Below are 288,358 nucleotides of genomic sequence, written 5' to 3'. Positions count from 1 at the left end.
TATATATATATATATATATATAAACACACCTAAAGGGTGAGTCAAAAGTCACAGAACAGCGTTTTATTTTATTTTTTATTTTATTGTCGACTTTTATTTCTGGGGTCATCTCAAATAAACTCTGTATGCTGAGAAAATCTGCAACAAACACCACCTTCACTTCAGCACCGCATCTTGTGACAGCATAAAAAATAAAACAAAATAAAACGGTGTCCTGTGACTTTTGACTCACCCTGTGTGTATATATATATATATATATATATATATATATATATATATATATATAAATTGTATGATGAAAATATAGGTTAGGCTTCTTTTTTCTTGTACCCAGAATTGAATGGATAATATCCTAAACAATTCAATATTAACATGCAGTCTGCTGTGCAGTGGAGATATGTTAATCCATTTAACAATATGGTATTAACAAATAAAGAAAAAAAAAACTGGTGCCAATTTAGAAGACAGCCTATTCCTACTTGAAATAAACATGAGACTGAGGTGTTCGTGATTTGCCCAGTCTTACCGGTAACTGCTTCACAATCACATTCTCCAGTCCTCCAAGAATCTGCATGGCAGTAGCAAAGTTTCTCGTCTCGTAACAGTGTTTAGCAATAGAGAGAAACTTGATGAGTAAAGACGTCTGAACCTAAAAGAAGACAGATCACAGCAGGTGACAGCTAAAAATGAATTAATGTCAGTTTCTGAGAAGAGATCCACAATATGGTAAAGATGGAGACTGGCATAGCAAGGAAAAAAACAAAGCACGTCCTTTTTGAACAGTGTTTGCTATCTGGGTCAAACTTCTTTAAGAATATATTTGCCAGAATATCAAATAAAACTGAGATTTAACAAATTCAGATCATACAATATTTCTACACACCCTCATGTACAAGATAGTATTCCCTGTTTACGGATTACAGGGGGAATACACTATTTACTTTCTGAAAAGGGTGAACTCAAGCAAAACAGTAAAATATGCCTGTAATCAACAGAGCCTTTAAAAATCTGAAGGATTACCTTCACAGAGTCGGTGATGACGATCTCAGCGGACACCCAGTTAGTTACACTTTCTGCATACCGGATGAGGAGCTGCAGGGGCCCATCCTGAGCTGGTGCCTCACCCACAAACAGACTACTGCCCTCTAGTGGTGGGGCATCAGGTGGTACACATCTGACCAACAGTGAAATTGTGACTAAAAATGTCTAAGACAGTAGGAAGCCCAAAAACAATTTCAATCAAAATGATTTAGTAAATGTGCCACCAGTTTTTACATAGAGACTTCAGGGTGTGTGCCTTGCATCATTCTTCAAAGATGTTCACTATTATTTTATTCACTTTTATTTATTGACATAGGCATGAAGCACCTATATAAAGTATATGACAGTGAAATGGTAAATGAAAATTATATCTGTTATGCGTTACTTTGGAATCATTGTCCCAGCCTATAAGACAAACTAGTTTCAGATGCCATCACTATTTTCTGTGAAACTCAGATACTCACTTTGAGATGTTTACTGCTTTCTCTCGAACTCCCTGTGCTCTGGAGTTGAGGAAATTGACGGGGTGACAACCTTGAAAGAGTTCCTGAATTGAGGAAAAAAATAACAGATGGGGAAGCTGAGCACAGATGCTGTTGAGTCAAAACACACTTGTTTGACATATGCGAGGCTGATTGTTTCTGTGACTGCGTATGGTTATATTGAAAGAGTGGAGAGATGAGGATGGAGGTGCTTTGTCTCCCTCTAGAGAAATAGCAAAGGAATAACAACACCTGTATTTGGCCATTGTATCTTCAGTAGCAAAGGAAAAAGAGAAAGGAACTACACAGAGAAGAACTCACAAAGATAACAAGGGAGACATATAGAGTAGCCTGTGAGGGGTTTTTAGGAGTTGGGGGGTTGCCACCAAAGACATGAAAAGAGAGAGAGATAGAGATAGATAGATAGACAGAGAGAGAGAGAGAGAGAGAGAGAGAGAGAAAAGACAAAAGAACAAAGGAAGACCAGACTAAAATGACTGAGAAAGACAGAGCTCCATGTAGTGGTGTTTACCTGCTGGAGGAGTGTGAGCTGCTGTGCTATCTGCAGAGGTATGTGTTCTGTCTCACTGAAGGCCACTCTCTCCTCACTCCTCAGACACGAGCCGGTCAGCTGGCTGACCAGAGAACTGTAGCAGGGTCTGGGCAGCGCTGCAGCAATGGAGTACACTTTCTCTTTAGGCTGGCTTGCCTGGGGCTCTACCACCCGGGATATACGCCACTGGAAACTCTTTGTGTGCCACATAAATATACACATAAACACAGGAGTGGCATTCATTCAGCAGCAACATCATTTTCCACTTACAACATATGTAGTAGATGGACAAAAGTGTAGACACAAGTCAGGCTTCAAGATAGCTGGTAATACTGTGTTTAGCTAGGCAACATTTTTTTGTCTATTTTATTTTTAGATATATATATATATATAACAGTATTCTCTACTTTGAGGCAACTGTGACATGAATAAGGCATGCAGTTTGCACAATGCTTATTGGTGGGACATCACTTATTAGCTACATTAGCATCAAAGTAAATCTGATCTTTTGTCAAGCGATTCCTTTACTGTAATTGATCATTTGATTAATAACCTCTCTGTCAAAAAGTTTAACACTGAACTCAAGGCCTTTCATTAAACCTACAAAGAGTTTCCTCTGAAATAATGAGGCTAAATCCATCATGCTGACCTTCTTGGCAGCATCCTCTGACTTCCCGCCTAAGGAGGAAACTGACTGGACATCACCATCCTCCCAAATATTCACTGGACTCCCACCAAGACACACCATCCCACAGCTCTGTTGCTTTTTAGGAGGGTTTTGCAGTATCATGAGTAGATTCTCTCCTCGACTGTCTACAGGAGCCACCTGGAAACAAAATACACAAAATATACAGGTCTAGATTAAAGGGCTATCATTAGTTATCAGAAAACATTGCCTTCAGGTTAAGATGTGCGTCAGACAAAACGAAGACCAGTTGATATCCTGATGTTTTTCAATGGTTATTATGTAAGTTTATTTGGACACTCCGATTGAAGCAGCTTCCAGTCACCTCTGATGTGAGGAAGTGGTCAAGAGTTTGCTGGAGGCGGGACTTGGATGTCATGTCCACCAGCTGGCAATTTCCAGTCCAGCACTCTAAGAGGTCTAGAGTACGATGGTACACCTTTGCACTGGTTGAAGAGGGGTCTTCATTTCCTCTGAGGAGCCAAGAAGATGGATTCATGATTCAGAATTTACATTAGGAGAGTAAATAGTAACAGCAAGACATGGAATATCACTTCTAATAATAATTGATAGCAGCATTGCATGGTGTTTACCCCAGTGAGTTTTTAAATTTGTCTATTAAAAACTGTAGAAATTCCTCAGGAGTACAGAAATATCGAAAAGTGTAGAGGAAGTGCTGGATGTATCCTTCCATGTAAGCATTTCTGTCAGAAAAAGAAAGGAAACATATCATTAATAGCTGGCCTAGTTTCTTTTTCATACAGCATGGAAACTTATGCAAATTGCATAAGTTATTGAGTAATATGAATGAAAAGTATAAATAAATAAATAAATGAATGAAACATTGAGATTAATTAAAACTACAATGACACAGTAATATAGCAGTGTTCTGCTTTACCTGGCATAAAGATAAGCCATGAGGCCTTTGGGTGTCCCAGCCACTAGAGGGCAGCAGCCTTTCCTTCTGCGCTGTTCACACACCAGGCTCAACACAACTTGATCTTCACAGGGTCTGAGGTCTACACAAGAAACTCCAGAAGCAGCCAAAGAGGGCAGTAGAGAGGGGGGCAAGCCCCACTGATCCACAGACAACACCTAACAATCATACAAGTAATGGTCAGTCTGTTTTCCATTACACTATGCTCTATATATTGCCTGCACGAGAGAGCATTCAGGTCCTGGATATCAGGTAAGAAAACGCCAGTTGATTAAATCCCCTCATTTGGAATGTCCTGCGATGTCATTAGAGACACTGATTTTGTACACTTTCCTGTCAACTACCTAAGGAGTGATAAACTGCTATTTTCAACACTTCCTTGCTCTGATTGAAGGTCCTGTGAACATTTACTTGCATTCACTACTACGTCTCTATGGAGCCCTGGAGGGGACAGAGATGAAAAAAATAAATAAATAGAGCAAACATTTTGCAATTTGTATGCACGTTTTCTTTTATACATGGTCACAATTTCTTAAATCGTTCCCTCATTTTCTTTTAAACGTGTGCATGTTTTCTTTACTTTACTTTCTTTACTTTAATAACTGTCATATTTCATTTTTAACGCATGTTTCTTATTTTTTTTATTTGTGCGCAAAATCAATGTATTAGATACAGGTTGTGTTATTTGCCCGATGCAGAAGGATCTAACAGCTCCCTGACACTGTTTTGATGTGTTTGATCGATGAGATAATGAACAGAGATGCTGATCAGGTCTGATTTTGATTTGGGGGTTATGAGGAAACTGCAGCTCCTCTTCACAGCAAATGGCCCTCAGATTCATCAGTGCAGCTGCAGTTTAGTGGTGAAATGAAGGAAGACAACAAACTACAACCACAATCTTCACTAAACTGCACTTTCCAATGATCATATTTAACAGAGAAACAGACGCAGCGTGGCCGCTTAGGGCTGTTTCTGCTCCCGCGACAAGCTGCGGTGCGTCAATGTTTCAACAAACTCAAATTAATGTGGGATGTGGTCAAATGGCAAGACAGATTAATAGATCTAAGTATTAGATGTAGACATATTAATGGGAGGATGTTGAAACGCTGATAATTTCTTCTTTTAATTGCGTGATGGTCTCTAACACCCTGGGAGCAGAAACACTGTGGGCCGTTTGCTGTGAAGAGGAGCTGCAGTTTCCTCATAACCCCCCAAATCAAAATCAGACCTGATGAGCATCTTTGTTCATGATCTCATCAATCAAACACATCAAAACCCGTCAGACAGTGTCAGGGAGTTCAAAATACAAAATGTGCATTCAGTTAAAAATAAAACATGACCATGGTTAAAAGAAATGAGAGAACAAATTAGAAAATCATGATCACAAATAAAAACACATGAATGGAATCTGGAATCTCCCTTAAAATGTCAACACGCACAGTCCACTCTGCAGGGAACTATTAGGGTCACTAGAATGTACCTATATAGTATCTGAGGAGGACCAGATTGCAGATTGAGTGGAGACACTTTCATGGACACATTTATTCAGTGAACTCAGGGATTTGCTAAACCCAACGTTAATAAACACTAGTTCCAAAATGATATCTGGGTCCACTATAGCTTCAAGCATGGTCAGGGGTGATGCTAACATGACTGAAAATATGACAAACGTTTATTCATGAAACATGTACCATAATGCCATTACATTGAAATGGGGTTCTAAACTTCCGTATCAATTCATAGCATCTTATATAACAGGCAATTTATAATAGATCTTTAAACAAATGATTTCTATCCTTTGCTTTAATCCTTCATATATAGCTTTGGTATAATACTCTTATTATACACCAATGAGAACACTGGGAAACACTTTTCATTACTCTGTACCAGCGTAGTGACGGTAATTCAACAAAGTCAACGAAGTTGAATTCAACAAAAATATTAATACATTTTATAGCTTATACATCATTATAAAGTATTTTTCTTTTTCTTTCTTCCTGTGTTGTACAAGTCTAGAAGGCATAAAGGAAAAAGATATCTTTCAGTTTACGTAAGGATCCTTCACAGCATCATTTACGTTTAACGGGTCTCGCTCAAAGCCCTCTTTGCTACATTGGTCTTATTGTATCTCAGCAGCCATGTTTTCACTGTTAGAGCCAGATGAAAAGGTTCTTAGACTACAAGGCTGCTATTGTACTGTGTTTCCGTTTGTGGAGTTACAACTCTGGGGCTGAATAATCACAAGGGCTTTTTCCAAAACTAATCAAAGCTGCAAAATATTGGACGCAGGCGAATCTCTCTATGAAATAGGAGAGTTGTAAAGTTGTAACATTTTGTTTAAATATGCTGTAACCATTTTCACTTTCACCCAAACACATTTCCACATTGGCCAGGAAGCTGTAGTGATGTTTGTTTTATTGAAAACTGAGAGTCTTGAACCATCAATTTCCCACTGTTAGTCCGTGTTTTGATTAATGTTATTAGATAACATAGGTCCCACGACACATCAGATAAGGAAATACATTTTCAGTGGTACATACCCAGAGATATTTCCTTACAGAGTGAAGGAATTCTACTTTGGTTCGCAGCTCTTCAAACTGCATTTTCAGTTTGGGCAGCATCATTTTTGCCTCAGAACCTGCAGAGAAAGCACAGACTTAGGACACAGAAAGAACATTTACATCAATATCTGGATTTTGGGTTTTGTCCACATATTTAATCAGATGTTATGTTTCTGAATATTATACCTTTATTTTTTCTCTCTTGGTGAATCAGCTTGTGGTAGAAATTTCTGGTCTTCTTTAGATTTCTGCTCTCAATTATCAGCTGTTGCTGAAGTTCCTGCAGTAGGCAACACAGCAGAGACAAAAGCTTACTTCACATGGTTGACCGCAGTGCAGCTGAGAATAGAGAGGTCAGCATGCAGTACTGCTATCAAAAAATGCTTCCTAGCAGACAGAGATCCAAACTGATTCTGAAATAATAAACACATTTTAAACAGAACATCCACCTAAACTCTATTTTAGGTCATGTTTATCTATTGAGAATCATTGCTATATTTGCAGGAGTATCACATTGAGACTTTTAGTCCCAGTAGTTATCAGCTCAGAGCTTCCAGTGTACTCTGGTGTGACTGCATCCCTCACTATGGTAACAGACATCGATGCCTAGTGCTTTGAAGTAGTGGTGCTCGGTTGTAGCTTCTGTTCTCCCGTAGAGATCCTACTGTCTGACCGGTCAGCCATTTAAACCTCTCTCCATAATCATCAAAGCACTCACACTAACCTAGCCACTAAAAGATAAACTGTCACAAAATGATAAATGTTACCATGGAAAGTCTAAGAACTTCAATTTGTAAAACTATTGTGCAAAATAAATAACAAATAAATACTAGAAAGCACTCAACAGAGTTTACTGGTGGTAGCTCGCTTTCACTGCATTAAATAAAACCTACCTGGTAAAATTCTGGGTCTAAGAAAGGTGGCTCCTTTTAGTACAGTTAGCATTAAGCAAACATTGAAAAACAAAGATTAGGACACAAGACAATTCCAGCACAACAGTGTCACTCTGCATTCAATCTCAACAGGACAGTGAACCTAAGATTCAGCCAAAAACATACAAAATATATGAACATGTAGCGGAGCTCTTTAAAGTATAGAAGTTCTGCAGAGACGTCCTACTTGTGATTTATCCTCCAAGCTTGGCGAGTCACTGTGGTTGCCCAATTTGCAGGCGTACTCCACCACATCCTGGCTGAAGCAGTCCTCTCCATGTAGAGCCAGAGCCCATGCAGGGCTGAAAGAGGGCCTCTGGAGGCCCGAGCACGAGAACAGGGGCCTGTCGGAGATGAAGGAGCCAGAGTCGTCCATTTCTGTGTCCGACCAGTCATGGGTGAGCTGGCTCTCTCCACTCTCCTCCAGTTCACAGCTCTGGTACAGAGCTTCATCCTCACAGGCATGCCCATCAGCTCCCCCTACTGGAACACTGCTGCTCTCCATCTTCAAACTGACTCCACTCATCCCTGGAGTAGTGATACAAGTTTGGATAAACAAGTTATAGGAAACGGATTTAACTGTGTGCAGTGGTTTTCCTTTTGACATTCCAGCTATCACAGCTTATAACTGTTATTACTAATTTCTTACTCACAGCCCATTGAAACAAGCAGAGAAATTCTGCCAAAGTGTGGACTGGTTGAGTACTGTTTGTTTATTTCTGGTCTAGCATCATTAAATGTTCTTTAAAAAACTACATGTCATTATTTTTGCTGTTACAATCAAATATGAAAATGTTACAATCAAATATAAATATATGAAAAGGAACAGTTCCCAGAAAATATATATTGAATACTGGCATACATATATATATATATATATATATATATATACACATATATACACATATATATATATATATATATATATATATATATGTATATATATATACACACACATTTTTTTCCATGTTTTGACAAGAAACAAACAAAAAAGTTGGAAGTACAGACTTGAACTTGTCAGTACAGAATGTACGATAAAAAGTTAAGCTACTAAAATGAAGCTACAATGATGCTACTATTCTATAACTTTAAAAATGTAAACTAAATTGTAGAAAGCTGTGGAAAAACAAATGTCAGATGTGTCAAGAATAATCAGAGAAGTAAATGATTCTTTAATGACTGAGATTGAAGTTACAATAACATTAACATCCAGACTGCCTTGTATTTAAAAAGTTTTGATCAAATGTCAGGAAGGTGACCGAACAAATAAATAATTACTGTATATCATTTTTAAAATTATTTATCATTTTATCACTTAACATTTTTATGTTTCCCAAAACATATTTTGAAAGAAAAAACTAAAAATACTAATTAGTGGACAGCTTGTAGTATAACCCCAATTCCAATGAAGTTGGGACGTTGTGTAAAACATAAATAAAAACAGAATACGATGACTTGCAAATCCTTTTCAACCTACATTCAATTGAATACACTACAAAGACAAAATATTTAATGTTCAAATGGATAAACTTTATTGTTTTTTGGAAATATTCACTCATTTTGTGTATTTAATTGAATATTGGTTGAAAACATCCCAACTTCATTGGAATTGGGGTTGTATTTTAATCTAAAAAGGTTAGGAATAAATATAAAGTTATAAAAATACTTTAATTATTATTAATTATTGACAAGTGATTATAAACTATTGAATGATACACTGTTAGAAATTAAGGTTCTGTGCAGGTATGTTTTTCACTTACCGAGCTACAATGTAAATGTACCCTCAACAGTGGTTTTAAGGTCCAATTGTGCACCTTATATACGTTTTTCCAGGTGAAAAGTACGTACTTGTATATTTTCATAACCTAATGTTTTAAAACGGAACAATAAAATAAAAAGACTCAAGATACTTGGTGCGTGGAGTCAATGCATCTTAGAAAATATAATTTCAATGCATTATGGTACAGTTATGTTCCCTGACTAAAGATACTAACATGTATCCTTGAAGACCCACCCCAGTGACCCACCCCAGTTTTTTCAGAGAGTATAGTATAAATGTAGTTCATTACTTTAAAAACTATGCAATTAAGTAATTACATTTAAACAGTATAGCCAAATGGCAGTGATGACTAGTCTTCTAACACAGTTGTATGCAAAAGTTTGGGCATGACTGGTCAAATCAAATTTTATTTTCTATGTGAAAAAAATACATATCCTCCACAGAAAACACACTTTTGCACATTTAAGTGTGCAATTACTAAAATTTGCTAATCAAAAAAAGCCATCTCTATTTTTTCCCTGCAGAAGATGTGTTGACTGTTCTCACTTATCAAATCAAGAAAACATCTAACCAGGGGTATTCAAACATTTGCATGCGACTTTATGTGTTAAGAGGGGTATTTTATCTATCAGAAGTAAACAGTGCAGAAAGAAAGCAGCCGAAGAGTAAGAAAGTTCACTCTCCAGAGTTGCTTCCCTGACAACCCTAAATAAGACAAAAGCATCCTCTCTGCATGTGTCTGGCAGTGCTGAATACACTTCAAGTTCATCCAACAGAATATTCCTACATTCACAACTTTACTCCACAGTCAAGCCAAATAATACTGAGGCAAAAACATCCCTTGTAAAATAGCTACATAGTGGACATGTAAAAGTTTTCCTAGTTAAATCCTGATGGAACTCAAGGTTGGCTAATCCTACCTGTGCAGTCATGACAATGTTTGTTGTATGTTAGCTGCTGGGTCCTGTCCAACATCCACGTGTTGTTGCTCTCAGAGGCTGTCTTTCCTTCTCCTCCTCCTTCTTCTGGCCCTCTGTGTCCTTGTGTGTCCTCTAGCTTTTTTTGTTCTACAGCTGCTGTCTGTTCGTTCTCCACTGAAGGGCCTAAAAAGGCAGCAGGGCACACATTTGCATTGTGGTCAAGCTGAGTATGTTCTCTGCTGTCTCTCCTCTCTCTCTCTGCCTCATGCCTCCTGGCATTCAGGAGTGATGTCAATGCCCTTTCCTCAGGCTTTGATGGGGGCTGTTCGCTAGACGCTCTGAAAGAGGGACAGACAGACAAACAAAATACAGAGATGGCCAGAAATGAAAAAAGAGAAAGAGACAAAAAACAAGCATATATTCAAGAACGCACCAGCTCTGTCAGTTAGGAACAAGAGCAAACTGCTTATTCTGCACTGTTTAAATGAAGGTACTTTGCAGGTCGATTTTCCATTGATCAAGGTACAAACAATGTAAATGTACCCTCAAAGGTACAACAGTGGTTTTAAGGTCCAATTGTGCAGCTTAAATAAGTTTTTCCAGGTAAAAAAAGTACGTACTTGTATATTTTCATAACCTAATGTTTTAAAACAGAACAATAAAATAAAAAGCCTGGAGACAAAAGCCTGGGGTGTGCAAAGTAAATACAATTTAGAAAATATAATTTCACTGGATTATGGTCCATGTGGTTATGTTCCCTGACTAAAACTACTGAAATGTACCTTTGAGAGTACCTCCCCAGTGACAAGAGGGGTACTGCCCCAGTTTCATGCCTTTTACTTCACATACATCACAAGAATATGTACAAGAAAAAAATGATAAATTAAATATCTAATCACACCAAACCTTATAAAACTACTAAATGACAATCAGCTAGATCACAGTAATAAAGTAAATACAAAATTAGAAATTTCAACTGAATAAAATAATGGGTCACACTATTGTGATGGTCTCTTGCTAACTATCTATAACTATCAACAGTATCAGGCTATTCAACAGCATTACGTGTAGGATTAGGGACAGGATTAGGGTTATTATTAGAGGAAAAAAAACAATTAATTTACTACATTTTTAGGCGAATTACAGTTAAAGCAGAAGACCATCAAGATAATGTGTTATCACAACAACAACAACAACAAGAATAAGCACAATTATCTACACTTCAATATAATTTCAAAGCAGTAGTACAGTCCAAACTTTATGAATTAACAGCACACATAACCTACCAGATCAAGTCCACTTGAAGTCCTTCCTAAATACCTGCCAAACTCTTTGCATCAATGTGCAGCTGCAGTGAGAAGCAGCTTGTGTCTACAGCCATGACTCCCTCTCCAGCCCCCCTTGTACAGACAAGGGCCTGAGAGCCATGTGATCCATCCAGGAGAAAGAGCCTATTGTGACAGTCTGAACTTCACAGCTACATGGCCTCCTAGCATCTCTCCTTCACTCATGTGACCCCTCCTGATTCACATACAAGAGTCACTTGCTAAAACGAGGTACTGGAAGATTGGCACCACGTGTAAGACTTTCTCTCCTCTGTTTACACATCTGGCTCCTCCAAGCACTTCCCAAGACTCTCCACATGGACACTGGAAGAAGCCCAAGGGTCTTCACAAGAGCTCTACAAGCCAAACCCTTCATGGCAGGCTGTTACCATAGGGACCGATCAGCCTGGCGAACGAGCGAGTCGAGGGCTTTTTGAAATGCTTCTTATTTGAATGCTGATGATGAGTAGAGTAGGGGGTGGGGAGCATGGTGTCTTAAGTGTGTATTGTAAATGTCTCACGCGAAGCAAATCAAAATTCAAAGTGCAAAGCCGATGGCCATTTTGGGCACCTCTTGGAACACTTCCGCAACTCAGTCTGCTGATGCTGGGTGCAGAACTGCTTCCCTCTGGCACACTTTTCTTTAGAACAGTATCAAGTGTTTCTAATTATTCTACAACCCCAATATTTAGTTTTTACATTTCATTTATAAGATGATATCTTTGAGGATGTGGTCTTGTAGCAAAATCTGAATCTTCCATCCAGCAGTGCCTTCAATAGACAAAACGCCTGAGGCGGCTGATTTGAAAGTTAATGTAATGGCAAATTTTGTACTGCAATGATTCCCTGTAGCCTCGCACAGAACACGGACTTCAGGGATACTCACAAGGAAGGGCAGCTGTGGTTGACCAGGCAGTGCAGCAAACCCAGCAGGTCTGGGTCCCAGTGGAGATCACTGAACTTCTCCACTACTGCCCTGCAAAAGGTCTCCAACTGCAGGCTCTTTAAAGAAAGGATGTACTCTCCTGCAAATACAGAGGATGAGAATTCAACAAGCATGAGTCACAAGGGAACCATTAAAGTCAGCTTCCCCATCTGCCTTTTGTTTTCCAATTATCTAAAATCCAATAAGAGAAGACTTCAAATTACACTGAGGGCTTCCTGGTGACAGTATGGTTATAATACAGTTAAGGTTGTTATCTAATTAGATGGCTGTAATTAAATTAACTTGACACAGAACCAGTACAATATGTTGAAGAACAGCAAGACCACTTACTTCATTTTGATGGTATAAGTTATGCATTTCCACATTTTTGATGTGCATGTTAAAACTTAGGTCTAATTAAACTTGTGCAACCAGCTACATGACTTCTTCCAGTTAACATGAATTTAACATGAAATTTCCAACATGAATTCCCCAACACAAACTTAGTTTAGTTCAGTTCTCCTAGCTTACATTTTCATTTCGTTGCATTTTACATCTCAGTTAGGTAAACAATACAAAAGTGGTTAAGTACGTAGCTTACTTAAACTGAAACAGTGTTATAGTGTTAATATTCTTACCCCTCATTGGGAAGTCCTATCCAGCAGATGGGAATTAGCAAAGACCAAATTGAGGGTAAAGGTCAATTGAACACATCCCTCTCTTCGGCCCACCAAAACTCAGAGCTCATACAGAGACAATCACATTCACTTTCCATTTTTGTTTTGAAGAAGCTCAAATCAGACTGTATTGTTTACTAAGTTGCAGTATTAAAAATGTGAATTATGAGATTTTGCAACTAATCCAAACAAATATGTTGCATTTATGCTGAGATAATTAAAAATAGTTGCAGCTTGTTTCCTTATAAAGTTTTAAACTTTTAAAGTTTATCTGACTTTCAGTTTTGTATAGGCAACACACAGCACTGCAAACTTTAAAGTATTCCATGAGCTGGATCTGGTGTGTTGATCCAGTGTGTCCTAAAATTTGTAGACACCATTTCTATTGAGTGATTTAGGTGTTCAATTAGGCATTCAACAACAGTTTGTTTGTTTAATCAACATAGAAATGTATTGCCAAAGAGAATGAGGCACTCTGGAGTAGTAGCTCATGAGACCAATGCCACCTTGCCAAATTCCAAGTGTCCACGAGGGGGTATAAAGCCCCCAGAGATGGGCTTGGAGCGGCATTTGTGATTCAGAATTAAATATGCAACAGTATTAACAATGCATCAGTACTTGTCCTCACTAATGTTCTTGTGTTAATACAATCAAATCCTCACAGCAATAATCCAACATCTGCTGTAAAGCCTTTCCAGAAGAGTGGAGGCTGCTGCCGCAGCAAAGGGGGGACAAAACCACTATTTACACCCTTGATTTTTGAAGAAATGTTGGATGAGCAGTTGTCTATAAACTTTGGGACATATCAGTATAGGTGAAACTGAGTATGGCAACAGGTCACAAGGGTTAAAAACACTCAGTTAGACAGTTTTCAAAGTGTTGCTTATAAAAAAGTAAAAAAGTAATAGAAATTACCCATGGCTAGCTCTTCCACTCCACTCTCTAGATAACCATCAAAGGCAAACTCCTCTCTGATCAGGCCAATGACCTGCTGCAGAATGAGATGTCTATGGTCCATGCTGTTTGGGTGAGCCCCATTATGTGCTATGTTACCGTTTCTCTTTTTGTACTGAGACGACGTGGCATGGTGCTCAGATTGCCCATTCTGGGTGACATGGGATGTGTCACAGTCCTCATTTTTGTTAGTCTCTGATGTTGCACTAAATGGTAGGCTAAGGTCCAGGCCTGTGATTGGCTGAGAAACAGCTATCTGAATAGGAAACAGGGTCAGATGTCCTGTCTGAGGGTCTTGCTGTAGTAAGTAGTTGTTGTAAACACCAGTAGCAGTAGCGCAGGATAAGCTAGAGCAGTTTGGCACAGAGTGGCTATTTGTCTCTTGACTGTCTCTGGACAAGGTGGAGCAGTAATCCTGTGCTGGAAGAGCTTTGTCCATTTTCCCTTGTTCTATCACTTCTTCCCAGTACTCTTCAGGTAGTGGTGTTTCAGCTGCCACGTCCTCACTGGGCATTTCATTTTCAGGGGTGATGCTGTCATATAGAGAGAAGACAGACAAGACAAGAGTTCTACATATATATATTAGATTAATCTAATCAATCTAATTAATCATGACAGACCCAATATTTATTCATTTTTAAAAGTAACACTCCTTCAAATAGCCTGGCTACCTCTCTGTTCCATGATCAGTGATGGGGCCCTCCTCCTGAGCCAGCACTATAGGGGTAAAGTGAGTGGCTGAGGAGGTGAAAGCCTTAGGCAGCCTGCTTATTGAGACAGGGCTCCTCTGAGGAACAGGGCCAGATACAGGGTCCAACTTGGCATCACTTGCCAAGGGAATAAAACCTGAAAACACAACACCACACGTCACTCAGATGTTGATCAAAACAAAAATGGTAAAACAGGAATCAAACAATACATAGTAAAAAACAAATAAAACATATAAAGCTGAAATATATACATACGACTGTGTTATTTCAACTCTAATACAACCTCATCAAACTAATCAAGATCTTCAGAAGCATTTGAATGACTAGATAGATTAATGTAAATAATGTTAGATTAGGGCATCTCCTAGTTTAGGGTAGGCCACTTTTGCTGTTGGAAAAAAAGTACAGTGATCTATACTCAGCAAGAATGATGCATGTCGCAATACCAAAAATCATATCTCATAAAAGTTGCAGCTGCAGCAGACAATAACAGAAGAAATTTGATTTTACTTTTCACTTTTATTATTTGTTCACAGTAAAAGTTGTGTTTGTTATTTGACACTCAAACAAATCAAAATATAAATGTGATGTAATGTAAGTCTTAATATAATTATGTAATTATTTATGAACTGTTTAGCAAAATGACAGAAATAACTAAATAACTAAATAAACAAACATACCAGTTTTCCTCTCTGCTGGAGTAGTGTTTTTCAAAGAGTCTGGCTCTACAATCCAACTGGATACCTAAAATGACACAAGGCTGCAATTTTAAATAACAGCTACCAAAATACAGTCAAAATAAGAAGGGTAGTACAGTCGTATGCAAAAAGTGAAAGGAACTCTGTTTTGTTGTTTTGTTGATTGTGAAAATAAGTTCTCACATTCTCTACAGGAAATACAATTAAATGTCATTTTCTCATAATTTTTGTGTGCATTTTCTATTTATTTACTGAGTCTGACATACAAAAAAAGGGAAAAAAATATAAAATAAGGTGAAATAATTTCTGATTTGACAAAGAATGCCCAAAATTTTTCAATGCATGGTGAAAAAATTCATACTATGCTAGAAACAGTCAGTAAAGTTACTAATGTACATAAATACATTTTTCATTCAAGTGAGAATACAGCATATCGTATGAGCAACTGGCTCAAAAATCTTCTGAACGTAGTAAGTGCAATGAACTGCCTTTAGCGGGGCCACAGATATGGGGTGAAAGGCAGATCTAATGCAGTAGAGGGCAGTGAATGTCTCTGGTACAATCTGTATGCTGGTGCTCCCCAGTTTAAACAAAAACACAAAATTAGCCACAGTTAAGTGTAAAAGGGAACAGAACTGAGAGCAAAATCACCCACTGACGCACTGTATTGACCTGGGTGAAAAAACACTTTCTAATCAACCATGGCCAGCGCTTATAGTAAGTATAGCAAGTTATTATAGACATGAAATTTCACATATCTCAAAGGTGGTTTGCATACTCCAAATAGATGTTCTGCATGGTATACATTCAAGACTAGAACAGAAATGTCTGGTTAATTTTAGCTGGAAACTTATTTTATTGGTACTAGGCTCCTTAAAAGGACTATAGCTTTAAAAATGCACTGATTTGAGCGATCTGACTGGTCACTCAGAAAATATGTGCCATGAGATATGCTTTAATTATAATATGTGCAGTGAGAATGTACCTTATGAACTCTGTTGATTAGCCGCGTCCACACAGTTTCTGCATTAGTCCCTTGACGGGACAAGTAATCACGGCAAGTCTGAATTAGCCATGAAGAGAAAAGATGGAGAGAAATCAAAAAATCATAATTGCAGGCAGCCTTCACTTCTTATTTTACTATAACAAGCAACAGTGAGGTCAAAGAAATATTGCAACACATAATTCTGTCTAGGTTCTTGAATATTTTAAAAATTTGATATCAAAATGTATCACCCAGCAAGTATTACCTTTTCTACCATGGCAATAGAAGGTCTTTCAATTGGTGTTCTTTTGGCCATCTCAAGCAAAAGCCTCTTGAGCCTTCTTGGCATAGCAAGCTTCCGATTAGGGGACAAATGAAACTTAGCTGTGGCCCACAGAATGGCTGCTACTCCATATATGCAGGCCTAGAAGTGAAAGAAAAAAAGACACTGATTCTTAGAGGTTTGTTTGCATCAAAAAGGTTATGAATGTGTCTGCAGTGCTGTGAATTCTGTAAATCCACCAGAAGCAGCATGAAGCATAGAGCATAAGCTCAAGATCTTTATACCAATAAAGTCACACCAAGACATGAAATGACACAGCCAGTAATACAATCGCACACATCTTCTCAAAGATTTTGAGTGACTCTGGTGATCATCTGGAGCCCATAGAAGCAGCTACATTTGTAACTAGCATTCTATTTCATTCCTGCTGACCACCAGAGGAGATGTCAAGCACAGTTGAGGAGGAATACCAACAAAGCCATAAGGATTAACACTCACCTACTGAGTCCAGGATAGTCCTACTCTCTTAAAAAGACTCCAAATTTATTGGCTTAGACATAGGGGTCTGCGAAAGACCCTTTATTGGCATGCTTTTATTACTTATGTTGAAGTTCATTAAACTGTTAAGGGGCTCACCAGACATCAGTATGTCTCATTTACAAAAGCAGTTCTTTAAAAAAGGGTATTTTTCAAAGGTTCTTTAAGGAACCAGATGTGTTTTTTCTATGACATCTCTCCAAAGAACCATTTTCAGTGCCTTTACTTTAAAGTGTGCAATTTGCACCACTGACACTGAGGGAACACAGACATCATGTTCCATGAGTGAAGGACATTTTAACACTCACCAGTACAGGGACATGCTTTAGTAAGAGTGGCAAGGCAGTCATTACGGTGACACTTCATGGATGGTCTTGTACATCATACTATCAAAGCTTGAATGAGAAGTTAGCTCTATGCAGCAAGCTATCAGTCCCAAAAGGCACACTAAACCCCACGATCCTCTGAAAGCAACATTGGGCAGAGCTATAAAGTAAGAAACCCCAAGTGTGCTTGGTTTAAATGCATGATTTTGGGACGCACTTGTGTTTATGCATGTGCCACACCTGACATATCAATCATACTCTTTTTTAAATAAGTCAATTTTCTTACCAACAGTGGATAACTTAGATTACTCAGATTACAAGCAATGATAAGTCAAAAGTAACCAACTTGATGGCCAGGTAACTGTCTATTCCGACAGGTTCTCACTTGTATCTCAAGGAATTTTTAATAAAAAGTAGTAGTGAAAGGAACAACGAAACATTTGTATCAAGGTTTATTTCAATTTTCAGGATATATCACAGTGTACATACACAGATCAGGCATAACATTATGACCACCTCCTTGTTTCTAGGCTCATTGTCCATTTTCTCAGCTCCACTTACTATATAGGCGCTCTTCGTAGTTTTACAATTACAGACTGTAGTCCATCTGTTTCTCTGATACTTTGTTAGCCCCCTTTTACCCTGTTCTTCAGTTGTCAGGACCCCCTTGGACCCTCACAGAGCAGGTACTATTTGGGTGGTGGATCATTCTCAGCACTGCAGTAACACTGACATGGTGGTGTGTTAGTGTGTATTGTGCTGGTCTGAGTGGATCAGACACAGCAGAGCTGCTGGAGTTTTTAAACACCTCACTGTCACTGCTGGACTGAGAACAGTCCACCAACCAAAAATATCCAGCGTCCTGTGGGCAGCATCTTGTGACCACTGATGAAGGACTAGAAGATGACCAACACAAACTGTGCAGCAGCAGATGAGCTATTGTCTCTGACTGTACATCTGCAAGGTGGGCTGACAAGGTAGGAGTGTCTAATAGGATAGTGAGTGGACACATTGCTTAAAAACTCCAGCAGCACTGCTGTGTCTGATCTACTCACACCAGCACCAGCACCAGCACAACACCACCATGTCAGTGTTACTGCAATGCTGAGAATGATCCTCCGAAATAGTACCTCCTCTGTGGGGATCCATAGGGGTCCTGATCACTGAAAAACAGGGTAAAAGGGGGCTAACAAAGTATCAGAGAAACAGATGGACTACAGTCTGTAACTGTAGAACTACAAAGTGCAGCTATACAGTAAGTGGAGCTGATAAAATGAGCATAGAAACAAGGAGGTGGTCATAATGTTATGTCTGTACAGCACTGCTTGAAAGTTTGCAATCCCTTTAGGATTACAAATTTTTACATAAATGTGACATAAAATATGATCAGATCTTGATTTACATTATATTTCCAAAAGTATTCACTCATCAATCCAAATCATTGAATTTTGGTGTTCCAATCACTTCCATGGCCACAGGTGTATAAAGCCAAGCCCCTAGGCCTGCAGACTGATTCTACAAACATTAATGAAAGAATGAGTCGCTTGCAGGAGCTCAGTGAATTCCAGCATGGTACTGTGATAGGATGCCACCTGTGCAACAAGTTTGGATGTGAAATTTCCTCACTACTAAATATTCCACAGTCAACTGTCAGTGGTATTATAACAAAGTGTAAGCGATTAGGAAAGACAGCAATTCAGTCACAAAGTGGTCGGCCACCTAAAACCACAGAGCGCGGCCAGCGGATGCTGAGGCGCATAGTGCGCAGAGGTCACCAACTTTCTGCACAGCCAATCACTACAGACCTCCAAACTTCAGATTGGCTCAAGAACAGCACAGAGAGCTTCAAGGAATGGGTTTCCAAGGCCAAGCGCAATGCAAAGTGTCGAATGCAGTGGTGTAAATCGCTGCCACTGGACTCCAGAGCAGTGGAGACGCCCTCTCTGGAGTTACTAATCATCATCTGGCAATCTGATGGACGAGTCTGGGTTTGCCGGTACTTGTCTGACTGCATTGTGCCGAGTGTAAAGTTTGGTGGAGGGGGGATTATGGTGTGGGGTTGTTTTTCAGGAGTTGGGCTCGGCCCCTTAGTTCCAGTGAAAGGAACTCTTAATGTTTCAGCAGACCAAGAGATTTTGGACAATTTTATGCTCCTAACTTTGTAAGAACAGTTTGGGGACGGCCCCTTCCTGTTCCAACATGACTGTGTACCAGTGCACAAAGCAGGTCCATAAAGACATGGATGAGCGAGTTTGGTGTGGAAGAACCTGACTGGCCTGCACAGAGTCCTGACCTCAACCCAATAAACACCTTTGGGATGAATTAGAGCGGAGGCTGCGAGCCAGGCCTTCTCGTCCAACATCAGTGTCTGACCTCACAAATGCACTTCTGGAAGAACAATCAAAAATTCCCATAAACACACTCCTAACCCTAACTATGGATTAAGAATGGGATCTCACTCAGTTTCATATGTGTGTGAAGGCAGACGAGCGAACACTTTTGGCAATATAACATAATGTCAAAACAATACATAAAGTGAACCCAATGAAACAAAAAGCAAATATGTAGTTATATAGTTACAGTTATATTAATTTATTGAACACACCGTTACAGTTCCTGTAACTGTTGACCAGCCACGCAGACAGACTCAGAATATTCTTGGCCCATTCCTCCTTACACAACTGCTTCAACTGTGTTATGCTGGTAGGTCTTGCTTGAACACCACCTTTTAGATCCTGCCACAACATTTCTATTGGATTGGATTATTTGACCTTGACTCCATCTGAGCCATTTTAAAATGCAACATTTCTCCTGCTTTAACCATTTTTGTAGACTAACTGGAATTCCTGCTACCCCAGAGTTCTTTGTGATCTCCCAAAATATTAAACAGTTTACTCTTGAAGTCATTTTGTTGGTTGACCACTTACGGGAAGGGTAACAATGGTGTTTAATTTCCTCTGTTTGTATCTGCCTGATAGTGGATAGAAGAAGTACATTCTCATCAGGAATTGTTTTGGAACGTCTTACAGCATAAATGAGCACCTGCATATGTTTTTTTTTTCTGAAGTCCTCAGAAGTCTCTTTTATTGGAGACACGGCATACAAACGTGTGTGGTGAAGTCCAGACTTTGACAGTGAAGACTCGGGTTGATGTTTTTTTTAAATAGGGTAGAATCAGGCACACTCACACCTCTTAATCCTAATTAACACCCACAGCAAACTGATCATTTTAGAGGTTCACATACCTCTGTGAATCAAAAAATAAAAAGCTTTGTTCAATAAATGAATGGGAAAAGTTTCATTTTTTTATATTTTTTGTTATCTTAGCTTCTATTATGTTTATTAGTTTTTTATTGTTATGTTGAGATCCGATTTTTTTTTTCTCAAGTGAAACCATTTTAGATGCTAAAATAAACCTATTCTGTAGGTGAACAGTGGCTTATTATGCTGTGATGTCTCTTCACTTTTTAATAAGAAACTTTTTTAACAACCAAAATAAACCTAAAACTGGCCTGGTGGAGTTGGCAAAAATGGTGCTAAATGTGCAGGTGCCTGAATGTACCTACTGCACTACTTAAGGTGGAATGAGAAATTCAAATAAGAAGCCAACTTCAGCTTTGTCGAATTGCTCAAGTCATTTTTCTCGCTAATGTGGTTTGCACTTGTTATCCGTGATTATTACTGGCATTTCACTATAACGACTGATGCTGTCCTCACCGAAGGCTGTGGTAGGCATGCATGAAGAGCACTAATGAGGAATGGGACACCCTACAGCCTCATGCATACAAAATCAAGGACTACATGACCACAAGTACACCATTTGGGACCTGGTTTGCATAGGAATAGCAGCACCACAGAAACTGGCCACGGAACCAGGTCACACTGATTAGCTGAACTCAGACACAGACATATGCCATAGTTCATAATACTGGCTTAAGGTGGCAGTTCGACTTGCTACTGGAACTGCAGCAGAGCCTGCTGACCTGGTAGCTGCTGACAACAGGACAGACAACAGAACTCTGGTGCAATGCATTCATTGGCAGAGGGGAGTTAACTTGTCCAATTTGCTAGTATATAATAAGCTAAAGAAGCCAAGCGTTTACTACATGTTATATAATGTAGCGATGCCTGAAAGAAGACATCAAGAAATGATTAAAGGAGGGAGCTCAACGTGACCAGCAATTGATACAGAAAGTTCCTCACACATCCAAGAATATACTGCCCTTTTAAAATACAGACAAGGAATCTACTAGCTACTCTGGCAATACAACTGGTAGTTTAATCAAAAAGGATACGAGTTGCTAGACTGCACGATCAAACCTCAAACCTGCGTTCATCTGTGCTGCTGTGACAAGACGTAAAAGGATATTTTCTATACCACTTCCAAGGTACTTGCATTACTGGCTTGATCATACGTGTGACTTTGTTGATATAAGATCTCAATTTGTGCTTCGCTCCACCTATGGTGGTCAGTATGAATGAAATAGAACCAACCTTTTCTGTAACAATACCATGTTCCTGGAATTCAGGAGCTACGTAAAAGGCATCATATGATCCTACAACGAATGAATAAAACAGAACAAGAGAACAGGATAGAACAGACCACAAAATCATATGCAGTCATAGTAATTAAAGTCTTGTTTTCATCGACTCAGAGACAACTAATTTTAAAATGGGTATGATTTAACATTATGGGTGTATCTGCTCTATGTTTCCATCCATATAGTACAGAACAGCTTCAGTGGACATTATTAGTAACGGTTTTACAACTAACAATACAGCAATACCAGGTGCCTAAGCAATACAGCCACCTATTGCCTTTGGAAAAGCTTCAGTCCACTTTGATAAGTCCTATACTGCATGTTATATATTAGAAAACTCCCAAGAAAAGCCTCCATTTCTCTGGGGGATAAATAGATAAAATCTACTTCATAAATGATGCTCTGAAACTTTCCACTAAAGTTCAATAATGTGGGGAATGAGGAGAAAATGTCTCCATCCTGGTGTTAATGAAACCACTCTTGAATTTCTTTAGCAGAGTGTTTAATGCTGTTAGGACCATCATGAGGGAACATTGTTCATAGGGTGTGACAGGGTGGACCTAGTCCTGTAAAGTGGCCTCTTTTTCCCTATCCATTATAAAAACATTTAAACAATCTTCAGACGTAATGATTCCCAAAACAAGCTGCATTGGAATTCTCATTTCATGTCTTTTACTCCAGATTAGGCATCTTTGTGTACTGGATACCTTCAATTTTTACCAGCCTTATCATAAATTCCCTTTTTTTGAAGCTCACAACGTTTTTATGTGAGATCTAATCATTTTGGTGAGGCCCTGTCTTGTATGCCCATCAATTTCTATCAGTGAGCTTTGACTTGGCACCAGTGTTCCATATTATTTTCAAATGTGCATTTTACAGACCTGCACACTGCACTCACATACCAAAAAGTTGATTAGACTGACGTATATTAATACTGCTAATTAGCATTCAGATTACACTTACAGACCTGTGTGTGTAGCAGCATTTGTCACTGTGATTTAGTTAAAACTCTATGTTTCCATTATTATTATTATGTATCCTCAGTACATAGCAAACTTGTCTTGGGTCATCACTGACTCTTTGTGTTGTGAACAGCAATACCTGGATTTTTAGGCTTCAGAAACAGCATTTCTCCCTCACAGCCCACATACACAGAGTCTAGGCACAGGTAAGCTTTCAAAAAGCAAACAGAAAAAAGAAGACTTGTTACATGCATTTTAGACAGCATAATACTACAGATCATGGCAAAATGGTTTAATCATCCTCATTTCTGACCACCTGCAAGTTTATTTTATTCCTTTTTCCCAAGACAGATTGATACTCCTGTCAAAACCAGTCACATCCTAAAAGCATGGTTTTATTTGCTACCTTGTTTGGTTTGCATTTGCCAACCCATCAAAACCATGCCTAGCTAATCAGCCAACTCCACAACCCAGTAAAAGATGGTTAGGTGATAAATAAATGCTGCTGATGCCTTGCTAGTAAGGATATTTCAAACTTTTTTACAGAGCACCTATCACTATTCTTTCTCAGCCTCTTTTATATTATATTATGTCATATTAGTGATAGGAAGCACAACTCAAATTAAATTGATTTTTCCCTTAAGCGCACCCACTGTTCCATAAAAAGGATAATGGCTTCTTTGCCGTGTTTTAGCAGCTTGGTCTAATAAGACCATACTTGCCATAGTTATGACAGTAGCACTGCAACTCTTCCTAAAATAGTATGCAGGCTTAAGGCCATCAAATGATAATGCCTGAGAAAGTACTAAGTGATGAATAATTGTTGCTGTCACTGTAAGAATCTGATATTTAGTCTGATAGTGAACTAACCATTAGAGAAGCTAATATTGCAGTGTTCCTGGCATACTGCAGTACCAGACAGCTGGACACTGATCACTGATTATTTCTCAGCTACAATCAAATGTTCTCAGATGATCCAGTGAAACTGATGCAAAAAGACCAGCCTTCCAAATGGCTCTGATTCCCTCACAGATTCAATGGTCAATTCAATGTCAATCTTTTGCAGTGAGGAGAAATAATTCCCAAAGACAGCGATTGTTTTCCATGAACAAGACTGACCTGGAAAGTCAATGTAGGTCTGCAGAGTGGAAAGGCAAGTGTAGCACAGAGCCCACAATTCATTCACGGACAGCGGTCGTGTACAGTGTGAGAGCAGCTCCCGCAGAGAGACCCACTGCAAATGAAAGTCAACACAAAAAATGACTGAGAGGATAATCCTCTTGTTTCTTTTGATAAAGCTGGACAAAAATGAACAGCTTACCTCATCCTGAGTTTCTTCATTGAGGCACAGCATGCTTTTAGTCATGTAGTTAGAGCAGCACAGGTTGCTGCTCTCTGTCTCCTCCTCTGCATTTGCAGAGAGGCCTCCCTCAATGACCCAGCTTTGACCTGTATCATCTGGGCCCGAGTCAACGCTAATGTAAGGAGGGGAAAAGGTACTGATTCTATCTACAGATTCCACAGAGTGGTCAATCACCTCTGGTTGCTTGTCTGAATCTGCATCCTGGGCTGTTTTCTTTTGCTGTCCCTTCAGCATCCTGTCCTCCCAGTGCATCATGACGCTGTCCTCTCCTTCAATCTCTGACAGGTCTGCCACCATCATACTGATGTCCGTATGTGTAGGAGGTGAGAAGACAGGAGGGTTATTGGAGTCCGGTACAGAGCAGGAGCGGTTAAGGGCACTCCTTGCTCTCCCTGACCTCCTCTCCTGGTTCCTCCTGCGGACGGGGGAGCTGTTCTGAGACTGACAGAGTGAGTTTTCCTCTCGAAATAACACTGAACCACTGGAATACTCATCCACGCTCCCTGACCGGAAGGAACCATTACAGACCCGGCCCCTTTGTTTAATCAGATGCTCTTCTTCCTCATAGGAATCTGATGAATAATTTCTGCTCATGTGTTGGTCACCTGTGTGATTCTCAACCAGGTTTGATCTTGACCCTTTGTATTTGAGAAGCTGACGATATGTTTTCTCCCATTCATCTGTGAATGAATGAAAATACTGTTATATACTTGGGATGGACATTTCAGTGAAATTTTATATTTACATTTTTTTTACCCGATTTTCTTCCCAACTTAGTCGTTTCCAATTGCACCTGCTACTTATCCCCCAATCACACGATACTACACGATATAGTCCTTCCGGTGCCACTTTGAGTGGCAGCCTTTCCAGTAGCTCTGTGTTTACTGTGTACTGTTTTTGCACTTTTTTCTTATGTTTTCTCTTTATCTATATTACTTTTCAGTGACAGTTTTGCTAAATTTCCTTCAGGATCAATAAAGTATCTATCTATCTACCAATGCTAGGAGGGTGAAGGCTAGCACAGACTTCCTCCAAGACCTGTGAAACCAGCCACCGCTTCTTTTCGAACTGCCACTCACGCAATGTCATGGGACAGCCGAACGCACTTGGAACTTGGAGCCGAACTGACTAGTGTTGCTTTGAGTGATGGGGGGAGAAGGGGGGCCATCCTACCCACCCAGAGAGAGCGAGGCCAATTGTGCTCTCTTGGACTCCTGGCTACGCATGGCTGTAGCATCACCAGGGATTGAACTCACGATCTCCTGATGATAGGGCCAACGCTTAGACGGTTGTGCTACTTGGGAGAACCTCTATTTAAATATTTAAGGAATTATTAGAAAAAAAATTCAATAAGGTAAGTAAAATGTGTAAAGACAATGGACAAATTCTAATCATCTGGATTCACATCAACATTACTAGTGTAGCCGTGTTGTATTTCACCATTCAGCTTGAAAACAGAAGAGTTAGTTAACAGAAATTGAACATGATAACTTCACTAAATTAAGTTTTATTTTCTTGCATTAAATCTATATGAGTAGACTCTGAAAGTAGTTAAAGTAAATTTATAATGGTGCTTTTCTGCAATCCTTACTGTGTACTATACCTGTGCTTTGTACTATCTGCTACTGGCAGTGTGGCATTTCTCAAACGGTGTGCAGTAGCCCTGAGCCACATTTTCTATCCTTCCTTCTTTGGAGTAAACAGATAAGAAATACTGGACAAAATATAAAATGCTGGCTCTACACTGCCCTCCGGTGGAACTCAAAGCTCAGATGTATATAGCTACTTTGCATATTGAAAGTCCTAATTTACTATTCACTTTTTTACATTTTCATGAATATTCTGACATTTTTACTCATCCCTAATATACATCTATAATAAATTTATATATTATCACCTATCGAATCTAACATCTAATTTGAGATATGTTAACAGAAGAGAAGATTAAAAGGTTTTGCATCAACCTTGAAAGGCTACAATGTTGAGTTAATGGAGGTAGTAGATGCCTTGTAGTCTGATAGAAAACAAAATTAAAACCTTGGAACGTTCCAACTGATTCTATAGACAGCACTCTTCTACCAATGGCTGAGAGCTTCCGACACACGGCCGTGGATGAAGTGCCTGTGAGTCTGGCTTCAGCCTGAGAGAGAATGTCCTGTTGAGAGAAAGAATGTAACATTTTAATCAATGTGATAACATTTTCAGCCTTTTTATTTAATGCACATAGGAGAACATTTTTATTGTTGTATGTATTAACCCTCTGAGTTCCATGGACTCGCCCACATGTCTAATTCAGTGTTTCTAAATATATTTGTCTGTCTTTGTGATAATAAAGTCCAGAAATATGGTTCAAACATTTCCTGAATCTGTAGAGTTGCCGTTTCTATTCCATCTTTTTCCAAGGTTGTACATGTCTCAAGTCCAGAGCTATCAGGCTATAAAGAGGCAGTTGTGGGCTGGAGGTTAGGGAACTGACCCTGTGACCGGAAGGTTGCCGGTTCGATCCCCAGTGGCAACAGTCCATGACTGAGGTGTCCTTGAGCAAGACACCTAACCCCCAATTGCTCCCCGGGCACTGTGGATAGGGCCGCCCACCGCTCCGGGCAAGTGTGCTCACTGCCCCCTAGTGTGTGTGTATTCACTAGTGTGTATGTGGTGTCTCACTTTACGGATGGGTTAAATGCGGAGGTGGAATTTATTTTTTTTTAATCCCCGTTTGTGGGATTAAAAAAGTATCACTTAACTTAAGCGGGGCTGAGATACACGTCATCTGCCTCTCACTGTGAGTAATTGGTGGATTTGTGTACATCTACGTTTTGTGTGAAACTGACGAATGGACACTCAGAAAATCATTAGGGACACACCCACCACATCGGTAACCCTTCATTCTTCATTCAGCTGACATTAGAGACACCTGAAATGGTTCACAAAGGATGCTGAAGCTACTGCAGTGGTTTTGTAAAGTAGTGATGAAGACAACAGAACATATTGATGTGAAACATATGGCAATCATGTTATATGCAGTGTCTTTAAAGGTGAATTTAAGAAAATATGCAAAAATCGAGAAAATGTCCTTAGACTCCAGAGTGTTACATAAGCATGTCAGATAAAATTAAATATTTATTAGAGCCCAGAACAGCTGAAGGAAGGAATTCAAACATTTGACTGGAAAAAAAACATCAACTATACATGCAATAATTCAAACAGATTTTGAAATATAGTTATTTTTATATTGAAAGCCTGGGTGCAAAGCAAAAAGAGGTAAAAGCTAGGTTTCAGTTTCATCTTTTATGCACATTGTGCTATGACTAAGAGTAGACTTTCATGGTTGACTCATATTATGGTTGGATGAGTGACAGCATATAGGATAAAATTAGATTACCAAAGCTTTGTTCTTGTTAAAGTGAAATCTGAACAGACAAGGTGGTTCATTTTCAGTCTATCACTTGCTGTTGTCACACAACTCAGAGCACAGCAGTGAAAAGTGTGGTGATGCTCTGTAATGCATCTTTTGCATGATTATACACTGACCCTGAGGCGATCTGACAAACAGAAGTGTCTTTCAGTACGTCGCTAACAAAAATAGCCACACAAGCTCACTCTAGCGTACCGCAGCTGTCACATCAGTGCACTCATGGACAGGCAGAAGCGGTATAAAGGAAAAGAAACAGTCCAGATTGAGGTTTTCAGTTTGTTAACATTTTTGAGGAACACATGTACTGTAATGATTTGTTCTTTAGCGTTTCATCCTCTAGAGTACATTACAGTCTCTCTCTTTCTTCACAAGGTCCTGCTAAAGGGAACTGCTTAATAGCAAGTATACTAATGTGAGGAATCAGATACCCTATGTAATGTTTTGTGTAACCGTATTTGCAGTGAAACCGATCAGAGTGAATGAAGGGGAATTCCACTAATTTTGTAAAATGTATGCATAATTAAATCAGTTAGATGTAAACAGAGTCAATCAGGAGAGTTTGGCAAGAAATGCTCCATTTTAGAGAAACATACCGAATGAGAATTGAGGTGATGATAGGAACCAGACATCTGAAGCATTTCATGCCTCTGAAAGCTTCCTCACAGAAAGGTGTTACGCAAAATACTTACAAATACACTGTTAGGTGCCTGATTCTACTCTGACTGACTCTGAATGACTGTTAACATGTTAGCGAGAGAATTGTGCAGACATTTCCCTTTAACAAAACCTTACAACAGTCTTCAACCAAATATACAGAGAGATTCTCTCAAAAGAGGCCCCTGAAAAATGAGGTAGGTGCCAGACAGTCATTGTGATGTTTAACCTCCGTTTCCAACGTCTGGGTGCAAACCCCCAGTACCATACTTCCAGCATGGCATGTAATGCAATCGATTACACATACATCAAGGTATGTAGTGTATTTTTTTGGTTCAGACTGCTTCATCCTAACGGGAGTTACAACAGAATATTCCGGGCCTCTTTTGAGTAAACCTCCCTGTACAGGAACAATAAAGACAAGGCTGGCAATGATGCATCAAAATGTTATATAGGAAGCAAATGGGGAAAAGACTGAATTTAAACATTTTTCAATTTCATGATCACAATGTGAGCTGTCCCTCACCTGTGGACAGGGCCTACTTTCTGGTTTCTCTTCTTGCATTTGTTCAAGAAACCTTTGAGTCTCCACCCCCAACTCCACCTCTAATTCAGGCTCTATAACATAATCCAAAGCAGCTGAGAGTGTGGAGCCAAGAGAGAACACGTGGCCCTAAAACACAGAGACGGAGGGAAAAAGAGAGAGAGAGAGAGAGAGAGAGAGAGAGAGAGACAAGAAGCAACAAAAGCTCAGTAAGAGAAAAGCATTCAAAATAGCACTGCATCACACCGAAGACACAGAATAGGTCTGATAGTAATCAAAAACAGAGAATATGAGACACAGTGATGATGCTCACAGAGTCCCTGACCTAATACTATGGCCCCATTCGCATCTAACATGAACATACGTCTTGGCTGATCCAAACGTAAGTGGACAGAGCTAAGTACCAGTGTGAATTTGGTCCAATGCGTCTTGGAGATGCATCAAAATCAGATGACACAAACCACCTTCAGAGGTGGTGAAGGACACACAAAATCAGAGCATTTGTAGTGTGGATGCTTATGCATCTCTATTCTTCCCCGGGAACAATGGCCAAAAAGCAGTGCCTATTCAGACTAATCAGAGACGAAGGCATCTGGTTTGCCCCTTTCTTTATCTTCTCTCTCTATACGTTACCAAACAACAGGGTCTAAATATTTATAACAGCGCATACATGTACACAAACAAGGACTGGCAGGACATTTTTTAGAAATCTCAAACGTAAATGGTTATACATGTCATTGTCCACTTACGATCAGATCACTCAAGGCGAATGTTAACAGCAGACATAAACAGGGCCTATGACACACAAAAAAGTCTAGGTAAACTGGCCACTTGTCATTTAATTAAATCACAGTGTAGAAAGTGAAATTAATGCCAAATTCAAAAGTGTGAATCTTAGCAAGGTCTGCATCTAGCTTGAACACCTACACACCTCATTTTGTTTTGGTTATGTCATCATGCTATTCCTCAAGCCATTAAACAGTCAGCACAGACAAATACAGATGAAAGCGAAGAGCTGCATCCATTTTCCTGCCTGGAGCCAGGCTGCATTCATCATCTGAGACAGGTTATGCACTCTCCCGTCCAGGCTAACAAACGAGCCGTTATCTGCTCCCCTGGTTCCTCACCACATCACACATGATAGCCAGAATCAGAAATATAGCCTGCTACAAACAAACACTATACAATGTCAATAGGGCCACTCTGTTCCTGCCACACTGTTATGTAAAAATATGCTTTTTGAATTGGGATAAAACGAATATTGCATTATCTTATAAAGATGAAATCTGAAACTTTGCATCATAGTCTGGCTGTATAAACTCTCCATAATAGATTGTGGCACTATAGAAATAATTAATGCTTTGGAATCTTTTATCTTAGCGCTGAACAATTTAGATAAAACTTAATGTTGCAGGTTTTTCCAAATATGTTACAGTACAATTTTTAAATTTGCATTTAATAAGTCATAATTCCTAAGCACTGGTACGCTATGCTAAAAGAATTTCCTACAAAGCTGGTTTGTTTGGACAGTTTTGCTCTATTTACTTTTCTTAAAATTTCACCTTACAGAATGTATTTATATTTATTTCAGCATGGAAACATGGACATTGCTAATTCATAACAATGTTATCGTGGATGTAACTGATTTATTAACTGACTGATTGATTCTTTTGTTGCTACACAGTGTGTTGGTGGTATTTGGTTTCAATTCAGCTCTGTAGTAACACCCATAAACTCTCTCTCTCTCTCTCTTATACATATATATATATATATATATATATATATATATATATATATATACACACACACACACACACACACACACACACACACACACGCACACACCGATATCAAGCATAACATTATGACCTCCCTGGTTCTATCCATTTTATCAGCTCCACTTACTATATAGGTGCACTTTGGAGTCAGTACTGTAGTCTGTAGTCTGTAGACTGTAGTCCATCTGTTTCTCTGATACTTTGTTAGACCCCTTTTACAATGTTCTTCAGTGGTCAGGACCCCCATGGTCCCTCACAGAGCAGGCACTATTTGGGTGGTGGATCATTCTCAGCACTGCAGTACACTGACATGGTGGTGGTGTGTTAGTGGGTGTTGTGATGGTACGAGTGGATCAGACTCAGCGGTGCTACTGGAGTTTTTAAACACTGTGTCCACTTACTGTCCACTCTATTAGACACCCCTATTTTGGTGGTCCACCTTATAGATGTAAAGTCAGAGACAGCGGCTCATATGTGTCAGCGTAGTCTGTGTGGGTCATCCTCTAGTGGTCACAGGACACTGCCTACAGGACGCTGTTGGCTAGATATTTTTGGTTGATGGACAATTCTCAGTCCAGCAATGACACTAAGGTGTACGAAGAGAAGCAGATGGACTACAGTCTGTAATTGTAGAACAACAAAGTGTACCTATATAGTAAATGGAGCTGATAAAATGGACAATGAGCATAGAAACAAGGAGGTGGTCATTATGTCATGCTTGATCGGTGTATATATATATATATATATATATATATATATATATATATATATATGTGTGTGTGTGTGTGTGTGTGTGTGTGTGTGTGAGTAAAACTATGTGATATTGTTATCAACAAAAAAAACAAGAAGGATCTAACATCTCAAAGCATGTCAGTATGTACAGTGCATTAGTTCACCTCAAACGTGTTGCCAGTCTTGTCGAATTCAGGAGGCACGAAAGAGCCTTCTGGGTCATCTGAGAAAGAAGAAAAGAGCAACAGGAGAGGAATCAAATATTGGATATGATTACTTTATTTCAGATCACCAAGGTCAAACAGTACAAACCACTTTTTTCTTACTAACTAATCCAATAAAAGTAAGTTATTTTGCTCAGTATAATTCAGGCCAATCTTGAACCATGCTTACATAACTATTACTGATTCCCAGGTGCAATTTTATCATATTGCAAGGGGTATCACAATCACAGTATGGAGCAATATAACAGCAGTCCTCATATTGTGTCCTTATCATCCTGCACTAAAATAAACAAAAAAAATGAACATGTGATTTTGCTGTTTAATAACATTTTCTTCAGCATCAATCCCATGTAGACACACAGTGTTACTCTTTAAGACACAACCACAGGCTGCTGTGAAGCTTGCTGCAGCACTGACTCCTCTAAGTAGGCCACAGACATTGAGGATAGCCAGCCTCCTCCAGACTGCTCTGCAGAGTTTGGAGGAGTTATATAGGTCAGGCTCCACTCCTCTCACTCCATATGCTTTATTACATATTACTCCCATGTTCCAGATCCAGAGGCGAGCAGCAGGGAACCCTCCACCAGCTACACCAGAGCACAGCTACATCCAAGAGCTGAACCATGAGAGAGATATACACAACTAATGTAGATATAAGCAAAATGTGTAAAAAGAAGGTTTTACAGGAAAAAAAGCTTCAGATGACATGATTCCATGCATGTGTTGCTGCTTCAATGCATGTGCAGTGCTCCAATACTCCTACTCGCCATGCGGATCTGATTTTGCATGGCCAATAATGCTTTAAGCCGTCTGGCCTCTAAATTGAATTTTAATGTCCCTAATGAAGTTATAAAATTCATATTCAATATTTAAAGATCTTGATCCTAGACTGAAATCTAGATACTGAACATTCTGAGCTTTCAATTTTCAAGAAGGAACACCGGCAGTACAGAGCAGTCAGTAACTAACCGGACAGTGACACCGTTTTTGTTGTGTTTCAAATCACACTGAGTTTGAAAACACAGAATGATGGCTTTATTTTAAACAATTATTTTACATCTGCACAGGGGGAAACACATGAGAAAAACTATACATAAACACCTATGAGTAGTTTAAGCTTTTATACAATCAGAATTTGCCTGCTGCTGCTGTTTCTAGTCATATTATCACACATTAACACAAGGACAACTGAGTCAATTCTGCTGGTAGCCATACATGCCCATACCAGCATGTTTTACCAAGGTTCAACCAGGTTTTAAATCATGAGCCTTTATTTCCACTGCTTTCTTTTTTCCACCACTCCAGAACAGCTTAACCTTTGTCTCATTTTTCAATAAGATTTTCAGAATTTTATAGATTTTATGTACTTGTTCAGCAAAATGTAACTTGGCCTTTCTTTTCTTGAAGTTTGTATCTTGAGGTCAATTCTTTTGAGGCTGAAGTTGGTATATTCATCTCTTTATAATAATGCATTTTATGCCTGCATCTTGGAGAGTGTCCTTGATCTATTCAACAGTGAAAGAAGGGTTTTTCTTCATGACATAACATGCACTTTAGTGATTCACAGCAATTTGCTGTTGCAAAGCTCAGCACTCTTGCTTCTTAACTATGTAGCACACATTTAGACGTGTTGATTTTGGTTATAGCTCTGATTGGTTGAGTTTGATTATCCAGTCTCATGATGATCTGCTTTGATGGCACTGACAATTTAGACCTCAAATTAAGAGTAAATACTGTGGCTACATGTTCCACATGCAAATGCCACAATAGCAATCAACTCTAGGCCTTTCATTAACTCTCTCATTCACAAACCAACCTGGGAGTGAAACACTTTGCTAGCCTAAAATATTTAAGATAACAACCAATGTATAGCCAAAGCTCTGAGTCTTATATGGCTCTCTTAACTCTAAACTCTGTGTTTAGAGATATGTTTCCCATTTTATTTATACCAGGTGTGCCTAACCCTGAACCTAGAGAGTTTAGTTCCATCCGTATCTAACACACCTGGCAGTGACATTCAGACATTCCTGGGGCCTCTGACTGCCTGGTGTATTAAGACCAAGGATAGAAATAAATTCAGGCCAGCAGATCCCCAGAAGAAGAGCTGGGCACTTAGACAAACTATTCCGAGACAAATTATTTCGCTTGAGCTCTTAGACATTCCAGCACACACACATTTACTGCCAATTGGAACTGAGCTGCAAATAAAAACAGAATTATTAATAAATAGCCTATGAAGGTGCGCTTATTCAAAACCGCAGCTCATGTAAGAGTTCTCCCAAGTCTTTTCTGAACATGTTCTACACTTCAGCAACAGTACTTTGCAAGTAGCAGACATCTGGATTTCTCTATAGTAATTTGAGGGGTAAACCACAATATTTACTATAATGCCAAAAGTATTCACTCATCTGCCTTCGCACGCATATGAACTTGAGTGACATCCCATTCTTAATTCATAGGGTTTAATATAATGTTGGCCCACCCTTTGCAGCTATAACAGCTTCAACTCTTCTGGGAAGGCTTTCCACAAGGGTTAGAAGTGCATTTATGGCAATTTTTTACCATTCTTCCAGAAGCGCATTTGTGAGGTCAGACACTGATGTTGGACGAGAAGGCCTGGCTCACAGTCTCTGCTCTAATTCATCCCAAAGGTGTTCTACTGGGTTGAGGTCAGTACTCTGTGCAGGCAAGTCAAGTCCTTCCACACCAAACTGGCTCATCCATGTCTTTATGGACCTTGATTTGCGCACTGGTTCACAGTCATGTTGGAACAGGAAGGCGCCATCCCCAAACTGTTCCCACAAAGTTGGGAGCATGAAATTGGCCAAAATCTCCTGGTCTGCTGAAGCATTAAGAGTTCCATTCACTGGAACTAAGGGGCCAAGCCCAACTGACAAACAACCCCACACCATAATCCCCCCTCCACCAAACTTTACACTTGGAACAATGCAGTCAGACAAGTATCGTTCTCCTGGCAACCATCAAACCCAGACTCATCCATCAGATTGGCAGACGGAGAGGTGTGATTTGTCATTCCAGAGAACACGTCTCCACTGCTCTAGAGTCCAGTGGCGATTTACACCGCTGCATTTGACACTTTGCATTGCACTTGATGATGCAAGGTTTTGATGGAGCTGCTCAGCCTTGGAAACCCATTCCATGAAGCTCTCTACTCTGTTCTTGAGCTAATCTGAAGGATATATGAAGTTTGGAGGTCTGCAGTGATTGACTTGGCGACCTCTGTGCACTGTGGGTCTCAGCATTCGCTGACCCCACTCTGTCATTTTACGTGGCCGACCACTTGGTGGCTGTCGTTCCCAATCTCTTCTACTTTGTTATAATGCCACTGACAATTGACTGTGGAATATTTAGTAGTGAGGAAAATTCACGACTGGACTTGTTTCATAGGTGGCATCCTATCACGGTACCACGCTGGAATTCACTGAGCTCTTGAGAGAGACCCATTCTTTCACTAATGTCTGTAGAAGCAGTCTGCAGGTCTAGGTGCTTGGTTTTATACACCTGTGGCCATGGAAGTGATTGGAACACCTGAATTCAATGATTTGGATGGGTGAGTGAAAACTTTTGGTAATATAGTGTATCAACACCAGACAGAGTTCTCCTTTTAGGTACGTTTAAACTGAAAGCGGTGCTTTCATGTCTTATTTGATCTACAGTAACATCAATTAGCCATGTTGTGTGAGTGGCAGAGCACTGCTTCAAGTTAGTGAGCTGCTAAAAACAGCTAGCCTAGAAATATAGCGTTCTCCCGCTTTCTCCGTTTACTTTGCTTTAAATCAGGGCTGTAACTTGCATGAACCTAGAGCTGGGCAATATGGCAAAAATGTTATCATGATAAACAAAATTCATATCCGTCAATAATATCGATAAATATCGCAATAAATGTCAAATCATTATTTCCTTCAAGTTTGAAGGCTGATTTTTGCTAATGGGTGACTAATTACTGTTTTAAACTATCCTTTACGGCTGGAACATGACAAACACTCAACAAACAGTGGAGCACTTCACAAATCTGTCATGGGATGGTGGGAGAAAGTGTCTAGTGAGCTGGTTTTAACAGCTGGAAAAGCACATCCGCAGTTGTAATAGTCATAATTTAAGAAAAAAAAGTTTTTTTAGCTGTCTGGTGCCAAGTACTCAGCTATCCCATTACAAATGCTAAACAAGTGGCAAACAACAGTGCTAAGTTTAGTTTCTTAACAACATCAACTTAGTACGAACAGCAAACATTAGCTGGCTCAGTACATCAGTGTTGGATCACACCATCTTAGTGCCATCAGTCCTAACACAGCCATGTCAGAGCACATCACTGTATTAAAACACCCGCTAACAGATCGTCGAAATCGTCGAAAAACTCAGAAGTGCGCCCTCTACTGGCGAGTAGAGTAACCCTGCTTTCTTGCAGTAGACAACGCCACCAAGGCTGTCGCTAGAACGTGGAAGTGTGAGAATGGTGTATTATATCAAAAATGTATTGAACATGTCTTATCACTCTATCAGGGAAAAGTTATATCATGATAATTGTCATTATCGTTTTATCGCCCAGCTCCACATGAACACACTTCATTTTTTCACTTTCGTTGCTCGGGAATGCACTAATACTAAAATATGTTTTTGCGCTGTAACAGCACTAAAGCTCACTTTAGGACAGTGCAATTATGCCTCTTGGTCACAGGATAAAAGATCGCCACCCACTCCACTCAAACAGGGAATGTATAACTCCACGTTTCAGACGTTGCTAAAATATATTTGGCCACTCATTTTACTCAGAAACTCAGAAGTGCGCCCTCTCCTGACGACTATAGAGTAGTGTCGATTTCATTGCATTAGAAAACACCACCAGGACTTAGAACGTGGAAGTGTGAGAATGTTCTTATTCTACTGAAAATTTATCAAACCTTTCTTATAGTTCTGTCGAGGAAAGTTATATTGATAATTATCATTATCAGTTTATTGCCCGGTCCTGGAAAGAAAACAATTTAGAAGACAAACCCTTAACTTCAAGTAATTAAAGCAAACAAATGCAAGTGATTATAATGAAAACCCCACAAACTCGTTGGAGATATACTCACCACTGAGCTGTTCCATGAAGCACACATTGCCATGACTGTTGAAAGCCAGAGTGTCTGGTGTAATGCAAAGAGCGTGAAAGAGCGGCGACATTGCGATGCTCTGCAGGGAGCGGACACACTCCATACACACCGCCCACACCTCCTGCTCAGACAGACAGCTGTCTCTCAGACACAGTATATCCGCCAGAGACACGTTCTCCTGAGGAGGAGGATTTCACAGCAAGAGTTACGTTACTTTGGACAATTACATCATGAAAGTTCAATTTTACTTTCAAAGTCATTTATACTGTTGTATGCGAAAGTTTACCACCCCCAAGAAAAATACATGTTTATTGATGCATCCTCTACAGGGAACAGGCTTAAATATGGTATTTTCTGCTTATCTCAGTGCACAATTTATACTTATTAAATATTTTGGAAAAATAAAATATACAATGTACCTTAATGTTTGTACAGGTCACTTTTGAGTTTATTATTTTATGTTTCCAATATGTTAAATTCAAAAATGTGTACAAGTGTGTTCTTTGTAGAGGATGTTTTAACTTCCATCCATCCATCCATTTTCTAAGCCGCTTCTCCGTGCTGGAGCCTATCCCAGCAGTCTTCAGGCGGAAGGCAGGATACACCCTGGACAGGTCGCAAGTCCATCGCAGGGCAGACAGACAGACACAGACAGTCACTCACACCTAGGGGCAATTTAGCATGTCCAATTGGCCTGACTGCATGTCTTTGGACTGTGGGAGGAAACCGGAGAACCCGGGGAAACCCACGCAGACACGGGGAAAACATGCAAACTCCACACAGAGAGGACCCTGGTCACCCGGCCGGGGAATCGAACCCAGGCCCTCCTTGCTGTGAGGTGACAGCGCTACCCACCACACCATGTTTTAACTTATTTTCACTTAATTTTTTTTATCAGAAAAACAATAAAACATAACTTGACCAGTGGCGCCAACATTTTTTCACATGGCTGTAATGTTTAAAATTTATTTAAACTATATCAACAAGAATTTAGAACTTAAAAAAATCACTGGCTACTCAATTAGGAACATCTACCTTGTAAGTCCACCTTGCTGATGTAAAGTTAGAGCGTGTAGACCATCTGTCAACATGCACAGATTACTTAAGGCATCCTCTTCATCAGTGACCAATTTCTAATAAAAACTGTTCTTAACCTGGCTGAACATTGTAAGGTGGGTGGTAGGGTTTGAATCCAGTAGAGCATTTGGTTTTCTCTGCTCTAACGCATCTAAATCTGCCAATTAACTGATGACTTGAATCTCTGATGGGGCAACTCACCTACTTGTCCCAAAATAATGAAGCAGATTGTGCATTTAATATTATTTAACATACAACTATGTATAATTTTAAAAGATCTGGAAGGAAGCTGGTCTAGATGGAAAATGAGCAGAGTGCTGCTTCCCATCTCATTTCTCTAAATCTGGGAATTTGAACCTTATTCATAATACTTAATAGTTAAACATATTTTGGGACTCCGTTTTGCCAACTCTGCCCACCTCCAGCACCCTCGACCCACACACAGCAGTATATACATTAAAGTATTTACTGAAGAATAACCAAAAAAAGTAAGCCTACTCACTTACTGGGCCTGCGTTGCTTAGCTAGCACTTTGCCACACTCTACAAATCTTTATCCTGAAAAAATTCAGGTTTAGAGGTCGAGCAAGACCCTCCTTCAGTAATGAGTCCCAACCCTAAGTGAAGTGTCCCTGCTGTAAATCAATTCTATATCTTGCTGATTCTAAGATGCTAGTGTCAGTAGATCTTGGTGGACTACAGCCAAGAATACTGTCTTTTGTCATTACGGTTCGAGCATCTTTCCACATGCCTGCCTCATAGCCATTCTGCCAGTGGGATAGAAATTTACTCAAACATTTTTAAAAAATATAATCAAGTAATATGTTTTCCCTGTAACTCAGATTAATTAGGACTATGATGGCTTTTGGTGTATGAGCTACAAGTGAGGAGTGAGGGGTATTGGGGGGAATCCTCTGCTGTAAAAATTAAGGACTAGCTACTGAAAAATTCATTTCATTATGATGCATCACAAGCGAGAAAAAAATCACACTTGTCCACAAAGATGGAGAAAGATACAATAAAAACTAGTGCAATATAGTGTCACACATCTGGATAACTCCCATTCAGACTCCCATTCAAAGTGATTCACCTGTGTGTTTATCACCTGTGTGTTTATGTCATGTGATAGGTTTAATTTAGTATTTAAGCCATGGCTTAGTTCAGGTATATCGCAAAGTTCTTGTTTGACCTTTGCCTGGATTACCCGTTTTCCACTTGTCTTTGACCCTCTGTACTGTCGCCTGTGTTGCTGGATCAGTGTATCAACTCTTGGACTCCTTTTCAAGTACAGTTCTGCCTGTTTTTTGTATTAAAACCCTCTTTTAAGGATCTGCATGCGTCTGTGTTCTGTGGCCACATCACATATAGCATTTAAACACAAAAAAAACCTGACAGGACAAAAGTCCAGTTTGCATATTTCAATTTGTCCAAGTGAAAATTTCATTTTATGGCTGGTGAGAAGAAGGATTGAACAGAACCTCTGTATGTGTGTGTGTGTGTGTGTGTGTGTATGTGTGTGTAATCTGGTATGATGTGTACAGTCTGCATGCATTTCCTGAGTTACTTACATATGAAAAAGAAAGCATTTTCAGTGTTAACCTGTCATCTTCTCTAAAGCTGACCTAATTTTATAGCATATCTCTTTTTATGATATATTCAAAGACTGTTCGTTGGACAGGTGCTGTCTATAAATGAAGTCAAAAGCAGAACAAGACTAAGCAAGACTTTGATACAAAGCTCAGCAGTTCTACTGAACCCTCACTGATATGTGCTTCATATGCACTTTTAGCTGAGCATGAACTTTTGTTCCAGCTTTCCGGCTCCTCAAATACTCTCTGACATAGAAGACTAGCTATGTGATGATGTCATTTAGAGTGAAAGGGCATTTGATTTTTTAACAGAGGGTCATTGTGCAGTCAACTGGAAACAATTGCCCATTGCAGACCATCAGCCTTGACTGTCTCTGTATGACGTTCACACCCACTCAAATTCCTAAGCATATACTTGTGCTTACTACACCTTTGCCCAGCAACCATCAACATGCTCGCTGAAATAAAAAAATAAATAAGTAAATAAATAAAAATGGTGTATCCTCCAGGACCTCCAGTACAATACACGCTCACACACACAGAAAACGAAGCACACCAAGAAAGCTGAAGAATAAGGCACAGTTACAGAGCAGGAAAGTGCCACTTGACGCAGCAGTGCAAGTGCGGCCCATAAATAGGCAAACTCCCTTGAGAACAGTGCAGAGAAACACAGCCTCTCTCTCTCGTTTTCTCTCTCTCTCCTTCTGTAAATTAAACATTCCGGCCTAGATAAGTTTTCCTCTCCTCCGCGCTTTGGGCAGAAGTTGTCTTTTTGTACACTGATTTAGGGCCAGCACTCTTCTGATGAGTTTCTTCATGTCTGAATGTGTTTGCTGTCCCTGTGGTCTGCAGATGGCCAGATTACAATTTTCTCGCCAGTTAAGTGCCTGCATGGCCACATGGTAGTTAGACAGATCAGTAGTATTCAGCAATTTCCTCAGATAGCGTTGAGCTGTCAGCCAAGCTGTATGTCTACAGTTTAAAGTGATAAAATGGCAGGCTTCCCCAAGCGTGTCTGCAGATCTTCATCTCCCCAGATTAGCATTACTGATCTGTAAGCAGAGACAAACAAAAATACAGCCTACTACATACAGCCCACATACTGATTGTATCTAAAAGTAGTACGCAGTATGCAGTATGTCACCACTATGAACTTCCTAAGCACACCAATGACACCCTGATGACATAGTAGTCTGATATTTATCTTTTTTAACCCCTTAAATGGTCAGGGCCTACCAGTGGGCCCAAAAGCTTTATTACACATTTATATAACCATGAAAATAGCTCAGTCAGTTTGTGCCAAAATCTCTGTATTTACCTATATATTATAATAATATAATAATAAGCCTTAGCATGTAATAAGCCTGGCATTTTAAGAGGTTAAAAGTACAGGTATGTACAGTGGATTATTCCATATTTTTCCACAGCATTTATCCTATTGTTGGTCATACTGTCTCCGTCTAAGGTTTTCCAAGACACTGGTGCAGCGCTGTCAATGAACCCTAACTGGACATCATTTGCTGGTATTCGTCCCCTTCCGATTGGCTGATGTCAACCTGTATTTTGTACAGGTAAGCAGACAAAAGCCTCTCTGGCTCAGCAAAAACAGAGCTGAATGTTGTTTCACATACAAAATTCTCAAGTCAGTTGTCTGACACATGCGTCCCGCTTTCTTGTGCTTCAGAGCATCAAAAAATGGGTGAACCACATATTTCTTGGCTTTGTTGAAGCAAAGGTTACAGATTTTGCCATGAGCATTTTATCTACTACTGATTGACCCACACCGAAATGTGTTGTTAAGCTCCGTCTACAAGCGCACTTCCACACTGGAAATTGCATTATGGCATACGTATTGGTATCCCCATCACTGATAGTGATGGTGCATTTAAGTGCCAGTATCAGCACATATATTGATACAGAATTGGTATCAGTGCAATTCTAATCGTGGCTCATTTAAGATAGGGATTTTGATAGAAAACATGTGAGAGATGCACAACAAAACAGCAATTTGTTCAGGGTACTCAGGTATTTCCTCTATTTACTTCCATTTATCCACTCAAAACTTCTGGTCTCCCTGCATGCACCCCGTTATGCTTTTTAGACGAAGGACTGCCGTCTCCCCCTGAGAAAGGGTCTCTGGTGTGGACCACTCACAGTCTGGAGGAGGCCTCACAACAAACAACGTGGTAATCAGAAAATGAGTTCTGTTTAGCACACTGTACCACACAATAACACAATACAATAAGATAATACACATACTATAAAACTACCGTGTTGTTTTGGTCAAAAGATGTCTTTGGCTAGGTTTACACAACAGGTAAAAGTGGCCCAAATCTAATTTTTTTCCACCAAATCTGATTTTTTTTTTAGCTGTTCACACTATCTTTTAAATGTGATGTGTATGCGTCATCAGTCAGAATAGATCAGCTCCCGAACCGACCCGCATGCGCAAAAGAACAACGGTTCACAAGGCTCGTCCAGAGGTAAACAATCACGACGACTAGTGAACACTAGTCGCTCCCAGTTTCCTGTTCACCAGCATCACAGGAGCGATTATGAAGTTCCAGTGGTTGACAGCTGGACTCATCGCCCACAGTGTATTCGAGTTCGGCGTGAAAAGGGCCTGGTATTCAGCCACAGCCACTTCTTTGGTTTATGTCTTCTGATGAAAACATTCTTTAAAATGTTTTCTGATGCTACAGCCTCGGTCTCTTCCGGCCACGCTCGGCCGTTTCGCTCTAAACCTCTTCAAATACGGAGCTGCTGCGATGAGTCTCCTCTATTGTTCAGGTACAGAAACATCATCCTAAATGTTTATGAGCCTCAGCAGCGCGAAATGATGACGAATGTTGAATTGATATAAAAGTCGCATGAATTCCGATCGGGCTGTTCAGACTGAGTCGCATTGCCGCAGATTGGATATGGATCGGATTTCAGTACCACATATGAAAGCGTCTCAAATCGGAGCTGAAAATGTCAGATTCAATGTTTTTTTGCGGTTCACACTGACACACAGATGACAGATATGAGGAAAAAAATCAGACTTGGGCCACTTCTACCTGCTGTGTAAATGTAGCCTCAGTTTTTATTTTCATTTGAGTTACACTGCCAGCTTACACTGCCTTATGTACATTCATCACATCAGTTAGTGCAACCTGCTTTACTCAGCCAATGGGCTGAGAAGCCCTATATATAATATTTAATACTAGGCCTGTGCCATAACAGTTTCGTTTTATTCAAGTAACCACATGGAAAATAACCACACTAACTGGGTTGAGGGGGTTTCCTTTACTTTAGTGCTTTGTTCTACAATTTTCTGACCATCCCATTGAAGGAGACGTGGGAGAAAACACAGTAAAAGCATGTGAGTTGAGTATTAGCGAGGGTTAAGGTAATCAAGGTTTATCTATTAAAACATGTTGCACCATCTTAGCCCACTGCCTTCTTCTCTGAAGTCATTTCAGCTGAGGTCATTTGAAATGACCAATTTTGCCTAACAAACGAGAGCTGAGACATGTTTTTACTCTTGTGTTTCTCCTGAGATGAAAATCATTTTCCAGTCTGGAACCTAATGCTCTGGTGTAAGGATGTCCTACATATACACGGTACCACTTGTACAGGAATGATATGTGCCTTCAGCACTGAGCATGTTAAACCAGCACAGTTGCTTTTCTAGAGCAATTTCTTATCTTTGGTAGAATAAACATGGTATGAACATAGGAGATCACCCAATGTTTAAAAGTTCGGTTATGTTAATACGTGGGGATACTGCTCTCTAGTGCTATGGTTGTACACAATAAGTCAATAAATGAACAATGTTTCTTTTTTTTTTTAACTTTACCATCACAAAAGGGCTGTTACCACAACTTCGATTAACCATCACTGGGCACAAGCCGATGTAATACATTCATCTAATTTGCAGAATGAAATTCCTGTGTGAGAGCCTAGAAATATAATTAACTAACATCTGTTTCAGCGCTATTCACTCTTATTAATTGGAGACTCACTCAGGTGCACCCTCTAGCACAGGGGTCTTTAATTAAAATTCAGTAAGGTCCAGTTAAAGAAAATTTCCTCCAGAAAAGGTCCGGAAGATCATAATATCTAACCTGCTTCGTGATTCAGCGCAATATACTGTTTACTGAAGTAGCCTAGTAGTTATATCAACATCTGATACAGTCAACAACTGAATTTCAAATCAAATAAAGCACAATTCAGTCACATTTCCACAACACTTATAGTCACTTTTCTTTTTTTAGAGCACACCATGTAAAATAACTCACTTTCTTCTCCAACTGCTGTGTCCTGCCTCGTCCCTCCCTTGTGTGTGCATCACTCACCCGAGTCTCACTGCTCATCGTAATATAAGTAAGTGATACTTTTTTGATCCCACAACTGGGGAAATTCCACCTCTGCATTTAACCCATCCATGAAGTGAAACACCACATACACACTAGTGAACACACACACTAGGGGGCAGTGAGCACACTTGCCCGGAGCGGTGGGCAGCCCTATCCACGGCGCCCGGGGAGCAGTTGGGGGTTAGGTGTCTTGCTCAAGGACACCTCAGTCATGGACTGTCGGCCTTGGGGATTGAACCGGCAACCTTCCGGTCACAGGGCCAGATCCCTAACCTCCAGCCCACGACTGCCCCAAGATCAGATCAGATTGGCTGAGTAGCATCATGCATGATATTTACAACGCAAGGTTTGGTCTGTGAGTTTCCCGGCCGCTAAACCAGCACTGTAATGACCAGAAAAGTTACGCCAATGAAAATAGGACCACTCTGTTGAAATTAAATAATTATCCATAGTTTATAGATTATAAGCCCAGGTCCACATAAAACAGAGTCTGGGTCCAGACTCGGACCACGGTCCACCTACTAGTGACCTATGCACTAGCGTTTTACAATCATGTTTTTGGTATAAGAGGAAGGACAGGAAGTGGCCAGGCACCCCTTAAATTGGCTCTTAAAAGGTTCTTTAGTACAGACAGTGGTTCTATATAGAACCATGAAAACTCAAAGAACCATTTGCACGCTTAAAGCATTCTTTGCATGGTGAAACATGTTCTTTATGATAGAGAATGTGTTGTTGATGGTTCTATGTAGCACCAAAAAGCGTTCTTCTATTGTTACAATGTTAAGCTTGTAACAACAGAAGATCCCTTTTTGGTGCTACATAGAACCCTTTTCAAAAAGGTTCTGCATAGAACCATCAAAAGCACATTCTTCATCATGAAGAACACGTTTCACCATGCAAAAAATGCTTTAAGCATGCAAATGGTTCTTTGAGTGTTCATGGTTCTATATAGGGGGTTGGAGGTTAGGGAGCTGGCCCTGTGACCGGAAGGTTGCCGGTTCGATCCCCAGCACCGAGGTGTCCTTGAGCAAGATACCTAACCCCCAACTGCTCCTTGGGCGCCGTGGATAGGGCTACCCACCGCTCTGGGCAAGTGTGCTCACTGCCCCCTAGTGTGTGTGTATGTTTGTATTCACTAGTGTGTATGTGGTGTTTCACTTCACAGATGGGTTAAATGCAGAGGTGGAATTTCCCCAGTTGTGGGATTAAAAAAGTATCACTTAACTAGAACCACTGTCTTTACTGAAGAACCACCTTTTTTAGGAGTGTGGATGTAACCACTTCACAGTCATATGACCCTGTCGTACTGTACAGACTACATGATATTAGCTGCCCTGTCGTTTACTGGCAACTATACTACATACAACCCTGAGAGCAGCACACAATATGCAGCATGCAGTACACAGAATGCTATTTAAAACACAATTGGTGGTGAAAACCAAGCCTGGGTGCATCCTATCAGAGAAAGGTGGGAGGGGTTTTATGGTATGCACAGACCCAAATGCAAATGAGCAGGCTTTTTTTCTGACATCACTAGTAAATTCTGGGGTTTGTTTGGGAGGGCAGCCATTGCGAACGCTGAAAAAAGTTCTACTTAAACTTTCGTTTATCTGAGCTAAACCGATCTGCGTAGCATATAATCTGAGCTCGGTAGAACCAAGACGTTTTAACACATAAATGTTAGAACTCTCGATTAAAAAAATGTACATAGACTGTTAAAAAATACAACATAGACTGTTACACCTCCACTGATATGTGATATATGTTTTAATCTGAATAAATAATTAAAAGATTAGGATGCAATTAAAAAACATTTACATTACATTTATGGCATTTGGCTGACGCTCTTGTCCAGAGCGACTTACAATTTGATCATTACAAAAACAAAACAAAACAAAAAAAAAAAACTGGTGCTTTATGCTGGTAAGCAGGGGCGATTCCTGTGCTAGCACCAGGGATGCTGACCTAGTACTGGGTGCTAGAGAATCAGAGCCAACTCATTTCCCATAGGATCTTATTTATGAGCTGAATGTTAGAGGATGATTCATAGTCACTGAAATGCCACATTAATATCACAAGCAAGAGCCCCCCCTCGCCCCCCAACCCTCACAGCTCCACCACAACCGAAAAATGTCAGTTATGTCCATTTTTACTGCTGTTTGTGTCGATTATTCCTGTCAGTATGTGGGGTTTCAATGCGACAGAAACCCCCAGGCGACGTGGTTATGTGGCTCAGCTCATGGAATGACATCGTGACACTGGCTACTGGAAGAGGACAACTCGTTATACTCTGACAGAAAATCGTATTTTATATAACTACCAAACTTCAGAAGAGAAGGAGGGGCGGTTTTTAGACGCTATAAATTAGCAGAGCAGTGCTAACTGAATGTTTTTATAGAAGGACACGATCTCTCACCTCATCCTCAAGCAGTGGCGGTAAACGATTAACTTCGCAACACTCTTCCTCCTCTTCGTCTTCCTCAGCAGCCAGGGTGACTGCACCGGTGCCGAAGGTGCCCATCGTCTTTAATTTGATATCACTAACAACACGGGTTCCTGCTAGCGCAGTCGTGCTGGTTTGAGCTGAAAGGCAGCGCAGTGTCCCTCTGTCTGTTTTTATTTTTATTTTTTCCCCCGCAGCCTTGTTGGCGACAGAGCCAACACTGCCCAGCAAAGAACTGGGCTTCACCGGCAAAACGGACAAACGGCGAAACTGTGAGAAGCCGTCGAGATGTTTCGCTCCTTCGCTGCGCAGAACACACCGCAACGGGGCAGTTTGCTAACTACGCTGCCATAGCAACGAGCGGCGTGCGTGCACGCTGGGTCCGACTCGTGAACGTGAATCGTTTTTTTAACAGGTTCTTTTAGATGACTCGATCGAACCGACTCATAAGTCTAACTGAATCGAACCACATGTTTTTGTTCGTGTTTTTCGGAAAGATTTCCAGTGACTGTATTTAGTCCTTAAATAAGGCGGGAAAAAAGAAAAATCTATTCATAAAATCATATCATAAAACATGTATGGACAATATAAAATCGTCATTAAAAGATTGTTTAATTAAAAAAAAAAAAAAATCACTGTTTTTCCTCTTATGAAGGTTTTCAGTCATTAAATCATTGCTACAACAAACGGAGTCGGAATTGTAAGTTTGACTTGATCTGTGAATCAATTAATCGATCCGTCAAACGGACGGATAAAAAGAATCGGCTCAGTAGACTGAATCTAGCTGAATCGAATCACTGGCGCATTAGCCACGTCCGTGACCTGTGGAGGAGTACAGGCGCTAAACAAAACCTCGAGGAGAGGTTAGCGAGGAGACACACCGAGCCCTTGATTGACTGATATCCATGAAACCCCATGGCAGTGGTTTTACGCCATGTGACCGCAGGGACGTCAGTAACCTGTCTGGCCCTGCTTTGTGTTTGTTTGCTGCCAATGGCCAGCATGCCTGCAGGTATTCCAGAGCTGTAATTACCACAGAACAGGGCCTCCATCAGCTTCGACCAAACTGTAATCACGGTATCACACAATAATCATGCATGGTATAATACAGTGTGAGGTCATCGCGTTAAGTCAAACAGAAAGAGTGAATATAACAGAATAAGATGAATAGCTGTCCGGTGTTATGTAAGGAATTAAAATGTGCTCTACATGTAGTGGCCTTGAGAAATAGCGTGACAAGTGTGATATAAAGGGCCCATATCATTAAGAACTGTTCTTAAAGGGCCTTCGTTTCTCCATATATGGACTTTGTAAACTGGAAAAGCATACTTTGAAACCTTGACAACGTTCTTGTTTTGAATTCATTGTTTTAAACTATATCCATCTGTTTAACTTACAGCAGTTTATCCCTGCCCATTCACAATTAAATGGTAAGGACTGTTTCAACAAGGACTGCCTTATAGCCTTGTAGGCTAATGCAAAATCATGGATATTTCTGATGTTAATAGAAATAGTTTGTTGAAAGTCAAACGTACATGATTTCCCACTTACTACAAATGCTGTTGATCAGTCAAGACTCTCAGAGTAGCTAAAGGAAGGGGCATTTAGGTTAACCAGAATCATTTCTTTCCTGAGGACAATTTAGTATCATAGAGTAAAGAGAAGCTCGGTATACTCAGAAAGTCAATAAAAGATCTTATTGCCAAAAGATCTTATTGCCAAAAGTATTCACTCACCCATCCAAATCATTGAATTCAGGTGTTGCAATCACTTCCATGGCCAGAAGTGTATAAAACCAATCACCTAGGCCTGCAGACTGCTTCTACAAACATTTGCAAAAGAATGGGTTGCTCTCAGGAGCTCAGTGATTTCCAGCATGGTACTGTGATCGGACGCCACCTGTGCAACAAGTCCAGTAGTGAAATTTCCTCACTACTACATATTCCACAGTCAACTGTCAGTGGTATTATTACAAAGTGGAAGCGATTGGGAATGACAGCAACTCAGCCAAGAAGTGGTCGGCCATGTAAAATGATAGCACAGAGGTCGGCAACTTTAGAGTCAATCGCTACAGACCTCCAAACGTCATGTGGTCTTCAGATTAACTCAAGAACAGCATAGAAAGCTTCATGGAATGGGTTTCCATGGCCGAGCAGCTGCATCCAAGCCTTACATCACCAAGCGCAATGTAAAGCGTCGAATGCAGTGGTGTAAAGCGCTGCCACTGGACTCTAGAGCAGTGGAGACATGTTCTCTGGATGAATCGCGCTTCTCCATCTGGCAATCTGATGGACGAGTCTGGGTTTGGCGGTTGCCAGGAGAACGGTACTTGTCTGACTGCATTGTACCAAGTGTAAAGTTTGGTGGAGGGGGAATTATGGTGTGGGGTTGTTTTTCAGGAGTTGGGCTTGGCCCCTTAGTTTCAGTGAATGGAACTCTTAATGCTTCAGCAGACCAAGAGATTTTGGACAATTTCATGCTCTCAACTTTGTGGGAACAGTTTGGGGTGACCCCTTCCTGTACATGACTGCGTGCCAATGCACAAAGCAAGGTCCATAAAGACATGGATGAGCCAGTTTGGTGTGGAAGAACTTGACTGACCTACACAGAGTCCTGACTTCAACCCAACAGAACACCTTTGGGATGAATTAGAGCGGAGACCGTAAGCAAGGCCTTTTCGTCCAACCATCAGTGTCTGACCTCACAAAAGTGCTTCTGCAAGAATGGTCAAACATTCCCATAAACACGCTCCTAACCCTTGTGGAAAGCCTTCCTAGAAGAGTTGAAACTGTTGTAGCTGCAAAGGGTGGGCCAACATCATATTATACCCTATGGATTATGAATGGGATCTCACTCAAGTTCATATGTATGTGAAGGCAAACAAGCAAATACTTTTGGAATTGGGTGTTGGAAGCTGAACCCACCTCTTGGCACAAAGCTGAATTAGACTTCCTATTAGGATGCGTCTTATTCAGATTTTCCAGTCCACCTTAAAACGTGCAGCAGTTACATTGTGGTGTCTCAGGCTCCAGAACTTTACCACAGCACCTTTAAAGGTGGAATGGAAAATAAATAAGTAGCTGCCAAATAGAAAGCCAAATTTGGCCTCGTCCACTTAGCTACACATGGTATGACAATAAAGGAGTAGAGTGAAGATGGAGTATGTGAAATGTAAGGAAACAGCGCTCACCTCAGATTCACTTCTTTGTGGTGTTACCTGTACAAATATATTTATATACAGCTGTAGCTGATCTTAGAATGTCCTGCTGGAGGCTTTCCTTGTAACCGCCATGTGAAAAATGGTCACCACATACACAGAGATTTCGCACGATAACTTCTCTGAACATGTTTCTAGTTTGTGGTTCTTTGCCAAAAGCCACAGTTTGGATGTATCTACCTCAGTAGAAAATCAGTGATAACACACCAGATTATCAGTAGATTTCTTTGTTCTGTTCTTTTAAAATGGAATGCAGCACCTCATTTTAGGTGTAAGTTTATTGTTATTCAATATACAAGAATGCTGCTGTGCCACATACACCACATACCTGCACAGAGACATTATGCAGATGATCCATGTTTACCAAATTCCATTTTTCTAAGCAAGTTCACGCGGGTGGCACGGTGGCGTGGTGGGTAGCGCTGTCCGCTCATAGCAAGGAGGGCCTGGGTTCGATTCCCTGGCCGGGTGATCAGGGTCCTCTCTGTGTGGAGTTTGCATGTTCTCTGTGTGGGTTTCCTCCGGGTTCTCCGGTTTCCTCCCACAGTCCAAAGACATGCAGTCAGGCCAATTGGAGATGCTAAATTGCCCGTAGGTGTGAGTGTGTGAGTGACTGTCTATGTCTGTCTGTCTGCCTTGCGATGGACTGGCGACCTGTATCCTGCCTTCCGCCCAAAGACTGCTGGGATAGGCTTCAGCGCCCCCCCGCGACCCTGATGGAGAAGCGGCTTAGAAAATGGATGGATGGATAAGCAAGTTCACATAGCTTATCAACGTAATTTGAAACAAATATTGGAAGATTTTGACCTGTATGTTTGGAAATGGTTTTAGTGACTAATTCATTTCAGTGTTTGTTAGCAGTGTTAGAACTTCAGCAACTTCACTTCTAAACTACAGAAGCAAAACCTGGACACTAAACATGTGGTGTCTGATCAGCTGCATTTGGGGTCAGCAGAAAATCAAGTACACTTTTTTATTGTTGCTTTAATGCAGTCTTCTTGGTAAATAATGCAGTTTCTCTGAGTCAATTTTTTTTTAAATCAATGTTTATTTAGGTTGTCTCACAAGCTGTATAAACAAGAAAATGCATAACTATGAATATTTCTTATATTTATTTTCACACTTAGATAATTTTATTTTATCATTACTCTGGTTAAACAAAACAGCAATAACTGATGGCCAAAATGAGCATTTGCTTGTAAAAAATCAAAGTCCTTCCAGCATCAAAAAGCCTCGAGGATCTTTTACAAAGTGATAGAAAACACAACTGCACACAGAAAATTCAGATTCTACACATTAATACATTTCACTGTGGCCAAGATGGACATGCATGCACTGCAACACCTTCTGCAGCAGATTTGAACTAGTTAAAGGAGCGATTGCCAAACTCTTAGAATGGATCACTGGAAAGATGCTTGGGTTAATACCACACAGGGCAGCCAGTCAGCACAGAGGCAGTTTACATATAACAGTCTTAAAGGCATAGTAACAACAGAAGTCTGTTTAATTGTAAAGGATTATGAAAGGTTGTAAAATGGTCAAAGTGATTTATGATTCTTTTTGGTGAATAAACACACACAAATATAAGTGGAGGAAATAAACTGTAAGACTTTAAAACACAATTATAGTTACTTGCAAAGAATAAATGCTAAAAATACTTTTTAACGTATTGTTTGTATGAAAGAGACATGATGTCACAGGTTTGCTCTATGAAACACCTGCCTAAAAGAGATCAAAACAATCATTAGCGTTTTTATGCCATGAAATAGGACAACACAGTTATGGTTCTGATGAGAGGCTCATCACAGTATGAAAACATTTTTATCAAGTTTCTGAAAGTCAAGGTCTAGTTGTCTCCCACTCCTGTGTTTTGAAACAACCAAAGCAAAAAAAAAAAAACAAGAAATAACCAAGAAGAATGATGTTGTTGCCCTGCTCATTCATCACCCTGAGGTCTGGGTTTGGCTCTTTGCTGCTCTGACCAACCTGTGGTGCATAATGAACAGTTAACAGTTCTTTAGTGCTAAGTGGAACATCACGTAGGCATGCCTCTGGGTAGCATGGAAAAAAGACCTGCGCTATCTAGTGCTGAAATGTCTTTTGAATGAGTATATTGCCCTCAGCAAATGAAGTGTTGGGATAATTCAAATGTAGCATTAGGCGAGAATGTGGTTTGCAGTCGTACATGACAGCTACAGTAATGTGAGCTAATTAGCAGTCTGCTGAAACCTGACCTTGAGTCGCCGTTTAATGACACACACAAGTGACTAATTATGCAAATGAAAATGACTCAACTAATTGTGCAGTCAAATAAGAAAAAAATGATTATATTAAGCCAGAGAGAGTATCGCATAGTCTATCACATAACCTAAGGAATGTTACACCAGGGCTGTGTAGCCAGATCAATAACTAAAGTCATAGTTAGCAGACTTTTATAACTCCCCAAAGAGTAAAAGTGCACTGGCTGAAAATTCTAGACTCAAACTGAGACTGGAGTTTGTCCAGTCTAACTTTGTATTAGGTTATGTTATTCCCTCCCACACAAGCACTCCCTCAGACGGTGACTCACCTTGACAGCACAAGTTCTGTCTCGGTAAGCAGTGTTGTCTGGGCGATACAGCTCAGCATTGTTGACAGAGAGAAAGGCAGGCCACGCGGACGCACACCCCAGGGGATTGTGACAGGCAGCAGACGGAGCCGGATCTATCTGTAGTGTTGCGTTCTCCGAGTCTCTGAGAGGACATGGCTGCTGTAGTGGTGGTTAATGTTAGCTCACCTTTCTCCCACAATCCCTCAGGGGCTGTAGTGGAGTGTAGCTGAATGAAGAACCTGTGAACACAAGAGTCTTGCCAGGCAGTGACCACCTGCCTGGTCCCTGGACAGGATATCAGCAATGACTGACAGTATACAATGGAAAATAATGAGAAGAAGATATGTGAGAGGTGTTGGGGGGTGGGGGGGGGGCACTAATACATTTACATATTTATTATAATACAAATTAGGCCATGTTTAAAGAAATGGTCCAATGGCAAATCAAATTTGCACAGTTTTTAACCTTTTCCCAAATGTAATTAATTGCTGAAGGTGCATTTCCTTCTTTTGTTTTGCAGTGGAGCTGCAAGGCTAGTATAATAGAAGTCTGTGTCACCCTAAAAATGCCTTGTTAGCTAACCCTAGCCCTAACCCTACTTGGGAAGTATGAAAGGGACATGATGTCACAGGTTTGCTCTATGAAACACCTGTCTAAAAGAGATCAAAACAATCATTAACATTTTTATGCCATGAAATAGGACACATAACACAGTTATGGTTCTGATGAGAGGCTCATCACAGTATGAAAACACTTTTATCAAGTTTCTGAAAGTCGAGGCCTAGTTCTCTCCCACTCCTGTGTTTTGAAACAACCAAAAAAACAAGAAATAACCAAGAAGAATGATGTTGTTGCCCTGCTGATTCATCACCCTGAGGTTTGGGTTTGGCTCTTTGCCGCTCTGACCAACCTGTGGTGCATAATGAACAGTTAACAGTTCTTTACTGCTAAGTGGAACATCAAGAAGTCTGTGTCACCCTAAAAATGCCTTGTTAGCTACATTAGCCATGTAGCTCCAGTGCAAAAAAAGAAAGTGCTAAAGAAGCAAACTTTGGGTGTCAAACATGTCTTGGCCGACTGACTATGTTTAAGGTATGAAGAAAGACTATGTACATTTGGTTTTAAGACAAACTTACCTTGCATTTGTTTAATTGTATTTCCTTTGAAAGAGATCTTCAGCTAAAAATCTTTAAGAAGATTCATACTGAGCATCATATGAAGAGTAAACATGTAAATACAAAACCAGAGGTATCTCATTCAGGTCCTAGAGGGTCATGCATGTCTGCAGAGGTTAACATTTTCCCTTTTGTGTTACTCTGAAGTCAACTAATGAAGGCCTAGCTAATTAGCTAATAAGCTAAATCGAGTGTGTGAACAAAACGTCCTCACTGTTTAGAAATAAAAGAGTTTCATTTGAAAGTTTCCAGTCCATATTTACCATAATTAAAGTATAAAAACTTTACCCAGTCCTTACAGTCCATATAAAATTCACTGTTTTCCTGACATAAAAAAACAAACAAACAAAAAAAAAACGATGCAATGATATTTTCAAGTATTCAGGCTATAGCAGTTTAGCTCAGTGCATTCATGCTGAAGTTTTAACTAGTGATGTATGTGTTTGAGCCTGGACTGCTTTTAGATTGAGGCACAATACAGAGCAACCAATAAGAACAGAGCTTATTTACATGTAACAGCCTTAAAGGTACAGTGACAGAAACAGTCTGTTTAATTCTAGTAAGTAAGTAAACATTTATTTATATAGCACTTTTCTAAGCACAGCTACAAAGTGCTTCACAAACAACAATTACTAAAAATAGAATGATAAAACAAAACAGATACATATAACTATAAAAACAGTACAGCTACATTCATAAACAACATAAAACTGACATAAAACCATAAAAACAATGCAGCACTCTCCAATAAATAACAAAAGCATCACCTGTGACCAACCTCAAAAGCTAATGAATAGAGATGCGTTTTGAGTCTTCCTTTAAAAATGTCCTTTGATCCAGCTAGTCTAACATCCAAAGGCAGAGCATTCCACAACTTGGGGGCATACACAGAAAAAGCACAATCTCCCTTACGTTTCCGTTTTGTCTTAGGGACCACTAAGAGCCCCTGACTAGATGACCTTAGTGATCTGGTACTAGGATACAGTGATAATAATTCTGAAATATATTTTGGCCCATCACCGTGCACCGCCTGGCATGTTAAAACCAAAATTTTGAACTGAATTCTAAAAACAACAGGCAACCAATGCAGAGATGCCAGTACAGGGGTAATATGCTCCCTTCTTTTAGTCCCGGTAAATACCCGGGCAGCTGCATTCTGAACCAGCTGCAGCCGTGCCATTGCCCCTTGACTAAGACATGTAAATAGTGCATTGCAATAATCAAGTCGTGATGATACAAAAGCATGAATGATCTTCTCTGTGTCCTGGAAGGAGAGCATTTTCTTGATTTTGGCAATATTTCTCAATTGAAAATAACAGGCCTGCACCAGCTTTGTTATATGCATTGAGAAATTAAGATCTGAGTCAAAAATGACTCCGAGGTTTCTGGGATAAGGGTTTATCTGTGAAGCCAATAACCCAAGTTCCTTCTTTAGGTTATCAGCAACCTTTTGAGAACCCAGAACCAATACTTCTGTTTTCCCGTCATTTAATTTGAGGAAATTACAGCTCAGCCAATCCTTAATTGCTTTAATACAATCAGTGAGACTCTCTAATCTCCTGAAGTCGTTCCTTTTGACAGAGAGATAAAGCTGTGTATCGTCTGCGTAAAAATGATAAGAAATATGAAAACGACGAATCAGGTCACCTAAGGGGAGCATATATAAGTTAAATGGTATAGGACCAAGGATTGAACCTTGTGGAACTCCACACATTAGATCAGCACATGAAGATAACTTAATTCTAAGGGACAACAGAGGGTGTAATATGGTCATGTAAAAATGACTTAATTTGGTACATAAAATAAACATAATTACAAGCAAACCTGAGGGGGATACAAGAAAAAATATAAAATATAGGTATTTTGCTAAATTGCTACTCTATGTAAAAACACACTGAAACAATGCAAGCTATAATGAGCACTTTGTAAATAAAGTTGAGTGTGCTTTGTGACTTTAAATGCCTCACAAAGACACAAACATAAGTGAGGGAAGTTCACCTGTGTTATTCTAGTTATGTCATGTCCCCAAGTTCACTAATTATATCCTATCAGAGCCCATAGTAACTGCTGACCACTGACTCTGACGGATTTGTCTAAATGTCTGCTGTGGGTGTCCACATTACCTAGAGATGAGGTCAGATTAGGAGAGATGCAGGTGCTTGTTTAGCTGGCTGTCAGATTATGCTGGAATCACAGCCTAAATCAGTGTTTTACAACTCACACACACACACACACACGCACACACACACGCACACACACACACACACACACACACACACACACACACACACACACACACTCACACACACACACACACATACAAACAAACACACAGACACACACATACAGTTTTTATTGTCTGTTATTATTGAGGATAGGAACAACATTTATTGCTCTGGAGAGGGTTCCATATAAAAGCATGTAAACCTTTGTCAGCTCCTGAACTGTATTTGTGCACTTTTGTGTTATTTTGAAAGAATTTTAGAACCAACCCCTTCATGATAAACAGAAGAGACAAGAATAACTCTCAGAAATCATATCTAACTGCCTTTCCTAATTCAAAAGGGGTTCTCTTACTGCATCTTTGAGTAAGGCCTGTTAATTCACCGTTGCTTTATATTTGATTAACACAAAAAGTGCAAAAGTTTGGACACTCAGTGCCAGGTAATACTCCCTTTGGGAGACAACACAGCTTGCAAACACTTTTTTGTAGCTGGCTGTTTTGTAGGCTTTCTTATTCTTATTTTATACATTTTCACTCACTTTTCCTGGCAGTATGCTTAGTTCTGCAGTGTTCTTGCAAAGCATGTTTTCAGTCTATCTACAGATTTTCAGCAAAAAGTCAGGTGGTGGACTGTGCCATTCCAAAACTTTGGTGTTTCTTGAAGTTCTTAATGAATTTGGAGGTATGCTTTGGGTCACTGTCCTTTTGTAGAAGCCGGCCCTTTCAGATTCTTGACTGATTGTGTTCCAGAATTTGCTAATATTTAGTGCAATCCTTTCTCCTATCTTCCCATGCAATGTTTCCTGTGCCACTGGCTGACACAAAACTCCAAAAGCATAACAGATGCTTCTCCATGCAAGATGTTCTTTTTATCAGATGAAGTTCCTGTTTTTTTTCTCCAAACAACTTTGGTGAGTGTAGCCAAATAGTTGTTTACTTCTTTTTACCTCCAAAATCCTCAGAATAAGTTTTTTATCCAGGAGTGCTCAAACATTTGCATAAAAATCTGTTTACTAGATGAAAAAAAGCCTTTATGCATCATTGCCAGTATGGCATAATTGATCCAGAGGTTTAATTATAAGATACAGCATGTGTAACAGCACAGCTCAAAGCAAGCATTAAAGGCTCATTCCTAGACCAAACATATGTCTGGTAATGAAGTGCAGTGTTCTGTACCTTCATAGGGTGGTTTAAACCATTGGCTGTTAACAGCTTAGGAATGGAATAACACACTTCACACCATGCTCTGGTTACAGAAGCTATAATCTAAGTTCATTGATTTTTGTCATAAGACTCCAGGCATCTCATGTAAGAAGTAATGCCATTAAAAGATGCTGACTAGTCTGCTTCATTGCTGTCTACCACTGTCTACCACACTGCTAGTATACTACTTACTGTACCACACTGTGTAATGTGCTTTTTTCTGCTATTTCGAACATGTTAAGTAATTATTTGACTGCTTTGGGGGCAGTCATGGGCTGGAGGTTAGGGAACCAGCCCTGTGACCGGAAGGTCGCCGGTTTGATCCCCTTGACTGACAGTCCGTGACTGACGTGCCCTTGAGCAAGGCACCAAGTCCCCCAATTGCTCCCCGGGTGCCGTGGATAGGGCTGCCCATTGCTCTGGGCAAGTGTGCTCACTGTGTGTTAACTAGTGTGTATATATGTGGGTGTTTCACTGCACGAATGGGTTAAATGCAGAGGTCTAATTTCACAGTGTGCAAACACAGTAACAGATGATTCAATTTATAATGTTTGTTTCTTACTGATACATAATGATGTTATGGATCAGTACTGATGCTCAGAAAACCACAGTACTGTTTATCCAGGTGGCATAGTAAATCAAGGCTTGGGGCAGAATGATGGCCACCAATTGCAGTGTCTTGAAGCAAATTCATTTAAAGGAATATGTCATATGTCATTGTTTTTCAGTCTAATCTTTATCAGTGACATCTCTATCAAACAGTCAATAACCAACAGCAAAAATTTCAATTCCCTTTACAAAAGACCTGTTAACTTAAACACACTAATCCTAAACTGAAGCAGATGCCCATTAACCTCAGCTACAAATGTATTCTGAGTCAATAGGTTTTCAGTTCTTCTAGTCCTTTCGGTAGGTTTCAGTTAAAAGTATCTTCTGTGGTAATGAACAGCAGTAGGGGATACGTTGGGAAAGGCTGGACTATTCTTTTAACATGATGTCCTATAAATAATTGTTGCATAATGGAACTAATCAGTAAATCTTTTCACTGTGTTGTACACTCTTATGTATATAAATATAAATGACAACAAACTGAAGTGAAACCGAGTAAGTAGAAACCTGTGGCTCAATTTTCACTGCACCAGAGGGCCATGAAAGACCATAGTGGTAGCACAGGCATGAGAAGTGTGCTCCATTGGGAGCTTATAGGTCCTCCAGTGTTCCATAGCTAAGCGCTGAATTACCTCAGCCAGCTAATCTTTCACTGAATTAAGGCAACCAAATTAAGCCAGGTCATAAGGATGCAGCAATTTAGTATGCTGGAGGGCTGCCCTGGAGTATCACAGCCAAGACGCTACAGTCATGTCTGCTGACCTTGCCTCTGTAAAGGGTACGCCATGTAGAACATCAGCACAAATGAGGATTGAATTCATTAGGTTCACTAAGCACCATCAGATTTACAGCTTGACATGGCTCCAATTTGCTAGTAGTTAATCAGATATACAGTGCATTTTAGACAATCCTCACGGCACTTGAGACAAACCGAGTTTATGGAGTTGTTTCCTTGCCCCACTGGCACCTATCCCGGAGCCGGTTATGATTCATTTGATTAAAGGCCGATTGCAACAGAGAAACGCTGCCTCCTGAGAATGGGTAGGCAGCGGTCAGAGAGCTTGGCCATGAGCCAAAAAGGGCATAGGCTTTATACCCTCCTTCTACTGCCACTGTGCCCTTGAGCGAGGCACTGCTTGTGGCTCAAGGGAGTTTGTCTAATGCAGCCTTAATCACTTTGGGAAAAGAATCAGTTTTCACAGCAATTGGCATATGCCCCAAAACGACACCCACACCAATAATGCTCTAATTATTACTGTTGTTGTTTTTTTTATTTTTATTACACCATAAGCACAAAGGCCGTGGAGAATCATTGCAACCACCAGGTGGCAGTATGTCACCAAGCCATGAATAGAGTGTGACAGTACTGTGAGAGGGCATGTGAGTTGAATATTCAAATTTACAGAAAATCTGAATCTCTTGCTCTATTTATGTTCAGTTTAAAGCTAATAGTGACTTGGTTTAGATTGCATGTAAATACATGTACATGTACTGAGCAGCGGTAATAGCTTTATAATACACATGATGGTCATTTGTTTGAAGCATGACTTACTCAGAGTCACTACACCAAGAGTGCGTTATCTCTAATCAGTCTTTAGATGTGATATCTAAGCCAGAGAGAAGAGAGTCACAACCGGTGTTATGTAAGTACACAGAGGAAACTAATTAGTTATTGAAATAAGGCTACATTATCTGGCTCCTGATGTGGAGTTAAATGAGGCCAGCTCGAAAGAACGTCGCAGAGATCTTCATAGAAATTTCACTCTGAAGATCATGAAGAAAAGCCAGCTACTCACACACACACACACACACACACACACACACACACACATGCACACACAAACACTCTTACAGTGCAAATCCCCATGAGCTCCTTTGTCCTCTTCATTACACTCGTGTGCGTCCTCCATCTCAGGGCTGGCTGGTGGAGAGCAGGGAATAAACAGTGAAGGCCAGTTCAATCCTCCTGTCTTGCACCAGTGCAGAGAGAATGACACAGCACTACATGGTCACAGCTGTCTCTCACACAGACTCGCGTCTGTGGCCCCGCACATGTGTGCTACATGTAATTTACTATATTTCATAAGAATTTTCTAAGCCTAATCCAAACTGTAACCCCAGTAACAAATATTTTTGCTCTTTGTGTATTGAAAATGGAACATGTAGGTGTCACTGTATCTTTTCAGAACCATTTTAAATGAAAACATATATTTAATAGACACAAAGAAGAACTACATATCGTCGCTGTTCAAGGAAATCTCCAAAATAGTGCCTTTACAGGAGAAGGCAAAAACACTCTTACCTTTCCATGTAAATGTTAATGTAAATAGATTTTATTCCATGTGCTTGGGGAGCATTTGTTTTGGTTCTTTCAACATGGAAATTTCATGTGACCGCTGGTCTGTTGAAATGATGTAGAAAAATGAAAATTGACAAAAATGGAGGTACTTGGTTTTCATTGGACAGCGATAATGTAATATCTAAATTGTCAGTATTTAATGTGTCTTTGCTTTACCTTTAATTACAGCTTCCATTTTTTTCAAGAGACTTGTTGTCAGTTCTTTAAAGAAATCTGCAGGCATATTTTCCCACACTTCCAAAGTTGGCTGCATTTTCCTATGATCCAACACATTCAGTGATGGTGAGGTCAGGACCCTGGGGTCCACTGTTCTGAGAACACCAGCAGCTTCTTTGTTTCTCACTGACACCTTCCTGACATCCTTTCAGACCCATAGTGTTGCGCTGTCTTCTAACAGTGGAAGAAGGGTCTGGATTTTTTTGCAGATCTCTCAAAGATGAAAGCTTAAATTGCTGTTTACTTAATTAAGACAGTTAAGCTGTTAGGAATTCCATTATCTCTTCATCTTTTTAGAACCGCTTTTTAGAACCGCTGTCAACTATTGTTTTTTTTTTTCTTATTTTCTGTCCTTCCTTATGAAGGTGGACTATCTTATATCTAATCTTCTCTAAAAAACAGACCATAAAAAATGAATAACTTCTTAATGACTGTTTTGACTGGAATAACTGAAGGCTGGTCTCTGGTTTTATACAGCACTGTACTTCAATTCCTAACTGGGGTCATTCTTTTGATAACAGAAAACTGTGAAAAAGCATGGAAATGACAATTTTAGGACAGTTTCTGTTGAGTGAAGGGATCTGAACATGCAGCTTTGTGGCTGTGAATATTTGTGAATGAAGGGAGCCATTCAGGAAGCACGCAAGTTGTTCATGTTTAAGTGGCTTCAGTCAAAACCAAGTCCACCAAGAAACCTTAAAAATGTCTCTGTATCCCCAGCACTTCCTCTATCTTTATCACACTCCAGTACTCATGTGTGTTCAGTGTCTCTGCAGCCCGCCAAATGTGACAGGTGAGAGCGGCTAAATGCTCTGATGTTCTCGCTCTGGCTTTATACTTCACAGCTTTCTTTGCAATGCCATCAGATCAGCCTGTTAGACTGAATCCTCTTAGCTTGGCTAATGCTGTCAGCATACCTTCCAATACTTCCCTCTCCCATCTGTGCATCTGAGTGAAAGTGTGTGGTGGTGGAGGGAGGACATGTGTGGCAAGGACATAATTATAATCACAGTTTACCGTTCACTATGTCTTCATTTGCACAGCTTTGGTGAAACACCTGGTTGAATCTCTGCTAATGCAGCGTCCTTTGTCCACATGTTGTAGTGTGAAACCAACACTGTATGTCAGTGACAAGCTGCTTTCTTCCATGATGCAACATCATCTACTCTGTATGCAAAGGCGGTCTAAATAACCTGACCGGATTACAAAATCAGTCTACACCTGCAAATACTACAGCATGAGGCATTTTTCCATTTACAGACCTCAATACATCAGAGGCATAGCACTAAAATGAAACAGTTCCAAGAGGAAATTGCAACAATTGTTGGCTGTTTAAAGCAACAGATGAAAAATAAGAATAATAAAGCTATATTAGCAATGCTAAATAGCACAGCTGTCGAAAAGAATGCAGATTTATTTTCAACGAGGTTTATGCAGCATATGTTGTGAGCTTACGCTCTAGCAATCTGCACATCACTGCACATCACAGCATACACACACACACACTCTCTCACACACACACCAGCTAGACTGGCTATCATCACTGCCTTTAATTGATCAGCATCACAGATTCTATGGATTTTAATTGATGCCATTCTTCTTTTCTTTATCACACTGAAAAAGCTTCTCTCAGACAATAGAACAAAAAACCCACTTACATAGATCAGCCATAACAAATAAACAATTCTTCTTCTTGTTTCTACACTTACTGTCCAGTGTACCAGCTCCACTTACCATATAAGTGCAAGTCCATCTGTTTATCTGCATACTTTATTAACCCCCTTTTACCCTGTTCTTCAATGCTCAGCACCACCAGAGAGCTGGTACTATTTGGGTGGTGGATCATTCTCAGCACAGTGTTGTGCTGGTCTGAGTGGATCTGACACAGCAGTCCTGCAGGAGTTTTTAAACACCTCACTGTCACTGCTGGACTGAGAAAAATATCCAGCCAACAGCGTCCTGTGGGCAGCGCCCTGTGACCTTGATTGACTGATGACTGATGAAGGACTAGAGGATGACCAACACAACCTGTGCAGCAATAGATGAGCTCCCGTCTCTGACTTTACAAGTCGACAAGTTAGACCAACAAGGTAGGAGTGTCTAATAGAGTGGGCATTGAGTGGACACAGTGTTTAAAAACTCCAGCAGCACTGCTGTGTCTGACTTGTTCCAGCGCAACACACACTAACACACCACCACCATGTCAGTGTCACTGCAGGGCTGAGAATGACCCACCACCCAAATAATACGTGCACTGTGGTGGTCCGGGAGGGGTCCAGACCACTGAAGAACAGGGTAAAAGAGGGCATGCGGAGAAACTGGACAGTGAGCGTATAAACAAGGATGTGGTTTTAAAGCTGTGTCTGCTGGGTATTTAGCATTCTGAAAGTTTATTTATTTATACATGGTGGGGTTTTAGTGCCACGATGTATGTAACTATTAACCTTTATCTTAAATGTACAGGAAGATCTCTTTTCTAGGGGTTCCTCTTTAGCTCTTCTGTCATGGCTTCCTTTGCAGGTCACTGAATTAGCCAGCTAGTCTGCTGAACTCACAAAACATTGATCTGCAAGGAAGTTAGAGTGGCAATTGCGGCACCAAGAAACTACAGACTATAATAAGGCTTACTGTGATGTTTTCCAATTTTGGGCTTTTTTCCATGACATGAAAGACACACAAATGTTATTTTGCTCTGATTTTGTTTCCCTGGTTTCCAGTGTGGTTGTTCTAGATGACCTAGTAAACTCTGCTTCTCTTTCAAAGAAAAAAAAGGCTTCAAAGTAAGGTTTAAATTTTTTTGGAATCCAGGAATTTTACTTGCTGTTAACAAAGACTAGAAGCAGAATATATCGGTCATCTGGGGGGCCCAAGAACATTAGCACCACCAAAAGGTTGTAAGAAAAATATGAATTTGCACTACTGGAGCTGATTTATATCTAGCCCAAGATTCTGTGTCAAATACACTGTGATGTATCTTCAGAGTGAATGGTCGGAGCTAACCTGCTGTAGGTTAAAAAAGGCAGATACATGTTGGTGACATCATAGTGTATTATGTATGCATGTATGTAAACGCGCCCTAGATTTGTTATCCAGTTAGGCTAGTTTTTTAAGACTGTGATGTGCAGATCTGCCTTCCTGCAGTCTGCAATTAGTACTAGTTGTAGGTCCAGTTCTAAAATAATATTGCTCTCTCTCTCTCTCTCTCTCTCTCTCTCTATATATATATATATATATATATATACATACATACATATAGTATGATTGTTCTTTTAGCTTGCTGTAGAGTTAGGTATTGGTACACATCAACATTTCACTTCAACATTTAGGTGTTACCAACAGCTACCTAGACACTTGATTTTTTCTGTTTCATTGATGTAGCTGTGAAGGTGCTACAACGCCAAAGCTATTGATAGTTCTTTTTCTTCCTCTCAGCCAATACTATGACCTGCCATCATTGGCGACTCCCATGAAACGTCCATAACCTACATTTGTACTTCACATACTTTACATGTAAGCTACATTTTCTTTACTTAAGATCCTCTGCTGACATTTGTGTGATTTTATGTATCAAAAACAGTAATTAATTTTAACATTTTTCCTCTCTTTATCCCTTTGAGATAGGTACATACACTATATTTCCAAAAGTATTTGCTTGTCTGCCTTCATACGCATATGAACTTGAGTGAGGTCTCATTCTTAATCCATAGGGTTTAATATGATGTCGGCCCACCCTTTGCAACTATAACAGCTTCAACTCTTCTGGGAAGGTTTTCCACAAGGGTTAGGAGCGTGTTTATGGGAATGTTTGACCATTCTTCCAGAAGCGCATTTGTGAGGTCAGACACTGATGTTGGACGAGAAGGCCTGGCTTGCAGTCTCCACTCTAATTCATCCCAAAGGTGTTCTATCGTGTTGAGGTCAGGACTCTGTGCAGGCCAGTCAAGTTCTTCTACTCCAAACTAGCTCAGGCATGTCTTTATGGACCTTGCTCTGTGCACTGGTGTGCAGTCATGTTGGAACAGGAAAGGGCCATTACCCAACTGTTCCCACAAAGTTGGGAGCATGAAATTGTGCAAAATCTCTTGGTCTGTTGAAGTATTAAGAGTTTCTTTCACTGGAAATAAGGGGCTGAGCCCAACTCCTGAAAAACAAACCCACACCATAATGCCTCCTCCACCAAACTTTACACTTGGCACAATGCAGTCAGACAAGTACCGTTCTCCTGGCAACTGCCCAATCCAGGCTCGTCCATCAGATTACCAGACGGAGAAGCATGATTTGTCACTCCAGAGAACTCATCTCCACTGCTCTAGAGTCCAGTGGCGGCACTTTACACAATGCATTTGACACTTTGCATTGCGCTTGGTGATGTAAGGCTTGGATGCAGCTGCTCGGCCATGGAAACCCATTCCTTGAAGCTCTCTATGCTGTTCTTGATCTAATCTGAAGGCCACATGATGTTTGGAGGTCTGTAGTGATTGACTCTGCAGAAAGTTGGTGACCTCTGCGCGCTATGCGCTTCAACATCTGCTGACCCCACTCTGTCATTTTACATGGCCGACCACTTGGTGGCTGAGTTGCTGTCATTCCCTGTCACTTCCACTTTGTTATAATACCACTGACAGTTGACTGTGGAATATTTAGTAGCGAGGAAATTTCACAACTGGACTTGTTGCAGAGGTGGTATCCCATCATGGTACCATGCAGGAATTCACTGAGCTCCTGAGAGCGACCCATTCTTTCACTAATGTCTGTAGAAGCAGTCTGCAGGCCTAGGTGCTTGGTTTAATACACCTGTGGCCATGGAAGTGACTGGAACACCTGAATTCAATGATTTGGATGGGTGAGTGAATACTTTTGGCAGTATATAATATACTGTATATATGTAAATAATGTCTGTTCTGATTGGTTGCCTTATTCAAAAAGCAGTCCAGACTGAAATTTGTAAATTCCATGTAAATGGGCAGCGCTAACCTGCTGGAGGATAAATAGACAGATATATGTAAACGTTTTGGGTTTGGCGGCAGAAGCTTTCCATTCATGGACCATATGGACTAGGGAGTGAATGGTTTTGAAGATTTATCATGGTTTACATACTACATCAAACTTTGGAAATGTGTTTATGTGGGCCTTTTAAAAATGTTAACCACTAAAATTCTCAAGGACTGAATTATTAGAATTCCAGTAAGGCCTTGACCAATTTGGTGAATCTCAAGGCATGGATGCCCATATCAGCATAATCTCAGAGTCTAATATTTTGAGCTCCAGCATCTTCAGAGCACAGTCGCTGTTAGTACCGGACACAGAGTTTTACCTTGCGTGTCTTGAGCAGTCAGCTTTAAGAGCTAGTTTAATTAAGTACGAGATAATTACACAGCAGACTGCTTCAGAAGCTCATGGAGAGGTCTTATGTAGTCTGCTTATGTCTGTCTAGAGAGCCTGAGCTGTCTGTGTGTTTTTCTTTTGGAGAAATTGCAATATTAATTTAATGGGGAAGATAGGAGGGGGGTGGTGGTGCAGGGGCTAGTGCTGGAATTTGGATATATAAATTAAATGGGCTCTTCAAGCAATTCAAGGCCTGTCAAGTCCAACGTCATACACACAAACACATGCCACAAGCCTAGGAAGCTATTTGTATAAGCCCCCCAGAGTGAGTCCCAAAGACATATCCATCTTCCTTGCTGTCAGAGGACATAATATTTAGCAAAAGACACACACGCACACGAAATACACATGTGCACAACCCCTCCACACCAAACAAAGACCCTCTGCATATGTTCAGTGGTGAAAAAATATTTATTGAAGTCCATGGTGAATGTAGAAAAAAAGGTGATGAAAGCTGTTGGCTTTGGGGTTGCTCACAGCACCACTGGTGTACGCTAACACACACATACATTCACACACTCACTAATGTGCCAGCAGTCTTACCACTGTGCTCCACAACAGATATTGTACAGACCACACGATACAGATCCACAGAGACAGTAGATCAGGGTGCCTCTGAGGAGCGGAGCTCACAGCAGTAGTGCAGGATTATGCATGGAGGGCTGAGTGGGTTACCAGATTTCCTCACATTTACACATCACACTGATGAGGACCAATGAAGAGGCAATTCAGAATCCAACTGTGCTGTGTTCCCAAAAGATAGAAGCATGAAAATCCAGCCAGAAATATGTTCTGCATTCTGAAATGAGGAACATTACTGAAGACGGCCACAGCTATGACGCTGTATTGTTTTTATCCTCTTTTATTTAGGAGCTGACAAAATACAAATGTACTGTAGAACAATTGGGTGACAACAGATTTGGCATCCAGATTTCCACAGGGTGAACAAGGCCCTTAGCCTAGTCATATTCTCTGATTATCTCTATGTGTAAGACTGCCATTGCTTGTGACTGACCAGTAAGCCATGCAAAGTTGAATACTTGTTAAGTGATTTTTCTGTTGAAAAAGATGAATGAGCAAGAAAACAACAAAAAAAGTAGTGGACACAGCAGAATGTAGGAACATGAGCAGAAGGCCATTTTTAATTCACATTAAATGCAGAAACTCCAGCTCACACTGCATATTTCCTCGAACACGGCTGATAATTTCCTGAGAGTCTAAAACCCCGTCGTCATGAGGAGCAGTCAGACCCCATGCTGTGATCAATTTCTGTATTTGAAACATCTCGTTAAATTGATAAATTTCTCTTGGATTTTTTTTTCACTCTCTCAAAGCGAACTGAGAGAACAGACTGAATTGAATCAGTTAAACGAGTACTCAAACTCCTCTGGCTTTAAATTAAACAGCGAGGGGAACAGCGGAGAGCTTCACGCCACTGTCATTTCGCCTTTAAACCAGCCCACTAGCACCTCCTCTCCGCCACTGGGAACAAATGTCACAGTGTACTTGCATGTGACAGAGATGCGTAAGAAAAGTCTAAACTCAGATACTGAGCAATAACCAAAAAGAGGGATATCACTTTTCTTATAATCCCCAATTTTCGATACATCTCTGTTCTTGTAAATATCTTTATCATACTCATTTTAAAGACTGTTAAATAGATTCATATCACTAACTCTTGATGAAGATTTACAGCCAGCCAAATAAGCAGTGAGGCAAAGTGCTGGCTACAACAAAATGTATGGAGAAAACCAGAGCTAGGCTAAAGCTCCTTTTCCTTCCATACTGTAATAAATACCTTGACTTTCGCCTCCTCTCACTTCCCCACCTGAAAAGAACTCTCTGGATGTAATTTCTGACTGAATGAGTGCAGAAATCAAGATTCTACAGCAGGTCAAAATGTATGTAATGTAGTCTGCAGTGTGTTTCCTCTGACTCGCTCTCTTTTCACGTGTAATGGACTGGACATGGCATACGGTCACATACACAGCACACGGAGCATATAGTCACATACAGACAGGAACTAAGCACTGCATGGCAGTCTTAAAATGGTCAAAAATAAAACTAAAATTAAATAAAAAAAACACCCAAATAAATAGCTCTATCCTAAAAAAGGGTCAAATGCTCATTGATCAATATTGTTATTCAATAATTAGTGATGGCTTATCATATATAAGTGAATAGGTCACATAGTGTGTGTTTTTCTTCTTAGCAGTGACTAGTTTGGTCTGCCTGCTACAGCCGACTGAGGACTGATGGACCACTATTATGTAATAATGTTAATAGTCCTTCTAGCACCAGAGGTTAACACAATAAGACGTCTCCATGATGACAGGACGGTGGTTCACCATAGAAACAGCATAATTAATACAGATCATCTGCAGTAAAACAACCAGACAGGATCTCTGTTTTCTTTTACTTTGCACACCCATCAAGGCAGAACAGAACTCAGATAGAAGCAGTTTTTTTCAGTTTGTTTTGTATATTACTAAGATTCAGCTGATCACAGTATATAGTAAGCATGTTTGTTAAAATCGTGGAAACACGGATGAGTTAAAATTGCTGGTGATGTTCTTGTTTTGCACTTGGACACTTGGGACTTAATCTAGGTAATTTTTTATGAGTTGGACATTTTGGGAGCTGTCAATAACTTAAGAGTATAACCTAGCATCTTATGAAATATTTCTTTTCACCAACACTAAACTGATTGCATTTGCATTAAGATAAACATACATACAGTACATTCAAGGACACGCGCACCAGCACCCACACCTACATACGCACACACTCACTATGATAACGTCTGTTATCTTGTAGTGATACCATTACCTCTGTGAAAAATTGCAAAACAGAGATATAAGATGAGACCTCAATTTGGAAGCAAAGGTTAGATGTTTCTTGTTTCTCTCCATGAGTGAGATCCATCTGGGCAATCTTGAGTGAACTTGTACAATGAGCAATGAAAGAAAAAAAACACTGAATGGAAAGATAATTAAAACCAAAACAGAAACTCTTGTATCTCTAGAATATCCGATTTCTTTTTCAAATCCTAGAGGTGGTGGTTAGATCAGCATGAGGTCGAGCCCTTGAACTACACAGTAGTTTCGTTCCTCCAGGGTCCTGTGCGTATATTTCCCGTGCTGTCGGAGGGGTACAGAAGCCCCTCATTCACGCTTCCTTTCAGAAGCCCGTTCTGGCTGGGCAGGGTCTGGGGGAAGGACTGTCTGCGAGGATGGAGCTCTATGTGGCCATGATGGGTCACTGGTTCATCCTCGACCATTTTCCCACAGCCACAAAGGAAGGTTCCGGGTTCGCCGCTTTCTGCTTGGCACAGAGGAGTGGGTAAAAGCTCTGTCTTGGTGCAGCAGACATGCCTGTGGCACAGGGGGGTGGTGTGGCACACGGGAGCCTCATGGTGCATGCAGGCATGGTGGTGGTGGTGACCACTGTCCTGGGACGACAGGTGGCAGATGTGACCCTGGAGATCGCATGTGCTGTGAGGGCTGTCAGTATGCGAGCTGTGCACACTGCCCCCATCCACACTGGCTGGGATGTGAAAGGACAGCTCTCCGCCGTCCCGATGACGCCCCCCGGGACGCCCCTTAGTCCTGCCACCCTTGGGGCAGCGGTGCAGGTGCAGGGCTGGCCGGTAGCCCTCAGGGTCAGCGTGAAGTAGCAGATGGGGTGAAGGCCGCTCCTCTTCTAAAAGCTGCTGGGTGTGCAGGGCAGCGCAGCACGGGGTCACTGGCGTCAGGCAGGTCACATGATTCTGCGGATGTAGCCCGCTTAGCTTGCAGAGGCCATGTGAGTGGGAGTGGCTAAGGATGGACTTCCCAGGGCATGGGGAGTCCAGGTGGCAGTGGGTGTGGCCATGCCCATGGGTGTCTCCATTCACATTGACTTTAGGGCGCACGTGAGCATGCGAGTGACCCTGGCAGTTATTGCCACGTCGACCGGGGCAGCAGGCACACCAGCAGTGCCAGACGTCGTCACGCTTGGCACAGTGATGGATAAGCACAAAGAGGCCCAGCGTCACTGAGAAGGCGCCATACAGGCAGCTGAAGATCATATCCAGAAAGTGACCCTGCGATACGGCCAAAGCGCCAAACGTCCATGTGGCCAAGAACAGGAACAATGTGAAGGCGGCGGTTCGCAGCTGAGCCTTGAAGGAGTGCTCGTTGACCAGTAAAGATGGGTTAAACTGCCCCGGGCAGCCCCCGTGACAGCGGCCTCCATCACCTCCTGCCACTCCGGGCTCCCCTTGATGGTGACAGTGTGCCACGTCCACAGCAGATAGCCTTTGCTGCTCCTCTGAAACTGTCTTCAGCTCGTACTTCCTCTCCGGGTGTTGGCGTAGCTGGATGAAGGTGCACAGGAAATAGATGCAAGTGACCAGGACAATGAAGGTCACAGGGCCATAGAAGGCCCCCAAGCTGGGCTCCCAGGCCATCCAGCAGCTGCAACACAAAGGCACTGCAATTACCCACACTGCTACATCACGCAGGCAACTAGATTACTAGCACAAAAGACCACAAAATGAGCTAAAAGCAAAACAAGAAATGCCCTTGTCTGGTCAGAGTGAAGTGATAAGAGGCAACCCTAGTTTTTTATTGAATGGGGTAGAAATAGAACAATTTGATGGCTATGCCAGAGGCATCTCTAAACAAGAAAATACTGCTCTGTTTTGAGTATTTTCTCCAAAGAAATCTTTATGTGTAGTTCTCTTCTTTTTAACTCTTTCTAGCTAATTTACTAGATACATCCACCTTGCAGATGCATGGTAATACACTATAGCTTTTTCCAGGGCTGGACCAACTTTTTTTTCAAGCCACAGAAATTGTTAAAAATTGCAAAAATAACAATAAGAGGTTGGTATATCATGGAGGTATGACAGGTTTGATTAATCATCTCAATTTGCAAGTAAGCTGATCCATCCATAGTACTTGGCCTCATTGCTGCTTCCCATGATAAAAAAAATAACCAAATAAATAACTTGATAAAAATCAAGTAACTAAAACACAATTCAAATGTAATATAGTTAAATAAAACAATAATTCTAATTTGTTAAAATCTATGTGACTCAAACAAACTGTACTTGAATGAGAGGGCAATCACAGCTTCTGTAGCAACACATAACATGAACAGTTGGGCTTCAGCCTGACTACTAATACATTTTTGTTGCTGACTAGAAATTTGACGACTAGAAATGTAACATCATTTTTTGTAATTATGCTAAATAGGTGGTATTATTGTGGTAAAATATTAAGGGTATTTTTAAAAGGTCATTTTAAGATTGAGTATTCATGAAATTGTTCATTAATGCCAAAAAGTATTTGAAGCCTGTAAAATGCTGTTCAGACCAGCTCTGCTTTTATCCATGCATGATCTGTGTCATCGTCTAGCTCACTTTCTGATCATCACTGTTGCTTGGTTGGCAAAAATTCTCAATCCAGGAGTTTAAACACTCCAGCAACACTGCTGTGCCTGATATACCAGATCAACAACCACTAACACTAACTACCATGTCAGCCTCATCACCATGCTGAGAATGGCACACTACTCAAGTATTATCTAGTCAGCAGTGGTCCATAAACTGTGTGTTAGTGTATGTAAATTGTGAGCAGAGTGTATTCACTTACTATGGGGTTTGCTCTCCACTGCCGTAATTTTCGATGTTGATGGCAGCTGTGATGCCACAAATAATGAAGGGGATTCCGCCACCAACTAAATAAAATCTGCAGGGACACACGTGCAGAAGAAAGAGATGGTATCATGTATTTGGTTATATTATATCAAGAGCTGAAAAGGCAACAGGCTTAGAGTAACTGGCAGAAAAAAATCATAGCAATGTAGAAATGACAGAAATGACACTGTAGAATGAGGGGTCACACAAAATAGCAACTGACCAAGGGAAGCAGCTAGATTTTTATTGAAACTAATGATTAACCATGCACAGGTACAACTTGTGATCACCATTTCATTACTACATGTCCAAGTACCTTCCCTTTGGTCATTGTTTCCCTTGGAGATGCACTCACAATTATAAGAGAGAAAGACAAAAACCTACATTTCCCTGAACTATTCCACTCCTGCACATCTATATTTTACTTCTTTAAACATCTATTCCTTCCTTATTTTCTTTTTCATCCTTTTTCTCCCTTTCTGGTTTTACCAGCTGGTTCTGTTATTCTAAAGTGCTCTCTCTCTCTCTCTCTCTCTCTCTCTCTCTCTCTCTCTCTCTCTCTCTCTCTCTCTCTATACCTTATGAAATTCAATTAATCCGAGTATGTGCTGAGGGGGCTGGCATTAACAGCACTGTCACAGTTTGACAGAGGCTCGCCTCAGATGACCTGATACTTCTTAAACACTCTCACCGTAAGTGTTCATCACACACACCAGCACCCTACACATACAGGTTAAAGATAAGTATACATAGCATAAAAGCATACACAGTGTCAAAAACTCAGGTACCTAATAAAGTGACCACTGAATGTATGTAGAAAATGTGAGACATATGCATGTAATCAGATCCTGACAGGGTGTAAAAACAAACCTGATACTTCTTAAACACTCTCACCGTAAGTGTTCATCACACGCACCAGCACCCTACACATACAGGTTTGTTTTTACACCCTGTCAGGATCTGATTACATGCATATGTCTCACATTTACTACATACAGTACATATGTAGCTAGTTTATTAGGTACATTTACCCTGTATCTGCACTCACTGTCCATTTTATCAGGTCCACCGACCACATAGGTGGACTTAGCAATTATAGAATGCAGTCTCCATTTACCCCAATGGTCAGGACCCTGCACAGCCACCACTGAGCGAATGCTGTAATACTCTTATGGTGGTCACTGAGGATGGTAGTGTGTGTGTGTATCTGCAGAAAAGACTGCATAACACATGCAAAGTTGCTGGATCAGACAATTCATTGTCACTACCGAACTGAGAATAGTCCAGCAACAAAAAATATCCATTCAGCAGTGCCATGTGGCCAGAACAACCACTGTTGAAGGACTAGAGGATGACCAACCAAACAGCAACAACAGCAATAAATGAGGTATCGATTAGTTCCTCTAAATTAAAGATAAGTATACATAGCATAAAAGCATACACTGTGTCAAAAACTCAGGTACCTAATAAAGTGACCACTGAATGTATGGTGAGAAACAAACCTTCATTTATTTAATTTCTGGACAAAACAGTATATCCAGAGATATCCATTTTCAGGACACACTTCTGAGGAAATTACATATAAGATAGTCCACGTGCATTAGGAAGGAGAATGTCCAAGGAAAGTATGTGAAAAAAAGAGTTGGTAAAATTAGATATAAAAAATGGGACTCCTGACACCTGCGTAAGACCTGGCAGACCACCAAAACTGGCACCATTAGATAAACAGTATTTAGATCTTTCATCTCAAACAGATGGGAAAATCGAGCTCTTGCCTGAGATCTGAAAAAATCCACAAAAGAAGAAAATACAACCGACTTCTCTGACTGAAATCAAGTCTAATAAGACCAACATGTGGACATATTGTATGCTGAAAATTTGCTGTTACGTTTAGTGGTAGAGCTTTCCGCATTATTTTCTGTTTAATATGTCTTCTCCTTTTTCTAATGCTGGAAAATGATTAACGTATACTTTTTGTGACTTTTATACACTGCTGTATAAATCATCGTCATAAATGTGTAATCAGAATTGTTTAAGCCTAAAAAATAAATATGTTTGCCCTTTTGGTGTATATAAATTAGGTACAGAAAGCATTTGAAGTCAACATCTTCTTCTTGGTCCTGTGGTTGAGCTTTTTTTTTCTCTAGTTTTCATTAAAAGTGAGGTGTTGTGAGGTGTTTTTGTCCTGAAAATGTACAAAAACAAACACACAAACAGAGACATCTGCATGCACACGCATCTGCTTCATCTCTGTACACCAGCTTCTGTTTTATGATCGTTGGTCTTTTATTTGTGGACTTCAAACACCTTTTCACTCATCTTTTTACTCATCGTTTCACAGCATCTTTTCAACAAACCCTTTTTCTAAGGCCATTCAAACAGCTTACAAAATGGCAGGCCAGAGGCAAAGCTGCTTTTCAGCTGAAGTTCAAGCCCAACAATCATCTGACATAAATAGACACCGAGCACACCCGGAGCACCTCCTCCTCCAGAAAACACACAGTACACACACACAAAAACGTTTCAGGCTAATGTCTGGGGACATATAACATTTGCCTGATGACTAGGACAGAAGCTTCCTCTGTTCGTTGATGCCTATCAAATATCCATTCAGAAATGGCATTCTGGTCCTGAAATTCCTACCACAGATAATTAGCATGTAAAGGAAAGTGTGCTGGAGGAAGCCTGTGACCTAGTAAGAGGGCACTCCGATAAGGCTGATTTTGTTGGCAGGCCAATAAGCTGCTCTGTCAGAGGGCTCTATGTAAGAGTATGTGTGTGAGTGGCTTCTGACTGGTGTGTATGTGTGTGTGTGTGAGGTGAAGGAAATTGATTTGTCTCCAGCTGCTGGGCCTCAGCGGTGGGGTCTTGTGACAGCTAGCATTAGAGTCAATCACAGAGGATCAACCCAGCACCACCGTCAGCACATTATCTGCTTTTAGAAACGCCCCATGTAGACACACTCACACACTTTTTAATACAATGTTGGGATGTGGGGACACATTTGTTACATATTCATTACATATACGAACACAACCAGTCAAATGTTTAGATACATCTACTCATAGAAGAGTTTTCTTTCATTTTAGCCTATTTTTTATTCATTTTATTACAACTTATTGTCCGTTTTATTAGCTCCACTTGCCATATCGGTTCACTTTGTAGTTCTACAATTCAGACTGTAAGCCACTTGTTTCTCTGCATTTGTTGTTAGTCCCCTTTCACTGTGTCTTTCTTTCATTCTTTCTTTCTTTTTTGTCTTTCGCTCTGGTCAGGAACCCTGATATGAAACACAGCAGTGCAGTGATCAAACTCCAACAGCGCTGCTGTATCTGATCCACTCGCACTAGCGCAACACACACTAACATGCCACCACCACGTCAGTGTCACTGCAGTGCTAAGAATGATTCACCATCCAAATAATACCTGCTCTGTGCCTGCTCAGGGTAAAAGGGGGCTAACAAAGTAGCAGTGAAACAGATGGACTACAGTCTGTAACTGTAGAACTACAAAGTACACCTATATAGTAAGTGGAGCTGATAAAATGGACAATAAGGACAATAAGGTTAGATAAAGTGGGTGTACTTAAAGAAAGGGCCAGTCAATGTATATCTAGATCTCTAGATTTTTTTCACATTGCTACACTTGTGAGAAATTTGCTCTTCACAGTTACTGAAATACAAGCACATGCAGAAGTGTGTAGAGTATCCTAAATCCACATTCAAGTTGTTTATTCACCAGCATAATGTATAAGTTAAAGTAAAGATTCCTTTCCAACAGCTTGAGTATACGTACAAAAGTATCAGATAAAAAACTGTCTAAGTACTGAATAACTTATAAAACTGCAGCAGAACTTTTTCCTACATCCAGCATTTTTCAGCAGAGGAGATGAAGACTGTTAGGTGCTATTCTCTTTTTTGAGATCATATTGGTCTAAAATAAAATGCTAAATGTCAAATGAGAGGTCTGAAAAAGCAGTATTGATGCTGTCACTAATGTCACGCAGAGAAATGAAACACAAAGAATGGAATGGGTAGCTAAAGGTTAATAACTGAAGTGATACTGAGTGAAAAGTAGATTACGTTCCACATAAATGTGCTTAAATAGAAGTAAAATCCAACCGTTTTATTAAAAAATGTATCTAGTTGTTACCTGAATACATGTACCATATCCTTGAATTCACAGAGCTACAGGTATACTGTGTGGGGCTTTGAGATTGTAAATAAGGGAGATGACGGGTCAAGGTCAGATGTAAGAGAAAGATGGCAACGTGGGAATGGTCATAAATCCAGCATAATGTCAGACTGGCTACTGCCTAAAATTGATTGACATTGATTTGATTACCCAATGGGTCAAAAAGAACAATCAGTCTTAATGTACTGAATATCTTAGTTTCATAAAAGAAAAAACTGTTTTAATGAGAAAAACATTTTGGGCTAGAGTTTCTCCAGTCAAGGTCTTTAAACTGGGACACTAATTTGATTCTCTTTAAAAAGACAAGCAATGCGAGAGGCACCCTAGCATTCACTGCTCATTATACTGCAACATTTTCCTTTGCACATTAGGCATAATCCATTACTTACTCCTAGAAACCTGCAGTTGTTTTCACAACGCCTGCCAGTAGACGCATCTCTTTGTGTGCCAGTACAAATCTGTATGAAGACACTGGGTCTCACTCTCTTTCTCTCCAGAGAACGTTGACACAGTCTGCTGAGCCAGCTGCAGATGCTGACATGATGTAAGTCAGTCAATAGAGGTTTTTGCTGAACAGGTGGAAGCAATGATTACTTCTTCAATGATTATCTGTGCACCACAACCATTTAAGGTCAAGGCAATAAAGTACAGCTAAAAAAATGCTTCTCTTTCACTGCTTATAGACGCTGATTAAAGTGTACAATTAAATTACTAGCAATTCTTATGTGAAAATCGAAGAGCAAATTAAAGAGCATCCAAAAACCTCTCAATTAGCCATATGTTCTAACAGTCTGGGCAGGAAAGAGAAAGGCTGCCAGGTAACATTCAGCAAGGCAAAATTTCACCTCTAATGTCTGTTCCCCATAGGACTCTCAGCTGAAGAGACTGCTATTAAGTGCACCCTGCCCACTTTAAAAAGAACACAGGGGCTACATCTAGCACTTGGATGACCTACTTCCAAAAGAGAGAAAAAAAGAACCCAAAAAACACCAAAGGAACACTGAAATCATTCAACCTAGAAGCTTCTCCAAAGTCTGCACTGCCATAAACGGGGAAACAGGGTCCATGCTACAGCAGAGAAGATAATGATATCGCCACATTAACCAGAACAAAAGATAACATAGCTGGAAGAGATAGCCTGCTTTAGCTTTGCTTTAGTTAACAAGCATAAGGGTAAAAAAAAATAGTGGCGACTCAGAATTACAGTCTGCTCTCTGCACATTTTCTCCATGGGTGGCTAATTCGCATGCTAAATTCTACCTCTGTGCAAGGCAAACAGAAATACCTTCTAGCTTGTTAGCATAACATCAATAGTAGGTCAATGTGAAGGGTAAAATCAACATCCCTTGTACACAACATTAAAGAGACAAACACCTCTAACACCGAATACTTTCAGTTTAGCAGGACATGGTAAATAGGGTGGCTCTGAGAGAAAAAAAGTCCTAATCCAGTCACGCTTCTTAATCAATACAGCAGCACTTAAAATATTCCAACACCATTCCACAACCTGCATATAGTATCTTGAAGAGAAAGAGAGAGAATGTCAGTATGAGAATATGTGTGTGTGTGTATGTATGTGTGTGTGTGTGTGTGTGTGTGTGTGTGTATATATGCACATGTATCTCTACCTCAGCATGGGGGATCTGGGTGGGTGAGGAGGTGCGTCTCCGTCCTGAGGCTGGGGGGGCTTCTTGGTTACCTGTTTGTAGATGTTCCTGGCTGTGAATCCCAGCCACAGCATAGTAGAAAGGGATGAGTAATGAAGCACTACCCCAACCTGAAAAACATACACACACAAGCACAGTGATCAGCAATTGATGATGAATGCTAAACAAGTACTAAAAGAATATTGCAGTGAAAAATAAAACTAGCAGTGGGCGTGATACCAGTTCATCTGGTATACTTGAAGTTATTTTTAAGGCATTAGTAATTTGTCAGTATGCAAATAAATGCAGATAACATTATGTACAAAAAGCGCAAAACATTGTTTCCCTCACTTCTCATGTGGTGAGTTGCAACCTGAGTTAATTTAGTCCAGTTTAGGTGCAGAATTGTAAGAGTTAATGAGGGCAAAAGATAGTGGAAGGAAAAGCCAGTATCTTGGGGTAAGGTGTTAGTGATTAGCCTAGCATGGAGACTACCCGGTTCCCTGTGTGGACCGCCTATGTCACTCCTCACCCAGGCAGCTGCTTCAACCGATGCCGCACACACACACACACACACACACACACACACACACATGCTAGTGTAGTTAAGACTAGTTAGATACAGCCACACTTCACGACAACATGCTCACATTCAGCAACTCGTTCAGCAAAGTATAATATGCTTTCTTAATTCCAAATATGAGCATAACTGTCTCACTTTACAGCCATGTTAAAGCATAAAATGTGTATTTCATTTAGTCATCACTCATAATGGAATTTTTGAGAATTTTTAAATGATTTTTTAATCCTGGGGTGACTGCATTTTGCCCTGTTGCACCAACAATGCAGCACAAAATAAAACAACTTGTAGTGAATACTGAGTTGATGTTTTTCATAGTAAACATGCAGCATTTGTATGTCATATTTTAAGTAACTGCTAAATCTGATGCATTTCTGCTCATTTTCCACTTTAGTAACTTTTTTATCAGTTACTTGAGGGTATTCATTTGTTGTGTAAGGTTTCAATTTAGTGTTGAAACTGAAGTGTTTGTAACAGCGCTGGCTTTACTATTGAGGTCAAAGTTTTGGTACAGAGCTGACACTACCAGGCATGTGGTTCCTGTACCCCCCTAGACTGCATCTATATAGGCCCATACTTCAAATCCTCACTCTCATACCCATGCAATTTACACATTTAACCTTTAAATCCCCAGGCTTATTACATACCAGGCTTATTATTCAGTAACTACAGGGCCTTCAGTGCAAACTAGTTGAGCTATTCTTAGGTTGTAAACTGTGTAATGAAACTTCAGTTAAGTGATACTTTTTTAATCCCACAAACAGGGAAATTCCACCTCCGCATTTAACCCATCCGTGAAGTGAAACACCACATACACACCCACTAGGGGGCAGTGAGCACACTTACACTTAACAGTGGGCAGCCCTATGCATGGCGCCCGGGGAGCAATTGGGGGTTAGGTGTCTTGCTCAAGGACACCTCAGTCATGGACTGTTGGCACTGGGGATTGAACCAGCAACCTTTCGGTCACAGGGTCAGTTCCCTAACCTCCAGCCCACGAATGCCCCCAAAGGGGGTTAACTGTATCTACTTAAAAATACAATAATTAAAAAATTTCTGACAACACTGACTGTCAGCTTCAGCCACAATAAGAAAAACAGAGACTTATCAGCTAGCTCCCATTAACCCTACAATGACTATTGCTGTTGCTGTAACATAAACTTCAGAACAAAGAGAAAAATATTGGCATAGCATTTATAATGACATCATTACAATGTGCTTAAACAGAAACCATTAAAAATGCTATCCTGCTTATATTTTAAGGATATGCCTGTATATCAGTGTACTCATTGTACTCACTCTCCTGCTTATAATTACCCATCCAAATCCAAGCTCACTCTTATATGCTACCACCATGCAACGAGACTGCCACAAGTAAGAGGGCATTTTGCATTCCTCTCACACAATTCTGCTCTTATCAGAACAGTTTGTCTGCATAGTGAGAAAGAGGATGCACAACTATATGAGTGCACCATATTTACACAAATAGGACTAATCCTATTCTTGTATTCAAAACATGTGCTGACAGTTGGAGAAAAGGAGAAACTTTAGATTGCATTTTTATCTTTGTACTAACCAAAGACATGGACTATATTTAAACACAAATTACAAAATACTTAACATGGCACCTGCCATGACCTCCTTTATACACCAAACAATCTACCCAAACATCAAGAAAAACAAACAAAGCAAACATTTTAGTGCTGCATTAGGAAGGCTTTTGTCTCTTCAAATGATAAGCAGTCACAATTAGTATTAACAATGCAAGTGAAAACCTTCCAAGTAGCCTTACAGGCACTCAGCAGCCCTGTTCACATGTTTTACCAAGCGTCCTGGGTGACCCGATCACAAGTAGACTAAGTGAAGGTGCGGACGAGGTCCAGTGAGTGCACGGGGCCTATTTACACCTTGCATTAACGTGCGTTTTTTAAGTGATTAGATCACAATCAGATTTCACCCAGGATGCAATGAAAGCGAATTGCGATCGGATCATTCCAACCACATTCAGGGGCCGCCAGAGAGTGAAGCGAAAATGCATGTTGAGCGCTGACTACCAGGTAAGAGAATGAACAAGCATACATGATGCTAATCCAAGCCAAGCTTGTCAACTCATATTATAATTGGGCAAAGAGTAAACAAAAGTAAAACAGAAACAATGTATGTGTTGACATGCTTTTATGTGGGAAAAGTATAATTGGATCTCATCTGGATTTCATCTGCATTATAGTGAAAAGTGTAAAGGGAAATCAACTGAAGTTTATCCAGTTGTGATCTGGATGTTAAACACATATGAATGCATTGTGTAAACAGGCTACAAGATCTGGTCATCAAACCACCTTTAAAAGTGGTTAAGGGCGCATATGACCACATAACATTTCTAGTGCTAAATGTTTTGTATGCCATTATTGGTTTATTAAAATTACACTTCACTGGAACTAAGGGGCCAAGCCCAAACCCTGAAAATCAGCCCCAGATCATTACCCAGTTTTCACTATCACAGAGTCTCCACCTTTTGTCAGTATCCAACAGCAGCTGCCACTTTCATAAATAAGGGATGAACACTCCCTCATGGTCAATGAAATCCCTCCATAACCAGCAGTGACATGATCTAGCTGATTAACATTTACAGCACTCCTTAAAAAAGAGGAATTCCAGAGTGCTGGAAGAGGAACTGAGATCCAACCTACAGCTCCTGGCATCATCTTTACGTGGGCTAGCGTACAAACTCCAGCAGTCATTGAGCCTTACTGCGCTGTGCCCAGAGGCTTTCCACACAGCTGGCTGCTTCAGCAGAGTGGACGCAGCCAAGCTGGTGTTGATCAGCACGTACCCTGTGGGGCACTTGACACTGCAGCCACTTCCACCTTGACAGTCTGCCTGTTATAGCCTGCAGCGCAGCCCACTGGATCCAGCTCAGATTATCCAGAGTCCCCAGAAAATTTCAAGCAGCTTTAGCCCCTGCCCTGGCTCTCTCACAGCTGCTTGGTAACTCATTGGGAGGAGGCAGGGGCCAAGACAATAAAGAGGCTATTTCTGCCTTTTAGTCCAGTTTAGTCTCTTTCAGTAGTGTAATTTCTCAATGCCATTGTCACAGTTATTTTGATTTGCAAAGAGCAGCATCTATTATAGCTGGGATAGTGAGCGAGAGAGCGAGAGAGAGAGCGAGCGAGCGAGCGAGCGAGAGAGAGAGAGAGAGAGAGAGAGAGAGAGAGAGAAATAAAATTTTGGTTCCATCTTGATTAGACGAACCTCAATTCCATAAAATACCAAGCAACACTCCACAGAGCCTCATGCATACTGCATATACCCCAGTGGCAGACTGAGGACTTAATCCCCTTAAGTACAGCTGAATAAACTAGTTAAAAGATGGAAGGAAACACTGTAAAATGAACTGAACCACTAAAAGAATTATAAAGGCTGTAACGCGGAGCGAGGAGGCGGACGCATACGCTGAGATAAGCGAGATTTATTAGGGGCAAATCCAGGGTCGTGATCAAGACGGTCCAGGGTCATACAGCCAATACATACAAAGCATGGTGCAGACATGACAAGAAACACAAAACCCAAACAGTTCTAACAGACCAACACATCAAACAGAGACCGAAACATCAAACAAAGACCGGCAAACACAAGAGGCAAACACAGGGCTTAAATACACAGGGATAACGAGGGTCAGGTGAAAACAATCAGGGGCGGAGATACAAAACAGGGGGCAGGACTAAAACCAAAACAAATGCACATGGAAGACCAAAACAAAGGAGCACATGGAGTAGTGGGAGGAGCCAACCGTGACAAAGGCTATACAATACAGAGTAATTACTATTGCTTTTGCTTTAGCTATGGCCAATCAAAAAGACATATTCGTAGTGCTTGTTTTCTGGCTTGACCACACATCAGCAGGCCAGTAAAGTGCCAGAGCTAAATTATCACCCCTTGAGCATCTGTGAGTTTACAAGATGTTCCAATAAAAAAAAAGCACTTTTAATTGTTGATGCTGCTGAAAATCAGCTGTCAGATGTTTTAGCAATGTTTTTCTAGAATTGTTAAGCTAAAATACCAAATTTGGAAAAAAAACAAAACAAAACAAAAAAAACAACATTCAGTTTCACACGCTTGAGTCTCTGGAGCTCTGGAATTACTTTTTAAATACAGTTGCCGCACAGAAAACATAAAAGTTGCACATATGAAAATAACTGGGAAAAAATTAGCAAAGGAAACATTCCAGAAAACATTCTAGATGGTGACTATTCTGACCATCATGATAAAAGTAATGTTCCTGATGATTGTCAGGTGACTTGGTCAACTAACTGTTTACTTTAATTGTGTTCATTTACAAACTACTTAATTACTTAATTTTTACATACATTAATTTGTTTTAAGACCCACATCCCAGGTATTCCCTCATTAGAAATCTTCAGAGCCACCAAAGATTTCAATAATTCAAGGGACTATGAATAAGAATCAAAATAAATCAGATTCTCAACTTTATACTTTTGTTTGTATGGTTTCATCAAATGTATCACTGTTGCATTTCATGATTTCCATTACATTCTTTTGGCAAAATTGTAAACAAAAAAGCCCAATCAAAATCCAACCTTTTGACAGTTTGTAGATCATTAGGAACGAATACGGAGTTGGAATCAAACTGCTCTTCGGAGGCAGTCCCAACTCCAAAGCAAAGAAAGAGCATAGGGGCTGATTTCTGAGCTGACAGCCAGAGCAAGAGAGCAGCTTTTAAAGCGTCTCTTCAAGCGGTTCCTACTGTTTCATCACTTCTGCCTTTGTATTGCATCTCAGAACACTTATCTTGCATTGCATCTCAGAATAATCTGCCACGTATGAGTGTGGTTCCTGCAGTATGTGTGTTAAATATTAATAACAGGTGGAAAGAGAACAACAACACAACATCAGCAATGAAACTACTGCAGCAGGTTAACAGTGTTCAGAGAACAGAGTTAGGAAGTTTTCTGAGAGAGAGAGAGAGAGAGAGAGAGAGAGAGGGAGAGAGAGAGAGAGAGAGAGAGAGAGAGAGAGAGAGAGAGAGAGAGAGAGAGAGAGAGAGAGAGAGAGAGAGAGAGATAGAGAGAGAGAGAGATTACAGATCACAGGCAAAAGAGAGGGTGGCGAAAGTATATCTGATGCAAAGTGGAAGTGAGAGATGGGTAGAGAAAAAGAAAGAAAGAAGTGAACAAGTGTGACAGCCCTGGTTTGAGCACTCCTTGATGTTGTGTGTCGTTTGCAAGAGGGGGCGGCGCACTCTCTGTCCCTGAGATAGAATGACTCCCTGCTGGGCAGTAGGCAGCAGAGGGGTGGGTAGGGGGGATCACATGGAGCTGCACAGCCAGTACCTTGAGTGTTGTGTGTAATTATCCAAAACACACATACATACATACATACATACCCCCCCCCCCCCCCACACACAGTCATAGGCAGACTGGTGCACTGACAGTGAGTGGGCCTGATGTGGAGCTGCTCTGAGAAATGCATGTTCTAACACAGAGATGAAGGCTCTCAGCAGGGGACTGATGTTTTAATCCTCCGTGTGTGTATGCAGTAAGCATCAGGATTCTGAGTATATTAGACACTCACAGTGCATGAAGTGGTAAATACACTGCTGTGCTGAGGTGGAGATTTTAGAACTTAACACACAGAAGTCACACCTGTCGCCAGCAATGACAAGCAGACAGTGTAACTACTGGCGATATAGGAAAATATGGCAAACACATCATGACACTTCAAGGCATTTTCACAATACACGACACGCATCACAATATACATTGACTGGCCACTTCATTAAGTATACATATATACTTGTTTATACACTCTTTGTCCATTTTATAAGCTCCACTTACCATAATTGCCATCTTTGTAGTTCTTCAGTGACAGACTGTAGTCCATCTGTTTATCTGCATACTTTGTTACTCCCCTTTATACTGTGGCTCAATGGTCAGGACCCCCAGACACCACCTCAGAGCACGTGTTATTTGGATGGTGGATCATTCTCAGCACTGCAGTGACTGACACAGTGGCATGTTAGTGTGTTACGCTAATGCAAGTGGATCACACAAAGCAGTGCTGCTGGAATGTCCTCATACTGTCCACTCTGTCGGACACTCCTACCTTGTTGGTCCAACTTATAGATATAAAATCAGAGACAGTTTGTGCTGGTCATTCTCTGGTATTTCATCAGTGGTCAAAGGACACTGCCCACAGGATGTTGTTGGCTGGATATTTTTGGGACTATTCTTAATCCAGCAGTAACACTGAGGTGTTTAAAAACTCCAGCAATGCTGCTGTTGAAAGAGGGCTAACAAAATATGCAGAGAAACAGTTGGACTACGGTCTGTAATTGTCGAGCTACAAAGTACTTCTATACGGTAAGTGAACCTAAATTGTCAGTGAAACGGTTTTCTGTGGTTTGATAAGCTGGAACAGCCCCAGTAATGCTACATTTTACAAAAATAAGATCAATGCAATCATATTTATTCAACACTTAACCTACTGCATTGCACTAAATCAAATTAAAAAGGAATAATTATTCTCTCTTTGTAATAAAACATGTAGTTGATAAATATTATATCACCCATCTCTAATCTCTAATTGCTATACAGCAAAAAACATTACAAAGAAGCCTTCTAAGGGTTAAGTGAATGATTCATTATCCGTGTCTTATCTGTACTGTTTTTAGCTTGGTTTCCATCCAATGCTAACAATTAAACAAAGGGATTCACAAGATTCCGATAGTGTCTGCATTCATTGAACTTTTTCTATGTATATACTGTATGTATTTCTGTATGAGATCTAGTACTAGACTAGTGAGAGGACAGCCGTGAAATCAAGCAGGTGCAACTGAAAAATGCCACAGTGATAATACACCCTAGTATGCTACTCTATCCACCATTAACAGTGGTGCAGAGTTTGCAGCCTAGCCGACAGCTAACACTGTCAAAGTGGTCATGCAAGAATGAGGCTGATTACAATGTGCATCCTCATGCATTTTGGGTGACTGGATCATGTTTAGATTTCATATAATCAAAAGAGAAGCCAGGTGTACACACAAAGGATACACTGTGATAGAATCATGATTGGATCATTCAATCCACATTTGGAAATTGATCTTGATAACATTCAACACAGATGCAAAAGGAATGAGTTTTCTATACCTGCATGCAACTATGCATGAAGAAATGCACCTGCCAAGAGCTGACTAGCAAGTAAGAGGATAAACAAGCAAATGCAAGATGAAGGATACGCAAGGCTTGAGTTCTTCCCCAAACCAAGCACCTTCTTTTGATGAAAATGACCAAGCCAAGCTTGTTGTAGGGTAATCATGCATGTCTGGTATATTATACAAAAGTACAACTGACCATCACACCTATATGAGCTTGCTGGACATTCCTTTTCAAAACTATGGGCATTAACCCCTTAAAATCCCAGACTTATTACATACTAAGGTTTACTATTCAGTAACTACACCAACTGGCTGAACTTTTCTTAGGGTATAGATGTGTGTAAAACTTTGGGCCTGCTGTTGGGCTCTGGTTGTTTAAGGGGTTAATATGGAGTTGCTCCCCCTTTTGTGCCTATGACAGCCTCCACTCTTCTGGGAAAGCTGTCCACAAGATTTTGGAGTGTTTCTGTGGCAATTTGAAGCCATTCAGTCAAAAGAGCATTTTTAAGGTCAAGATGTTGTACAAGAAAGTTTGGCTCACAACTGATATTCAAATTCATCACAAGGGTGTTCAGCCAAGTTGAAGTCAGGGGTCTGTGCAGGCCATTAGTTTTCCTCCAAACTAAATCCATCCCAACCTAAGGGGCTTCGGCCAAACCCTGAAAAACAGCCCCAGACCTACTCCACCAAACTGCTTTCCTGTGGGTAGTGTTCTCCTGGTATCCGCAAAACCCAGATTCATCCATCAGTCTGCCAGATAGCTAATTCATCACACCAGAAAACACATTTTTCACTGCTCCAGAGTCCAGTAGTGGCATGCCTTACACCACTCCATTTGACACCTGGTAGTGATCTTAGGCTTGTGTGCAGATGCTCGGCCATGGAAACCCATGACATGAAGCTCCCAACTACAGGTCTATGCGATCTCTTATTTTTTTTCAGTCCTATGCCAAACTGCTCCTGCAAGATTTCATCCCAAACCCGCCTGCTCCTGCAGACAATCAGAATCATTTGTCCTGCTGTCACCCACAGCTAAAACAACTTTATTTAGGCTATTCATTCATTTGCAGGATTTCTCTTCATGCATGCTTTGACCCTTTCCTGCCTGCAGTGGGCTGATTTCCCACCTGTTCTCGTGCACAACACAAAAAATTAGTCCTGCGTTGTGGTGAGTCATGTAGGTTCAGCAGGAATTTACAGGAGTGCAGACCTCTTCTCCCAATGCATAGTTCTTTAGCTGATGTTGCACCCAGAGACAGTTGGGAACGGTGCAGTGAGTGATACAACAGAGGCTGGGGGATTTGTACATGGCACAAGCATCAGCATTCAGTGGCCCTGATTTGCCACCTTGCAAGATGCTGCCATTTAACAATACTAGCACTTAGACTTTACCAGGGGAGTAAGATAGAAATTTTAAGAAGTGACTTGTGGCAACGGTGGCATCTTATGACAGTGCAACGTTTAAAGTCACTGAGCTTTTCAGTGTGACCCATTCTACTGCCAATTTTTGTCTATGGAATGCATGGCTTTATGCTTAATTTTATACACCTGTTAGCAGTAAGTGTGGCTAAAACACCTGAACTCAATAAATAGGAGATGTGTCCATGTACTTTTGGCCATATAGTGTAGATGCAAATAAGTTGCAAGATGTGAGTTGATATCTTGCAAGGTAGTCTGAAGAACTTTGGTTCCTGATTTTTCCTGGATGCATCCTGCCACTGCATGGATTTATTCAATTCCATGGCCAACACACCTGATTTCAAGTAACAAAGCACTGATTAGACAAACCAGGTGTGGAACAACTACAGTTAATGTAGTTGTTGTGCACAGACTACAGGAGAAGGTGAGTGGGAAAGAACTGTATTTAAAAGGATTATTACAATTACAGCAAGCAGAGGCCCCTATTTAGGATGTTCCACAAATCTTTCAAGCCTGAATGGAAATTACCAGGATGTTGAGTCAACTGTGTGAACTGTGTTTCTTTCCAGAAGAGAATGAGAACCGAACAGGTCATTAGATGCCACAGCTTTGCCTCTATTCCAGCTGTCCTATATGACCATTTGGACATTAAGTGAGGAGGGTCATTTAATTATTTGTGTTAAACAATTTCACAATAGGAAAATGCTTAGGTGACAGCACTGTGCCTTGCTGGATTTTGGCTCATGCTTCTGACTGACTGTAGGCATTTTTCCCCTCGAAAGCAAAGTCATAGCATTTTTTACCTGGCTACAGAACAGGCTACTCTTCAGAAAATGGTACTATTATTGCAGGTCAAGAATTAAATACAGTAGACTGGTACACAATTTTAAGCTAAAGTAATTCTTAGTTCAGTGCATGGCTGCATAGATGAAAGTCCCCTCGAGGTAAGGCAAACCACACACACACACACACACACACACACAAGCCCAGTAATTAAAACAACATTCTGTAAAAAGCTCCTACGGGATATAGGCCTCCTGAGGTCCAACAAAATGTGCTTTTCTCTCACCATTCATTCACACAACATTGATATCACTGTACGTATAGCCATTGTTACAAACACGGCAGGCCCACACACAGAAAACAAAGAGCACTCTATACTTCGGAAAGTCAATGCACATCAGTAGGCAAAAATAAACAACTGAGTATGCAGTGATGCTTTAACAGAAAGAGAGAGAGGGAGAGAGAGAGAATATGAAGAGGCTGAACACTCACCGCTTGGCAGAAGATGGGGTATTTGATGCGGTTGATGCCTCCGGCAAACACAGCAAATGTGAGGGCCGTGTGGAAACAGAAGTTCAGGAGCATGTGCCATCCCTTTCGACTGATACGGATTGCACTGTCAAAGAAAGGAAAACACATTGCATAGTAAAACGTGAGCGCTGTGTTTGAGCTGTGCAACCTACTTTAACCCTTCTATAGCCCCTCATAGCTCAATCGTAGCTCATTAAACCAAAGATCTGAGTTTGATGGGAAGCCGTGTGCATTTTTGTGGAAGGAAACATTTACAACTGCATACATTTGTCAATGTTTGACACTAAAACAAGAAACAAAAAATCAAAAGTACAGACCCAAACCTGTTAAGACAGATTGTTAACTAAATTTAAATATCATTTATTACACATAGTTGTATAGAAAAATGATGTAGTGTAAATAAAATCTATATCAAAAAGACTTGTAAATGTTAAAGCTCCAGGCCAGAAATGCTGCAGTTGGAAGGCCAATTTTAGCAACAACAGAACAGAATGATTTTAGATTCAACTATAATGAAGCCCCTAAAAAAGCATGGAATCATGGGTAAAATCTAATGCCATTTTAGCAGGTACTGATTAGAGATAATGATTCATGTCAAAGGTCTTTGTTAGTGGAGCATTATCATTATTGAATGTTCATGTATTTGCCATACGCATCTACATAGCAGCACTATAATAAATCACCACACCAGATTATTACAGCAGTCTGCAGAGTGACTAAGAGAAACACATATGGCATTAGTGTACATTATCTAATCTTAATGACTCACTTGGATGAAAAAAGAAAGCAGGAGGAATTATTTAAAAGAAAGAATAAAAAAGAAAGAAAAAATATAGAAAGAAAGAATGTAAAAAAAACAAATATTGAAAGAAAGAAAGAAAGAAAGAAAGAAAGAAAGAAAGAAAAGAGAAAAGGGAAAGCTAGCTAAAAAAGAAAGGAACAAAAACTGAAAGAAAGAAAAAGATATAAAGCAGAAAAGAAAGACGGATATAAAAGTAAAAGGAAAGAGTGAAAGACAGTAAGAAAGAAAGGAATATTAGGAATAAATCTTGAAATAGAAAAGAGAAAGACAGCTAGCTAAAAGAAAGAAAGAAAGAAAGAAAGAAAGAAAGAAAGAAAGAAAGAAAGAAAAAGCACATGGCAACAGCAAATATGAGTTAACTTTCTCTCTCTCTCCCTCTCTCTCTCCCTCTCTCTCTCTCTCTCCCTCTCTCTCTCTCGCTCTGTGTCTCTCTCCCTCTCTCTCTCCCTCTCTCCCTCTCTCTCTCCCTCTCTCTCTCTAGCTCTGTGTCTCTCTCCCTCTCTCTCTGGCTATAAATCATCTGCAGTATTGGGGCAGAGAGAGCAGTTGAGGCAGCAGCAGCTTCAGTAGGTCAACGGCATTAACCTGCACCGCCGCCAGCACACTGTCTCTGTGTGTGTGCAGGTATGTGAGAGGCAGAGCAGGTAAAGGGGAGGACAGCAGTCAGCACTGCTGCAGGCTTTAGTTAAAAGTATTTGTTTTCATCAGCCAAACAGCAGGAGGAGAGAATTCCTCTAATAAAAAAGAAGGACGTAGAATCAGTGTGCAGTATAATATCATCTGATCTGAGTTAGAGGAAGCCTCACAGGAGTGTGTGGAATCAATTTCTACACTTAAAAAAGTATGAACGCTCACATAAACACACTCAAGCACACAGAGAGTGTAAGAGTGTAGATGCAGCACACACCTCCCATCTAAATGACTCAGGCTGTCTGTTAGACAGGACTGACTCACAGCACACAGCGCCGCACCAGCTTACAGAAAAAAGTCAAGAGAAAAAAAGAGAGAGGAGATGAAAGCTGAGGCGAGAGGAGTAGGGTGAAGGAGATTCATGAGTTGAGACAAACCGTCCACTTCAGTCCAAACGCATTTTTCCACCTGACGAAGAAAGCTCTGCTGAACTGTCTGAAGTGTGTGTGTATGTGTGTGTGTGTGTGTGCGTGTTGGGGTGGGATGGAATAAGCTCTACTGGAGAAGACACATAATGAACCATTACAATTCTGTTTGATGAGACACACAAGCACATACACCATACACACACACACACACACACACACACACACACACACACACACACACACACACACACACACACACACACACACTCACACACACAATTGCCTACAGAAGGTGTAAGAAATTTAAGATGAAACAGCAAAAGAACAAAGTCTCTACTATCACTGTTCTCAGTGTAAGCTCATAGAAAAGGACTGTAATATATGGCGAATGTGCAAAATTCATCCTATGAAAATACATAATTACCTACAGACAGGTGTGCAGATTTGGTCTGACACGAGGGGGAACCTACAGTACTGTGCAAAAGTCATTAACCCCCCTTCATTTACTTAATCAAATGACCATTAAGTACAAGATATTCAATATTCAGGAGATATTTCTGAGAAGATTAGATTATCCACATGCATAAAGAAGGGAAAGCCAAAAAGAAACAAGTGACAAAAAGTGTAATTTCCAAAATTGGAAGTTTCCCAATTAGAAAATGGGACTCCTAACAACAATTCAAGGCCTGGCAGACCAACAAAACTGTCACTATCAGATAAACGGTACTTAAAATGTTCATCTTTAAGAGAAGAAAATCAAGCTCCACTTTTGTTTCAGATCTGAAAACATCCACAGGTGTTTCTGTTCATCCTTCCACTGTGAGAAGACAACTCAGCACTATGAGTCTGAAAGGATGTTACTGAGAAAAGGAAATAGCTGTTACTGAGAAAAGGAAATAGATAAAAAAGAAGAAAATCTGCAAACCACTCAAAGACGCTATTGGTTTTCTCAGAAAAATGGACTGACCACTCTGGGGTCCAGACCTCACTATTACTAAACCTGTCTGGTATTACTTTATGAGAAGCAAAAAATCCAACCATCTTCTAAGATTGAACTTCAGAGGTGTTTGCAAGTTTCCCAAAAAGATTGAAAGATGAAGATTTTAAATTATATTTTGTTGTTGAGGTTTCTTTGTTTTCTGCTTTTTTGCAAAATTAAGCATATGTGGATGGTTTTTACCATAGATAGACATCAATAAAGCCATAGTGATACAAATAAAAGGTAATGAAGTTAGCTGTTAGTCTACCTGCTTGTCTCATGGCATAGGGCACCCATTTCCACTCTGACAGCCAGCCTGTGTTAACTTGTAATGACAGCGCAATATTGCTGGAACAGTAAAAGTCACTCTCAAAAATGTTCTCAGTAATATAAGCTATGTACTTTTTTGATTACCATCTTACAAATGGCCCAAAGTTGCCCCACACAGCCAGTCAATTTTGCGCCAGTGCCTATAGAAGCTATAAGAGCTTTGAGATGAATTTTCCAGTGAAAGAACAATGACATTCCTATCACTATGGCAGATCTCATAGTAAGTTTATGGAGGAGAATAGGACCACGTGCATCTCCATAAGTGCCACTCACCAGAGCCCCAAAGGCAACAGCTTGAACAAAAGGCCTGTAAGGCTTAGTCATAATGAGAGAGGATGGAAGATGCCGGCCTACCTGTGATGTACTATGTATGTGATGATGGAAGCAAAGAGGCAGAGCAGCATGACAGCAGTACACGCATATACAACTGGGTGCAGGAACTCCCCCGGGTATGGAGGGAACGACAGCACCTTCTTCAGATCCTAGAGAGAGAGAGAGAGAGAGAGAGAGAGAGAGAGACACTCTGAGTATTGAACTGTTTTGGCAGTGACATCATCAAGGACAGCTTGGCATCAGGCAGCAGACAGAGAGAAGCTGAGTAACCATGACAGCAAAGCAAATCAGAGCCAATAATAACTGAGCATGTGAGCAAGGGCACTCACTCAATCCTGCTTATCTGACAAACAATAATAACAACACCAGCAGCACCATCACAGAGAAAAACTCTACACACATATGTGAGTGACTGTTCATACAGGTATTACAGTAGAGAGAGAGAGAGAGAGAGAGAGAGAGAGAGAGAGAGAGAGAGAGATAGACAGACACAAAGACAGACAGGAAGAGAGAGCAGCAGTGCTTTGGCAGGACAATCTTCATCTGCCTGCCACTAAATCAGGGACAGAGTGTGACACATCCACCCAAACACATAGACAGCACATATACACAAGATTTATAGGAAATGTATGATTTATTATTATTACTCTCAAACAAAATAGACAGTCATTAATTATGTAAATGCTTTAAATTGTTCATTATTTCTGCTTCTCTAAGAGAGGGAGAGAGAGGGAGAGAGAAGAAGAAGGGGAATGACAGAGAGAAACGTAGTTTTGAGTTTGCTTCATGTCAATCTTTTCATCAATAAAGGTAAATGATTGAGTACACAAAAAAATCTTTGATCTGTGGGTTCATATGCTTAACAAGGACACCACAGGATTACAGTTAGCATTGTGTTCATTATAGTACAACAGTACTATTATATACATCTTATAAAAAGCACTGAACATTGAAAATATATATTCATTTACAAGCAGCTGTTCATTACCCTGAAATAGGCAATAACCAGAACTCACCAGCAAGTCTGTGATCTTAGTTGTCAAAATCATCTTAGTACATTTAGCTGACATTGGGTAATCTGGCTTCCACAGCAGGTTCTAATAACAATGGGGACTCTTAAAAATAGACAGGCCATAGTCTGGCCAAGCTAGATGAGGCATTACAGAAACATTTTACAGACCCATATATAGCAGAGTGTTCCCACAGTCTGCCTGCATGCCTTCCAAGCACAGCCAAAGGTCGCAAAGGGCATATGTGTCTGTCAGATTAGAACTGACACTCAACCAGGGAAAAGGATCACCATCACTTGCTCTCAATAGCCTACTGAAGCAGCTGTGTGATAAGGTTCGGTGACAAAGCTTACTGACAAAGCCTACTGGAAGGTAGCCAGCATTTGGTCAATGTTATACCATTCCTTTGTGCTATTGTATCTACATTCTCCGCAGCAGCTCCTGCAAGCTCGGTCAAGTGTTTCACAGCTTGGGCTCGGTGTAAGTGGCCGTAAAGGTCCTGTGAGGGGCTGACCATGGCTACAGGAGTGTCACATACACACATACACAGGGCAGTCCACCTCCATCAGTGTGTGGTGGGCCAGTGGAGCGTAAAGCTGACTCAGGCTGAGTGGTTTGGAGTCAGGCCTGCAAAGGGCCTCTGGAGCTGTGAGACCCACAAACAGAAATACAAAGGTGAAGTGTGGCTCACTGACTAGGGTTAAACTCCAGAATACAGCTGAGAATATTACAAAAGACTAGGAGTATGACGATACTCATAGGCTCACATTTGATATGATTACGTTTTCTGAAGTCAAGACTTGACTCAGTTTCCCGATACTTTATGTTAAATGATGATAAGACATTATTTACTTTTCCATTATAAAATACACAATACAATACAGTGCAGTACATAATACAAGAATACACTCACTCCGCATTTAAATGTCATTACTGTTACTCACTTAATATGAACTGCATTGCTTGTGTTAATAAATTACAAAATAAATTATGTAATGCATTTAAATCCTAACTTGCTCTAGATAAAGATTATCTGTGCCTGTCCTTGTACGTAATTTGGGCAAGTGTGCTAAACGGGATTTTTCTGGGATAACAAAAACACAACATGAACTCACTAACCAATCACTGTCACCCCTGTTGTTGGCATGGTGACAACTAAGATGACAGATTGGCTGCTTCAGCAACTAGAACTTTTTTCAAATGTGAAAAGGATTCATTTGTCCTCTGCCTTATCACAGTTGGTATTAGCAAAATCACCTCAAATGGGACTCAAACTGGGTTACAGAGATCCAAGCTATATGTGGAACCTCTCAAAGTTCTAGCTGATAAAAGAAACTCCTTTTGCTTTAAAAGGTGGCTTGCCCAAAGTCTCTGTTTGCCCATTTTGCGAGTACTAAAATATATCTATTTGCACCTTTTTGCACCATTCCACCTTTTTGATCTTTATTTTTAGTATTAAAAATGTGGCAAAATTGTAAAAAATAAACATGGTTTTGCTATGAAAAAATGACATAAAATATTACACATTTTCATGTTGCTTATTTGCATCAAGTTTACTGTGTAACAGTCTTAAATGTTTTTGGTTAAACTGTGATCAATGTCCTGCAGCACTGCAGCACACATTACCTCAAGGAAAACCTAGAACATTTTCAGGAAAGAACAATAGTAGGAAAAAGGTAGAACAAAGCTGTAAAACATTTTTAGAGGAGTCTACAATACTGGATTCTTGTAAAATGCATGGCCATAGATTAGGCTAAAATAAACAGTTTTTGAATCATGTCATTATCAAATTATTCATTTTTGGAAGGGCAGTTCTTTTATTTACTCAGCACATACCTTTATTTTGATGTGTTTACAACCTAAATGCAGTCTGTCTAGTTGTGGTGACAACCAGTGTTGAATAAATCACATCTTTTATATGCTAATAAATCAATTACAGAGAAAAATGGTCTCCTGTGGTGCATCAGAGCATAATCTCATATCATAGAATACAATATCTAATAGGAAATGCATTGTTGTTCTGGGGACATTTCTTTTATTAAATGGTCTCACTGAATGTCCATGCTGTGGCAAGATGTGTTTCATGTTTGGTCTGATTTAACCTTAAAATGTCTTTATTAAATTATGTCAAACATTTGACTGGGAGCATAGCATATCTTTCTCTGGTTTTTGCTACCCTTAAAATTAATGTAGGAAGCAACTAAACAAGAGATTCTGTATTTGAGAAACCAAGTTTGAGATTCTATTTTTGGGAGACCAACCTGAGCTCAGTTAGCTACAATAAGGGGAATATGGCTCAGTTGTCAGCAGCATTTGGTGCCTTTATGTTCAATCAGAAATTCTGTAAATAGGAGCTCATGATGTGAATGTTGCACCTAACCTCTACTCTGTTTTCAATGGTTTATGGTAGGCAATTCTTTCTGCCTAATGTCAAAGTGTAATTTCTTTCCAGTAGTCTTTGATTAGGCCATAAGCATTATTGTACGTCTATTACTGCTGGTGGCATTATGTACATTCCTTAAAACAGGAAAACATATTTAGAAGACACCAAAACACATCAAGCTAGCTAACTAGATAACATGTGCAATCAAAGTAAGTTTTCTCATGCACATAACTTGCACAATAACTTGCAACTCCATTTAGTGGTCATTCAATTTCAGCACAAAGTTAGTAGTCAAATTACCTTATTCCCAACATGAACAACAATTTTATAATACCCTCTACATGTCTGACTACAAAGGACTTCAACGTGAAGACATCATGCCTTGAACATGAAGGCAACATCTTTCTTTCTTTGTGCCTCTCTTTCTTATCTGTATCTTCCTTCTCTTATTCTCTGCAGTGATGGGTAAAAGCCTCAGATAAGTCCAGCCTAAAAGCCATAATTATTATTACCACTGTATTACATCATGGCACAATCCCAGGCTTCATTACCCTGCTCACAGCTCACTGTTAACACAGCAGATCATTCCAGCTGAGCTCTCACAAAAGTCACTAAAGCCTATCACTATGTTAGCCTAGCCAAACAGCTAAAGCTTATTACCAACCTCAGCCAATAACCAAGCAGGCAAAACCTCTCACTTTAGCCTAGCCGGAATGTGGAAACCCCTCTGCACATCAGAGCAGCCGTGGTGCTGAACATAAGCCTGGCTGTGGCACGAGACCCTGCCACAACATTTACGAAGCAATACGGCAAAAGCATTAGCCTAGCTGCTTTACTAATCCCTGCAATCCTCACTAATACAACTGGGCCGGCATTATGCGCATCGAAATCAAGCCTGCTGCTGCCACTGCCGTTCTACATGCTCATTATCCACACTGTCTGATCCAGGCCTTGCTAAGTCTCAGTAGCCTTAGCCGTCTCCAAAAGCACTGAGTGCAGAGACTGAGGGGGGTTGGGAGTAATGGGACAGAGCAGACAAAGTATTTTGAGCAAAAGAGATAGAGGATTTAGGTTTGGAGGAAGAGAGAGCTTAAGAGAGAGAGAGAGAGAGAGAGAGAGAGAGAGAGAGAGAGAGAGAGAGAGAGAGAGAGAGAGAGAGAAAGAGAAAGAGAGAGCTAAAGAGAGGAAAAGAAGAAGAAATAGAGGATTTAGGTTTGGGGAGAAAGTGAAAGTTACAAGAGGAAGAAGAACAGAAATGAAATCAGAGGGATAGAGAGAGAGAGAGAGAGAGAGAGAGAGAGAGAGAGAGAGAGGACAGAGATGAGTTTCTCAATGTAAAACAGCAAATAATTTGGGGATTTAATCATCTACTGTACATAATATCATTAAAACAATTCAGAGAATCCAGAGGAATCTCTGTATGCAGGGCCAAGGCCAAAAAACAATATTGGCTGGCTGTGATCTTTGAGCCCTCAGATGGCACTGCATTAAAAACAGAAATGATTCTGTAGAGGAAATCAATGCATGGCCTCAGAAACACTTCTGAAAACCATTTTGTGTGAACACAGTTTGTCACTTCATTCACAAATGCAAAGATAAAACCATGTATAAACAGGATCTAGAAACGCCACCACCTTCTCTGGGCCCAAACTCATACAAGACGAACTGAAGCAAAGTGAAAATGTGTTCTGTGATCCGATGAATCAAATTCTAAAATTCTTTTTTGAAATCCTGGACACCGCATCCTCCAGGCAAAAGAGAAGAGGGACCATCCAGCTTGTTATCAGCACACAGTTCAAAAGCCAGCATCCATGACTGTATAGGGGTGCACATGGTATGGGGGACTGGCACATCTGTGCAAGCTAAATGAAATAGCCAGTTTGATTTTAAAAATAAATAAACAAATAAATAAATAAATTTCTCAATGTAAAAATATGATGTCTTTATACTATTTTCAATTAAATATAGGGTTCTCAATTATTTGCACATCATTGCATTCTATTATTTTTTACATTTTGCACAGCATCCCAACAAGAGAGAGAGGGATAGAAGGACAGGATAGAAAAAAAGGAGGAGAGAGAAAATAGGAGAGAGAAATAGAGAGGGACAGAGAGAGTCAGATGGAGAAAGAATTAGAGAGAGAGAGAGAGAGAGAGAGAGAGAGAGAGAGAGAGAGAGAGAGAGAGTAGTCAAGGTGAGCAAGACAGGAAGAGAGGATTTGGATTTATAGAGAGAGAAAATATATACAGCAAGATATAAGGAGAGAAAGGCACACGGGGAGACAGACATTGACAGTCACAGAGAGGTGGGAAAAGAAAGATATTTAGTGACGGAAAATTGGGAGTAGAGAAAGAGAGAGAGAGAGAGAGAACGAGGTAGAGAGAGAGAGAGAGAGAGAGAGATAGAGAGAGAGAGAGAGGGGACATAGATTGGCACGAGTGAGGGCAAGGGGAGAGAAAATGAGGGAATAGTGGGAGTTGTAAATATTTATCTCCACAAACGAGGCAGGGGATTTGGTTGGAGCTGTGACACACACAAAAAGACACACAGAGAGATGGAATTACACACACATCCACACATCTTACACACACACACAGCACCGGCTGGTCCAGAGATGAAAATCCTTTGGCTGGCTGCCTGAGCACTCGCAGGCTTTATCATCCTCACAGAACGGTGAGGAAGCTGGAACTGAAGTTAGCAAATAAAACCTCAAGCCATCAAAAACGCAAAACCCAGCAGAGGGCACATCAATACATTTACTCACCAAGGAACCAGCACTGAAAGCATTACACTTTACTACAGCCAGAGCTGTACTGGATCCATCTGCACTAACTGAAAACGCAGCAAACAGTATATGACAGAAATGTTATCTGCTCGAAACATGCCAAGGCTTCATTTGCTAAGAATTCAATACAGCATATGCCTCATATAAAACAGATCCAGTAGGCTCTATACCCATGAATGACTGCTAGAAATGTTTGACAAAATAAGGTGATGCAATTGATTCTACATTATATAACTCTCAGAGCCATTATGACCTATTTAACCTACAACACAGAAAACTATGATTCTAAAACATCTGAGGACCAAAGAGTGGTGCTATGACCTTCAACAAGGACATCATTACCCAAACAACAGGCCAAAAAAGGCCTTTTTTAAAAAAAAAACAAACTAATTAACGAAAAGGGTCCACAGAAAGCTCTGCGCAGGGACTTTACTAGTCAGTTGAGAATAAAAACTCTGTTAATGACAATGCTGATCTTTAAAGTTTTAAACCATAGACAGAATGTGTGCTATATAACCTTTAACTGCAAACACATATGTGTTCACCCACACATGCACTTTGCTTGACAATACAAGCCAATTTAAATGACCTAGTAAATAAATCATAATTGCGCTTAACTGAAAATATCCATATTGAGGCAAAACTGAGGATGTGGTTTGCTAAACAAATGTGAGATTTGTCCACGGACACACACAGCAGGAAGAATTGAATCTGTTTCACAGCAGAAACTCTCATGACCACTCTCAGTGAAATGCTGGTGGGCAAAAAAGGAGCATATAACAGCAGAAGCACTAGACCTACATTTCATATAGCACCTTCCTTAAACAGACCATCCTTACAGACATTACTAAACAAATACTAATTCATAAACACCTCCGATGCATGAACAGAGCTGGGAATGTGGCCCCAGGAGAGACTTTGTGTAACAGTTCTCAAGGTGAGACAAAATATTGCACCACATGCATAAACTTGAAATATATTTTATCCATCCATTTTCTAAGCCGCTTCTCCGTCAGGGTTGTTGGAGCCTATCCCAGCAGTCATTGGGCAGAAGGCAGGATACACCCTGGACAGGTTGCCAGTCCATCACAGGGCAGACACAGACAGTCACTCAGAACTAGGGGCAATTTAGCATGTCCAATTGGCCTGACTGCATGTCTTTGGACTGTGGGAGGAAACTGGAGGAAACCCACACAGACATGGGGAGAACATGCAAACTCAACACAGAGAGGACCCTGGTCACCCGGCAGGGGAATCGAACCCAGGCCCTCCTCGCTGTGAGGCGACAGCGCTACCCACCGCGCCAGCGTGCCAATTATAAGTGTGGAGCTGTCAATTTGTGTAAATGTAGTTGTGACTCTTTATCCTGCTACTGGTGACACACAGCACTGCATGGTTTAAACTACTCTCCTTCTCAACACACCTGATCCAGCTCATAAAAGGCTCAAAAATGAAACGATGAGCTCCATCAGGTGAGTTGGAATAGCTGAAACCGTGCAGTGCTGTTAGCCACTGTGAGCAGGATTAAGAAATACTGGTTCAGGGATTTAGTACTGCTGCATTTTAAAACTCTCAGAAGCTTGCATGATGGAGTATCAGGTACAGCTACAGAACAAAACTGCAGAGTGTTCATTAGAAACAAATAAGGGTGCACACGTCGGCACAGTGCACATTATGCAGGCAGGCAAAAAAGTACTTTGCTCACACCTCATGCCTACGCAAACCAACCCATACTGGAGAGCCATTAATGTTACTGTCAGACTTAATGTACTGGCAGACATTTTGACAGTTTGGAAGTTTTATGTGAATCCATGATGGTAAGCCTACTTGATAGAGTTTTAGATCATTTTCTCGACATTAATAGACTTCCAGCATGCCAACAGCAGCACAACATATAATCTTGCAAATCAAACTTTGGCCTGTCATCAGAGAGTCTGTACTTCGTTGCTTAATGAGGCCAAGAACCACCTAGTTCAAAAAGATTTGGCAATCTGACCACAGAAAATGCGCAAACAATGCTTAATTTGTGCCGGATCCTGAGGGAACAAGATCTGGTACCTCTAATACTTGGAGTGCCTGTATTCTGCAACTGATTTATGTGGATACAGAACCTTTGAGGCATTTGTTTGTAATAAAATGAAATTTAAAAAGGAATATTAATAAATAAACTTATATTAAATGATACTTGTTTGTGTGTAGCCTCCTTTCCAAAAACCCAGCAGGCTCATTATGTGGATGGAAACTGCAATCCTAGGCAGTATCAAGTTATCAGTCACATGTTTTACAAGATTACACATCAGGAGTGCTAGCCAACTGCAAGGTTTGAAACTGGCACAAACTGCACAGCTTTGTTGTCCCTTCTTAAAGAAGTAAGCATACGTAGGTGATGGAGCACAATAAGATGCTAAAAAAGGAAGGCTGAAAAGGAGGACAGTGATCTGCAAGCCTGTGGTAAACCAGCATTAGGAGTGCCAATGTTGCTAGGTTGCTGCAACAGCTAGTGATTTGGGCCTTTAGGGAGAATAATGCACTCAAATGCACTGGAAATTCCTGATGGACTGAAACAATTGGGGGTTCTTGTGAACAGCATTGTGAGTAGGTTTCTCCCAAATGAACCTCATTGCAAATCACAGTGTGTGTCTATACACACTTGCACATTATCGTGGCTTCTGTTTCTGAAACTTGTTGGCCCATCGCTCACATAATTCAATCCTGTATGTATGTGCACTCTTGGTTTGCTAAAGGACACCAAACTGCCACAGACAAGCAGAGCAAAAAGTGAAACTGGGTGGGGACTGTAGATGACATGACTGTGTTGTGGAGTAATTTGGATGATTAGACGAGGTAAGAAAGTCCTTTTTCACTGATATGGGTTTTTGTGTTGTTATTTTTGTGTTATGAGGTTTAAATGGAATGATGTAGTTATGAAGGACAGCATGTTTTGAGAAAAAAAAAATACTGTAAATTTAAACACATTGTGTAGCTTAAGCCACTGTTAATGTTCAATTGACACATCCAGTCCTCCTATGGCATCACTGATGTTATGGTTGCAACCCCATGTTGTACTGTGGTCATCACAGACTCACTATTTTAAGGCACTGAAAGCTTCTGTATTAGGTGGAGCACTAGAGCACTGTTGTGTTTATACATTCCTGGGCCTTTTCCCTCCCTGTTCACCAATTTCACAAATTAAGCTCTGCAGTTAACAGTATTACATAATCAGGATACAAACAAGGTAATTGTATTCCGTTACAGTCACGGAAAAATTACAGTAATCAGATAAAATTCTAAAAATCTATAGAAACTTTAGTATGTACTTTATTTTTATTGGCAGAACTCAAATCTTCAGCATTTTCCAAAAGATACTTGAATTAGGCATTCATAACGCCTTTTTAAATTCATATGACATGTCGAAATCCGTGAACTGCTGAAACTACTGAGAGCTGAGGGACTGTCCACAAATTACGATCATACAGATGATGGCAACGACAGTGGGTAACCACTTGGGCAGAGCGGATACTTTTCCACTGGACTGATCTGTCGGAACACCATTTCACACAAGGGTGTTCATAAAGATATGCAGATAATGAGTCAGAATGGAACTAACAATATCCCATTAGTTGTGGCCAGCTTAGCTAACTATAGATTTCATACATTGAGTGTACATGTTGGCTGAGACTACACAATAACGGCCCTTGTGCCACTGAAAGCTGTCCTATTCAGTGGGATCCTTTGGCTGCCACTGAGAAATGCATGTTTGTATGGAAGAAAATGAAGGACTCAACTGGAATATCTTTTGAGAACCAGAGAATATAACCAGAACATCCAACGTTACAGGAATACAATAACTACAAATATTTAATGCTGAAAATGGCTCATTAAATAAATGTCAGAATAATTGAGAAAATTGTGAACATATTAAAGTTATGTTGGGCATTATTGCGTTTTGTGTAAAATTAGTTTAGACATTTTATCCTATTATGAGTTCTGACTTTTGTGTTTCAGATGCTTTTTAGTTACAGTTAAGTTACTACTGTGTTGTAGCCACTGACCGCAGGGGTCAAATTCAAGGCTAAGCCCACCAGCAAATGTATCCTAAATTACACACAGCAGTAGTGTAATTAATAAACAGTGCCAGTGTTATTTTAATGACCTTTTCAGTTACAAGTAAAAGTATGTGCATGCCATCGCATGATGTGACACAGGATGCTACAAGTTTTATACACACACACACACACACACACACACACACTCACTGGCCACTTTATTAGGTACTCAACCAACTCAACTCAATGCATTTAGGCATGTAGAGGTGGTCAAGACAGCTTGCTGCAGTGCAAACCGAGCATCAAAATGGGGAAGAAAGGTGATTTAAGTGACCAACTTAAAGGTGATTTAAGTGACTTTGAACGTGGCGTGGTTGTTGGTGCCAGACGGGCTGGTCTGAGTATTTCAGAAACTGCTGATCTGCTGGGATTTTCACGCACAAGCATCTCTAGGGTTTACAGAGAACGGCCCGAAAAAGAGAAAATATCCAGTGAGCGGTCAGTTGTGTGGACAAAAATGGCTTGTTGATGTGAGAGGTCAGAGGAGAATGGGCAGACTGGTTTGAGATGATAGAAAGGCAACAGTAACTCAAATAACCAACCAAAATCTATGAGGAATGTTTCCAACACCTTGTTGAAAGTATGCCACAAAGAATTAAGGCAGTTCTGAAGACCAAAGGGGGTCCAACCTTTTACTAGCAACGTGTACCTAATAAAGTGACAGGTGAGTGTATATGTTTCAGCACAGATCATTCCATGACTTTAATGAATTTAATATGTAAATGAGATGCCACAACAATAGGTATCTGATCCAATCTGGGAGGTGCTGGAAGCAGATCCAGCTCATTTCCAGCATAAATTAATTACGTTGTGAATCCTTTTCAGTACAGCCTGCTCCAGTCATCTCAAACATTGGTGAGAGAGCACAAAAGAGGAGACTTTGAAAAACAGTGCAAGCAAGGTCTCTCCTACCTGGGATGCAGCCTTCACTGTGAGATACGTCTAATTCATAAAGTTTGCAGCGAACAAATGAAGACTTGAGGTATTATCATATGCATGTGCATTGTGCAGCCTAATTGCAGTCTTCATCTTAGACCACATGAGCCATCTTGCGTACCTAAGACATTCTCCCTTTATTTTCAGCCTCTACAGTCTGCTATTTACTTTGTTGGAAAAGTGTTTAGACCTAATCATATTTCAACAAATCAGCAGGAAAGATGACACATCCCTGATGCAGGTCATCAGGGCCATGGGAATGTTTTCGTTCAGTGGGTGTGAAGCAGAGGACATGTGAAGAAAGCAGTGGAGCTCACATTACTCACATTTCTCCACCACATCATTTCACTCCACTGTCCTCTACATGCCATCTCCATACACATGTCCTTCAAAAGCTATTAGCCAAATGGACTGCACCAGAGCAGGGTGCTATGTAGGGGAGAAGTGCATAGTGGAAACTGCACTAATTTTAGTACTGCTGCATTAAAAAGATCAGAGAGAAAGCTTTTAAAAGGCATATTCAGTTCCAGGGTTATTCCAACCAGGCATCACAAAGAATTTGTAACAAATGGGAAAAGTGAAATGCATAGAAAAACCATATGAATTCTTATGAATTATTAGACAGTGTAATCCTACCTATAGCTATAACCATTTAATCCCCACTGCAATGACCATAATCCCACCCACAGCTATGACAATAACCCCACCTACTGCTGCCATAACCTCTCCAATAGCTCTGTCAATAACTCCATCCATAGCTGCTATAACCTCTCCTAAAGCTACGACAATAACCCCATTTATAGCTGCCATAACCTCACACACAGCTGTAATAAGCAATAAGCTATAATAAACAATAAGCCCACAGTCTTAAAAATGAATGAGAACACTAGAGCTGACCAAACACAAACTTCTTAGTGTGGTCAAAAAATCTTCTAATTTACAGTCTTTCATGTTTTTTACTCAATTTCCGCACTACCCAAGACTCTTTGCATCACACAATCACACCAGACATATTCACCTTTTGAGCTCACAGATATGGATGGTCATGGTATCACTGGGTTTTAAACTTACAAGCTTCTGGTTGGGGTGAATGCTTAGTCGATCGCACCACTTGAAAAAGCTTGAAATGACTTACCCATAGCTGCCATAACCTCATCCACAGCCATGACCATGATCCAACCCACAGCTGCAACAACCCCTCCCACAGCTGTTACCATAAACCCACCATGACTAAAACCCTACCCACAGCTGTTACCATAACCCCATCGTAACTAAAACCCTACCCACAGCTGTTACCATAACCCCACCCCCACAGCCATGACTATAATCCCACCCACAGCCATTCCCATAACCCCTCCCACAGCCATTCCCATAACTCCACCCACAGCCATGACTATAACCTCACATAGAGCCATTACCATAACCCCATCGACAGCAATTACCATAACCCCACCGACATCCATGACTATAAGCCCACCCACATCCACTACCATAACCCACCGACAGCCTTGACTATAACGTCACACACAGCCATTACCTCAACCCCACCATGACTATGACCCCACCCACAACTGTTACTATATTCCCACCGACAACCATGACTACAACCTCACCGACAGCCATTACCATAACCCCACAACACAGCCATAACCATTACTCACTCATAACTGTCCATAAAAAGCTTCATATGAATTTTCAGAAAGATTATGTTGTAAACCAAAATATCATAAAACAGGATAAAAGTAAGAAATCTGATTTGCCCTGAACATTAGGTATACCAATACAAAACCCCAGTACAATTTAACTAATAGGTTTTTTCAATTATAAAATTATACAATAGCAAAATCATTATACAGCAAATCTCAGGAACATAAAACAATAATCTCTTGCAACAAAGCCCCTTGCTTACAACATTAAATGCATAACAACTACGCTATTTTCAAACTTTCTTCAATTGCAAGTATTGTACAGATTCATGAAAAGAGTAGGAGTATGACATGTCAAAAGAATATTCCACACATCTGCTGCTATCAGCCTGCCAACTCCCACCTTCTCTCTTTCTGTCTGTAACATTATAGCCCTGATAAGTCGATTATGATCTACAGAGGAACCACAGTGTTTTCACAACACTTCAAACACACAGCATGCCAAACCAAACCCACACCGCAGTCAGTCATACTGCAACAGCAATAACAGCTAAAGTCTCAAAAGTAGCTTTCTGTTCCAGGAAGTGGCATCACTGGAGCGAGCAGAGTCAAGGCAATGGAATCAGCCGACTGGTCAGCCAGTCATTTTCTTCTAGCAAAACAAATATTTATTGCATTCTTCATACATGATGCATGCAACCAATCAGACGGACTCTCCTCAATTCCACTGTGAAATTGTAATGAATCCAGATGTCACTGAGGAACTCATGGACTGGGATTCAAGGATGCTGTTTGAGTGTGAGAGTTTACTGCCCAACTTTTATCCAGCTCTCAATATACACACATAAAACTAACGTAATTAAACTAATATGTTCAAATGAGCAATTGTACTCGAGATTAAAGAGGTTAATGCTGTATTTCTTTTGACTTTCTAGGATATAAATTATGTTCAGAAGAGGTCAAAAGCATAAGCTCAGCATTACTCAATTAAACACACGGTGGTGGATATGATATATCTCTACTTGCTGAAACAACTCTGCCTAATGCTTTATACAGTACTGTGGAAAAGTCAGAGACAACCATTGATTTATTCAATACTCTGTCAATACAGTCATTAAATGCAAGTTATGACACACAAGATAATCCACTATTTTTGCTTATAGTAAAAGGAAAATAAAAGGAAAAAGGAAAATAAGTGAAGTACTGTGTTTGTGTGCATGTACGTGTACGCCTGTGTGTGTGCGTGTGTGTGTGACCCTGGGTTTAGATCACTCAACCAGTTCCTCATCTGTGACCCTCTTCCATTCGTCCCCTCCGCTGCTCTCTATCTGTATCTATCTATCTCTCTGTCTGTCTGTCTAGCTCTCTCTCTCTCAGCCTCCAGGCGAGGCAATGCAATCTCCTCTCCCCTCTTTGATTATGGAGCGCATGACATGATCTCAGCCAGTCCCATCTCACACACTGACAGCTCGGCTAGCTGCGCCATTTACTACTAAGTGGCCTCCCTGTCCCAACGCAGTGCCATTTTCATGGCTAACTCTCATTAGGCGATTTGAGGAGGGGGGGCCGCAGGCGGCATGCTGGGGGCCTAATCTCAGTGCCCAGATTAAATTTCACCTTTGATAGTCCAGCGCATCGCTCATTCAGCCTGCAGGGATTACTGGATGAAAGGAATGGGATTTTAGTTAAAACATGACATCACACATTTGCATGTGGAAGACGAGTCATACGCAAATACACATGCGTGTCACTGAAAGTAAAACTCTGATACTGATAGCTCTTAAAAAGGCATGTGGGGTATTTATTACATAACATAAGAAAAGATGCTGGTGTCCAGGATGATTAATGCTCGGCACAGTGGTAAGATACCATGATGATATAAAGAAGTACTGTGATATAAATTCTGAACTTTACTTGTTTCAATGCTTTTTTAAAAAACAAAATGAATATATTTACAAATCTGTACTACTTAAAACAATTGTTTAAATTAAATAAACCTCCATGTATAAGTGTATAATACATGTACCTAGCACTTTTTAAGGAACATCTATACACTCTATTATTAATGTAATTACCTAATTTGCCAATTATGTGGCAATGGTGCAGCACACAGAATCATGCAGATACAGGCAGCAGCTTCAAGCGGTATTCACATCAACCATCAGAATGGTGAAATAAATGCGATCTCAGTGATTTTGACCATGGCATGATTAGTGGTGCCAGATGGGCTGGTTTGAGTAACTCTATAACTGCTGATCTCTGAAGATGTTGTGGATTGTCATGCTCAATAGTCTCTAGAGTTTACTCAGAATGGTGAAACAAACAAACAAACAAAAAAAAAACAATCCAATGAAAAGCAGTTCTGCAGGCTGTTGATGAGAGAGGTCAACAGAGAATGGTCAAACTGGTTTGAGCTGACCAGAAGGCTACTATGCAGTTAAGGCAGGGTCGTCTGGGATTCTCTGCTCTCCCAACTGCTACCGCGACCCTATCTGGATTAAGCGGTTAACGACGATGATGATGATGAGAACGCTACTGTAACTCAGATACCCACTGTATTCAATTGTAGTGAGCAGAAAACCATCTCACAATGCACAACACAGAAGCAGATGGGCTACAACAGCAGAAGACCATGTCGGGTTCCACTTGTGTCAGCCAAGAGCAGAAAGCTGAGGCTGCAGTGGGCACAGGCTCACCAAAACTACACAGCTGTAGACAAGAGAAATGTAACCTGATGTGAAGAATCACAATTTCTGGTGAGGCACATAGATATTAGGATCAGAAATTGGCACCAACAGCATACGTCCCTGGACCTAAACAGCCTTGTGTCAACAGTCCAGGCTGATAGAGGTGGTGTAAAGGTGTGGGGAAGGTTTTCTTGGCACATACTGAGCTTGATACCAATCAATAATTGCTCTACTTCCACAACCTTTTTGACTACTATTGCTGGCCATGCGCAGCCCTTTGTGGCCACAATTTACTCATCTTCTAATGGCTACTTCCAGCATGATAATACACTGTATTACAAAGTAAAAGTCGTCTGGTTTCATGAACATGTCAATAAGTTAAATGTTTGTTAGTGGCACCTGTGCACCGAATCCAGTCCTGAAATTTCCTTGCTACTTAATATTCCATGTTAACTGTCAGTGGTATTATAACAAAGTGGAAGCGATAGGGAGCGACAGCAACTCAGCCACAAAGTGGTAGACCACGTAAAATGACAGACTGGGGTCAGCGGATGCTGAGGCGCACAGTGCGCAGAGGTCAGCAACTTTCTGCAGGGTCAGTCGCTACAGACCTCCAAACTTCATGTGGCCTTCAGATTAACTCAAGAACAGTGGGCAGAGAGCTTCATGGAATGGGTTTCCATGGCTGAGCAGCTGCATCCAAGCCTTACATCACCAAGCGCAATGCAAAGCGTCAAATGCAGTGGTGTAAAGCGCTGCTACTGGACTTTAGAGCAGTGGAGACATGTTCTCTGGAGTGATGAATCATGTTTCTCCATCTGGCAATCCGATGGATGAGTCTGGGTTTGGCGGTTGCCAGGAGAACGGTACTTGTCTGACTGCATTGTGCCAAGTGTAAAGTTTGGTGGAGGGGGAATTATGGTGTGGGGTTGTTTTTCAGGAGTTGGGCTTGGCCCCTTAGTTCCAGTGAAAGGAACTCTTAATGCTTCAGCAAACCAGGACATTTTGGACAATTTCATGGTCCCAACTTTGCGGGAACAGTTTGGGGATGGCCCTTTCCTGTTCCAACATGACTGCGCACCAGTGCACAAAGCAAGGTCCATAAAGACATGGATGAGCGACTTGGGTGTGGAAGAACTTGACTGGCCTGCACAGAGTCCTGACTTCAACCCAATAGAACACCTTTGGGATGAATTAGAGTGGAGAGTGCGAGCCAGGCCTTCTCGTCCAACATCAGTATCTGACCTCACAAATGTGCTTCTGGAAGAATGGTCAAAAATTCCCATAAACACACCCCTAACCCTTCTGGAAAGCCTTCCCAGAAGAGTTGAAGCTGTTATAGCTTCAAAGGGTGGACCGACATCATATTAAACCCTATGGATTAAGAATGGGATCTCACTCAAGTTCAAATGTGTGTGAAGGCAGAAAAGTGAATACTTTGGCAATATAGTGCGTATATATATATATATACACACACACACACACACATATGTGTGTGTGTGTGTGTGTGTGTGTGTGTGTGTGTATATACATGATTCTACACTTCATTCAACTTTAGTCTACTGCAATGTAAATATATGAGTTCAAAAGCCCACCGTGATCTGTTTGGATTTGTGATTGTAATGCTCGGTAGAAGGCCCCAGAGTTGCTGTGAGGTAAAATCAGACTGTCCTAAGGCAGGGTCAGTCTCTGCTCACACTGCAGCCTAATGCAGACAGAATGGTGTGACCTAAACATCCACTACCAGCTCACTGCACATCCTCTCCACTCACTGAACATGCTATATTACTCACTCTGTCAGAGAGAGAGAGAGAGAGAGAGAGAGAGAGAGAGAGAGAGAGAGAAACAGACAGAAAGAGAGGGAGAGAGAGACAGGGAGAGACAGACAAAGAGGGAAAGACACAGAGAGGGAGAGACATAGAGAGATAGATAAATAAATAAATGGGTACATAAAGACAGAAAGAGGACAGAGAGATACAGAAAACAAAAATAAGAAATGGGGGGGGGGGCGTAAAGACAAAGGAATAGAGAGGATAGAGAGATAGACAAAGAAAAAGAAAGAGATTGGGAGAGAGAACAGAGAGAGATAAAGAGATTAATGCAGAAAAAAGAAAGGAGACACATAGACATAGGGAGGGATACAAGAAAAGAAAGATGTGTCAATAAAGACAGAGAGGAGAGAGAGAGAGAGAGGGAGAGAGAGGACTGAAAAGGAAATAAAGATAGAGGGGAGAGAAACCTGTGAGAGTACGAGAGAGACAGATGGAGATAGAAAGACAGAGATACAGAGGCAGATAAAACAAAGAGATGGGTAGGTAGAGAACGAGCTAGAGAGAGGAACAGAGTGCATGGGTTTTATTTTTAATCCCCAGTCCACTGACGGAGAAATACTACACACATTATACAAATACGTCTCTACATTCATCCATTCCCTCAAAACCGTACACAAAAATGCATAAAATCACAATAATGATGCTACCATTCTCCGGCGTCCTTCACCCACAGGAGGCATTATGGTAGAGAGTGACGCACCTAAGTGTTTTCTTCTCATCTGGAATGATGGAACAAAGAGAATGGTCCCAGCGAGGACACTGTGTGAGGACTGATCGTGATGCGACAGAAAAGAGCCAAGTGAGGCAGAGATCACCCTCCTTTCAGACAAGAGCAAACAGAAGAGCTAATACAAGCAGTTTCCACGAGCATAATGCCACCTTAGAAATGAACAGGTGAAATATTGAAATTGTGAAGGATGATAAAAGCAGCCAGATAGTTCATTGTGGATGCTGGGGGCTGCCCTTCATCTACCCTTATCACATTCCTCAAAAAATTACGAGGGACCCAGCATCGTTATCTGCTAGAGGAGAAAGTGGAGGACAGCATCGCATTCAACACTACTGCTCTAATTAAAAGCTAATGTTCTGCAAGTCATATATCATCTGAAGATCACCGGTCGACACTCACATACACACAAACATACCTACAGTGGCAAACACACAGAGGTGCTTAAATAGCACAAACGTGTGCAGACTAAAAAAAGCGAGTATGTGCAGGATTCTGCAGGCTAGTCTGTGGTCACTCATGTGTAGGCTGTGTCCAAAACTGAAGGCAGCGATCTTGATGCCTTGCTGCCTCTGCTGTCTTATAAGTCAGTGCCTTAGGAAGCCAGTATTGTGATGAAGGTACCAACAAGGTGTAAAAAAACAAAATTAACCTCTTGGACCCCATGAATGTCTCAAAATCTAAATTCTCAGGGTCAAAATGCAGTGATGTTGTGTGTTAGCAAAAAATAGAAGCTATAATACAAATTCAGGTTTGGTTAGCTACTTAACTGGCAACCTGTGAGTTTCTGTCTTCGGTGTTCTTAACTAGCTAGAGCTGCAGCACTGGTCTGACGCAGAGTGGCACTGTAGCAAACTGGTTCACCCAGATGGTCCTTCATAGCGTAGCAACTGTAACTATGCCCAGCACACCTCTGCAAAAGTTCACAATATGCTGCAGCATATCTGTAAATCTGAAAATTTTCCAAGAGTTTGGTGGAGAGAGTGAACTGTTGCTTGTCTCTCAAACTAAAGACAGAAGACAAGATGTGTAATACCCCAGTCAATGTGTTTTAACAGAAAACAGTCTTTTATGAAGACATGCGGAACTTTTTATAACCAAAATAAAAAGCATTGTACATGAACCAGTCTCTGTTCTCTACTGTGTTAGTGCTGATGTTGCTTTCTTTTAAAGGATACATCTATGCTGCGTTCAAAAACAGCCAAACAGAGGAACTTCAGCAGACAGCGTTTTATACAAACATTCAATTCAGGCATGACGGATGGAGGTGGTGGGGATAGTACACCTCTGCCTTCTACACTGTAGCCTGGGGTTCAATCCTCCACCAGGGCAAGCACCCTACACTATACCAATGAGAGTCCTTGGGCAAGACTCCTAACACCACCTTGGCCTTCCTGTGTAAAATAATCAAAATGTAAGTCACTCTGGATATGAGCTGCCAAATGCTGTAAATTTAAATTGGAAGACTGGCTCAGAATACTATATGAGTACAGCATCTATTACAGTTCAGGCACAGCGATGTCTGAAGATGTCAACAGATCAAAAGTCAGAGTTGAGATCCATAGTTGAGTTAGTAGTAAGTCACATGCTGTGTGCCCACTGTACACAAAGCACTAATGCTATAAAATATAGATTATGTACTAATTCCAAGGGGACATTTTGTTAAGACAGAGCTCAAAATATTCACAAAGTGCTGATGTTGCCACGCCAGGTTACACCATATTAACACGTGGTCTTTGTATTTTGTCCTGAACTTAATAGTTTATTTTAGGTTTCCTGTCCTTTTTATCACACTTTAACAAATTGTGAGATATGTTCCTGTACAGGAGTGCTCCTTTATTTAAAAATAAAGTATATGCAAGTTTCTGATATGTATGGTATCAGTTGTTAGCGAGCTAATACTCAATTTTGCATCATTTCATTTCATTTAACTGTTGACATTTGGCAGATGGTCCAGAGTGAACCACAGTTTTAATGTTACAGAGTTAGGTGAATGTAGTGTTAAGAGTCTTATTGGCATAGCATGGTCTGGTTGCCTGGGAGGAGAAACATACCCCAGCCAATAGTGTCCATCAACACGAAACTCAAAAATCAACAATTCTAAACATAGCTGTAGAACAGCAACAATTAGAGTTTAGTATACAATTGGGAGTCAGCAATAGTCTTTCTTTAACAGGCTGTAGTATGTTAAAGCACAAGCTTTAATGATCTAACAAGCTCTTTCCCTTCCAGCACCTGCTTTCTTCTTTCTCAGCACTGTCACATACACACACATATCTTCCTCAAGGTTGAAGTGTGAGATAAACACACTTATTCTTGAACACCTGATTTGCTTTTTAAATATTTATAAAGACTTCCTTTCATTATTCATTGGATTAAATGTTAATATTTCATTTACTGGACTGAAAGATACACTATATTGCCAGAGGTATTCGCTCATCTGCCTTCACACGCATATAAACTTGAGTGACATGCCATTCTAAATCCATAGGGTTTAATATAATGCTGGCACACCCTTTGCAGCTATAACAGCCTCAATTATTCTGGGAAGGCTTTCCACAAGGTTTAGGAGTGTGTTTATGGGAATTTTTGACCATTCTTCCAGAAGCACATCTGCTTTCCGCTTTCATACCAAAGGTGTTCTATTGGGTTGAGGTCAGGACTCTGTGCAGACCAGTGAAGTTCTTCCACACCTTGCTCATCCATGGTCTACTAAAGCATTAAGACTTCCCTTCAATGGAACTAAGGGGCCAAGCCCAACTCCTGAAGAACACCTCCAAACCGTAATCCCCACTACACCAAACTTTACACTTGGCACAATGCAGTCAGACCAGTACCGTTCTCCTGACAACCACCAAACCCAGACTCGTACATCTGATGACGTAGAAGTGTGATTCGTCACTCCAGAGAACACGTCTCCACTGCTCTAAAGTCCAGTGGCGGCACTTCAGACCACTGCATTCGACGCTTTGTGTTGAGCTTGGTGATGTAAGGCTTGGATGCAGCTGCTTGGCCATGGAAACCCATTCCATGAAGCTCTCTATGCTATATAATATATATATATATATTTTTTAAGTGGTTTTGAAGAAGGTCTAGAAGACAGCTCCTCCCATCCTGCCTGTCTTCATGCTCTGTTTATACATAATTTTATCACTGTAACATAGATTCACTGTACATTTTGTTCTCTTAAATATAAACATTCCTATAGAATCAGGTTCCAATATCATCATCATACTTTTGCATGCAGGTGTTACAGTACCCACAGTAATCACTATGACCTTCAGTCATTACTATAATTGATCACCTACAGTTATCACCACACCATAAACTATACCCACAGCCATTATGAGCCGTAACATTCAATCACTACAAAAAAACACAATCATCATTATGTCATCACCATCACACATGGTTATCACATTTTTGATATAAAATACATTGTCTTCATAGAAATAGTTGAAGAAGACAGGGCCATGTAATTGATTCTCATCAATAAACGTGACCGTTTAAAAAAAAAAATACTGTACTGCTTATTTTTAGATATCACTCAGGCCTACATAGTAACACACAATCACCACACTATAACACTGTTATCACCGTAACAATCATTGTACTGTAACATAATCATCCTAGTAAAAACCACCACAAAACATAGTCATCAACATAACATTCACCACACTACAACACACAGTCATCACCATAATACACAACCGCCACAATATTGTCACCACCGTAACAATCACTACACCACAATACAGTCAGCACTATGTCAATCACCACACTTTAACATACAGCTATCACAGTTATCACCATAATAGCTACCACACCTTTGCTCCCAAGTGTCACAGCTGTCTAAGCCAGGCATTTCAAACTGGGGACCTTCCAGGCCAAAGTGCTGCAGAGATTAGCATTTACCCTCATCCAACACTCTGAATTCAGTTTATGAAGGCCTGGCTAATTAGCTGATGAGCTGAATCAGTGGGTTTAATAAGGCAGTGTCCTGAAGTCTGCTGTGTTTTGGCCGGTGAGGACTGGGGCCTGACACACGTGGCCTATGCATTGGCCCCATCATCAGGAGATCTCAAGTTTGATCCACAGTGAAGCTTTCCATGGCTGGGAGTCCAAGAGAGCTGGCCCTTCTTCTCCCCCATCACTCAGTGCGATGCTAGTCAGTGCAGGCATCTGTTAGCTGATGTAACAGAACTGGTGGTTAGCTTTTTCCTCCAAGCACATTCAGCTGTCCAATGATGTTGCATTAGTGGCAATTCGAAAAGATGTGGCGGCTGGCTTCACATGACTCAGAAAGTTTGTGTTTGCCTTTGCTATCCTAGCTATCCTAGCACTGGTGGTATGATTTGATTGGGGGAGCCCTAACTAGATCACATGACTTGGGGAAAACTTGTGTTTGCCTTTGCTTTCCTAGCGCTGGTGGTATAATATCATTGGGAGAGTTCTAACTGTGGGTGAGAAAACTTTTAAAAAATCCTTGAAAAAAAACAAACAAAACTGTAGCATAAGTTATCACCATAACACACGTCATCACTGTAACAATCACCATGCTATAACATACAGCTATCTCCATAACACACTACAGCCAAAACTGGAAAAAATCCTTAAAAAACAAAAATCAATTACCACACTATTAAATAGTGATCTCTGTAATAACTATCACATTGCAACTAACAGTCATCAACATAACATTCACCACACTATAACATACATGCATCATTGTAACACACAGCCGTTACCATAACAACCACTATACTATAACAGTCATCGCTGTAGCAATCACCACACTATATGATACAGCCATTACTATAAAACACAAGTCATCACTGTAACAATTAACCTACTGTGAACTACAGCCATCACCACAACACACAATCACCACATTATAACATACAGCCATCTCTGTAACACACTATCACAACCCTAAACATAATATCATCATCTTCACACACAATTACCACACAGTAATTTACAGCCACAAAACTTAAAGTGATTAGGATGCCCTAGATATGACCATAACCTATGGTCATTTTTGCATCATGAAATATAGTTCTACTGTGACTTAAACAGTCATAACATATATTATACTATGTACCTATTCATCAAAGCACTGCATCATTACACACAGTCATCAGCGCACCAAAACCACTGTTTTCCCTATATTTGTTTTCCAGGGCGGGTGGCATACCCTTTGCAGGTTGTGAATAGTTATTAGAGACTCAACTCTTTATGTTCTAAGCACATTTATATGTAAGATATGCTAATGTGATAAGACTGATGAGGAGTTCATTTATAATTGAATAATTAATATGCAGCTGAATCATGTACTGGTCTAAAGAATTATATTTTTCAACTGAAATTTATAAGAATGCTTTAGGCTTTAACAGTTCCTTTAAACTCTGTATATAGTTCAGACCAGAGGTTCTCAATTCTAGTCCTGGCAACCCCACACTATGCACATTTCTGTGCTTTGTCTCATCTAACATACCTGATTCAACTCATTAATAATTAACAAGCCTCTTGGTCAGAGGCAAGGAAAACTGTGAAATCACCAGGACTGGGATTAGGAACACCAAGCGTAGATTACCAGGAAAGAGCAGGTCATATATGATTTTGGTTATTAGAGCTGAGAAATACTATATGAAATTGATTCAAAAAGGAGACCGCTCTTGCTGGTTATGTCACATTAATGAAATGACAGAGGAAAACTATATTAGTTTTGGTGGATTTTTATATTAATGCTAGAAAAAATTAATAATGCTAGAAAGCAAGTTAACCTGCTGGCTACAGTACTGTACAAAAGTAAAAAAAAACACTTTTATTCCATTTATTTAATTTCCCCTCTCCATGGATCACCACCTTATCGTGGTGGAGAGGTTTGTGTGCTTGAATGATCCTAGGAGCTATGTTGTCTGGAGCAAAAGCTCCTGGTAGGGACTCCCATGGCAAACTGGTCCTAGGTGACAGGCCAGACAAAGTGTTTTCCACACCCCTATGAAACCAAAAAGGAAGGACTTGTGTACCCTGCCCGGATCAGGGTTACCGGGGCCCCACCCTGGAGCCAGGCCTGAGGGAGGGGCTCGCCAGCGAGCGTCTGGTGTCATGGTGCCCGGCCGGGCCCAGCCCGAAGGAGCTACATGAGTCCCCCCTCCCATCGACCCACCACCGATGGGAGGGGCAGTAGTAGGGGTGTGGTGCATTGTGGATCGGGCAGTGTCCGAAGGCGTGGGCCTTGGCGTTCTGATCCTCGGTTGCTGAAACTGGCTTTTGGAACTTGGAACGTTACCTCACTGGCGGGGAAGGAGCCTGAGTTGGTGCGCGAGGTTGAGAGATACCGGCTAGATATAGTCGGGCTCACCTCAACACACAGCTTGGGCTCTGGGTCCAATCTCCTTGAGAGGGGCTGGACTTTTTTCTTTTCTGGAGTTGCCCATGGCCAGAGGCGGCGTGCAGGTGTGGGCTTTCTCATAGCCCCTCGACTCGGCGCCTGTATGTTGGGGTTTTCCCCGGTGGACGAGAGGGTAGCTTCCCTACGCCTTCGGGTTGGGGAACGGGTCCTGACTGTTGTCTGTGCTTATGCACCGAACAGCAGTTCGGAATACCCAGCCTTCATAGAGTCCTTGGGAGGGGTGCTTGAAAGTGCTCCTCCTGGAGACTTGATTGTCCTACTAGGGGACTTCAACGCTCACGTGGGCAACGACAGTAAGACCTGGAGGGGTGTGATTGGGAGGAATGGCCTCTCTGATCTGAACCCGAGTGGTGTTCAGTTTTTGGACTTCTGTGCAAACCACAGTTTGTCCATAACGAACACCATGTTTGAACACAAGGATGTCCATAAGTGCACATGGCACCAGGACACCCTAGGCCACAGTTCAATGATTGACTTTGTAGTCGTGTCAGCGGACTTGCGGCCATGTGTATTGGACACTCGGGTAAAGAGAGGAGCTGAGCTGTCAACTGATCACCACCTGGTGGTGAGTTGGATCAGGTGGTGGGGGAAGATGCCGGTCAGACCAGGCAAACCCAAACGTATAGTGAGGGTTTGCTGGGAACGTCTGGCAGAAGAACCTGTCAGATTGATCTTCAACTCACACCTCCGTCAGAACTTTGACCAGATATCGGGGGAGGTGGGGGACATTGACTCAGAATGGGCCATGTTCCGCTCCTCCATTGTTGAAGCGGCTGACTGTAGCTGTGGTCGCAAGGTAGTTGGTGCCTGTTGGGGCGGTAATCCTCGAACCCGGTGGTGGACACCCCAGGTGAGATGCCGTCAAGCTGAAGCAGTCCTACCGGACATGGTTGGCCTGTAGGACACCAGAGGCAGCTGGCAGATATCGACAGGCCAAGCGATCTGCGGCTTCAGTCGTTGCCAAGGCAAAAACCCGGGTGTGGGAAGAGTTCGGTGAGGCCTTGGAAAGTGACTTTAAGTCGGCTCCGAAAAGATTCTGGCAAACCGTCAGGCGACTCAGAAGGGGAAAGCAGTGTGCCACTAGCACTGTATATAGTGGAGATGGTGTGCTGCTGACTTCGACTGAAGACGTCATTGGGCGGTGGAAGGAATACTTTGAGGACCTTCTCAATCCCACCAACACGTTCTCCAGTGAGGAGGCAGAGTCTGGGGACATGGGAATAGGCTTGTCCATTACTGAGGCCGAAGTCGCTAAGGTAGTTAAAAAGCTCCTTGGCGGCAGGGCTCCAGGGGTGGATGAGATCCGTCCCGAGTTCCTCAAGGCTCTGGATGTTGTGGGGCTGTCTTGGCTGACACGCCTTTTCAACATTGCGTGGACATCGGGGGCAGTGCCACTGGATTGGCAGACTGGGGTGGTGGTGCCTCTTTTCAAAAAGGGGGACCGGAGGGTGTGTTCCAACTATAGGGGAATCACACTCCTCAGCCTCCCTGGCAAGGTCTATGCAGGGGTACTGGAGAACAGAGTCCGGCTCATAGTCGAAGGAACACTGGACCAACTCTTTACCCTCTCCAGGATTCTGGAGGGTTCATGGGAGTTTGCCCAACCAGTCCACATGTGCTTTGTGGATTTGGAGAAGGCATTCGACTGTGTTCCCCGGGGTATTCTGTGGGAGGTGCTTCGGAAGTACGGGGTACATAGCTCTTTGCTACGAGCCATTCAGGCCCTGTACAAACAAAGCAGGAGTTTGGTTCGCATGGCCGGCAGTAAGTCAGACTTGTTCCCAGTGAGAGTTGGACTCCGTCAGGGCTGCCCTTTGTCACAGATTCTATTCATAATTTTTATGGCTAGAATTTCTAGGCGCAGTCAGGGGATGGAGGGTGTCCGGTTTGCTGACCTCAGGGTCACATCGCTGCTGTTTGCAGATGATGTGGTCCTATTGGGGACATCAGGCCGTGAACTTCAGCTTTCACTGGATCGGTTTGCAGCCGAGTGTGAAGCGGCCGGGATGAGGATCAGTACCTCCAAATCCGAGGCCATGGTTCTCACGTGGGAAAGGGTGGAGAGCCCTCTCTGGGTCGGGGATGAGCTCTTGCCTCAAGTGGAGGAGTTTAAGTATCTCGGGGTCTTGTTCACGAGTGATGCTACAAGGGAGCGGGAGATTGAGAGACGGATTGGTGCTGGGTCAACAGTGATGCGGGCTCTTTACCGGTCTGTTGTGGTAAAGAAAGAGCTGAGCCATAAGGCAAGGCTCTCGATTTACTGGTCGATCTATGTTCCCACCCTCACCTATGGTCATGAGCTTTGGGTAATGACCGAAAGAACGAGATCGCGAATACAAGCGGCCGAAATGAGTTTCCTCCGCAGGGTGGCTGGACTCTCCCTTAGAGATAGGGTGAAAAGTTCGGTCATCCGGGAGGGACTCAAAGTAGAGCTGCTGCTTCTCCACATCGAGAGGAGCCAGTTGAGGTGGTTCGGGCATCTGGTTAGGATGCCTCCTGGACGCCTCCCTTGGGAGGTGTCACAGGCAAGTCCACCGGGGAGGAGACCCCGGGGAAGACCCAGGACACGCTAGCGTGACTATATCACCCAGCTGGCCTGGGAGCGCCTCGGAATCCCTCCCAGGGAGCTAGTGGAAGTGGCTGGGGAAAGGGAGGTCTGGGCCTCATTGCTCAGGATGCTGCCCCCGCGACCCGAACCCTGGAGAAGCGGAAGATGATGGATGGATGGATGGATGGATGGATATTTAATTTCCATTCAAATTGGCCAAAATTCTCTGCTAAAAACATATTCAGCAGAGAATTACACAGAAGCCTTAACAACTAAACATAACATCAACATTTTCAGTATTTAGAGTGTCCACTCTTCACCCTTATTTCAGTTTCCATTAATTTTGAGAGACTTGCTTTAAATGTTTTAGAGAAATCTGCCAGAATATTTTCCATGCTTCTTGTAAACTCCTAAGTTAAATTATAGAAGTTGCCTTTACTGCTTCTCACAATCCAAGTAATCCAACATATTCAATGATGGCTGGCTGGTCCATTGTTCTGAGAACACCAGAAGCTTCTTTCTTTGATTTGCAGATTTTCTTCATTTTTGTAAATGTCCTTTTCTCAGTAACAGCTTCTTGACAGCTACACATCCTTTCAGACACATAGTGTTGTCTTCTCACAGTAGAAGGTCGGACAGACACAGTGATGTTAGTCTTTCCAAGTAGTATGGGAAACACTGATGACCATACAGCTATACAGCTGGAGGCAGGTAGGAGTAGCATATTCTTAATGGTCCATTGACTAACCAGTAGCAGAACCTCATTCTACCCACTGTGTTAAAACAGAACGAACCATTTGACTGATGTTATGGAAAGAAAACAGATTGTCCGCATTTACAAGAGGCTTCTGATTTAATAAATGGCTGCTGCACAAAATCTGTCAGTAACTTTGTAAGGCGAGGTTTGTAATTGCATCCCCCAAGTGAATGACACCTGGAACTGTTTTCCTTATTAAAAGATAACAGTAAGTGTAGAGATATACTCATAAAACAGTCTCTCTCTCTCTCTCTCTCTCTCGCTCAAGCTCTCTCAGTCACTCTCCCACATACACATACATACATAATTACTTTAGGAAGAGGCCTCAGTACATTAATATGTAAGCTACTTAGCAGACATTCATCAGCTATTTAAATAAAAATAGGTTAAAGCGATGCAATTTGTATAAAAAGGGAAGAGAAAATCACTTCCAATATAATGCGTTAGGCTAAGAAAATGTCTAATACTGTCATGTGCTGACTAAGGCAGTGTGTTTGTGTGTGTGTGTGTGTGTGTGTGTGTGCACCTGGTAATGATTCAAATTAATGACAGGCAGGCGAGTCAGAGCTCATTATTCAGAGGGAAAACTATCTGCATCATAGGACAAATTACTGGCATACTGCTATCTTCTGTGAGCAAATAGGAAAAAGCAGGGTCCACATAACTGACAGTGTCCAGTGAGCTAGAATTAGTGTGCGCTAATGATTTGACCTATCCTCCAAAGAATTCTGAGGGACAAACCATGGAAATGATTACGCTCTGTTTATTGAATGCAAAAATATGCAGCGATGTGGGGACATATTAAGAATGAACAATATGCAGACAAGCTAAAACAACGACCTAAAAATTTGTGACAATTATTAGACGCATACCACTCTGGTGTTCCTATAGCATCAGATGGGATTGCATAATGCATATCACAGAGATGAAGATAATTTGACCTTCTGCAGAGCCATTATATAGTGAGCACAGTATAAGTGTTCTTTTCTGATATTGTTCTGAGGGAACACCCACGCGCAAATACATACATTCCACACTCCAACAGAGAGAGAGAGACTGTGGGTCATAGGTAACAAATGTTAAGTGATTCAGGAATCACCTTGGTGAGCTTTATTCAGGCCTTTATCCTCTTCATTATCGTCCAGCCTGATGCCAACACAAACAAGCTAACACACTAAAACACTGCAGCACAGGGGCTGATGGAGTATGCCTGCACTAGTAAACTAGCAAATCATCATTGTCCAATGACAAACATCTTCAAAATAGTAAAAGGTTCTTACCTTTTACTGTAAGTTAGTGTGACATTTTTTTTTCCAAGTCATTTTGGAGCATATGTGTTAGTCCATTTATCATGACATTTCCAAACAATATAAAGGACAGCTGCCATATGTAAATATAGAATATACCTGCCAGAGTAATTAGAGTTTATAGGTTTTCAATATTCATTTATATACATGTATTATTAAATATGTATTATTTAGTTTATGTGTATGTTTTAGTTTTGCTTTAGTATCATGATAAATATTTTGTCAGTTACCCAAAGTAATTCCAATTAGGACTTCACTGATTTTAGCCATATTAAATTAGCACAAGAGTAGACTTTGCTGAAATTACAAGCTTTACTTAAAGACATCGCCATCTCCAGAATGTTTAAAGCTGCACTATGTAAGATTTTTTGTTAAAACTGAAGTCAGGATCCTGTGCTGCTGCGAGTCACCCTGTAAAGCCTGACATATTCACAGGTGACAGCAGTGCCGGTGTGTAGGGTTGGATTTCACAGGGTTTTTTCTGACCATGTCATACGTCTTTACATATTAGCATCACATTTCCAGGCTCTAAAACAAGGCCTGGCACAATGTTTATGTCTTAAATGAAAAATTACACTGATGAAGAAATGATTACTAGAAGATGAACAGTAGATAATTCAATTGCATCTTCGGAAAGATGTGTCCTGCACAAAGTTGTGACTGAGTTGACTTTTGATACTCTCAAAGTGCTCAGAATCATCAGATTCATCTGCTCGAGGAAGGGATCTGAAGCACAAGTGACATTACAAAATGTTCTTCAATTACAATTACACATTTCCAGTGGAAACGGTCTCCAAATCTTACATGAGCTATCTTTAAGATTTGACACCAAAAAATCCACATCTAACCCCATCCATGTACAAGAAATATAAATGCTATATTATGATTAATACCACCATTGTTAAAGAAGTAAAATTGTGTTTTCCATTATACATAGCTGCACTTATATATTATATTTTATTGTATATATTATATTTTGTTATATTGCACTGTATATTGTAGTTTATTGTATTGTATTGTATTTTATTGTATTGCATTGAATGGCACAGAGTTCTGTGTTCAACTCTATTCCTTTTTCTCCCGGTATCTACAGTGACTTTTTGTTTCTAGCAGTATCTGAGCTCAGGTCTGTCTTTTTCTCTAACCTATTGATAACTAGCAAAGATACTTTCTCTAGATAGACAAAGCACTTCTTGTAAGTCGCTCTGGATAAGAGTGTCTGCTAAATGCTGTAAATGTAAATGTAAATGAAACTTCTTATATCCAAAACTATTATAAATAAATATACAGCATTTTGGAATAAAACTCATTATCTACACAGCTAAAAGTTATACCAATAGTTCTTCATGTATGCCAAAACAACTGATCTATCCATGCTTGGCCCACAGATACATTCCTTTTTAGAAGCTGCTGTAAGGTTATAAAACTTTGGCCAAACATTCTGTTCAACACAATGAACACATAAAAATACATATATTTAGAGAGCTTTCATTTCAAATAATATTTTGGTAATACTGTAAGGATAGACTGGATGTAGTTTTCTGTCATGTAATTGAAATAACATCAGCATGGTGGCAAATTGGATGTGGTTTCCAGTCTGCTTACACTTTCCACTTGCTACAACAAACATGGTCCAACTCAGCAGCATAGCATTTTAAACTGGAATCTCAGCATAGCTTCTCTAACCAATGTGAGATACAACTTGTCATTGGGTTAAACGGGATTTTTCTCAACATTCTGTAAAGCTCAGCCATCTGAGCTATAGAAGCTACAAAAGAACTTATGTACTGGGAACTACCTGCCAGTATACAGACCAACAGCTTACAACACAGGCTCACAAACAACAGTATAGTCACAACCCACTAAAATGCACAACATGTTAATAAATCAGACAGAGTGCAACACAGACACAACCTCCACCTCCAAACTGTCAGGTTTGGTCCTGGTTTTAAAGGGCAACAAGCAGAGTGACGGGGACTTTGGTACAGAATTGTGTTCTTTTAAAAGCACAATGCTTGCATTCTTTTCTGAAGGCAAGTTAAGGAAACAAATAATCAGACATTAGAGACAATGCAAAGTGAGGCCTTGTCATGGTGATGGAGAGAGACACTGCTCCAGGAGTACTGGAGGAGGGTGACTCAGCCTCTCTCTCTCTCCTCTCCCTCTCTCCCTCCTCCCCCAGCAGCATTGTGGCTTTAGACCTGCCTTACTGGAGCTGTCCATGGTGCTGAAAGGCTGCCACACTGAAGATACTAAGCACTAAAGTGGTGTTCTAAAATTAGAGCACTGTAAAGTTTAAAACCTTCCCTTAAGCTGAAGCATTCCCTAATCCGAAATGTGTTCGAAAATAGTGCTCATGCACCAGAAGAAGAAACTCAGTTTAATGATGCATGTGAGATTTTACATATGATTGGCTGACAGCGAAAAGGCTTTTATCTTACGATGTTTCAAGAGGGAGCTAGCATACCAGTAAAAAGCAGAGTCAAAAATATTACAGATGGGCTCATACACAATACAACAGCGTGTGACTCATCAACTGTGAATAAAAAGGCTTTGGGAATAACACAAACTCCTTAGTAACCCAAGTACAGTCTTAAAAATAAAGACACAACAAATGGGTTCTATGGAGCGATGCCAAAGAGGAACCACTTTTGGAGGTAAATCCTTCAGGGGATTGTTCTTTGCTGTAGGGCTGGGCGGTAGGACAGTTTATCGGCATTGTGAAAAAAAAAATATCACAATATAATCATGATATGCTTTTCTGAGTATATGGTGCATATGCTCAGTTTATAAAGTACACAGACAAACTGTATGTTTCATTACAGAGAGTATCACTAGTCATGTTTAAATACATCCAGTGCGACGCAGTAGGTGAAATGTTAAATAGAAAAAAAGTTTTTGAAAGTATTTTTTTAATATGGCTTTCTTTTCCAACATTTCAGATGTCAGAAAAAAAATATCATGGCATATTAAGTATCCTGAAAATTTGTTTAAGTATTCCGACACTGTATTTCGCCACAGTGCCCACCTCTAGTTGTAAACTGAAAACCTTTTAAAGCTTAAAGAACCTCCACAAACCCTAAAGTTCTATACCACATTATAGGTTTTTCCTGTACATTCAAGTCAAGAACCAAGAACCTTTATTCTTAAGACTGTAAGACCGACAAATGCTGAACTACCTCAACAGATAACTTTGCCAATACCCCCTGCCTCGATTAGAATTTTAAAATCAATAAGCCATTTCCTATCAGTGGTGATCAGCAGGAGGAGGGGTGGTGGGATGTGGGTTTCTGCCTGTGTGGGTGGGGATGTAAGCAAGGTGAAGGACATAGCTGAATGTGCATTAGACATTTTGAGATCAGTCTCCTCTACTGACCATCAGCAAAACCAAGACATGTCCTCACCATCCACCTCCACACACACCCCCAACAGGAAGTGGAGCCTGACAGAGCTCCTATTTACCCGTCTTTCACACAACCAGTGGAAGGAACTGTATGTTCTAAATTAGACTACTGGCAAGTCGCAATATGCCACTTTTCTTAGTGAGCAACAGGCCTGTGACGTCCATGTGCTGATGCAATGCTCAATTTAACTCTAACTATTATGACCAATACAAAGCTGGTCGCCCAGATATGGAAGTTCATTATTAATATAAACATTATTATTATAATATTCCATCATCGCAACAGCTAATAAACAGGTAGGAGATCAAACAATTAGTCCATTTTTAGACCCTGCATGAGTTAAAGGCTCTTTTTCATGAGGATGCATTATTTTATGCAGCTAAAGAGAAGAGCACATAAACGGAGCGCTGACGAGTCGAGCTCAGGAAAAAAAACGGTGAAGAGACGTTATGATGTTGGTGCGATGAGCTCGAGCAACAGGTTCAGCAGCCCGTTTCCGGACCCCAAACTCGCCAAATCCAAACACTACAGCTCAAAAAAGGAGCAAAATAACGTGATGTCACAAATCGCTTTAAAGAGCGCTTTTTTCTCGGGTTCTGCGCAGAGGAAGGACTGCGGGTGTGGTGACTGCATTAACAAACGCACTATCCTGCACACACACACACACACACACACACACACACACACACACACACACACACACACACACGCACGCGCGCGCGCACACACACACATACACGAGCGAACGATTCAAGAGCTGTCTCTTAAACCAGCGCGTGCACGATGTCCACCATTCTTCTATGGACGAGGTCCACGAAAACCACCAAGCTGTTGCCACTTTCATTTACTAAAACTGCACCACGTCGGGTTCTGCTCTGGTTAAACGAGGTAAAACACACACACACACACACACACACACACACACATCTCTCCCCATAGAATGTATATGAAAGCCACACGTCCTGCCAGCGCTCCAAGCAATGAAAAGCTGGCATCTGCCCTCCATCTGCACACACACACACACACACACACACACACACACACACACACACACACAATCGCGCCCCAACTCCTATTCCTCTAAAGCCATTTCAGGAGCTTCTGTTCCCGAAATAAAGCCCCTCGCCAAAATCCCCTCTTCTCCGCGCGGACGCGTGTATGAGCCCGCACGCGCGCAGTAGGAGTGACCGCCGGCACCCGCGCGCAGTAGCCTCACCTCCCAGTCTATGGAGTCCCAATCGTCGGTGAACATCCGGAGGGCTCGGTGGTCGCCCGGCGGCGGACGAGGCGCAACGGCACTACGGGGCGAGCGGGGCGCGCGCTGCCATGGCGCGCTCGCGTTCGACTCCTCATCAAAGCCGTCTCCGCCGCTCGAGACGGAGCCGCGCGCAGTCCCGCGAGTCCGAGCGGAGAGCAGTGGGAAGCATTGGCGGAAGGAGGAGGTGGAGGTGGAGGTGGAGAAGGAGGAGGAGGAGGAGGAGGAGGAGGAAGAGGAGTAGGGATGCTGCTGCCGCCGCCGCTGCTGCTGTTGCTTTTTCTGCTGCCGCTGCTGCTTCTGTTGCTGCCCGTTAACGATCCGCTGCGTACTCGCTCGCGCTTCCCGAGGAGCCGCTGCGATTTGGGTTCTCCCATGAAACGTAAAAAGAAAAAATATGAGTGGGGGTGTTTTTTGGGAGGGAGGAGAGGGAAGGTGGGGGTATAATCGCTACGAGCACGCGCGCGCTTGGCTTCTTTAACGAGATGCAGCTGTGCATGACTTCGCCACGCTTTTGGCGAATAAGTGGGATTTTTCCTCCCACCGGCGAGCATTAAGAGCTTATGACATGCTTATGGAGATCACGTGACCGCTTTCTCTAAAGAGAGGGGTGTTTAAACGAGCGAGCCACGAGCTAACCTCGCCGGCAGAGTGAAGAGGGTGAAAAAGATGGAAAAAGAGCGTAACCGACATACACACGCGCACGCACGGGAGAGCGCGCGCACGCGCACACTCACCATGAGCACGGCGAAGTTGTTGTGGTGGTTGCAGTGGATGGTGGTGGTGTTGCCCGCAGTGGCTGTTATGTGGCAGCCCTCTGCCCTCCAGCCCCCGTGACCGTCCAGCAGGTCGAAGTCCCAGTAGGCTGCGGTGGGGTCAGCGCCCAGCGCCCAGTGCCGGAAGGCGATGGTCACGGGCTGGACGGCGCTCTTCGCGCTGCACCCATCTACGGGAGAAACACACTGCATCAGGGCCAGCAGAGCGGAAAGAGCTTAAGTGCTACACCGCTGTATAGTCAGAGTGCACTCACAACACACACACACACACACACACACACACACACACACACACACACACACCTCAATCAAACAAAAGAAAAAAAAAACGCAGTGGGGCTTCTCCGCCTTGTTTACGCGTTAATGTCATGAAAGCGACAGCGAATGAAAGGTGTGGCTTCACTCGTCAGTTAAACACGTTAAACACTAAGAGCACGAGCACTGCACTGGCCTTCATGTGCACATGCTGGACATGCACTTCACACTGACCACTCGTATAACATGGAGATATTACGTCATTTAAAACATCATTTCGATGATGCAACACGTAGAAACGAAACTACTGTTTAATGCCTTCATTTAAATTCTGTGACGAGCCTGCAGCTCAATAAAGAAAAATAATAATAAATAAAAATAAGAAGGAAATAAAATAGACAGACAGAGCTCAGAGCTGGTGCGGCTGCAGAAGCGAAGTGGCGCATTAACCCCCGTTACAGCTGCGCTCCCACCTCATACCTAATTTGATGAAAGCAACTGGTGTGGCGACGCTCCTGCGCTTGCCGTCGTCCGCGAGCTTCGACGAGTCGCCCGTGCACGGGAAGAGTTTGCCATTGCGGAACACGATGAGCTGCAGCTTGCAGGTGGAGTTGTCCGCAGCACGCGGGGCGGCCAGCGGCAGGTGGATGGACGCGACGGCGACTGCCTCCTGAATTCACCAAAAAAAGAAAAAACACATCAAAAACATCAGGCTTTGGAAGGAGGTGTCTGACAGCGGCGCGCGCGACACCGAGCGCATGCACAGCTCACTGTCCCGGACTCCTCGTGCGCTCCGAGGTGACCCCCCCTCCCCCTTCCCCTTTCACCCTCCCCGCTCGTCCTCCTGCTCCTGCGTGTGTAAGTGTGAGGTCCGCGTTGTCGGTCACAGATCAGGGCAGTGACGGCTCTGAGCGCGCGACTGGGCTCGAGCAGCGTGCGCGCATCTGCACTGCTTTAAAGAGCCGAGCAGCCTGACCGCGGCTTTACGGACCCAGAGCACGTCTACGGCGCGGGGGCGTGCATTTAAAGCAAAACTCTGCGCACAACAAGTTTGGGCTTTCCCTCCCCACTTTCTCCGCGTGTGAGTGGCTTGCAGAGTGAGTCAGTAGCGGTGGAGGAGTTCCAGCCGGGGTCACGCCTCGACAAACTTTTGATTTAATTGTACATAAGAGTGACTCAGAAGTCAATACAAGCAGATGTGGAACCTCAGCTTGTGTACACACCTCCTCTGGGCAACATACTGGTGCCTGTAGATCAGGCAAGCGTTTCCTCTTCTTCAGTGTGTCATGAAAACACTGAGAGGAGTCAGCCACTGAATTTACTTCATTCAAATACAAGTACGTCATGCCCTCACTAATAAAGCACACTCTGAAAAAAGGTTCTTCAAGGACTAGTAAAAGGAACGGTTATCATTGGAAACCTGAGTTCTATATAGAACATGTGCATGGGTTCTTTGCACGGTGAAATGGTTCTTCATCTCTGAACTTTTAGAATCATTTTCTAATTCAATAGTTCAATATCGAACACATTCTCCACCAATCTGAAGCAACATTTCAACTAGCCAAGAACCATTTAAGTATGAACTGGCTCTATATGGTTCCCTTTACTAAAGAACTTTCAAAGAACCAACTTTTAAAAATCTTTCAGTTTACATACTGCTTAAAGCTTGGGTGCAACTTTGTACTGAGAAGTGCGAGGAGAAATGAGGGCTTCTAACAAAGCTAGTTAGATGTCTGCTGATAAACTCACTACATGGGACAAACTTAATCATGCTGCTGCCAAAGATGTAGCAGTCCCACGTCTCACATTGTCCTGAATATATATATATTAACTATATTATATATATATATATATATATATATATATATAGTTAAAATACCAGCTGTTCTTTACTTTTTGTCAAAACTACATGACAAACTGACCAACACAAGTGCTCAAAACTAATGTGGAAAATGACAAAATTAATTTGCAAATTACTTCAAATCTTGTTACATTAAATTATGCAGAATATTAAGGCTTTATTTTTTTCTCTTCTTCTATAAACATCCATACAATTTTGGAGATACAAGGTTTTGTTGCAATAGTGCCAACAGTGATAGCTTTTATTTCCATGATCTCAGCACACACGACTATTCTAACTGCGCGTTTGCTTCTTTGTTCATTTTCACCGACCACAGACCCTGCTTGATCTTTATTGGTGCTTTTAGAAAGTGCCTGGACAGGTGTCTGCAGCAAGCTAACACACGAAAGGTTTTTAACAGACAGCCTTGGGGACAAAACTGATCATTTTAAAAAGCTGTGGGGGACACACTGTGTAATCCCCAGCATCAATCATGCCTACACAATGAATCAATTTCAAGGAATAACTCCTTTAAAGGTATACATTTTTCACCAAACAGGTTCATGCTGGCTAGGCATAACTAGCAAACCAGTTGCAGTTCATTCAGAAGGTTTTGGGCGCAACGGAAGCAATCTAAGTGTCAGGGACATGCTGAGGTCAGCACTCTGCAGGCCCCCGAAGGAAGCGTATGTGTAAGGGGAGGCGGTGAAGTGTTTCATTCACAAAACTGGACAGTGCTTTAGTCACTGTTTTTCCATATGAGAGATCTCTCTGACTCATAGCTACAGCGGAGAGCTGAGAAGCTGGAGCACAGCCCTGTTATATTTCTAAACAACTTCATCTTTACACATTAAACTGTAACCTACTTCAAGGGGATTGCAATTATTCATAAAACTCTTTCTTCTTTTTCTCAGAACAGAGGACTATTTGTATCACTGACTGCATCTCTTGCTTGCTGCTTGTTTTGTATGCCAGCACTTATAGAAAAGCACTACAAAGTCAGGGTCCATAACATCAGTGGCTAATTTACAGGAAGGGACAGAGCAGATTCTACCTGCTCAGGAGACTGAGGTCATTTGGAGTGCAGGGGCCACTCCTGAGGACCTTTTTCGACACAGTGGTGGCATCAGCCATCTTCTATGGAGTGGTCTGCTGGGGCGGCAGCATCTCCACTGCAGACAGGAAGAAACTGGACAAACTGATCCGGAGGGCCGGCTCGGTCCTAGGGACTCCTCTAGACCCAGTGCAGGCGGTGGGAGAAAGGAGGATGCTGAACAAGCTAGCATCCATGCTGGAGAACGACTCCCACCCCATGCGTGAGACTCTGGCAGCACTGGGCAGTTCCTTTAGTGACCGGCTCCTTCACCCCAAGTGTGTGAAGGAGCGCTATCGCAGGTCCTTCCTTCCTGCTGCTGTGAGACTGTGCAACCAGCACTGCTCCCAGTAGACCACATACAATACAATATACACACATTCAGAATGCGAACATTTTTCATTGTGCAATAGGCTAAGTGCAATACAGATTTATATGCAACTCTTATTTTATTTTATTTTATTATTATCCTTATTTTGTTGTAAATAGTCTAGAGATTTAGCTTTAATTTTTATTATTGATAATGTTGATAATGTTTATACTGTTTCCTGTTTCTACTACTGAGTGCCTTACTCCTGTTACTCTGCTGCTGCTGTAATACTGTGAATTTCCCCGCTGTGGGACTAATAAATGATTATCTTATCTTATCTTATCTTAATAGTGGTGATCTTGCTAAAGACAAAGCAGACACAAAACCTTGTGCTATGGTAAAGGTAGAAACCAATATATTAAAGGGCAACTCCACTAATTATTCAGTTTGTGCATTATTAAATGGTCAAGATGTAAACCGTCGTTCAGTGTGGTGTTAAATGTTGTTCTAGAGCCAGAATTGTTCACAGTAGTGGTGGTAGGAACCAGACGTCTGAAGCTTTAATGCCTCTAAAAGCTCCCTCACATAAAGCTGTCACATAAAATGGTAACTAGTACACTGCCTCAATTTTGAGACATTATTTTATGATAGTTTTGAGGTAAGGTTTAGGCTTAAAATGTCTTTTTTGTCCAGATTTACATATTTTATCATTATTAACATTACATATAAAACCCCTGAAGACGTGTAGCTATACTAGTCATTTTGGATAGTAAATAAAATTGTTATTTTTGTAGTTTAGACATTGCACCCCCGGTTCATACATAACCACCACTGTGAAGAGATCTGAGACGGTGTGTTTCTCCACAATGCACCATTTCATATCAAAACAAACTATGAAAAAAAATCCCCTTTAGATTACAAAGAGAGAGAAAAGTGTCTTTCTTAGGAAGTAAATGGGGCTTGACTGCTGCGTTGACCCTCTACAATCATGGGCAAAGTTCTACCAGCACACCTGCCCACTGAATTATGTTAAAATGACTGTTACAACAGAGGAATGACAACGTGGTGCTTAACCTGAGCCTCTACCTTTTTACAGCCTTGTCTGTAAATGAGACCATGGCCTTTTGTTAGCTGCCTTTGTTGGCTCACAGTGAGAAGTCATTGATTTTACACTAGTGCGTGGATGTAGGCATGTGTGCATGAGTATGTCTGTATCTTAGTGTACGTATCTATAAGGGAGAAAGGCAGAAGATAGTGTTCATATTTACACATTATGTATGTTTATCATAATCCTAAAAATAATCCTAAAAATGTACTTAAAAGTGCTATTTAAATGTTGATGCCTGTGGATGAATTTATTTCCAAAGCAATTACGTTTTTGTTTATTCCCCTTACAACAAGTAGTTTTCAGCAGTCAGCCAGTGCTCAGCATTACTGGAACATCTTCAAGTTGGAAAAGCATCCCAGGTGGCTTTGGGAGACTGCCAAAAGTGTGCAAAAGTGCATCAATGCAAAGAAGCGCTACCTTAAAAAATCTAGAAAGACAGTAGTGTTGATCTCTTTTATGCTTTTTTTGGTCCATACATGTTTCTTAGTAGTCTGGATATTTTCATTGGCATTCCAAAATATAAGCACTAGTGAAGTTAGCCTAAGCACAGCACTTCTAGGAGTAAGCGTGTACAAATTTTTGACTGGTAATGTCCATCAGAGTTGTTAGAGAACGTACTTGATGTTTTAAAAAGGACAAAGTACTGCAAAGGACCACATACCCAAGCGTAACATTTGCTCTTACCTTACAGCAACTCAACAAAGATGATTTATTCAAAGCTTATCATGCAGGCCTCCAGCACAAGCTACTACATAATATTTTTATTAATCTGAGTGGTGGTGACTCAATAGGTCATAGTATGAGGCAGATTGAGTCGGGCATGTGCAGAAGATTAGCTGGACTTGAGTGCAAGAGTGGGTCAAATGGGGCTGTACTTGAAAATTTGGTCTTAGCATCAGAGCACACTCTGGATGTTTGGATATTCCGAGCACTATCACAATATCGATTCTCAAAGTGCACTGTGCAGTCTTGACAGAGCCATTCTCTCGCTGTGAAGGGACACAGCACAAACAGTCATCATATACGTTGCCTAAGCCTTCTGTTCACCCACAGAACATAGGGTGGGGGTCGCCAACCCAAATGTTAAGAAGAGTCATTTTGTCCTCCACAAAAATCGGACCACCTTGAGAGCCACAAGTTTTTGTCCATTTCACTGAAGTAACAATTTACCATCTGTAAATATGTCTCAGTATAGGCTAATTTGCTAGTAGAGGCTAAAAAAATAAATAAACGAAAACGCATTTGCTTTGCTCTGCTTTAAGCTTTTGCTCAGCTATAGCTGCTTTGCTCACATCTCCAGCAGGAAACCTTTTCTCAAAAGTAGAAAAGCTTCTTGTAAAATGTCTCTCAATGTTTAATTTTTTTACAAGGCTGAAGTCGCTTCTCATTCTCCAGCTTTTTGTTTTAATTTTCCCGTTCTACCTTAAATAGTGCCTGAGGCTCCAGAATGTAACTGCTGCACCATTTAATGAGGAACAATTTGAATGAGAAGCTGGTAAATGAGAAGCTGACTTCAGCGTCATGACTTTTTAATGTTTGACAGATACTCCTTGCAGATATCATATCAGGAAACCAACTAGGGTGCTTACAAATACAAATAAGCCCATCGCCTCCAGATTAATGATGTTCAACTTAAATCTCTTTGCCTTTTTGTTAGCTGCTAGCTAGGCTAGTTTGTTGTCTGTGTCGCTAAAGTGACCAGCAGTCTACATGCCACACTTGAGGGTTAAAGGGTGAATTAGCATTTCGGACTATTTATTGTTAAAACTGTGTTCGAAAGATCAGCAGAGATTTAATTTACTGCAAAGGAGGATTATTTTATTTTTACCTAAAAATCTAATTCTGCTGTGGAGTCACAGCGGAGCAGTAAAAATGCTGAGCTGCATGTTGTTGACCCCTGATATCAACCTTTATTTTGACTCGGAAGTACATTGAGGGCAACCCTCATTTTCAATGTAGCCGAGCATATACAAAAACAGGGATTGACACGACAAAGAAAATAATAACTACATTTAATCATTTTAAATTAAAAGAAAATTTAAAATAACAGTGAATAAAAGATAAAAGTAGATAAAAATAGAACTTGAGATTTAAATGGTACGAAATTAAGATCAAAAGTAGATAAGAAATTAGTAAGGTAATAATACAATATCACAAATTGAAAAAAGTAATGATAAAAAAAAACTTAAATATAAAATGAGAGGAAATAAATAAATAAATAAATAAATAAATAAATAAGAGATAAAGAACTAAGGAGAACTAACACAAAAATAAAAGTTACGAATAAATATGTTTAAGTAAAACAGGTACAGGCTCTCTGTAGGTGGTTTGATATTAAAAGTTTAAAATGACTGAGTGACACCAGTGAGCCGAGTTTTAGTGTTTCCTGTAGTGAATTCCAGCTCACTGGTGCACTGTGACTAAAAGCAGATTTTCCCAGTTCAGTAAAAACTCTTGGTACCTGGCAGCTGATCTAATTACGTAAGGAAACGTAACGTAGCTCAGTGGCATTTCTTGTGTGTTTGCTGTTTTTTTTGTATTATTTATTTTAGAGAAGATTTGAAATAGCACGTACGCATTGTCATGGTTCCAAACAGTATGATTCACTCTCCAGTCTTTATAGTCCATATATTCACACTAAGCTGCGAATACAGCTAATTTTGAATCAGTTGTTTTTGTGATGTCACAAGATTTCATTCATTTACATTTATCCACCTATTCAACCTAAAGCACTCTAGTCCTGTCCATTTATACTGAAGTTCTAAGGGGAGTTTTGGCTTGGACTGCTATTCGAATGAGATACAATACAGGGCAGCCAATCAAAACAGAGATCACTTATCTTATGTTAGTCTTAAAGACAGTAAAATAAAGGGATAAAGAGAGGTTTGGAAAGTGGTATCATGGTTGTAAAATGGTTGCAAAATTAATCATGACTATCTTTGGTGTATAAAACTAGACAAATGCTATAAGTGGACCTTTAAAGAAAAAAACATGACAAAAATGTGAAAATTAAAAAAAAAAATGGGAAATTATCTTTATTGCAGGGATTCTTGCACTTGTGTGCTGATATTTGGTTAATCAAGCTGTCAAAAGAAACATAGACCTGCAGGAGAGAAATTAAGTGATTAAGTTAAGTGATACTTTTATTAATCCCACAAATGGGGAAATTCCACCTCCGCATTTAACCCATCCGTGAAGTGAAACACCACATACACACTAGTGAATACACACACAATAGGGGGCAGTGAGCACGTTTGCCCGGAGCGGTTGGCAGCCCTATCCACGGCACCCGGGGAGCAGTTGGGGTTAGGTGTCTTGCTCAAGGACACCTCAGTCATGGACTGTCGGCCCTGGGGATTGAACGGGCAACCTTCCGGTCACAGGGCCAGTTCCCTAACCTCCAGACCACGACTGCCCCCAATAAAGCAAGAGAAATGCTTTAGTTTGAGTTTTCCATATCATACATACATTATTCATACTAATATAGTCATATATACATTTTAATTGTGTCTACACCGAAAGTTTAGTACAGGCAGAAAACTATTCTGCCACAACAGCGTTTCAATATCGCCCCTTCCTTATTTCACCACATTAGCTGTTCTTCACTCTCTATGTCTCAGTTTTACTTATTTAAAGGCCTGGACTTTAGGTCTGTCTTTTGTATTGTAGCTTTAGCCTGATTAGTTAGTGAGTCAATTAAGCTAACTTTTACCTGCCTACTAGTGAGAGTAGAATCCAAACAGAATATAATGGGTAAAACAGTTAAAAGAGGAGCAAACAGTGATGTTTAACTGGCAGTTTGTTATGCAGTCATACATTTTACAGGCTCAGGTTTCACTCGGCTGTACTGACAGCCACAAACTACACACGGTCTGAGACGGCCTCAGGGACATTTAATGGGACAAAGCAATAACTTAAAAAAATGAACACAATTTCTTTGAGTTTGTTAAAATGTCAAAACGTCAAAAATACATTATTAAAATGATGTGAACGGCACTTTTCACACACTTTTCAAATGATCTCTAAACAGTGCTCATGTGAAAAGTCGAGAGGTATGTGCCACTCTCAAATGTGAGAGGGCAAGCCACTGTACACAGGTGAACTTCAGACCTGTCATCAAAAACATCACTCATTTTTTGAGGTCCTCTTATAATGTTTGTGCAGTTTTATGTACCAAAAACAGTCTGAATTTGTTTTACATGATCAGTTTCCCCTGATCTAACTAACCAGCTCCTTAACAAGCCCTAATGACTTGAAGTTGGGAGCCAGAAAAACACCTTAATATGCAGGGCAGAGGTACTCGGGGTCCAGCGTTGGAAACCTGTGCCACACAAATAAACAACAAAAAATGTTTTTATCACTGTGCCTTTAAAAATGATACACATAAAAGAAATATATGATATATGTAATTGTGCTTTGTTCTAAAAACACTCCTTAGAACTTCAGTATGAATGGGCAGAGCTGGAGCGCTGTTGGTTGAATAGGTGGATAAATGTAAATGAACTGGTTCTCATGACATCACAGAAACAAAATAGCTTTTATAGTTACTGTTTTATAGTTGTAAACAGTTTTTGTAGTTTCGCTTCCATATACAGACTGAACCAGTGATATGTTTTGAAACTTTATCAGTGTACGTACTACATCAAGTTCTTCTACTACATCAAGCTTTAAGAACGAGCTCATCAACTTCTCTTTCGTGAGTACAAACATTTATTTAATCCTAGTGTTGTTTGACTGTATCCAGTTCCAGTGATTGGATGACTTAAAGGGGAACTCCACCGATTTGGTAAAATTACTTCATCATTTAATGGTTTAGATGTGAACAAAATCATTCAGAGAGGTTCTGGGTGAAATGCGCTTCTCCAGAGAAATTTGCTGAATCAAAATTGTTCATCATTATAGCACTAGGAACCAGATGTTGACGAATGGCTCTAAAAGCTACAATCCATTATGTTATTACACAGAATGGTTATGAAAGCATGGCTTGATACCTGAGGCGTTGTTCTGAGATAGTTTTGTGATAAAGTTCTTTCCTAAAACGGAGTTTTTAGTATAAAGTTTTACTCCATGATTACTTCTGTGTTTCCTCTCAAAACTGCATTCTGAAGTGAGAACAATATGCACAACCTAATGCGCTTCTGTTGTTATTAGCCTGTAGCTACGGCCAGGAACAGCTTTTGTTTTCAGTTTATTTTTACAGTTTTCTAACCTATTTTGCAAGCTGGCAGAGCGTGCGGAAGACTTGGAGGAGGTCTGTTTCCAAAATGTTTTGTATCCATATCAATTTGAGCTAAAAAACACTAAGGAGTTGCAGCACTTTAAAAAAGAGAGAGGGACAAAAAGGAAGAGAGAGAGAGAGAGAGAGAGAGCGAGAGAGAGAGAGAGAACCTGCTGGTACCGACGCAGAGCAACCCAGGGCGAATGGAAAGTGCTGGTCTCAACAACAAACTACTTGCTACTTCGTTATCTAGCTCATGAGTTATGATAACGAAGTAGATAGCTTTTGTTTTTTTGTGTGGCCCACATCAGACAGTCACTTCTAAGGTAACAGCTAACAGTGATATGTGCACAGTGTCTAATAATGACTAATTTATGTCTTAAATGGATTCCAGTTTCTACTGGAAGTGAAGGTGCGGATGTGTAAATCTGCAGCTCTGAAGTCAGACTGTTCCCCAAAAGGCGTTCAGCGCAGAGAGGTACATGCAGGGCGCTGTGAGGAAAAAGTAGCACCCAAAGAAAACACTTATTTTTCAGTTTCACAGTATTTTACCATTTTACCATTACCAGTGTGACATGCAAAAACTGACAAGACACATGTAAGTTCACTGGTCATTAGGCACAGCAGATAAAACGGTGATGTTTGTAATACAGACATATGAAGGTCTGGTTTCTAGTACTGCAGTGGTGAACAATTACGACTCATTCCATTCCAGACCAAACTATTCTGCATGATCTCGTTTGCATCTAAACCAGTAAATGATTAATTAATTTAGCAAAAATTGATTGTGTTCCCCTTTAAATTTCAAGACTATTCCAGAAACAATCCCTCAATTAAAATACCTAAAAAGGAATGGCTGAATACATTAATAAATAAGAAAACATTAAAGTCATATACATTCCCCTGAACTAAAGGCTTGGGTACATTCCATTTTTAACTGCCACTCTTCAACACATTTTCCACAGCATGAATAAATGTATCATTATATGTAATTCATTATAGCTTACACTGTCCTCACATTTGTACAAATGCAGAAATGCATTCAGTCATTTAGAGGAACCAATTTACAAACTCTAATGGGCCTTGTATTTTAGTCAGAGTAGTCATAATCTAACTAAATGTATTGTTTCTTTCATCGCTTCTTTTAGACTTCTCCATATCACCTGACAAAAGAGCTTGATGTTTTTCTAACATTTCATTTTTATGTTATATCTACTTAGTTCACCTTTGAAGGCCAAGGAAGTTGATGGCACACAAAGGCAGGTCCAGCAGTTATCAAGTACGTCAGTGAACGTGCGTCAGACACCTCCATTGGTGACCATCTTCGTGTTGAACACGGCAGTTCATGTATTAGACTTCCAATACATTATGTACAATCAGAAAAGCTTGTTATTAACCTGCTCAGCAGAACTCAGTTAAGTCTTTTTCTGCCATTACCCTATTAGGTTGTAACCTGAACAGATTCAAAAGATTCAGAGAGAAAACAGCTGAATAATGAAATGAAACCACCTGCCACAGAGCTCAAACTTAGTTAAAGGTAATCCATCTACAGACAGAGAGAGAGAGAGAGAGAGAGAGAGAGAGAGAGAGAGAGAGAGAGAGAGAGAGAGAGAGAGAGAGAGAGAAAAATAAAGAGTCATACAAGCTCCAGAGAGAGGTAGCATTATTTCAGACGGACTGAGGTCTCTATTGCCAGGAATAATTGAGAACAGCACTGAATATTTTGTGTCTTTTGAGCCAGCTGTCAGTTCCAATAGCCTTTCCCCAGATAATTAATTGCTTGGATGTTGTGAATGCTCGATTCAAACTGGATATTTGTTCGGAATAAAGGAAGCTCACTGGTGTAATTGAACAATGTGTTGACACTGTCATTGGAGATTCTCTGCTCACAAAACAAGTGAGAATGAGAGCGAAGCTTCAGGTTAAAATGCATAACTACTTAATTATCCACCAGCCATTGGCTGATAAACCCTGCAGGCTTTTATTTTCTGAATGCCCAAAATGAAAAGGCCATGAAATAAGTCTGCAGGTCTCTACTACCAAGCAATGTTAAATACCTCTAAGGTTTGCTTGAAACCGATCCAGGCCTACTGCTTTGAATCCCGGTGTGGTCTTTGTGGAACGGTGTTGGAAAGATTAACCATCCGTTCATTTAAACTTGTAATTAACCAGGCTTATCATTAGAGGCCTGAAAAAGAACACCATATGAGAGATAGTCTCCATAAAAACCTACAGATATCAAAGGATGGATGATCTCTCAGATTATTTAAAGAAGCCTCTTCCCCCATCAATTTCCATAGATAGCATACAGTTTCCTTCATCTTCTTCAATGAATGATTTTTTTTCTCTTCCCTCCACTCTCAGGAGTAGGTGAGGTCGTAATGGAGGCAGAAGACTTTTATTTGAGAAATTTAATCCAAGAGTGGGATTAATTCTAGCCTGGGGGAAGGAGAGTCAAAGTCATTCTTCTTCTTTTACCTATCACACTGGCTTCACAGATATCCAAACTATCTAATGTTTCATATCTCAACGACAGTACTGTGAAAGAGTTTTAGGCACTTGAGAAAATTAAACTTAAAAAGTAACTTATCTTGGCAGCAAAGGTTAATTTTGCTCAGAAAAAAAAATAAATAACATTAACATATTAAGCATTGATTTTATGTCTGTTAGCATGTTCATTAACCATTTCCATTAACAAACATCTCTTTGTGGCAGCCCTTTATTAATTGTAGGTATTGTCCAGTACAAAGTTTATCTAATCAATCCTTTATTAAATGGACCTGCATGTGCTGTTGAAGGAATTTAGTAAATTCATGTGATGTCTGGAGACACTGGAGAGGAATTTTGCTCAAAGTAGCTTTAAATTATCTCACAATACATCGACAACATTTTGGGAAAAAATCAATTCTTGTCACTTTTTACTGTATTTATGTTTATTTGCATCTAACAATATATAGTGTATTTATAAGTAATAATAATCACATATATTATAAATATATATTATATTATAAATAAAAATATTATTATTATTATTATTATTATTATTACTAATAATAGTAGTAGTAGTAGTAGTAGTACAACCCCAATTCCAATGATGTTGGGACGTTGTGTAAAACATAAATAAAGACAGAATACAATGATTTGCAAATCCTTTTCAACCTACATTCAATTAAATACACTACAAAGACAAGATATTTAATGTCCAAATGGATAAACTTTATTGTTTTTTGCAAATATTCACTCATTTTGAATTTGATGCCTGCAACATGTTCCAAAGAAGTTGGGACAGGGGCAACAAAAGACTGGGAAAGGTAAGAAATGCTCAAAAAACTTAATTGGAAACAGGTGAGTGTCAGGATTGGGTATAAAGGGAGCATCCCTTAAAGGCTCAGTCGTTCACAAGCAAGGATGGAGCGAGGTTCACCACTTTGTGAACAACTGCGTGAGCAAATAGTCCAACAGTTTAAGAACAACGTTTCTCAACGTGCAATTGCAAGAAATGTAGGGATTTCATCATCTACAGTCATAATATCATCAAAAGATTCAGAGAATCTGGAGAAATCTCTGCAAGTAAGCAGCAAGGCAGAAAACCAACACTGAATGCCCGTGACCTTCGATCCCTCAGGCAGCACTGCATTAAAAACCCACATCATTCTGTAACGGATATTCCCACATGGGCTCAGGAACACTTCAGAAAACCACTGTCAGTGAACACAGTTCGTTGCTCCATCTACAAGGGCAAGTTAAAACTCTGCCATGCAAAGCAAAAGCCACATATCAACAACACCCAGAAACGCCGCTGGCTTCTCTGGGCCCGAGCTCATCTGAGATGGACTGACGAAAAGTGGAAAAGTGTCCTGTGGTCTGACGCGTCCACATTTCAGATTGTTTTCGGAAATCATGGACGTCATGTCCTCCGTGCCAAAGAGGAAAAGGACTGTCCGGATTGTTATCAGCACAAAGTTCAAAAGCCAGCATCTCTGATGGTATGGGGGTGTGTTAGTGCCCATGGCATGGGTAACTTGCACATCTGTGAAGGCACCATTAATGCTGAAAGGTACATCCAGGTTGTGGAGCAACATCTGCTGCCATCCAAGCAACGTCTTTTTCAGGGACGTCCTGCTTATTTCAGCAAGACAATGCCAAGCCACATTCTGCACGTGTTACAACAGCATGGCTTCGTAGTAAAAGAGTGCGGGTACTAGACTGGCCTGCCTGCAGTCCAGACCTGTCTCCCATTGAAAATGTGTGGCGTATTATGAAGCGCAAAATACGAAAACAGAGACCCCGGACTGTTGAGCAACTGAAGTTGTACATCAAGCAAGAAGGGGAAATAATTCCACCTACAAAGCTTCAACAATTAGTGTCCTCAGTTCCCAAACTGAAAAAAGAATTTGCAAATCATTGTATTCTGTTTTTATTTATGTTTTATACAATGTCCCAACTTCATTGGAATTGGGGTTGTAGTAGGCTGGTGGTTAGGGAACCAGCCCTGTGACCAAAAGTTTGCTGGTTCGATCCCCTCGGCTGACAGTCCATGACTGAAGTGCCCTTGAGCAAGGCACCTAACCCCCAGTTGATCCCTGGGTGCCCTGGATAGGGCTGCCCAGTTTTCCGGGCAAGTGTGTTCACTGACCCCTAGTGTGTGTGCTTACTAGTGTACATGTATGTGGGTGTTTCACTGCACGGATGGGTTAAATGCAGAGGTCTAATTTCACAGTGTGTAAACACAGTGACAAATGGTTCTTAATTCTATTGGTAGTAGTAGTTGTGGTAGTAGTGCCAATAGTAGTAATATTGCTCATATAAATGGTTTTAAGCAATGCACATAAGTACATGTATATAAGTAAGACTTTTGCACATTACTATGCATCTGTACATGGTGTTATGCCAGAGATGAGGTCGTGTCTAGACAGGTGACTACAATTCTCATGACTGGACACATGTGAAGCCTTTGGTCATAAGTACAAAATACACAAGTACAAATATATCACTGAGCACATTTAGATGTGTAAATAGTTTCTCAATCTCTTGAGTGGTGGCTGAACATTGCTCAGGTGTGTATACACACCAGTATACTACAGTATACTGTAATATTGTACCTGCTATAGCATGCTGTGGTGCCTATTCCAATACCTAACCCTAAACTCAACCTCAGTGACTAAAAAGAAATATTTGCACCCTTTTGTGCAAAATGACATTCATCCTTATGCACACACACACACACACACTCACACACACACACACACACACACACACACACACACACACACACACACACACACACACACACACACACACACACACATTCTCTCGACCTGTAACAAAGCAGAGAGCATTTGATAACGGTAATCTTCGAGGGGCCCCTTTTTCCTTCATTGTGTTTTTGTCAGTGTATGATGCAGCACCAAGGAAGGCATGGCATCTCCATCTCCACTTCAAGTATCTCCATGGCAACAGAGTTGTGAAGCTATATGACTTGACAATTTTCTTGCATCCAAAAATGCATTCTGGGAGTCTGAATGGAGCAGAGCAATCTCCTGCCTGAGAATGCGTCGAAATACTGCTCAGCCGAACCTGTGGGAGACCGCCCATTCACTCACAGGAAACACTCACGCAGGCAGCACTGTGGTAGACTGAGCACAGACTCTACATGCAGCCATTGTTCCCTTAAGCCTTTCTTGACTGTGAACGGATTAGTTAGGTTAATCAATTCATTTTCTGACTCTACAGGCTAGTTCATTTATTTGACTGACAGGCAGACAAAATTTATACAGTCTTATATTTTCTACCATCCATGACATCTTACAGGACATATGGTGGGGGGGTGGGGGGGGGGTCTCTTACTTTCTGAAGGAGGAGGATTAAACTGTATGTTAATTTTAGACTTTGAAATAGGGTTGGCTATCAAGATTCCCACCACAGCCTTAAGATAAAAGTCCATTATGGGATGGAAGCAGTCACAACTGAAGATGCCATGTATATTGAATGATAGTATGTTAAAGCAGAAAAGGACAAAAGAAATTTCAGATTTGAGTATCATATACATAGATAGATAGATAGATAGATAGATAGATAGATAGATAGATAGATAGATAGATAGATGTGGTTCAGTGGTTTAATGTAAGTCGGTCTTGTGATCTAGGTTATTCATATAAATATGGACATGTAAGCATTCTGAACTTAAAGACAACAGTAGCAGGACAGTGCAGACAGATGACCTCACACAAGCTTAAACGGGAAGTGGACTACTTCATCACTGTGCTTGATGGTCCTTGACTCTGACAGATTCCAGCTGCAGCCTCCCAGCAGCCAGCATAGAAGAGAAATGAACCTGCACAGTCTCACACAGACACATTCTTCCCTTACCCTCAGATCTAAGGTACAGAACTGATGGAGGACATTTCACTACTGTCAGGATTTTAAACATTAAAACTCTACAGACCAGTCAATGAAATGACCTTTAATCCAATTTAACACTGATTCTGTGATATCTTTCCCTTTCAAGCATCATGAATTAAAAAAAAAATAGTTTGAATATTAATAGATTGCATACGAATTGAATTATATCATAACTGTAATCCTAATGACTTGATACTTTAATTGGAGCATTTTTGGGTTCTTACTTTTACATCTATTGTACTAGAGCAGGGGTCAGCAACATTTGGCTCAGGAGTTGCATGCTCCTCTGTTAATGCCCTGTTGCGGCTCCACAGCAGAATTCGATTTTTAGTTAAAAAATAAAATAATCCTCCTTTCAGTAAAATAAAGCTCTGCTGATGTTCTAACACAGTTTAAACAAAAAAAAATGGTCTTAAATGCTGGAGTTAATGTATAACTGCTTATTCACCCTTTAACCCTGAAGATTAGCATGCAGACTGCTGGTCACCAATTTTTGGTGAACCAAAACTTCAGTGAGCTTGTTGTTTGAATTTTCCCATCCTGTGTTAAATGGTGTAGCAGTTACATTCTGTCACCTCAGGCACCATTTAAGGTGGAACAGCAAAATCAGAACAAGGAGCTGTCAAATGAGAAGCTGATTTCAGTCTCGTAAAAAGGCAGAGAGGCATTTTACAAGGAACTATTCCACTTACGCAGGAATGTTTCCTTCTGGAGATGTAAGAAAAGTAGCTATAGCTGAGCTCAAGCTTAAAGCAGAGCAAAGTAAATCTGCTTTTGTTTATATTTTTTAGTCTATACCACAACATTAGCAAGCACATATTAAGACATAATTTTAAGATAGTAAAACATTACTACAATAAAATGGACATAAAATGTTCCCAAGTCTGATTGATTTTTGTGGAAAGGACAAAATGGCTCTTCTTAAGATTTGGTTTGCTGACCCCTGTAGGAGAGTCTTTAAATTCCAGAACAATATCAACATGACAAGCAGGAATATCTAGGGAAAGTCAAATATGATTCTACTGAATTGACCAATCCATGTTCTCCCCACAAATGCAGCCTTTCACAGCAGCTGTTGCAATTTTGGGCAAGTTTATATCACCCTGTCGTTTGTTTGTGCCCTGCATGTTGTCAGGCTCTGATTCTGTGTCTTTATTTCCCAGTACTCTGTACTGAGCTCTGTTCTGTTTGGTATCTCTTTGCTCAGTACTCCTTCCTTGTTTAGTTTTCTTGTTTAGCTTTACTTTATGTATGATTTACCCATACATACATGCCTTCATCCTGGACAACTATACAACACCACATTTACAAGAAAGCATCATGCAATCTTCTTCATCTCCCACTTCATGACAAACAGTCAAATGTGAATAATTTTAATTGCAAGAAAAGCTGCAAAAGTACATAATGGCGCATTTACCAATGATCATCTTGGCTTGGTTGCAACCCCAGTAGTCAATGTTCTGTAAACCTTGTCCAACCTAGCAACAGCTTCTATGAATGATAGGTCAATTCAATAAACAGATATTGCAGAAGAGCTTACAGATATTAAAGAAGCCATGACAGCTGTGACGTGTTGATTGCTGCTATTTTTATATAAGCAACAATAGTTTTACTTGAGTATATATATTTTTTACTACCCATCTCTGTCACACAGACCCTGGTCCTTGCCAGAGACTGCTAAAAATGGTCAATGCCAACTGCTGTTCTGAAGAGGCTTGCATTTCCATTTGTTCTTATGAAACATATTAGCTCCACTGCAACTTCTCATTTCAACTTGGCTGCACAAGGAAAGGCTATCGATTTAGAAATGTCCCTCATGCCACTTTAATGCTCCCAACTCTTTCAGCTTTCAGACTTAACTGTATTTATGCTGTGCCATTCATACGGCCCATCAGAAATGCATTATATCAGGACCATCCATTTTGCCAACATTACTGTTCCCTTTACTAAAATGTTTTAAAGATATGCAAGTGTAAAGGTTCTTTGAGGACAAGAAGCAGGAATGTAGTGGAAACATGCGCTGCAGGTCACAAACAGTTCATGATAGAAACCATGTTCTGTTAATATCAAGCTTTCTGCAGACAGCGTCTATCACCAGCAAACCTGATTTGATGTGGCGTATGACAGCCCTGTGGAAGAGAGCTGTCTCCTGGTCTCAAAACATTCAGCCTGGCAGGTTTGAACTTAACCTGGGATTACCAACTAGCATTTAAGGCTGGCATCTCATGCGTGTCTTATGATAGGCCCCACGTGCTGCATTATGGATGAACATGGTGTGCATTTGACAGTACTTTTCATTTCTGTGTCGGGTGTTACTTTGTTAACACTCTACTCTTGTTTAGTGCTGGATGAAGTCATATTACAAACCAATCATACCATCCAACAGTTTGAATGTCATGTTTAATTACATTTTACTGTTTTGCCCTTATGCTTGGAAACAAAATATTAATGGGAAGAGGTCTGAAAATGTTTCACTGATATACAGTGCTACTACAACCTAGCACCATGCTGATAAAAAAATGGGATATTTGACTGGGACAGTGACTTATGTTTACGTCTCGGGTTCTATGAGCTGTCACAGGTTGCCTGACATTTTCTATCATTTTTGAAATTATCAGCACAAATGTATGCCAAGCACTAAGTACGAGGAATGAGGGGGCTATAGGTCTAACAACAGCAATCATGATGAAGGCCACTCGTGTTCTGTGTAGACCCAGAAAACCAAGGGAAGAGAATAGGGTGCTTATTGTTTCTTCATTCTGCACAAATATTACATATTGCACTTTCTGCATATCTTATTGCACATCTTGCATATCTGGACACTCCACACTACACTAGACACTTTATTTTGGGACCAATATTTATTCATTCAGTACTGTCATTATATGCCGTTACCTGTGCCTCCTTGTCATTATTGCACTGCGTCTTTCATCTCAGGTTATAGATATTATTCCATATTGTTGTATTTTTCTATAGATAGGATCTTTATATATTTATTCTTCCTGTTATATTATTTACACCCTTATTACTACTACTGTCCTGTGTTGTGTGACTGCTACTGGCTGATAAATTTCCTTTGGAATCTAAAAAGTATCCATCTATCTATCTGAATGAGTGGAAAACGCATAGAAGAGTCCTGAAATAACTACAATAACAGCTGCTCAGGCTCCATTTCAGTAAAGTCATAAGACAGCGGGATTGAGAATCAAGAGCTCTTTTTTGCAGATCCCTCCAGATAAACAGTGGGTGTGAGCCTCAGGTCAAAGGTATATAGAACTGTGTAATAAAACGTATGGCCTGTTAAAGGGTTAATCTCACTGAGAATGTTCGGTAACTATCTCAACACCAGAGCCATCCAAATTCCATAAATTTTCATAAATAAAATAATAACAAGGCATGGATTGTCAAACAACATTGCATGGATTGTCAAACAACAAACTTGTCCTTTAACCTTCTTGAAGTATTCTAACAATCAGATCTAAACCGATTTTTAAATAATAAACTGTTTAATTCACTAGAACAAAACAAGTCACCTCACAGGCTAAATAGTTAGAGCTGGTTTATACCGAGAAGCCATACAGTCATGTGCAAAAACCTTGAACACCACAGGCCAAGTAAAACTGTATTCATATGAATGTTATCTTTTACTTTTATAACTTTCCATAAGAACTGTAGTATGCCAAAGGCTCTCAACGAGAATCAATTCTTCTCAAGAATGAATCGTGTGTAAAGAGAGTCTTTAAGGAAACAGGGTCGCGTGGCTCATATTTATGGGCATGCATTGCCATATTAATTCTCTCCGACTCATTTCTCTCTCCAGCACCAAAAAAAAAAACCTCTAATCACTTTGTGGTCTTTTCCATCACCGAGCCAGATGATGAACACACTGGTCCAAGATGACAAACTTGGTCCCCAGCTGTGGTGCATTCATCACATACTTGCACAGTCTGCCTGCTTATTTAATATATATATATATATATATATATATATACAAGAGCTGAGATGTGTGCATGTGTGCCACTGTTAGCCTCTACTTTTCCTTCAGGAGAAAGTGAGAGTGGCTGAAAACGGCAAAGTGAAATACCCTCTTTCTATTTTCTGTAGAAATGTACTGCTCTGTAATGTGTTTAGTGTTGTGTTATATGTCATTATATTCAGTATTGTGTGTGCCTGTACTGTGACTGTATTTAGAACATTCTTTGTCTATTCTTGTTTATCTCTACATGGTCATGTCTGTCACACCTGTCACTCGTCATGTATAGGCTGAGCTTAATCTTGTCTTACGAGCTGGCTAGGCGTCAGGTACCTGCGCGCAAATCGAATAAACTTCACTTCTCCAGACATACGGCTGGTCCCCTGGTTAAGTTAGGGTTTGGTTTCTCTCATTTCACTCTCTTTTGACCATATCTGAAACACAGTTTGCGAGTTCGGACCAAGCCTTTAACATTTGAAGAGACTGTATGACTGTAAAAGGGAAGAGAACTGATGAACAGTGAGGAGTTCTGGTGGGGATCTATCTCTAGAGACGGAAATGTATAGGATGTTTGATCAAAAGGAGGAAGAGCTTCAGGCATGGTCCTCCTCCCAATGATTAGTCATTTGCTAATTCCATAGTGTGGAACTCCTGTCCACTGAAAATGCAGCTGAAAATGTGGAATTGGTATATTGTGTAGCCAATATTATCTGTCAATATTGATGTCCCACAGTTTTATGGTAAATGGCAGAAGGTCTGATAATGAAGCACCAATATTTAGCTTGCTTAATAATGTTTTTTACAGAAACACACCCTGAATGGAAGTTTTCTGAGTTGGTGGTTATGTGTAGGTCTGTCACAGTTATGAAATTATATATATATATATATATATATATATATATATATATATATAATTGTGATTAGTGACTTCACTGACTTTTTGTTCATTTGACGCACCTAAAGCAGCTAAATTGGCTATTCAGCTATCTGGTTTCCCAGCTATCTTTACTTTGTAACTAACACTGGGTCATACTGACATGAAATGACATGCACTGTATGGATGTGCAACAAGTTTCTACAGTTAGACAGAATCATGTGCAAAGCTTGAAACAGTGAAAGTGTGAGCAAAAAACCTTCATTTTGCAAGTCTACATGCAAAAGTTTGCTATCTAGCTCAAAAACGAACAAAAATCAAGCTTTCCCCTGACATGTTTATGCGCTCATTTAAAAGTTGTGAAAGTGTAAATGCATAAAATCTAACTTTTAATATATGTTATATAACACAAAACATGCTTTATGAATCAGTGAAGAAGTAAGAGAAAATTAATTAACAGAAACTAACGCAACTGCTAAGAATTCTGGTAGGCTTTGTCCTGTGCTGCAACATTTATACAGCGGTATTTAAGATTTGTGATTTTCTACTGTTAATTTGAGTTTAAGAAATTTGACAGTTGATAGCTGACCATTTACAGTTCATAACTGACAATTATATCTGCCAGTAAAATAGCATTTATTCATGTTTAATTGACCATACTACATTTTTTATATGGACACTATCAGAATCAGAATCTCCAGAAAACTGACAAGTTAAAAAATGTTCATACCAATAAGGCCCTAAATCATAGGCCCACCCATATCCCATTTCCAGAATCCGAATATAACTCTAGAATTTCACTGCCTGAATCTGACTGCTCACCATTTTCACACTGTTCATAATTTCAGCCTCTCGCTTCTCACATCATTTAAATCATCTGTACAGCCACAATATTTTCCTTGCCTGAACTATGTATGTTTTAGCAGAACCTTGAGTCTGGAACACCTCCATGGATTTCCTATAAAGAACAGAGCGTTTTCATTTTTCAGGGTGCAGTTCTACTGGGGAAGGCTGACCACTGGAACAATATTTGTGGTTCAGACTCCACTGGCTCAAACACACATCTTTTAAATGAAGCCAGTGAGGCACTGCCACAGATGCAGTCTTACTCCCCCACACCTGCTCTTAATCAATAACTACCCAAATATAAATCAGCAGGGGGATATTGCCCTCAACAATGAGCTCTCTTTCAGTTAGGAGGGATCTTCCATCACAGATGATGCCTATAGCTGTTGATCAGGTTGTTCTAATCTAAAGACGTCTGTATTACTGTATGCACTCAACAGAAGATATAATTTAAGATAATCATTATGAATGAGTCACTTAATGCCTGCGCTAGATGGGGGGTTAGGTTAACAGTGATTCATGGAATTGCATTTAATTTCTGAGCCAATCTGAGTCACAAGCATGCATGCATATCATACCATTTCTTCATACCATCAACTTCACATTACATAACTCAAAAGGCCCATATCACAAAAAATGAATGAGCGTTGTATGCAAACAGTGCTAAAGTTTTAAAAGCACTATTCTCTTTCCTGTCCATGCAGTGAAAAGATGAAACCAACACACTGACAACACATTCCACCTATTTAGCTTACAGCAGTTCATCCCAACCATTCAGGTTATACGGAATGTTTTAGCCTGGACTGCTTTTTAAATGAAACACAATACAGGATAGCCAGTCTGAACAGAGGTCATTTACATATATCAGTCTTAAAGGCACAGTAACAATATTTTTTTTTGTTTCACAGGGTAAAGTTGAGAAATGATAATGTAAAACTGAATTATATCTGTTTTTGGTACACTATCTTAATGAAACAAATAAAGAGAAAAGATAAAAAAAAGACAAACAGAAGCGAAAAAGCATCATTTTGACAAAATCATTTTGTCTTTATCTTTCACACACAGGTGGAGCAGGTTAGCTATATTGCTGCTGATGACCTTGAATGGTGTCTTAAAGAGGACACCTGAAAGTGAACCCTCCCAAAAGACTTTCTCCAACCCAAAAAATGAAAAGAGGACATCTTTCGGCACTTTTAACAGTGAAGGGTATGAAAAGGGGCAATCATCCAAAAGATCACTAAAAATACTCACAGGTTCTGAAAGCATCCCTTTAGGGACAGTGTAAACATCTATGCTTGGCAGTCTCGGGCTGTTGTAGGTTTATTGTGTTTTTTTTTCAACAATGTTTGTAAAGATATGATTTCACATTCATGACTTATTTCATTCTCACAGTTAGAAGCTTAGGCGTAGTCCCGATGCACTAGGTCTACACAGTGGAGAGATGTTAGAAAGTTGTCGATAACCTTCCACCCACATTATATTTATGCCATTGTTCACTGCTTTCATTCAAATCACTGAGTTTAAAAAGTAAGGAAACACAGCTAGAGCCACCTGCAGAATAACATTTCTGCCAAGGGACATGTCCTCTGAGTCTCTTTAGTTAACTGTATTCTAGCCGAGATTGTGTAGTGGAGAACCTCATATGACAGAGGTCACTAATAGGTGGACTGTGTTCTGAGTGTGGACCCAGACACTAGCCTATGTGGACCTGGATCTATAACAGATAAAATATGCAGAATTGTTTAATTTTGATGAGGTGGTCTTATTTTAATCAGTGTAACTTTTCTAGTCATTAGAGTACTGCTTTAGCAGACTGGGAAACCAGACCAATGGCGTATGTTGTAAATATCACACATGATCCTACTCAGCCAATCAGATCTCTGCATTACAATGAACACTGCGACTCCGACAGGGGAGGGACGAGGTGAGAAACAGCAGTCTGAGAAGAAAGTGAGCCAGAGAGAAGTTATTTCACATGTCGTGATCTGAAAAAAGAAAAGTGCCTATAAATGTTGTTGAAATATGACTGAATTGTATTTTATTCGATTTGATATTCAGTTGTTGACTACATAAGATGTTGATATAACTACTAGGCTACTTCAGTAAACAGTATTTGGCACTGAATCATAATGCAAATTAGACATTATGATGTTCCAGACCTTTGCTTGAGGAAATTTTCTCTAACTGGACCTTATTGAATTTTCATTAAATACCCCTGTTATATGACCTGATAGCATCCCGTATATATTACCATATTCTTCTCCAATCTGTGCATTCTATTGTTTTATGGAAGCTTAAAAAAGTTGGCAGTCAGTTGTAGTCCAAAGGTGTGTATTCATCAAAATATTCAAAGTATATCATTATTGTGTGCACGTTTTGTTCTTTGAATATAAAAGTAATGCAATACCAAGCACAATATTCATTTTTGCCTAATATTAATCACTTCCCAGGTTATTATAATTGTTTGTTGTCATGACTGCCCCCGCCCAGTCCTCCATATGCTTTTGTTTTGTTTTGGACTTGTCCATGTGATTCCTTGTTTTGTCCCTGGTCCTGCCCCCTTGTTTCCAGACCATGCCCCTGATTGTAACCACCTGTGTTAACCACCTATGTCTTGTTAACTCTGTTGTATTTAAGCCCTGTGTTTTCCCCTGTTAGGCTGCTGGTCTTTGTTTGATCTTTGTATTGTATTATGGTCATGATTGGCCCCTCTCAGTTGTCTATATGCTTTTGTTTACTTGTCCATGTGCTTTTTGTTTTGATTCTTCACTGTCCTGCCCCCTAGTTTCTAGACTCCACCCTTGATTGTTACCACCTGTGTTTGCCACCTGTGTCTTGTTGTCCCTCGTCATCCCAGTTGTATTTAAGCCCTGTGTTTTCCAATGTTAGGTTGCTGGTCTTTGTTTGATATGTTTGATGTAGTGTATGTTCTGTTTAAAGTGTATTATTTGGATTGTTTGGTGTTTTCTGGCTTCTGTTGTGTTTATCCTGTGTTTCTTTGTCGTTATGTCGGTCCCTCCATCTCTCCGTGTTGGCTCATTGACCCTGGACTGTCTTGACCCGGATTTTGGATTTGTCCATAATAAATCTCACTTATCTCTGCATATGCGTCCGCCTCATCATCGCTCCCCCACATTACAATTGTATTGTTTAACGTCGTTCTTCCAGCCTCCGTCATGAGTTTTTCTTGTGTTCATTTTCGTCATGTCTGTCCTTCGTTCTCTCCGTGTTGACCCTGGACTGTCTAGACCCTGATGTTTGATTTGCCCCTAATAAATCTCGCTTCTCTCAGCACATGTGTCCGCCTCATCATCGCTCCCCGGCGTTACATTTGCAAGCTAGTTTACATAGATATACAGCTTTGTGCTGGTATCAGTATTTTGCGCTAGCTTAGGTTTAGATGGCATTTTATAGTCATTTATTTGATACAGCTTGAGATAGTTTTGAGAAAGTGTTGACATGCAGCTTTCCTTATACTGTGTCTGAAGGCATAGTTCAAGACACTGCTACATTTTATAGCCTGAACTTTGTCATTTAGCTGTTGTCTCTTTTCGTAAAGTCACAGAGCTAGATGGCCCCAGTGATGGGTGTTCATTCCTCATTGACAGAGATAAATGCAGGCATTTCCTGTCTGATAGAAGCCAGTGCCAAAGCTCACATTACTGCCTTACTGAGACTGACACAATGGGAATGAGCTGCTCCTGAGCCAGAAAGGTGGAGAACAGTGGAGCCGTGAGAGAGGGATAGTGGCAGAGAGAGAGGGTCATATAAGCAAAGAAGAATCAAAATAGCCAGGAAAGCCATGTAGATTTTTTAATCTTGTGACTCATAGAAGCAGCCTCTTAAGATGGTAGGATGTTATAATATTGTGACAGCCATGACAATTTACAGTAGCGAATTACAAACAGATCAGTCTCTCTCCAACTGAGTGGAAAACAGACTATCTCCCTAAATCTCAAACTAGCATAAAAACATCACACTCACATCCCAAAGCACGCAACTGCACTTCTCAACTATAAAAGCAGAGCATGGTCTCTGGAGTCCTGGAGGAGAATGCAGCTCTAAGTGCAGCAGTGGCTCTCACAGCATCATGTATTAACATTGCATGTGACAGTAGCCCAATTACAGCTTAGGATAGCTAGAATACCAGGAAATAGTTAAAATATACTGTCTATCTTCACGTCATCCGTTTTTTTCTCCACCTTACAAGAGTGAGCTGAACTAATGCATACTCAGGGCAGCAGAGAGGATCTGCCAACACTTCAGGATATCTACAACAGCAGGTTGATGAAGCGTACTGGCAAAATTACAGCTGACCCCTCTCATTCAGGACACCATCGCTTCCAACTACTTCCCTCAAGTGGAATTCTCAGTGCCATCTAAACCAGCACAGCCAGACATGCTAACAGCTATTTCCCCAAAGCTGTAGCGCCCGTCAACCACAGTGGACACCTCACACTCTAAACTTAAACTGACCCTAACCAGCTCATCATCTCTCTTACTGTTTTACAGTCTAACTCCTCTGCAAGATACTTATTTGCACAACTGCTAAATATTTTTAACAAATCAGATCACCATATCACTCTCTAATATTCTGTATATAATAGTTATTATATGTCTACTCAGACCTACATATGTATAGGTATGCCATAACTGCATATGCAGAGATATTCACACATCTCTTTAGCTCCTTTCACATTGTTATTCGAGTCAATTTATTCTATTTTAACAACCTTGGTGAAATAAAGTGGTTCTGTGAGAGACTTTGCAAATTGCTGAATAATTCAGTGAATAACTGTAGATTGCCTTTAAGTAATAATAACTTCTACATGTCAAAGAAGATATACGCAGACGACCTCTCTCTCTTTCTGTCTCTTTCTCAGACATAGATACCTGAGCGTTTTTGGAGAGCTGAAAAAGAAAAAAAAAAGAATCAAGGCCATTTTGAGGCAAGCAGGTGCAATAACTCTAATGAACGCAAGAGAAGAATGCTAAAGTTCAATTTAACACCCCCAGTCCTTTCAGTGTCTTAAGGGGGCTGGTCTGCTTTGGTAACCCTTATAGTGAGAGTAGCTCCAGAAGCTGCTCTCATTCATAATTACTGAAGACTATGGGACCAATTACTACATGTTTCTAACGGTGTTATTAGCATACGGGATAAGCAGAGCGAGGTAGAGACAAAAAGGAGAGAGGAAAAAAGGAACAGGAAAAAAGCACAGAAGCAGAGAAGCAGACAGCTAAAGAGGGAGAGATAGCTCTCAAAAGGATGAGTGTATTCTCAGAAGAATAGAATGCTTTAGTAGATAAGGAAAATTACGAGAGGGGGGTTCATGCTATAAGCACCCCGTACCGAGCGCATAAAAATCAGCTGAAGAGAAATATTTTCATTTTTAAACAGAGAATTTTTTGGATATGCTTCACTGACTATATCTTTTTTTTCCATTTTGCATTGATTAACATTAAAATGTTTAAGCTATCAAGCAAAAAATGCCACAGAGGCATTATGGAAATACCATAATGACATTTGCCGGAAGAGAGTAAGAGTAAGTGCCTTACTGATTGGCAAAACAGGAGCTGACTCAGGAAAGCCACTTGAGCTTGAACCTGTAGCAAGTCTTCAGTCATTTTTTTCAGACGGGCCAAAAGCATGGTTTAATTTGATCTCAAGTACTTCTCATTCTTAGTCACTGGAACAACCGGAGGAATTATGTCAAACAAGAACATTCTAAACCTTTAATTAATACCACATTTATGTTTGTAAGCAGAACAGTGGCAATTCTAGGATTGTTTTTTTGTTGTTGTTGTTGTTGTTGTTGGTTTTAGGTGGGCCCACAGTTGCTGATCAGGGGCCAAACAAATATTCATATTCAAATGAAAATAGTTCCATAATTATCTCATAATATGTTTAATAGGTGTTTTACATTCAGTTGCAGATATGGTAAGACCACTTGGCTTATCAGCACACAGTTGAGAAGCCAGCATCCATGACGGTATGGGAGGTGGCATCAGTACATATGGCATGGGTGACTTGCACATCTGTGAAGGCACCATTAATGCTAAATGATATATACAGGTTTTGGAGTAATGATGACAGCTTTTTCAGGGAAGACCTGGCTTAGTTCAGCCAGAAGACAATGCCAAACCACATTCTGCATGTATTAAAACACCACGGCTCTGCAGGAAGAGTCCAGGTGCTAAAATGGCCTGCCTGCAGTCCAGACCTGTCACCCACTGAAAACATCATAAAATGAAAAATACAACAAAGGAGACCCCAAATTGTTGAGCAGCTGAAACCCTATAACAGGCAAGAATGGGAAACATTTCACTTTCTAAACTACAGCAACTGGTCTTCTCAGTTCCCGAGTTGCGTAGCAACCCAACTTTTTTGTGGCGTTTGTAGCCCCATGTTTGAGGGGAGAGGGGAGTTCTCCTTCAGAACCTATAATTCAGGTTCACATGAACGGTATATTCACCATTAAAAATGGTGAATTTCATTGAAGGGAGATGAGTTTGTATGTGTATCAATCAACTACGTGCTTGAAATGACTTAAAAGGTCAATCAAATTTTCACAGGGTTAGTGCCATTGTGGCCCCTCAATTTATAATCATATAATTTGATATGTTTATTCTTTGTGCATGCGTTTTGTTTTACATTTTTTGCCATCCATTTTCCAAGCCGCTTCTCCCTCAGGGTTACAGGGGGGTGCTGGAGCCTATCCCAGCAGTCATTGGGCGGAAGGCAAGACACAACCTGGACAGTTGCCAGTCCATCGCAGGGGCAATTTAGCATGTCCAGTTGGCCTGACTGCATGTCTTTGAACTGTGGGAGGAAACTGGAGAACCCAGAGGAAACCAATGCAGACACAGGGAGAACATGCAAACTCCACACAGAGAGGACCCCGGTCACCTGGCCGGGGAATCGAACCCTCGCTGTGAGGCAACAGTGCTACCCACTGCACCACCGTGCTGCCAGTTTTTGAAAACTCAAACTCAAAATAGAGATTGTAAATGTTTTAAACCTGAATAACAAAATGACAGTAATAACTCTCTAATTCTAAGGGTTAAACAAGGTAGCATTATTGGATTCCACTCAGGAATTAAACCAAGAACCCTCCACAATGACTCCCTTCCCACTGAGCCTCTCCTGTCCCTAAGATAAGCAAAGGACTTATGCCTCACTCTTTACAGATCATCTGCAGAGTTGATATCATAGAACAAAATCAGATGAAATCCTCTGGAGAAAACAGCACATGCAGCATTTCTGTTACTGCAAGATATGTTTATACTGAGAGAAAGAAGAGAGAGAGAGAGAGAGAGAGAGAGAGAGAGAGAGAGAGAGAGAGAGAGAGAGAGAGAGAGAGAGACAATGGTGAGGAGGTCAATTCAGACATGACATCACCCACAGACAAGCTACTTCAAGGAAAAACGCTGAAGTCAAAGTTTACTGCAAAAGTGCAAGCATCTGGGAAATGACACCAACAGGAGTCACCCTCTTCTGAGGAAAATATCCCTGGCCTGGCTATTGGCTTGGTCCAAGGACAAATCATTGGTCTCATGTCAGGGGAAATGGAAATTTCACCCTGCTTGGGACTTGTGCTTCCCTGGGGTCTTGGATTAATGTGGGTGAGTCACTGTGTATGAGTGTCTATGTGTGCTTATGTGGTGTCCAAAATGGCCCTCACAATACTGGCTATTAAAAAAGTAGAAGTTTTGAACCACATTATTATTCTTTTCATTCTCATGTTGCTTAAACAAAGGCTGGTATACAAAAGTTCCACAGGTTAACAAAAACAAGAATCAGGAACTGCACAATAAAAAAAGGTTTCATTTCTCTCAAAACAGTATTTTACATGAGTAGCAGAGGAACTTTACTTTGTACTAAAGCACTGGTCATTTGCACTCGTTAGTGCATTTAGTCTTTTATTTTGGCATTGTATTTATCTAAATGTTTTGCGTGTCAGAAAGCTCATTTATTTTAAGAAATGTCCTTTTTAATTTCAGGGGAAGAGGACAGTAACCACTGCAGACTTGCAGGAATCCAAGCCATATGTAAAAGAATAAATGGTTAGAGTGAGGGCTGGGGTGGGGTTTGCGTTTGTAGCTTTTCTTTCCACCTCCAAACAGGAAATCCAACACTATCTATTATATCTATACTCATACAACTGCAACTAGTCATCTGAGGTCTGTTAGTTTTACAATATGTGAAGGTTACGCATATTTTTATATAAGGTACTCTGAATGATTGTTAGCTATCGAAGTAACATGCAGCAGTAAAGCCAGGCAGCTAACAGTGATAATCTATTATTGAAGTTGAAGAATTGCAGTTTTTACAGTACATACTACTCTCAATAATCCTTGAATTGTTTCAGGTGGAACATGACCAGTCTTGTCCCTGTAAGAAACACTATCTATTTCTTGGCTTGGCAATTGGTCCTTGGCCATACCTGACAATATAGTCCTGATATTCTAGGGAGACTCCAGTGAGAAACACTGTCGTTAAAGATTTTTTTTGGATGTTTGCTTTGTGGAGGGCATTTAGGCCCAATCCCATTTCTTATTATTATCATCCCTACCCCTTGTGTCACCTTGCCCCTTGGAACTGACTTACAAGGGGCAGTGGTTGAAATCTTCCTTTACAAACTGGGACAACCCTCAAATAAAGAAGAGCATTATTTCAATAACTGGCAACTAGCAGTGCTCTGTAGGCTGCAGTGACAGCAGAGGAGCCCCAGGTGTCAGAACTGCTGGTTTAACAGGATATTTAGCTAGCTAGCTATTGAGATGTCAGTATACTACTAGCGATTTTTTATACTGAATATGTATATATATATATATATATATATATATATATATATATACTGAAATAACATTAAAAGTAAGTTAATGCAATGGTTATTGTAATTTTGTAATGGAGAAAATACTCACATCTGTGGATCTCTTTGCTCACCTGCACATCCATCTTTCTGTTTTTTATTTTTTATCATAACATTCCTCTTAGAGTGAGCCTCTGAAAATCTTCTTAGAAGGACCATGTAGCCCTGACACTTCACCCAACCCCACTATCTCAACAAAAACCAGAAAAAACCTACCTCTAGGCATGAATGCACAAAACGTAAGGGTAAGGGTTAGTGGTAGGGGCATGAAATGGGATTGGGCCTTTGTGTCTCTCTAGATGGCTATTTGCACATATTCTCATTTGCTAGGAAAGCTGCAAATTACACATGACTGAACCAAATGCATTAGACTGCAACATCAAGAATACTGGTGAAATGCCAACTTAAAGGATATATGTAACCAACTAGTGCAGCACAATACATAGTTTGCTAATCATTTTTGTGATATTGGTCTTTCCGATGCTGAGCAACATGTGAACATCCTGTATCCTTATTTTTTTGATCAACACTAATGCAGGCCAGTCTTTCATCATGTCACATCAGTGTATTTTACTAATTCATCTTTCTGAGTACTTGCAGTGGACGGCAAGGTACAAGGGAAAGACAGTTACAACCTTACAATAATCCACTGACACATTACTAGGGAGGATTACTCAAGTAGTCTTCCGTTATATTGTTATTCGGTTCTCTATTCAGAATTTATAAGTTTTGTTTTAAAGCCAGTGGATGCGAGACAGTGTATTACCTCGCCTCAGTGCAACAAACTGTACATTTTCTTCTTTCCCCATGGCCTTTGAAGCTCAAAGAGCTAAAAGATGCCTCAGAAAAAAAGGTGTGCAAGCACTTCAAATGAGATGATAACAAAAGAATACATTTAAATATGTTGGTGTATTTCCTTCTGCAAGTACTGTCATGCATCCAACACTGCCACCGATTCCATCATGTAGCTATTTCATGTGGCTTTTTTGCACCTTGCAATAATTAAACAGTTTTACAGTGGGTTTGAAATTTGATAGAACAAACAGTAGATCTGTTTTAGATAATGAGCATAAATGTTTACCACTATATCAGAGAATGTCCTCCACTTATTGTTAGCTGCTCCAAAACCAAGGTTTGAAATACAGCGAGTACAGGACCCCCTTATCAACCTCTTGAACCCCCTGATTGTCTCAATGCCACAGTTGACCCCTCCCACTACTCCATGTGCTCCTTTGTTTTGGTATCTGTAGTCCTACCCCTTGTTTCATGACTCCGCTGATTGTTTTCACCTGTCCCTCGTTATCCCTGTGTATTTACGCCCTGTGTTTGCCCCTTGTGTTTGCTGGTCTTTGTTGCTTGAATCTTTGTTTGTTATTTGCTGTGTTGTATGTTCTGCTTGTTCTGTTGCATTCTGGTGTCTGTTATGTCTGCCCCCGGATCTCTCCGTATTGGGTACTTGAACCTGGGCTGTTACGACGATGACCCTGGATTTGCTCTTAATAAATCTCGCTTATCTCTGCATATGCATCTGCCTCCTCGCTCCCCGGTACACTCAAAATCTAAATTCTGTGGGGTCCCTGAAAATAAACGCTTTAGGCTATTATGCTGTCCATTAAGGAAAAAGAAACACTCTGATACAAATTCAGTGAATTTGTTTAGCTGCTTCACTCACAATCAGTGAGCTTCTGTCTTTGGTATTCTGAACTAGCTAGAGCTGCAACACTGGTTTGACTTAGGGCGGTGCTGAAGCTAAATGGTTTACCCAGTTGGTCCTTCATAGCCTAGCAACTAATTATGCCCAGCATGCCTCTGAAAAACTTTACAATATGTCTGTAAATCTGAAAACGTGCCCAATTTCCCAAGAGTTTGGTGAGAAGTGTGAACTGTTACTCATTTCTCAAACTGAAGACAAAATAGATGTGTAAAATCTCAGTTAATGTGTGGAAAAGTACATTACCAAACGGAAAAAAGAGCATTTCCAGAAGAAGAAATGCTAAATCAAACATTTTGCTGGCATTATAGCAGCCAGTCAATACTAGAGTAGCCAGCCAACATGGGACCCCCTGAATACCAGGGGGTATTTCGCACACTGTCTGCAACTACAACAGCAACAAGATCATAACATTTAAGCAAAATTTAAACATAGTTTAGTAGAATGCTACAGAAAGTGGTGGTGTGATTTGACAGGATCTCCCTGGAGTTTATGCTTCACTTATGTGCAAGCAGGAAAAAAAAGACCTATCAGAAGGCCGTTTTGATGGACATAATACAAATGTCTCATGCAGACAGTGTGACTGAACCAGATGGATGACTAGCACGCTTTAAATATTATTACTGTTAAGGGCGATTTTGAGAATGAGTACTTGAGTATTTGACATCTGTAAACAGCTATTTGGTACAGGCTCATATTTTACCCAACCCACCACGTTGGCCGGAACAAACACTTTATTTTATTTTGTGCTTTGGAATCTTATAGAATTATCATCCTACACACCAAGCTCAGGTTATCAAGGAGTTTGTGTGTGCGTGATGTAGGGAAAACAGCTCAGGAGGAGGTTAAGAGAAAACAGAAAAAGACACTTAAAGATGTGAGGGAATTGTGCACATGTGTGCATGATGTGAGGGTACACATGCGTCCTCACATACCTCCCAGAAGCAGTAGACATTTTAAAGGGCTTTTCATCGATGTGGCAGTAATTGCAGTGGATCAGTATCTACAGAGCGGAACACTATTTCAGCTTATCTCAATGACCTTCCTCCATTATCCTTCTATCCCTCAGACAGGAGGAGTGGAGATCACACTGACGCACATCACTCCACACCTCTCTTTTCATGCCCACAACCTTCACACACTCATTCGCACAGGCAAGCTCACATGCACACACATGGGTTTGTATTTTATGCTGTGACAGGACCACAGGAGAGGTTTAACAATACATCAATATTTCTCATCAATCATAGCGTAATTCAATATTTTTTGTGGGAAGAAAAAAAGTGTGAAATACACTATATTTCCAAAAGTATTTGCTTCTCTGACTTCACATGCATATGAACTTGAGTGACATCCCATTCTTAATCCTTAGAGTTTAATAGGATGTTGGCCCACCCTTTGCAGCTATAACAGCTTCACCTCTTCTGGGAAGGCTTTACACAAGGGTTAGGAGTGTGTTTAGGAGAATTTTTAACCATTCATCCAGAAACGCATTTGTGAAGTCAGACACTGATGTTGGACGAGAAGGCCTGGCTCGCAGTCTCCGCTCTAATTCATCCCAAAGGTGTTCTATCAGGTTGAGGTCAGGACTCTGTGCAGTCAAGTCAAGATCTTCTACAACAAACTCTCCCATCCATGTCTTTATGGACAATGCTTTGTGCACTGGTGCTCAGTCATGTTGGAGCAGAAAGGGGCCGTCTCTGAACTATTCCCACAAAGTTGGGAGCATCAAATTGTCCAAAATCTCTTGGTCTGCTGAAGCATTAAGAGTTCCATTCACTGGAACTAAGGGGCCAAGCCCAACTCCTAAAAAACTGCCCCACACCATAACCCCCCCTCCACCAAACTTTATACTTGGCACAATGCAGTCAGACAAGTACTGTTCTCCTGGCAACCGCCAAACCCAGAGTTATCCATCGGATTGCCAGATGGAGAAGCATGATTAGTCACTCCAGATGTAAGGCTTGGATGCAGCTGCTGGCCGATAATCTGAAGGCCACATGAAGTTTGTAGGTCTGTAGTGATTGGCTTTGCAGAAAGTTTGTGACCTCTGCACACTCTGCCATTTTACGTGGCTGACCACTTGGTGGCTGAGTTGCTGTCGTTCCCAATCATTTCCACTTTGTTATAATCCCACTGACAGGTGACTGTGGAATATTTAGTACCGAGGAAATTTCACAACTGGATTGGTTGCACAGGTGACGTCTGATCACAGCACCACGCAGGAATTCACTGAGCTCCTGAGAGTGACCCATTCTTTCACTAATGTTTGTAGAAGCAGTCTGCAGGCCTATGTGCTTGGTTTTATACACCTGTGGCCATGGAAGTAATTGGAACACCTGAATTCAATGATTTGGATGGGTGAGTGAATACTTTTGGCAATGTAATCTATCTATTCTTTCTTACTGCTGAAATTCTGCATTTTGATTTTTTTTTCTACATCATTCAAACACAAAACCTGCCTTGTACATTGTGTGAAAAATGGAGGATAAAAGGACCATCTAAAATGCTGCAAAATTTTAATTGATTAAGAATGTCTTTGCCCTTTTCTTTAAATGTATCTGTAATTTGAGGGAGCGAGGATGCGGACGCACGTGCTGAGCTAAGTGACTTTTATTATGGGCAAATCCAGGGTCATGGTCAATACGGTCCAGGCTCAAATAGCCAACACGAACAGAATGAAAGTTAGACATGACGAACAGAAACACGGAAACCAAACAATGCCAAAACGTCAAACTGCATACAGTACATACAAACAGTACAAAGACCAGCGAATGCAAAGGGCAAACACAGGGCTTATAAAACACAGGGATAACGAGGGACAGGCGGAAAACAGGTGGTGACAATCAGGGGGCGGAGTCACAAAACAAGGGGCCGGACTAGGAAACCAAAACAAAGAAAACACGTGGACTAGACCAAAACAAAACCCGAACACATGGACAGGACCGGGAGGGGCCAATCGTGACAGTATCATTTTGGAGCTGCCAAAGGAGCTGGATCTCATAACAAACGGACACTATTCCTTGTGTCAGACCCTTTCTAGCAGACACCTACAATCATTGTCCATTTTATCAGATTTACTTACCATATAAGCAAATTTGGTATTTTCAGTATTTTCTGCTTTTCCTTTTAAATATTGTGCCCTAATACACCTGCATATATATATAAAAAAACTTGAAAATACTGAAATAGTGCTTAACCAGTGACCTTCCTCAGAGGACAAAAATCATTATAACAAAACATCTAACAGGGAGCGACTAGCAAGACCAGAGGCTCTGCTGTCTTAATGGAAACAAACTAAGAAAATGCTGTTTGGCAGACATTCTATAATATTGAGGACTTTCTAGAATACATGTGTGCACTTGTTCTATAATAATGAGATTGTTGGGTGACCCATGATGTGTCCAGTATGAAAAACAATTTAGTCAGACAAGCAGCACTCACACACTATTGCTACATATCACAGTCAAAACAAATTCTTTCAAATTCTCTTCAAAGTTAAGAAAGAAAAACATAATCCACATAATTTTGGACCATTCCTGTTGGTCTGTTCATCATTCAATTTTAAAACTTCTAAAATAACAGTTTATAATAATAGAGCTTCCCTTTATTTACTGGCATGGCCCTATATTTACTGACATGAATCATGTTCACCAGGTAACCAGAGGCAAGCTGATGGCACAGTGAAAATTATGTTTTCTGATATAGAGAATAAGCACACGGCTGAAGATTCTGCTCCTCCATGGCCAACGGAGCACATCCCCACACCAATCAATCATGCCATGCATCAACTGACGACAGCAGCTGCAGCCTGTCAATCATCTTTAGACAGGAGACGCTCTCTTTGATGCTCCAGTGAGACACGCTGTGGCGAGATACCATTTTGTTTGTTTTGATGCCGGTTTTGTTGTACGCGCTGAGCCAAACGTGTTGTGGACGACCTAAATGAGCTTTTAGTGTCTCTCTGGATCGCCCTCTTTTCCTGAGTAAGATTATAAAGCTTTTCAAATCAACAACAGCAGCCTTTTCCTCCCATTGGAGCTCTTAAGCAACACGGCCTGCCACTTTCCTTTTATCGCCCATCATCTCAGCACTCTCATAAACACTTCATGCCCTAACGTTCCTCTCCATGGGCCTTCGGGGCATGCCCGTAATGCCACACACCGGCTCCCTCTCTCCGTTTCCCTCTCCTCTCTCAAAGAAAACGAGAGCAGGCCACCCAAAGCAACCTCATAAAGCAGCCAGAGACAATCGATTTTCCCAGAGGAAGAGCATCTGATTGATACAAGGCAGCTATACAAATGTCTCCATCTTCGCATTGACAGATTCATTAAAGCCCTATCCCAGCTTATACATCAGCAGTCATGTGTCTGATGCATTCTTACAAATCCTTTGTGAGACAGCCAGCTGGATATACAATGACATACAAACATACACACACTAACATTGGTTATATTCAGCTCAAATACTTTGAATGAAACAAAGCAAAATTTTAACTTTAATAGATTCACAAACGCAGTGTTTTTAATATCAATGAAAAGTACACAGTGAGAGTTTAGAGAGTGGAATACAATTCCAGTCCTGAAGGGCTGGTGACCAGCCCAGTTTACTGATTTCTCTGCTCAAACAAAACTTCAAAACCTGGTAATTAGCAGATGAGTTGAATCAGGTGCGTTTGAGCAGGGGAATTGTGTGCTGGACAACAGCTTTCTATGAAATAGCCTTGTTGCCTTTAATGAGCTACAACACAGTGGAGAAGGCATTTTAACTTTAATATGACAGACCTATTACAATTATTTCTAAGCTTTAAAAAAGGAGTAAAAGAAGTGATGCAATGTAGCTCACATGTTGAAAATTGCTCTTTATATGATGGTCACAAAACCATCTCATAATGACCATTCATTTAAAGATTTTTCAAAGTATGTGTTTATAAAGAAAAGCACGCTATATCCCATGCTAAATTGCTTGGGGTATAGTGTATGTACTGTAAATACCTGGATGAAGTACTAGAACAGCCACGAAATGAAGTGTGCACACTATTTGCATTCAGAAACAGTAAACTGCTATAGAAGGTACGGAGGTATCAGAGCCTGCTAAACTTTGAAAATTCATGTCAGCTAGATAGCTTTGCCCTTCAATAACTCTATTTGTACATAACTACTTACATTAGACTAAATGAAATATTAGAAAATGGTGTAAGTGTCAATGAGCATGTCCTCTGACAGCTAACTATAAGTTACTAATGTTAGCAAACTGTTAGTCTCACAAAAATCTCCTACTGACAGCTATCTGGTTGACATGGAAGGTTTCATTCCAAAACAAATTATAGACCATCATCAGGAATTTTCTTTTTGTCTTAATATACATATGATTGTGCCGAGTGGGCTTTGCACATGCAAGAAATATAAAAGCTACATTATGCTGCCATTTTATTAGAGAAGAGTTTTTCATTTTTTTATGAAAAAAGCTCAAACTTCATCCCCAAACTGGTACAAATAACCATTCAGCATTAAGGAAAAAAAATCTTCCCATGCAATCAAGACAAAACAGAGAACTACTCATATGCACAACTAGACAATAATGTCTTGCTTGATTAGATCATCTGTCTAGAGTGCTTTTTATAAGAGGACAGATGTACAAGACCACAAGCTCTTGCTGTGACGTGGAATGTACTCCTTAAGAAAACCCAGCACTCTCAAATCTCTCATAATAATTTGTCCAACTTATCAACTGTCAAACCGGGCCTGCCAGAATAAAATGGGCTGGTCCAGATTGTGCCCTCTCTACACTGGTCTCTAGACCACAGAGAACACTTAAGGCTGGAATTGTAAACCCTATCTTAAATGGGAAAATCTTTTTTTTAAATATATCTGAGGAGAGTTCAATGAGAAGCTGAAAGTGACAAATGCTCAATAAAGATTTATCCAGCAGCAAAGCACTGAACTAATCTGAACTCATTTCAATGTCATTTCCATACAAGTTAACCTGTGTGTCTCCATATAAGTAAGTTCAGTTGAATTTGACTCATCACAGCCAAGACTGCCGGACGAAGACATTCATACATTGTTCATAGTGTTAACCGTTACCATACAGTGAAGTTTCATGGAACATCTCTGCTCTATATGCCTTGAATCCCTCTTTATGAAAACATCAACAGAGTCAAAGAGGGGTTACGCATTCATGTAGCATTATGACCACAGCCTGGAGAGAACAAGTGTGGTTGGTATAGTGGTTGGTTAGTGTAGTGGTTAACACCTCTGCCTTCTATGCTGTAGACTGGGGTTCAATCCCCACCAGGGCCAACACCCTACACTATACCAATAAGAGTCCTTGGGCAAGACTCCTAACACCGCCTTGGCCTCCCTGTGTAAAATGATCCAATTGTAAGTCGCTCTGGATAATGCCGTAAATGTAAACAAGCTGCCACGTTTCCAGTAGGTATTTTACATGTTTGTATTGTTTTATAAGCTGTTACCTTAATTGTGAAATGTCTTCTACAATTTATACATAAGATTTGCATGCAAGAAAAGTTTTTGCCATTGTTTTGCTCTTCTAAATGTGAATTAATTTTTAAGGCATATTCCTGCACTGGGACTTTCACTTCACACAATCATATCCTGCCCTAATCAGAGCATATCATGGATTTGTTATAGTTTTTCTGAAGGGCTGCACAGAAGGAAGAAGGGAGTAATTCCCACCTCAGTGCGTCTCTGTAATAATTTGATTTGCTAACAGAAACTGACTGATATATGATCTGCAGTTGTGCCTGTTCAGGAGATGCTGCTGCCTGAAAAATCTATGCTGAAATATCTGAAAGGTATAACAGGGAGTGCAACTATGCCACTTGTACAAGTATGACAACAAATTAAAATCCTTGCCTTCATGATCTAGTTAACATATAACGCGGCAGTTTGGTTAACCTTTACATCACCTCATTATTTTACACTGTCTTGCTACAATACACATTTCAATGCACATTGGTTGATCCATGACCATGATGACTAACTCAGAAGGCTACTTATTATAAACAGCATCAACTATCGGTGTAAAGAAGTGAACAATGCTGTGCAAAATTGTCATTTTCTTTTGAACAGAATGGTTGCTGTACAAAATCATTAAAATCCTTGCTTTCAGATTTGAATAATGAGAGTCACGAGTATGAAGTGTAAAATCATCTGGTTAAAATCTTATTAGGCTACAATCCAGATCAAGTCAAAAAACAACCGGGTGTTTTTGTGCTTTTCTTGCAAGCATAAGTACGTAAGGGCTTAAAGGCAAGTATCAGGGGTTTCTTCTCTGTCCACCTGTACAGAGCCCTCTAAGCAAGAGGCTCCTCTTTTTTACTTTCCGATGTCCTTGTAGCCTCTTCATGAAAGGAAAAAACCTCACATTTGATTACTTTTTCACAGAGATCCCCATTACTGAGCTAGAATCAGACAAGCCAGACAAGACTGACTTTCCTCCACTGTGGAGTCTTTTGAGTGGCCCAAAAACATCTGATCTATATCTGTTATATGTTATGTCTATATCTATAATATATGAATATAACAGATGAATAACCATTGACCCTAAAACTAAAAGGGTTTGCGTGTGATATTTAAAAATGTCAAAACACTGTTTCTGTGACCATATCATTTTACAAGACATGTAAAGAGGCTCTGTACAAGCTAGAAAAAGAGGGGTGTTTTCATGTTCTTAAAGCAGCACTTTAACAAAAAAAATCTACGGTGAGTAAAACACACCAGGGAAATGACACGATTTAAGTGATTTTAATCCAGTTTTCATGTGAAAAATCATTTTTCATTATGTAATAAAACTTTGGGCCCGCTGGCAGGCCCTGGCCTTTTAAGGGGTTAAAGCTGCATTAGGTAGGATTGAGAAGATAGTGGACTTGAACATTTGAATTAGTACGACTTACAGGTCCTTCCCCTTCCCTCTCGGCTGTGCTCCAGCCCTGCCTCCCAAACACCTCACTCCAGGAGAGGAGGCGGCTATGCCTGCATAGACTAGCAACCATGGCAACTGAAGAAGCCAGGAAAACAGAATGGAGCACACACTGGTAAGAACATAAACTCCACACAGCTAGATATAACATGATCCTCGGTGAATTTCATCTGAATATGCTTTAGCTAGAAACCTGATCCTCAATTTATAATTTATCAATAAACAGTGTAACATTGCAATATAAATAATCTTAGTGTTTCTAAATTTACAGTAACTTACATAAGTCATGTTTGCTAAGGCTACCTGCAGCATGTGCACAAGCAATGATTGACACTCCTCTTGGCTCTGATTAGCTGCTTTGATTCGGTCGCAGCGGATACTTACAAACGGCATTGGGAGCATCTGTCTCATACACATAAGTGTCAGGATATAGTGACAGTTTAAGCAAGTATGACAAAGTTATTTTTATACAGGTTTCCTACTACAGCTTTAACAAGGAATTCTGCTTTCCTGAGTTTTCAAAACTTCTGCATAATTAAATGAACACAGCACGTCATTACATGAAATGGTTGTGAACACACTGCCTGATACCTGAGACCTTGTTTTATGATAGTTTTGAGAAGGTTTTGGTATTTTATTTATTTATTTGATCAAAATACATTTTATCATGAAAGGTACCATACAGGGTGTTGTAAAGCAAAATATTCCTCAAATAAAATGTATTTTTTCCAGATTTTCCACTATTTTACCATCATCAACATTACATAGAAGACTCAGAAGACACATGTAGGCTCACTGCTGGCTTTAGATAGTAAATAAAATGACTATTTTTGCATGGTAGATGTGTGGTAGACATTGAAGACCCCGGTTGCTATCATTACCACTGTAAAGAAAACTAAGCCAGTAAGTTTCTCTAGAATAGAGCATTTCATATTAACCCCCCCTGACTCTTTGACTTTGTTTACATCTCAATGATTGATTCATGCAAAAATCCTGAGAAATGGGTGAAATTCTCCTTTAACACATCAACCTTGTAGCTGCAGTGCACAACTAAAGCAGCAAACTTTAAAATCACACGTCTTGGTAGATCAACTGCTTTTGGGGTAAGCAACGTGGTAAGCTATGCTGACAAGCTAAACTATTAACCAGCAGTGATGTGCTAAAAATCTTCTCTCCATTGGAAGCCTTTCTCTCTCTTTCCTCTCCTGTTCTCTCTAACATGCGTGCACACAAACACACAAGCATCTGTCAGTTTCTAAAGAATTGTGAATCACATCCCCTGAAACACCGCAAACTATTAATTGAGTCAATTAAATTAGACAAATGCCTGGAAGCAGCCTAAGCAGATGCTTTCACTCTTCCATGAGGTAAAGCTGGTAAAAATAATCATTACTGTCATTTACCAGATGCTCCTATTACTTCAGAGGAAGCCTCAACACAATCAAATCAAATCTTTACTTAAGAGTCTAAAATAAAAAGCAAATTGCTGTAATTGCTTAAATTGGTTCTGTGAGGAAAATACTAACATCGCCCCATAAGATTCACATAATCACTTCTAGACCACCGAGTTGCCTTCGCTCATTGTTCTCCTGTGCGATGTCTCTGTTAGCAGTACGGCTGCAGTGTGTCACAGCAAGGCTCTTTTCTCTCTCGCGCTGTATGTGAAAGGCCTTATGTTGTCCTAGCTGTAACTGCTTAGAAGTGCTACTCTGCACTGAAAGGGTAAGCCACCTTTTCTGCTTTAATAATGCAGAGCTTTCCTCTGGTTTGGTGCCTGTTTGATTTAGTCTGTATCTCCTCTTTTCACTACAGCCTGCATGAGCCACGCAGCCTTAATTACTGCACTCCAGATCCTCCGCTAAATCCCTAATCAGGCAGCTTCATTTACTTCCTCAAATCTTCTCGCTGGCAAGGTAAAATCTGAAGCATTACATCCAGACTAAACAATTAGAGCTTTAGAATACTTCAGTTCTGTAGGAACTGTACTCTCTTTTCTACATTTAGTCATGTTTCTTTAAAGAAAAAAAAAAAATGAAATACAGAATCAACGATAAACTACCTGCAGCTGGCATCAGAAAAAGGCACTCTCTCCTGGACTCCTGCAGTATTGAACAGTGGGTACACATGTTGTTTATCAGTAGTTAGTCTCAGCATCATGCATCTCAATGATCATCAGTGATGTCACTGTAGAATTAGACACAGAAGAATGCACCTGTTTCTGACCAGCAAATATCGCGCATAACTAGCACAGCTATTAGAAAAACTAAACATTGCTGGCCTGAAATAGGCAGTACAACAGCTTTGGTTCTGAGGCATGTCTTTGCATTTTGAATGAAACTTTAAAAACAGAGACTGATGCTAGCTAAGGGGTGGGGTGCATCAACATGGTTGTAACAGAGAGCGAGGAGGCAGACGCACGTGCTGAGATAATCGAGATTAAGGGCAAATCCAGGGTCATAGTCGAGACAGTCCAGGGTCAGAGATCCAACACGGATTGATCGGGGAACAGATATGACAGACACCAGAGTCCAACAAGCAGAACAGTACAAAGACTAGTACAAACAATACAACCAACACAGCAGGTAAAACCAACAAAGACCAGAACTACCAACAAAGACCAGCCAAGACAAGGGGCAAACGCAGGGCTTATAAAACAGGGATAACGAGGGACAGGTGAAAACAATCAGGGGTGGAGTCAACAAACAAGGGGGCTGGACAAAAATAAACGCACATGGAAGGTCCAAAACACAAAGCACATGGACAGGACTAGGAGGGGCTAATCGTGACAGCGGTACACCTGGATTCACAAAGAAGATGAATGAACCTTTTCACTGCTCAGTAGATCCAAAATAAAAGGTTCCAGTCCATTTGAGCATTCAACCTATATGAGCACTGTAAATAACTCTTACAAAAATGGATATATTAAAACATATGAGTGTCTTGCATACAGTTTACCTGGATGAATGCATGCAGACTCAAAGTTGGTGTGTCAATTAATAACACGCTGTTTCGCTGTTCAACCTCTATTTAACATGGATATCGTCAGCCTTCTGTGTGTGAAATGTTGTGACTCTGTGTTGAGCTGCTAGTGAGCAATGAGGGTGGAAAGGGGAGGGGTAAGAACCTCCTGCAGTGAAAACATGTTCCACGAAGACACACGTGACGAGGTAATACAGAGCAAATACTCTTTTGAGATGAAAAAAATTGTGTAAAGCTGCAACAATAAAAGAATAGAGATCCAACTCACTTCCAGTTTTGTAAATCATACACACTTCCATCATAAAAATATCTTCCATTAACATTATTGAAGAAAAAATACACAGTTTGTGTGTGTGATGGGCTACCAAAATGGAATCAATAACCCAAAGCAAGGATGTTGGAGTCCATCTGGCATATCTAAGAAAGGACAACATCAAATCCACTCTCTTTCCTGTCTAAAACGTTAAAACAAGAAAAATATAAAGCTAACACTGCTTGCTAGGGGGGCTTATTTGAGAAATAGACTCTAATCGGTCATGTAGAGGGGACTTGTTGTCAGTTGGGTTCTTCAGTGTAGGATCTGATTGGAAGTGGCAGGAGCCATAAGATCCAATCAAATTAGACTCTATTCAATTCAGTTTCTAAGTTCAAATTCAGAAATGGTAGTACATGAGTCACCTGACATTCTCCCAGAACGCATGACATCTCATACTAAGACAAGCATTGCTCTGACAGTGATTGTGCAGTTAGAACACATCTTCGTGTTACAAATCTGGACACGCTGCAGCAGGCATGTGCACCCCTTCAGGGAGGAGCCCCTGCCCTTTTGCCCTCAGACTGTACAAGTGCCCTGTTGGTCAGCATGTAATGAGCCTCTTATCATATAAGAACTTTCATTTTGATGAACAGAACTAAAGAGCCACACTCAGTAAATGCAGTGCTTAAAAAGAAGAGGCGACTTGAAATTAACGTAATCGCTAATCCAGCTGAGGTTTTAGTATGTTTTAAATGAACATGCTTTATAACAGTAACTTCGACTAAATTAGCTCACAACAAAGGTGAAATTAGCTATTGCTAGTTTTGCCACTTCATTTTAAACACATCATTCACTGTATGTAGCATTCGGCTTTTCAGAAGACTCTTTATTTGATGGCGTACTGAGCCTGGTGCCACTGAGTGCCGAACGGCATTGCAGCAATTACTGCCTCCAGGCCATGGTCATGAAGAGCTGTTCCCATAACCAGCTCCAGGGCCAGAGCAAGTTTTACAGTCCAGCCACTCTGGGATAACACCCATATTTTGGCGCTTTTCCTTTTCCAAAAGAATAGGTAGGACTGGAATGCCCGTGAAAAACTTGGCATGTATTTCAGATTCAATTCACTCATCAAACAAGAAAAAAAAAAGAGAAATAAGAAAATGAAAAAAGAGTATTCTGCAATATGACTACAGTTGCCAGTGGTAGAACATGAATTTACAGAAACACCAATAATCCAATGCCCTCAAACACCAACGCTGTGCATGACTGTACTGAAACTAAAAGGGAAAGACAAACTACTTCAATCAGGTTTGCTCATACTTTTCATTTCTGGCTGTAATTTTGTGAATCTTAAGTCTAGAGTTCAAGTCGCATCACAAGTCAGTAAAGTGCACGTCCATGCTGAGTCGTGAGTCAGGTCAACAGGCCTAGTACACTGGAGAATAATGTTCAATTCCTTGCTAAGGAAGAAAGACACGTTTTTGGCTTCCTTGTGAAAAACTCTCAACACTGCATTTGCTTTCATTTGAAACATGAAAACATTCTCTTGATAAGAGCGGCTGCCAAATGGCACAAATTAATTTTAAAAAATGCCAATTTACATTCATGCTACCCATTTTTTCATTCGACCCTGTCCTCAAAATATCTGTGGGCAGACCTGCTGAACTGCACACTCAAACATACTAATCTATATGTTGTTTTTATTGATGTGTTTTGAGTTTGAGTATCTACAGCTTGATCAAGAGTATTACTACCTTTGATCCCCTTATCTTCATTTTACTCTCTTATTAACAATTTTATTCTTTTCATATTACCAGATTTCCGATTTTCCAAGAATATTAATGCATTTTTATGTTTTTCTTTTCTCCTTTGCAGAGAGGCTTTTCGCAGCTTTCTTCACTCCAACTAAATCAACCAGAGCTGGTTGAAGTTTGAGGGTGACAAGAGGTCAAAGACATCTTCAAAAACAAACAGGAAACAAATCCTGCTCAAACCTGTTCACAGCCAGTTGATCAATGCTAAATGAGTTAGACTAAAATCATTAGGAGCCAAATGCCTTAATTGAAAAGCCATCCTGAGCTGTGTGAAGCTGTGATGCTCTAAAAAAGATCTATAGAGTGATCAGGATGGTGTGATTGAAGTGTTTGAGCTCAAGCGTCTGATGGGAGCGGATGTAGGAGACTGTGAGGACCTCCCAGTGATTGTGACGCAGCAGGAGAAAACAAATTCTCACTGGATCGCTGGAGCGTGCTGCCAAGCTGCATTTATTGCGTTTGTTTATCTGCCACCATTAGCTGCTAACAGCGTGAGCGCCGCAGGGCAGCCAAAACTGACAGCATAATGATGAGGAGGAATTACAGGCGCACTCATAGACACAGGCCTACCTTACACACGCAGTTCACTACTGATTCCACACTGCTGCGAGAATTCCAGTGCCCTACCACGTCATGTAAACAAAACCTTCAGGCACCGACCTCAATCAGAGTTCAAAGCCAAAAGATGCAAAAGATGAAGAGAAGAAAAGGGAAATTGCTTTCAGATTAGAATTATATTACAAGACATTCTAATAAGGACTCACATTACTAGTCAATGAAGTTCTGTTCTAGTATTTCATACATGGAATAAAAGAGTAAAAAAAAAGACAAGCCGGTGCTTTTTAGTGCCTCATTTAAAGTCACAGTTGCACAGACAACATTTCCATTAGGTGGCTATTTCATCTTAAATGGAGAAAAATCAACACAGAGCAACCTCAGGCTGTTAACTAGGGTCTGTTCAAATCCTTAACTAAGCGCGCTGCCATTGCTGTGAACATGCATGTTATTATCTATTATATTAGCAATAACTGCACTCCAGTGTTTCTTTCTGCCAGCTTTCCCTCTCATTCTCTCTCTCTCTGCCATTCATTCTTATCTCTCTTTCTCCTCTCTTTAAATCTGCCAGACTGCAGGAGAGCAAGCGCTTTGAAACAATGAAACAATGTAGTAATCACCCGAAAATGCACCGCCCCTCCACTCCAAGCCCCTAATCCTGAGAGATTTACCAGCATGGGTGGCCAGAAGGGAGGGTAAAGGGAGAAAAGAGGGAGAAAGTGAGAAAGAGAGACTGAGATGTATGATTCCACGAGAGTGTAAATAATCCTCAGAATGATTCTATTTGATTATGATTTAGAAATGATTCAGTACATACTGAAATCTCAAAGTTCACTGCGATTCAGTGTGATTTGATTACTTTGGTCTAATTTGGAATTGGTTTTAACATGAGAGGTGGAAAGTAATACATTATATTAACTCTCATTACAGAACTTGAGTATACAGAATTAAGTCATAGTACTTTTACTTGAGTTCATTTCTTATAAAGTATTATTATGTGGCTGCTTTAATTTTTAATAACCGTTAAAAATACTTCAAATCAAGTAGAAGAAAATGTGGTTATTTAAAGCCAATCAAAACAGAGCAGCTTCCATCCATAAAAACACCTGAGCCCTGATGAGTTTTCGGAGATGTCAAATTTACTGGAGACATGACCGTTTCCCATGTGTGCTAGTAACGTTCTCCACTAAACTCCACTCTCTTTTCATTGGCTTTCAGAACTGAATCATTTAAATAGTCAGATAGTCTTTGACTTGGCTTTTGAGCTGAAGCTCACATTTATTATCACTCCAAAGTACTTTATTAGAAATGCACTCAAGTAAAGGTAAAAGTATAATGACTTCATTCTGTGTACTCAAGTACTGTAACAAGAGTATATGTAATTACTTTTCAAACTAAAGAAAATGACCCAAAACCTGTTAAAGTCTCCCCTTTTCACAACTCAGCCTCCACCCTGAGGGACCAATCATCAGCTGGCTGGCTAACTAATCCCAGCTGAACAGCACTGTCATTTTACTCTTACTTTGCTTTAGAATAACACAGCAGCTTAATTATAAAACTTAAAACAACTTTTATGTTTTATTGGCTCTTACTGCCTCTCAGCTTGCTACGTAAGTTGACATAGGTGTCCACCCACACACTTTACCCCTCAAAACTACCATTTTTTTTTCACAATTTTGGAGTTATTTGACTGCACAAGGCTGTGACACAGGTAATGTAGCCTACTGGCCTAAACAGTAATCTGATCAGACTGCAAGTGGTGGGAATAGTAGGTTCATTTGGTTCATTACCACGTTGCCATGTCTACTTAAAATTGCGATGCGATGGAATGTCCACTGTCCACAGAGGTTGACACTCAGAAGTTAATGTAAGCTAATGTTCAAGGAGCTAATGAGCAGTAGGGCTGTCACTGAAACTTGAGTACTAAGCATATGCATTGCATTCACGAAATGCATAGAAATTGATGCAAACCTTGCGCCTTAAATGTGCACTGAGCATACGGTGATCAGCCTCTGGAAATCTTTTCCTCATGTAATTTCAGGTTTGGCTTTAGTTTTGTTTGTACAGATTATTTCTAATGATGTAGCCAAATCAACTCTGAAATATGTTCATATTTCAACTGCAGATATAGAAAAAAATGTCAATTACTCAAGTAGCTTTCTAAAAAACAATTTATTTACTCTTACGTGAGTAACTTCCTTTACCAATTCTGCAGTGTCCACCACGGGCCGCGCTGCCGTGGGGAGCTTGGGAGATGTGGCCATGCAAAGAGGCTCTCAGGCTGCACATGTTCCTGGCGTTAACAAGGTACTGTTGCTGTCATTGTTCTGGTTGAGGGATGGTGTTTGTGTTATGTTGTGCTGGGCTGTGGGTGAGATAGTGGGGGGTTGTGTGTGTACACTCTCCAAAAAGATGGTTCTTCATGGGTTCTTTAGTAAAGAAAATGGTACTATACCATGAAAACTCAAAGAACCCTTTGCATGACTAAAGTATTCCTCGCATCGTGAACGCGTTCTTCAGATGTGTTGTATAAAGGTTCTCACGTAGAACCTTTTTGAAAAAGGCTCCCTATGGCACCATAAAGGTTTCTTGTGTTGTTACAATGTCAACAACAGAGAACCCTTCTTGGTGCTATATAGAAATTTTGTCAAAAAGGTTCTATATAGCATCAAGTTTGTAATAATAGAAGAACCCTTTTTGGTGCTATATAGAACCATTTTCAAAAACATTCCACATAGAACCATATACAGTACATTCTTCATCAATCTGAAGAATACTTTCATGATGCATTGACCCTTTAGTCATGTAAAGGGTTCTTTGAGTGTTCACTGTTCTATATAGAACCATCGAGAACCCTTGGAGAAGCATCTAGTGTACTGTAAAAAGAGAAACCGTATGGCTAGAAGTGACCTGCCTGCTATCCTGCTGTTATTGAGTAATGCTGGGCTGTCAGCCTCAGGCGCAATGTTTCTCTCATCTTCCTCCACACTGACGCCACAATGTTTTATCAATTAAACAGCACTTTTACTTGACAATTCACTTGATAACTGAATTATTACTACAGTAACAGTACTAATATTTAAATAGGGATTCTCAGTACTCTTCCTACCTTTGCTAAACAGACATGTAAAGTGCATTGCTTAACAGTAGCAGTTTATAGGCAATAAAAACAACACACCAATCACTTTTTAGCAAAAAATTGAGCTCATACTTGATTGAATATTATTTACCATTTTCTAAAAAATTAATTCTAATCTTCAGACCATTGTACACCAATCAGGCATAACATTATGACCACCTCATTGTTTCTACGCTGATTGTCCATTTTATCAGCCCCACTTACTATATAGGTGCTCTTCATAGTTCTATAATTACAGACTGTAGTCCATCTGTTTCTCTGCATACTTTTTTAGCCCCCTTTTACCCTGTTCTTCAGTGGTCAGAACTTAGGTACTATTTGGGTGGTGGATCATTCTCAGCACTGCAGTAACACTGATGTGGTGGTGATGTGTTAGTGTGTATTGTGCTGGTCTGAGTGGATCAGACACAGCAGTGCTGCTGGAGTTTTTAAACACAGTGTTACTGCAGTGTTGAGAATAGTCCACCAACCAAAAATATCCAGCTAACAGCGTCCTGTGACCACTGATGAAAGGCGCCCAACACAATCTGTGCAGCATCAGATGAGCTATCATGAGCTGTAGTCTGTAACAGATGGGCTACAGTCTGTAACTGTAGAACTACAAAGTGCACCTACATAGTAAGTGGAGCTGATAAAATGGACAATGAGCACAGAAACAAGGATGCAAGGCATAATGTATAGGTGTATAGTGATACACTGATATATTTGAACACCCCCACTCTATAACATATCTTCAACTTTAAGCAAAATAAGAAACACGCAGCCACAGCGAAACAGAAGCTGAATCAGTTCAGTTGTGAAGATCATATTCAATGTTAATTTTTACCATTTTCATGACACAGGAAAAGAATCCCACGCGGTTGTAGGTGGATGAAATGATCTCATTATGCAGTTGCTGTTTTACAGCTTCTAAATGACTGAAGTTTTTTAACAAGAGAGAACAAAAGCGCTGTGGGGTTCTGACAGTGCTGTTGCTGTGACTTTCATGCAGCATGCCTGAAGTCAGCTTTCCTCTCTGTGCCTATTCAGGGTATTGGGGAGTGCGGTTTAGGTGTTTTTACCATTCCAGCTTTAACTGCACTGTTTCTCACTGAAGCATTTCAATCCGTAGCCCACTTTCCGTCTTCGTTCTTATTCTAATTCTTTCTTCCTTCCTCTGTTCTGCGTTTGTCTCTCATTCTTCTTATGAATAATGCTTTTAAAGCCGTCTGATCTTCTGATCTTTTGGAATGATCAGATCACTAAGGGCTGACCCAATTTGAAACGGCTGCTCTCCGTTCCTCAAACGAGAGTGAAGGTCGAGGGCATGGAGGTCCACTTTTCACCTCCTCTGCTGGGATGGATTCTTTTGAGACCTTGTAAATCACTGGCCCTGTTACAGTGATTAGACTACAAACACCAACAGCCTTCTATTGATTACAGCCAGGGAAAAGGTTAAGCACTGCAGCTGTGGATGGAAAGGGACTGAGGCAGCCCTGTTCCTCACTGGCTGGTCTCATGAACTACAAAAATATGGAAGACCCATTTTTTCCACCTCTGCTATGCTCTCCAGCAGTGGCTCTCAAGCTAAAGACTACCACATTTGGCGGGAGGTTGTGGGATGGTTGTAGAAAAGAAGGAATACAGGCCTATATATTTAATAGCATGTTTTTATTGACTAACACAGGCATAAAATCTGTCATAACCATAGCACATTGTCATTTTCAGCTAAAATAGAGAGTGGCTGTGTGAATGAAAGTGCACATGCTTGGTTACAAAAATAAAACCTCTCAAACTGGCATGAGGTGGCTGCAGTGTGCAGCAGTGCCTACGCAAGTAGCTAAGCTCAGCAGTTCATTTCTACCTATTACAGTTATTCAGTGGTTACACTGCTTTGTTCAGAATTATGCTATGAAGAGTTAATAAACCCCGCAACAACTGAAATAGTTATTGGATCTTTGCATATATTTCTATACATTTAAATATTTTACAGACAAAAAAATATATACTTCTTTCATATAGCGGTCATGTGTGATCTTGATATCTATTTTTTGGCTCAGAACATACTTGGAGAAGCAGCACTGGCAACAATGTAGCATGTGTTTCCAACTGAAATGGACTGCAGATCTAGACTAAACCACCCTGTGCAGTAAAATGCACAATACTGTTACACAAATTCACATCAATTCTTTACAGAAATATGAAGAAGGTTGCTGTAGTAGATTTTGACCTAAAAGGTTTAAGAACAACTGATCTGCATTGAGAACCTCTAGATGACCCCTCATAGTGCCTCGTCTTTCAGATGTGGACACACAGTGCAGCAGAACATGAGTTCCACGTGCTTTCATGCCTGTAGACAAGTGCTGCATCCCTGCCTGAAGCACAGAACACCACTAAACTAGCAGTGGCTAACAGACATCCACTCTCACACACTGACCTCTCTTTTGTCCTTTACATGTCTTTGCACTAAGCATGATGCAATACACTCCACTCCAGCTGAGGAAAGCTTTATCTGAAGAATCACAATTAGCTTTATAAGAAATCCAGCTAATCAATAAAGACTAAAAATTAGTGTGAAAAATATAAGTATATACATCTTATTAAAAATGTGGCCACTGATGAAGGGCTAGAGGATGACTAATGCTAGCAAGCAGCAACACATGAGCTATTGTCTCTGACTTTACTTCCACAAGGTGAATCAACATGGTAGGTGTTTCTAATATAGTGGACAGTGTGTGGATACAGTGTTTAAAAACTACAGTAGCACTGCTGTATCTGATCCACTCGTGGTCCAGCATGATCCACACCCCAAATAATAACTGCTTCACGTTGGTCCTGTGGTGGTTCTGAACATTGAAGAACATGTTAAAAGGGGGCTAACAACATATAACATCTGATTATTATTATTTTTTTTAAGTTTAAAAACAATATTAGGGCTTAAAACTCTGATCTCACATTTCCCCTCATTGCACATCAGCCTGCTTTTGTTTTAGCAACCCGCAGCCAACAGTTGTTGATGGAAGTGATTTGGCTTGTTTTAATGAAAATGCACCATTAACTGAAACAGTGCATGGCTACTGCAGGTTGTGAAAGTACATGAATAAAACATAAACATCTAAACTTAAAACAAGCACACATTAGTCTTTACTCTGCTCAAATCATTGTAATACCAGAGCTGTTTATTATTATTATTATTATTATTATTATTATTATTAATTTAAGATGTTGCCATCCTGAAAGCTGCAGCCCAATTTCCCAGGTTCCTGTTTTTACAAGTGGATACAGACAATCTGACACCATGGAAGATCTGGTCTTGTTTCTTAAGAACGATATTCATTCTCATGCAAAACTGATGTATTATAATGTATGTATAGATTGCAAATGCATTACAATATATTTATATTTTGGAATTTGATGACAACAATCAGATTTATATTATACGTTTCGACAGTGATACATCACAATTAAGCACACAGCACTATAATAAACATTCCTACTAAAAATTAAATTTTTCCAAACACATTTTCTAGATCAGAACAAAAGAAACAGAAATGAATGAAATCAGGTTTCTCACAAGCAATTCTGAACCAGACTCCAGTAAGGCATATACTTCCATTAAGAATGAATGAATGAATGAATGAATAAATAAATAAATAAATCAATAAATAAGGCTAATGGCAAATTAGGCAAATTCACAATGTCCTTTATCCATATGGGCTACTAGAAAAAAAGGTGTGTGTGTGTGTGTGGGTGTGTGTGTGTGTGTGAGTGTGTGTGAGTGTGTGCGTGAATATGTGAAAAAAAAATAACGCGAATGTTTGCGTGACACAATATAACAGCATGGGGGTCATGTCCCTTGTGTCTGACAACTTAATGCCCAGCTGGAGGACTGTGTGTGTGTGTGTGTGTGTGTGTGTGTGTGTGTGTGTGTGTGTGTGTGTGTGCGTGCGTGTGTGTGAGCAGTATGTGAGGACAGTGTAGGGATCAGGCAGATTATAAACCCATCTATGGCCATATTCAGAGCTGGCCAGAGCAGGCTGGTGGCCAGGCCATATGGACAACCTACCAACATGTAACACTTATTAAACATCTAACTGTTTCTCTGATGGAATCCCAGAGCAGCTTCACTAAAGCACAGTTACATGCCCAAAACATCTATATTATTACTAGTAACAGATAATCAGTAACTTTGTTTACATGCACAACACAACAGCCTGGCTAAGTTCCTAGTTAGTCAAAGAAACTGGAACCAAAATGCTCGTGAGTTAGGCCATTTATAGGATAATTTACACGCACATTAGCACAGAGTACAACGTAAAATATGGAAAAGATTCTTCAGTGTGGGTTTCTAGGTGATGAGAAGGAAATGCAGCAGAGAAATGCCAAAAGAGGGAGGAGAGCAAGACATTTGCCACCACATTCCTAAAGCTGTGTTTCTTCACTCAAAGGAAAGCGCACATCTATCTATGCTAATGTGAGTATGGTTCTCCAGTGTTGGGGTAGTTATGCTCCTCAAAAAGTAATGCAGTCACATTTTATATTAAAAATACATGACCTGCCAGAAATAAAGCTATATACTAATTAATATTTAATCAGAAAGTCACAATATATTAACTTGAAATAAATGAATAAGTCATATATTAACAACTATAAGGTAATATTTCTCCTCATTAACTAATACATGTACTAAGGAATGAAGATGAAGGTAATGAAAGCTTTCTTCAACATCTGAATTGATCAGGAATTCACATGTTAATTAATCTTGAATTTGGTTCTACTAGACCTTTGGAAAGGAAATTCAGTTGAAACAGCAGTCTGCAAATTCACCAGTAGATGCCTCTAAATCTTACACACTGTACCAGTAAAAATGCAGAGATATGTAAAAAAATCTTGTAATACCTTTTCTATAATTTTAATATGAGAAACATTTGATATTTTGTGCAGATCTAAGATGATTTCACTTGCCAAGATTTTTACAGCATAGACCGATGTTACCAGAGCTTGGGAGCCTAGACACTCAACAAAATTAAAAAGACATGTCTTTTGCCTCGAGTCACAGAATCACTAAATCTGGATGGATAAAATCAGCCCTCCGTGTGCAGCATCATCTAAATCCTAGTGTGAACTTCATTTAACTAACATCACCATTCAATCAGGAAAATTGGCATAAGCATATTTCAACATAAAATGGAATTGAAATTGCTTATGCATTTGAAAGGTTTCATTCCAAAATGGATTACAGACCACTTGATGTTGGGATGTACAATAAATAGCAATGCTGTATTATGATTAAAAGCAGATTTATTAGTGAAATAAAAACACGTTTTCCATTATAGTCAGCTGTTATTCTTTTCAAAACCTCAGAAACATCTCATTTCTAAGTTATACAAAGCAAACAGTTGTGGCTTTTGGAACATATTATCCATGCAAAGATGCTAACCAGCATTTTTGATACGATTTAGTCCTTCCTAAAGCCACCAACATACCAATGCATAACCAGCATACTCACACATGGAATCATAAAAGATAAAACCATAAACTCGTAAAGATAAACTCATCTGGTGAAGATTAATGGATAATACACATCTGCCGGGAGTCGCATGCCACTGATTTCATCACATACTGACACAATGATAAACAATCACATCATACAACGGCTTTGATTTGCTGACAGCAGCTATGAATTCCAGAGAGTAGCAGGAAATGATCATCATTTCTAGCTCCAAAAAATAGCAGTTAAAAAGTAACGAGGTGTTACTGTAATTAGTTGCTCAGAGTTCCCGCTTTAGCAGCACTTCTGGCTCTCCGGCATTCCAATTGAGTTTATCTAAGAATTTTAATTGAAGCTCGCAGATGGCCCACATGCACCCAAATCGCACAGCAAGTAGAAAACGTCCTTCCTTCATCATGGGACCCGCAGCAGTGTACATTCTCTCTGTTTTGCTCTCTATGTTGATTTCTCTCTCACTCTCTCTCTTTATCTAACGGCACTCTCTCTTGCTGTTTCCCTATCTCTCTGTCTCACTGTTTCTTTCCCTGCCTCCACTCTCTTTCTCTCGTTAGTGCATGTGTGTTCAGGGGAGATGAGTGGAGGATGACAGATGTTGAGAGTTTTAATTGACTGATTTTGAAGAAAAACTGGAGCAAGTGAAAGCTGTAATTGGGTTACTTAACCAAAGTAATTAAAGAATAAAACCCAGTTGGTGCAGGGGTGGATATGGGCCAGTGTGTTCATTAGCAGGAGTGGGGAGAGGGGTAATATGTGGGTGGGCTTGGGTTTGGTTTATGTCTGTTTATTTATTCATTTTTTTTATGTGTTGATTTATTTTTTTTTTTAGTTCTTATAATGTACTGAGAAAGCATATCCTAAAAAAAACAGGAGAAGGGTTCAGTATGTGTGTTTGTGCATAAAAGAGAGATTCAGAGACAGACAGACAGACTAAAAACACTGTCTGAAAAGGTACTTTGCAGCTATATTTTTTGACCAACAAGGTACAAACTTTGTGAATGTACTTTCAAAGTCACAACTGTGTACCTTGAATAAATTTTGGTAAAGTTACATACGTGACGCTTTTCATATCATAATGTTTTTATATCCTAAAACACAGCAATAATATAAAAAGGTGGGAGACAACAGAAAGTGTAGTCAATCAAGACAACTTAAAAACTGTAATGAATTATGATGCAATTATGTTTCCTAACTAAAGGTTCTGAATATGTACCCTTAAACTTAAAGGTTGCACCACAGTAACAAGAAGAGCATCACCCCAGTGACAGTTTTTTTTTTCCTGAAAGTATGTCTGTAACACTGGGACAATGAAACCAAAACTCTGTCTAAAGTACAATGGTAATGGGTTCTAAAAAGAGATTCTGAGTTGGCAGAGTAGTTCTTCACCATCAGAGATTCACAACAGAGACAGATCCTGACGAAGTACAGGCTCAGTAACCACAGTCTGGCCATAGAAATGGGCAGAAGTAAAAAATCCTGGCTGCTCAGAGAGAGAACACTGTGGTGAAAGATTCAACCTAACAAGTGCACGTCACAAAAAATCTTGAAATCCTGACATAATCAGAAAAAAAACCTAAAATTTCTTGGTGAAAAGAGCCCAGCATCTCAAAATGCATGGCAACATTTCACTGCTCTCACACTCTCCATACCCCACTGACCCATTACCCAACATCCCACTGCATATAAGAAGTTATATAGACAGTATCTCACAAAAGTGAGTACACCCCTCACATTTCTGTAAATATTATACTATATCTTTTCATGGGACATCACTACAGAAATGAAACTTGGATATACCTTAAAGTAGTCAGTGTACAGCTTGTATAGCAGTACAGATTTACTGTCCTCTGAAAAGAACTCAACACACAGCCATTAATGTCTAAATAGCTGGCAACACAAGTGAGTCCACCTCACAGTGAACATGTCCAAATTGTGTCCAAGTGTGTCATTGTCCCTTCATGGTGTTATGTAACTCATTACAGTTACAAGGTTCCAGGTGTGAATGGGGAGCAGGGCTGTTAAATTTGGTGTTTTCTGTACAATTCGCTCATACTGGCAACTGAATATTCAACATGGAACCACATGGCAAAGAACTCTCTGAGGATGTGAGAAATAGAATTGTTGCTCTCCACAAAAATGGCCTAGGCGATAAGAAGACTACTAACACCCTGAAACTGAGCTATAACACCAAGGTCATACAGCAGATTTCCAGGATCATATCCAGAGGTTGGCTTAAAAAAATAGACACATGAGTGCTGCCAGCATTGCTGCAGAGGTTGAAGAAGAGGGAGGCCAGCCTGTCAGTGCTCAGACCCTATGTCACACAATGCATCAACTCGGTATGCATGGCCATCCTCCCAGAAGGAAGCCTCTTCTGAAGCTGACGCAAAAGAAAGCCAGCAAACAGTTTGCTAAGACAAGCAGTCCAAGAACATGGATTACTGGAACCATGTCCTGTGGTCTGACAAGACCAAGATAAACTTGTTTGGCTCAGATGGTGTCCAGTACATGTGGTGGCGCCCTGGTGAGGAATATCAACTTTCTCTTGCCTAAAGTCAAGCATGGTGGTGGTAGCATCATGGTCTGGCACTGGGGAGCTGAGGTTCATTGAGGGAAATATAAATTCTAATATGTACTGTGACATTCTGAAGCAGAGCATGATCCCCTTCCTTAGGAAACTGCACCGCATGGCAGTTTTCCAACATGATAACGACCCCAAACACACCTCCAAGATGACAACTGCCTTGCTGAATGGTAAAGTGATGGACTGGCCAAGTATCTCTCCAAACCTAAACCCAATTGAGCGCCTGTAAGGCATCCTCAAGCAGAAGAAGGAGAAGCGCAAGGTGTCTTGACATCCACCAGCTCTGTGATGTCATCATGGAAGAGTGGAAGAGAATTCTAGTAGCAACCTGTGCAGCTCTGGTGAATTCCATGCCCAAGAGGGTTCAAGCAATGCTAGATAATAATGGTGGTCACACAAAATATTGACACTTTGAGCACAATTTGGACATGTTCACTGTGAGGTGGACTCACTTGTGTTGCCAACTATTTAGACATTAATGACGATGATTAATGTGATGAGTAAATCTGTACTGCTATACAAGCTGCACACTGACTACTTTAACGTATATTCAAATTTCATTTCTATAATGTTGTCCCATGAAAAGATATAATAAAATAATTGCAGAAATGTGAGGGGTGTACTCACTTTTGTGAGATACTGTACATACATATATATGGATATACACATATACAATTACATTATATATAGCCATTTTTATTCAACACATAGTCTTATTTTAGTTGTCTATCTCAATTTTCCTTATTATTTTATGAATATGGGGAAAGAGAGAGAGAGAGAGAGAGAGAGAGAGAGAGAGAATGAGAGCTTAAAGTACTATTCATATGGGATTAGTTTACATGGGGAAGTGGGGTAATATAATTTTACCACAGGACGTCTGTAATGGTTATGATCTATTTATTCAGGATAACAAATCATGGGAGGGGATTGGTTACTTCAGTTAAAACGGCACGATTGACCCTTCCCAGTTGGGTCCATGTGAGTTTGTTTTGGTTTGGCCCATGTGTTTTTGTTTTGGTTTTTAGTCCAGCCCCCTCGTTTCATGACTCCACCCCTGATTGTCTCCACCTGTTTCCCACCTGTCCCTCGTATACCCTATTTAAGCCCTGTGCATTGCCCTTTGTTTTGCTGGTCTTTGTTCTGGTTATACTGTGTGTTATTTGATTGTCTTGTTTGTTTGTTTGAACTACTTTGGATTTCTGTACATTTTGTCATGTCTGACTTTAGATCTCTCCGTGTTGGCCATCTGACTTTGGCCTGTTATGACCCTGATTTTGGAGGTGCCAACATTAAAAGTCGCTTATCTCAGCCTATGTGTCCGCCTCCACACTCCCCGTTACAGAACATCACTGCATGAAATTTGAATTCTACATGCTTTACTGTTTGGAGTCACTTGTACGCTTGCAGTAGGACAGTACATATCAACTTTCTGTGAGCCACAGAGAGTACAAACAAAGGCTTGAGCTCCTCAATACAAAAAAAAAAACAGAGAGTGAGACAGAGAGCGAGAGACAGCAGGAGAGTAAGAAAGAGAGAACAAGGGGAAGAGAGCAAGAAAGCAGAGAGAGAGAGAGCGAGAGAGGAGAGAACAGATGTATCCACGTGTGTAAGTGTTTACATTTGTGTGTGAGCAAGATATGTGTCTGACCAGCAGGAGGTTGCAGAATACCTGCTGTGCTCAACACATACAGCTTTCATGAACTTTCCCAAGGCGCACACACACACACACACACACACACACACTAAGAGGATGGTAGCTTAAAGCAGATGAGGTTAGGACAGAGAAAGCAAGAGCGTGAGAGACAGAGCAAAAGAAACAGAGCAAGTAACTCCAGCAGCTCCCTACTGCAAGGATAAGAGACAGCAATGAGAAAGGGAGAGAAAGAGAAAGAGTGAAGGAGAGGGTCAATAAAGCTGTGATTGGCAAAAGGTGGATGATAAAAGCAGAGGGCACAGATTAAGTGACATAGAGGAGTGAGTTACAGGATGAGAGAGACAGAAAAAGATAAAAAAGAGAAAAAGGTAAAAGAGAGTGGCTAGTAGGTGGACAGAGAGAATGAAAGGCACTGTAGGACTAAAGAGTGTTGAACTATGCAGAGAAGAATGAAGAAAAAGAGCATGACTAATAATTATGTCAGTTTGTCTAGATTCGGAGTTTACATTATGAGGTATTCATACTGTATCCTCAAATGAAACTGCAGACTGCAGAAAGAGTTTCTGCATGTTTTCCTGAGAGGATATCTCTTCCTGAACAGAAACAAGTGAGTGCTAGGCAATTGTAACCCTGAGCATGTCTAAACTCTGGTATCTGGAACTGATCATTCCATTTGGATGTTCCACCAGCAGGTACAGGCATGTGCTGAAAATGCATAGGTATCAGTTGGATGTACTAGAATATGCACCAGAGAACACTAATATTTCCCAGTACAATCTGAAAGGTGGACTCGGGTAGAGCCCAGAGAAGTCGGCAGCGTTTCTGGATGCTGTAGATACATGGCTTCTGCTTTGCATAATCTTAACTTGCATTTGAGAAGCTATGATGAACTGTGCTTACTGACACGGGAAGTATTCCTGAGCCCAAGCAATTAGATTGTTACAGAAGCATGTCAGTTTTAAATGTAGTGCTGTCTAAGGGATGGATGGTCACAGGTTGCCCTTTGCACACTTAGTTTCTCCGAATCTTTTAATGATGTTATGGATTGTGAAATCCTTAAATTACTTGCAACCATGCATTGAGAAATGTTGTCATTAAACTGCTGGTCTATCTACTCATGCAGTTTTTCACAAGGTGGTGGCTGAGCCTTTTGTACCCAATAATGAAAGCATTACCTGTTACCTATGCACCTGTTTACCTCCCAGTCTTTTACTGATCCTCTCCCAACTTTTTCTTAAATATGTTGCAAGTATCAAATCTAGAATTAGTGTTTACTTACAAAAATCAACAATTAAGATATATGATTAAATGACTGTAAAAGACAGTTTACAAATTCCTGATTTCTGATTGTATTTGCCTTGTACCTATTGTTCCAATTATTTTGAAATGGGGCTTGTATATGTGGTGATTTTAACTATTGAACCCTTTTACCTGTTTCATGACTTTTTCTAGAATGTGTTGTTCTGTTCTGCTGTTTGGCCCCTCTGTCTCCTCTGTGCTGGAGCCATTTCTGTGCCAGACCACTGCATCAGCGCAGCTGATTTAGCAATTACCACCCCCTCTTATTTCTATTCCACTTCATTTAGCTGAGTTACAAAAAGCGTACATGGACTGTCATTAATGAAAGCACAAGCCCTTTGAATATGCCCTCCATCTTTGCAACATGTAGCAGTGATTGTGCAGGTCATTGAGTTTGCCTAATGAAGACAGTACCATTTTCTGCCTACCAGGCTCCTCGCTGAGACCTGAGATGTGCTCAGGTAAACTCACATGCAAATCTTGAAATCCTTATTTCTCAGAAATGCTGCATGCGCACAATATTATGTGCAGATCATGGCAGGAGTTTCTGGAGCCCCTGCTGTGGCTTAACACAGCTTCTCCACTTCAGCCCTCCCTTTCCACAAGCACTGCAGCAGTGCCATTGCATGGTTTCAGCTTTAATCTGATCTCTTCATTGGCACCACCAATTTTGTTAGTAAGGATTTTGGGAGTGGTGACTGGATGCTTCTAAAGGATAGCATAAATGTACCCGAGCATACAACATCATCGTAAACAATGTTTATTATGGCTGTAGTGAGACAGCCTTTATATAAACGTTTTATACCTTCCACCTGTTTTTCAAGTTAGCTTTGTTGTTTTTGTGTTCCCTTTCTAGCATCTACATTCAGCTCACAGAATTCAGTAGAAATACACTGGCATGGTGCAATGCTGCGTTGATGAATTAGACACTCACGAATGTAAAATAAACCGGAATGCTTATTTGGAAAAGGATTGATACAAAAACAGGATTAAACACTGCCCAAATCACAATCCAGTAAACAAGAGAGAGTCGAAGCCAAGATATTTAACTAACATGTACACAGAGCCAATAGGGAATAATCTGAAAGATGAAAATAGGGAAACAAAGCAAGGTCAAACACGGGATAAGCAGTAAACAAGAACAACATGTACTGTCTACAGGTGATGACAATCAGTACTCAGATGAGTCACATGACTTGCTGAGGGATCTTGGGAGTTGGGGTTCGCATTGAGGTGAGAGTCCAACTGTGAACCAGGAAGCGTGACACAAGCGTTTGTGTGCATTTCCACACAAACAAGCATTTCAAGCATGACCACTGTTGATCTGCATGCTCTAAAGATTCCTTATGGTTTCCTGCTGAGATTCTGAGGATGTCCCAAAACTGCTCTCACTCAAAAACTGATTAAAATGTTTTGACTGACAGACTAAACACATAAAGTAGTTCATTCTTTAATTCATTTAGACTATTAATAAATTGAGCTCACAAATGTTATAAACCAGAATAAACACTACAACATGGTTGACTAAAACTGCCTGGAACAGCTGTGGCAGCAGTCCTCGCTCCGACATGCTGCCGTGTTATGACAGTCTCGCTGCCACAGGCATCAACAAGCATCCATGTCACTGGCAATGGCTGTAAGCCTGAGGGCCAGACAAAAAGAGAGAGAGAGAGAGAGAGAGAGAGAGAGAGAGAGAGAGAGAGAGAGAGAGAGAGAGAGAGAGAGAGAGAGATCTACAGCGTCAAGGAGCACACGGTCAGCATGAGGGCATGTGTGATGCTATACTGGATCAAAAAAGAAGACATCTTAAAAAAAAAAAGAAAAGCCAAAACTAAATAAATAAATAAACAAACACAAATGAAAGCAGGTGAATGTAAAAGCCGGGTGCAGAAGGCTGTAATATTAAAATATACCTAAAGCTGGTTACCGCCTACTGGTATAAAGTATTTCTGCATGAAGGGAACACAGAACTCACTCTGATGCCACTGTCACACACATTCAAACTACAGGTTTGAAACAGTATAAACTGATTTGAATTTAACTGTAAACGCAAAAAACCTGATCTTTTGAAAAATAAAAAGTGAGCCATTTTCTTACGTGCTCCTGTACATACACAACTGTACACATCTGTACACAACTCTAATGAGAATATTCAGATTCATGTATTTTCCCCAACTTTACTCTGCATAAGCATATCATCCAGTGTGGGCGGAGGGCCAGAAGTGGCTAACTTGAGCAAATGTGTGCCTGTAAGTTCTTTCAGGGCACATTCCTGTTCGCTCTAATTACAGTTACAGTTCATTACAAACATGAACGTGAACTGTCAAGGAAGAAAGCTCAGATATTGGGTCCGTCTGATATTAAAAAATGTGGCACCAATATCAGTGTCGATTTTTAACACAGTAAAAATTCCTTTTCTAAGACCTGCAAAGTCTAAAATAACACAAATATTTTTGCAAATATTTTCTTTTTTTTTTTTTCTTAATTAGCTCTTATTTTATAACAGTTCTCTTTAAAGAATTGTTTATTTTATACTAGGCTATACTGTTGTGTACATGTAATGCAGTGTACATGTTTTTGGTGATGTAATAAAAAATCTGATATTTTTGAAACAGACAACACTTCAGTCAAAGATTATGAGAAAATGAGAATTGTGTCTTTTAATCGGTATAATATGACGAATAGGTTTTAATATGACCATGAACTAAGAAGGTAATTAAGGTCAGTTTTGTCTCTGTAATGTGTGACACAAAACCACTAAAATAACAAGAACATTTTTCATTGCTAATTGTTAAATCCTGCATTTAGTGGTGCAGCATTTGTGGAACTTATGTGTGAACTAATTTCATCTGAACGAAAAAAAATCTGAACAATATGGCCTGTAATGTAAACACAGCCGAAGACAGCCTCAATATACAGATGACCCAGAAGACTCTCATCACTCTACTCTATATCTCATATAAATTTTTTACACTGAGCTGTGCACCCCCACTCTCCTTCCTCTCTCAGTCTGCTGTATATGTGGTCCTGTCCCTCCCTCCACCACCCCCACCCCCACCGCTCTGTTCCTGTTTGTGTCTGAGAGAGGGAGTGTGTTTTCAGCCTTCAGCATCCTGCAGCTCTCTCTACTGTTTCCTCACAGTGCTGGTGCGAGTCAGAGAAATGCATTTTTAATATTCCTCTGCAGAGGGGAAGAATCCTGACCACAAGCACAGACAAATTCACACACCAACACAGAGAGACAGATGCAAACATAAAGACAAATATGTAAGTGGAAACACTCTCACATCTCTCTTTCTATTTCTGCAGCGCCCCTCTCACCCCCCACCCCCACACTTGCACGCACACATACCCATATGTATTACATGTTTAATTACTTAGTAAGTCGTATGTGTAATATAAATGTTAGTATATGTAGTACGAATTCACCAAGCTTAACCCTAAACCTTGACTTCAATAACCAGAAAGGAAATGGCAATAACACAATATCAAAGCATTAATTTACTATTCACTGTTCTCCTTTTGCCAATAGTCAGGACATTTTGGTAGACAAGAACATAAACTTTATGTGAAGGCGAACTATGTCATAACAGAAGCATAAGCGTTGAACAACATATTTGCAAAGCAATACTTGAGTATTTACAAACTAAAAAAATCTGAATTTATGTGAATAAGTGCAAGACATGAGGGATTTTAAGAAGTAAATGACATCGCATTGACAGAAGGGACTTTAAACTAAAGTAATTGATATTTGAGCTATGTGTAACTGCATTTATTATAAAGCTTCATTTCCAAGTTATAGGACAAAGACAGAGGCTTGGTTAAGAACTAAATACATCAGTTCTACATATTTCTACTTGAGTAAAAGCTAAAAGCACAATTTCTGTTAAGAAGACTTGTGTGGCTGCAGACCTAAACTACTAACATGATTTTCATGTCTGGAGCCACATTGGCCTCCTTAACCCCTTAAAATCGGAGGCTCATGAAATGCTAAGGCCTATTATTCAGTAATGACAAGGACTACAACGCAAATCAGCCAAGCTGTTATTAGATTACAGAAGTGTGCAGTAAAGCTTTGGGCCTGCTGGCAGGATCTGGCCATTTAAGGGCTCAGTGGAAACTGTTCATTAAAATAATATTATACAATATCTAAAACAAGTCATAGTTTTTTTTTTTTTTTACTTTTGATTTTATTTAAAAGAAAGTAGTTTGATCTAGAGAAATAAAGACAAGGAACCTATTTTACCTAAGCACCTATTCTTTGTGTGGAAATGTGTACACTCTCAGAAAAAAGGTACGAAACTGTCACCGGGACAGTACCCTTCTTGTCACTGGGGTGGTACCCTCAAGAGTTTGTCTCAGTACCTTAAGTCAGAGAACATAATTGTAGCACAATCTTTTGATATTACATTTTCGAAGTTCTATCGACTTAACGCGCGCCATCTCATCTCCAGGCTTTTTATTTACTGTATAGGTTATGAAAAGATTTTTCACTGGGAAAAACTTATTTAAGGTACCTTAAAATCACTGTTGTACCTTTAAGGGGACATTAACATTGTTTGTACCTTGATAAATGAAAAATGTACCTGTACAGTATCTTTATTTCTAACTGTGTATATTCTTACTTATGGGAAATGCCCATAAAAATTATAACCTTAGTTTGAGGGTATCAACATCTTAGAACTGACAAATGGTGTTCATACATCTGCCTTAGTTTCATTATTTTGGAATGATGCTCCACAACAGTGCAAATAACCAAATGACCCTATATGTCAATGCAATTTCATTTACTTTATAACACATTTTATGTGGCTGAGATAAGCTGGTAACAATGATACAAGTGTTGCTTTATTAATATGAAGTCCCTATATACAGTTAAGCCCAGAAATATTTGGACAGACACAAGTGACAAGTTTTGACACAAGTTTTGGTATTTTAGCTGTTTACCAAAACATATTCAAGATACAGTTATATATGTAGTATATATATATATATATATATATATATATATATATATATATATATATGAGCTTAAAGTGCAGACTCTCTGCTTTAATTTGAGGGTATTCACATCCCAATTGGAGGAAGGGTTTAGGAATTATGGCTCTTTAATATGTAGATGCCTCTTTTTCAAAGGTCCAAAGGTAATTAGACAATTATCTCAAAAGCTATTTCATGGGCTGCATGGGCTATTCCCTCATTAATCCTGGAGTTGATTCCAGGTGTGGCATTTGCATTTGGAAGCTGTTGCTGTGAACCCACAACATGCGGTGAAAGGAGCTCTCAATGGAAGTGAAACAGACCTTCATTAGGCTGAAAAAAAGATGAAATCCATCAGAGAGATAGCAGAAATGTTAGGAGTGGCCAAATCAACAGTTTGGTACATTCTGGGGAAAAAAAGAGCCCATTGGTGAGCTCAGGAACTTGTGGACGTCCACAGAAGACAACAGTGGTGGATGATTGCTGAATCCTTTCCATGGTGAAGAAAAACCCCTTCACAACATCCACCCAAGCCAAGAAAACTCTCCAGGAAATAGGTGTATCAGCATCTAAGTCTACCATAAAGAGAAGACTTCATAAGAGCAAATACAGAGGGTTCACTGCAGGGTGCAAACCATTAATCAGCCTCAAAAATAGAAAGGTCAGATTAGACTTTGCCAAAAAATGTCTAAAGAAGCCTGGAACTTCTGGAACAGCATTCTTTGGACAGAAGAAACTGAGATCAACCTGTACCAGAATGATGTGAAGAAGATAGTATGGAGAAGGCTTGGAACGGCTCATGATGCACATCCTCTGTAAAACATGGTGGAGGCAGTGTGATGGCATGGGCATGGATGGCTTCCAATGGCACTGGGTCACAAGTGTTTACTGATGATGTGACAGAAGACAGAAGCAGCCGGATGAATTCGGACATATACAGGGATATACTTTCTGCTCAGATTCAACCAAATGCAGTAAGGTTGATTTGACATCACTTCACAGTGCAGATGGACAATGACCCAAAGCAACCCAGAATTTTTTTTAAAGCAAAGAAGTGGAATATTCTGCAATGGCTGAGTCAGTCACCAGATCTCAACCTGTTCAACCATGTATTTCACTTGCTTAAGACAAACCTTAAGGCAGAAAGACCCACAAACAAGCAAGAACTGAAGACAACTGCAGTAAAGGCCTGGCAAAGCATCAGAAAGGAGGAAACACAGCGCTTGGTGATGTCCATGAGTTCCAGACTTCAGGCAGTCATTGCCTGCAAAGGATTCTCAACAAAGTATTAAAAATGAACATTTTATTTATGGTAAAGTTCATTTGTCCAAATACTTTTGAGCCCCTGAAATGAGGAGGCTTTGTAGAAAAATGGTTGCAATTCCTAAACATTTCATAGTATATTTTTGTGCAACCCCTTGAATTAAACCTAAAAGTCTAAACTTCAACTGCATCTCAGTTGTTTCATTTCAAATCCAATGTGGTGGCATGCAGAGCCCAAATCATGAAGATTGTGTCACTGTCCAAATATTTCTGGGCCTAACTGTACATCTGAGTAAAGTGTTATAGGAAACATATCATCATCATCATCATCATCATCATCATCATCATCCTCATCATCATCATCATCATCAGTACCACTTGCTAGTAAAACATTATCTCCTGCCAAAGTGCTAGCATAGGAACATTTTGCCAATATAGAGGTGAGAATTTACCCACTTCATCCATCAGCACTATGAGTCGTCCTCTTTGGGCAGCTCTAAAAGCTTGTGTCACTTAAAGGAACTAGTTTCAAAGTCGTCCTGACCCAGATGTTGAAATTCAAAGAAATCTTTCCTGATTTCAGTTTTCTCAATGATTTATTTCTTTCATATATGGTCTGCACAGCAGCACTCTCTGAAACTAATTTGCAAGTAAGAAAAAAAAAAAATCAGGCCTGCTTTGTCTGGGAAACCAAATGAGAATGAGAATGGGACAGGGAATGTTATTGTAGCCCTTCTATCTCATAAATACAGCTCCACCCAAAGACATCAACTCCATGCCAATAAAACAAGAAATTATTATGATCTTAGGATAAAACCTCAAAGATATATTTCAAGTAAAGAATCACAGGTGGGCTTCAGTCCCTAATTTCTTTAAACTCTGTTTCTTATTATAGGTTATAGACCTCGTAATATAGACATTTTCATCTTCACAGTTACAGCCATCATCAGACATCATCAATACCTAGAGATTGGGCTGCATTGTTTCTTTTTGCATCATCGTCAATGCCTGGTCTATTCCATTGTTTATTAGCATTCTTTCCATGCTTACCATTTTATAATACATTTTACACTATATTACCAAAAGTATTCGCTCATTTGCCTTCACACACACATGAAATTGAGTGACATCCCATTCTTAATCCATAGGATTCAAAGCGATGTCAGCCCACCCTTTGCAGCTATAACAAAGGTTTCCACAAGGGTTAGGAGTGTGTTTATGAGGAATTTTTGATTGTTCTTCCAGAAGTGCATTTGTGAGGTCAGACATTGATGTTGGACGAGAAGGCCTGGCTCACAGTCTCCACTCCAATTCATCCCAAAGATGTTCTATCAGGTTGAGGTCAGGACTCTGCTCAGACTTGGATGCAGGTGCTTGGCCATGGCCCATTCCATGAAACTCTCTATGCACTGTTCTTGAGCTAATCTGAAGGCTACATGAAGTTTGGAGGCCTGTAACGATTGAGTTTGCAGAAAGTTGGTGACCTCTGTGCACTATACGCCTCAGCATCCGCTGATCCTGCTCTGTCATTTTAAGTAGCCTATGTTGCTGTCCTTCCCAGTCGCTTCCACTTTGTTATAATATGTAGACAGTTGACTGTGGAATATTTAGATGCGAGGAAATTTTATGACTGGACTTGTCGCACAGGTGGCGTCCTATCACAGTACCATGCTGGAATTGACTGAGCTCCTGAGAGTGACCCATTCTTTCACTGATGTTTGTAGAAGAAGTCTGCAGGCCTAGGTGCTTGCTTTAATACACCTGTGGCCATGGAAGTGATTGGAACATCTGAATTAAATTATTTGGATGGGTGAGTGAATACTTTTGGCAATATAGTGTGTCTCCAATCTTCTCATTTTCTTGAACACAGTAGCTCCTTCCATTTAAAGCTCCTTCCATTTTAGCTTTAAAATTACTCTACTGTCACTCTACAATCACTCCTGTCACATAATGTCCAGGACATTTAAATGATAATTTTGTTTGTTCACTGGCATTATAAAGCATCAAAAAAGGAAATTTAAAAAAATAACAAAGACCATGAGAAATGGTCAGTAAATGTATTTTCTGGTATATCAAACAAAACAAAACACTCAAAAATAAACAGAATCTAAGCCATGTTAAATTTTCAAAACATACCATTTGCTCCCTATTCCTTACAGACAATTTTAGGAACTACACTGCAAAAAACAGGCTTTTATGAATTCATTTTATTGTGACATTACACAAAAACAACTAATCCACATACACTATTTGGTCAAAAGTATTTTTGTGATCTCTATAAACTCTGGCAGTAGAATGAGCTGTACTGAAGAGCTCAGTGGCTTTAAACATGGCACTATCACCCTTGCCACTAGTCAATTTGTGAAATTTCTGTCCTGCTAGATCTGCCTGAGTCAACTGTAAGAGCTATTATTATGAAATGGAATTGAGTAAGAGCAACGACAACCACAAAGTGCTAGACCAAGCAAACTCACAGAGTAAGGCCGCTGAGCACTGAAGTGTGTAACGATTATCCTCTGTTGCAGCACTCACGACAGAGATTCAAACTGCCTTTGGAAGCAATATCAGCAAAAGAACGGCACGTTGGAAGCTTCATGAAATGGGTTTTGATGGCCGCTGACTGGAGTGGTGTAAAGCATGCTACCATTGGACTCACGCTTTACTATCTTTCAGTCTGAGGGATGAACCTGAGTTAAGCGGATGACAGTGGAATGCGCCCTACCGGAATGCATAGTGCCAGCACTACAGTTTGGTAGAGAAGGGATAATGGTCTAGGACAATTTTTTAGGGTTTGGGTTCAGTCTTTTACTTCCAGTGAAGGGTAAATGATATATTAATATACAAAGACAGTTTAGACAGTTATATGCTTCAAACTGTGCGGCAACAGTTTGAGGAAAGTCCTTTCATATTCCAGCAGTGCACAAAGTCAGCTCCATGAAGACATGGTTGGATGAGTTTGGAGTGGATGAGCTCTGCTGGCCTGCACAGAGCCCTGACCTCAACCCCACTAAACAATCTTGGGATGAACTGGAACATTGATTGAGCCAAGCTTTCTCCTCCAACATCAGTGACTGACCACACAAATGCTCTTTTGACTGAATGAACGCAAGTTCCCACAGACACGCTCCAAAATGGCGTGGAAAGCCTTCCTAGAATAGTGGAGGCTGTTAAAACTGCAAAGGGAGACAAACTCCATAGCAATCCCCATGGTTTTAGAATGTGATGTCCAAAAAGCTCATATGAGCGCAATGTATAGGTGTCCGCAAACTTTTGGCCATACAGTGTATATCTGTCTACACAGCCTACAGAGGTTTAGTCTCCTCCATTCTTTATGAAGTTTTAAGTGTTTTGAATAAGACAGCTGTTAGAACAAACACCTTTTACTTATGTCATAATAAAAACAGCCAGTTCAATTCTAACGGATAAAAAGAGGTGTAAAATGAACAACCTTATTGCTAGAAAAGTTAGGATGCTGTGCAAAATGTAAATAAAATCAGAATGCAGTGATGTACAAATAATTAAATCCCTATATTTATTTGAAAACAGTATGGAGACAACATATCATATGAGAAATTGTATTATTATTATTTTTGTTTATTTTTTAAATTATGTCAATTTTAAACTTGATTCACACAACATGTTCAAAAGCATTCGGACAGGGCATTTTTGACCACTGAGTTGCTTTACCTGTTCTTTTAATAACACTCTGTAAGCGTTTGGGAACAGAGAAGACCAATTGCTTTAGCTTTGAACGTGAAGTGTTTTCCTGTTCCTGTGTGATAGAGGATTTTCGCTGATCAACAGTTCAGGCTCTCCTTTGTCATATTTCTTGTGTCATAATATGCCAAATGTTTTCAGTGGGTGACAGGTTTGGACTGCAGACAGGCCAGTTTAGCAACTAGACTCTTTTACTACAGAGCCATGCTGTGCAGAATATAGTTTCTTTTTCTTGCTGAAATAAGCAAGGTCTTCTCTCTGAACTATATATTATATCTCTTTCTCAATCATGTTACTGATTTGCTGCCAATTTTGTCTTTTGTTGCCCCTGTCCTAACCTTTTTTTTAAACGTGTTGCTGGCATGAAATGGGCATAGGTTTTTCAAAAACAACAAAAAAAACCTATTTGATATATCTTTGTACTGTTTGTACTATTATCAATTATATATAGGGTTTACATGATTTACATGTCATTGCATTGTTTTATTGACATTCTTACATTAGGTCCCAACGTTTTTGGAAATGAGGCTGTACATAAATCCACACTAACATGAAACATTGAAAAATGTAGGATATGGGCCAAATTTTGCTAATAACCTTCGGCATTCTCAAATCTTTCTCGCATTTCTCTGTTTGTGTCAGAGCTGCATACTAAGTCTGAGTTCATGTCTTCACTCTATGCAACACTGAACAGAGTAAAAAGAGGGTCAATGGAAGCTCCATCATCAAGCATGCCCACACTCCTCCTCCCCTGAGAGCCTCCAGATACAGAAGTCACAAGGGATTTGTTTTGGGCGTTTTATTTTCTGATGCTTTGATCGAGATGACAGCTTTTAAAGTCAAAGCCGCTGGCAAAGTATGCTGTGGCAGAATCTTTCAAATCACATCCACAAAGGGAGAGACAGAACAAGGGAAGATATGGAGAACATCAAGAGAAAATTGTTTCTAACAAAGCATTGCTTTAGAAAATATCTCACATTCTGTGAGCATGTGCAACCCATTTCCAGAAAAGTTATGACATTTTGTAAAATTCTATATAAAAAAAGAATGAGTGATTTGTTTATTTTTTATGATATTAAATTTGCTTGGCTGTCTTCTCCAGCCCTAATCTGGGCCTGGTGAGCTAATCAAGCAGCTTCTCCACATTTTATCAATAGGTGGTGCTAACAGAAGAAACAGTCCTGCAAAGTCAGAAAGTGTGGAAATCCTGACTTACATCAGAAACTGTCAAAGAGCACTGGATCATGTTACACACACTCAACCCAGTCGCAATTCTGCTTGACCAAATAAGGTCATCATTGGTGTTCAAATTGTTTTTTCACTGGAATTCAGATAAATTAAAAATCGGGGTTTTAAATATCACAAATATATCTATTTATATGCATAATCGGCCACTACTGTCTACACAAGAGAGAAATTTAGGTCAATTACAACCATGCAAAAAGTCCCAATTGGAATTTTGTGTGTGTTTGTGCCAGTAATGCTGTTGGAGAGGCCAGTCAGCATGCCAACTTGGCAATAACCGGAAAGGCCTTGTTACCAGCTTTACCAGTGCAGTCTAGCTGCTGTTCTTTATCGCTGTTTCTCTCAATATCTCTCTATTTTTCTGTGTTTCTTTCTCTGTCTGCCTCTTTCATCACTGTTATATAAGGCTGCTGATCTGAGGAATGGGTTGAGGGGGGCAGGTTCTGGTTGTGTCCCCTCCTTAGCATCCAAATCTCAGCTTCCAGCCTATATAGTATAATACACTATTTTAAACTCTTTAAAATCTCAGGGAACACAGTATATTAAAAATGTTTGTATGATAGTAAATTCAGTTATATTAAACATCTATCAAAGTTTGAATAAAAAATGGCATAATAAATTATATATATATATATATATATCTCCATCCATCCATCCATTTTCTAAGCCGCTTCTCCGTCAGGGTCGCGGGGGGATGCTGGAGCCTATCCCAGCAGTCTTCGGGCGGAAGGCAGGATACACCCTGGACAGGTCGCCAGTCCATCGCAGGGCAGACAGACAGACACAGACAGTCACTCACACACTCACACCCAGGGGCAGTTTAGCATGTCCAATTGGCCTGATTGCATGTCTTTGGACTGTGGGAGGAAACTGGAGAACCCGGAGGAAACCCACACAGACACGGGGAGAACATGCAAGCTCCACACAGAGAGGACCCTGGCCGGGGAATCGAACCCAGGCCCTCCTCGCTGTGAGGCGATAGCGCTACCCACTACGCCACTGTGCCGCCCGCTATATATATATATATATATATATATATAACATAATAAAACATGGCTTAAATATAATATAGTACAGGGTGATTCAAAAAGATTAATCTGATTTCAAAGTGCCATATTTTTTACAACCGTGAGGTGCCTAGGAACCAATCATATACCAATTGAAAGAGGGGGTCATACAATTTCTGACTGTCACTGGAAGATGGCTCCCTTCAGTCTGTGAGGAGACGGTGACCCCTGAGCAGAAAGCATTTTGCGGTCTCCACTTCAATAAGAGTGAATTCGTCACAACTGTGCAACGTGATTTGACAGCTCAGAGCATTCGCCATTGGTTCCACAACACTGGATGATCTCCGAAATTGCAATCAAAGGCTGTGAGTACTCATATTGAGCACTTTTAAAATTACATAATAAACTTTATTCTCACTTAAAACATTTATAATTTATTTCTTCACTGTACGGCTGGACGTGCATCCAGGGAGTGTGAAAACACAGAATAATGAAATGGTCACTTAGATGGACGAATGGACAAACAAATAATTGAAAGGACAAAGAACAAACTGATGAATGGACAGAAGAAACCAACAATCAAACAAGAATAGTACTTCCAGTGTTTAAAGACCAGCATAATTCCATTGGATAAAAATGAACTAAAACTTAGACACATGCTTTTGTTAATTCATAGAAAACATTATGCCTTCCTGGGGAGTCCCCTGTGATGAAAGGATAAAATAACAAATGAGCAAACGGAAGCTGGGTAAATCAAAATACAGGTGAACTAGCTTGATAGCTCTGTTATGCTTCCTAGGTTAGCTTTCGCTTGGTTGTTAGCTTTTAGTTTATAAGCTTCTTCACATAGATCAGAGAGACTGAGAGGAAATGCAGTTTTGTTAAAGCTGTGTGGACAGAAAAAACCCCATCAACCTTGTGATCAAATCTGCCAGTCTACACAAAAAAGACAGAATTCTGGTTAGATGCATTGTTCATTTTAAAGGACAGTGGAGCGTTATTCATAGGGCATGCTTTACAGGTACACTGTTTGCCCACAACACCAAGATTTGCCTAATTCGTTCATTCATTCATTCATTCATTCATCCGTTTATTCGTTCATTTATTCATCTTCTTAAACTGCTTCATCCAGCTAGGGCTGTGCTAGCAATAGGGAAAGTTGAGAATCCCAGATGACCCCTGGTCATGATTTTAGGTTCGCTGAGGCTTTAGTGCTGAAAAAAGTGTTTATTCCTGCATTTTAATAAATTGTAATAATTTAACCTTTAATAATATGACTTGTCAATCATGTGGTCACTCTTAGTTTCATATGTAAAGAACATGTAAATTGTTTTGTCACAAACTTCCATTTTGAACGTGAATATACTTCAAAGTTCTTGTCTTTCAATCAATTAATCAATTAATCACTGAGCCCATAGCTCAGAGTGCATCCAACAACAAAGGCAGCATTATAAGCTACTTCTAGTATACAGTGATGGAAAAACAGAAGCAAAAACGGAAGCTTCGATTATACAAGCTAAAACATTTAGCTGTGGGAAACTGTGACCAAATGCTCTGGAGGTAGATTTTAATTAGTTAAAAAGGACATCACTAAAGTCTATGAATGTAGTGCCAGCAGTATGTTAGGCAGGACAGGGTTAATTCTCTGCCTAATCTCTGTGTTGAAACAATAGCCCAATCCTTTACACTGGACATCCTGGAAAATTCTGCTGCATCACATCACCACCTGTCCACTCTGTGGAAAAGTCTAACTTGCTCCTGGCAGGCTGATTGCCGCGGGAGAGTGCTGCTGCTTTGTCTCTGGCTCAGCAAGCAGTCACATTTGAATGCATTGCACCAGTGCCACCTGCTTAGTTAATCATATATCATGCCACTGTTGCACTGCCCTAGAACTATAGAGGTAAGTAATACATGAACATATACAAAAGCATGCATGCTGGCCAGGTGGTTTAAATATTGAAATATCACATCAGGGCGCTGTCTTAGTGACACTCTGGGGCAGCGTTCCTTCCTCAAGCCTGCATATGTAGGGGTAGTGCAAAGGGAGGATTTGTCATTTTGCACAGACCCAAAGGAGGGCTGATGGGAAAGTTCTGATTGAGGGTGACAGAGAGACAAGGACACAGCATCCATCAGGGGGTGTGGCCTACATTCCCAGACTACAGATTAAGACACACACACGCAAACACACAGACACACACAGGTTTGTTTTTAATACAGCGTCAGAACCCAGGGTCAATCATATGCCCCAAATGTATTATATACATGTAACCTCCTATATGTAATAAGATTGCTAAGCCTAATCATAACCCTATCATTAATCTCAATAAATCAAAATGACATGGTTATGCCCTTTAAGGGTTAAAAAAACATAAACACAGATGTAGCAAAGTCAGGACTGTGTTGTTGGTCCTTAAATTGCAGAAAAGCCTAATTTTTCTCTGGTTTTACTACAAAGGCCAGAAACAATTGTCTTGAAAATGTATGAAAACACCCACTCCAACACACACACATACACTCAGACTACTCACACACACCCTGCTGCTGCCAACTTCAAAGCCCTGGATGTCGAGTGTGCCAGTACAACAAAACAAGGCATCAATAGATTACACACTGCAACCTAAAATCCATATCACAGCTATTTTGATTTCCTGTGTAGCTTCTTTTTAATTTTATTTCCGTGCAAATGCAATGCAATATATATATTGCACTGTATGTTTGTAAGCAATGGCAAAAAAATTGGTTAATTCAACTCCATAAAGAAGCATGACCTATTTCATAGAAACTGTTATTTAAGATATAATCAGCTTCATGTGAAGTGCATGTGAATCATACTGCAAATTTACTGATCTCCAAAAAACAGGATGGGACTTAGGCCAGATGCTCTCTGGGAAAAGTAATGTTCATCAGCTCCCTTCACTCACTGTAATTGCTACAGCAGTTAATTCTTACCTGACTGAGCTGGCCAGTTGGTGATACTGTGACATTAGCTGCGTGACATCTGAAGTTGAGGAGTGTGTCTCCCAGCAAGCCCGGAGCCTGCACAATGCCAGTAGGCCTGCTCTGACCAGTGTCAGTCACAGGGGGTGCCAGAGAGGACCGCTGCACCACCGTACACAACAGACCCATCACACTTGAGGGCCTGACCATGAAAGCTTCAAGAGCTATGTTAGGAGAGACCTACAGAGAGGGAGAGATAGGGAAATAAAGAGAGCATGAGTGACTGAGAACAAGAGCTGGGGTGATGTAGTGATTTTGACCTAGTTTCATTCTTGCTCTTTGTTAAAAAAAATAAACATCATTTGTTTGCACAAGAGTGAAAAATGAGTCAAGGACTCCCCTGATTATGAAAATATGTAACGAGTAAACAAAGAACACATTAGACACTGCACAGACTGTAACCTACATAACTAGCAGGATAATTGATGGAGGACACTTGGGACAGAAGCATGAATTAAGGTTCATTAAAGGACAGCTTTCTTTATTTTTTATTTTACCTTTTTTACCTTCCCCTCCATGGGGAACAAACTAAAATATCACATTTTAGAGCTATATATATATATATATATATATATATATCGTTGCTGTCGGAAGAAAACCTTGTATCTCTGGCAAACCTTGCATTTTTCAGTTTTTGACATAATTTGAAAGTATCTGTTACTCTTTACATTGTTTGTAAATTTTATGATGAATGGCCTAAAAGAAATTACCCAAAATGACATGCGAAAAATTCTGGTTTCATTGATTTACATTGAAAGTAAAGTATGTTTTTACCTTCTCCTGTAAAGTTACTAATTTGGAGATACAAGGTTTTCTTCCGACAGCAGCGATATATATATATATATATATACATTAAGGTATATATATACAAAAAGATTAAGTGGCCCCTTATTAGTCCCATAACAGGGAAATTTGACCGCATTTAACCCATCAGTAAAGTGAAATACCACATACACACTAGGGGCAGTGAGCAAACTTGCCCGGAGTGGTGGACAGCCCGGGGAGCAGTTGGGATTAAGTGCTTTGCTCAAGGACACATCAGTCATATACTGTCGGCTCTGGAGGTTGAACCTGCAACCTTCTGATCATAGGGCCAGTTCCCTAACCTATAGCCCATGACAGGTCACCTGACTGAGGTGACCTGGATCCAGGCTCGAACTGCCACTGTACTGATTGGCAAGCCGAGGAGTTACCGCTGCATGTGTATACACAAACTTCTACACAGACCACATTTAATGTCTCCCCCACCCCCAATACATGAAATTCAGCAAATTGTGTGTTAAAATATGTACTTTTTTACTTAGAAAATCAACAAAACACAAATTGACCAGGGTACATTAACTTTTACATAGAATTGTATTATTTTTTTATCAGTCCAATACATTAGATTTAAGTAAATCATATTTACAGCACTAAAGCTTTCTGAAACAGTGTATGAATGTCTGAATGTGTATGATATGCAGGCATATGAAAGCCCTGTGTTTAGGTTTCTATTAACTTTCTATTAACTATAACTGAGGCGTAACTCACTGAGTAAGAGATCAAGTATATGCTAATAGACGTCTGAGATGTTTGTGAGTAAATGTATTCCCATGCATGTGCGTGATGTATCTAAGCACCTTTGAGATGTTCTGTCTGAGTGAGAGAGTGAATGTGATTGTGAGTGAATTAGTGAGTTACCTTTGAGATGTTCTGGCTGTGTGTGTTGAATATAAGATCAGCGATGCGCTCCACACACTGTACGATGCGAGTGCACGCTCGAGCTTCATTCTGAGCCATCCACAGGATGTGCTCCTCCACCTGCATCATGTTGCTGGCGATGTCTGATACATAGTCCCCCAACTGGAGGAAGAACAAGATTCAACATAAATGTTTGATTCCAATGAGCAGAAAAAATACAGGAAAGATAGATGACAAAAGACTGAGGTTGTGTGTCATTCTGTTATTTGTGAAATGCCCAAATAAGGAACTCCAGGTTTAAGTTGTTTTTACTTATGGGATAAATAAGTGACATTTTTGAAAACTGTCCCTGTTGTATCTTGTGTGTCAGAATGCTCTTTATTGACTACAGCTCAGCATTTAACATGGTCATCCCATATAAACTGTCAGAAAAGCTCCTCACCCTCGGACTGACACCCGCCCTCTGCAACTGGGTGCTGAACTTTCTAACAGACCCCTGTCAGTCAGTCGGCAGCCACAGATCCAGTACAACAACAGTGAGAACAGTGGTCACCCTCTGTGCTAAGCCCTCTTCTGTACATACTCTTCATTTACGACTGCATGGCCTCCCAGAACATCACCAGCATCATCAAGTTTGCTGATGATACTACAGTCTTTGGATTGATCACTGGTGGAGACGAGACAGCGTACAGGAAAGAGATGGCTGAGCTGGTGGCCTGGTGTCATGACAACAATCTTTCCTTGAATACAGACAAGACTAAGGAAATGACTGTTGATCCAAGGAGGAAGCGGGGGCTGCACACACCCCTCTACATAGGTGAGACAGAGATGGAGAGGGTGATAACCTTCAAATTCCTTGGCATCCTCATCATCAGAAAGTCCCAGCAGTGACTGTACTTTCTGAGAAGGCTGAGAAAATTTGGCATGCCAGCCAAAATTCTCAGCACCTTCTACAGGAGTACGATCGAGAGTGTTCTTACCAGCTCCATCACGATCTGGTATGGAAACTGCACTGCTCAGGACAGAAAGGCTCTCCAGCATGTGATCAAAACTACAGAGTCCATCTCAGGAGCAGCCGTCCGCTCACTACCGGGCATTTATCACGCGAGGGTCATCAGAAGGGCCCACCACATCATCAGGGACAGTACACACCCCCAGCACAGACTCTTCACACTCCTACCTTCAGGTATATGCTACAGGACTGTGAAGTCCAGGACTACAAGACTGATCAACAGTTTCTATTCACAGGGCATCAGGCTGGTGAATACCTCACTCACTACCTCCTCCCCGCTCCTGTTCTGAACTGGTTTAATTTTGGCCAACCTTGACCTCAATAACTGCACCTTACATACGCTGTACTGCTGCTGTTAGAACACTACTGTTTACATCTGTTACTGCACAAAACACTTCTGTTTACATCTGTTACTGCACAAAACACTACTGTTTACATCTGTTACTGCACAGAACACTACTGTTTACATCTGTTACTGCACAGAACACTACTGTTTACATCTTTTACTTGCAACATGCACTTTATGAACAGCTGCTCTACATACTTGCACATTCGTACATGTAACTTTAATTTTTCTTTCAACTTTGCACATAAAACTGTACTTTTTTACTTTTTACTATAGTTTTTAGTGTTATTCTTATATTGTCTATTTTTTCGATTTTCTTCTAAGATTATATTAAAATTATATTTGGAGGAACAGCAAAGTAAGAATTTCATTGTACAGTGTAACTGCCTGTTCTGCTATGCATATGACAATAAAACTCTTGAATCTTGAATGAAGTGGTTGAAATACAAATACTGCCTTATGCTACAAGTTAGCTAATGTTCAAGCACATTACTTTTCCCCATAGACAAAATCTGCTTAAATCCATGGCTCATTCAGATGCTAATGGAGAATTAAAAAAAACAACTTATCCCCAGTCTCTATGCATTGGACTTGATTAATTCTTTAAAGGGATCATATCCTACAGTATTCTTGTATTTTACTGTTTTTTCCCTGAGGTTCACCTATAACATTTATGTGGATCTACGTATATACCAAAAATAGTCCCATTTACATCATTTTCTAACGTCTCTTTTTCTCTTAGAATTAAAGAGGTTGTTCTTGTTAATGTGCCTTTAGGACTGATCTGTGTTGACTGGCTGCCCTGTACTGTTCATTATTCAAAGCGAACATTATTTGTCGCATGTTTCTTATACATATATGCATTGTTTTTCATTACATCAAACCAAGCTATTTTGCAGCTTAGTTTCCATATATGGACTATATGAACTGTGGAGTGAGTGGTACATTTTGAAACTTGAACAGTGTTTACATTCTACATCAAATATTTATTTTAAAAAAAGTGAGTGAAATTCAATTTCAATTATATGGGCCCTTCAAATGAGCTACTCAGCAAATCAAGTTCTTTAACTAAAACTTCAGTTCTGTAAATCATTCACAATGAATGATCCATTCAAGATAAATATTCTCAAGAACTCACCAGTATTATTAAATGTGAGATGTATACAGTGAACTGAAATTAAAGGCAAAAATATATAGTATTCTAACCAAATACAGTTTAATATGAATTCCATCTGTCATTATATCCTCAATCACTACATGAGTTTATCCACCCCAATACATTAATATTAGCTTGAGATCATGTCCTGTATCTGTATAACTACACAGAGTGCAAGCATTCATCTAAATGGAAAATTCTGAAATTATATCTTATGAAGATATAATTAAGATTAGTTTTTCTAACTGAGCTGGATTAAATCCTTTGGCTGATGGAGAACTTGCATAAATCAATTTATTCATACTTTCTCAATAAAAGAAACATGATTTCTTGGACTAATGACATTCATGGCATTGCTGTGACACTGTGACCCCTGACCTCAGAGCTGCGACCCAATTCAATGACAGCTCCATTTAGAGTACAAACCTACATATCCCCACATCTCCTGTTTAATGCATTACTGCTTACATATTAAGTATTTTAATCATAGTCAAGACATAATGACTATTGTTTCAGCATTTCAATGAAAGCTAACTCTCTACAATACAAAGGATATGAAATGGAACAGCTGTATGACATTGTCAAAGTGCAATCAGCATTAACAAATTACTGCTATTTACAACCCCATTTCCAATGAAGTTGGGAAAAAGTTGTGTAAAACATAAATAAAGACAGAATATGATGATTTGCAAATCCTTTTCAACCTATATTCAATTGAATACACTACAAAGACAAAATATTTAATGTTCAAATGAATAAATTTTATTGTTTTTTGCAAATATTCACTCATTTTGAATTTGATGCCTGCAACACGTTCCAAAGAAGTTGGGACAGGGGCAACAAAAGACTGGGAAAGTTGAGGAATGCTCAAAAAACACCTGTTTGGATCATTCCACAGGTGTACAGGTTAATTGGAAATAGGTGAGTGTCATGACTGGGTATAAAGGGAGCATCCCTAAAAGGCTCAGTCATTCACAAGCAAGGACGGGGCGAGGTTCACCACTTTGTGAACAACTGCGTGAGCAAATAGTCCAACAGTTTAAGTCCAACAACGTTTCTCAACGTGCAATTGCAAGGAATTTAGGGATTTCATCATCTACAGTCCATAAGATCATCAAAAGATTCAGAGAATCTGGAGAAATCTCTACAAGTAAGCGGCAAGGCAGAAAACCAACATTGAATGTCTGTCGATCCCTCAGGCAGCACTGCATTAAAAACCGACATCATTCTGTAACGGATATTCCCACATGGGCTCAGGAACACTTCAGAAAACCACTGTCAGTGAACACAGTTCGTCGCTCCATCTACAAGTGCAAGTTAAAACTCTGCCATGCAAAGCAAAAGCCACATATCAACAACACCCAGAAACGCCGCCGGCTTCTCTGAGCCCGAGCTCATCTGAGATGGACTGACGAAAAGTGGAGAAGTGTCCTGTGGTCTGATGAGTCCATATTTCAAACTGTTTTTGGAAATCATGGACGTCGTGTCCTCCGGGCCAAAGAGGAAAAGGACTGTCCGGATTGTTATCAGCGCAAAGTTTAAAAGCCAGCATCTCTGATGGTGTGGGGGTGTGTTAGTGCCCATGGCAGGGGTAACTTGCACATCTGTGAAGGCACCATTAATGCTGAATGGTACATACAGGTTTTGGAGCAACATATGCTGCCATCCAAGTAACGTCTTTTTCAGGGATGTTCCTGCTTATTTCAGCAAGACAACGCCAAGCCACATTCTGCACGTGTTATAACAGCGTGGCTTCGTAGTAAAAGAGTGTGGGTACTAGACTGGCCTGCCTGCAGTCCAGACCTGTCTCCCATTGAAAATGTGTGGCGCATTATGAACCGTAAAATACGACAACGGAGACCCCGGACTGTTGAGCAACTGAAGTTGTACATCAAGCAAGAATGGGAAAGAATTCCACCTACAAAGCTTCAGCAATTAGTTTCCTCAGTTCCCAAACGCATATTGAGTGTTGTTAAAATGAAAGGTGATGTAACACAGTGGTAAACACACCCCTGTCCCAACTTCTTTGGAACGTGTTGCAGGCATCAAATTCAAAATGAGTGAATATTTGCAAAAAACAATAAAGTTTATCCGTTTGAACATTAAATATCTTGTCTTTGTAGTGTATTCAATTGAATATAGGTTGAAAGGGATTTGCAAATCATCATATTCTGTTTTTATTTATGTTTTACACAACGTCCCAACTTCTTTGAAATTGGGGTTGTACTACTTTCTGTTTATAGGGATGTTTCCAGAAAATATGTTTAAATCTGGAAGACACTGCACACTTGAGAAGCAGGAACAGTACCTCTGGAGTTTATCTAGAGTCTGAGAATGTTTACATAATGGAAATATGTGGATGTGGTTCTCAAAACAAATTCATAGCCATTATAAAGCTGTAAAGCCAATACTGAAAGCCTTGGTTGGTAGGTCTGAGAAAGATGAATCTTTCTTTTAATTTAACTAATCTCACATGTCTCTGAATTATTACACACATATACATTCCTGTAAACATAAGCTAATTGTGTATACAGAGAATTCTGTGCCGAAACAGTCTCAGTTCGGGTTGTAGTAGCATTACACAAACATTGAAAGCCAAGAGGACTTTTCCCCCTCTAGTTATGTGTATATGTGTAATGTAAACTTCCTTACAGCTAGCGCACTGAGCTCCTACACTAATCCAGACAGCCACAACACCAGGAAACCCAAAGCTCAGATGGGCTTCCCCTCTTCAGCACTTTGCCAATTGCTGCTTTGGGAATACTATGAACAATTAAGGCACACATCTTCAGTCTATGTAACGCTAAAGGCTGAAAACCACAGTTTATAAAACAGTCTCTGTCTGTAAACTGTATGGCAGCGGAGCTCTGAAAATGCTAGAGTGGAGCTCACAGGATGCAGTGGTTTAGGAGCGGGGATGAGACATTTTTGTAAGTGGTTTTTAAAAAATACAAGTTCATTTAAGTGAGTCTGATGACCTGCATCAGTGTGCTCTTGGTTAAATTTCCACTCTTGGGAAAGTTCACCACTGTTCCACGTTTTCTCCATCTGTGAATAATGGCTCTCACTGTGGTTTGCTGGAGTCCCAGAGCAATAGCTTTGTAATCTTTTCCAGACTGGTAGACTTCAATAACTTTGTTTCACATCTGTATTTGAATCTCTTTAGAACATGGCATCTTGTGCTGCTTTTTGAGACCTTCTAGCCTTCTTCATACTGCCAGATAGCTTGTACTTACTTGATGCTTAGATTCAGTAATCACCTGGCAGTAATCTTGACTGGGTCTAGCTACTCAAATTTAACTCAGTAATCAATTCAATTTGGTTATCTGGTTGATTTAGTAGCTAAGGGGGCAATGACTTTTGCATATAGAGCCAGGTAGGGCTGAACAGCATTTCTCCTTCAACAAATAAAATCATCATTTGAAAACAGCATTTTGTGTTAACTTGGGTTTTCTTTGTCTAATATTAGAGGTACTTGACAAATATCCAAAAAAAAAAAAAATTGGGAAGGGTGAATACTTTTTCACATCACTGTGTGTGCTGACGTTGACTGGCGTCTGAAGTTCAATGTATTACAGTAAGTATGGAATTATTATTCCATGACGTAACTATTATTCTGTAATTAAATCCTTATATGTATCAATGTGTCACATGAGAGATGATAAGTCAGTAATACTGCTAGACAAATTTCCAAAAGAATACTAAATTAAAATTTAAAGCATGTTACAGTAGCCCCCAATGTGTCTATCTCATTAAAATAAATAATTACATGGCCAGCACTATATAGCTGCATGGTAGAAGTGCTTACAACCTCAAAGCTCAGTTTGTCACACCTGAACTGACTACACTTAAACTGAACATGAAATCTGGTCCCTTTCTTTTTCTTGATATTTGAAATGTAGGCTGGAATTTCAGTCTCTGAACTGGATTCAAACGGACTCATTGAACTGACTGAGATGAAATATAATAAAAGGAATCAACTGTGTAAGGCAAGCTGGGAAAAGCTCTTACTTCTCGGATGTGATCAACCAGGCGTGTGATTCTCTCTACAAGGTGAGTGACAAAGATGACATCCATCATATCTTCAAACATTGCTGCACTGCTGGTGAAGGAGGAGAGTTGTCGAGCTAGGACCAGAGCATTAGAGGTGTTCACTGTTATCTGTATGAGAGAGAGATAGAGAGACAGAGAGAGAGAGAGAGAGAGAGAGAGAGAGAGAGAGAGAGAGAAATCAAACAAACCGAACAAGGAATCCCAAATTTTCCTCCTCTCACTGCTAAATATGAAACATCTCACTGCATAAGAGACCCTCCATACTCCAACTCTACTAACCCCTTTTACTATATCCAACATGTAGAGCAGAAATAAATATATATTATTACTTAATTAATTAATTAATTATATTTATTTTAAGTACAGCTATGGCTATAACCATGGTTGTTGCTGTTGTTGTTACTAAGAATGCTCCAATATGGACATTTTTTCAGAGCACAATAAGTGCATCATCAAATATCAGTTTTAATTATCAGTCAAATCTAATCACTGGCCCAACACTGGAAAATTTTATTATAAAAAATAAATAAAATACATAAATAAATGGTCCTGAAATACTTCTGACATCCCTAGTTTTTATTGCTATCTTTGTTGATGAAGTTACTGTTATTGCTGTGTTGTTGTTGTTATGCTTTGGTAATATTGTACCTGATAGAGAGATGGAAAGAGAGTGAAGACCGAAAGAGACAGTGACACATAGAAAGCGAAAAACGGAGAGTGAGAGAGAGAGAAAGAGGATCAATCACAGTAAATTACAGAAAAAAGAAGAGGCAGGGAAGAATCCTGCAGATATAAGGTCACTCTAATCAAGCTGACAGTGTATTTGTGCATTTAGCATTTTGCTAATGAGCTTTCTGAAGTTTTTCAGGAAAGTGTAGCATGTATGAGGTTGGAGGGGTGAGATGAGTGAAGTAAAGCACCTGCTGTTTCTGCAACAAGCATGAATAATTACAATTAAATGCATAATGTACATGTTTCATTTTAGCTATACTGTCAATGGATGCAAGGCAGAGAACAGTATGTAAACTCTTCACAGAACAAGGTCCTGTAACATGTTCACTTATTAAGTCAATGATTCAGTACAATTTTGCGTGGACTGATATATCTGAGTGGGCGCCACGGTGGCGTGGTGGGTAGCGCTGTCGCCTCACAGCGAGGAGGGCCTGGGTTCGATCCCCCAGCCGGGTGATCAGGGTCCTCTCTGTATGGAGTTTGCATGTTCTCCCTGTGTCTGCGTGGGTTTCCTCCGGGTTCTCCGGTTTCCTCCCACAGTCCAAAGACATGCAGTCAGGCCAATTGGACATGCTAAATTACCCGAGTGTGTGAGTGACTGTCTGTCTGCCCTGCGATGGACTGGCGACCTTTCCAGGGTGTATCCTGCCTTCCGCCCGATGACTGCTGGGATAGGCTCCAGCACCCCCCCTGCGACCCTGACGGAGAAGCGGCTTAGAAAAATGGATGGATGATATATCTGAGATACCAAGCATATTCTTCTGCCTGGCAGAAATGCTGTGCTTTTGCAATGCCTACAGTTATTACTGCCATTTCACTTCTCCAGATATTCCACTCCAAAGGACTGCTTTCAAGAGTTTCTTACAACAAGAAACAAACACAAATAAAGCACATAAATATTTCAGCGGAAAAGAGGGACTGAACAGGAGGTGCAGCATCAGTGTGTCCATCTATATAAGTAGGACATATATAGAAGATATACAGTATAAACTCAGAACTGGCTACAGGAAAAGAAGGAAAAAGGTTAAGGAGGTTTGCCCATAAACATCCACCAGGATGTGGCTCCAGCCTTCAACAAACATCTGATTCAGTAAAGGAAGGTGGAGTGGAGCGAAGGGTAAAGGTTAAGAGATGTGGCTTACAAGAGTGGAAAAGAGCACAAGAGGTTAAATCTTTGCCCTTAAAATGTCAATCAGGAAATGCTGAAACAGCATTTTGGATGCCCTTGGCCTAGCTTTGAGTTTAAGAGAAGAGAAAAACAAATTTAAAATCTAACTTTAACCATGTAATCATCAAATTTGACCACTGTTCAATTAAAAATTTGTCATGATAATCATTAATATATTATTTTTTCAATGAATATTATAAAACAGTTAGTTCTGACCACATAGACTGACGGGGCAACAAGCTATATTCTATATGTCTTAACAATTTATTACTTTTTTCATCATAGCTATATCACTCTGCTAACGTCCAGTTGCTAAGTGCAATACTATATTTAAGTTAAGTTGAGTGATACTTTTTTAATCCCACAAATGGGGAAATTCCACCTCCGCATTTAAACCATCCGTGAAGTGAAACACCACATACACACTAGTGAATACACACACTTAGGGGCAGTGAGCACACTTGCCCAGAGCGGTGGGTAGCCCTATCCACGGCGCCCGGGGAGCAATTGGGGGTTAGGTGTCTTGCTCAAGGACACCTCAGTCATGGACTGTCCCACGACTGCCCCCAATATTTGTGGGAGAACTAGATCTTTTGAAAGAAGAAATGACCAATTTCGAAAACATGCATTTGAAATAATTTTCAGAGCTTTCTATTACAAAATATTTGCAGCAATTGAACATTTAAGTTATACGGCCACATTTACTTGGGGGGAAGATTAAGGGCTGACATTTGCACCTACTTAAATGTTCATATCAACTCAATTAAATTAAGGAATTTAAAAAAAAATGTATTTTGTAAAAGCAAATAACTTCCAGGCTGAGCTCCTCATCAAAACCTCTTCACGTTTGTCAGTGCTGGGCCGAGGGCTTCATAACACAGGAAGACTGGCTCTGTAGATTGGCTCTGTAGTCCAGCACATAGCTATCTCTGCTTCTACGTCTTCAACTATCTGTACTGAGTTTAATTTTAGTTTTAAAATGCATAGAACTGCAAACATCATACAGCAATGTAGTCAAGAACTACATTTTTGCATGTTTTGTAGTATAGTCAGCTAATAACCATGCAGTGCCAATACACATGAAAGGCAGTACTAGGCCAATTGCTACTACACTGCCGCCAGTTAGTGAGACAGTTCACAGTGGGCAGAGTCCCAGTTACTATCAGTTTTAACAATGTGATATCATTACTGAGGAAGATTTAATGGAAAACCCATCCTCAAAAAGGTTCAAAAAGAGGTCCCCCAAGGCATTCAAAAGGCCCTCTGTATCATGATCATGATCATTGTGATGTTTATATGACAAAATGGTCAATTTGAGTCTTTCCAATCAAATAAATTGCATTCAAAACTGCATAACACATAGTATAGAATGTTCATGTTCTTTATCTAATATCCACATGTGGTCGATGCTTCAGGGCAAATGGTTTTAATAACAAAAATAGCCAAAACACACTCAATGTATCTTTCAGCATATGCATATTAAAATCAAATAACATTCATCATTGTAGCCCACCTGTGTAAGCTCGTGCAGCACACGGGTGAACTTGCTGGAGTATGGACATTGATTGTAGTCTTCTTCCGCCCACCGGCCCAGCTTGTCACACCTGCGCCATGCCCTCTTCTCATGAGAGGCGGAGCTGTAGGTGGGTGTGGCACAGGGCAGGAAAGCCATGAAGCCAGCCAGTGTCTTAGGCCACCTGTAAGGGGTGAGAGTGGTGTCACTTATGCAGTGACTCTTAAAAATAAAGGTTTTCTAAAACTGTTCTTTGGTGTAATTCCGTACAAGAACCACTTTGGGCTACAGCATAGCTCTTTAAAGAAGCATTTTGAAGCTTTTAATAACCTCCACATAATCCAAAAGTTCTATTTCAATTAAATATTTTTTTCAAAATATGGTACATCCAAGGAACTCTTTAGGAAATGTTATTTTAAAACATGTGTTACCCACATTAGAGATAAGCTGCTTTAAGGCACCAGTGTTCCATTTCAGTCTATAGTTACATCACAATGACGCACATAGCACAATTGTTGAAACTAAGCGCATTCAAGAGGCACAGGAAGTGCTTTAATCTTGAACTTGGTCTGTTCACTATTTGAGATAGAAGCAACGCATCCAACATTAACAATCAAGTTTGAAAAGTATCAATGTTTTTGCTTTAAGAAATGAATTATTCGCAACATGTGCACTTTCTGTGGTTAGAAAAAAAGATGGATGTATGGTTTTGTACAATACAGCTATAAATAATAAAACATACAAAAGTATCATCTGAAGCTCTGGCCTTGGCTTGGGAAAAATAATTACAGGAGAGACACCTAAATGAATTAAAACTACACAGCATTTTTTATTGAACCAAAACATCTTTATCATCATCAACAAAGGCTCTTTAAATAGCAGCCGGCAGAAAATTTTCTCCACAACAAAGGGAGATTTTCCAGTGCATTACTTTAGTATTTTGTATAAACAGCAGCGGAGTGCTGCTGAATGGAACACTTATGAAACTAAAATGCAGGAAGAAAACACAAGAACATACAGAACAACAGCAGCCCCAAACAAATGTGGGGAATCTGAGCCAGCCCCAGCCAGCACTGCTTCACCTCATTAACTACTGATTGGTGCCCTGCCAGCCATAGACAGTGTTAATGACCATAAAAAATGAGAGGTGTGTGTAATTTTCTATTTTAGGCTGAACTTCTGTTGTGATGTTTTGTTGCTGTAGGAATGATGGTATATGTGCCATTGGTTAACCTTATGGATATATTGCATTTAATAATAAATATGTGTTTGTGAAAGCTCTGTATGTGTATTATGGATTTTTCATGCTGCAAGGTGACTTTACACAGCACTAAGTGGGCTTGTGTTTCTACTCATGGACACACCTGAAGTCACCTTTGTTGCTGGTCACCCTCTCTGCCAAACAGTACACTGCAGATGTCTCCAGGACAACAATCTCCATGCCAATGGAGCTGTTGCCACGGGAACTAGTCACATGGCACTGCCAATTACCGGAAACATCAGCATCCACGTTGGAGAGGATTAGTTCACTAAGAGAAAGGGAAGGAGAGAGAAGAAGGACAGGAGTGATGCTTTATACCGTGTAAAGGTATACAGAGCCAATGCATCTGTTATAACAAGCAAGTAATGATACTTAATTGTTAATGTATTGTTAACACTAATCACAACAAGCAGTCTCAGACTTCTAGGATTCAAAGACAGCAAAATCTTGACAAAATTGCAAACAACTCAGCCTTGAAGGTCTCCAGTTCTTGCCAACCTCAGGTTCCACCAGCCCACCAGCCTTGGGCTCCACCAGCCCACTGTCCTTGGGCTCCACACCCATGTCAACCTCAGCTATGCCCCAGGGCCAGTTCAGCCTCTTTTGGCCTCAAACACTTTGGCTCTAACTAGAACTTCTGACGTCCAAAGAGTATTAATTCTCTTCTACTTTACTGCTCTGCGGTTCTTCCCTTACAAGATACTTAGACTTTCCAAATATGTCACAATGCTTTAAAAAGTCTAGATTTCTTAGTTTTTTAGTGTTACTTATTTCATGGTTCATTGTATATTCATGTTTATGACATATTTTGCATGCTGCCTCTGTTATGACTATTCAGTTTTACAGATTCTGTGTTGCGTTTTGCTCTGTCTAGTTTAATTAAATCGCCTGATCATATCCACTGTGCCATACGGAAAAGCCCGACACCCTTGCAGTTTTATATTAATGTATCTAATCTATCTAAAGTATTTAAAAAGTACAAAGACTATATATATATATATATATATATATATATATATATATATATATATATATATATATATATCCAGAACATCCAGAAACATCGCCAATTAATGCCCATGGCATGTTATTTTACATGTGTGAAGGCATCATTAAAAAATATATATGCATCCAAAAAGATCCTGAAAGATATATACACATTCTGTAGCTACAAATACTTTTTTTTCTAAACTACACATCCTAGAGAAACATCTTTTTCAGTGACATCCATGCTCACTGCATGTATTGCAACAGCACTGCTGCATAATCAGAGACTGTTGGTGCTAGGCTGCAGCACAGACTGCCTCTCATTGAAAACGTGTGCTGTATTATGATGTGTTAAATACCACAATGAAGACTGCATATGGTGGCTTTCATTGGCACACCTGAAAACACACTGAGCGGCTGTGCCTGATTCACTCATACCTGTGTGATAGAGTTAAAAAGTCAGTTCATTCAGTATAACAGTCAGTTCACTTAGTATGGATAATAAGCAAGAGGGCACCTCACTGCAAAATAAGTTATTAATATTTTGTGCTTGGTTGAAAAAGCTTAAAAATCTTTAAGCTTCTAACTGAAGCTTAAAGATTATCTCTTTTCTAGGGAATCATTTAGTTAATGTGCAATTGACTGCAATTGGGGGGGGGTGTACAGAAGTGAGGAAACACTACATTTGAATCTACTTATTTATTATCTCCCCTTTCCATGCATGATAATGCATTAGGTACAGTTTATACTATAAAAAAATATATAAACATGAACACTGTATGGAGATACTTGCATGTTGATATTATCATTACTGTTTGTTAAAGACACTGAAACAACATTGTTGTAGAGAAACAGATGGACTAATATTTATTTATAATATAATTATATATTATATTTTATTGTATTGCACTGTGTATTGTAGTTTACTTTATTGTTGAATGCACTGTGTATTGTAGTTTACAGGTATTGTATTGCATTATATTGCACTGTTCACCACAGAGTTCTGTGTTCAACTCTCTTCCTTTTTTCTGGGTATCTACAGTGACTTTTTGTTTCTTGCAGTATCTGAGCTCAGGAATGTCTTTTTCCCTAACCTACCGGTAACTAGCAAAGATACTTATAGATATGGACAAAGCACTTCTTGTAAGTCGCTCTGGATAAGAGCATCTGCTAAATGCTGTAAATGTAAATGTAACTGTAAATGACTAAAATCTGTAACTGCAGAGCTACAAAGTGCACCTTTATGGTAAGTGGAGCTGACAAAGAGTGCAGATGCAAGGATGTGTACTTAACAAAGCAGCTAGTTGGTATATATAACAGAAGAACAGCAAAACAAGCCCCCAAAAAAACAGGATTGACGATTATTAAACGATTATTAAGCAGCGTTAAAAGGAATGATGATGTAACACAGTAACAGAGTGCTCCTGTCACAACTTTCGTGAAACATGCTGCAGGCATCAAATTTGGATTAAGAGCATCTTTCCCCCCAAATATCAAATCAGGTCAAACTAAATTTACTAACCAGTGCTTTATGTTTTTATTAGTATTTCACATAATAGTCAACATTCAAACAGTACATCACAGAGATAACTGGAGTCTTCTTCAGTTAAAATGATTAGAGTCTCTCAGAGAGCCAGTAATCCCAAACAGAGACATATGCATGCACACACACACACACACACACACACACACACACACACACACACACACACACACACACACACACACACAACAGCAAAGTTCTCTGCATAAAATAATGAATGCATTATCACTTTCCATAGAAATTATTTCAGTTATAAGATAAGGAAAATTTCTGAAGCAGAAGGCCAGATGCACCAAGCCTTTTGTGCCAAATGGGATGCATTCTGCTGGAGCCTACGCATCATGTACATGGAATAATGCAAAATACATGTCTCTCCCATCAACATATGCATTTGTGGGGGGATCACATAAAATGTCAGAAAATTGCATACAAAAATTATGAGATTAAAAGTTCATCTAATTACACATTCTGTTCAATTTAGGGAAGTTTGGGAAAATAGCAGCAGCCAATTTTGTGCACGCTGTCCTTCAAGTCCTTCAACAATGGCAGCAGTCACAGGAGCTAAAGAGGCACAGGCCTTGAAGACAAATTAATACTCTATATGGCCAAAGGTATGTGGACGCCCTTAATTAGAGTTCATGCAGTTTTCATAAACAAATATTGGCAGCAGAATAAGTCTAACTGAAGGGCTCAGTGACTTTAAACATGGCACTGTTACAAGATTCCACCTTTACCACAAGTCAGTTTGTGAAATGTCTGCCCCGCTAGATCTGCTCCAGTCAACTGTGAGTGCTATTATTGAGAAATGTCTAGGACCAAGAACCACTCAGCCACGAAGCGTCAGATCATGCAAATCAGATGCAAATTTTCTGTTGCTCACTACAGACATCCAAATTGCCTCTGGAAGCAACATCAGCAAAAGAACTGTGTGTGGGTAGATTCGTGAAAAGGGTTTCCGTGGACAAGCAGCTGCACACCATTAGATGCCAGAAGAACACTATGTACCTGAATGGGCAGAAATTTCCACAGACATTCTCTAATGTCTTGTGGAAAGCCTTCGCAGGAGAGTGGGGGCTCTTACAGGTGCAAAGGTGGGGCAACTCCATGCCAGTGGTTTTGAAATATATACAGATGTGATGGTCAGGTGTCCACATATCTTTGGCCATAGCGTGTATTAAATCTCTGAGATACATGCAAGAATTCAAAGCATAAAATGTGTCTTAAAATGGCTGCAATACAATCTGTGCAAGAATTCCATTATATCACTGCGCCTTTCAAACCCTGTACCACACAAGCATCTCACAATCCTATATTGAAACTGCATGATACGCTCCACCTGCAAATGTGGCTGCATCATGGCACATTTTGGCACATCGGATCTAGAGTGTTCCGCGTTGACGTATTGTCAGCAAACAGTGACTGTGTGTTATTGCATTTTTTCATATTTGTACAAAGAACACTCTCCAATACTGAATATATGAGGATTATTTGTCTCCTTCATATTAAACAGTAATAGTAGGAACTAGTTATCAAACTGTAATTTACAGAAGTTTGCTCAGATCTGATAAAAAAAGAGAAATACATTTTCTGGAAGAATTGTCAGAAGCACACTCATGAATCATCCTGAGATCTACTGATGATGGCTGATTATGGGACATTATTCTACCTTCCTGCTGTCCTCCACCACAACACAGACCACAGGGCTTGATTAATAACCCTGGGCTGTTCCACTGCCTGGGAGCAGACGTAGGGGTGTATGGGAGGGACCTTGCAATACTGCAGAAGCCAGACGGCCAAATAAAAAGGGCCTGGTTGGTTCGGTAGCACATGGTGATGCTCTGCAGCATAGCAGCGATGCTACTGCACTCTTAGCTTGAGCTGCTTCAGAACCGCAAGCCAAAAATAACAGTGCTCTGTTGCTAAAACAGCCACTTTCCATCCAGCAGCCACAACCGCAGCGCACTGCATGTGCTCTTGCCTCTGCAGGCCACACTAGAATAGAAAGCCACAGAGCTTTTTCAGCAGCTCTGAAGTCTTGCTCTCTCTCTAATTCAGATTAAAAAATGAATGAATGCTAGCTGTAGAAGAATGTGTCTGGACTTTGTAGATAGGATTAGACACTGGGTAGGAAATCAAACCCCAAATGAAAATGGAGCAGCAAATGTACATGTGTTGCTCTATACGTGTGTGAGAATCAGAGGATGCACCTGAAGTGCTTTACCTTCACCTGCTTTCTTTTGTGAAAAAGAACTACTCCTATAAAAATCTTGTAGTATACTCAGACAATTATGACAACAGATAATAAAACAGGGATAGTATATTTGATAATTGTTATTATACAGCACCTTAGAAATCTCATACAGCAGCATCAGAAACCTTTTATCATTTAATTTCCTTTCAAAACAGCCACTGAGTGCAAGTTGTTTGTTTTTCAGGATATTATATGTAACAGAAGGTTATACAGAAGCCTGAACCAGCACCAAGTGTGTCAACACTTAGCCTTTATTACAGCTCTCAGGTTTTCAAAGAGTTGAATTAAAAATGAAAATTCTCTCCTTGTCTGTTTCCTTTTTTCAGTAGTAGTTACAAATCCCTTCAGACTCATAGTGCTGAGTTGTCTTCACAGTGGAAGGTTTTTTCAGATCTGAAGTGAGAGGGGAGCTTGATTTTCTCCTCTCTCTTAAAGATGAAAGCTTTAAGTACTGTTTATATGATGCTGTCAGTTTTTGTGGTCTGCCAGGTATGAATGGTCCGACCTCTTGAATGGTCCAAATTTCTCTTTTAGCAATTTTTTGAAGTGCGGTTTTGAAAACTCTCAAAGACAAAAGCATGATGTACTGTTTATCTGGCAGTGACAGTTTTGGTGGTCAACATATTTGCATGGTTGATAGGAGCCCCAATTTATCTATATCTATATATATTCTTTGGAAACTTTTTTACTTATTTTCCTTTGACTACATGCTTTATTATTATCTCCTCAGAAAGATCTGCTAAAATATACAATTTATAAATAATAAAAAAGAAAATAAAACTTGCACTTAATGGCCATTTTGACAGAAAATGTAATAAATGAAGGGTGATCTCTGACTTTTGCACAGAACTGTAGTTTCTCATATGATTGTGCCACTATTACATCTTTTTTGTAAAGGTTTTCCCAAAACAGAAACAAGTGTAGGTTGAGTAACATCATAGTTAAGTGCTCCTGCATGTAAGCCTCTGAAAACCAATTCCTTATCTTCTTCATTCTCTTGTTCTCTCTCTGAGAGAGTCACAAGTACAGAGACAGGGTGGAACACAGTGGCCAGCTTCCAATACAATACTGGACAAGCAGGAGAGAGTCTGTAAAAAGACTCCTAGCTTTGAAAACAACATGCCTATCAAATTTTTACTGGGTCAGCACGGCCAGCTCAAGCACTGTAGATTCCACTTTGTAAAGGTTGTCCAAGCTAAAGAACAGCAAACATTAATGGAAGGGCTATGGAAGCAACCCAGGCGGACAGAGACACAGGACACACACACATACACTGACCTAAATTCGCACCAACACTACTCTATTGTGGAGCTGACTGCACATAACGCCTCCCCAAGGCCTCATTAGGAGCATTTACGCACTTGTGCTGATATTTAACGATTTGTTTACATAACGCAGCTCATGAGGCTGTTAACGATAAAACCTGGGCTTTTACAAAGGAGCATTCCAACAGTCTGACCATGAGCCCGGCGGACAGCCTGATCACAGTCCCCTCAAGCTTCCTCTGAGAGACAGACAGAGAGAGAGAGAGAGAGAGAGGGAAGAAGATAAAGAGAGGGAGACAGGGAGTGTTTGGAGATATTAAGAACAAAGGCAGGTAAATATGAGAGTATTTTTAGAATAGTAGGACACAGGCACTTCCAGTTTATTGAATACTAATGCATAAACAAATGAGCTTGTACAGACACTCAGACACTGGAGTAAAAAATGAAGAAAGAGGAAATATAAGAGCAAAAGCACACACAAACACACACACACACACACACACACACACACACACACACACACACACATGCTCTCAGACAGAGCAGGGCTCTCACAACCATCTCTTGTACAGCGAGGAGAACGCTAAAAGTGGATGTGGGCAGTGGCAGGTTGAATGCTTTGTGGAGTGATTTCAGAATAAATAAGAAGTCTTCTGGACTCAGCCTTTTATCTTTTCTCTCCTGTCCTCTCTCTCTCTCTCTCTCTCTCTCTCTCTCTCTCTCTCTCTCTCTCTCTCTCTCTCTCTCTCTCTCTCTCTCTCTCAGTTCCTCTCATCTCCCCATCCATTCATTCATAAAGTGAGTCACTCAAGGCCATGAGACTCTTTTAGTCATGCCATTCTCAACTCATTTGGGCCCTATCGCAAGCCTTTGGTTATGTCCAGTCTTTGCCTACTTAAAAAGCCTACTGTGCATTGTACATTTGGACATATAACAACAACAGTAAGGTTAGAAAGGTACACAAATGTTTGAAAGCAGCACTATGTTTGGAGTACACCAGCAGGGAACAGTCAGACGTGAAGAAATACACTATATCTCATCTATATCTAAGTATTTGCTCGTCTGACTTCATACACATATGAATTTGAGAGACATCCCATTCTTAATCCATAGGGTTTAATATGATGTCGGCCCACCTTCTGCAGCTATAACAGCTCTCCACAAGGTTTAGGAGTGTGTGGGAATTTTTGACCATTTTTCCAGAAGCGAGGTCAGAAACTGACGTTGGACGAGATGCCCTGGCTCACAGTCTCCACTGTAATTCATCTCAAAGGTGTTCTATCGGGTTGAGGTCAGGACTCTGTACAGGTCAGTCACGTTCTTCTACACCAAACTCGCTCATCCATCCTGCTTCCACTTTGTAATAAAACCACTGACAGTTGACTGTGAAATATTTATAAGGGAGGAAATTTCATGACTGGACTTGTTGCACAGGTGGCATCATATCACGGTACCACACTGGAATTCACTGAGTTCCTGAAAGCTGATTTCCACCGCTTGTATTCACAAACTCATTCTTTCGGTCATTATCCACAGCTCATGACCACAGATGAATGTCAGAATATAGACTGACCAGTAAACAGAGAGCTTTGCCTTATGGCTCAGCTCCCTCTTTAGCAATACAGTCCGGTACTGCTGCCAGCTGTCCCAGCTTGCGGCACGATCTCATGATCCCTCTTCTCATCACTGGACAACAGGACCCTGAAATACTAGGTGCAGGTCCTTTCCCCTTACCTGGATAGGGCGTGCCATCCTTTTCCAGGCTGAGATAAGATTATCCACCAACATAATTAAGCATTATATAACAGATGAGTCTTTGATTTCTGGAATGTATATCCCAAACTGAAAGAGCCTAGCTCTAAAAGTCATTGTCAAACAGTCCGTATATATTGCAGCATTGAAAGTGAGGAAGTCATTTTTCCACCTGATGATGACCATTATGCTGTGACTCTCTAGGGAAACTCACCTCTGATTACTAGTGCTGTACTGCTGAAAAGAACCAATTTGGCCTTAGCCTTAAGGGCTGCAGAAATGTGATGTGGGACCAATGTTAGTATTTCAACAATTATAGCTGCTCATGACTTTGATGCTAACATCTGAGGTGACTGATCACTTGAAACTAAGAACAAAAGGGTAAAAGGGGATGAACACCCAATTAGAACTAAGTGTACTTAATGTACTTAGAACAAAATCCTTTGTGATCTAAATGGTGCCTGTGTACGTGGTGTAAAAACAGTTCTCTCAGTCGATATGACATGAAGGAAAAGAACTGTGAACTGCAAATATGACTTCAAGCATAATATGGAAGAACAAAAAAGGATAAGAAGAAACCTACTTGACCAGATAAAGAATGGTGGGACACGTTAATGCCAAGAATGCTAATCCCCAGTGACTGAAGCTACAGAAAATGATGATAATGCAATCAGCAAATTTCTCAATGCAAGAATATATGCTAGGAATTCACTTCAAGTCTTGTGAGAGTACCTGACACAGCAGCTGAATGATTTCATAGAATTCAGGGACTTCCAAGGGTCATAAGAAAGGAACTGAATGCCTTCAAAGATGTTATAAACCATAAAATTAATGATGCAGCTGCAAAAATCTAAACTAGAGTGGAAGAAGCTGAGAGCCACACTGCAGAGATGAAGGAAATAAGTGTGAACATGAGTGATGCATTCTTCTCTACGTTAAAGCTCAGTAAACAGACCTGGAGTGTTGGTCAAGCAGGAAAAATATATGCATATATAGTGTCTTAGAGGAAAAATGATACAATGGGCTTTGTTATTTTTGTCTGTTAGTCAAAACTTGAGATAATGGAGTATCTTAACATTCAGACAGTCCATAAACCTCTCGTACTACATACCAAAGCACAACGGTGAATATCAGCACTGATCTTCAGTGGTGAGCTTCTTGGTAATTTAAGACAGTAATACATACATTATAAGGGAGAAATTCATACAAAGTTCACTGAGAGAAGAAATTAGAGAAACAGATTTTGATAATTGATTTTGATAATTGAAATGTTTTTATTGGGAGAAAAGTTGTAATCAAATCTGGAAATGGGAGGAAAGATCAGTGACTGACTTATAGGTGGAGACAGTAAGTCTGAAGAGGAAGAATGGAGCAGTACTGCTAATGACTAAACACTAAGCCAAGTGGATTTATTATGTAGGTTAACATAACATAATTATTTTTTCTAACTCTCTGCTGACCAGTTTTTTTAGTATGATTAATCATAGGATTATTTGTCCAGTATATGAAGTACTTAAAAACAGTTTCTAAACAGAAACTTCACCCCTTACAGTGGGGCAAAAAAGTATTTAGTCAGCCACTGATTGTGCACGTTCTCCTACTTAGAAAGATGAGAGAGGTCTGTAATTTTCATCATAGGTACACTTCAACTATGAGAGACGAAGTAAGAAAAAACATCCAGGAAATCACATTGTAGGATTTGTAAAGAATTTATTTGTAAATTATGGTGGAAAGTACGTATTTGGTCAATAACAAAAGTTCAACTCAATACTTTGTAACATAACCTTTGTTGGCAATGACAGAGGTCAAACGTTTCCTGTAAGTCTTCACCAGGTTTGCAGACACTGTAGCTGGTATTTTGGCCCAGTCCTCCTGCAGATCTCCTCTAGAGCAGTGATGTTTTGGGGCTGTCGCTGGGCAACACGGACTTTCAACTCCCTCCACAAATTTTCTATGGGGTTGAGGTCTGGAGACTGGCTAGGCCACTCCAGGACTCTGAAATACTTTTTACGGAGCCACTCCTTCGTTGCCCGAGCGGTGTGTTTGGGATCATTGTCATGCTGGAAGACCCAGCCACGTTCCATCTTCAGTGCTCTCACTGATAGAAGGAGGTTTTGGCTTAAAATCTCACGATACATGGCCCTGTTCATTCTTCCCTTAACACGGATCAGTCGTCCTGTCCCCTTTGCAGAAAAACAGCTCCAAAGCAAGATGTTTCCACCTCCATGCTTCACAGTAGGTATGGTGTTCTTGGGGTGCAACTCAGCATTCTTCTTCCTCCAAACACGACGAGTTGAGTTTTTACCAAAAAGTTCTATTTTGATTTCATCTGACCATATGATATTCTCCCAATCCTCTTCTGGATCATCCATATGCTCTCTGGCAAACTTAAAACGGGCCTGGACATGTACTGGCTTAAGTAGGGGGACACGCCTGGCACTGCAGGATTTGAGTCCTTCTTGGCGTAGTGTGTTACTGAGGGTAGCCTTTGTTACTTTGGTCCCAGCTCTCTGCAGGTCATCAGGTCCCTCCGTGTAGTTCTGGGATTTTTGTTCACCGTTCTCATGATCATTTTGACCCCACATGATGAGATCTTGCATGGGGCGCCAGATTGAGGGAGATTATCAATGGTCTTGTATGGCTTCCATTTTCTTACAATTGCTCCCACAGTTGATTTATTCACACCAACCTGCTTGCCTATTGCAGATTCACTCTTCCCAGCCTGGTGCAGGTCTACAATTTTCTTCCTGGTGTCCTTCGACAGCTCTTTGGTCTTGGCCATGGTTGAGTTTGGACTCTGACTGTTTGAGGCTGTGGACAGGTGTCTTTATACAGATAACGAGGTCAAACAGGTGCCATTAATACAAGTAATGAGTGGAGGACAGAAGAGCTTCTTAAAGAAGAAGTTACAGGTCTGTGAGAGCCAGAAATCTTGCTTGTTTGTGGGTGACCAAATAATTATTTTCCACCATAATTTACAAATAAATTCTTTAAAAATCCTACAATGTGATTTCCTGGATTTTTTTTCTCATATTGTCTCTCATAGTTGAAGTGAACCTATGATGAAAATTACAGACCTCTCTCATCTTTCTAAGTAGGAGAACTTGCACAATCAGTGCCTGACTAAATACTTTTTTACCCCACTGTATGCTTAGTCTGATCAGATGAAATGAAGATATAAAGAATCCCTTCATAGATTAACTCAAAATGGAAATACAAAATGCAAAAAGGAAATTTCACGGAACATCAGGAGTATAGGGTAATCTCACTAAACATTAATATATTGCACAGAGCAGCTAAAAGATGTAAAGCTATAACAAAGATGAAAAGGGAAACAATGCAGGTAATATTTTGGGAGGAATTGCCTCGCCCTCACAAAGAGCATGAAAGTGAGATTTTGAATGCAGCAATGGCTGTTCTGAAGAGTAAAACTAGAGCCTTTTCTTTTGAGCTCCAAAGAAAACTACAGGAATACGACTGTGTATAAAAACACCCACGAACACTGGAACAGAGAAAAGGGTTAAGTGGGACATCTCCAGGATGACAAAACAGAGAAAAGAGCAAGATCAGTGCAGATTGTATTTCAGTATAAATTTACTGTCCTCTGAAAAGAACTCAACACACAGCCATTAATGTCTAAACAGCCGGCAACACAAGTGAATACACCTCACAGTGAACATATCCAAATTGTGCCTAATTGTGTCAATGTCCCTCCCTGGTGTCATGTGACTCATTAGAGTCCACGAACATGGATTACTGGAACCAAGTCTTGTGGTCTGATGAGACCAAGATAAACTTGTTTGGCTCAGATGGTGTCCAAAATGTGTGGTGGCACCCTGGTGAGGAGTACCAACACAACTTTCTCTTGCCTACAGTCAAGCATGGTGGCAGTAGCATCACGGTCTGGCACTGGGGAGCTGAGGTTCATTCAGGGAAATATGAATTCCAACATGTACTGTGACATTCTGAAGCAGAGCATGATCCCCTTCCTTAGGAAACTGCGCCGCATGGCAGTTTTTCAACACAATAACGACACCAAACACACCTCCAAGATGACAACTGCCTTGCTGAAGGTCAAAGTGATGGACTGGCCAAGTATGTCTCCAAACCTAAAAACAATTGAGCACCTGTGGGGCATCCTCAAGCGGAAGGAGGAGGAACACAAAGAGTCTAATATCCATCTGCTCCGTGATGTAATCATGGAGGAATGGAAGAGAATTCCAGTAGCAACCTGTGCAGCTCTGGTGAATTCCATGCCAAAGAGGGTTAAGGCACTGCTAGATAATAATGGTGGTCACACAAAATATTGACACTTTGAGGTGAATTTGTACATGTTCACTGTGAGGTGGACTCACTTGTGTTGCCAGCTATTTAGACATTAATGGCTGTGTGTTGAATTCTTTTCAGAGGACAGTAAATCTGTACTGCTATACAAGCTGTACACTGACTATTTTGTTATATCCAAGTTTTATTTCTATAGTGTGTTGGCCCATGAAAAGATAAAATAGTTGCAGAAATGTGAGGGGTGTACTCACAGTAAGATACCTTATCCAAGTCCATAATAAATATATAGTCCCATTAATGAATCAATAAAATGAGCAATTAGTACGATCTCAATACGCCCATTAAATGTGTAATCACACGAATCAGTCACCATGTCTTTTTCAGCCAGTATAAGAAGATACTCTTTCAAATCATTTCAGAGAATGGGATGAGAAGCACTCTGGTTTATCTGGAATGGAAAAAATATTTGGGATAAAGTCTACAGCTTTCATCCTTACAGCTTTCCAAAGAAAAAGGAGAGAGAGCACTCCCATGTCTGCAAGATTATTTCTTGACAGTTGACAGCAATAACTTGCTTTTGTGACTCAGAATACACATTCCAGTGGAAAAAACAATGAAAGTCAATGGACTGGAATTGTTAATGAAATGTATTTAATGAAAAAAAATGAACTTTTAGATAAATACTGGAACAATGGAATTGTTCATGTAGAATTCTATGGTGAAGAGGAGACAAATACAACTACATATGTCCTATTTCATTTGCTGCACTTGTTGCCCTGCGTTCCTCATTTGTGTGTGTCACAATGACTGCAAAGTCGTTTCTCATTTTGCTGTTCAAAGGGCCACACATGAATGCCCTCTAAGCGCCCTCAGTGTAGTTTTTGGCAAGGACCACATCAGTGAAGCTTCAGCGGTGCCCTCTTAACCAAAATTTCTTAAGATACAGTCTAAGACCAATCCGAATCAAAGGGTTTGTTTACAGCTGTTAGACTAACATGATGGAGAAAAAGATATTTACACACACACCTAGGGGCAATGTAACATTTCCAATTGGTCTGACTGCATGTCTTTGGACTGTAGGAGGAAACCGACACAGGCATGGAGAGAACATGCAAACTCCACACAGAGAGGACCATGGTCGCCCAGCCATCGAACCCAGGTCCTCTTTGCTGTGAGCCGACAGCGCTACCCACCACGCCACCATGCCGCCCAAAGATATTTACATGTTTACAATTACTTACAATTTTTATTATCATGTCACTGAGCTGCAGTGTGCTTGTAATATATATTGAACCACTGTAGATGAAAATAAATAAATAAATAGTTTTCCTCTGGGTACAGTACATATATAGTCAGTACACAAGTCTAGACTAAAATTTACACTTTCAAAGTCAGTGGCCTTAAGATCTGTTGGCCTCTATGCCAACAAAGTACAGATTTTGGTTAATGGGCACCTTTCAGGACAGGGTGTAGTGAATTTGTTGGTAATTTGTTTGTTTTAATCTGTAATTAAGTGCAATTTCTTTTTCTACTGAAATTTTGAACAAGCCACAGATTAGCAATTGTACAAAGAGTTGGTTAAATCACAATATTCAGTAACATCAATTATCACCCCAAGTCTAGTTTTTTCTCCTGTTTTACCTAAACAGACAAACAATGAAGTAAATAATTCAATGTAAAAAGAGATACTTATTATACTTATATGCTCTAATGCTTTTTACCTTCATTCTGTCACTCACTCAATCCCTCAGTCACCATTTCCACTTGTGTTCTTCCCTCTCACTATTCCCTCACTATCATCTCACTAATCGTCACTCTCTTTTGCTCCAGTCATCTGTGTGAGAGGGACAGCATCATTTCCCACTCCCCACAATCAGCCAAACCACAGTCTAACAAGCCAATTAAGACTTCAGTCTCCATGGTTACCTAATTACACAGACCAATCAGGCAGGAATATGAGAGAGAGAGAGAAAGAGAGAGAGAGAGAGTGATTGAGAGAGAGAGGAAGGGATGACGGGCCTAAAGAGGAGCACTGAGCAAAAATATAAGACGAAAAAGTACTCTCTGTATCTCTCTTGCTTTTCTCCTCTGCCCTGTTCTTTTATTTTATGTCAGGTCTGACTGATTAATAATGGAGCGAGATTAGCAGAGATGTGGACTGTACCTCTAGAGGCTCCTAGAGCTCTGAGTAATGAGGCTTGATTCACACTCAACAGCTCTCTCAGCTAGCATCAGTTACTGGCTCTTTAGCCTAGTGCCAACACTCAGCATGGGGGCTAGGCTACACAGTGCGTCAGGCTATTAGCTGTTAGCTCAGACTGGACTACAAGTCTGTCTACAGCTCCAAGAGGAATGGGGCTATGAGAAGAGAACATAAACTTTCTGTGTGTGGCTACTTATTAAGCACACATGCCTGAAATCTTAGTGGGATGTCTTTTGACCCTACGTGTAAATGAGGTTGTTGGTTTTGGCTCTCTAATTGGACCCAAATGTGTTAATAATGTATTGATGAAACTAAACATCTGTACTCAATGCTTTTCTACACTCAAATCATGCTCAAAATCATCATTCATACCACACACGCACAAAATCCCTGAACGAGCCCGAGCTATGAAAGCGGCCTTCAGCAAACCCAGTTTTTAAGCTAACAGTTACCATCGTGGAAAGAATGGTCTTGAAACACTGTACAACATCTGTCATTTACAGTGACAGATTAATAGTGGGGTAACGTAGCACTTAATAGAGAGGGTGTATATTTACAGCATGCTTGCTCTACTGGGGGGGGACCCCATAAATATAAATAAGTCTCTCAGTCTCTGTTGACAGTGGTGTTTATGACATAGGATCAGCAGCCAGGGCGCATGCATGTGACTGTGTATGTGTGGCTCATGATTAAGCAGGCCAGTGTTTTGGTTGGCCGTTTGGTCAGTCTGGCTAGTCTGTGCTGGAAAGGACAGGATTACTAAACACCACTCCTCTGCTAGTGGGGTCTCCCCACTGCCAAGAACAACATTACAGTATGAGCTCCACTCGGAAAATAGAGCTGCACAGTTTGTGTGTTGAAGGGGAGCGCAAGAGCTTAATTGCAGGGCCTAATCAGAACTTGAATGACAAGAAATCCATCACATGTCAGCAGGAAGGAAAGTGAGTCTAATTGTTTAGTGGAAGAGCAGATGACTGGAACAGAGCAACTACATGGAGCAAACCCAAGAGCAAAGAATACTCTTTGCTAGACATTTCTATTTTGTTTAGTATTCGAAAATACCAGCAATGCTATCCATAAAATTCATAAGTAGATGTCAGGATTGGCTCCCCCCACTCCTCCATGTGCTTTTATGTTTACTTTATATCGTCCATGTGCATCTTTGTTTGGTTTCCTCCTGGTTCTGCCCCTGGTTTCTTGTCTCCGCCCTTGATTGTTTCCACCTGTGTCTTGTAAACCCTTGTTAGCCCTCTTGTATTTAAGCCCTGTGTTTTCCTTAGTCTAGTGCTGGTCTTTGTTTGATCATGTTTGATGTAAGCTTGTTTGTATGTTTGATGTAAGGCTTGTGTGCATAGTATATGTATTATTTGTTAAGTGTATGGACTACTGTGTTGCTTGTCATGTCTGTAACTCCTGCTCTTTGTGTTGGCTACCTGAACCTGGACCGTCTTGACCCTGATTTTGGATTTGCCCATAATAAATCTTGCTTGTCTCTGCACATGCGTCTGCCTCAACATCGCTCCTCGTTACAGTAGATCATATTTAAAAATAAAGCTGCTGGGAAGAGTTCTTTGGAGCAAAATCACAGAAGAACCACCTTTGGTCCCCGGTGAACCTGTCAGTGGATGGTTCTTTCAAAGTAAATTAAATGTGCGAGTGTGAAGAACCTTTCTAAAGTTTAAGGAACCTGTATATAATGTAAAGATTTCTACAACTTTCTCCTGTATGTCTAAGCCAAGAACCATTTAGGGCCCTTAACTTTCCAAGACTGTAAATGGCTTGCACAGAACAAAAGCTGTCTTCTTGGTATTTACTGATAGTTTCATTTCTAGTTCAGTAAAAATGGCTTTATTAGAGTCAAACAGGAGCTACGCTACATAATTTAAGCAACTAACTATCCACAATGTACATAACAAGACCTAGGAAAATGACTTAAGTGAGCGGTTCTGGAGCATGGCTGGGACCAAAAATGCGTAAGGACCACAGCCAGTGAAGAAAAGGAAGGAAAGATAGAGTGCATTCATGTGCTCTGGGGATCAAACTGCGAGTCAGTCAGCGTGTCCTGTTTGACACTGAGATTTCTCACTGCCATCCAACCATCATCACTCACAGTAAAGGGACTACAAGCCTCCCGATGACGAGGGCATGGCTACAGCAGTGGAAAAAACGAGCATCCTCCTGGGTGGTTTATGAAGGCTGGAGCTTTCGGCATGCTCTATGAAAACTGCGAGCAAAGCGTTCCAGGCTTGTTGACACAGGGAAACATATTTCTGTCGGCACTCCATCAATATTTATGGCCAGGCTCACACCAAAGCAAGAGGCAGTTAAACTAATCAACAGCCCTGTGCCACTCTTTCACGCACACATGCTTACACACACACAGACACAGGAAAAGGGTATCAACATTTTGCATGTCTGCAAACACATATATTGTGCTGACCAGTGGAGGGAAATGGAGGATGAGGAAGATAGAATCATTGTCAGAATGTGCGTAAACAGATACCAGCCACATTACTGCCATAGCATGCAGCATCTGCTCCTGCTAGTGTGCTAGCCACGTCTAACAATGATACAACATTTCCAGAACAGCGGCTCAACCCTGACAGGGAAGCATACAGCTGGCACTTTGCCAGAACATTCCTGTCCTGCCCTTCCCAACCAATATCAAGGGCAATGATAATGAAAGGTAAATCACAGCTGGTAGAAGGTCACTTTATATATGTCTGTGCATGAGTGTACTGTCAATTGATTTAAACCCACTAGGATGTGCACACATAAATCAAAACTAAAGATGCATAGACATTCAGACAGTCAATGACCACACGTGACTGTACTTATTCTCCTTCGCTCTCCCGTTGTCACTCCGTAAGACTTTCACACTGACACGAATCTCCTTCTCAACCTATTAAAATCCCAGGTTTCCCACATGCAAAGGCTTATTATTAAAAAATGACAGGACTTTTGAAGCAAACTGGTTGAGCTGTCCTTAAGGTACATATGCGTACAGGTGGGCCCTGGCCATGCAAGGGGTCAAATCCAATTTGTAGTCTCCACATTGCAAGTTGCACGTGACCAAATCCAATTTATATGGTAACAATGTGGTCACATTTGCTCATATATTCACATTGACTGTCATAGTAACAAACAAATTGAATTTGAACTGTATTATATGTGTTTATTTATTTGTTATTTGCTGTTGGAGTTTAATGAATGGAAACTGCCAAAAAATCGAGATTTCTAAATAAAGCCTGAATCAACATTATCTCTGACCTGGTGATGAGGCAACAGTCGTGGATAATGCTTTCCTCCACATATACCCCTATCTCCTCCTGTGTGCCTACAGGCCGCCGCTCATGGCTCCAGGTAAGTGTGAAGGAGGGGTCCAGGTAGGAGGCGGTGCACTGCAAGGGCAGTCGGTCACCTCGGAAAACAAGCTGCCTCTGAGACGGGATCAGTTGCAGCAGGGGCAGCTCCAGAGGGGCATCTGAAAAACCACCAAAAACAAAGACAAACAATACACCATGTCATGGAATCCCATCTAATTCCCTTGCTTTGTTCTTCTTTTACTATTATTTTTTTTTATCAACCTCTTATCTAATTCTGGAGCATGTTCATTTTTTTGTTATTAGAAAATGCTTTTTAAATAAAGACTTGCATCCACACCTACATCCTACCATTTCAAACTCTCCTTTGTTGCACATTACTGTAGGACTCGGCTATAGGAATATCACCCTGCACTGAACAAATCTGAGATGAAGCTGCTGTTATAATAAAATGATAATGCTGCTTGTTTAGCTCCAAATATGTGCAACACATAGTAAAGTTGCAACAAACAGGAATCACAGAAAAATAATTAGGAAACAAAAGCAGTGAGAAAGAAATAATAAATATAAAGTGGTAATATTGTTAATAAAACAGTAGACTGCAAACATTTCTGTGGGTTCCATTAGTAAGTCTGGACAAAAGTTATGGCCAAGAATGCACTGCTGACTATAATGTAGACCTGGCAAGAGCTGCACACCAGTGGAAGATCCAGCTTATTAAAATGCATGAAGGGTATCCCTCCCTCAGCATATATTAAAGTCTTCTGCACATGCAGGATAATCAGAGCTTGTCTCTGCTATTGGTAATACGGCATGTCCTGCAAGTCCTTCTCGTCTTTAACTGGACACATCACGACGTCTTCTTGGATGGGCTCCAAAATGGCCACTTCTCAGCTCTCTGCTTTCAGGTTTCTTCAGATCAATGGAGCGTGCTGCTCTGCTGCTACCATAATAAATGTTCTATAAATGGGGCTTGAGTCACTAACACTACACAGAAGCCTGAGAAACTTAAACTGAGGTTGAAGTGACCACATGCAGTACGTACTTTCAAATTTCCTCATTTTATCAGACAGGCCATGTCAGCCATGGGAGAAAATCTCACTGTCTTTAGAGCATTGCTGTTTACAGTTATTTGAGAGGAAGAGATGCAGATCTATGATCATGAAACGTATAGATATTACAATAAACACCATGTCCCTGTTTGACAATGTGGACCGTGTCATCCGAATCTTAAGAGCTCGTAAACATTTAGGGCTCAGAGCTGGTTCCTAGTTTGAGACTAATTTACAATGACCTGTCATTCAAATAACATTACCCGCAAACAAGTTCATTTGAATTGCAGAGGCGCTAATGCATAGATCCACGAGGAGTGCACTTTCACCAAATGTAAAAAGAATTCCTCTATAGACGAGCTGGAAAGTTAATGGAAGAGCTGGAGAACCCCATACAATGCCTTGCATTTTCAAGATATGAGGATGAATTTTATTAGCCTTTTTTAGAATAAAACACATGCACATGCAGTTCCTATTATGGCATGCTCCAATGATGCCCCCCACTCTCTCTCTCTCTCTCTCTCTCTCTCTCTCTCTCACTCTTTATATTTATTCATAGTTTTTTATTTACTCTTGCCGGATAAAATCCTCATATCTCCAAAATGGTAACTCTACAGGAGAAGGAAAAACCGTACAACCCCAATTCCAATGAAGTTGGGACGTTGTGTAAAACATAAATAAAAACAGAATACGATGATTTGCAAATCCTTTTCAACCTATATTCAATACACTACAAAGACAAGAAATTTAATGTTCAAACGGATAAACTTTATTGTTTTTTGCAAATATTCACTCATTTTGAATTTGATGCCTGCAACACGTTCCAAAGAAGTTGGGACAGGGACATGTTTACCACTGTGTTACATCACCTTTCCTTTTAACAACACTCAATAACACTAATTGCTGAAGCTTTGTAGGTGGAATTCTTTCCCATTCTTGCTTGATGTACAACTTCAGTTGCTCAGCAGTCCGGGGTCTCCATTGTCGTATTTTGCGCTTCATAATGTGCCAAAGGTTATCAATAGGAGACAGGTCTGGACTGCAGGCAGGCCAGTCTAGTGCCAGCACTCTTTTACTACGAAGCCACGCTGTTGTAACACGTGCAGAATGTGGCTTGGCGTTGTCTTGCTGAAATAAGCAGGAACATCTATGAAAAAGACGTTGCTTGGATGGCAGCATATGTTGCTCCAAAACCTGTATGTACCTTTCAGCATTAATGGTGCCTTCACAGATGTGCAACAGATGTTACCCCTGCCATGGGCACTAACACACCCCCACACCATCAGAGATGCTGGCTTTTGAACTTTGCGCTGATAACAATCCAGACAGTCCTTTTCCTCTTTGGCCCGGAGGACACGATGTCCATGATTTCCAAAAACAATTTGAAATGTGGACTCGTCAGACCACAGGACACTTTTCCACTTTGCGTGAGTCCATCTCAGATGAGCTCAGGCCCAGAGAAGCCGGTGGCGTTTCTGGGTGTTGTTGATATGTGGCTTCGCTTTGCATGGCATAGTTTTAACTTGCACTTGTAGATGGAGCGACGAACTGTGTTCACTGACAGTGGTTTTCTGAAGTGTTCCTGAGCCCATGTGGTTAATATCTGTTACAGAATGATGTCGGTTTTTAATGCAGTGCTGCCTGAGGGATCGAAGGTCACGGGCATTCAATGTTGGTTTTCTGCCTTGCTGCTTACTTGCAGAGATTTCTCCAGATTCTCTGAATCTTTTGATGATCTTATGGACTGTAGATGATGAAATCCCTAAATTCCTTGCAATTGCACATTGAGAAACGTTGTTCTTAAACTGTTGGACTATTTGCTCACGCAGTTGTTCACAAAGTGGTGAACCTCACCCCATCCTTGCTTGTGAATGACTGAGCCTTTCAGGGATGCTCCCTTTATACCCAATCATGACACTCACCTGTTTCCAATTAACCTGTTCACCTGTGGAGTGTTCCAAACAGGTGTTTTTTTTGAGCATTCCTCAACTTTCCCAGTCTTTTGTTGCCCCTGTCCCAACTTCTTTGGAATGTGTTGCAGGCATCAAATTCAAAATGAGTGAATATTTGCAAAAAACAATAAAGTTTATCCGTTTGAACATTAAATATCTTGTCTTTGTAGTGTATTCAATTGAATGTAGGTTGAAAAGGATTTGCAAATCATCGTATTCTGTTTTCATTTCTGTTTTACACAACGTCCCAACTTCATTGGAATTGGGGTTTTACTTTTTTCCCCAAGTAATTTTGGCCCATTTCTTTTGCTCCATTCATCATGAAATTTACAAACAATGTAAAGGGCGACAGATAATTTCAAATTATGTACACCAGTACAACACACACAAACTCAGTGTTATCACAGATGCAGAGAAACAGGTGGACTACAGTTTGTAACTAGTGCAGTAAGTGCAGCTATACAGTAAAAGGAGCTGATAAAATGGATAATGAGCAGAGAAGCAAGGAGGTGGTCATAATGTTATGCCTGATCGGTGTATATCGGTGTATATATGTATGCATGTATTCCAAAATTGCACTGTACATTTTGGCCATTCATACAGAGATGCGTAATATGGCAGAAAAAATATCATCATACTTTGAAAAATTATCACAGTACACAATGTCACAAGAGTTTTTCTCATATCTGATAAATGAAAAGGCACAAAATGAACCAGTAGTGCTACAATAAAAATTAAGAACATAATGATTTTTAAATGATGATTAAATCAAATAAAACAAGGCTAATTATGCTATCCATGTAATGAAACATGCAGACAAAATAAAACTGCTAAATAGAAAAAGCTTGTTTTTGGTAGCAAATCTTCTCTCACGCCTCATGTGATGGCTGTTTTCTAGCCAGTTCATGTCAGTAAATTGAGTTAAATTTGATGCATGATGCATTGTTACATATGTTTCTTTTACTATTTTTGTGCCTAGAGAGTGCTACGCCCTAAAATGCATATTCATGAAATCAGTGTTCTAAAATCTGCAGCTCAGTGACTTTTGCGCACACACTGATCAACTGTGAGTGCATTTGTGTGTATAAAATGCATTAGTGCCTTCGAAAATGTTTAGTAAGTCTGGCCCATAAATTATCCTGCTGATTGCTGCAATGCTCGCTCTATCAATTTGCATATAGATCAGTTTTCATTCACCATCTTTGTTGGTGACGTATAGACATGATTAAGACACGTTTTTACTATTACACTGTGTTCATGGTGTGTTTACTAAGGTCTGAATCAGAGCCTTTATTTGTTTTAGTTGGTTTCACACTGCAATGCCTAACTGCACAGTATAATACATCAGTGTTTGTTTATTGGTCAGAAATTTTGCATAGATTCAAGCGCTCAGTAACTGTCACATTTGCCATCATTTGAGCCACAGAACTGCTTTACATGGAAATAGAAATGCTTAATCTATGTGAATCAGAATCAGAATAATATAGACCACAACAATTATGTTTTACCTCCAGCAGTGAACTGAACCAGGGTTCATTTGGAAGTGAATCGAGACACGCAATGTTTGCCAGACCACAGTTTGAGCGTATGGTGTGCACCAAGCATGGCTAGTGTTCACACCTGTCAAAATGGACTGAACTGAAGAAAAAGTTTGCTAAGTCCACCCCAAACAAGATAGGCATGAAAGCACCCCTAATGTTCCATTTTAATGGATCAGCACTTCCTCTGGTCATGAAAAATGGATTGAGTGACATCTCTGCTGAGTTGCAGACTCATGCCCACAAGATATACAAGAGTGGAAAGACCCTAAAAGTGCTAATACCCACACTATATTCCATTAACATCTGTGTAATGTCTTCCATTGCACTGAGTGTCAGCTATGTGAGTCATGTGTGTCTGTATGTTCATGTGATGTCAGCAGGTTGCATGAGGTCAATAGGCACAGTTAACACATTAAACAAATTGACCTGCCAATCTGGCATGAGAGAAAGAAAGAGATAAAGAAATAAAGGCAGAAAGACAGTGAGAGAGAGAGAGAGAGAGAGAGCATCTGGCCCTGCTGTGTGTGTGTGTGTGTGTGTGTGTGTCCTGGTGTGAAGATTACACCTCTGCCCCTGTCCATTTAGCAGTGTGAGCCATGCATCCCACCCCCATCAGTGTGCCACTGGCTGAGCCACTGTGAGCCCCCGCAGCACAGACACAGACAAAGCTCCCCCTAATGCCAGAAACTTCGTGCACCGGCCGCAACCTGCTCAACCCTGGCCACTTGGCCTTCTCTGGAAATTCCATCCATTATTTTGTATTACACTAATGTAATGCTTGGACAACGCTCCGTGTCTCTGCAAATGATGCAGTGGTTTTAAGTGAGCTTGAACAGAAAACACAGCTCTGGAGCTCAGAAACACATGGTGTCCCTGTAGCTAAGTGTGTTTACACTGGGCTGAAGGCTTATTTTCGCCCTCCAAGACTGCCTACCACGCCATAGCCTTTCTCCTAACCAAACCCTGCTCCGATTTTTGACACTTATGACCTTGCTTATTATAATGTTATTTTTGTCCTTCTACACTCTAAACAGGGAGAAATAGACAAATAAAGGTATATGCAGTACCAGTCAAAAGCAGTGACACCTGTTGTTTTTCCTTATTTTTAGGATTTTTCACATTTTAGAAATATTGGCCTTCTACCATTGCATTTTTTACTGCATTTTTGTCATTTTTCAGTTTTTGATGTCTTTTGAAAAAGCCTGTTGTCCTTTATATTGTACGTAAATTTCATGATCAACAAACCAAAAGAAACAGGACAAATTACTGGGAAAGACGTCTGATTCCAGTGACTTACATTAAAAGAGTAAAGAAGGTTTTTTTCCTTCTCCTGTAAAGTCACCATTTTGGAGATACAAGGTTTTCTTTAGACAACAGCGATATACATATATATATATATATATATATATATATATATATATATATATATATATATATATATATATATATATATATATATATATAATATATTTATTTTTTTATATTATTAGTTAAAAGAGTGTTAAATGTGGCCAATTTCAACAACAAGTAAAGTAGCACACTAAAATTATATTTTTATAAAATACATTTTATTTATATGACAACTACAGTACAACTTTAACTTTAAATTTATATGGGGTATCTAAAATTCTCTAGGTGTTTACTCTGGGTGACTTAGTAGCACCTTCATGCACAAGCCGTACTTCACCTGGCTACTCTGACTGCAACTTGATCATATGCTTTAAAACAGTACTATATTACAGGGACAAAGAGGGCCATGTCCTCCCTGCAGAACCCATAAGCTGTCTTCATGAAGGAGGGAGAGAGAGAGCATAAAGCATAACAAAAAGACAGAGAGCGAGAGAGAGCGAGAGACACATCTTTCTCTTCCTGTCACTAGCCAGATGTGTATCGTAGAATGATTGCGCTGGTGGGGGATGACTGCATAAATGTGCGTGTTTATGCCCATGTTTGCGTGTCTTTTTTGCCTGCTGCTCTTATGTAATAAGGGTCTTTGAAAAGCAGCGAGTTTTGGAGCAGCATGCAGTATTAGGCGCTAATGGAATGAAACGGCTGTGGAGGCTTCTGCTAGAACCAGCTTATGTTTCCATACACATAATACCCCCATTCTGCTGTCCCATACACACTCGCAGCTAAGCGGAGTACACTACAGTAAGCCCATATGGATATAATGACCTTGAAAATACCATTACAATGGGACTTGGAGCAGTAGCTGCAGTGGATGGGAGAGCTTGGCAGGAGCATAAATGCTGTTTTGTGCATGGTTGCTGTAGCAGATCTGAGGGGCCAGACAGTGTGCAGGACAAGAGGCTGAACATTACTGTTCTAATCCTGTAATGGATGGAGTGAGCTGGAAAAGAGACAGCAGGATTCCTACTGCTAATTCCAGCTCTATTACTACACAAACACACAGCCAGCAATTACACACAGACCACTCAAACACATACAGAGGCTACTGTATGTTTTAACACGTATGACGGACTCCAGTCCTGCAGTCAGGGTGAGTGTCGTTCCTAACAGGTACTCTGCTCAGTCAGCTCATGACAAATCCCTACAGTTCAGCTCATCAGCTAATTATAAAGCTACATAGCAAGCCCTTTGTGAGGTGATCCAACTGTCTTTCCCCTCTGTAAAGCTTTAAGCAACAGAAGTTTTCTTTTTTTATGTTTTCCCATTACCCAAAAATGTACCTGATTAGCCAAAGATGTGTCTGCTTCTTTAGTTGTCGTTGAATCTGTGTGGCTAATGTAGGTAACAAGTAACAGAAGCTTATTCCACAGCAATTAGTGCAATGCTTAATTTATTACACATTTGCCTCAAGAATACTAGTAGAAAATCTCAAACAGGTTATGATTGTGTGGCTTCTGACACTGGGTGGCACACTGTTATCTACACAAATGTACAAAACCATGTTGCATAGCCAAAAACAGTGGTAGCAACCAAAGAAACCTGGACTGTCTGTTTGTCAATTTAAAGGGATACCACTTTTTCTATTACCAACTTTAAATATCTGCCAATACATATTTATACACACTCATTATATCAGGTCCAGTGTGGTTGGTTAGTGTAGTGGGTAACACCTCTGCCTTGTCGACTGGGGTTCAATCCCCACCTGGGCAAACACCCTACACTATACCAATAAGAGTCCATGGGCAAGACTCCTAACACCACCTTGGCCTACCTATGTAAAATGATCAAATTGTAAGTCGCTCTGGATAAGAGCGTCAGCCAAATGCCATAAATATAAATGTAAATGTCCACTTATTATAAAAGTGCACTCTGTAGTTCTACAGTTACAGACTTTGTTCCTTTCTTTTTCTCTGGATTATTTATCAGCCCCCTTTTGCCCTGTGCTGCAATTGTCAGGACCACCACAGGACCACCACAGCACACCCCACAGATCATTCTCAGCACTGCAGCGTCACTGACGTGGTTTTAGCATGTTAATGTGTGTTGCGCTGGTATTAGTGGATCAAACACTGCAGTGCTGTTGGAGTTTTTAAACACTGTGTCCACTCACTGTCTACTCTATTTGACACTCCTACCCTGTGGGTCCACCTTGTAGATGTAAAGTCAGAGACAGTAGGTCATATGTTTGTGTTGGTCATCCTCTGGTCCTTCATCAGTGGTCACAGGACACTGCACATAGGACACTGTTGGCTGGATGTTTTTGGTTGTGGACTATTCTCAGTCCAGCACTGACATGAGATGTTTAAAAATTCCAACAGCATAGCTGTGTCTGATCCACTTGTACCAGTGCAACACACACTAACACACTGTCACCACATCAGTGCACTGCAGTGCTGAGAATGATCCATCTCCCAAATAATACCTGCTCTGTGGTGGTCCCATAGGGGTCTTGACCCCTGAAGAACAGGGTAAATACAAGGAGGTATACACAAATGTTACCGTCTGAGGATGCTAAGCTTAGTCTGATGTTTTCTTCTCTGAAGCCATGCCACTTAAGGCTGCTTAAAACGTCCTGTCTCACCAGATGTAAGTGACATGTTATGAATGTGTTTTACCCCAAGGCATGGAGCAGTTTTGTCTATTATCTGAAGTCTGATGCTGTGGTCTGAGGATGTCCTAAAATGTACAACATCCGTAGGATCTGACCCTTCCTCACCCGAGAGGCCACCCAGGTGCTAGTGCAGTCTCTTGTCATCTCAAGGCTTGACTACTGCAACACGCTCTTGGCTGGTCTTCCCATACAGGCCATCAAGCCTCTGCAACTCATCCAGAACGTGGCAGCACGGCTCGTCTTCAATCTCCCCAAGTTCAGCCACGTCACCCCACTGCTGCGCTCCCTTCACTGGCTTCCTGTAGCTGCACGCATCAGATTTAAAACCCTAATGCTTACCTACAAAGCCAAAAATGGATTAGCCCCTACCTACTTGATGGCAATGGTGAAATCTCGAACTGTACCACGAGCTCTTTGAGCTTCGAGTACAGCTCGGCTTGACCCGCCATCCTTCAAGGCGCGTGGAAGACAAGCGTTGAGAATGTTCTCTGTACTGGCACCCAGGTGGTGGAATGAACTCCCACTGGCTCTCCATACAGCAGAGTCTCTTGCTGTCTTCAAACACAGACTGAAGACACATCTCTTCACACAGCACTTAAATGAGCATTGAATTAAGTATTGATTGCTATATATTGTGCTGCACTTACAGTATATGTTGTATTTTATTGTATTGCACTGTGTATTGTAGTTTATTGTATTGTATTGTATTGCATTGAACGGCACAGAGTTCTGTGTTCAACTCTGTTTTCGGGGTACCTACAGTGACTGATATTTCTAGCAGAATTGGAGCTCAGGACTGTCTTTCTCTCTAACCTATTGGTAACTAGCAAAGATACTTTCTCTAGACAGACAAAGCACTTCTTGTATTTCGCTCTGGATAAGAGCGTCTGCTAAATAATGTAAATGTAAATGTAAATTGTACCCTGTACAGCACTGTGTGTGTTCAACCAAAGCATTTATGGTATTTGCAGAGCTTTTACTATTAACTCTGCTATCCATCACAGAACATGGGCCTATCATAGGAAGTCAAAAACCACATATGCAAGTTTGTTTGAGATTGCTTAACAACTCGACCCATTTTGAGGCTGTTTACATGATGCTGTCTGATGAGCTTCCATTATTAACTACTAGCATTATAGGTCCAGTCCAAGGGAAAAGAAGCAAACATAAGACACCAAACGTAGTCTTAGTTGATCAACTACATTCATGGCAAGAGGAAAACTGTAAATATTTTTTGCCAAGCTACCACGTTAAATGTGTTTTTGTGTGGGCATCCAAGACTAATTTTGGGAATCATTTAAACAGACACACACACATGCCTGCACGCTGTGTATTACCACAGATGAGCTGGTGTTCTCGGAGGCTGCGGAATGTGAGGCCATGGAGGCGTGTGGGATACACGCACACTGTCTCATTTCCCACACGCACTGATCTGGCTCTAGCCCACAGCAACAACCACTCCAACTGGCAGTCACAAAACAAGTAATCGGTACTGAAGTGCCTGATGAAACACACAAACACATACAAAAGATTAAAAAGAGTAGTGAGAGGATCTTAGTTTATGTTTAGTGATATCAGAAGGTGTAGATAGGAGGGAAGACCACTGCATATTCTTACAGAATTCTCAGAGAATTCAAGTGCACGAACAGCCCCTCAGGCAGTGTGGAGAAAATGTTTCCGGATACATTTCTGTAAAACATCCACAAAAAAAAAAAAAAAAACCTTATCAGACAATCCCTATTAAGTGCAAACAAAGCAAAACACAGTCCACATCTACATTATTATAAGAGAGCCACGTCTATAATAAAGAGCTTGAGAGGGTCAGCATGGGAGCATAGAGTTAGAACATTACTCACAGCTTAGAGAGATTGCCAAGGTCAAGAAACATCTCAGGAGAGAGGCAGCCAATCCGGTTGTTGGACAGATCACTGAAGAGATAGGAACACACAGACAGCTTTTAAATTGTGATAAATTAGCTGACATCAAACTTTTTAAAAGCATCACAGTGGATAACTTAGAGTTTGTGGTTTATAAACATGACCCAGTATTTGCTCAAACATACAGACACTGATAGCAAGTGGGCTTGTATGCATTTTTATGTTTTTGGGCAAATAAATAAGCTTAATATATGAAGTTGATGCTACAAATATGTACATTTATATATGGGGTTATTGTTGTCTTCATTTGTGAATAATGATGCAAATATTTAAAAGGTTTTGTTGCAAAATGCATTAAATAGGATTTTACGCATACAAGAAATGTCAAAGCTATATCACAATTAATACCTCCTTTGTTAAAAGCACTTACATGTATTTTCCATTATATATCAGTTTTTCTTGTTTTCACAGTCTTGTCATGTCCAAACTTACAAATGGATATAGAGAATTTTGGAAAGAAACACTTTATTTATAGGTTATGGGCCTAAGGCTCCAAAGTGAGTTGACATCTAGCTGAATGAAACATGGATAGCGTATTTGTCAAAGAGTGCCTGGCATAAGCAACAGCAGGATGTGCAAGTTTTGTTTATTAGAGTCCAGTTTAACATCAGGGCTAACAAGCAAAGGAAAAGAGCATTGAGATGTTCATGGAACAAAGGTGAAAACATGTGACATGAAAATATATGGTAAAAGAACATAATCACTAGAAAACAGAGACTGAGATAAATAACAGGAAAGACTAACAAGAGTAAATGAAACATTAAAATATCAACAGTGGGCAGAGAACAAGAGAAAAACTAGGGCATAACAATACCATTTACTATATATGCTAAATAGTATGTCAACCATCATTAGCAGTGCGTTCATTAGTACTGTATAGTATAGTAGTACATGGTTTTAGATGCAGCCAAACAGAACAAACACATGGACATATATCGAGAAACAGCTAGTAATGAGAACATGACATGGAAATTGTGACATGTAGAAATAAATCAATTATAAAGAGGTATTTCTTTGTATTTATTATGATCCAGATAAGAGTGAACCCTCAGGGCCTCATAGAGAAAAAAAATGTACTAGGACTTCTAATGATTTCTGGGAACTAATGTTCTTTTTTTCAGTACAATCAGGCTTGCATTAAAACCCTGCGAGTATTACAGCACTAGTCTAGTTTCATGGTTACATTTTGGATTTAAAAAAGAGTTAAATTCTTGAATCACGCTGTGCCAAACCGGCAATCAAAAATAGCCTTTCACTGTGGTATCTAGATAGATATAACTAAGTGAGCTCAAGCACTGGTTAGGACTTCAGGAGCTGAAGACAAGGCCTAACGTTTTAGATTAACTATCAGCATAAATCCAAAGTGACAAAGGAATCAACAATCACGTTTTGATTTCCAATAGGCAGGACCAATTTCATGAGAAAAATGTCACTCTGGAAGTCCCAGATATGTCACTGACTGTGAATTTTATCATGAGCCTAATCAACAGGTTCTAAACTTTCTAAGCTATGTTGGCAATGCCTCTTCAGCTGATCGTTAGAGTTTATCATACATTCAAAAACTTTGGGACAGAAAAATCAGGGCTAGAATTGCAAAAAGGGTGTCAAATCTTTTTGAAGAAAGTGAAGAGGTGCAGAAACACTGCCGAATGGGAATACAAACTACAACCATTTCACAGCAGGCACTTTTTGCATATATTTTCAAGTTACAGTGTGATTTGGGAATCAGATGGGCTTTTACATTCCACCATGTGGAAGGTGCAATGTGTGAAAATTTGCATACATTTTATATATTAAATTAAATTTTTTTTTTGTTTGTTTTTTTTCAGTGTTCATATGGAGGAGCTTGACTTCAAATTTCTTGGGTCAACCATCCAGAGCAATGGACAGTGTAGAAAAGAGGTGAAGAAGAGGGTGCAGGCAGGATGGAGTGGGTGGAGATGGGTGTCAGGGCTGATGTGTGACAGAAGGATAGCAGCAAGAGTGAAAGGGAAGGTTTACAAGACAGTAGTGCGTCCTGCTATGATATATGGTTTGGAGACTGTGGCTCTGTCTAAAAGACAGGAGGCTGAGCTGGAGGTGGCGGAGATGAAGATGCTGAGATTTTCGTTGAGAGTGACAAGGATGGACAAGTTTAGAAATGAGCAGATCAGAGGGACAGTGAAGGTGGAGCAGTTTGGAGATAAAGCCAGAGGCCAGGTTGAGATGGTTTGGACATGTGTTGAGGAGGAATAGTGGATATATTGATCAAAGAATGTTGGAGATGGAGCTGCCGGGTAGAAGGAGAAGAGGTAGACCTCAGAGAAAGTTTATGGATGTAGTGAAGGTGGACATGGAGATGGTTGGTGTAAAAGTAGAGGATGCAGTGGACAGGGCAAGATGGAGGCAGATGATCCGCTGTGGCGACCCCTAAAGGGAGCAGCCGAAAGAAGAAGTTCATATGGAGGAGCTGAGCCTCGTCTGGACTTAACTGCGTAATGTGTGCACTGTTACAAAACAAAGAAACTATTTAAAAGTGTTACATACAGTTTCCACGTTAGCTATTACAAAAGGTCTAGAACTAAAGAACACACAATTTACACACATCTGTTAGTAGGAGTTATAGCTTCACACATGAAGCATTTAATTACATAGCAAAAAGCTGCTTTGTCATCATATACACATACTAGACAAAAGTGTACTTTTAGAAAGTTATGTAATTCAGCAATTTGCTGCAATGATTTGTATGTATGCTGCTGGGCAACTCATTAATACACTCATACATAAGAATACACACAACAACTACATGCGCCATCATTCATAAACATTTGTGCATTTTCAAATTCTGATTAACTACTCACTTCTTCACAGCTATTAATAGTCAGTAAATGTTTTATTGAACAACGTTATTATAAAGTGTCACTTTTTACTATTTTTTTAACTGTGTATTTAACTGTGTATTAACCTTTTTTTTAGAAAAATAGGCGTAAATAGGTTTCATCAGAGGTTTGTTTATGTCTTTTCACTTCAAAAATCATCAAAATATGCAATGTGGCCAGGGTGCCCAAACTTTTGCATGCAACTACATACATAAGAAGTTTCCTCAGTCCAGAAGCAGCAAGTCACACACACATATATATATATATATATATATATATATATATATATATATATATATATATATATATATATATATATATATATATATAAGGCCTTTCTCACAATACAATTTTTACAACAGGGGTCCAGCACTGTTTGGTCATTTTTGGCCCTTTTTCAAACACACCACATTCAACTCATCTAGACAGTTAGCAGGTTTAGCAGATGTGTTTGAGCAGGAAAATCACCAAACTGTGCTGGACTACATCCCAAATGTCTGGAATTGATGACCCTTGCTGCATAGTACTGTATATTTCCAGTTCTGAACTGAAAAGCTGTTTCAGAGCATGTGTGAGTGGGTTTAAGAGTGCAGGCACTGAAATTTGTGTTGATGAGTGTATGTGTGTGTTTTGTGTGTGTGTGTGTGCGCACGCTCACACTGTGGCTGTGGCACTGTGCCTTTGCTCTGTGTAATTAAAGATATGGCCAGCAGCAGAGCAGAGGGAGAGGCTCAGCCCCTTTGCTGTAATCACCAGTTGGGAGCTCTTAAATTAGCACCACACAGCATTCAGGACCTGGCACTCTTAAATTAGAACCACACAGCATTCGGGACCTGGCTTTTGCATTAGTGCAGCGCAGCAGCCAGGACCTGGCACAATCAGCAGGCTAAAAGCCCCTAATCAGCTCCACATTAAACCAACCATACACACCTTCTACTGACCCACGGCCATCTGAGTATAAGACAGAGAGGGAGAGGGAGAGGGAGAGTTAGCGAAAGTGTAAAACATTTGGGAAGGGGGTTCCTGCTTCTAAGCGTGGGCACATGGCTGTGGCTCTGTTTTATTTATCTTGTTTTCAGACTTCAAGAGGCATGAAAAATTGGAAGTCGACACGCTCTCTCTGCTTCTACACATTGAGACTGCGTTTGTGCGTGTGAGTGTTCTTTGAGTACACAGATCTTAAGCAGTCGTCATGGCCTCAAAGGGCGTCTCTTCTGTTATCGGATGATGCGGCATCAGTGACACATCAAACAGTGGGGTGTCCCGCATACCTTCATGCATTGCCTCCACCAGCGTCTCTTCTCGTTTCCTAAAATTGTCACTTTTGTTCTGAGAGCGAAAATAATTTTTTCTCCTCCTCAAAGCTTCCTCCAAACTGACTCTGTCATGCAATGCTTTCCTTTCTCTGCTAAAACAGACTTCTATATCCAGTCTCTCCCTCATTCTCTTCAAACTGTTGCCTAAACTGCTCAAAAAGTTTTCATTAATGCATAGAAGATGCAGTTATTGCCAGCAAAAACAAAAGCACACTGGGATTCTATATTAATACTTTCTCACACACAGCACACTGAAACAAACAGAGGAATTCTATTGAATATGCAGATTTTAAACCTTTGGCCAACGTTTTGTGTCCGTAAGCAGAAGAAGACATTTTATCATGATATGAAATGGTCTTGTCAATATAGTCATGTTCTATAGAAATCTCTACATATTTGACATGTGCTTGCCATCAAAACCAATGGGATGTGTGGTGTGTCTTCATACAGCATGCAAAATGAATGTAAAGTAGGGATATTGATAAATGAGTGCATTTAGATGCGCACACACACACACACAAACACATTTTCTAAGCCGCTTATCCTTCTCGGTCGTCTGAGAGCTGGAGCCTATCCCACAAGTCACTGGACTGAACGCAGGATAGACCGTGGGACAGGTCGCCTGTCCATCGCAGGCCGAGTTTAGATGCACTTCATCGTATATTATAATCGTATGTAGTATAATCAGAATTCTTCAGTTATTTAAGTGGTCATGTAATCAGCATACTCTGATTTCTCAGACAGGATAAATGCCTAGAAATCTGATCAAGGAGTCCGATAAAGAAAGCTGGATTTTCGCTCGTGAATCAGCTTTTCAGTGACTCTGATTTCTTTCTGTTTTCTCAGTCTGTGCTTGTGCGAAAACAGCAAGCAGTATTTAAAACAGTACCCATGAGATGGCAACTGAACACTTGGAGCTGAAGTCAAATGCATGCTTGATGAAATGATGTATGTAGATGATGTGTAGTCATATTTTCTACTGAAGAGACATGGCATGATGTTTGAGTATTATGTTACGTTCACGTCACATCTTCTGCAAAAAAGAAATCTGATTACTGCCTGACTCCTGTCGACCTAGTATTTTTCCATTACCTGATCACCCAAGTGCATGTAAATGATAGAACGTATTCCTGACAAAATCCGATTTTCTGCAGTTATCGGATTACTAAATGCATTTGATGCAAGTTGATCCCACCTCTTTAATATGACATCAAAACTAAGGGAGAGAAATCAACTTAGAGCTTTCAGTTCAGGACAGAAGGTGAAATGGGCACTGAAAAAGGCTTTAAAAGCCCTTGCAAGTGTAATATTTAAAATCATTACAATTACAATTCATAGGAATATGGGATATGAACCAAACTGGCTACAACAACTATAGTTCTTTATCATTATTTCTTAGAGACGAAAATGAAAAAATCAAACCTCTTACGTATTTAAGGTTGCATTATTAATATAAGAACTCTACAGCAAGCTTTTGTTGACTGCCTAAGACTGCACAGTACTGTTAGTGATGCATGACTGATGCACCTCATTTAGAACTTCATTAAAACAATGACTCCTGATTCAGAATTGCAAAAATACTTTAGATGTTTTTATTGAATTTCCACTCAGCAGTGGGGAGACAAGACTATCTGCAAATGTGCACAGTTCAGTGGCTGTGCTTTTTCATACTTACAGCCTCTTCAGCATAGCAAGCCCGCGGAATGCTCCGGGCTCCACTGTACTAATCAAATTACTCCTTAGATCCCTACAGAGAGCGAGAGAGAGAAAGAGAGAGAGAGAGAGACATTGAGATAGACAGCAATATAGAGATAGAGAGACAGAGAGAGACAGAGTGATGGAGAGAATGAAATTGACAGCATTACAAAAACAGCAAAATACTTAATAGAGAGATGCTCGTAAACTGGAGAACTAATGAATAAGCACATAATCATGAGATTTAATTTTCGCATCACTGTGGGTTTGGAAGCTGCATGAGGGAACCAATTACTGCTCCACATAGCGGTTCACCCTTCGGTAGAGACAGCCCATAATCCACAGCATGCACATACACACAAACTTTGATAAAGTGATGAGGCAGACCACAGTAGACATGCTCGTTCTCTTTACAGTTCAGTTCCCTCAGTGCGTACACTGTGTTTAGAGGAACACTGTGAAAGAATCCGGCTCCGCTTGGCATTTTGAGTGTCATGTTTTTTGCCCATATTCCATAAACAAGGTCCACTGGGCTAAGCTGCACTGTCTGCAAATGTGCTGGGCTATGGAAGTGTAGCGTCACACGACAATGACCTCAGATCAAATTCTGACCATCTTGGGGTCTTAGTGACCAGCTGTCCCTTCGGGCCTCCCCCTCACTCTCCACACACCCGGTGGCACTAAAAATACGCTCCATGATTTCAGAACTTGACTCTGTTTTCCTCCAGGGCCAAAGCAAACTTCCTGAAATTGTGTCCTTGCATTTCCTGCGTCTGTCTGAGGGGAGTGACAGGAATGTGAAGGAGGTTCTGGGAGCTGCAGTTGTGCGTGTGGAGGAGACGTAATCGGTATACAACTGCTTGAGCACTCCAATCAGAACCTCAGCTTAAACTCTGTGAGAAAAGTCCAATCACGGACAGGATGCACAAGAAGAAGAATGCTACGTTCGTACAAAGGCCTTGACCAATCAGTCACTGACCAAAGCGAAGCATCTGGCCATCTGTTTATATGTTTATTTAACTGTCTTAGTTTTGTAATTCACTTTCCTGTCTTGACTCCTCAGTTTAGTTAAAGAACAGAAACCTGTTGATTCAAAACATACTTATTATGAAACTTATGCCTGTTGGCTGAAGCATCTGCCCATTGCATGACTCGACAAATGCTGGTGTATTCCTTTAATTAGCACAATTGTTATGTGTAATACAATAAATCAGGACACAGCTCCAACAACTCCCTTTGATATTTCAGATCAAAATTTGCCCTCGTCTGAATCTGTAGCCCAGTGGTCACAGCCCAGGACTGATTGAATTCAGGTTAACATAAACCATTTAGCACCCAAATGAGAAGGCCATTGCATGCTGATGAATGGCTGCTGTCTGCTTTTAATGGGGTGTGTCTCATATAAATTGTTCACTTTAGATTTAAGAAACAGACTTGTTCAGCACCATTACATTTCTGCATCCTACTATCCCTCCATCAGCCCCTTTCCCTGCTCCCTGCTTTCCATCTTTCATCAGAAGCATGTGTACATTGAACACGTAAGCAATAACTACACACACTCTTTAAATGTGTCAACCACCAGCACTGGTTTCAGTCTGCAACAAAATATTTGGGCCTGCTGTAGAAGAGCTCTGGTTCTTGTGCACCGTCACTCATTCTCTCCTTGTCTGCCTATATTTGAGTAAGAGTTTGACTTATTTGTTAAAGAGAACTGTCTTTTGTCATATTTACTACAGCTAACTGGATATCCTTTTTCAAACTATTACATATAACTCAATCTTCAAAATTACTTAGAATGCACATCCCTAATATATATAGGACATTTATTTTACTTTACATAAACTATCTGTAAATGTAGTTTTATTATATTTATATAAACAAACATATGTACACAATTCTGTTTATTAAAGACAGACAAATATGACGTCTGTACCCACTCGTATTTCTTTCAAATGTCATTTGAAACTGCAGATGAAGCACACAGGGTAATTACAGCAGGATGTTGAAATGGAAACTCCCACCCCCCCTAACAAAAGACTAAATATTCTGTATTAATTCATCTCTCAAGCCTGCAGAAACTCAGCTGTAAACACTGGACCATCGCAGGCAGTAGCACTTGTGTAAGAGCAAGCCCTCCAGCTGGTAAACATCAAAACCAACTCCGAAGCAGGAATAATGTTTCTTCCCTTAAACTCTGTTTGACGTATGCACGCTCTCCTCACCCGGGCTATACGGTATCAAGGTCTGGTGCTAAACTCCTGACAAACTTTAACAGTTGCAGTTAATATTTCACCAGCAGCAGCACCCAATTAACTGTCCTCACAGCGTGTGTGTGTAACTCTAAGCGCGTGTCCATTCAACCTGACTTATAGACTGCTACACAACTCTACTCCCACTGTGACATTAATGTGGAGATTTATGTCCTAATGGTCGCACTCGCACCGCCCGGCCTCAGAGGAACATGCTGAGAAGAAAGAGAAAGAGAAAGTGAGAGTGAAAGTGAGTGCTTGATGGGTTTGTGTTGCTACTGGACAGATGTTTTTGAAGCCCCTCAGAGTGGAGGTCAATCAGAGGACCTCCTGCCTGCACGGCAGCAGAGCCACCAGCAGAGGAGATCTGTCATATGATATGTAAGTTTGTCAAGTTATTATGATAAATAATATACAGTAAAGTATGCATACAGAGTTTGCCACAGGTTTGAAAAACCTGGGTGGGAGCGCCATGTTAAAACAGGACAAATTAGAAACGTAATATTGTTAAAATTTTATTAAAGATTCTTGGGTGGCTGTTACAGTATCAAGTACAGTATATGTGGCAAACACAGTTTTGTTTATTATTTTACATTAACCTATCGTTAATCTAGACTCATCTAAAATGTCTTATTTTTGAGTTTCTTCATTTTTAATTTTTTTTTTTTTAGTTTAGCTTCCAGCTATTTATTTGAAACTTTACAGGAGCAGAATAAAATATTAGACTTATTTCTTTTTACATTCATCGGAAAATACACACAAGCAGGTTATTTTGTTTACTGTGTCTAATGCCTGTTTTATTTATCGTATTTACTGTATTGTGTCTATTTTGTTCCATGTTGCATTCCATGTTGGAATGTGATTTCACTCCACTGTGTACATAGATGGAATGACAATAAAAGCAAAACAATAAAAGCCTCTTGACTTGACTCTTGACACTTGTGAAAATGTTCAATAATAAATGGACCAATATAAATGGTCCAAAATTGCTTACACAATTACTTAAAATTACTTTACTTACTTAAATTAATTACAAAATTACTTTATATATATAAAAGACTTCCATTACAAGTGAAAGTTTTTTTTTTTTTTCTTTCTAGAGAGACAAGGTTTTGTTCTGACAGCAACAATATATTAGAAGTAATAAAGGACAGAAAATTTACATTCTATGGGTGGTCAATATGACCACCCAATTTTGTTATTGTGATAATGTATTGTGAAAATTTACATTCTATGGGTGGTCAATATGACCACCCAATTTTGTTATTGTGATAAATTATGTCATATTTCTTTTTAAAATAAACTGTGGGTATTGGCAGCACAGTACAGTATTCGCAGAACACCGACCAAGTAACAAAAAGAGCATAATTGGTCCTATTAAACTGGAACAGTTCAGTGTGTGAAACGCTGAATAAAAGTTATTGTGTTCATTATTTTTGATAGCAATTTTTAAGGTTGGTACTGCTGGGTCATCTTTTATATGTTCGAACTTACCGAACCTCAGAAAAATTTAATGATGTGATACATCTCATTTATCGTGAACATGAAAGTATCGAGATACACTATTTTTGCCATATCATCCACCCCACCATCCTCAGCTGTTAAGCTGACCAGATACTGCTCTAACATAGACTCTCAGAAAAAAAGGTATGACACTGTCACTGGGGCAGAACCCCTCTTGTCACTGTGGTGGTACCCTCAGGGGCACATCCCAGTACCTTTAGTCAGGTAACATAACTGTACCAGAATTCAATGATATTTTCTAAGCTGTACAGACTCCACGCACCCCGTCCCGTCTCCAGGCTTTTTATTTTATTGTTCTGTTTTAAAACATTTGGTTATGAAAAGGTACAGATATCTACTTTTTCACTAGGAAAAACTCATGTAAGGTACACCAGTGGACCGCTGTTGCACCTTTGATGGTACACTTACATTGTTTGTACCTTGATGAATGAATCATGTACCTGCATAGTATGATTATTTCTAACAGTGTATAGAACAGAATTATTGCACAGCATCATAAATTGTACAGCTGTACAGGACCAGAATAAAATATTAGACTTAATTTTTTACATTTGTCACCAAACAAATTGGTTATATACTATTGAAAACATTGATTCTAAACTTTTCAACTTTCGAACTTTGCTTCCAAATATTTGAACATACTATGCTGGGAATCTTGCACAGCAAAAACATAGAAAGAAACTTCTGTTGAAGATGTTTCAGGGGTCATTTTGATGGCTATGTTAGGCCTAAAGCTGATTACGCTTAATACTGTCATTTCATAGCAAGGACATTTCTTTGACAATAATAAGAACAAAATGAAGTGCAGATAACAATCCTGGTCTCTTTAGACTGGTATTTCAATAAACAATTAGATATCGTAGCCTCCGGAGCAATAACAAACATCACACAAGCAAATGTTGTTGGAGACCATCTGAAGAAAAGTTCTATAATTGCTGTCTTCTACACTGCACTGCTTTCAGCAGGCTCAAATATAATTCACTGAGGTTCAAAACAAACAGAGAGCAGCAAAGAAGAGAGCTTTTGTTGTTCTGTGATGCTGATTTACTGGTAATGATGCTTGTTGAGTAAGCCATGGTTATCTGAGGCAACATTCAGGTCAGAACATTGGGTATTCCCACACAGGCAGAGTTTTCATTGCTCTAATGAAGGGCAAAAAAGAGAGAGAGACAAATTCCTATTTCGAGTAAAGCAGAGTGCGGGAGAGAGCGGGAACGAGCGAGAGAAAAAGAAAGGCATATCAACACACAAACACACACATATGTCCACACATACACACTCCAGCCACTGCTCTGAGCTCAGAGAGGAAACACGGCTGGTGTAAAAAGGTCATTTAGGTGTCTGCAGTGACATTGCTGTCTGAAATATGGCTTCCGCTTCCTATTTCCTTCTAGAGATGGGCCAGACATTACAAAGAGCTTTTGAGCCAAGGGGTTAAAACCTCACTCAACACATCAAAATTTATGATTACGAGGAACAGCTGATGACCCATGAAATATCACCATTCAGCATAGCCAAATAACCTAATTCAGGCTTAACAGCGAGTCGATGTCATGCAGAATGCTCCACATATCACTAAATATCCTACATGACCATTTGTTGACTATTTCAGTTCCGAGCACATCTGGGAAAAGAGTTCTTTCTAAGCAGAAAACAAGACGTGACATTACCCAAAACATGTCGTGTAAAAGGCCTTTTGCGAGTTAATGCAGCCAAGCAGATTTGGACAATCAATCCACGTGAAACGGCCACCAGAAGAGATGCCAGTGCTGCTGAGCTCTGAGGCCAGACATCTGAGGCCTGAGACAGAAACCTTCAGTGGTTACCAGAGAGGCTTCCCAGTTTCATTCAGCAGATTCTTATAACCCACACATATGGTAAGACAGCCACAGGCAGTTATTCACGTTACATTTATATCCACACTGTTTACATTCTAATGACAACCGTATCCAGTTTACAGCTGACTCCTTGAGAGATGTGTGTTTATGAATCACATAAGAAACACCAGTTCCACAAGCTACGCTCATACATAAATAATATGCCTTACATATGAAACGTGTTTGATGCAATAATTACCCACTTACTCGGGTCCGTAACAGCTACAAACATAATTAAGTACACTGATTTGTATTCTAGCCTTTATCATGTCTGATTTAAACTAAACAGCAGATGTGTAGCTTTCATCCGTTTCACTGCAATATCATAGTGATGCATTCTAAGAACATGAGCAGTTATTATTCTATTACGCAAAAACCTTGTATCCATATATATATATATATATATATATATATATATATATATATATATATATATTTTTTTTTTTTTTTTTTTTTTTTTTTTGCAATTTTGATTTGAAAAGTCCAGTCAATATTTGTATTGTGATAATATTCAATGATAAATAGACCAATAGGAACGGTCCAAATGTTGTTTCTATTCTGACAGCAACGATATGACCTATCAGAAGTCATAAAGGACAGAAATTTTACACTCTGTGGGTGGTCAATATGATAACATATTTTCGTTATTGTGATAAATGATGTCATAATGTCCTTTTTTTAAAGATAAACTGTGGATATTGTCAGTACTTAATGAACACTGACCAAATAACAAAAAGAGCAGAATTGGTCCTATTAAATAAGAACAACTTAGTATGTGAAACGCTGAATTATAGATATTGTGTACATTTTTGATAGTAATTTTTAAGGTTGGTATTGCTGGGTCTTCTTTGTTTTAACTTATTGAACCTCAGAAAAATTAACTAATGTGATGCCTCTCAATAATCGTGAAGATGTCTAAAAGTATCAATATACACTATCATCCATCCCAGCAGTATCCTCAGCTCTTAAGCTGACCAGATACTGTTCTAAAGTATAGCACAGCATTACTTCTATGTTTGTGTAATATACGTCAAAAGTCCTCTAGTTATTTCTATGATTATACCAAGAATAATGAATATAAATACATTCAACCACAATTAGGGTGTAATGACACTTAAAATGTGATTTCAGTTTATAGAGTAAGAAGAGGAACATCTCAGCACAAAGAATGATTACTAACATTCTTAAACTTTTACCAAATTTGTTATAATGAAAATATTATTATTCTCCTTGCTATTGTTAACCAGCTGTGTCAGCTAGATTCACCTCACATTCCTGACATTTCTTTGCAGATGTAACTTGTACTGTGTAGGAGTTTCCCTTTGGTTTGATTTGTTGGTGTTATGGTTAAAAATGGATGGAAATCTGCACAAAAGCATTTTCAGAGGAAAGAGGTCAGACATTGGTATGCAGGCCACGAGAATAAACAAATACAATTGACACAATTTAGTGTTTTATAACTTGGTAAGACAGATTTGTTCTCAAAGAGGAGAGCTGGGGTCAGACTCCAAGACAGAGCTACTCCTCATATTTCCCCTTATATATACTTTCAGAACTCACAGCCCTCATTTTGTGCACATTCAGAACTGCAGCTTTATGTTTTACATTGTTTTTCTTTATTTTTAAGGTATGATCACTTAAAATTGCAGATTTTCTTAAGCAAAGCCAACCTGATAGTATGTTAAGCTAAACATTAGCACCTCAGCCTTGAAGAAAAATGACCTCATTATGTATTCTACTTTCTCCTAATTAACAATTAGCCTGTAACCGATTAAACTCCCCAAACAACTGTGTAAGCGGCATTTTAGGATGGCGCAGAGTCTTGGTAATATTGCATTCATATGTCCAATACATCTTAGGTTTGCAGAGCATCCATTATTCATTATTCACATTATTGCCTTCCATATAAACAAGACTGGCATCTCTCTAGAGGATTCACCAAACTATTCATCAATTGCTTTTCAAGGAGACCCGGACCATGAGAAGGATAGATAAATGCCAACAGCCCAGCCAAAACAACAAGCAAACCCTCTGCACAGGAGTCTTACTGACTGACTCCCTTAGACAGAGAGGAATGGCTGATGCAGCACAAAGAATTCTGATATGGTCCCAGAGACACAAGAAGTCCACTCAGTCAGGATGGCACCTCACTTATCACCAGCGGGGGAGTTTTAAGTCAAGGTCTTGAATGGTCAAAATACATCAGAGAGCTGCAGACGATGAGCAATGAAATACTGTGTATGCATTCTAATGTACTATGCGACTTCCTGTGGGAGTGTGGAAAATACGGGGGGAATTCTCATCACTAAGAGATCCTTGTGTCAGTGGGACAGTCAGACATGAATAGCAACTAGTTCCATTTACTCATTTATAATTAAATGAAAAAACGGATTAGTACTTCCTTTTTTCATTTCTAAATGGTAATACTTTCACTCTCAGCTTTGTAAATTACACTGTCAAAAATAAATAAATATTTTTATTTAAAATAAAATAAAACTGTCATAAATAAATATTTTCCCTGACAAAACTGTAAAATGTTCAATTTTCTAATGTTAAAAACCTATTTTTTAAGGGGGAAACAAGTTAAAGACATGTAAATTAACTATGCAAGTATTTTATTTTAAGACTGCTGTTGTTGATCTTCAGAATGTAAATTCATAAAAGCAAATGATCACCTTTATTTCACAGTTTGTGTTTACTTTAATGGTTGTTACTGTTATTATAATTATTGAGAAACATACTTTTACTGTTAGTTAATGGGTTTTGTCTATCGCGCCCGCAGCTAGACATTTTACTGATTTTTTTTTGTTTGTTTGTTTTGTTTATTTACATATTTTTGTTTTTAATTGAATCATTTTTCAGTAATAACTGCATTTGTGCTTTGCAACTGGTTGCACCACTTTTTTTACTTAACTCTGGGTTACGCTACTCTGCTCATCTCTGGGGACAGTATAAAGGAGGGTGCACCAAAATAAAATGCTGTGACAACACTGTTTTAGTGCAAAGATCTGCGATACTTAACACCGCTCTGCAAAACCATTTAACACCAGGTTTGCAATACTTAACACCACAATTAGGAAGCGCTAAAGCTAGCAGGTCAGTTTTTAGTGCTAAAACAACAGAGACTTTCAAACAAGAGCAAGAACATCAACAATACACTGTGCCCACAACACACAATGTTTTCTTTGTTAACAATCTCAGGGCTAGTTGTGGAATAGCTGTGGCACTCTTTCAGCAATTTTTGATTGGCTCCTTAAACATAAATATGGATCACACAGATATAAACAATTATAAACAACTTTATTGTGAACATACACCCCTTGTGTAAAGCAAACTAGTCTCCCCTGCAGATGTGAGAGTGCAGAGTTGAGTTTGAATCTAAAAACATCTTTTTCTTGTTTTTCTAGAAAAGCATTTCTTTGCACACTGTCTGAGTGACTGTCAGTGCAACTGACATGAGTGTGCAATGACCATTTAGTAAATGACCGTATCACTAAGAGATTAAAAATATTGTGAACATCTAGAGAAACACTCACCAGCTCTGGATAACCAGAACATTACAAATATAAGCTACTTTTTCATTTGTTTATAGAGCTCAGCTCTTCAGGGCATTGCACCCGAGCTTCAAAGATTCTAGTGTCGCCAACAGAGATGCATTTTTGACCCCAAAACTGGCAGTGCTCCAAGAACATGTCTTCTGGATGCATGCTTAGTAAACATTCCCATCAACGCACTCAGAACCAAGTTCAGATCCCAGAGGGCACCTTTCAGCTCTTTCTGTCAGACTCCTTTTTGTGAAAGATTCAAATTACAATCCAGCTGTCCGCATGGGCAACTACTTCCATCACAGCCAGTCAAAGACAACAGCAGGCTGTGGCATTTAATGAAGTCAAAACATTACATTGAGACATAATTTGAGAGCTGTTTTGAATAAGCCACGAGGCAGCCTCAGCTGCTCACCTCCTGCTGCTGGAAAGTCTGAGGAATAACCCTCAGGGGGTCATCACAAAGCGCTGTTCCCGGCTTACAGAGCTAGCCTACCTTTTCACACTTGTATCAATTCACATATCAAGTCCCCCTTCACAAGTTGCCTAAGCTTTTCTGGCTAAATTGTGGTTTTAAATGAAGTGATGAACAAGTAAAAGCTTAGCTTTTCCCGGCTTGAATAGACCCAATTCAATCAGATACGTAATTGGCTACTTGAGACAGGTGTGCTGAAGTAAAGGAAGCACCAAAACGTGTGGTGCTGTGGCCTTTCGGGATGACTGAAGATGGAAAGTCATGGGTTACACTGTAATTTTCTTTCAACAGGCAATAAATCCATTAATGCTCAAACTGGAAGCTGAGAAAAATCTTCAAACAAAGCTCACTGATAAGAATGCATTGCTTATTTCTGATTTTGAGTGCAGTCTCTTTCACATGCAAAGATATTATGTACCAGAACACCTCTTAATTACTATTAAGCATATTTAAACTAGCAACTAACAACAATGCAGTAGGAAAGTAACTAGAAGTGTATCACTTTTAAAAATAGGTCAACAACAGATAAGATTTGTTATGCCTTTTTTCTGTTGCGAATATGTAATGCTAGGGTTTCAGACAAGTGCCACATAAACATATTATTATGTAGTATGGGTAATAGGAGTAATAGTAGTAGTAGTAGTAGTGGTAGTGGTAGTAGTAGTAATAGTAGTAGTATTATTAGTGGTAGTAGTAGTAATAGTAATAATAGTAGTAATAGTAATATTAGTAGTAATAGTAGTAGAAGTAGTAGTAATGGTAGTAGTAGTAGTAGTAATAGTAGTAGTAGTAGTAATAGAAATAGTAGTAGTAGTAGCCTAGTTGTTGTTGTTGTAGTATTAGTGATGGTAGTAGTAGTAGTAGTAGCAGTAGTAGTAGTTGTTTTTGTAGTATTAGTGGTGGTAGTAGTAGTAGTAGTAGTAGTAGTTGTTTTGTAGTATTAGTGGTGGTAGTAGTAGTAGTAATAGTAGTAGTAGTAGTAATAGAAATAGTAGTAGTAGTAGTAGTAGTAGTTGTTGTTGTTGTTGTAGTATTACTGGTGGTAGTAGTAGTAGTAGCAGTAGTGATAGTAGTAGTGGTAGTAGTAGTAGTAGTAATAATAGTAGTAGTGGCAGTAGTAGTAGTAATAGTAATAATAGAAATAGTAGTAGTGGTGGTAGTAGCAGTAGTATTAGTAGTAATAGTAGTAGTAGTATTAGTGGTGGTAGTAGTAGTAGTAGTAATAGTAGTAGTAGTAGTAGTAGTAGTAATAGTAGTAACAGTATCTGTTCAGTATCTGTTCAGTATATGTTCAGATAACTACAACATATACAGTGGGGCACAGAAGTCTATGACCACTAATGAAAACGTTTCTATTTTCCAATCCTTTTATTATTTAGTGCAACATTTTTCATTACAAATTATATTGTCTACATCACAACTGAGTGAAAAGTGGAATCTCTGAAATTGTAACATTTCCAAAATGTGTAAGTATTTGGAACGTCCTCCTTTTGCTTAAAGACAGCATGCACTCAAGGTGGTATGGACTTCACAAGTCTGTGAAAAAGCCTCTGATGTGTAGATTAAATCAATCTTGTCCTTTTGCTTTGAATGGTGACCCAATAATACTGCCTAATCTTGAATATTTATTTTTTACTTGTCATAACTTTCCTCTGTTTTAAATTGGATAACATTCTAAAACATTTGATTCTGAGGGAGTATGTTAGTCTATTTGCATGCCACAAAGCAGGTCTGGCACAATGAAAGATAATATCCACGTGAAAGACAAGGAGACTTGAATGAGACTGAATAATGTTGGCATTCTTACATGGAGAAACGTGTCATTCATCCACAGTGGTGTGCCCCCTGCTGTTCACACCAACAGCTGGCTCTGGCATTTACCTAACAATGAGCACATGATGCTGGCACAGGGACAGGTGCCATCACTAGGCCAGATAAGCTGGCAGCTGGTACATCTGGCATCCCCATCACAGGAGAGCAAGTTGGTGGCCAGGGGCAGGAGGGCCACGCTACAGTGCTTTAAATGTAATTTAAACTGGCTGCAAATCAAATGATGCACTGTTCGATTATAAAGGAGAAGTGGAAGCAGAGGCAGTAGAGAAAATTGTACCATTGCCAGATAAGCACATGAAGTCTTAGAAGAAAATTGAACTGATATGGCTTAGAGCTAGGCAATATAATGCTATATAACAATGTGATTTCATACTCTGATGACAATATAGGCCTATGTCATTAACCTTATGAAATTGGGTGTTATTGGGAATTTTGCATATTGTAATATGATGACATATACATGGTCTGAATAGCATCATTCTGACCCAAATTATCCAGGTTTTAGCCTTAGTGCCAATGAACTCACAAACATACAACTATATGGTATTTTGGTATTTCTTACTATTCTCAGATTTATTTTTAATAGGCATTATGAATAAATATTCTACAACCCCAATTCCAATGAAGTTGGGACGTTGCGTAAAACATAAATGAAAACAGAATATTATGATTTGCAAATCCTTTTCAACCTATATTCAATTGATTACACTACAAAGACGAGATATTTAATGTTCAAACGGATAAACTTTATTGTTTTTTTCAAATATTCACTCATTTTGAATTTGATGCCTGCAACACGTTCCATAGAAGTTGGGACAGGGGCAACAAAAGACTGGGAAAGTTGAGGAATGCTAAAAAAAAAAACACATGTTTGGAACATTCCACAGGTGGACAGGTTAGTTGGAAACAGGTGCATCCCTGAAAGGCTCAGTGGTTCACAAGCAAGGACGGGGCAAGGTTCACCACTTTGTGAACAACTGCATGAGCAAATAGTCCAACAGTTTAAGAACAATGTTTCTCAACGTTCAATTGCAAGGAATTTAGGGATTTCATCATCTACAGTCATAATATCATCAAAAGATTCAGAGAATCTGGAGAAATCTCTGCAAGTAAGCAGCAATGCAGATAACCAACACTGAATGCCCGTGACCTTCGATCCCTCAGGCGGCGCTGCATTAAAAACCGATATCATTCTGTAACAGATATTCCCACATGGGCTCAGGAGCACTTGTCAAAACCAATGTCAGTGAACACAGTTCGTCGCTCCATCTACAAGTGCAAGTTAAAACTCTGCCATACAAAGCGAAAGCCATATATCAACACCACCCAGAAACGCCGCCGGCTTCTCTGAGCCCGAGCTCATCTGAGATGGACTGACGCAAAGTGGAAAAGTGTCCTGTGGTCTGATGAGTCCACATTTCAAATTGTTTTTGGAAAGCATGGATGTCGCGTCCCCCGAGCCAAAGTGGAAAAGGACTGTCCGGATTGTTATCAGCGCAAAGTTTAAAAGCCAGCATCTCTGATGGTGTGGGGGTGTGTTAGTGCCCATGGCAGGGGTAACTTGCACATCTGTGAAGGCACCATTAATGCTGAAAGGTACATACAGGTTTTGGAGCAACATATGCTGCCATCCAAGCAACGTCTTTTTCAGGGACATCCTGCTTATTTCAGCAAGACAATGCCAAGCCACATTCTGCACGTGTTACAACAGCGTGGCTTCGTAGTAAAAGAGTGAGGGTACTAGACTGGCCTGCCTGCAGTCCAGACCGGACTCCCATTGATAACCTTTGGCGCATTATGAAGCGAAAAATACGACAACAGAGACTCCGGACTATTGAGCAACTGAAGTTGTACATCAAGCAAGAATGGGAAAGAATTCCACCTACAAAGCTTCAACAATTAGTGTCCTCAGTTCCCAAACGCTTAGTGAGTGTTGTTAAAGGAAAGGTGATGTAACACAGTGGTAAACACGCCCCTGTCCCAACTTCTTTGGAACGTGTTGCAGGCATAAAATTTAAAATGAGTGAATATTTGCAAAAAACAAAAAGTTTATCTGTTTGAACATTAAATATCTTGTCTTTGTAGTGTATTCAATTGAATATAGGTTGAAAAGGATTTGCAAATCATCGTATTCTGTTTTTATTTATGTTTTACACAACGTCCTAACTTCATTGGAATTGGGGTTGTAAATGTATTATTAAACTGTGGAAAATACCATGATAAATATTGTAAGTAATATTATCTTGCCCTAATACATCTTAACTACAACTCTAATGTAAGTAAACATCATGAGACCTGAAACAAACCATTCAGAGGAATAGCTTTGGGCCACATTCACACTACAGGGATGATTTTTTTTTGCCAATATATGACACAGACCTGAGACATGTGAACATTAAAATCTAATTATCCCAGATCAATTTCTGCTGCAAAATACTTTACAAGCGATTTTTTTTTTCTTGATGTAAGTTGTTGGTAGTGGACATCACACACAACAAATATTAATGCTATATTATGATTAATACCACCTTTACTAGAGAAACAAAAATGTGATGTCCATTGTTGTTCTTTTACAAAACTCTCTCTCTCTCTCTCTCTCTCTCTATATATATATATATATATATATACACACACGCACGCACACACACACACACACACACACACACACACACACACACAGACACATCAACATACACATTAAAAGATATGAGAATGTGGATGGCCATCCTAATTACTAATTCCAGCCACACCTATTGCTAATAGGTGTATAAAATCAAGCACGGACACTGACAGTAGACTGGGTCGCACTAAGAATTCACTGACTTCAAACGTGGCACTATCATAGGACACCACTTTTCCACAAATTAGACCGTCAAATTGCTTACCCGCTAAATCTGCTCTGGTCAAATGTAAATGCTACTATTGTGAAATGGAAGGGTTTCGGAGCATCAACACAGTGGACCTATCAAGTACTGAACCACACATTGTATAAAAATCATCCAACTTTCACTACAGAGTCACTAACTACCTCCAGAAGCAAAAGTAACTTAAGAACTGTGTGTGTTGAGCTTCATGACATGAGCCTCCATGGCCAATAAGCTGCACACAGGCCTGAGATCACTATATGGACTGCCAAGCATCAGCTGGAGCAGTGTCAAGCACACCACCACTGGAAGCAGTGAAAACATGTTCTCTGAAGTGATGAATCATGCTTCACTATCTGAAAGTCTGGTGAACGGTCCTGGGTTTGGCAGATGCCAGGAGAAAGCGAGCTCCTGGAATGTATAATGGGCTGGGTTATTTTTCAGGGTTTGGGCCCCTTAGTTCCAGGAAGGGGTAATGTTAATGCTATAGCATACAAAGACATTTGTAAGACAATTGTATGATCCCAACTTTGTGTCATGCCCTTTTTCTGTTCCAGGATGACTAAAGTCCATAAAGATCATGGTTTGATGAGTTTGGTGTGGAGGAACTCCCGTGGCCTACAGAGAGCCTTGACCTCACACATTGGAACACTGATTGTGAGCCAGGCATTCGCGTCCAACATCAGTGCCTGACCTCGGAAATGTACTATTTGACTTTCCACACTCCAAAATCTTGTGAAAATAAATCTCACAAGAGTGGGGGCTGGTATAGCCACAATGCAGGGGAGGGGGTAATATTAATTAATATTATAGTATAGTATATATAGTATATTAATTAATCCCTGTGGTTTTGGAAAGGGATGTCCAGCAAACTCATATAGGTTTGATGCTCAGTTGTCCATCAACTTACATATGGTGTATATCCAGAGTTGTCATCTAAAGTTACACATTTGCAGTAGCTAATCTGATGATAACATGCACAAAATAGCATATTTATTCTGTTAAAATCATTTAAGGTGCAAATAGTCAACATAAGCGCAGAGTTAAAATACAATTTTTACAAAAAGAAAAACAATTGTGAGGGAATCTCGTAAAACCAAATATCTAGTATTTGATAAATTAGTGGTTAAATGAATGGATCCAAGAATGCTAGATTAGCCCCTGCTTTTACGTGCACTCCATTACCAATTCGCTGGTGTGAAGCTGGTCTCTTTCACATGTCCTCATATTTGTATTTGGCATTCTAACTAGAAGAAAATATCACAGGCTGCCCTTTGCATGTGCTATTCTCATTATTTCAGTTCGGTTTCACAGTTGGTGGCAATCCCCATGAAAGTGTCCTGTCACTGAAACGCAAATAGCAGCTGAGGAAGGCCCTTCTGAATGTCAGCGTGCCAGTCCTCGGCGAGTGGGCTTAATTAAAACAGAGGCAGTAGGAGCAATCAATAAGACACCTTGGGCCACACATTCTCTGAACCCCTTTAGTTGCTCATAACTTGTTCCGGATCCTCCGTGGAGAACTCGAACCTGGCCTGCCAGCAGACAACCTAATCCAAACACAGATTAAACATGCGGCGTTTTTGGGTCATCACTGCCGAATAGCAGGCCAAGTGCCTTGCTCACACTTCACCATGGAGACAAAAACACAGGCAGTTTAGCCTGGTACACAGAGCAATAAGAGGAATGTGGTACTGCAACTGTAGGACTTTAAAGAATAACAAGCCAGCAATTAGAACCCATCACGTAAAATGGGGCCCATCTAGGCTATCCGTGTGCAGCACTCATTACAGGGACTGTAAGACTGTGTGCCAACACCTCCTTATTAAAATAATGTTCAACATGTTATTAATGCTCGTGGAATGGGTAAATGTACTCACAGTCTCTCCAGAGCATGCAAGCCGAAGAAGGAGCCATTTTTCACCATCGAAATTTTGTTATTGCTGAGGATCCTAAGGGGGAAGAGATAATCAGCATCAGCAAAATCTCACAAATTCATAAATAAAACATCACCATTTCATTTTTCAACCAAAATGTCTGATAAATCACTCAGACTACCGTTTATGCAGTCTGGGAATGCCATAAATATCTGATGAACCGCATACTGGAGGAATATTTATTGTTATTTGAGGTAATGTAATCTAAGGCTTGTGTGATAAGTACAAATCGTCACTTCACGCATCCAACACACACAAATAACCCCAGGTTCCACCACAAACCTTAACCAATCAATTAGGTTCCGAAAACATATCCAGCCCGTGATTTCATTTGCTGCATAATAATTAAATTACACCAACTGTTATGATGATATATTATTTTTCATTAAGTATTTCTACATAAACTAGAACTATATTGTAAACTACATAGACTGTTTTATCTAATCCACTTCAAACAGTGCTAAACAAACACAGAGTTGGACATAAATTTGAGTTACATATAAATGGATGAAAGAAACAGAGAGATGCTCAGAGAGTTCAGGGTGTGTAAGGACAGAGCAGAATTAAATATCAGCAGGTATGAGATGCTAGGCAGACTGTAGTCTGCCACAGTTTGGGATCAGTATAATATGGCATGCTTTCATTTATACCATTTAGAATTGAGGCCAGTCTCCCTCACAATGGTATTAGGGGCAGAGAAAGTGAAAAAGAAAGAGCGAGACAGTACAGTGGGTCTTGTTAAGCCAGACAGGCCACATGCTGCCTATTGAAAAAAAGAAAAGAAGAAACAGCCATAAAGGGAGCGAGAGATTAAGTTGGAGAGAGAAAAAGAGAGAGACAGGCAGTGAGGTGTGATAAATGCCATGTTTAGCCTCCCTCCCATGTTCACATTATTTCAGCAGTATGGCAAACTGTGTTTCTGCACTTCACATCTGCTGGAATATTGATCACAGAGGTGAGATATTAGATCATCCTGTCAAGTGCAGTGCTGCTCACTCAGGCATGCCAGCGGGCGTTAAGGTGCGTGTGAGGAAGGGCCTGCTTTACATGCATGACGAGAGCTATGCGGCTTTTCTTGTCTACACACATTTTCACCCAAGCTCGGCCGCTGCTTAGCTCTTCTCCAGCCTTCCCCAAGGTTGCAAGCTGCTCTGAAGGGCCAGGTGAGCATGGCCTGGGAGGGTAGAGCTGAATGGAAACAATGTGCCACACGTTGTCTCTGGCAAGGACAGCGAAGACACTGATTTTCTTTTTGATCCAAAACCAAGTAATTCCAAGGCTGGTACCCTAATACCATACCAGTACCAATACTTTTGAAGAGTCTAGCAATGGGAAACTGAACTTTCCTCACTTTATTTTTTAAATGCAGAGTTAAATGCAATATGTAATATACAGGCAAAATATTCAGTAAAATACTGACGTTTTCACATGAGCTTGTGAGCTTGTGGCCATGGACACATTGCTACGGATATGACTGAGAAGGCAGAGGTAGCAAGGCTTTCATCAATAAATACAGCTAAAATATTCTCTGGCAAGCTAACGTGTGAGCACCTCGTCCACTAATGAGAAAAAAAAAAAAACACCCGTAGATGATGACCATCTCAATCAGCATCCACTGCTGTTGGCTGTAGTTTTGTTCATTATCTCATCTCATTAGCAGTCTCTGTTATGTTACTTGTTCGCAAAAACAGATTTCTGTAGGCTAATTTTGATTAATAAAACATGTTGTGAAATATATTTCTCTGTGTGATGCAAATTTTTGTACAACACGTGTTGACACCTAGCAAGGTCAATATGTCAGCATACACACCATGCGTACAGGAATTTGCCCATCCATTCACAATATCTATGAGCCTGAACTTTTTTGAGTGAGGCACAATAAAGGGCAAAACAAAGGTCATTTACATACGTATTTTTTTAAACAGCTTGTTTGGTGATCTGTGGCACCCATTTTCAATGTTTACCAAAAGAAAAAAGGACGAAATTTATTATTATTTCAACCTCAGATTCCTTGGCCTTTGCTCAATTTCTGTGAATAGTCCATGTTCAGGGCCCTCGCTCTGTTCACCCCTACACATTTATATTACACGTGAACCCACAGGGATAAAAGGAGGTGCTGTGTCCCTTCACTCTGTTCTCTTCCTACATGGCCTGCTGTTAGTGTGTGTGTGTCTGTGTGTGTATGTGTTTGTACATATAAATATATATATATATATATATATATATATATATCCATCCATCCATCCATCCATTTTCCAAGCCGCTTCTCCGTCAGGGTCGCGGGGGGGTGCTGGAGCCTATCCCAGCAGTCTTCGGGCGAAAGGCACGATACACCCTGGACAGGTCGCCAGTCCATCACAGGGCAGACACACAGACAGTCACTTACACACTCACACCTAGGGGCAATTTAGTATGTCCAATTGGCCTGACTGCATGTCTTTGGACTGTGGGAGGAAACCGGAGAACCCGGAGGAAACCCACGCAGACACGGGGAGAACATGCAAACTCCACACAGAGAGGACCCCGGTCACCCGGCCGGGGAATCGAACCCAGGCCCCCCTCGCTGTGAGGCGACAGCGCTACCCACCACGCCACCATGCCGCCCACTATATATATATATATATATATATATATATATATATATATATATATATATATATATATATATATATATATATATATATATATATATATATATATATATATATATATATATATATATATATATATATATATATATATATATATATATATATATATATATATATACAAACACATACACACACACAGACACATATATGTATATGTGTGTGTGTGTGTGTGTGTGTGTTTGTGTATGGACAACAGACAGGCTGTAGACTGGCTATAGCTTCTAAAGAACCCTACACTGGCTATTTCTGCTATTTTAAACATCTGTTTTTTTACATAAATTTTTATGGCTGTAGTCTGTATTGATTAAAAAAAAAATTACTGCGGTGGGTCCACAAGACCACCGCAACAAAAACATAAACACCAAGACAAGGTAATTCCTTTAGGATTTATTGGTAAAAGGTTTTAAGGATAAACAGAAATGGAAAATGGTTATTAATTATGTAACAGATACTATACTTAACTTATCATTACTGTTTTCTGAGCATAAAATGTTTAATAAAGTAAACTTTGAAATAATCCATGAAGAATGTAGAAAACAGCCCCTTTAAAATGTGTGATTTCTCCAGTTTAGGTAACTGGTAATATGGGCATTTATCATCTATTTTTGTTTCAGGATGATTTGCTTTCTTCAACACTGCCTGTGTGCAGCTACCGTGTGTGTATGTGGAGCAGAAGGAAAGAGCACAAGAAAAAGTAGTTTCTATCCAACACAATTACTTGGTCAAATCCTACTAAGTCAAAAAGCTGAAAGTATTTTAATAAATGCTAAAAGGAAAAATTGAGGACATCAGGAATGAATGTACCAATACTTCAGTATTGAGCCATTCATCACTAAACTCTGAAACACGCCTGTAAGCCCTGGTTACAGCAGCTACGCAGAACCAGCACAATCTGCAGTGCAGGCAAATTCCACATATGGTCTATTGGATATGTTGGAAAAAACAAGGGTAGAGATGCTTGAGGCAATTCACTTCGACTCCTGAGCACACAGAGACAATAAATACAAATTACCATACAGAACAAAAACGACCACAAACAATGAACTCTCTAGATATGGCCTAGCACAGACGTTTGAACCTGTACACAGTAAACAAAGCAGCTTTTATTAGCACTATCACTGCCAACAGCCCAATACTGGCAAGGACTCTTCAGGGAAAAAGGACTGGGGAAAGATGAATGGTGTGGGTGAGACTGTAGCATTGCGTGATTGTAATATAAAGGGCAGTGATCTACTCCCAGAGGCAGCCCTCTGTCTGACTGTTCAAAAATCTAAGCAATCTCTCTAATCTCAAACTCCAAAACACTGACACTTTCACGCACGACTAGACTTAAATTCTGGGGCTAAACTTCTTCCACAGCAGACCAGAAAACACCACTACTGCCCTCACCCGCCTGCTATTTCCTTTTCCAGAAGATTCTGCGATATTTTCAAACTTTAGGAAGCTTTTGCATACTTGCTGTCAGACTTCACATCACTAAAGCCCTTTTACTTAGACAATCATCTATCTGCTGGAGAAGAAGACAAAAACAAAAGAATTGCAAAAAAATTGCCTGTGCTCAGTAACATAAACAGTACTTTCAGCCCATTCATCTTCTGTCTCATTCAGATACCCACAGAAAAAACTGACTCTCTTGCACACACACGGCCCCTCTGGCATCGGTGTCTTACTATAATATGTCCTGGCTCAAGAGCGGCCCGGCTTGACTCACCTTTTCCAGCATCACCTCATCCTCAGCTCTCTACGGGCATAACTTAATGATTCAGAGCCTCCTCAGGTAGCACACTCCCAAACAAACAACCTGTTCATTTACAGCCAGTGAGCTCAGATGTGCCATTAATGAGGAAAATCTCTAGAAGCACTTCAGAGATCTGGTTGGCTGGACAAATATGGCATACATTTGCAACTGTTCAACATTCGTTGCTTAGAAGGAGAAATAAAATGTGTAGACTGTTATCTGTGCGATTTACTATACTGGCCACACACACACACACACACACACACACACACACACACACACACACACACACATTTTCTAAACCCACTTATCCTTCTGGGTGTACTGTACTAACCAGGGCTGTCAAAATTCAAGCACTGATTTAAAGGTGGTAATTGAAGCACATCAGTTTTGGAATGCTGGAACTGATTGTAACTCATTATAACAATTTTCTGTTATATTATTATGTGCAAAATAATTATTGAATTATTTTCAAATGTAAACATTTTCTTCCTTGAAGTCTTGCTGTATAGTTTACATTGTGTATATTCTACTGAAAGTCACATCTGTGTGCTTTGTGTTCTCTGATTCATACCAAAGTAATCCAATCAAACTGAGTCATGGCGAAATCTGAGATTTCTTGATGCACTTAGTCACCTCTCAAGAATCACAATCAAATTGCTGTGAGGTCAAGAGACTTGTCCTCTGGTACTGAGTGAGTACTGAACTCCCATTCAATTCAATAGTGAAGCAAAAGTACATGGAATTCAGATGCTGAACTGGTTTATCCGTATACAGTCAGTCAACAGTCCCTTAGACTGCCATTCCTCTAACACTGCCGTTATTTTCTTTTGCTCGCTCTCTCTCGCTCCCTCTTGCTTTCTCACTGCATGCAGCATGGCAGGAACAGAGGCTGTGTGTTTGTGCAAAATGAAGCGTGTGAGTGTGTGCAGCGCTGTGTTCATGGCTCTGTTTGGCCAGCGGAAACTCAGCCGCTCCTCGACCCCCTCATGCCTTTTCCAGGCCTCTGCGCAACGTCCAGGAAATCGCAGGCAAAACATAATTGTACATTATGTAAACAGCGCATGCCGAAAATCTGGAGTGTCCTTCCAACTTTCTATTTACAATATCAATTATGTTCTCCAAGGATAAGCAGCTTTTGGGGAGAGAGAGAGAGTGAGAGAGAGGACAAATCAAATATTGTCTCGCTAGGGCTGCGGGAGCAAATGGTCTATGTCATTGCGCTCTGTGTTTCTCTGATCACTTCCATCAGGAAAGGGTGCGCAGGGCAGAAACACACTCAAGCACACGCACACAGCCTCAAAGTCTCTCGTAGACATTCCCATATACAGTATGTAGCTGTGGAGTTTGACAGTACGAAGAGGGCCCCTTTTAAGTCTTGTGTGTGTGTGTGTTTTGGAGTGTGTATCAGCTTCTTCGTGGACTTGTCTGCCGTGTACGGGTGGAAGTCAGATTCCGAGACATTATTCACTCAGTCAACATTAGCTATCCTCCCTCTTCTCATCTCCACTTTCACCTCTCAGAGGCCCACAGCTGGCTAGCCCCAAGTAGATCGCGTTTAAACTGTTCTGAGCAGAGCTAAGTGCAGTTCAGGCCCTTCAGCCGCAGCAGTGCATTATTATAAAGGCAGCAGAAACAAAAATAACCCTAACTTCAAGCATTCACAGGCACCAATCACACGGACCAAGTAGAGTAGAAATCACAATTTGAACTATTACAAACATGCCGAGCGGACAGCCCGATGCTTTCCAGCCTCAGCTCCAAACCCTGTGTTATTCTGTAATATCAGGTTTCTTGGAACGGCTAACCAAAATAACATATTTCAAATCGACTAACATTGATCTTGGACGTGAAACAGACATAGCTCACCAGTTCAGATGGATATTAGGAGATCCTCAAATAGGCTTGGAGAAGCGGAGAGGAGAAGCAGATCCACGTAGTATGGCCCATCTGGCTGGACACTAGAAAGCAGCGCTTGTGGCTATTTCAGCCACCAGTCCTGGAAGACTTATTTTATTTTTGCATTCCTTTATCCCCCTCTCCACCCCTCATTTTTCCCTAGACTAGCATGACACCATCACTGACTGGTTCTATCTTGTTGCACTTGGCTTAGAAAGTGAAGAATTATAACATTCTGTTCTGTGAGCCATCAGAATATGTGTGATCCGTCTGAATAAAGCTGTCCCGCAGTTTGCCTGATCCTGAAGCGAAAGGCAAACACTTACTGTGCTGGTACAGTGGCTTAGAATTGGGTTGAAAAACATAAACCACGCCGCCACCACACAATCATCAATTTCCATTTTAGCTGTCTGCAAACTCACACACACACAACTTAACAGCTTTCAACACATTATCAGCAGAGTGTGTGGATGGGGCCTCACTGTGGTGCAGGGTCAGGTAGAGTTGACATGTTCTCCTGCTCATAAGCTCACCCCCACAGACAGAAGCCGTGCTCTTGGGGCTTTAACTCAGCTGCTTTACGATGTTTAGGAAAGCTGGAGCGCGCAACACACTTTTGAGGGCCGCGGCTGCCAGCCGGCCAGCGGATTTATGGCAGTTTAAATAACCTCACTATTTATTCTATTCACAAAAAGGGAGGCAGGGACAACAGCACAGTAACGGATCCTTGGCAGGCTCTGTATTTTCCTTTCTTAATATTTTTAGATGGCTGAACGCGTCAGACACATTCTTGGGTTTTCTGAAGGGTACAATGGGATTTATGAACTTTTGTGATATTGTGTGTCTGTCTGCGAGAGTGAGTGTGTGTGAATGTATATGTACATTTGTTATACAGAGAAAATGGCTTAAAGGAACTTTTTGTTTTGTCTACGCAGCATGTGATGTGCTTTCTGGATGATACTCTCACAAATCCATCACGACAGAAAGTGGGATAGAGGTAGCACAGCAGTCTGAGAATTGAGGTGTTGTTTAGGGAAACATTATTTCATTTATTTGCAAAGCAACTGGCTAAAACGGTGCTACACAAATAAAGTTATTATTAATAGTTTTATTAGTAGTGAGCTTTTCAAATCCAATATTATCTATTTGGTTTCCATCTGCATTTTTTCATGGTCTGATTATTCTATCACTCAACCATCACGCAAATCAACCAGACAACAAGTCTGCTTTACTTTAATCTCCGTTTCTAAAGGGCCACAGCATTGCACAGTAGCACTGTGCTACGCATTTAAAGTGCTTTTGAAGTGCTTTATGAATACTACATGATCACCAATTCAATTCAATACTTTCAATACTTTACATTTTTTATTTAAACAGCATTGCCTTGATGCTGTATCGCCTATAGCCAAATCAAATTGTGCATGCTAATTTGACTCCAGTGTGCACAAACATACCCACTGGCATATCAAAACTATGTTTAATTCAACAACGATGTGATGAATGTTAAGTTATAACCTTGTTTCCTGGTTCAGAACATCTTAAAAAATGGCTATAACACATTATTTAGTTTAGTGATTTATTTAACATTTGAATCGTTTTGCATTCATACAAAAGACACTGAATTTGATAAGCAGAGATGTTAAGTAAGCTGTGACAACTTTTTTTTTTCTGTGTTGCTGATTCTGTGTTCTGTGTTTGCTACAGCATTGTTTTGATATGAAAATTCAAGCATTGTAGCAAGCCTACAGCATAGTTCAGTGTTTTCTTTGTCACCTCACACAAATCATTAGTTAATACCACACTGTGCAGCGTCTGGGCTCTCCATGACTTTAGTTAGAAAAGACTTGAATAAGAGCTAATATCTTTGGCCTACCCTAAAAGCTGACTGAGAGCCAATACCTATTATGGTTCACTGGCCTTCTAGAGACCACTGAATGACATTGCACACTTGCTTCTGGTGCTCTCCACAGAGAGATGAGGCAGTGCTGATGTCCAGGACCAGAGAACATGCCTCGAGGTAGCATATCATTTCAACAGCTGAAGTCTCAACTCTTGAAATTATGTCACCACACCTCATACAATGCCTTTGTTGTCTGCTTTCACTGTCAGTGAGGACCAAGAGCCAGTGAGAGAGAGAGAGAGAGAGAAAGAGAGAGAGAGAGAGAGAGAGAGAGAGAGAGAGAGAGAGAGAGAGAGAGAGAGAGAGAGAGAGAGTGAGTAAAGGAGTGAGAGAGATGGTATGGTTATGGACTGAGGGCTTCTCTGGCCCTGTCATTTTCCATTAAGAGCCGCAGGGCTGCTGCTATGTGTGTGTTAACCTGTGCCCTTCACGCACTGAAAAGCACTTGCTCTCTGCCTGTCAAATATTCATACAGAAGCACTCAGACCACAGGAGAGTGTTAGCTACAGGCTACAGGCTACACTTGAGAAGAAACAAGCCAAAAACAAAAGTGACTCAGAGAAAACAAGATTGAAAAGAGAGTGAGGGAACTGAGGCTAGGTAACTTTAAAATGATAGAAATTCAAGCTGTGCTAAGAACATTAAAAGGTGAAACATAAAAGGTTAATGCTAGTATCTATGCTCAACATGAATTCAATGATGAGATCTTGAGCACGCCGTTTCAGACGTGCTTAATCATAATTGCGTCAGGTTCCAAGTCTCAAGTGGAGCAGTAATAATACTGACTGACACTTAAAATGAGAAGGGGAAAGGCCCCTGCTCAAACGCTGCGATTATTGCCAATCACACTGAGAGGAACGCAAGCCAAACAAATTAACGGTTAAAGCAGTGCCAGCCTAATCTGACCATGTTTGCGTCAGAAGCAGTAACTGCTTCAGCGGGGCTGGTTTCAATATTTTTAATATTCAAGTCAGAGAGGGAAATGTAAATGGTGAAAAAAGTGAAGGAATACATTACCACCTCGAAGCACAGCCAGGGATTTAAAAATGACACAAACTTTTGTTTTTGGAAACCACTGACTATGGGAAATACTGGAGCTCTGATGGGCTCTGTGCTTCTCAGATCTTTTGATCTTACTACTGTGGCTTACTTAAAGAGGCTGGAAGATTCTGTTAGAGGTTAGACAGCCTTACTGGTGGCACGCTTATTACGCCAGGGGAAAACCACAGATTCATTCCAATTTTGTGAACTAATCCAACACAAATCACCAGAAAAATGCACTAGTGATACCCAGGTAAGTCAGACTACTGTAAATTGCAATGTGATTTTCAGACATGCAAGCCAAAATTGTGGCAGGCAACTGCTCAGTCTAAAAACAGAGGAAACTAAAACATTGCCCAGTTCATACTATCAATTATGGAGGTGAGGCGTGGTTCTATGCACAAATACTCCCAGAGTGTGGACAGATATTTTCCGCAAGACGCTTTTACTTAACTGAATGCCGAACACTAGCTCTGTAAAGCCACTCTCTCTGTATGTGATACGGTGTCTCTGGTGCCAGAGCAACTGTCAGTAAGCATTCCTACTCACACTCCTGTTTTCGGCAGTAGCAGCCCTGCACTAGATCTGGCCTAGTGTTGACACGGCTCAGCCTTCTTTCACTGCTTAGACTGAAGACATCTGGAGGCATCAGCACTACACAGTCCACCAGGTCAGGGAAAGCCGTGGATCTGATATGTCCCAAATTAGGTAATGCTTTTATATATGCTCTGATATAAAATAATGCCTGATAAACTTTTACCAGAGCAATAGCATTACAGTGAACCTTCAAAAACTAGAAAATAGCCCAGAGACTTCCCCAAGGTACACACACAAATGACAATCAATGCAAGCCAGCATGTTTCATTTTACTTAGGCTAGCCCAATAATTCTGTCTTTTCCAATAAATCAGACAAGATTGCCTCTTCAGTCTGTTGGCCTTAAAAAAGGAGACATCCTGCTCCCAGCGCTCAGAGTAATAATGCCAGCATGCTAACAAGCATACAGACACACCCCAGGGTTTAGGGCAATGAAGAGGAGAATGAAGGAGACCAGAGGGAGGCATTAGCACGCACCCTGAGGAGTGCACACTTCAGTCGGCTTACCCTTGGCCATGTGCACACTTCCCTCTCTGAGCTATTTATTTTTTCAGCAAGCAGAAACAAAAGTGAGACATGGGAGGCCACTTCAGTATGATAAAAGGTCACACTTCCTAGTGCAGGAACAAGATTTCCTGGCCAGCCAGGACCAAAACACAGCATCAGGATTTGGGCCAGCAGTGAAGAACGCACACACGCACACACACACACATACACACACTTAGACACGTACTTGAAGAAAACATAAGAAACTTATTTATGATAAGTGTGCATGTTTCAGAACATCTGAATTACATACTCCCAATCCCTAAATGTTGAAGCACAGTGTGTTTCCTATAGTATCTTACTGCTCTTACATCTTCTATTAGGCTGCATTTAAACTTTATACAGACTGTTGATGCAGAATAAAAATGAGCCCAAACAGTGTGATTGGTGAACACGTGTGAATGCATTTAGCTGCAGTTTAAACTTTTGGACTATACATCTAACCAGAATGTATTTGGTCACATTCTCTTTAGTGAAAAGATATGATTTTATGGCCATGCCCCATTTACACCTGGCTTCAGCTTGCAAACTGTATGCTGCATAAGAATATGACATCCAGATTCACACAAGATTTCCTAAGAAAAACGTAATTTAGGAAGTTCGTAAATATTCGCCTAAGAAAGTCTTAATTTCTTGAGAAAATTGTAATCGTTTTCTTATGTAGGCTATGGGTTACGTTGTCATAGAGGTTGTTATCATGATGACTATCAATATCACGTTATATTTACAGATTATTTTAACAATTACATTTGGTGTCACTCATTAGAAGTTACCATTTAGGAATTTCACCCAGTCAGTTTGTACAGTCTAAGACATGAGACTGTCATAAAACATCTAACTTTTTTTTCCCAAGAATACCACAAGTTCTTACAATACTAAGTTAAGAGAAGAGTTAAGAAAGAAATAAAGAAAATAAAGTTGTATTAATAACTTCTTTCTAAGAAAGAAGAACCGTCTGGATTAAGCGGTTAACGACGACGACGATGACAATGATAATAACTTCTTCCTTGAATATGTAGACTTTCTTTCTTAAGACACTTTAATGAACCCATGCCCTGATTTAAAAAAGCACACTTTACTAACTGCACGTAAAGTTGGAATTACATGTGCACACTGGCTACAAGTAACTAATCCCTCCCCACGGGTGCATGAGCACGATCAGGCCCCCAACAAGTGGAGTAGTAATGAAAATCAGGTCCCAGCTGAACATTTTTTTGAAGAAACTGGACCTCATTTGCACCAAACCGACAATTATCTAAGCCTGTTCACCTACACAGAGAATCTGATCACAATTCAAACTGCACTGTTAATTTCACTTTAACTTTCATCTCTTGTTAACTGAATGTTGACTGCATGCACATTTTGTATGTTAACTATGCAAAAGGTCTGCATTACGTATTAGCAAGCACTTGACAAAGTTAAAGAACAGGCATGGAACATATTCCACTACATCAATACATCCACTCTATCACCACATTGTGTCTGACACATTTCTTTAATTATCGAAAGTAGGGCTGGGCAACATCATAATATATAGTGTTGTTGTGATCAATTTCATCATAATACAATTTTCTGCCTTTCTGAACATATCCTGAGCACTTGTAGTTAGAACACTGACCAACTGCCTGTTTCAAGCAAAATGAGTCTCGTTTAACTGCATTTAGTGCAGCACAGTATGCCAAATATTGAATGAAAAATCATAATTTTTCTAAAATGCAGAACTATTGGTTTTTATTTTTCTGTTCAAACTGATCAAATGTTTGAAAAATTAAATATTGTGACATATTGTGTATCGTGAAACTTTCTCCAAGTTTTGCAATATTATACTTTTTTCCTCAGTGCCCACCTCTAATGGAATTTGAGTCCATAGATGTTATCCACATATTAAAGCTTATTTGTACCAAGTTACAATGTGACTATCCTTCATAAGTGCTTTGAACTTTTATTAATGCTTATTAATGAGGTCTTAAACACCTTAAAATCATTAATACACAGTAAGAACACATAAATAAAAAGGGCAACAGTGACCTGTTGCTCGTCAAATAGTGAACCCACCTTCATCTTTACTGATAAAGCTCAGATCTTGCTGGTTACTTATCTCACTTTGTCTTCTCCATCAGTCAGCTTTATACCAGTTAGCTTCATCAGATGTTCATAATCCTCAGAAATAAGCAGGTTTCCTGTTGCACTTTTATTTAACTACTTATTTTTTTTTATATATTCATTTTTATGGTGTTTTGACCTAATTCATAAACATTAATGAACAATTGTTAAACAATTTACGAACCTTTCATAAGGGTAGTCTTAATGTGAAGTGACTATTGTGCTTAATAAGGACTTTAAGAAGTTTTTCATTATTATTAGCCATAACATTTCAACACAAACTTAAAGAGCACTCCACATAATTAAGTGGGTCACATGATCGCAATCAGTTCAGCATTCAGCCTGAATGATCTGTCAGAGCACAAAACATTCACCAAGAATATACACTTTTCAGAAGCGCCACAGCATACAATTAAAGCAAAAATGCTGTAATTAGCCAGCAGACATTCACAAATAATTAGCAGAGAAACTTGAGTTTTCAGATAATGTATCATTAATTATGTAGCTCTAACAGTGCGTGGGCACTGGCATTTCACTGATTCAACAACTGCGCTGAATAGAAAAGGCAGAAAATGCACCTTCTGGCTATTTGACTGTACGAAAAGGGAACTGTGAGCAAAAAATAAAGAAATAAATAAACAATATGGCTTAAAACTCATTTACAAATGATTCAACAGTAATGTCATTGACTTCTTGCATGTAATCTCACCACTTAGGAGTGTCGGAAAACAGGGCTCTAAGACAGTAATTGCATTCTAACTCCTCTGAGTGAGATAGCCATTTCTGCTCAGGAGATAAACTAATCAGCTCATCTGCGCCGTGTTTTCAGCATGTAATAGGATACAAAATGAGTACAACACAGATACAGACCAACAGTGTCAATGCTCTTCCACTGAGGGGAAAAAGAAAAAGAAAAAAAAAAAAGAAAACTTCTGCAAATTAAAATTTCATGATACTCTCTCTGCGGGAAATGTACAGACTAAGCATGAGATTAGCCGTAATGCATGTTTAATATTGTACCTAAAGGAGCGAAGTCGTTTTGTTTGTACTTATTACAGACCATTTAAAGGTCTTAATTGGATATTGACTGCAATGAGTTTACTTCTGAGCTGTGTCACTCAGTAAAGCAGGCACTTCTGTATCTTTGGTTAGGCTATTATGCAGTCTATAGGAATGCCGTATTAATTACAAACTAATAAGCTAAAAGTATTAGCTATCAATTTATTCACAGCTTGTTGGTTCCTGAAATAGTAAAGTACAACATTTGGCTCGCCCAGGTGTCCAAGGACAGGTGATGCATCTAAACAGACAGCAAGTTCACAAAGGCAGCAAGCAGTCATGGGCTGGAGGTTAGGGAACCAGCCTTGTGACCAGAAGGTCACCGGTTTCGATCCCCAGAGCCGACAGCACGTGACTGATGTGTCCTCGAGCGAGACACCTGACCCCTAGCTGCTCCCCAGGCGCTGCGCATTGGGCTGCCTACCGCTCCGGGCAAGTGTGCTCACTGCCCCCTAGTGTGTGTGTGCTCACTAGAGTGTATGTGGTTTTTCACTTCATGGATGGGTTAAATGCGGAGGTGGAAATGTCCCCGTTGTGGGCCTAATAAGGGTCTCTTAAGCTATTAATTAATAATGATACAAAAGATAACAACAACGCAAAAGAGGAGAAAAAGAACCATCGAAGTGAACGACACACTTAAACAAGATGGTTCTTCAAGGGATCTTCAGCAAAGGCAGTTGTTCTATTCAGAACCATCAGTTCTTTACAGAGGCATTCCATATTTAAATGGTTCTTTGTGAGGTGGTTCAGATGGATTGACAGTGTGTTTTATATGCTTCTTTATCGAACCCTTTTAAAAAGGTCCTACACAGCATCCAAAGGGTTCTTCTGTTGTTACAAGAAGCCTTTTTGCTGCTGTTCAAAACTATTTGAAAAAAAAAACATTGTATACAGAACCATTAAAACACACTCTCCATCAATCTGAAGGCCCATTTCACCATGGAAAAAAAACACATTTAAGCATTAAATGTTACCCCATTTTACATGAACAGCATCTGGCAGACGCTCTTATCCAGAAAGTGCTTTGTTGTCTACTCAGAGAATGTATCTTACCAAGTACAAATACATTAGAGTGAAAGCTACTCCTGAGCTCAGATATTGCTAGGAACAAAAGTTGATACCCAGTGAAAAGAAACAGAATTAGTGCAATACAGTACATTTGAATAAGCACTTATATTAGTGCTCACGGAAGTGCTGTAAAAGATGTGTCTTCAGTCTGCGTTTGAAGACCGCAAGAGAAGCTGCTGTACAGACAGCCAGTGGGAGTTGGTTCCACCACCTGGGTGCCAGGATGGAGAAAAGTCTTGATGCTTGATGATCTAAATAGAACGCGTGGTTCTAAACAGCACCACTGCGTTTACTAAAGAAGACTCTAAGAACCATCTTTTTAAGAATGTACTGAAAGACAGAGCAGAAGAGTTAAGGGCAGCAGTTCTAATCATTTAGTTGGAGTTTTAAGAAGTTAGTCTTAAATTTAGCGCATATTCTCTAAGAAAGAAAGAAAGAAAGAAAGAAAGCAGGAACGAAAGAAAGAAACTAGTACAGATACAGAGACAGAAGAAAGAAGACACTATAGTTACTTCACTCGAAGGTCACTCTCCTCTGGCTATTGCTTACCACCAGCTGAAGAGTGCGCGCACGTGCTCCGTTACGTCAAAGTTTTAACGTGAGCGCGCTTAAAGCTTCCAATAACTACCACATTTACTGTAACAGCCATAATGATGATTTTGGTTCTGACTACTTGTTGGCTGCCCTGACTTCACTAAGTCATCCTTCCATTCATTCATTTACTCATTCACTCCGCAGGCTGCACTCGGGCGCTACTCACAGCGCGACCGTGGTGTTGGGCAGCAGTGCGGGCTCCAGCGTGTCCAGCAGGTCCGCGTCCTCGCACACCACCTTCACTCGCACGGTGTGGCGGCTCAGCTCTTTGGAGCGCTCGGCCGCGCAGTGACAGCTGTCCACGATGAGGTCCGGGCAGTTCCTGCTGGACACACCGCTCCTCCACAAACCGGCCACCAGCAAAAGCGCGGTCAGCACTTCCATCGCGGAAAGAGGAAAGACGCGCGTCTCCATACGTTCAAGTTATTTCTTCCCAACCTCGGACGCTGTAAGAGTCCATTTCACGGCATTAGAGAGCCGTGCATTCCCTTAACGCCGACGGTTCAGGGTGATGCGCGGACGGCACCTGTCTCCACAGCTCCTCCATGACCACACACACCTCGGACACAGTTCAGCCCTTCACGCCTCGTCCACAGCTACACATCCAGCAAGCGCCATCGCTTCCACCGTGAGGTTCTGTCAGAGTTGATGACCCTCACGTTCACTCACTTCATCTCCGTCAGACGCCGCGCCTCACTCTCCTCACTCTCCTCACTCGATAAAGCCCGGAGAGGAAACTTTCCGAGTCCAGTGAGCTGTGGACTCTCAATGTACACTTGAACGTCTGAAAACTGAAGGAAAGGATTTCTGGAGAGTTTCGTTAGTTTTTTAACGGCTGTCAACAGGTTGTCGTGGTGACTGGAGCAGCGCGCTCTGTCAGCGGCGTGGAGCGCAGTGGCCCCGCCCTCCCTGACAGTGACCGAGAGCCGCGGCGTTTGTATTGGCTTAAAGTTCACCGCGTGACTAAAGTACAGTTTTACCGCCCCAAATCAGGCGCAGCAACTCTGACAAATCGCTACACTCACTGCTCAAGTAAAGAGAACGATGGTTCTTTAAGGGTTCTTTAGCAAAGACAGTAGCTCTGTATAGAACAATGACCACTCAAAGAATCTGCACGCGTAAATAGAGAAATGGCTCTTCAGATCGATGGAGAATGTGCAGTGTGTGGTTCTATAGAGAACATTTCTGAAGAAAGGAAAAGGTCCTTCATTTCACCAGAAAGGATTCTGCTGTTCTTGCAACATTACACGCGTTTTGAAGAAGCATTTCACCATGCAAAGATTTTTGCATGCAGATGGTTGTTTGAGCATTCATAGTGATACACAGAACCACTGCCTTTGCTAAAGATTAGGATTAAGTGACCCTTATTAGTCCCACAAACAGGGAAATTTCACCTCTGCATTTAACCCATCCTTGAAGTGAAATACCACACTTGCCCGGAGCGGTGGGCAGCCCAATCCGCAGCACCCAGGGAGCAGTTGGGGGTTAGGTGTCTTGCTCAAGGACACCTCAGTCATGTGCTGTCGGCTCTGGGGATCAAACCGGTGACCTTTTGGTCACGAGACTGGTTCCCTAACCTCCAGCCCATGACTGTACACAAACACAGTGTCCACTGCCACTGAAGAAGCGCCCATATCGAGGTTTGAGCCGTTGCTGTTATGGTCGACGGTCCGCTGTGCTACCGCTGCACCACATGAGTGAGTGTAAAGAGTAAAGAACCTTCTTTAGGGAACCCTCTTTTTTAAGAGTGGTTACACTGATAATAGAGACAATATCTTCTTCTAGTTAGTGTTTTTAGGTACATTAGGGCACATAATCTGTAATCTCCATAGAAGAGCACGTTCAGGAGAATGGGATGCTCTGGAGGAGCCACACAAAAGTCTGAGGCCACCATGCCTAAAGCTTTGGCTAGGGGGGCATACAGCCCTCAGCTTTGAGCTGTGGAACAGTGGAATTTCACTCCCTGTGGGAATATAAGAGTGGTCACCCTCCCTCCTCCTGGACATCTATTTTCCTACAGTTTCCTTCACTTCCCACCCGCACCTAACTTGCTGTCCCGTCCCCTTACTTACACTTATGCATCTGATCCAGTCAATCAAGAACTGAAAAGGTGCATTAGCTGGAGCAGGTGTGGCAGACTGTGGTTTGAAATGCAGTCCACAAGAAAAGTAGATCTCTAGGATCAGGTTTGTGATAACTGCTCTAGAGAGATGGAGCACCAGCCAAGATCTTTATCTTATCTTTAAAATAATCACTTTGTCTAATGTTCCTGTGTTGCGTTTGTTTTGTATGATCATTCCTTCTGACACTGGCTCCACACGCAGTATCTACTAGAAAATAATACAAAAGGTGCAGTCTTTATGATTATCTGTATCTCAGTTATAAGCTTGATGTTACACCATGACAGACGGTCAGGTTGATAGGACACCTATTCAACCATTTCAACTGTGAAGGAGCTCTCAGGAGAAGTCATTGGTTTTAAGATCTAGGAACAAGATTACAGCTTAATCGTCAGTGAAGAGTTGAGAATTTGCTTAAACAGATTCGCTGAACAGCAGTAATGTGTGAGCTACTGCAGACACCAGGATGGGAAACAAAACAAAAACTGTGTGCGTATTACTGCCAAGTTATAAAGCATTTATGTGGTTGGCAGACATTGATGGAAGTCCATCTTAAGCAGTACATCTGTACAGATGTACGGCTGTACATCTATGAGCCATATGTTTTCATTTGTTTATTACATTTAGCATAGTTTTTTTCCTTGGAGTGAAATAGCTGACTTCAAAGAGTACAAACTATTTCAAAATCCTATTAACAGTACACACCATTCATTTCTATTGCTTTTCAGTGCATTGCTGGCTCTGTGAGTATGACCTGGTAGCCTACACTGTAGCTGTGGGTGTTAGCACTGTGATCTGCACCGTGGCTGCAGGCTGTTGAACGTATGGGATTATAATAGCTCTGAGAGACAGAAGCTCAGGCAGCTGGTTCAGCTCCGAGAGCCGGAGAGGGAAAGGTGCTTCCCCTGAGTGGAGCACACCAAATTCCTCTCTTATTATACATTACACCCAGAGAGAGGGTAGAGAGGGTGAAGGAGGGAGAAAGAATGAAAGAGGGGGGAGTGAGTGAGCAAGAGAGGCAGAGATGGAGAAGTAGAGAAATAGGGGGAGAGAGATTAAGAGGCAGAGGGAGGGAGAGAGTGAGAAGGAGAGCAAGGGAAGAGCAGAGAATAAGGGAGGGAGGGAGAGAGAGAGAGCTAGAAGGAGAGAGTGAGTGAGAGAGAGATAGACACAAACAGAAGAGAGATGGGGAGAAGGAGAAGAATAGAGAGGAATGGGGAGAGGCAGAAGCAGATCAAGAGCTAGTGAGAAAGAGAAAGAGAGAGAGAGAGAGAGAGAGATGGGGATAAGGAGAAGAACACAGAGTGGGGTGGGGAGAGAGAGAGAGCAAGAAGGAGAGATAGCGAAGGAGTGAGAGAAAAGGAAAGAGAGAAAGGGAGAAAGAAAAGCAAAGAGAAGGAGGGAGACGGAGAGTGAGAAGAAGAGAGAGGGAAAAGGAGAGAAAAAGAGGGAAGGAGAGAGAGAGACAGAGAAAGAGAGAGAGGGAAAAGGGCAGAATGGAGTGCCTGAAGAAGGGCAGGAGAGAGAGAGAATCTGCTCCCTATGTCCTATGACCTGCCGACCAACCCTACATTTCTCATCCTTCTCTTTATGACAACCAAACATTAGATGGTTCTTTTGTGGAAAACACCCATGACCACCCAATCCCCCCCCCCCCCCCCCCCCCCCCCACACACACACTCAGGCACACACACACCCTCTTTCTGGGAGTGGAAACCAAAAACATACGTTAGGCTTCTGCGTTCCTTTCACATTCTGTCGCTCCCCTGGCTGCCTGGAGGAGTTGTTTACACAGATGTACTTTCACCTCTCCAGCTTTGGAAGTCCATTGGGGGAATCATCCCTCCTTCTTGTCTGAGGGAGCACGAGAGAAAGATGCTCACGACTGACATCATCATCTGAAATGATGAATCTCCACATAGAGGAAAGACGGAGAGAAATGCTTGGATGGGGGCCACCAGTGTTCACTGGGCTACCAGCTCCTCACTAATGAGAACCAGAGGCTCCATTGCTCCATAATGAGGTGCAGGTATTTTCTCAGTGGTAATGTAAGTTGATTCACCCCTCAACAAACAGTAATGCAATCAACAAGAATGACTGAGAAATTTGATTTTAAGAGCTTAGTGTAATGTAAGTTGATTCATCCAACAACAAACAGTGAGGCACTGACAGGAACGGCTAAAAAATTTGATATTGAGTGTTTGACTCATCAAACTGCATTACAGAGCAAATCCAAGATGGCCATTTCAGCTAACAAAACAGTACTAAAAGATTATTTGGATGACAAAGAAGAACCACTTTTTTCCATAAAAAATAAAAAACAGAAAACACATGGTTATTTAAAGAAACAACTTTCAGAATGAGATCTGTGAGTATTAAGAGCCTTTTTAAGGTTAAAAAGAACCTCCACATTAACCTTTTATATCATTTTAAAGTTTCTCCCAGGACTGCGCATCCAAACTAAGAACCATTTAGGAGCCTTTATTTTTAAAAATGATCATGAACATAAAGACAGAACAATGCCAAATAGTGCCAGTGTGAAGTCTTATCGTGTTTTGAAATTTCATGGTGCAGAACAATTGTTCATTACTCACGGTAAATACCAAGACATGACTCTGACTGAGCAGTAGGCTGGGTAGGTAATGGCTTTGAGCCAAATCAACCCCTCAGCCAAGTTCAGAAGTCGGTGTTTTATTCTAGAAGACTCTTAGCACACAGCTAGTCCTCCAGACATACCACAATTACATTCCTCAGTATCTCTTTGCATGTTTAAAGAAGCAATATGTAAGATGATGCAACCTAATGAATTCATACTTCACACTGTAAGCAAATGGGGACAACATATCAACAGAAAGTTGTCGAGTTGAGCCCTATCATAAGCAACAAGGAAATGAACAGCCCCACCTCCAAGAGCTGGTTTATAAGGAGCCTGGCCTGTTTCCCTGTTATATCAAAAACATGACTGCAAAATAGCAGATGGTGCCTGTGAGTCCTCAATGAAGGGGGTGAGTAGAGCAAAACGGCTAAAAATGAAAAGTTAAAATAGTTTCTAATCACTCGCCAGTACCTTCCTTTAATTTTAGAAAGTAGAAGGATGTTATACTAAAAAGCAAAGAAAACTCACCTGTATGTTTCCTTCTTTCTATAGCAAATGGGCTTTGGGCAGTAGAAAGCTAGCATTACTGTCTCTGAATGCTGATTGGTTGATGACTGGAGCAGCTTATTGGTGTTTGTGCTCACTGACGTCATTAACATACATGATGTGCCATTTTAAACTCCTATAGCTCAAGTTCAAAAGTGTTTAAAAATATAGCAGCAGTGTTAAAATGTTTTATGCTGCACTGTGTACAGGATATGACATGCATTCTTTTATCTTATAAATGTTTAAGCATTTCCAAACTCGGGAGCGCCCTCTAGTGTTTGAGAAGCCTGGAAGACATTACAGAGTGGTAATTCTCCTCTCTACAAGCTCTCTGCCTCCTCCTCCCGCTTTACTTCTACCACTCCTAACTAGTCTAGAAGAGGTGTTGTGAGTTCAGCATCAACCTTCATCACCCATGCCTGTTTCCAGAGCTGGTGGAAATTGCGCTTACTGTTCCTTTCATTGATCCTTTCGTACTGGGGACAGTATCTACAACATGACAGACGAGGAGCTACAATTTGTCCTCATGGCAGTGCTGGTTCTTCTGCCTCTCATGATGGAACGATGGCAGGCTTGATGCTACAGTGACTCATTACCATCTCTTGCGGTACAAAGTAATATTACAAGATAGTACGGGCTAGGTTAGCATGCTAACTTCAGCCGATATCTCTTCAACACAATCCATATCTTTGTTCTAAATTTAAAACTAATTTCCTCACATTCTGTAATCATTTTGGAATGTTTTAAACAAAAAAAAGTGCACCTTTAAGGCATTTAATATGTTAGTGCATGTTGGCATTTACTCATAATTATGACAAAAGGCTAGGTGCTTTGGTCTCTGTATCTACATAAACTATGACAACATCTGGTGACATAAAAAATGATAAAATAACATAAAATAACATAAAATCAGTGCTACAAACACCATCAACAATCACTTTTTGAAACATATGCTTACATGAGATATATTCTCAAAAGCATGGTCATAGAGAAGCACAAGCTCTCCCATAATGCAGGCAAAAGTCTTCATGGGATAAAGAAGATCTAAGAACTTTTGACAGGTGTGGTCCTACATGGACGGTCTAATCTAATCTAATGACTGTTTAATCTTTCTCCAGCAGGAGCGAGGCACTGGGGACAAAAGACAGGTACAACGCAGTTCTGCTGGCACATAGCCTGACAGGTACACAGATATGAACAGAGGCGCAGGAGAGCAGATAGAGAGAAAATCTTAGCCGCTGTCTCTTCTCAGAACATCAGCAGAACATCAAAAGACCATAAATGAAACATTAGATATGAAACAAAAAATGACGATTGTCCCATTCCAATTCACAGTTCACAGTTTTGTAATGAATTCAGCCTGTGTGGCAATTCAGAGATGTGCAGCAGCTTTCATAGTGGTCTTTGTACCCCCAAATGGGTATTTTCAGCATTCATTATGACAGGTATGCCCTTTCATTCACAGCAGGTAGTCTAATCTTTACCCCATTTAATAATTCCTTGAATGGAAAAAGGGAGAACAGTTTAAATAACAAGGCCATAAGGTCATTTAACCCCGTAAACCCCCAAGATCTACTCATAGATCCAGTCTTCTTTTCCACACTCCTATAACTTAAGAGCCAAGGCCATGCTTCAGATAAATGGCCTTCAATGTGATCCAGTGTGTGTAAAACAATTTAAAACATGAAGTATTCAGTCCATAGATATTTACAAGAATTATGTCATGATTTATTAAAATCCAAGGTATTGATGGCAATAGTTATAAGCTATATATACACAAAATCATAATTTATAGTGTACTTTCTGTTTGGAAGTGGCTGTTCCAAAACCCTAATGCCAAAATTTCAACTTAATAATAAAAATAAAACTTGCTTTTTTGCATTTTTTCAATGTTGTTTGTTAAGAAGATCTTTTTGATTTTTTAAGTGGTCATTCAAAAAATCTGTCCCACATTTTCATGTTACTACTAAGAGTTTTAGTCCATAGGTGGAGCCTTATTTTAGCCACACCCCTGCATTTTAGAGCAGGAATCGAGACTGCATCCCTGTCCCTCATGACCACATGGTGAGCAATTAGCATTGTTTTGAAGTAAATGTGTCTGAAAATCAGTGTGTAATATAAGGAATTGTCACTACCGATGCACATCTTTACTGCAATTAGATAAACATCTTTGTTTTTTAATAAAATTTGCTATTTTATTTGCTGTTTTATATGAGTACAACTGTTCAGAGCTGTTCTTGCTAGCCAATTACTTGTGTTATGAGCTTAAATGGTTATTAGTGAAACAGACAGTACCAAAACATTTGGCAATGATTGTGAGACGTCATCAGAGATCATTAATAACAAAACTTTAATGTGTTATAACATCAGTAACATAAACATAGGTAAATCATAAGGTCTTTCAAAGCTGACGGATTTTTCAAGTCAGTTAAAAGTAAGAAATGTTTCCTACTCTGACGTTGAACCAGCTTTGTAGAATGATTTACTAACATCTCTTTACTCTGCAGTGCTGTTTTATACATGAACATGGCATCTAATTCCAAATTTCAAGGGACTTTTGGCAGCCTTCCTCTTCGTCGATGTGCTTGTGAATGAGAGTGTGTTCTCGTTGCATTTTCTCTGGTAAAAAAAGTGTTGTAATTGGAAGAAATCTACTGATGTGTACTTGTTTAGAGGCAAGAGCAGTTTTTCTCATGACTGAAGTCTAACAGTGAGGTTTTGGCCCACATTGTGAGTTGGCCCCGCTCCAGGATCTTTTTATAAAGTGCAATACCCCTGGCTCTGTGTTCTGGAACCAAGGTGGGGCTACAAATCGCCAGTTACTGCTAAAGAGGGCCATGCTGAGGCTTGGCTTCAGTTAGTGAATTAACCAGCTTTGGGGATCTGAATGAGTTCTAGCTAAATGCAGCAAGAGCAAAGGCTGCTGTAAAAGTGTAGTTGAATGAGAATTGACTCATTCCTGCTGACTGGGGAGCAACATTTGACCTTGAGCATATGCTTGCTGAGATTTGAGCTTGATGTTTGGTGGAGTTGGTCTTATGCCACAGTTGAAAAGAAACAGAGCCAAGTTTAGCATTTCATATGCATATCTTGGTCATTTTACATAAAACACAATGCATATTTATAAGCTACTCCCACTTTCCCAGTGCACTGAATCAGTGTACTGTGTGAAAATGTGCTGAGATCTCTTATTGTCTTTTAATGTGTTGCTGTCAGGCCTGAAGAGAGAGAACTATGCCTGTTAATGATTGTGTTGAGGAGAAAGCAGAGTATTGCCCAGTGGGTCAGAGCAACTCTTTGCCTTCCACAGCCTTGGAATCCCAGCAGTAATACAGCTTTCCTGAGGAGGCTTCAAATGAGAGACAATCATGGGAACACTTTCTGTATGTCAAAAAAAAAAAATGAAGAAGTGCATTTCCACTGCCTGGTCCCCCCTGTCAAATGTATCATTAGAGGCTTCAGCTTTTTCCTCATCATATTCACAGTGCAGGGAATCACACTTTCGCACATAGACATATACAAACAAACGTATACACTTTTCTTTTCTCTGACATGCTGTCTCACACCTACAAACTCTTCCAGGCCATTGGTCAAACTCCATCTCGTTCTTTTACTCCCCTTTTCTCTTCCTTCTTCCGACTCCCACAGCTGTGAGGCATGTCTACTCCTGTGGTCTGACATTAGGACAAGAACACTGTGCTAATGTTGTGTCTGGTGAAATAAAGAGATAATGTTATCAAGCTTCAAAATTGAAACTGTCCAAAATTAACAACCCCTTAAAGCAGGGCTTCCAAAAGTCTAGCCCCTGAGGATGTTTGATTTGGCCTGCCAGTTATCTTGATTTCATCATCTATGTTGCAGAGTATTATCAAAACATTCAGAGAATCTGTAGAAATCTCTGTGCACAAAAGGCAAGACTGCCCGTGACCTTGAACCTCCAGATGGCCCTGCATTACAAACTGGTATGCTTCTATGATGGAGCACCACATGGGCATCGGAATACTTTGAGAAACCCATTTCAGTGCACAGTTCTTTGCTGAATCTACAAATGTGTATTTTGGTCTGATGGGTCAACCTTTTAGCTTGTTAATGAAAACAACC

The 288,358-nt window shown here is 40.3% G+C and overlaps 2 protein-coding genes across 4 annotated transcripts in view; both read right to left on the bottom strand.

Moving 5' to 3' along the window:
• The window catches only part of LOC108426861 (kinase non-catalytic C-lobe domain-containing protein 1), a 52,170-nt gene extending 5,711 nt beyond the window's left edge, over positions 1–46,459 (bottom strand). Inside the window, exons 1-28 of one of the 3 annotated variants that reach the window (XM_017696666.2) lie at positions 46,081–46,459; positions 36,618–36,816; positions 31,465–31,523; positions 28,773–28,919; positions 26,215–26,332; positions 24,136–24,857; positions 23,934–24,048; positions 22,954–23,025; positions 21,806–21,867; positions 16,431–16,589; positions 16,166–16,243; positions 15,163–15,226; positions 14,444–14,618; positions 13,734–14,305; positions 12,103–12,241; positions 9,892–10,229; positions 7,379–7,719; positions 7,153–7,185; positions 6,446–6,539; positions 6,239–6,336; positions 3,660–3,856; positions 3,355–3,465; positions 3,087–3,234; positions 2,726–2,902; positions 2,056–2,271; positions 1,506–1,588; positions 1,021–1,174; positions 527–649 (exon numbers count right to left, since the gene is read on the bottom strand). In XM_017696666.2, the coding sequence (XP_017552155.2) occupies positions 527–649; positions 1,021–1,174; positions 1,506–1,588; positions 2,056–2,271; positions 2,726–2,902; positions 3,087–3,234; positions 3,355–3,465; positions 3,660–3,856; positions 6,239–6,336; positions 6,446–6,539; positions 7,153–7,185; positions 7,379–7,719; positions 9,892–10,229; positions 12,103–12,241; positions 13,734–14,305; positions 14,444–14,618; positions 15,163–15,226; positions 16,166–16,243; positions 16,431–16,589; positions 21,806–21,867; positions 22,954–23,025; positions 23,934–24,048; positions 24,136–24,857; positions 26,215–26,332; positions 28,773–28,919; positions 31,465–31,523; positions 36,618–36,816; positions 46,081–46,185 (4,899 nt within the window). In that variant the 5' untranslated portion in view covers positions 46,186–46,459. The remainder of the gene's footprint in view (positions 1–526; positions 650–1,020; positions 1,175–1,505; positions 1,589–2,055; positions 2,272–2,725; positions 2,903–3,086; positions 3,235–3,354; positions 3,466–3,659; positions 3,857–6,238; positions 6,337–6,445; positions 6,540–7,152; positions 7,186–7,378; positions 7,720–9,891; positions 10,230–12,102; positions 12,242–13,733; positions 14,306–14,443; positions 14,619–15,162; positions 15,227–16,165; positions 16,244–16,430; positions 16,590–21,805; positions 21,868–22,953; positions 23,026–23,933; positions 24,049–24,135; positions 24,858–26,214; positions 26,333–28,772; positions 28,920–31,464; positions 31,524–36,617; positions 36,817–46,080) is intronic. The other 2 variants (XM_017696667.2, XM_037538820.1) reach the window with 2 other exon arrangements.
• Positions 46,460–65,477: 19,018 nt separating this feature from the next.
• LOC108426860 (adhesion G protein-coupled receptor A3) lies at positions 65,478–279,858 on the bottom strand. Its single transcript, XM_017696663.2, has 19 exons — positions 279,162–279,858; positions 263,744–263,815; positions 247,480–247,551; positions 241,550–241,621; positions 241,311–241,382; positions 241,031–241,194; positions 231,075–231,288; positions 213,623–213,787; positions 212,259–212,442; positions 208,804–208,953; positions 202,279–202,440; positions 200,551–200,778; positions 125,907–126,096; positions 125,133–125,341; positions 90,616–90,743; positions 87,054–87,177; positions 76,591–76,739; positions 70,725–70,820; positions 65,478–69,542 (listed from the first exon to the last, which is right to left on the bottom strand). The coding sequence occupies exons 1-19, from the start codon at positions 279,407–279,409 to the stop codon at positions 68,177–68,179; spliced, it is 4,065 nt and encodes a 1,354-aa protein (XP_017552152.1). The 5' UTR covers positions 279,410–279,858; the 3' UTR covers positions 65,478–68,176.
• Positions 279,859–288,358: the final 8,500 nt, after the last annotated feature.

This window comes from Pygocentrus nattereri, chromosome 5, assembly GCF_015220715.1.
Source record: "Pygocentrus nattereri isolate fPygNat1 chromosome 5, fPygNat1.pri, whole genome shotgun sequence".
In the NCBI taxonomy this organism is placed as follows: domain Eukaryota; kingdom Metazoa; phylum Chordata; class Actinopteri; order Characiformes; family Serrasalmidae; genus Pygocentrus; species Pygocentrus nattereri.
This window is presented reverse-complemented; position numbering and strand designations above follow the sequence as displayed.

Coding starts and splice junctions, on each gene's coding strand:
- LOC108426860 (XM_017696663.2), bottom strand. CDS start 279,409: ATGGAGACGCGCGTCTTTCCTCTTTCCGCGATGGAAGTGCTGACCGCG. Junction 212,443..213,622: donor AGCAACAAAGGTGACTTCAG/GTGTGTCCATGA, acceptor CACCCCTTACAG/GTGGCCTAAGACACTGGCTG. Junction 200,779..202,278: donor ACAGCCAGAACATCTCAAAG/GTAACTCACTAA, acceptor CCCTCTCTGTAG/GTCTCTCCTAACATAGCTCT.